The 288358-nt window shown below is 48.4% G+C and overlaps 1 protein-coding gene across 3 annotated transcripts; it reads right to left on the reverse strand.

The window, feature by feature from the left end:
• Window positions 1–8430: 8430 nt before the first annotated feature.
• luzp1 (leucine zipper protein 1) lies at window positions 8431–217103 on the reverse strand. Of its 3 annotated transcripts, XM_038796820.1 has the most exons (5): window positions 216784–217103; window positions 161833–161908; window positions 45337–48592; window positions 18260–18481; window positions 8431–8535 (listed from the first exon to the last, which is right to left on the reverse strand). In XM_038796820.1, the coding sequence occupies exons 3-5, from the start codon at window positions 48316–48318 to the stop codon at window positions 8497–8499; spliced, it is 3243 nt and encodes a 1080-aa protein (XP_038652748.1). In that variant the 5' UTR covers window positions 48319–48592; window positions 161833–161908; window positions 216784–217103; the 3' UTR covers window positions 8431–8496. The 3 variants fall into 3 exon arrangements, with proteins under 3 accessions (XP_038652748.1, XP_038652742.1, XP_038652732.1); XM_038796814.1 differs by lacking the exon at window positions 161833–161908; XM_038796804.1 differs by lacking the exons at window positions 161833–161908; window positions 216784–217103 and adding an exon at window positions 99805–100239.
• Between the last annotated feature and the right edge of the window lie 71255 nt (window positions 217104–288358).

Here is a 288358-nt window from a genome sequence, read left to right on the forward strand (position 1 = left end):
GGCAAGTGTAGTTACCAATGGAAGGAGATCGGAGTACTTTAGGCTCTACCGTGGGACCAGGCAGGGGTGCCCCCTGTCCCCCTTGCTCTTTGCACTGGCGATTGAACCTTTGGCTATGGCGTTGAGGGAGTCAGGGAGATGGAGGGGTCTGGTGCGGGGTGGGGAGGAACATCGTGTATCGCTGTATGCGGACGACCTGCTGTTGTATGTGGCGGATCCAGAAGGGGGAATGCCGGGGGTGATGGAGCTGTTAGCGGAATTTGGGGGCTTCTCGGGATATAAGTTAAATTTAGGTAAGAGTGAGGTATTTGTAGTACACCCGGGTGATCAGGAGGAGGGAATTGGGAGACTCCCGTTTAAGAGGGCAGTGAAGAGTTTCAGATACCTGGGGGTGCAGGTGGCCAGGAGTTGGGGGACGCTCCATAAGCTTAATTTTACCAGGCTGGTGGAACAGATGGAGGAAGAATTTAAAAGGTGGGACATGGTGCCGCTATCGTTGGCGGGTAGAGTGCAGTCCGTCAAAATGACAGTTCTCCGAAGGTTCTTGTTCCTTTTTCAGTGTTTGCCCATCTTTATCCCTAGGGCCTTTTTTAGAAGGGTGACTAGCAGCATCATGAGCTTTGTTTGGGCGCATGGGACCACTAGGGTGAAGAGGATTTTCTTGGAGCGGGGTAGAGATGGGGGGAGGCTGGTGTTACCCAATCTCTCGGGGTATTATTGGGCGGCCAATGTGTCGATGGTGCGCAAGTGGGTAATGGAGGGGGAGGGGGCAGCATGGAAACGGATGGAGAGGGCGTCCTGTGGAGATACAAGCCTGGGGGCCCTGGTAACGGCGCTGTGGCCGCTCCCTCCTACGAGGTATACCACGAGTCCGGTGGTGGCGGCTACCCTCAAGATTTGGGGGCAGTGGAGGCGACATAGGGGAGAAGTGGGGGGCTCGATGGAGGCTCCGTTAAGGGGGAACCATAGGTTCGTCCTGGGGAACATTGATGGGGGATTTCAGGGTTGGCACAGAGCGGGCATCAGGCAGCTGAGGGACCTGTTTATTGATGGGAGGTTTGCGAGCCTGGGGGAGTTGGAGGAGAAATTTGGGCTCCCCCCGGGGAACATGTTCAGGTATCTGCAGGTAAAGGCATTTGCTAGGCGGCAGGTGGAGGGATTCCCTTCGCTTCCCGCGAGGAGGGTGAGCGACAGGGTGCTTTCGGGGGTCTGGGTCGGAGAGGGGAAGATATCTGATATCTACAAGGTTATGCAGGAGGCGGAGGAGGCGTCAGTAGAGGAGCTGAAAGCTAAGTGGGAGGGGGAACTGGGGGAACAGATCGAAGACGGGACATGGGCTGATGCCCTGGAGAGGGTTAATTCTTCCTCCTCGTGTGCGCGGCTTAGCCTCATCCAATTCAAGGTGCTGCACCGGGCCCACATGGCTGGGACGAGGATGAGTAGGTTCTTTGGGGGTGAAGACAGGTGTGTCAGGTGCTCGGGGAGTCCAGCGAACCATGCCCATATGTTCTGGGCATGCCCGGCACTGGAGGTGTTCTGGAAGGGGGTGGCGAGGACGGTGTCGAGGGTGGTGAGATCCAGGGTCAAGCCAGGATGGGGACTCGTGATTTTTGGGGTTGGGGTGGAGCCGGGAGTGCAGGAGGCGAAAGAGGCCGGTGTGCTGGCCTTTGCGTCTCTAGTAGCCCGGCGAAGGATCTTGCTACAATGGAAGGATGCGAGGCCCCCAAGCGTGGAGACCTGGATCAATAACATGGCGGGATTCATTAAGCTAGAGAAGGTCAAATTCGCCCTGAGAGGGCCGGTACAAGGGTTCTTTAGGCGGTGGCAACCTTTTCTCGACTTTCTGGCTCAACGATAGGGTACGGGGACAGTAGCAGCAGCAACCCGGGGGGGTGGGGGGGAAGGGGGAGGGAAAAGGTGTGGGTGGGGGGGCGGACGATGACTATGTTTGTTTATTTAATTTAAATTTAGAACATAGATAGAACATAGAACAGTACAGCACAGAACAGAACAGGCCCTTCGGCCCTTGATGTTGTGCCGAGCTATGATCACCCTACTCAAACCCACGCTATACCCGTAACCCAACAACCCCCCCTTAACCTTACTTTTAGGACAATACGGGCAATTTAGCATGGCCAATCCACCTAACCTGCACATCTTTGGACTGTGGGAGGAAACCGGAGCACCCGGAGGAAACCCACGCACACACGGGGAGGACGTGCAGACTCCGCACAGACAGTGACCCAGCCGGGAATCGAACCTGGGACCCTGGAGCTGTGAAGCATTTATGCTAACCACCATGCTACCGCGCTGCCCCAATTTATTTTTAAGTTCTTCTGTTGTTCATTGGGGTTGGGGGGGGTGGGGGGTGGGATACATGCGTCGATACGGTCTGGGGGTGATACAGTTATTATGGGTTATTTTGTTGCATTTCATTGTTTGTCGTTACGTTTTATATTTTCTGTAAAAAATTCCAATAAAAATTATATTTAAAAAAAAAACAAAGCTAACTTCTGAAGTCAACTGTTTATATTCTCTTCTTTAAAAAAAACGAAGTTTGTGTAGCATAGAGAGGATTTGACAAAGTAATGAAACGATGTCCAGGTGTCTTTCTACTGACTTTTCCGTTATGGTTTGATGTAAACTCCTCCAAATATTATGGCAAAGTTAAGAAAATAAACGCTGTGAAATGTCGGTTTAATTTCAGCATCTCGACCTGCATTTCTTTCTCCCTGTGGGGCAGCTCCATTCATTACTGATAGAAATTCAGAAACAGATGTCCCAGCTTTCAACCAATACCCATTAGATTGACGAGGAGGCACTCTATCCAATTCTTGTGGTTTTTGGCACTTGATTTTTTTTTGTTGCAAATTAAGAGTGTGGAGGATTCCAGGTGGATTTGGGAATACAGTATATTGCACATTTAAAATGGATCTTGATAGTTATTGATAAGGAGGTTTAAGGGGGTAGCATGGTGGTTAGCATCAATGCTTCACAGCTCGTAGTGTAAGGTTAATGGGGGGATTGTTGGGTTACGGGTATACGGGTTACGTGGGTTTAAGTAGGGTGATCATTGCTCGGCACAACATCGAGGGCCGAAGGGCCTGTTCTGTGCTGTACTGTTCTATGTTCAGGTGAGGGACTTTGCGAGGAAGGTTTTCCTGTCGTTTCCTGTAGAGCCGCCATTTTCACTGTTGGAAAGGATATTGATGCTGGTAGGGATGGAAGAGGGGAGTACCTCTAGAATTTATGGGCAGATTATGGCAGAGGATATTGCACCCCTGGAAGGGGTTAACCCTAAGTGGGAGGAGGAGTTGGGTAGAATTGGAGGAGGAGTGAGGCCTTGCGGAGGGTGAATGCCACTTCTTCAAGTGTGAAACTGGGGTTGATGAAGCTGAAGGTGGTACATAGGCGTACTTAACGAGGGCCAGGTTGAGTTGGATATTTGAGGAGGTGGAAGATAAGTGTGAGTGCTGGGGGAGGGGCCTGGCAAGCCATGTGCTGGGCGTGTCCTGAACTGGTGAGATTTTGAATCTCCTTCTTCAGCACTATGTCGGAGATTTTAAAGATGGATTTGGAGCCCAGTCCCTAGCGGCCATATTTGGGGTGTCAGAGTTGCCGGAGATGTAGACGGGAGTGGGGACAGATGCCTTCAGCTCGTTGATTGCTCGCAGGCGGGTTCTGTTGGAGTGGATGTCAGCTTCTCCACCCAATGCCTCAGTGTGGCTGGGGGATCTCAAGGAGTTTTCGCATCTTGAATAAATTAAATATACATGAAGGGGTGCAATTGAGGGTTCCACAAAAGATGGCGGCCTTTTATTGCGTTCTTTAAAGAGCTAGTCACTGTCCACTATTAAAGGGGGGGGGGGGGGGGGTTAATGCGGTTGTTTTTGTTTGGTTGTTTTATAGTTTGTTTTTGTATTCATTAAAAAATGATCAATAAAAATACTTTTTAAAAAGGAAGTTGTTTTTTTATTAATGTTCAAAATATTTGAGGCAATTCATGTGAAGCCATTGAAGTTCTACAATGGTGCAGGGTTTGCTGAAACAACTGGAGTTAATGTTTCTAAATTACTGTGTTAAGTAGAACCGTAGAATTCCTACAGTGCAGAAGGAGGCCATTCGACCCATCAGGTCTGCACCAACCCTCTGAAAGAGCAACCTACCTAGGCCCATCCCTCGCCCTATTCCCATAATCCTACCTAACCTGCACATCCCTGGAAAGTAAAGGGCAATTTAGCATGGCCAATCCACCTAACCTGCACATCTTTGGACTGTGGGAGGAAACCGGAGCACCCGGAGGAAACCCATGCAGACACGGGGTGAACAAGCAAAGTCCACACAGTCACCTAAGACCGGAAGTGAACCCGGGTCCTGGACACTGTGAGGCAGCAGTGCTAACCACTGTAGGTCCAGACAATTAAAAATGGTGGAGAATGTTTTAGAATCATTATCCATAAGTTCATTGGGTAGGTATTACCATAGATTTCTTTCACTAGGAAGTACATCTAGATTTATTTTTCTTCAATCAATGTCAAACTTCTGATCCTTCGATGCATTTATGGGGTCATCTACATAGTAAAGAATAATCTTAAGGACTAGCTTGCAGGGCTTTAGGGAAAAGAGCAAGGGCGCGGAAGTACGGAATGGACTTCCAAGCAGGGTGGGCGAATGCTTCACCCTGTACTGTCAGGTTCTCCAGTTGTGCAGCTTCTCCAGCTTCTACCCAGAAATAGGCATTTAGTGGCAGATGCTGCTTTAGCTGTGCCTGCAATCAAAGCACTGGCCCGGTGCTAAATACTAACATCAACTTAGCAGCTCTCTGATCATGCACAAGCCATAGTCATGAAGGTGAACAAGCTATTTGTTCATGTAGGGCATCACAACCAATGGGTCCGTTTTTGCCCATACAGTAGATCAAGCGATGAACATAGAAACGCTAAAGTACATGCTTTGTAATTATGCTTTATTGCATAAATACTGAAAATTAGGCTTTGTCGCATAAATACCAAAGTGTAATAATACTCAATCATCTATGACCGGAACCAATTGGTTAAGTTTCACATGAGTCTCGGCCCTATCCTTAGACAAGGACCATACTCACAGCAGTAGTCATTCGACAGCATTCAGAGCACAGGCTGTCCCAGAAGATGAAGCTACCCAGGAATTTCCTCACTGAGGTGCTAATGGCTATTTTAACTTTGGAGTTCATTTTCATAAATTGTGGCAATTTTCTGTGACATTTTCTGAACTATTGGTAATCATTTATTAAAAGAAAAAGGTTCTTGTACACAGAATATTCAGAAGACAGTCTCAAAATCAAATATTAAACTTTCAATTGTCGGAGAGGAAATGTTTGGGACATTCAGAAATATTTTTTTTTAATTTAAAGTGCCCAATTCATTTTCTTCCCAGTTAAGGGGCAATTTAGCGTGGCCAATCAACCTACCTTGCACATCTTTGGGTTGTGGGGGCGAAACCCACGCAGGCAAGGGGAGAATGTGCAAACACAACACGGACAGTGACCCAGGGTCAGGATGGAATCCGAGTCACTGGCGCCATGAGGCAGCAGTGCTAACCACTGTGCGACCATGCCGCCCCTGAGAAATCTTTTAGAAAGTTTTTATTCACTCTCTTTCCTCCCAAGATCTACTGAAGATCATGGAGTCATTATGGCACAGAAGGAGGCCATTCGGCCCATCGAGACTGTTGATTCTAATGGGGGAATAGTTTACTGACACTGACAACGCTTTGGGACATCAGCGAATGAATCATGCATCATGTGTGAGTTTAAGGCAGCGAAGCCAGTCAGTCATAGAATTTACAGTGCAGAAGGAGGCCATTCGGCCCATCGAGTCTGCACCAGCTCTTGGAAAGAGTACCCCACTTAAGCCCACATCTAAACCCTATCCCCATAAACCAGTAACCCCACCTAACCTAAGGGCAATTTAGCATGGCCAATCCACCTGTCTTTGGACTGTGGGAGGAAACCAGAGCACCCAAAGGAAACCCATGCAGTCATGGAGAACCTTGTAGTTGGTGCTGCCCTCACTTGGGCTCTACACTTTCCATCAGGAGGAACGGACTAACAAAAAAGTAGCTGGGTTTTTTTCGGCTCCATTTCTGCACTCTTCCTCTCCTTAAGTCACTCAGGAAGCATTCCAACTGCTTTATGAACCAAATATTGCACATACTTTGTTACAATGGTGGTACTTCGAACAGATCGCTGGTACTTTTACCTGAACGAATGGGTTGATCGATTAAGTAATAATAATATCAATTAACATTTCAGGGATACTAACGACAGTTGAAGTGCCATATGCCTCAATGAGAATGACAGGCTATACAACTTTGATGATTTGTGCTAGGTTTACACTGGGAGGTTTCAAACAACAAAAACACTTAATATTTTCAAACTTTTCTGGCCCGATATGTTTGTGCTCCGCCAATGGCAAAAGCAATAAACAGGAACATAAACTGTTCATTTCCTTGGTCATGATCTTTATATGAAAGACAAAAATACCTTTACATCCCTGTCATTATAGAGTGTGGAGAGATGATGTTACGAATATTATCTATTCCCGAGACAGACATAGCTATGAAGAGGCAGATTCTAAAAGAAAACAGTAAGTTGGATCTGCCAGTATTGCGTAGCTATGATGTGTGTCTGGTTGCAGAAACAATTTTATCTGGACTAAAAGTGAGCATTGTATGAATTTTGATAAGGACGGATGTAACCTTTTAAGGAATGCATTGGCTGATTGACGCAGAGCGCAGTTTTCCCCTGAGCATTTTCAGCACAATTGCTGCGTGCCTGAGAAAGAATGGACTAGAAAGATGGATTTTAGGAGACCAGGTATGTGCAATAGCAACACCAGCATCCACATGCTAATTTAGAATTGACGAACGTTCAATTTCACAGTGGCGCAGCCACCAACACGAACAAGTACGCTTCTCGTGTAAGGCTGCCAATTAGACAAGGCTACAATTTGGCGATTTACAGGCCATGTTAGTGCTGTGAACCTGCAGAGCACAAGGTCTCAAACATGCTCAAATTAATCATCCGGGAGGAGGTTGGATGGTTATCCAGGTAGTTCTGTCCCACAAACATGGCCAGTTGATTTTATACTGATGTGGCGCTGGAAAGGAAAGTGGCGATGCTCAATCTCCAGGCCACCTCTGAAGGAGAAAGTTTGGTGGGTGATAATAACAATGGTCATTTAAGATTGGGGCAATAAAATAAGTTCAATTGAAGGGGGAGAAAAAAAAGAGATGCATATTCTACAAAGGGTTCATCAGAGCTGTAATGTACTTGCCATATAACCCTGCCTGGTGGTGTGCACTGGAGTAGACTTGTCATTTGTGCTATGATGCTCCTGTTGATAATAGCTGCCTCCTCATTCTCAAGAAGTTGTGCTCTCACAAAATGCTCTTCAGCAAGGAGCAGTTCATTTGCAGTTAACTGTGGCCAAGGTATGTACAAGACTGTAAAAGATGCGGTTAAACTAGCTGCTCTGAATATTCAATATGGAATGTCTGAGGGGAGAGAGTTAAAGGTCAATCATTTTGCTTTACCTCAAAAGCGAAGAAGAAAAAAGCTTTTAATCACAATAAACGCTCTTGTGGTGCTTCCTGCTCACTGTATATACAGCATTAAAAAAACAAAAAGTTAGACTGGCCTTTGACGTGCCAAGAAATATAAATGCTAGGGGTGCTCTGAAGAGTAGATGACTGAACATCCTGATACCATTAAAGATTCCTTTTATCTTTAACTCTCACAGACCAATCTAACTTCCTTCCACGATGTACATACAGCAAACTGGCTATTGTGGTACTCTTGCATATTCTGGTGTACCAATGCGCCTCCCTGTTTCTCTTTTTAAAAATTTCTTTTTATAAACATATTTGTCTAAAAGAAAACTTTCACCAAGTACAAAGAACAATTATATACACACTGGTTGCTTACGCAGCACACCAAATTACACTTCTACACTGGGCGGTTAATACTTACTGAGGCCCTTATCAATTCTTTTCTGTAAAATCAGATATGCATACTTGTACAACTTTCACCACAGGAAGCCACCGCTGGATGATTGAATTGGCCTTGAACTTTTGCCTCTACTTCTGGATTTCATGAACATTTTTCTTCTACCAAAAGGACATCCTGCTACACCCAGGCTCAGCGACTTTTTTCTCATGTTCCTTCCTCTGTTCAGTCCACACAGTGACAGTGGAAGGATAGCTTTCTCCTTCCCCGGATTGAAATTGTTGCAGTTGCTCCCCTCCCCCACCCACCCAACCCAACCCCATCTATTGCAAACAGCTGGTAGAACTACTTCCAAACATAATCATTTCTAGAAAAATATAGGTGTAATACGATTGCTTTAGTTCAGAGAGTGTACAGGATGAAGATGATCCGTATATTACAGAAGCTTGTACAGTGCTTTATTAACACTAAAAACTGTCGGGTGACTTTGAAGATCAGTACCAGAGGCTTCACCGTCTTGAGGTCATCCTTATTTGGGACAGAATACCCTGGAAAATCAAAAGAAGCCAATGTTAGTCTTTTGGCTTGCAAGGTAATATTTTGTTTTATGTTACATTTCCAAACATTCATTCTGTTAGTTAATTTGGACTATCTTTACAGGATGAATGCCCAGAGTCCCAGCACCATTCCTCCTTCCTGCAATCTCACTGCATTGGCATACCCCTAAATCTACGTGCTCATTCTTTCCTAGGATCTGATGATGATGATACTCTTCCTTCAGTCGACATTCTTTAGGGTTAGTGTTAACCTCCCACAGCTTCTAAAGTTATCCCTATTGCTTTCAACTTTACTTGTGCCCTGTATAATGGCTTATTTAAAACAAATGGATAACTGGGGCTCTTTCTGGGGAAGGTGGGCCCTCTATAGACAGGATGGTCTACATCTGAACCTGAGGGGCACCAATATCCTGGGGGAGGAGATTTGTTAGTGCTCTTTGGGGGGGTTTAAACTAATTCAGCAGGGGCATGGGAACCTGGATTGTAGTTTTGGGGTACGGGAGATTGAGAGTATAGAGGTCAGGAGCACAGATTTGACTTCGCAGGAGGGTGCCAGTGTTCAGGTAGGTGGTTTGAAGTGTGTCTACTTCAATGCCAGGAGTATACGAAATAAGGTAGGGGAACTGGCAGCATGGGTTGGTACCTGGGACTTCGATGTTGTGGCCATTTCAGAGACATGGATAGAGCAGGGACAGGAATGGTTGTTGCAGGTTCCGGGGTTTAGGTGTTTTAGTAAGCTCAGAGAAGGGGGCAAAAGAGGGGGAGGTGTGGCGCTGCTAGTCAAGGACAGTATTACGGTGGCGGAAAGGATGCTAGATGGGGACTCTTCTTCCGAGGTAGTATGGACTGAGGTTAGAAACAGGAAAGGAGAGGTCACCCTGTTGGGAGTTTTCTATAGGCCACCTAATAGTTCTAGGGATGTAGAGGAAAGGATGGCGAAGATGATTCTGGAAAAGAGTGAAAGTAACAGGGTAGTTGTTATGGGAGACTTTAACTTTCCAAATATTGACTGGAAAAGATATAGTTCGAGTACATTAGATGGGTCGTTCTTTGTACAATGTGTGCAGGAGGGTTTCCTGACACAATATGTTGACAGGCCAACAAGAGGCGAGGCCACATTGGATTTGGTTTTGGGTAATAGAACATAGAACATAGAACATAGAACAGTACAGCACAGAACAGGCCCTTCGGCCCTCAATGTTGTGCCGAGCCATGATCACCCTACTCAAACCCACGTATCCACCCTATACTCGTAACCCAACAACCCCCCCCCTTAACCTTACTTTTTTATTAGGACACTACGGGCAATTTATCATGGCCAATCCACCTAACCCGCACATCTTTGGACTGTGGGAGGAAACCGGAGCACCCGGAGGAAACCCACGCACACAGGGGGAGGACGTGCAGACTCCACACAGACAGTGACCCAGCCGGGAATCGAACCTGGGACCCTGGAGCTGTGAAGCATTTATGCTAACCACCATGCTACCCTGCTGCCCCAAGTAATGAACCAGGCCAGGTGTTAGATCTGGAGGTAGGTGAGCACTTTGGAAACAGTGACCACAATTCGGTGACCTTTACGATAGTGATGGAAAGGGATAAGTATACCCCGCAGGGCAAGAGTTTTAGCTGGGGGAAGGGCAATTATGATGCCATTAGACATGACTTAGGATGTGTAGGTTGGAGAAGTAGGCTGCAAGGGTTGGGCACACTGGATATGTGGAGCTTGTTCAAGGAACAGCTATTGCATGTTCTTGATAAGTACGTACCAGTCAGGCAGGGAGGAAGGGGTCGAGCGAGGGAACCGTGGTTTACCAAAGAAGTGGAATCTCTTGTTAAGAGGAAGAAGGAGGTCTATGTGAAGATGAGGCGTGAAGTTTCAGTTGGGGCGCTTGATAGTTACAAGGAAGCGAGGAAGGATCTAAAGAGAGAGCTAAGACGAGCAAGGAGGGGACATGAGAAGTCTTTGGCAGGTAGGATCAAGGAAAACCCAAAAGCTTTCTATAGGTATGTCAGGAATAAAAGAATGACTAGGGTAAGAGTAGGGCCAGTCAAGGACAGTGGTGGGAAGTTGTGTGTGGAGGCTGAAGAGATAAGCGAGATACTAAATGAATACTTTTCGTCAGTATTCACTCAGGAAAAAGATAATATTGTGGAGGAGAATGCTGAGACCCAGGCTATTAGAATAGATGGCATTGAGGTGCGTAGGGAAGAAGTGTTGGCAATTCTGGACAAGGTGAAAATAGATAAGTCCCCGGGGCCTGATGGGATTTATCCTAGGATTCTCTGGGAAGCCAGGGAAGAGATTGCTGAGCCTTTGGCTTTGATTTTTAGGTCATCATTGGCTACAGGAATAGTGCCAGAGGACTGGAGGATAGCAAATGTGGTCCCTTTGTTCAAGAAGGGGAGTAGAGATAACCCCGGTAACTATAGGCCGGTGAGCCTAACGTCTGTTGTGGGTAAAGTCTTGGGGAGGATTATAAGAGATACGATTTATAATCACCTAGATAGGAATAATATGATTAGGGATAGTCAGCATGGTTTTGTGAAGGGTAGGTCATGCCTCACAAACCTTATCGAGTTCTTTGAGAAGGTGACTGAACAGGTAGACGAGGGTAGAGAAGTTGATGTGGTGTATATGGATTTCAGTAAAGCGTTTGATAAGGTTCCCCATGGTCGGCTATTGCAGAAAATACGGAGGCTGGGGATTGAGGGTGATTTAGAGATGTGGATCAGAAATTGGCTAGTTGAAAGAAGACAGAGGGTGGTGGTTGATGGCAAATGTTCAGAATGGAGTTCAGTTACGAGTGGCGTACCACAAGGATCTGTTCTGGGGCCGTTGCTGATTGTCATTTTTATAAATGACCTAGAGGAGGGCACAGAAGGTTGGGTGAGTAAATTTGCAGACGACACTAAAGTCGGTGGAGTTGTAGACAGTGCGGAAGGATGTTGCAGGTTACAGAGGGACATAGATAAGCTGCAGAGCTGGGCTGAGAGATGGCAAATGGAGTTTAATGTAGAGAAGTGTGAGGTGATTCACTTTGGAAAGAATAACAGGAATGCGGAATATTTGGCTAATGGTAAAATTCTTAGCAGTGTGGATGAGCAGAGGGATCTCGGTGTCCATGTACATTGATCCCTGAAAGTTGCCACCCAGGTTGATAGGGTTGTGAAGAAGGCCTATGGTGTGTTGGCCTTTATTGGTAGAGGGATTGAGTTCCGAAGCCATGAGGTCATGTTGCATCTGTACAAAACTCTGGTACGGCCGCATTTGGAGGATTGCGTACAGTTCTGGTCGCCTCATTATAGGAAGGACGTGGAAGCTTTGGAACGGGTGCAGAGGAGATTTACCAGGATGTTGCCTGGTATGGAGGGAAAATCTTATGAGGAAAGGCTGATGGACTTGAGGTTGTTTTCGTTAGAGAGAAGGTTAAGAGGTGACTTAATAGAGGCATACAAAATGATCAGAGGGTTAGATAGGGTGGACAGTGAGAGCCTTCTCCCGCGGATGGAGGTGGCTAGCACGAGGGGACATAGCCTTAAATTGAGGGGTAATAGATATAGGACAGACATCAGAGGTAGGTTTTTTACGCAAAGAGTGGTGAGGCCGTGGAATGCCCTACCTGCAACAGTAGTGAACTCGCCAACATTGAGGGCATTTAAAAGTTTATTGGATCAGCATATGGATGATAATGGCATAGTGTAGGTTAGATGGCCTTTAGTTTTTGACTTCCCATGTCGGTGCAACATCGTGGGCCGAAGGGCCTGTCCTGCGCTGTATCGTTCTATGTTCTAACTGAGCAAATGCAATTAGAGCTGAAAATATTTGAATGCCTCCTTCAGTACAGATTACATATCAGGGAATTTGTTGCGCTTTTTTCTTATTTAATTATAGGGTTCTTCATTTTTTAAAAATGAACATATATTGATGGGCATAAACAATTATTGGGCTGTATGCAAAGTGGAAGCCTACACTATTCACAGACAGTTCTTGCAGTTGGAAGGTTCCATATCAAACTCTTTGGGTGAAAGTGGAAGATAACACAAGATCCAATTCCTTTGGTTAATAGTAACTCTCATTGGCACATAGTGCAAGATGGAGTAATCTCTCCTGTCAATTTCTGGGCTGATTATACTTTGTACAATTCTGATACTGAGAGCTACTTCAGACTGGGGTGGCAAGGTGGCACAGTGGCTCGCACTGCTCCCTCACAGCTCCAGAGTTGTCAATTCCGGTTTCGGGAGACTGTCTGTGTGGAGTTTGCACTTGTTAAGTTTCCTCCCATGGTCCAAAGATATGCAGGTTAGGTGGACAGGCCATGCTAAATTGCCCCTTATTGTCCAAAAGGGTTACTGGGTTACGGGGACAGGGTGGAGGTGTGGGTTTAAACTTAAGTAGGGTGCTCTTTCCAAGGGCCACTGCCGACTTGATGTAAATTCTATGATTCTATGAATAGGATGCTCAAGCCTGGAGCCTTTCGCTTTCCATGCCTGATAATACGAAAATTTGAATTAGAAATATTGAAAATAGACATTTGGCCCTTCGAGCCTGCTCCGCCATTCATTATGATCATGGCTGGTCATCCAACTCAATAGCCTGAACCCACCTTCCTCCTATATCCTTTAGTCACCTTCGCCGCAAATGTTATATCTAACTGCTTCTTGAAGGGAGGTGTGCGAAGAGGGGTGTGTGCTCTTGAGGTGGTATGAGGGTGGGGTAGGGTCATGGAGTAGGCCTGAGGTGGCAGAAACCAATAGTACTCTTGAGGATCTTGGAAGAGCTCCTTCTGTTGACATAAGTTTTCGGCTCTGCTTTCTGCGCAGGTTACACGTTGCACCCTCCACTCAATAAAATTGGATTGGGGCAGCATGGTGGCGCAGTGGTTAGCACTGGGACGGCGCCGCCAAGGACCTGGGTTTGAATCCCGGCCCTGGGTCTCTGTCCATGTGGAGTCTGGACATTCTCCCCATGTCTGCGTGCGTTTTACCCCCACAACCCAAAAGATGTGCAGGTTAGGTAGATTGGTCACGCTAAATTGCCCCTTAATTGTACTGCTGTGTGCGATTTGGGGAGATTTATTTAGACAACTATCCAAAGGAAGGCTCCAGGGAAAATGGCAGCAATGTAGTAATGAGTGGTAAGTCCACCCCCACCACTTAAACTCTTTACTACCCCATTCCCACCAGGTGAAAGGAGTGAAAATCCCCCTCATGGTTACTGAATCTAGTGTGCCATCTTGCCTGCCATTAGAAACATTTATTATGTTGGCTGTTGAACCATTGCAAATGAAAACAGTGGATAAAATGTTCACATGGACAACTTGCCAGGAGTAAGGAATCAATTTGGCATTCATTCTTACGCCATCAAAGTTACAATTTTTGAGGTCACAGTCATTGTGTACGATACATAGCGGCCAAATTATCCACAGCAAGCTCCCACAAACAGCAATGACCAGATCATCTGCTGTTTGTGATGGTGATTGAGGGATGAATGTTGGCCAGGCCATCAGGGACAACTCTGATGGGTCAGAGCACAACATAAGAAAACTGCATTGCCAGAGCACTCAGATGCACCATTCCTGGGTTCCTCGGGACTGGTTTAGCACAGGGCTAAAGAGCTGGCTTTGAAAGCTGACCCGGGCAGGCCAGCAGCACGGTTCAATTCCTGTACCAGCCTCCCTGAACAGGTGCCGGAATGTGGCGACAAGGGGCTTTTCACAGTAACTTCATTTGAAGCCTACTTGTGACAATAAGCGATTTTCATTTCATTTCATTTACTCCCTTACACAAACCCCAACTAGATCACTAGGAGCCTCTCCAGCCATCGTGGGTGTCACAATGTTATATATTACCCCTCTCCATCAAGGATGTAAGGACAAGTGTCGGTTATTTATCCTCTAGAACCTGTTCAGTCATTTAATGTCTGATCTGTAGCCCAACTCCATGTTACTAACTCTTTATCCCCATAATATTCCTGGCTGACAATAATCCAGCAATCTCAGATAGCAGTTTAAACTGCTGGGGAGTCTGGTTATGCTTCCGTTGGAGTTTTTGGAGAATTTGGGGATTCTCATTGGCACCAGGTGAGTTCGAAGAACACACAGATGATGACGTTGGCAAACCAGGAAATTTGTTTAAAACCTCCGATGCATCTTATAAGATTGACTTGGGAGGTTAATTGGATTCCCTCCTTTCTTCGATTCTCTCCTTTTGTTTTTCATATTTTGTTTTAATTTCCAGTTGATTCATAAAATACTTGGGTGTTATTTTAAAATGTAAATTCAGAGTACCCATTTATTTATTTTCCAATTATGGGACAATTTAGTCTGGCCAATCCACCTAACCTGCACATCTTTGGGTTATGGGAGTGAAACCGACGCAAACATGGGGAGAATGTGCAAACTCCACACGGACAGTGACCCGGGACCGGGATTCGAACCTGGATCTTCAGCGACGTAGGAAGCAGTGCTAACCACTGTGCCACGTGCCGACCCCAATACTTGGGTGGTTAATGAGTCACAAATCTGTGAAGGGTCATGGGGAAAAGGCAGGGGAATGGCACCAGTTGTGTTGCTCATTTGGAGAGTTGGCACAGGCAAGGATGGACTGAATGTCCTCTCTCCCTGCTGTAACAATTCTGTGAGCTCACGTTTAAGCAGGCACGGCTTGATGAAATACAATCAAGCCATGGTTTAAAGAAGGGAAGTGACTGGAAAACCATTGCACAGATGTGACCAATTGCACATCACTTATGTATGTGAGGCTGCCGTTGGCATTGTGTAACACACATTCCACTCATAGCATGCGTGTGTCTTCCCAATTGCACCCAGAGATCTGTATCTTGACAGCTTTACATGCAAGGCTATAACATGTTATGTGACCATGTCTGTTGCTGGGCAACCCTTTCGATCATTCCGATCTAATGTTTTCTGTGGTTAAATGGAAAATAATAGGCTGAGGTTTGTGTTTCAAAGCAGTATCGTGATCAAGGGATTTGAATGATATTTGGAAGCATTCTTTAAAACCTCAAATGTCTTGCAGCCTCGAGTGCAAGTTCCAAGCATGCTTATATTATTTATATTGTATACAGATTTCCTATACTTGCTCTCAAACCTGGTCTTACTATTGCGAGTTCAGTTGCTCTGTTGTCATCAGCTTTTAGTCCTAAGACGCTGCTGAAAATGTAGGGCAGAATTTTGCGTTAAGTGCTGGCTCTGCCGAGAAAACCGACGAGCAGCTCCCCTGCTGCACAGCCGGCTTTATTCAGCACATAACGCAGCACTTACAGTAAAAGAATGCTGCAGGTATCTCGGGCGCAGTCACGCTGGCGGATCGGGGCCTGATACCGCCGGCAAGGCTGGTTCCACAGAGATTGGAAAAGGTGCTCCAATCTGTACTGAAAACATACTCCCCCACCCACCCCAACCGATACCAGCAATGCCCCCCCCCCCCCCCCCCCCCCGGACAGGCCTCCTATACATAAGGGGAACATCCCCAATAGAGCTCTCCAGAGAGGCCCTCTAGCTCAGCCATGCCCCTTATCCCCCCCCCTCCCCGGGTGCTATTCATTTGACTGCTCCACATTGCAAAATACCTGTTGTAAGTCACTTTGGCGGGGAGAGAATTCTAATTGTGGGAAGAACATTTGGCGGGGAAGCCCACTGACCATATTAAAATTTATTTTAAAATCTAAAAGTTATCGGAATGAGGGCGGGAGCATTGTTATGTCACCGGCGAGGGGTGGGGGGGAATCGGAAAACAAGATCTTGTGGTGAGAACCTCATTTTCCAATTCTCACGAGATTTTGCACGCATGTTGCCGTTTGTGCTCATGGCGAATGTGGGCGCAAAATCATCACCCTGGTTGTTTCTCCCTGTGTGACCTTGCATCACATCGAAGGATGGAGTTCCCAATCCACCAGGATTGCCCAGGGGTCTCCAGGAATTAAGACTCATCTTCAGCTCTGGCTCAATTGGGAGCACACTCGCCTTCAAGTGGAATGAATGATCCTTGTCTCTGATCTGGATCTCAGGGAAACACGAGGCAGCCTTGGGACTGCTCCTGGTGACCACAGTACTGAGAGAGTGCTGCATATTCAGAGGTGCTGGTTTCAGGTGAGACATTCCACTGAGGCCCCAAGGCCTTCAGACTTGGGATTGGCGGCGCAGTAGCACAGTGGTTAGCACTATGTCTTCACAGCCTCAGGTCAATTCCAGGCTGAGGTCACTGTCTGTGCAGAGTCAGCACGTTTTCCCTGTGTCTGCTTGGATTTCCTCCGGGTGCTCCGGTTTCCTCCCACAGTCCAAAGATGTGCAGGTTAGGTTGATTGGGCAGGCTAAATTGCCCCTTAGCGTCCAAAAAGATTAGGAAGGGTTACAGGGATAGGGTGGAAGTGTGGGCTTAAGTGTGTGTGGGGGTTTCCTCCGGGTGCTCCGGTTTCCTCCCACAGTCCAAAGATGTGCAGGTTAGGTGGATTGGCCATGATAAATTGCCCTTAGGGTCCAAATTGCCCTTAGTGTTAGGTGCGGTTTCTGGGTTATGGAGATAGGGTGGAGGTATGGGCTTGGGTAGGGTGGTCTTTCCAAGAGTCGGGGAACTAGATGGGCCAAAAGGCCTCCTCCTGCACTGTAAATTCTATGTTCTATCCTGAAGTATGATTGGAAGAAGAGAAAATAGAATTCTCCCCGGTTCCCTGGATGATTTCATAGAATTTACAGTGCAGAAGGAGGCCATTCGGCCCATCGAGTCTGCACTGGCTCTTGGAAAGAGCACCCTACCCAAGCCCATACCTCCACCCTATCCCCATAACCCAGAAACCGCACCAAACACTAAGGGCAATTTGGACCCGAAGGGCAATTTATCATGGCCAATCCACCTAACCTGCACATCTTTGGACTGTGGGAGGAAACCGGAGCACCCGGAGGAAACCCACACACACACACGGGGAGAACGTGCAGACTCCACACAGACAGTGACCCAAGCCGGGAATCGAACCTGGGACCCTGGAGCTGTGAAGCATTTATGCTAACCACTATGCTACCGTGATGCTTATCTGTGAACCAGTGCCTATAAAACGATGACCTGGGTCCTCTATTTCGCCACATCCTGAGGGAGCTTTTGGTGCACAAATTGGCTGCAGCATTTCCTCCAATACAACAGTGACTTAAAAAGTGCATCATTGCAAAGTGCTCTTGGATGTCCTGAGGAACGATAGGAGTTGCTTTCTTTTGTATTTCTTTCCACAACCACCTTCTGTCTTCCCCAATCTAAACTGCCTGGCAGGGTGAATCGGTGGACCCACACTGCAGCCGTTTGTGAAAAAAGGCATCGCAAAGCATTTTACAACCAACGTTTGAAGTCACAGTTCTGTAGGAAACATGGCGGCCAAACTGCGCACAGCAAGCTCCCACAAATGTAAATTTGTGTCTAATATGTAAGAAATAAGTGGAAGCATAACTTGCATTGTAGTGTTGCCTACTGGTGCCAAATATGGGGATTGCTGGACTGAAGGGTTAAAGGACTAACAGAAGAGGATTCTGTAAACTGAATCAGAATGTTTCCTGTCTCATATTTTGTATTAAATTGCCATGGCATTGTCTCAAAGTCTCTCTCTGTATTTTGAATGGAAATCGAAGGACTTTCTGACAGCTGCTTGGCAATGTGGCAATTCCTCCTAACGCTCTGAACAATTCATCATCCACACGAGTGTACATACTATAGGGGCCTTGTCCTCAGTCCTGGTACCAGTCTGATGGGTGGGACTGCCCGCAGGATTCTTCCTCAGTTCAAGTTTCACCGATTGCCTCTTGCCCACAGTTTCACTCCTTGGCATTCTCTCAGTGGCGATATCTGTCAGGATCTGCTTTGCTATTTCTCTTCGCTTTGACAGCAAGCTGGAGTTGAGTGCAGAGTGCATGTCTGAGCTGTCCTGCCCTGTCTGGACAAAGAGAGGGAGTTAGTAAGAAATATGTGAGCACAACCCACAAGCTTAGACGCTCACCCAGGGAGGGACGCAATGCATCGCCATATTATTTGAAACCACTGCTTTTGTTTTTGCTTTTAAATATATCAAATGTCAGAAGATTCCAGAAATACATTGCGCAAAAACAAAGTTGAATCGTTTAGCAGAGCTTATTTAAATGCCAAACTTAAAAACTCTTGAATGCGGCAGTATGGAAATATGAATGCACAACATTCTTAACAGTAAATATGTCACATTCTGGTATGTAAAAAGAGCCTCGTACAGACCATAGGTACAGATCTCCTTTCCAACTTGGCATTGTGTTAGCAACAATGCATGATTCAACCTGCATTTCATTAAAATTCTAATCTTAAAAGTTAATATTCTCGCTTCCCCGGTTTTGAAATTTTTAATAAGATACCAGTTGATCTCCCAGTCATTCCAGATAATGTGGGTTGGGGTGGTGGTGGCGGGGGGAGAGGGGTGTTGTTGAGACTGAATGGTGCGTTCTGATGAAGAGACGTTAGAAAGCAGGGCTAATTGAACCAGGTTTATGCATGTAATCCGGTCTCCAGTTTGTTGTTGTATATTCTGTTCTGAGTTTTTTAATTTCCACTCTAACATCGTGGTGTTTGTTTTAGCTTTCGACCTTGGGTGCCTGGTGGACGGTAGGATCAGGATCTCTACCTGATGTCAGGCAAGAGATCAGACCTATTTGATGGTTAGGCTTCCTTTACACTCTGTTAGGGAACTCTCTGCACATTTCTAGTACTGTTGGCCAGCTCACACCTTGTGAGGAGGTGGTGGTGGTTTTGGTGGTGGTGGTGGTGGGGGGGTTGCTGTTCAAGATGGGAGAGTGGATGGCAACTGTGGATCCTTGGATTGTCTCGTGTATGGGTTTCGAAGAACTGCCAGGAGCCAGGTGTAAGGAGAATGGGTCTTGTCTCTACACACCCAAATATTTCATTTTTCAAGGGATGCAGGTAACATTTGTTGCCCATTGTAAATTGCCCTTGAGAAGTTGGTGGTGAGCTGCCTCCTTGAACCACTGCATTCCAAGTGGTGTAGGTACACCAACAGTGCAGTTAAGGAAGGAGTTCCAGGATTTTACCCACACACAGTGAAGCAACTGCCAAATTTCCAAGTCTGGATGGTGTGCGGCTTGAAGGGGAACTTGCAGGTGGTGGAGTTCCCATGTGTCTGCTGCCCTTGTCTTTCTCAGTGGTCATAGGTTTGGAAGGTGCAGATCTAAGACGTCTTAGCGAGTTGCTGCAGTACATCTTGAATATGGTAGACACTGCTGCCATGTGCGTCCATGGTGAAGTGAATGATGGTGGATGGGGTGGTGACCATGTAGACTGCTTTGTCCTGGATGGTGTTAATCTTTTTGAGTATTGTTGGAGCTGAACTCCAGGAAAATGGACATTATTCCATCACACCCCTAACTTGTGCCTTGAATATGGTGGGCAAGCCTTGGGAGTCAAGAGATCATTTACCCACTGCAGAATTTCACAACATATGACCTGCTCTTGTAGCTACAGTATTTATATGGTTGGTACAGTTATCAATGGTGACTCCAAGGTTGATGGTGGGGGGAATACATTGATGGTAACTGTTAAGTGCCATAGGGAGCAGCCAGATTCTCTTATAGGAGAAGATCATTGCCTGGTACTTATCCAGGTCTTGATGCATTTGAACATGGACTGCTTCAGTACCTGAAGAGGTGTGAATGATGCTGAATATTGTGCGGTCATCAGTGAACATCCCCACTTCTGACCTTCTGATGTTGTGATCGTCACTGATGAAGGAGCTGAAGATGGTTGGGCCAAGGATATTACCCTGAGGAACTCCTGCAGTGATGTCCTTGAGCTGAGATGATTGATCTCCAACAACAACCAGAATCTTCTTTTGCGTCAGGTATAACACCAACCATCTTGCAGGGGGTCTAGTTTGAGGACTGTGGTGACGGCAGCATTGCCAATGGCTCCGAGTAGGTATTCAAGGAGCCCAGTGGTGCAGTCCACAGTGAAGATATGGGGCGCGATTCTCCGCAAATGCGGCGAGTCGTAAAGGCTGCCTTGAAACTCCGCGCCCCCTCCTGGGACCCGATTCTCCCCCCCGGGCGGGGCTAGCAGCGGGTCCCCGTGAAGCACGGCATCGCGGCCTTAGCCGTTACGGACGCACTGCCCGCGATCGGTGGCCACTGATCGCGGGCCCATGCCCCCCTTGGCACGGCCGTGGTACTGCCGTGCCAATCAGGGCCCTGGATGCCCAGAACGGGCATGTTGCGGCCGTTTTTACAACGGCAGCAAGCAGGTGTGTTTGCGGCCGTAAAAACGGCCGTAAAGGCCTGGGAACTCAGCCCATCGGCCTGGGGAGAATCGCTGTTCGCCGTAAAAAACGGCGAGCAGCGATTCATGTCGTGGGGCGGCCGTGGGGGGGGGGGGGAGAGAATAGCGGGAGGGCGGGAAAAATGTCAGGGACGCCCTCCCGCTATTCTCCGACCCATCGTGGGCAGCGGAGAATCGCGCCCATGGAATCAGTTGAGGAGGCATTTTAGGGTGGAAGGGATGTCGGTGCCAACACCACTGTGCGAGAATCATGGGTTTGAGCCGGTGGGAATGGATAATGTATACAGGAGGTGGAGGGAAGTGGAGCTGGTCAAGATGAGGGATCTGTATTTGGAGGAAGGGTTCACCAGTCTGGAGGAGCTAAGGGAGAGGGTAGAGCTGCCGAGAGGGAGTGAGTTCGGGTGTCTGCAGGTTAGGGACTTTGCACGAATGGTCTGGAGGGGGTTCCCTAGGTTGCTGGGATACACCCTGTTGGAGCGACTGCTGCTTCCAGATGTGGAAGGGGAGGGAAGAATTGGTGATATATATAAGTGGCTGGGGGAGCAGGGAGGCAAGTGGGTGGTGAAGATCAAGGAGAAATAGGAAGCGGAGTTGGGAGGAGAGATCAATTGGGGAGTATGGAGTGAGGCACTGCATAGGGTAAACGGGGCCTCCTCTTGTGCAAGGATGAGCCTGATACAGTTTAAGGTGGTGCACAAGGTGCATATGACTCGGGCGAGAATGAGTGGGTTCTTTCAGGGGCTAGTAGATGAGTGTGAGAGGTGTGGGCGGGAGCCAGCGAATCATGCGCACATGTTTTGGGGTTGCAAAATATTGGGAAGATTCTGGGCGGGAGTGTTCGCGATCTTAGCCAGGATAGTGAAGGAGGATGTGGACCCAGACCCTTTGGTGGCGATATTTAGGGTTTCAGAGAAGCCGGAGCTCATGGAGAGGAGGAAGGCCGATGTCTTGGCCTTCGCCTCTCTGATTGCACAGCGATGACTTTTGCTGGAGTGGCGGTTGGCATCGCCACCGGGGGGTAGCAGCATGGTTGGGTGACCTGTACGATATCCTGTGATTAGAGAAGATAAAGTATGGGTTAAGGGGCTCTTCAGGGGGGGTTTGAGGAAAGGTGGGGGATGTTTGTGACCGTGTTGTGAGGGGCTGCTCGCCGCGGGGGAGGGGGGGGAGGTGAAAAAGGGGTAAAATCTGTACAGACTGTATAGTTTTTTAAAATAAATTTAGATTACCCAATTATTTTTTCCAATTTAGGGGCAATTTAGCATGGCCAATCCACCTACTCTGCACATTTTTGGATTGTGGGGGTGAAACCCACGTAGACACGGGGAGAATGTGCAAACTCCACACGGACAGTGACCCAGAGCCGGGATTGAACCTGGGACCTCAGCGCCGTGAGGCAGCTGTGCTAACCACTAGGCCACCGTGCTGCCCTTACAGACTGTATAGTTGATTGTTGGGAAGTATGTTTCCCAGGGTGTTTATTCACTGTAACCTACTTTGTTTGTAATAAAATAAATTTTTAAAAAAAGTTATAACACCGACCAGTGGAGAATTTATTCCTGATTCCTATTGACTTCAATTTCTCCGGGCCTCCTTGATGCAACATTCATTTGAATACTGTCTCCCGGGGGAAAATGAAATGAAAATCGCTTATTGTCACGAGTAGGCTTGAATGAAGTTACTGTGAAAAGCCCCTAGTCGCCACATTCCAGCGCCTGTTCGGGAGGCTGGTACGGGAATCAAACTGTGCTGCTGGCCTGCCTTAGTCTGCTTTCAAAGCCAGCAATTTAGTCCAGTATGCTAAACAGTCCCTAAAGAAATGAAAATCGCTTATTGTCACGAGTCGGCTTCAATGAAGTTACTGTGAAAAGCCCCTAGTCGCCACATTCCGGCGTCTGTCCGGGGAGGCTGGTATGGGAATCGAACCGTGCTGCTGGCCTGCTTGGTCTGCTTTAAAAGCCAGCGATTTAGCCTGGCGAGCTAAACCAGGGGAGGTATGTGAGTGAATGTGAGAGTGGCTGCGTTTTTGCGAGCTCCTTCTCTGCTCATCTTTTATTTGTCATTTCATCCTAGTGCACATTTTGTATTTGTCTTTTCTTGGTTTACATAGCTTGTGCTATGTCCTGTGAAGCATTTGGTCACGAGAAGTCGAGATCTGGTTCCTGCCCACAATGGGTGCGATCCCGACTTGCAGAGTTAAGTGAGTTTAAAAACTCATTTAACTCTGCCGACACCAGGTTGAACCAGCTTCCGGGATCTACCGGCCTCGCCAAGGAGACCACAGCTGGGCATTGTTCAGCACTAGCCTCTAGGGACCAGGTGGAATGGTACTTGGGGCGGGCGGTCTCCCAGGTGATCAGAGGCTTCTGGGTGGCTGGTATCAGGATGAAAAAAAAGTGCCATGAGATAGCGGGGCCGTTCCCGACACTTGACTCCTCTAATCCTGCCCAGAATGGATTTTATTTTGGTTCAATTGGGCTTGCTGTCTTTGCTGAAAATCTCAGCTCTGTGGTGCAGGTCGTCAAGATTCACTACCAAGAATTGCAGGGACATTTTATGGTGGCAATGGAGGTACACAAGGATGCTCTTGTACATGAGGAGCACCTCCCCTGGAGTTCCTGTTGCATGGCCTGTTGCCCATCCTGACTAGTTTGGGAGAGGGAGACTGAGCGGGGTATGTCCCTGGGCCCGGCCCCTGGTGACAGACGCTGGAAGGATTCCCAAGTGAGTTCGAGGATTGGCTGCCATGTTTTGGTGATCTTTTTCTGAAGACTGGGGGTTTAAGATTCAAGGGAGAACAACGCATATTCTCTTCGAGACCAGGGGTTGGTCTGACCCACCGATCACTGGTCCTGTATTATCCTGTTCCTGATGCGCGTCGTGAGGAGCCAGCCCCCCGGCGATTCTCCATACCGATGGGCCGAGTGGTCGCCAAGATAGGCCGAGTCCCGCTAGCGCCGTTCACGTGTGGTCTTACCCGGTGGGACCTAGGCATTCATCTTGCGGGGGGTGGCCTGGTTTGGGGGGGGGGGGGGGGGGGAGAGGGGGGATCCGACCCCAGGGGGGGCCTCCACCGTGGCCTGGCCTGCGAACGGGGCCTACCGATCGGCGGACTGTCTTCTCCTGGTGGGGGCTTGTCTATGTTCCTCCGCGCGGGCCCTGTAGCTCTCCGCCATGTTGCGTGAGGCTGGCGCGAAGAAGAGAACTGGCGCGCATGCGCAAGTTTGCACTGGCCGTAGCGCTCTTGCACAGACCCGCGGCGCCTGTTTGACGGCGGTATCTGCAGCTGGAGCAGCGTTGGTCTCTCCAGTGCCATGCTGGCCCCCTGTGAGGCGCAGGATCGCTGATCCTGGGGGCCTGTTGACGATGTCGTAAAACACGACGGCGTTTCCGACGGCACCTACACTTAGCCTCAGGATCAGAGAATCCCGCCCCATGTCTTTATCCTGAGGACTGCCGTGCAGCTAGTCTGTTAACCTGAACATTACTCCCTGTTGATCATGTTGTTGTTTTCTTGATGCTGATTTTTTTCCTACAGGGGAGTGTGAAATAAGGGTGCGATGGCCTGCACTGTTGCTTATCCTGATTTAGCAAATGCAAAACAGAATTGGTGCCCGGTTTCACTGATTGTAATTATGCCTTACAGTGACTTATAACCCTTGCGATTGGCGGAAGCGGTGTTCTTCGTTATCACCCCTTGTCTCATTGAAAAGATGAGTGGTGCAGAGCAGGGAGAGGAGGGGGGGGGGGGAAGTTGGAGTTGTTAGGTTAGTTCGTCCTCACTAAGATTGAGGATAGCACCCCCCAGTTCGAGCTGATCCATTTCAGAAATGTCTTTTTTTTAAAGATTTGAATTTCGAGTAGGCTGAAGTGGGATTGGTATTTGTGGCTGAGGATCAGAGATGACAGTGGCCCTGAGTATCCGTTTTATAGATTTGTGGTTCCTGTGAGTCAGTTGGGCATCCTCCTTCCTGGGGGTCTCTTTTTTCCTTCTTCCATGTGGGCAAGCATTGTGCTGGTCCTGGATCTGGCCTGGTGAATTCTTGGTTGAGGGGGTGAGGAGGGCCGGCCTTCCCTCCCAGGATGCCTTATTTTTTAAAATATAAATTTAGAGTACCCAATTCTGTTTCCCCCCCAAATTTAGCGTGGCCAATCCATCTACCCTGCACATCTTTTTGAGTTATGGGGTTAAGACCCACGCAGACACAGGGAGAATGTGCAAACTCCATACGGACAGTGACCCGGGTCCTCAGTGCCGTGAGGCAGCAGTGCTAACTGCTGTGCCGCCCCTTCCAGGATGATCTATTGATAGGTGTCTTGATGGTCCTTCTTCTCCCGGACTGGGATTGTCCCCTGGCTAGAATTAGAGCGATTATCCTTTCCCTCCTTTGTGAGAGTGGGAGTGGTGCATTGTCCTGGATGAGGGTTCGTTGGGTGGACACCCGACAAGGTTTTGGGTTGTATGGGACGTCCTGGGGACATAATTTCCTGAGTTTTCTTTTCGGATGGTGCTGGGCTAGGCCAGGCCTGGCATCGTGGGTGGTATCCTGTTGTCCCTGAGAATTGGAGGTACCGGGCGGGATCCTCCATCCTGGCAGCCAGCCAATGGGGCTTTCCATTGTGGCCACTCTCACACTATCGGGAAATCCACGAGCGTGAGTGCGTTGCTGGCAAAGTGGAGGATAATGCTGATGAAGAATCCTGCCCACCCTCTTTTGTTGGAGCCTGTCGGGGGGCGGGGGGGTACTCGTTGAGGCTGGGTTTGGTCCCAGAGAGATTTGGGGATGGACTGAGTGCTGTACTTGGTGAATATCCTGTTTTTTCCCCTGGGGTATGTGTGATTCTGTCCTTATTGACTGGTGGCTGGCTCTTCTCCTTGTTGGTGTGTCTCGAAAAGCTGCCGAAGAAGTTGGGGGTGTGGGCTGGCCTTTTTTTTTTTGCTCCTTGCTTTTAGTGTATGGTATTGTTTTGTAATTTTGTGTTCATTACTAAAATGTAAAATTCTAATAAATGTTTTTTAAAAAAATACTGTCTCTCATCACGTGTGGAATTCAGCCCTTTTGTCCATTGTGGACCAAGGCTCCAGTGAGGTCAGGAGTTGCTGAGTGGTCCAGGCTCCCTCCCCTCTGTACCACTGTTCTCATGCATCACGGACCTCCCTCTAACGTTGGCAATAATTTAGCTTGGACCTAAAATGACTTGTGGACATTCTGTACAATGACATGTGACACCATTCCTCTGCCCCCACGGGGAAGTGACAAGATGAGATGGATTGCACTCATTTAATAACTTTGAGTACGAACTCCTGGAAGCTCTATGTAGCTTTAACAAACTACATTTACATTTATGGATTTTTTTGTTTGGAGTACAGAGAGTGTTCTCTCTTTTTCACATTTGTTTTCAAATGTGCTCCCCTTATGTTTCGCCCTTGTGTGTGGTCTGAAGACATCAAGACTTTGGGAATATTCATCAACACAGTTGTGTTGTACTATCATTAAGATTGCTATGTATAAAATAGAGTGTGTGCGTATGGGAGGTGCGGTTGGGGGTCGATGGAGGGGAAACAGAGCAGAAACTGCAAAATAGAGAAAATAGTCCCCAAGACCAAACTCGCAACTAAACCATGAGGCAATGGTTGGGCTGTTCTGGAATATTTTATGTATTTTGTAGTATCCTGTTACATATTTTGTCTTCACCCATGCAAGGGAAAGCTAAGTGAAGAGAGACGGTATGCACTGTTGCTGAGACATGTTAATAACTCCCAAGAATTTGTCTTGTTGAGATTTTGGAAAAAAAAAAGTTATTTTCCTTAATACATCTTCTAAAGACACTGACCTATCAAGAGGTACAATTCCATGGCCATCAATGTCTCTTGCCCAAGTTGTCATTTTTCACCTGAGCCTAGAGCCGTGAGCCTCACTATGACTCAGTGGGCAGCACTCTTGCTCCTCAGTCAGAAGGTTGTGGTTAAAATCCCACTCCAGAGTCTTTATACATCAGCGCTTTGCCTTCCTTCCTTTCCACCCTCCTGACTGCCCTCCCAAGTAGACGTAAAAGATTCCACAGCACTATTTCGAAGAAGATCAGGGGAGCTAATTGTCTTGATCTGGACAAGATTTATCCTTAAATCAGCATCACAAAAATAGATTTTCTATTGGTCAATATCGCGCTGCTGTTTGTGAGATCTTGCTGTGTGCAAATTGACTGCTTTGTTTCCTTGTTTACAACAGTGACTTCACTTTGGCTGGAAAGAGATATGGGCCCTCATGAGGTGGGCAGCACGGTAGCACAGTTGCTTCACAGCTCCAGGGTCCCAGGTTCGATTCCCTGCTTGGGTCACTGTCTGCGTGGAGTCTGCACGTACTCCCCGTGTGTGTGTGGGTTTCCTCCGGGTGCTCCGGTTTCCTCCCACAGTCCAAAGATGTGCAGGTTAGGGGGATTGGCCATGATAAATTGTCCTTAGTGTCCAAAAAGGTTAGGTGGGGTTACTGGGTTATGGTGTTAGGTTGGAAGTGTAAATGGGGTGCTCTTTCCAAGGGCCAGTGCAGACTCGATGGGCTGAATGGCCTCCTTCTGCACTGTAAATTCCATGAGATTGTGAAAGGTGCTACATCTTCATGTTGCAATTAGAATTCCAGCATTGGTACATTTTCCAAACTAATTCCAACTGATTAAGTATTGTGGAAATGAGTTTATTAAGCCATCACTGACCAATCATACCTGGAGTCAAGCACCGAAGCGAGAGAGACCGTTATCGTGCCTGTGATATGTCCCAATGGCGTAGAACCCCGTAATTCTGCATAATAGTGTATTTTACCAGACAGAATATTACATCAATAATTGGCCAAGTTTTTATTTTATTCTTAGAGTTGAGCACTTGTTTTAATTGATTAAAGCTGGAGCAGTTAAAAAGGGAACATACAGCTGACCTCGCTACCTTTGAGAAAATCATTAGGGTCCCTCTCCCTGAACTTTACTGGTAGGCATACAATGAGATTGCGATTTGCAGAGTTGCTATTCACTTGTTTGTTGAGTAAGCAATCAGCATTCTGGATGACCAATAACCCCAAAGGTCTGATACCCCAACCTCTACATACAGCAGTGTCAGCCATGTTCAGCATGCTGGGATGGTGAAAGCCATTACCATAGTTATAGTGCAAACACACAGTGGATGCACTTAAGAAAGTTTTATAACATGAACATTTAAATAAAAAATTTGTTCTTTTGTTTTAAATAAATTACATTGCACATTATTTTCTAATCGTGTTCTCCAAGCAGGTTCAGGCCTTTCATTCTGAGCTGAAGTTATTAGGCCTCAATGATTTTTCTCTGTGCCCATCAGCTTAACTTGGTGATATGACCCCTGCATGATTAACTTGACCCAGGACAAATAGGCTGGGCAAAGATTGATTATGGAAGACAGCTACAATAGTTCCCCAGGAAGAGGAGGGGCCTCCTCCACCTGTTAATTTGGAGGGTTGGACACCAGAGGCTCCTTTTTGTCGAAGCCGATGTTAAGGAGCTGTGACACAGACCAGACTCACCATAAATATTTTTCCTATAATATACTGCCTTTTTGAACAAATTAATTATTTTAATAAGGCTAAAGCTTTTCTGGAAATTCACAAAGAACATTGGACTTTGTGGCGTGAGGCAAACATTTTGATAGCTGCCAAAAATTTGCTTTCAAAGTGAGCAGGTGGTGTTTTTGGGGAAATGTCCTAATTGGTCAATTTTGCACTCTGTAAAATGAGGGCACCGAGGACTAATTTTTGCGGGATGGTTGATTGTCTGAAGGGGGTTTGTGTGACAGTCCAGCACAGTGGTGGGCAACTCCTGCGGTCCATCTGCGTTCTGAGAGCAGCAGAACAAGACATTTTGCTGATGCACTGGGTTGCCAAATTCTGCTGATTTCCGTCCATGTAGTTTTGTTCCTACCAGTATGACTGAAGTGATACCCATATAAAGCAAGGGCGAGTGAAGTTGGGTATGTGCTGATTGCTCATACCATTGACTGTGAAAGCCGGGTGCCCCTTTGTGTTCAAAGTGTAATGTTTCTTCTGTTTTTACCAATTTGAAATTGATGATGGTTCTATTAATACATAAATGATTATACATTTTCCCGAACCCATTATGAAATATTTGGCATGTATTAAATATATTTAATTTAGGGCAGCACGGTGGCCTAGTGGTTAGCATAACCGCCTCACGGCGCCGAGGTCCCAGGTTCGATCCCGGCTCTGGGTCACTGTCCGTGTGGAGTTTGCACATTCTCCCCGTGTCTGCGTGGGTTTCGCCCCCACAACCCAAAAATGTGCAGAGTAGGTGGATTGGCCACGCTAAATTGCCCCTTAATTGGAAAAAATAATTGGGTACTCTAAATTTATAAAAAAAAAAAAAAAATATATTTAATCTTATTTATGGGGTCACGTGCGGCACGGTGGCGCAGTGGTTAGCACTGCTATCTACGCCGCTGAGGACCCGGGTTCGATCCCAGCCCCGGGTCACTGACTGTGTGGAGTTTGCACATTCTCCCCGTGTCTGTGTCGGTTTCACCCCCACAACCCAAAGATGTGCAGGTTACGTGGATTGGCCACATGAAATTGGCCCTTAATTTTAAAAAAAATAATTGGGTACTCTAAATTTATTTTTAAACCAATTCATGGGGTCATAGCAAGTGAACAAGCCCAATTTCAATCTTACAGCCCACCAAGATGAAGGAGGCCACTGTTAAGAAAGCATTGATAATTAGATTTGTTTTGTTACACATTAGAAACTAGGGATTATTTTATGTGTGCTTAATTTAATATTTTTGTGCCTTTGAAGGGTAAAACCCATAGTTAGATTTATGCTGGACAAAGGTGTTTGTATGTGTGGGGTTGGTTTCAATTCCAACTGTGATTCTACTGTGCTTAGAGAGGACTACAGAAGTGTTTGTTACAAGAGAAGGCAACAGAATGAAGAGTGAATAAACCAGCAGTGGTTGCTTAGCAACTAGGGCCTTGTAAGGTTGAGAAGATTTTAAGTTTCAGTTCAGCTGAATTTGATTGCATTTGGAGATAGGAAGTGAGCGAGATGGGAGCTCCCCAGCTCTGCTAGAAGCAGTTGGTTTGAGAAGGCTAAAGAGGGAATGTCTCTCTCAGCCTTGTTAGAAGGAAAGCCATAAGAGAAGCCGCCGGAAAACTAAATTCCAGCTAGTTATCGAAATTAGAGAAAATGGGAACCAGAATAGATTACTGTTCAGTAAAGTCACAGAGATTGAAAATACATTAGAGTGTGAGAGGCTTGAAAAATATCTACAGTAGTGCTAAGGCCTGTAAGAAATTAGTAGAGTTTGGGAGATATTATTTGAAATAATTGTGGAAATCAGTTGCTGGACCTGGGATGTTTGTGTAAAAGCCTTTAAGTCAAATGAAATCCGAAAGGGGGTGGCGTAAATCCTGGAGTGGATTCACTGTTAAAAGTGGAACAGAAGCTTTGTTTAAAAGAGCCAGTTGTAAAACCTGGACTAGATTTTGGAATGCAAACTGCCAAGGGAAAGCATTATTATGAAATAAGATTTTAAAGTATGTTTTCGGAGTGGAGTTTGGAAACTCTCATGTGACAATTATCTGGGGGGGATTCTAACAGACACTAACTTGGGTTCAGAGTGGAGTGTGTGTAATAACTATTGCAGGGTACACAATATTTTGGGAAGACAGACAGAATGTCAAATGAGGAGAGATAGCGCTGATAGGGCTTTCGCGAGCAGGATCTGGCTTCAGAAGATCATGAAGTAGAATCAATATGGGTAGAAATCAGAAATAACAACAGTCCGTAAACAATGGAGGCAATAGTTTATGCCCACCCCCCAACTGTGGTGAGACTGTTGGGCAGAACATGAAACAAACAATTATTGGAGCTTGTAACAAAGGCAATGGGCAGGATTTTCTGTGCAACACGGGGTGGTCCGGTGGTTAGCACTGCTGCCTAACAGCGCCAGGGATCCGGGTTCGATTCTGACCTCGGCTGACTGTCTGTGAGGAGTTTGCACTTTCTCCTTCTGTCTGTGTGGTTTTCCTCTGGGTGCTCCGGTTTTTTCGCAATCCAAAGATATCATCGAATTTACAGTGCAGATGGAGGCCGTTCGGCCCATCGCGTCTGCACTGGCTCTTGGAAAGAGCACCATACCCAAGGTCAACACCTCCACCCTATCCCCATAACCTAGTAACCCCACAAAATGTGCAGGTTAGGTCGATAAGTGTCAAAAGGAGAGGTGGGGTTACGAGGATAGGGTGGGGGATTGGGTCTGGGAGGGGTGCTCTATTAGAGGGTCAGTACAGATTCAGTAGGCTGAGTGGCCTCCTTCTGAACTCTAGGGATTCTATGAACCCGCTCCATGTTTCGCAGTGGTGGAGGCGACCCACCATTGGTCGGTGGTGGGATATTCCGGTACCGTTGTTGGCAACGGGGCTTCCCATTGAATGCACGCCGCTCCTCCATGAAACCAACGTCAGGGGTGCACCATCGGCGGAACCGGACTATCCCACCAGCATGAATGGCTGTAAAGCTCCAGCCAATGTAAGAAATGTTGGGTTATAGCAAGTGTAGCCTACACCAAAGGAATAGTTCACTCTTCCCTGAGTACTGATGTGACTGTTCCACAAATAATATAGACTGGGGCAAATAAATTGGCATGAGAGGTTTAAAATATTAGTTTGTGGAATATTTTATGAGCTTGTGGAATATTTTCATGATAAAATGTGTATTGTAGCCGACTAGGGATGAAGATATCCTAGATCTAGTATTGTGTTATGAAGCAGGGTTAAACAGTAATGTCATAGTAAAAGATCCACTGGAAAATAGTGATCATAATACCATTGAACTACGGGTTAAATTTGAAAGTGACATATTCCAATCACAAACAAGAATCTTAAATTTAAACAGAGCCAATTACATATGTATGAGAGGAGAGCTGGCTAAGCTTAATTGGGTAAATAGACTAAAAGGTATGGTCGGAAATGAACAGTAGGAAATATGTAAAGAAATAATTCAAATTGCCCAAACAAAAACTCAAAAAGAAAGTCGAATCTGTGGCTCACTCAGTATAGTATTAGATTAAAATAAGAAGCTTGAAATATTCCCCAAAACCGTAACACGTCTGAGGATTAAGAGTGTTTTAGAAACCAGCAAAGGGCAATCAAAAAGATGATAAAAAGGAAAAAAAGTAGAATATGAGAGTAAACCGGCCAGTAATATTTAAAATAGATTGTAAGTGCTTTTATAAGTTTATAAAAAGGAGGAGAGTAGCTAAAGTTTTTTATTTTATAAATGTTTTAATTGGGTTTTTGAACAGAGAGTAGCTAAAGTTAACATTAGTCTGTTAGAATCAAAGAGAGTAGAAATTATCATGGAGAATGAGGAAAGGGCAGTGTCACTGAACAAATATTGCATCTGTCTTCACAATGGAAGACACAAGTTTCATTCCAGGAATAGATGGTGAAATATGGGCTAAAAGGAGTGAGGAAATTTGGGAAAATAATAGTGGAGAAGTATTGGAGAAACTCAGTGAACTAAAACCAGACAAATCCCTGGATAGCTGCAGAGATAGTGGATGTGCTGGTTGTGATTTTCCAAAATTGGTTGGATTTGGGAACAGTCTCATCAGGTTGGAAGTTGCCGAATGTTACACAACGTTTCAAGAAAGGTTGTGAGAGATAAAACGGAATTACCAGCCAGTTATGCTAACATAGGTTGTTGGGAAAATGCTGGAATCTATTATTACTGAAGTCTTAAAAGTTCACTTAGAAAAGCAGAATATGATTAGAGCAATTCAACATGGTTTTACTAAAGGGAAATCCTGTTGACAAATTTATTGGAGTTCTTTGAAGATGTAAGTAGTAACTTAGATAAATGGGAACCAGTAGACTTCCAAAAGACTTTCAAAAGGTGCCACACAAAAGGCAAGATAATTGCACATGGAGGTAAAGATAAGGGATTGGTTAACAGGTAAGCAGCAGAGAGTGGAAATAAATGGGACTTTTCAAGGTTACAGATAGTGATTAAATTTTTTTCTTTATTTAAAAATAAATTTAGAGTACCCAATTATTTTTCCTTCCAATTAGGGGGCAATTTAGCGTGGTAAATCCACCTAACATGCACATCTTTGGGTTGTGGGGGTGAAACCCACACAGACATGGGGAGAATGTGCAAACTCCACACGGACCCTCCAAAAGAGCACCCTACCTCGGCCCACTCCCATGCCCTATCCCCATAACCCCACTCAACCTGGACACTTAGGGACAATAATTCAGCATGGCCAATCCATCTCATCTGCACATCTATGGACAGTGGGAGGAAACTGGAACACCCGGAGGAAACCCACGTAGACACAGGGGGAACATGCAAACTCCATGCAGTCACCCAAGGCTGGAATTGAACCCGGTGCTGCGAGGCAGCAGTGCTAACCACCGTGCCAACATGCTGCCCTATCTATATTAACCCATATTAATGACTTAGATGAAGAGGCCGAGAGTAATGCATCTAGGTTTGCTGATGAGATAAAGCTAGTTGGAAAGGTTTGGTGTGGGACAGACACAGAGACTGCAAAGAGATATAGAAATTGAGTGGGCAACAAGGGGGCAGATGCAGTATGATGTAGGAAGGTATGAAGCTATTCACTTTGGTCACAAAATAGAAAGGCTGAATATTTCTTAAAAGGTGAGAAACATATATGTGTACATGTTCAAAGAGATTTGGGTGCACTCATAAGAAGTTAACACAAAGGTGCCGCAGGCAATTAGGAAGGCAAATGCATATCGGTCTTTATTGCAAGTGGATTACAGGAATAAATAAATCTTACTCGAGTTGCACAGGGTTTTGGTGAGATCACATCAGAAATAGTGTGTGCAGTTTTGATCTCTATGTTTAAGAAAGGATATACTTGCATTGAAGGCGATTAAATTAAGATTCACTAAATTGGTCCCTAGGATGAGAGGTTTTTCTTTGATGAGGGGCCAAGTAAATTGGACCTTTATGCTACAGAGTTTAGAAGAATGAGAGGTGATCTCAGTGAAATGTACAAGATTCTATAGGGGCCTGACAGGGTAGATATTGATAAAAGCAAATTACTGTGGATGCTGGAATCTGAAACAAAAGAGAAAATGCTGGAAAATCTCAGCAGGTCTGGCAGCATCTGTGGGGAGAGAAAAGAGCTAACGTTTTGAGTCCGATGACTGTCAAGCGCTTTGACTCGAAACATTAGCTCTTTTCTCTCCCTACAGATACTGCCAGACCTGTGAGATTTTCCAGCAATTTCTCTTTCGTTTCAGGGTAGATATTGAGATGGTTTCTTGCCGGGGAATCTAATATCCCCTGGGTGCAGTTTTCCGGATAAGGAGCTGATTATTTTGGACTGTGAGGAGGGGAAATGTCTTGACTTGAAGGGTTGTGAATCTTTGGGATTCTCTGCCCCAGAGGGTTTTGGTGCTCCATCATTGAATACAGTTGAGGCTGGGACAGACAGAATGTTGGTCTCTCCGGGGGATATGGGGAGTGGGTGGGAAAATGGAGTTGAAGCCAAAGATCAACCATGATCGTATTGAACGGGTGAAAAGGCTCGATAGGCCGAGTGGTCCCCTCCTGCTCCTATTTCTTGTGGAAAATGTGGGATGGGTTAAAAGACAGAAGAGATTAAATGACAAAACTGTCAAGGAACAAAAAAGCAAAATGAGTGGTAATGGTTGCAGTAAAGAAACAAAGCATTGGTCCAGAGTGTGTGTGTGAATGGCAGAATAATAATAGCTGTCCGAAAGCAAAAACACGAAAAACAAGATTCAAACTGGAACCTGGCAAAGAACAGAATAAAAATGAGGGAGAGAGTTCATAGTCGCAAACTGCTGAACTCAATGTTGAAATCAGGAAGGCTATGCGGTGTCTAACTGGAAAATAGGCACTTTACACATTTCTGGACTCAACATTTTGTCCAACAATTTTAGATCATAACTTGTGTTATGATCTTTTTGTTTCTTTTTTTGCTAGTTTGGTTGTTTTCTCTTTTTTTTTATTCCTTCACTTTGCACTTGGGATGGCTGCAGCCATTCACAACTAATCTCGACATCTCTTTTGTTTCTTCACTATACCCCAAACCAAACCCGTTGGATTTTGTACCATGAAATCTTTTGTTATGGGATCTCTCCTGCTCACCATCCCACCACAGATCTTTTCTTTTGTTCTTCTTCCCCCGTCACCCCCTCCTTCAGCTGTTTCAAGAACCTATTACATTTCTAGATTTCCTCAGGGATGACAAAGGGTCATTGACCTGAAATGTTAGCTCTGTTTCATCCCACAGACTGCTGCCTGACTCACCGAGTATCTCTACTGGGCAGCATGGTTAGCACAGTTGCTTCACAGCTCCAGGGTCTCAGGTTCGATTCCCAGCTTGGGTCACTGTCTGTGCGGAGTCTGCACATTCTCACCGTGTGTGCGTGTGTTTCCTCTGGGAGCCCTGGTTTCCTCCCACAGTCCAAAGATGTGCAGGTTAGATGGATTGGCCATGCTAAATTGCCCTTAGTGTCCAAAAAGTTTAAGTGGTGTTACGGGGATAGGGTGGAAGTGTGGGCTTGGGTCGGGTGCTCTTTCCAAGGGCTGGTGTAGACCCATTGGGCTGAATGGCCTCCTTCTGCACTGTAAATTCTATGATCCTAGCCTTTTCTGTTTTTACCCCTTGCTGGTTGTCCCCCAAACTGTTTCGAAACTAGTTTTGTGGCGAGTTTTCGGAGAATGATGGTTTTTTGGGATGGTCATTGTTTGCACAACAGATGCTGTGAAGGCCTGTGCAAGCAATCGACAAGGAATCTTCACAGGTCTTTTGATATGGTGCTTCATGTGGCCTTCATCTAGAAGCTGAAAGCTAAGAGAGTACAAGGCAAATTGTAGATGTTATCCACAATGCATACTGCAGGCCACAGATTTTATGTGAGAATAGATGAGGGACTCCCAGAAACTCTAAGAGTGAGGTGAGGCTGTTCATTATCACCAATCTCTTTCAATGTCTTTATCAATTCTGTGATGGGTGCAATCGTATAGGATAGTCTCAGAAGGGCTGCATGGTGGCACAGTGGTTAGCATTGCTGCCTACGGTGCGGAGGACCTGGGTTTGAATCCCGGCCCATGGTCACTGTCCGTGTGGAGTTTGTACAGTCTCCCCGTGTCTGCGTGGGTTTCACCCCCACAACCCAACGATGTGCAGGGTAGGCGGATTGGCCACGCTAAATTGCTCCTTAATTGGAAAAAATAATTGGGTACTCTAAAATAAAAAAAAAGGATAGCCTCAGTGTCTGTACTGATATTTCTGAATATAAACCTCAAGAAACACATCATCCAGAACACAAGTTTATTTTTATTCCTTCATGGGATGTGGGCATCGCTGGTTAGGCCAGCATTTGATGCCCATCTTTTACCGCCGTCAAGAATGCCGTGGTGGTGAGCCGCCCTCTTGAACCTCTGAAGTCTGTGTGATGTAGGTACACCCACAGTGCTGTTAGGAAGGAAGTTCCAGGATTTTGACACGGGGACAGTGAGGGAACAGTGATATATTTCCAACTCAGGATGTTTATGTGGCTTGGAGGGGAACTTGCAGGTGGTGGTGTTTCCACGTCTCTGGACAGCAGCCCCTGTACATCTGTCATGGATGGGGTGCCAATCAAACTGGCTGCTTTTTCCGAGGCGGTGGCAACCATCTTAAGTGTTGTTGGAGACACACTCATCCAGGCAAGTGGAGTGAATATTCCTTCACACCCCTGGCTTATGCCTTGTAGATGAAAGATAGTTTGCTTAGCTGGACTCCCTGTCACCAGGTCAATATTCACTTCCCCATAACCAGCATACGGTGATTGTGGTTTGTATGATAGAACATAGAACCACACAGTGCAAAAGGAGTCCATTCGGCCCATTGAGTCTGCATCGACCCACTTAAGCCCTCACTTCCACCTATTCCCCCTAACCCAGTAACCCCTCCTAACCCTTTTTTTTGGACACTAAGGGCAATTTAGCGTGGCCAATCCACCTAACCTGAACATGTTTGGACAGTGGGAGAAAACTGGAGCACCCGGAGGAAACCCACGCAGACACGGGGAGAACATGCAGACTCCGCACAGACAGTGACCCAACAGGGAATCGAACCTGGGACCCTGGCGCTGTGAAACCACAGTGCTAACCATTATGATACTGTGCTGCCCTGGGATGCACTGTAGCAAATCACTGAGGTTACTTAAACAAGTACTTCCCTTGTTCCAACACGCCCTCGAGCATCATGAAGGATGCACAGCAATATCATGGGATCCCCATCAGGCCCAATTCCCCACCTACTCACACATCATCCTGACTTGGAGATAGATCTCTATTTCTTCAACATCAACTTGGAAGGTTCTCTCCAAGAACATTGTGGCAGTATTGTCACCACAGGAACTGCTGTGCTTCAATGAGAAGGCTAACCACCACCTTGGGGTGAATTCTCCGCCTCCCCATGCCGTGTGTTCCTTGGCGGAGTGCTGTTGCTGGCAGCGGGTCTTTCCATTTCTCCCACCGGCCAATTGGATTTCCCATTGCAGATTGCCCTGAGAGCCTCATACAAGTGAAGTGGGCCAGTTAGGAATCTACCTGGGTGCGGATGGAGTCTGGGTCGGGGGCACTGATGACGATGTCTCTGCCATTTGCTCTGGCAAAGTACTCGTCAAACTCGTTTGATGTCTCCACTTTAAAGATATGGCTTGGGCTTGTTTAGGTACCTCCAGGTATGAAATTATGTTAGACGGATGTTTCCAGCATTCCCGGTTGTGCCACCATCATCCTTGCTGGAGAGGATCCTTTCCTGTTCGGGGTCGGAAGAGGGTAGTACATCCGGCATATATGGACAGATTTTGGGGGTGGATCTGGTCTCGGTGGAAGGGGTGAAGGCCAAATGGGAGGATGAGCTGGGCTCATATTGGAGGAAGAGATGTGGAGTGAGGCCCTTCGCCGGGAGAACGCCACAACACTCTGTGCAACGCTGAGCCTGATCCAGCTCAAGGTCGTGTTTAGGACGCACCTCACCAAGGCCAGAATGATGGTTAGGTTTCTTTGTGGGTGGTTGAGGATAGGTGCGAGCGCTGTTCGAGGGGGTCCACTAATCACAGGCACATCTTCTTGTCTTGTCTCAAGCTTATGGGTTTTTGGGTCTTTTTTTTAGCGCCACACCGACAATCCTGAACATTGAGCTGGAGCTCTGCATGTTAGCTGCTTTATTTAGGGCCTCGGGAACTATGGAAGCACATGGGGGCAGATATCCTGGCCTTCACCTCTTTGGTTGCTTGAAGGAGAGTCCTGTTGAGTTGGAGGCTGGCAATGTCACCTCGTGCCTTGGTGTGGTGAGGTGACTTAATGGGGTTTTTGTACCTTGAGAAGCTCAAATACACCATGAGGGGGTGAATTGAAGGGTCCTATCGGAGATGGCAACCGTTTATATTGTATTTCAAGGAATTGGTCACTCTTAACTGCTCCAAAGGGTAAAGGGTGGGGAAGGGGCTTGTCTTGGGAGGGGGGTGGCGTAGGTTAGATTTTTTTTTTTGAGTTTACTGTTGTTGTTTTTACTTTTATAAAAATGACAAAAGCTTAATGAAAATATATTTTTGTAATAAAGTATAGTGGCAAAGTGTGCAAAACGAGGGATAATGCTGAATTTATACGAAATACAAGTTAGACTTCAGCATACATTTTGTGCACAGTTTTGGGTGTCACATTATAGGAAGGATGTGAACGCATTGAAGATCGTTATGAAGAGGTCTACAAGAATGGCCCTAGGGATGAGAAACTTCATTTATGACGATAGATTGGAGAGGTTGGGACTATTCTACTTGGAGAGAAGAAGGCTAAGAGAAGATTTGATGGAGGTGTTCAAAAGCACTAGGGGGCTAGGCAGAGTAAAAGGATTGGGAATGAGAGGGCACAGATTTGCAGAGTTCGAAAGACTCACCATCCTCAAAGAAATTATTTCACCTCATCTCTGTTTTAAGTTTTTTATTAAACTGTAACAGCAATGTGTGTACATGTACTTTCTGTCTGCAAAGGACAGGACCCTTTGTGAATGAATATATGTAGATTCCAGCACACGTACGTGAATCACACTGCGAGGCCAACTGACAACTTTAAATTGCTTGTCAGTGCAATCCTTAGCACAATCAGGATTGTTTAGCAAAAAACAAAACAAAAAGAAAGGATTGTTTAGCAAGTGTTGTCCAATTGTGGACTCACGTCTAATGTTGGACACTATGTTGAGTTTTGCAAGCAAAGGCTGGTCATGTATCGTCAGTATTTTGCCTGTTGCAAACAGCTGAAGGAAAATGCTGTGTGATATGATCTGCCAGTTGTTGGGACCTATAGTCTATGTACCTGGCATCACACTGGCACTGAAATTCATATACCACATTACTCATTTGTGTGATTGACAAAATGACGTTTTGGCGAGACGGCAGCATCCTATTAGAACATAGAACATTACAGCGCAGTACAGGCCTTTCGGCCCTCGATGTTGCGCCGACCTGTGAAACCACTCTCAAGCCCATCTACACTATTCCCTTATCGTCCATATGTCTATCCAATGACCATTTGAATGCCCTTAGTGTTGGTGAGTCCACTACTGTTGCAGACAGCGCATTCCATGCCCTTACTACTCTCTGAGTAAAGAACCTACCTCTGATATCTGTCCTATATCTATCTCCCCTCAATTTAAAGCTATGTCCCCTCGTGCTAGACATCACCATCCGAGGAAAAAGGCTCTCACTGTCCACCCTATCTAATCCTCTGATCATTTTGTATGCCTCAATTAAGTCACCTCTTAACCTTCTTCTCTCTAATGAAAACAGCCTTAAGTCCCTCAGCCTTTCCTCATAAGATCTTCCCTCCATACCAGGCAACAACCTGGTGAATCTCCTCTGCACCCTTTCCAATGCTTCCACATCCTTCCTATAATGCGGCGACCAGAACTGCACCCAATACTCCAAATGCGGCCGCACCAGAGTTTTGTACAACTGCAACATGACCTCATGGCTCCGAAACTCAATCTCTCTACCAATAAAAGCTAACACACCGTACGCCTTCTTAACAACCCTCTCAACCTGGGTGGCAACTTTCAGGGATCTATGTACGTGGACACCGAGATCTCTCTGCTCATCCACATTACCAAGAATCTTACCATTAGCCTAGTACTCTGTCTTCCTGTTATTCCTTCCAAAATGAATCACCTCACACTTTTCTGCATTAAACTCCATTTGCCACCTCTCAGCCCAGCTCTGCAGCTTATCTATGTCCCTCTGTAACTTGTAACATCCTTCTGCACTGTCCACAACTCCACCGACTTTAGTGTCATCTGCAAATTTACTCACCCATCCTTCTACACCCTCCTCCAGGTCATTTATAAAAATGCCAAACAGCAGTGGCCCCAAAACAGATCCTTGTGGTACACCACTAGTAACTGGACTCCAGTCTGAACATTTCCCATCAACCACCACCCTTTGTCTTCTTCCAGCTAGCCATTAGTATTAGTGGAGAATACCGCATAGTAGCTAGGTAAAACAATTAATTTCACCCGTTGCTCAAATTTCTGAGACACCTCATATTTCCAGGGTAATCTGAGGTAGACTGGGCACTTTACAGCATGGTAGCACAGTGGTTAGCACAATTGCTTCACAGCTCCAGGGTCCCAGGTTCGATTCCTGGCTTGGGTTACTGTCTGTGCGGAGTCTGCACATCCTCCCCGTATGTGTGTGGGTTTCCTCCGGGTGCTCTGGTTTCCTCCCACAGTCCAAAGATGTGCAGGTTAGGTGGATTGGCCATGCTAAATTGCCCTTAGTGTCCAAAATTGCCCTTAGTGTTGGGTGGGGTTATTGGGTTATGGGGATAGGGTGGGGGTGTGGGTTTGGGTAGGGTGCTCTTTCCAAGAGCCGGTGCAGACTCGATGGGCCGAATGGCCTCCTTCTGCACTGTAAATTCTATGATTTACAGAACTGAAAATATTGGCCATAGGCTACTCACGAGTGTGCACAACATGCAGCAAGCAATGATCTGATCAGAGTAGTCTTAATCCTGCAGGATGGCTTTGATGCATCCTATTTCAGAATCAAGCTTGCATAGTGAGCCAACTGCTCAGGGCCCTGTTTACGAGGTTGCCGTGGAAGTTACTTCCCTATCTACTACAGAGAGTCATGAACACAGCCTAGTCCATCACGCGAACCCACCTCCCATCCATTGACTCTGTCTCCACCTCCCGTTGCCTTGGGAAAGTGGGCAGCAAAATAAAAGACCCCTCCCACCCAGCTTATTCACTCTTTCCACTTCTTCCATCGGGCAGGAGATGCAAAAGTCTGAGAACACGCACTAACAGGTTCAAAAACCGCTTCTTCCCTGCTGTTACCAGACTGCTTAATGACCCTCTTATGGACTGAACTGATCTCTCCATGCATCTTCTCTATCATGTAGCACAACGTTCTGTATGCGTCACCTGATGTCTATGTCTATGTATTTACATTGTGTATTTATCGATGCCCTATGTTTTTCATGTATGGAACGATCTGACTGGACTGTATGAGGAACAATACTTTTCACTGTACCTCGGTACACGTGACAATAAATCCGAATCCAAATCTTATCGATGACTGGTTCTGCACAGCACGAGTTGACCAATTGGTTGGTGAGTTATTACAACCAGTTTTGAGCAGGTTTTCTGCGTGCACAGTGAAGGATTCCTTTGCATTTGCGAAGACTGTACAGGACTTGTTGATTAATAGCGATGCCATGTCCAACGTACTGCTTAAGGAAGCCATGGACATTTACATTGCAGCATCCTGTTGACTAGATCCGCCACCATTGTGTGAATCAGTATTCACTGAACCAACAAAATCAGGAACACAAACAGTTGAGTTCAGGCTTAACAACATCATGAGAAAGTGGGAAATATTTATACTGTGGAGTGAGAATGAAAGATGAGTATGGCCGGCGGAGAAATGAAAAGACCCGCTGCCAGCAACAGCACACCGCCAAGGAACATGCGGCATGGGGAGGCAGAGAATTCACCCCAAGGTGGTGGTTAGCCTTCTCATTGAAGAACAGCAGTTCCTGTGGTGACAATACTGCCACAATGTTCTTGGAAAGAACCTTCCAAGTTGATGTTGAAGAAATAGAGATCTATCTCCAAGTCAGGATGATGTGTGAGCAGGTGGGGAAACTGGGCCTGATGGGGATCCCATGATATTGCTGTGCATCCTTCATGATGCTAGAGGGCATGTTGGAACAAAGGAAGTACTTGTTTAAGTAACCTCAGTGATTTGCTACAGTGCATCCCAGGGCAGCACAGTAGCATAGTGGTTAGCACTGTGGTTTCACAGCGCCAGGATCATCTTTCATCTTTCATTCTCACTCCACAGTATAAATATTTCCCACTTTCTCTGTTAGCTTTGACAAAGAGTCATCGGAATCGAAACGTTAGCTCTTTTCTCTCCAACAGATGCTGCCAGACTTGCTGAGATTTTCCAGCATTTTCCTTTTCGTTTCAGATTCCAGCAACCGCAGTAATTTGCTTTTAACAACATCATGTCTGCCCAAATAGATGGTGTTGCCATGGGATCGCCTCTCGGCCCAGCTCTGTTGGGTTCCAAGAGAAACGTGCCTTTGATGGAATGACACCCAACCTCCTACTCCTCGTATATTTCTGAAGTGTAGATGATACACTTGCTACATTTGAATCCACAACTGCATGTAAGAATTTCCTTGCACACCCCAATTGGCTCCAACCTGTTCACAAATTCTCTGTTGAAACGGAGCAGTCAAATGAGCTCGTTTTGCTCTATCTGCTAGTTGAGAAAGGTATCTCAAAAATTTGAGCAGCAGGTGAAACTGACTGTTTCACACTGCACTATGCAGTAGCAACACATGTAGTACTCACACTAACTGGATTTTGCCATCAAACCAAAAGACATTCTGCCGTTCACACAAATGAGTAATGTGGTGTATGAATTACAGTGCTGGTGTGATGTATGTATGTAGGCCTTACATTCCAAAGACTGGTGGATCATATCAAACAGCATATTCCAGCCACTATTCACAAAAGGCCAGGCTATACCCAACCAACAAAATTCAAAATGCCTTCCAGCATTTTGTGTGATTGTGCGATTAGATCACAGATTCTAGGCAATGCTGAGTGTAGTAAGAATGACGCTGATAGCCAATGCGAGATTATCAATCATGCTTGCGAGTGGCTCACTTATACATGCTAGAAACCCAGTCTCACGGCGCCGAGGTTCCAGGTTCGATCCCGGTTCTGGGTCACTGCCTGTGTGGAGTTTGCTCATTCTCCCTGTGTTTGTGTGGGTTTTGCCCCCACAACCCAAAGATGTGCAGGGTAGGTGGATTGGCCACGCTAAATTGCCCCTTAATTGGAAAAAATGAATTGGGTACTGTAAATTTTTTCTAAAAAAAAACACATGCTAGAAGCCACATATATTCATACCCAGCCCTGTCCTTTGCAGACAGAAGGAATACACACACACATTGAGCCGTTTTCAACTAAACAAAATAGATGACAGCTAATCCCCAGGTTCATTCCCCAAGGCAATGGCTTAAACAAGTAGAGTTAACATGTTAATAGTCAGTTAACATAGCAACACCGTTACCAATCAGAGTGCACTTGCCAACCAATCAACACTCTCTGCTCATGTAGAGTAAATTGTTGTTTCCTTTACAATTCGGGAATCTGCAAATTGTCCTGAATAGTACAAGATAAAAAGCTTTAACAGTTTTATCTTTTTTCAGCAAGACTCAAATTCTGAACTATCGAAAGGTCATTGTTCCTCAGACAAGTGGACACTGTATATTGGAGTCTCCAGGGGTCTGTGTTAGGATCATTGCCTTTCCTGATATACATTAATGACCTAGGCTTGGGTGCGTGGGGCAGAATTTCAAAACTTGTGGTTCACACAAAACTTGAAAATTACTGTGGACTGTGAGGAGATAAGTGGTAGACTTCAAGAGGACATAGACAGGCTAGTGGAATGGGTGGACAAGTGAAATTTAATGCTGAGGAATGTGAAGAGATTCATGGGTAGGAAAAAAAAGAAGAGACTGAATATGGGTAGAATTTTAAAGAGGATGCAGGAGTAGGGAGAGGGGAGGCAGTGGTGTAATAATATTGTCATTGGACTAGTAATTCAGAGACCCAGGGTGATGGTCTGGGAACCCGGGTTCGAATTCCATCATGGCAGATGGTGAAATTTAAATTCAATAAAAATCTGGAATTAAAAGTCTAATGATGACCATGAAACGATTGTTGATTGTTGTAAAAACCCATCTGGTTTGCTATTGCTATTGGGAAGCAAATCTGTCGTCCTTACCTGGTCTGACCTACATGTGACTGCAGGTTCACAATAGTGTGGTTGACTCTTTACTGCGCTCTAAAATGGCCTAGCAAGCCACTCAGTTCAAGGGCAATTAGGGATGGGCAATAAATGCTGGCCCAGCCAGTGACACCCACATCCAATAAATAGAAAAAAATTATTGAAGGTCGCAAGATACACTGAGGAAGTGGGTAATAAAGTACACATTTTGTAAGCTGTATAAATAGGGGCATTTCTCGCGAAAGCGAGAAAGATATGATAAACCTTCATAACTGGTTCTTCTCAACTGTGTCCAGTTCTGGGCACCACACTTTAGAACAGATGCAAAGATGTTGGAGAGAAAAGATTCCCGGGAATGGTTCCAGGGATGAGGAATTTCAGTTGTGTGGGTGGATTGGAGAGGTTGGGACCGTTCTCTTTGGAGAAGGGAAGGTTGAGAGGAGATTAGATGTTCAAATAGATATTACATATTCAAAATCATGAGGGATCTGAAGAGTCAGTAGGGAGAAAATGTTCCCATGGAGGATTGAGAATGAAGGGAAACCAGTTTAATCTAGAATGCACTGCCTATGAAGGGAACTAAGAGATTTAATCCAGGTTTCAAAAGACAACAGAAGAGAAAATATTTGCAGGGCTATGAGGGGAAAGGTGGGGAGAGTGGGACAAGGCTCTATAGGGCAATTTTGGGCTAATGTAATCATTTCTTGATTTTTATGATCCTCTACTTTAATTCCAGTGTCTCAGGCTATCCCTATATCCTGATTCACTTTGTATCCAAAAAATCAATTGACCTCTATCTTGAATAAACTCAACAGGTGAGCATCTACAGTTCTTCAGGTTTGGATTCCCAATGATTTACAATCCTTGGAGTGAAGAAATTTCAAGTCAGTCTTAAATGGCTGACCCCTTCTGAAACTGTGACCCTGCCTTCTAGATTTCCCAGCCAGGGGAATATTTTCTCAACATCTACACTAGTCAGGCCCCTTAAAAATGTTATACATTGCAATTAAGTCACCTCTCACTCTTCCAAATTCACTCAAATACAATTCCTTGGCATGGCTCTGTTGTAAATGGGACTTACCAATGAACAGGTGTTATTCCAGTCTGCTACTTTAGATGCCACCGTGGTGTTTGGCTTCTTTCGTATGATACTTTCTGTTGTACTGCTGTAGCTCCGATGTGGAGCTGTTTCTGATGTGAGGCTGCTTTTAGACTCCACCAAGTCCAAAGAGTTTGAAAAGTTATTCAGCTTCTTTGTATACCCATCAGTTAAGAATCCTCTAGCACTGCAGTTCCGCTCACCCGCCTCATTTGAGACAGTTGGACGGTTTGCTTTCCTTACAGTTACTCTAGAAAAATCCATGCCAAGATCGTTCTCATATTTAGTGGATTCCGACTGGGCTACAGTACGACTGCTTCTCCAAGATGCCCTCTCCGGTGGGTCCATCGAGAGGTTTTTTGGCTCTGTTTCGGCTTGGTTAGCTGTGCGATACCTCCTCCTCGCTGTGTAGGAATTTACACTGTTGTCATCATCCATATACTCAGGAGATTTTATTGTAATACTGCTGCTAACTGACACCTCAGACACTGACTCAGTCTCATCTTCATCGGAGCTATCTGACTCCGATGGCTTCATTGTAATATCACTTCTACGGATTGATATTTCATAAGGAATACTAATATTGCTCCTTTGTAAAGGCGTTTCACTTGAACTAATGGTAATATTGCTAGTGGAAGTATGTTTTTCCTTTGGTATTGCCGTGTTACTGACCCTCTGAAAAGGCAAATCTGATGGAAGTATTGTGATGCTACTGGTCACTTTATTTGGCACAGTTTTTGGTGATAGCCTGTGATCTCCAGCACTTGGCTCTATTCCAGTTGTCATCACTTCCTTCTTATCTATAGCGATGATAGCAGGCTTAATAATTGCTTTGGATCTCAGCCCCTCTCTCGGGCTACAAACTCTCTTCAACTCTGGGCCTGGATTTTGATTCACAGTCACATCCTCCGAAGCAATGACTTCAGTGTTTTTATATTTGAGTGGCTCTCTATCTGTGTTACATTTCACCTCAATGTTCTCCATACCCATGTCCTGGGACCGTGATGAATGCAAGTACCTTGACCTGCGTGGTCTTGGTGTCACGGATGTAACTTCTGTCGCAGTGTCTGACTCTTCACGTGTTGGCAATTTCACCGCAGTCTTTGCCGCAGTGGATTCACCGCTGGTACTAAGTGGTACTTCAGCCTCAACCAGACAGGCATTCTTGGGCTCACTGTTGGATGTTGGAGAGGTTGTATGGCTCCAATAAGAGGGAACTGTTCCATTCACCAGGCTAACAGTAGAACCTGTGGACAATGAGTCTTCACCAGAATCATTAAACTCATCTTTAGCCGTCATGTTCTCATTTTGAGAATTTTGTAAATTGCTGAGAGTCTTTCTCCGTCTTTCAGGAAGTGCTGATGATTGCTCCAAGTCACTATAGTCTCTCGATGCTTTCTCTGGTTTACTCTTTGATCCATTTTCACTCTGTTTACTCTGGGTGTTCCAGGGTCTCTTTACATTGGTCTCATTGGCCGCTGGAGGATAGCGACTCAGCACTGATGGTGGCTCCCTGGGCTTCTTAAGCTTCTCAGGGTGCAGGTCCTGATCTTTCTGCACAGAGCCATAGCTGTTTGCAGAAGATTTATCTTCAGATTTCTTTTCACTGCAAGCTGTTGTTCTTGGGTTTGAAGAGGGTCGTTGGAATCTTCTACTTGCACTGGGACTGAGAGGACGCCTGTAACCTTTCCCCACATTGTCGTCCTCTAGCAACAAGTCCCTGTTTCTCATTTTCTCCCTCTGTGATCGTGGTTGATATGAAACCTCATGAGTCTTCTCTTTCAGGACCTGCGTCTCTGCTGCAACACTTCTGTATTTTGTTTTGTCCTGTCGAGACCTTATGCGAATCTCCTGGTGTGCAGACTCGCCATTTTCTAAGGCTTTGTTCCTTGCCATTTGCAATTTCATCTCCTCGATCTGATCAACGAGCATTTTGGTCTTGCTCTGCTCACTCAGAAACTTCTCTTGTAACTCGTTGTGTTTCGCTTCGGTTTTCTTCAGGTCCTCCTCCACCATCTCGAGCAGCTTCAGACGTTTCTTCAACTTTTCTATTTCTTGAGTGAGATCTTTAATTTTATTGTCCTCCTGCCCTTCTTGGCCTCCTTTGTTACTGAGTCCAACATTGTGTGTTATATTTAGAGAGTCTAAGCCTTTCTTTGCCAGGTTGCCTTTCGGAGACAAGCCAGTTGTCAGGTTTTCCTCAATTCTGAGATCACCCCGGTCCCCTGAATAATGATATGTTTTCTCATTAACATTTGTCCTGAGATTTGAGGTGTTCCGACTTTGATCTGTATTCATCTTGTTGTTTTGTTCCAATTTCTTTGTAAGGTCCTGGATAACTTGTTCATTTTGCTTCAATGTTTCACTCATGGTCTTCCTTTCCTCTGCTAAAATGACAGTTATGGACTTTAATTTTTCTAGCTCTTCGATGATGTTTCTTTCTGATCTATCAAGCCGACTTTCTGTTGATTCCAGTTCCTTCACTCTGGCTCGAAGGGCCTCCAGCTCTGTAATCAGCTTCCTGGTGAGGTTCTTCTCTTCGTTCAAGCTGAGACACAGTTGAGTGCAGTCCGATTTACTCTTGCTAAATACCTCTTCCAATTTCTCCAGCTCCGCCATTCGGTCCTGCAGTTTCTCGATCTCGACCTTGAGGTCTTTGCTCAGCTTCACCTCGGCCTCCAATTTTTCTTTCAAGTTCCTGCACATATCCTCAGCCTTCCTCACCTCCTCGTCCTTCCCCTCAATGGTGAGTACCCTCTTGCGCAGGATATCCACCTCACTGAGCAGGCTGGAGTTGCTGCCTTCAGCTTGGATGACCTTATCCTGCAGGTCCATTAACTCATCCTCGGTTCGATGCAGATTCCTGGTGGCCTCTTCCAGCTCATCCACACGGCGCCCCAAGCTGGTCAGCTTCAGGCGCAGCTGCCGGTTTGAAGTCTCTTTGAGGCTCATTGTGTCGGTCATCACCGCTCCTCAGGAGGTCCTGCTGAAGGCAAAGATCGAGGAGCGGGGGTTGGAGGGATGGGGATGGAGGAGGGGGATGATGGAGGAGGAAAGTATTTCTCTTTCTTCTAAGTAGTTTTTCCTCACTCTTTTGGGCATTTATGCACTGTCTCGTCCTGTGGCTGGATCTTATTTCTTCTGACCCAAAATATCCCCCAGCGCAATTTCAGTTCTGTGAAAATCTCTTCTTCCTCTGCCTCTGAAATGCTCTTTTGAGATTCAAAAGCATCTTAACCTGTTAAGAAAAAAAAAAAGACACTTGAGAAATCTTGCCGAGGCAGTCGCAGCAATTTTAATTAACAAGTGTTCACTTTAATTATCTCAGTCAGGTTGTAGAATTGTGTTCACAAACCCTCGAGAATAGACCCTCGTGAATAGACAGTTACTGGGAACGTCCTCCGTTATTGCTCTGATCGGCTGCTCAAATCCAGCAGAAGTTCTGGGTATATCCCTAAATGGGATATCCGCCCGTTACAAAGTCATACCAGCCGATTCTGAGGAAATTCCCAGTGAGGGTGTCCCTTTTGATCTCCTTTTAAAAAGATGAGACTGTGAGAAAACTTTAGTGCCCTACCTCCTCGCCTGGCTCTTGGTGGGGTGGAGTAGCAGTGAAAGAAGAACAAAGTTACATTTATATAGCAATGCTCACAACCTTAGGATGAATCAACATTCTGAAAATGGCATCTCTGACAATGTAGAACTCCGTCACTACTGCACTAGAGTGTCAACCTAGATTTTCTGTGCTCAGGTCTCACGGGTTGAACCCATAACCTTCTGACTCAGAGGCGAGAGTACTCACAACTGGGCCATGGCTGACACTGGTATCGCCCCCTGGTACATGCCAATTGGGAGCAGGAGTAGGCCACTCGGCTCTTTGAGTCTGCTCCACCATTTATCATAGCTGATCTGATTGTAACTTCAATCCCGCATTCCTGTCTATCCCAATAACCTTTCACCCCCTTGTTATTCAACAATCTGTTCAGCTCCGCTTTAAAAATATTCTTCCAATATTCTTTAAAAAATGCTTCCACTGCCTTTTGAGGAAGAGAGTTTCAGAGACTCAACCCTCTGAGAGAAATAAATTCTCCTCATCTCCATTTTAAATGAGTGACCTTTTAGTTTTAAACAGTGACCCTTAGTTCGGGTTCTCTGGTATTAAATGCCCCAATTCCTGTGTGACCTAGGCTCTGCGTTTCACAGCATGCCTCAACTCATCCTCTTCTAATGTTTTTTTTTAAAATAATTTTTATTGAAGAAATTTTTCAAAATACAAACATTTTAACCCCCCCTACATTTACATTATAACAAAACAAAGTCAAACCCCCCTACTTAACAAAAAAAGAGACAAGTCCCCCCCCCCCCCCCCCACTCGCGCGGCCCCCCCACCCCCCCCCCCCCCCCCCCCGCTGGCGAACCGACAGTCAGACCAACTTATCATTTCTAGCAGCGTCCTCGGGCAGGCCTTGCCCGTGCCACCACCGCTACCGTACTTCCTTCGTCTTTGTCCCCCCGCCCCCCCCCCCCCCCCCCCCCCCCCCTCCCTCCTGCCCTCCCCTCCCCTCCCGGGTTGCTGCTGTCACGGCCTCAGTTTCTATCTCTGATCCAAGAGGTCTAGGAAGGGTTGCCATCGCCTGAAAAACCCCTGCACCGACCCTCTCAGGGCGAATTTGATCCTTTCCAATTGGATGAAGTTTGCCATGTCGTTTAACCAGGTGTTAACACTCGGAGGCCTTTCGTCCCTCCACTGAATCAAGATCCTCCTCCGAGCCACCAAGGACGCAAAGGCTAATATTCCAGCCTCCCTCGCCTCCTGTACCCCCGGTTCCACCCCAACCCCGAAGATCGCAAGTCCCCATCCTGGCTTGACCCTGGACCCCACCACTCTCGACACCGTCCCTGCCACCCCCTTCCAGAACTCCTCCAGTGCCGGACATGCCCAAAACATATGTGCATGATTCGCAGGGCTTCCCGAACATCTAATACACCTGTCTTCACCCCCGAAAAACCGACTCATCCTTGTCCCCGTCATGTGGGCTCTATGCAGTACCTTAAATTGAATGAGACTTAGTCTCGCACATGACGACGACGAGTTGACCCTCTCCAGGGCGTCTGCCCATGTCCCGTCCTCTATCTGTTCCCCCAGCTCTAACTCCCACTTATCTTTCAGCTCCACTACTGGTACCTCCTCCACCTCCTGCATAATCTTATAGATGTCCGAGATCTTCCCCTCCCCGACCCAGACCCCTGATAGCACCCTATCACTCACCCCCCTGTCGGGGAGCGCGGGGAACCCCTCTACCTGTCGTCTGGCAAATGCCTTCACTTGGAGGTACCTGAACGTGTTCCCCGGGGGAGCCCAAATTTCTCCTCCAGCTCTCCCAGGCTCGCAAACCTCCCCTCTATAAACAAGTCCCTCAGTTGTCTAATACCCGCCCTCTGCCAGCTCTGGAATCCCCCTCCTGTGTTTCCCGGCGCAAATCTGTGGTTCCCTCTTAGTGGTGCCCCTATCAGACCTCCCACTTCCCCCCTGTGTCGCCTCCACTGCCCCCAGATCTTGAGGGTGGCCGCCACCACCGGGCTCGTGGTATACCTCGTGGGAGGGAGCGGCCATGGTGCCGTTACCAGTGCCCCTAAGCTTATGTTGCCGCAGGACGCCCTCTCCATGCGCTTCCAGGCTGCCCCCTCCCCTTCCATCATCCACTTTCGTACCATCGATGTATTTGCCGCCCAGTAATATCCTGAAAGGTTGGGTAACGCCAGCCCTCCACTATTCCTACTCCGCTCCAAAAAGACCCTTCTAACTCTCGGGGTGCCATGTGCCCACACATACCCCATGATACTACTCGTTACCTTCTTGAAAAAGGCCCTGGGGAGGAAGATGGGCAGACACTGGAACAAAAACAAGAACCTCGGGAGGACCGTCATTTTAACTGACTGCACCCTCCCTGCCAGCGACAGCGGCACCATGTCCCACCTCTTAAACTCCTCCTCCATCTGTTCCACCAGTCTGGAAAAGTTCAACTTGTGGAGGGTCCCCCAGTTCTTTGCCACCTGCACCCCCAAATACCTAAAACTTTTAACTGCTCTTTTGAAGGGGAGCCTCCCAATTCCCTCCCCTTGGTCTCCCGGGTGTATTACAAAGACCTCACTTTTCCCCAGATTTAATTTATACCCCGAAAAGTCCCCGAACTCCGCTAGTATCCCCATTACCTCCGGCATTCCCCCCTCCGGGTCTGCCACATACAACAACAAATCATCCGCATAGAGCGAGACCCGATGTTCCTCCCCTCCCCTTGTCAGTCCTCTCCACCCCCCTGAACCCCTCAGTGCCATCGCCAACGGCTCAATCGCTAATGCAAAGAGTAAGGGGGATAGGGGACATCTCTGCCTAGTACCTCGATGGAGCCCAAAATATTCTGACCTCCTCCCGTTTGTTACCACACTTGCCATCGGAGCTGAATAGAGCAGTTTTACCCACTTGATAAATCCCTCCCCAAACCCAAACCTTTCCAACGTCTCCCACAAGTATTCCCACTCCACCCTGTCAAATGCCTTCTCCGCGTCCAACGCTACCACTATCTCCACCTCCCCTTCCACTGCTGGCATCATAATCACATTTAACAATCTCCGGACATTTGTGTTAAGTTGGCGTCCCTTCACGAACCCCGTCTGGTCTTCATGGACTACCCCTGGCACACAGTCCTCTATCCTGGTTGCCAGGACCTTTGCTAACAGCTTGGCGTCAACATTCAGGAGGGAGATGGGCCTGTAGGACCCGCACTGGACCGGGTCCTTGTCCCGCTTCAAAATCAAGGAGATCAGGGCCTGCGACATTGTTGGGGGCAGAACCCCCCCCTCGCGCGCCTCATTAAAGGCTCGCACCAGCACTGGACCCACCAAGTCCACAAATTTCCTGTAAAACTCCACCGGGAACCCATCCGGCCCCGGCGCCTTCCCCGCCTGCATCTGGCCTATCCCTTTAATTAGCTCCTGCAGCTCTATCGGCGCCCCCAACCCTTCTACCAGCTCCTCCTGTACCTTTGGGAACCCCAATTTGTCGAGAAAGTTCTTCATTCCCCCTCTCCTCTTCGGCGGTTCAGACCTATACAATTCCCTATAGAAGTCCCTAAAGACCCTATTCACCTCTTGCCCCTTCTGCACTACGTCCCCACCCCTCTCTCTCACTCCCCCAATCTCTCTGGCTGCATCTCGCTTACGAAGCTGGTGTGCCAGCATCCTGCTCGCCTTTTCCCCGTACTCATACGCCGCACCCTGCGCCCTTCTCCACTGCATTTCCGCCTTCCTAGTGGTCAGTAGGTCGAACCTGGCCTGCAAGCTACGCCGCTCCCTTAATAGCCCCTCCTCTGGTGCCGCCGCATATTTCCTATCTACTTCTAGGAACTCCCCCACCAGCCTCTCCCTTTCCTGCCTCTCCTTCCTCTCTCTGTGTGCCCTTATGGAGATCAGCTCTCCTCTAATCACTGCTTTCAAGGCCTCCCAGACCGTCCCCACCTGCACCTCACCTGTGTCATTCGTACCCAGATAGTTCTCAATGCCCGTTCTCACCCTTCTGCACACCTCTTCGTCCGCCATCAGCCCTACATCCAGGCGCCACAACGGGCGTTGATCCCGCGCCTCCCCCATATCCACGTCCACCCAATGTGGTGCATGGTCCGATATCGCAATGGCCGAGTACTCCGTGTCCTGCACTCTCGGTATCAGCCCCCTGTTCAATACGAAAAAATCGATCCTAGAGTACACTCTGTGGACGTGGGAGAAAAAAGAATACTCCCTCGCCCTAGGCCTACCAAATCTCCATGGGTCTACCCCTCCCATCTGCTCCATGAACCCCCTTAACACCTCTGCCGCTGCCGGCCTCCTATTCGTCCTGGAACTCGATCTATCCAGCCCAGGGTCTAACACCGTATTAAAGTCCCCTCCCATGATCAGGCCCCCTGCCTCCAGTCCCGGGATGAGGCCCAGCAGGCGCCTCATAAAACCCGCGTCGTCCCAGTTCGGGGCATACACATTTACCAGTACCACATTCTCTCCCTGCAACCTACCCCTCACCATCACATACCTGCCCTCCTTGTCTGCCACCACCTCTGCCGCCACAAACGACACCCTCTTTCCCACCAAAATCGCCACCCCCCGGTTCTTGATATCCAAGCCTGAGTGGAACACCTGTCCCACCCACCCCCTTCTCAGGCGGACCTGATCTGCTACCCTCAAATGAGTCTCCTGCAGCATTGCTACATCAGCCTTCAGTCCCTTCAGGTGTGAGAAGACCCTTGATCTTTTGACCGGCCCATTCAGCCCCCTTACGTTCCACGTAATCAATCGGATCGCAGAGCGACCCGTCCCTACTCCCTGTCGATTAGCCATGTCTTGTCCCTTGCTCGCCCCGGGTCATCCCTCCTTTTCTGACCCGCTTCCCATAGCGATGGCCCCCCCCCCCACCCCCCCGGCTCTCCCCTTCTCGTCCCTGGTCTTTCCAGCAGCAACCCGGTGTCCCCCCCAGCCCCCCCCCCCTCCCCCCCCCCTGGCTAGGACCCCTCCTAGCCGCGATGTACCCAACATCGTGCTCCCGAGAGTCAGCTGGTCTCCGCTGACCCGGCTGCTCCTGCCACATTCCGACTCCTCCCGGTTCACCCCATCTGCGCCCGTGAAAGATCCCCTTAAAACCCCAGAGAAAGACCCGCATAATCAACCCGCTCCCCCCCGTCCCGTCTCCCCAACTTAACGATATAAATACCCAATGGCAACTAAATACATAAATACTTAACTACATACTTAAATAACAAAATAATTAACTAGCTATCAACTAACAGTGTGCCCAACCATCACCCTCCATCAAACAGTATAAATAACCGCAGATAACCATAACCCGAAAAGAAAAAAAGAACAAAAAACCCCCCCAAGCACCCAAAGGAAAAGGGTAAAAGGGGTAAATAACTAAGGGAAATTGGAAACGGGAAGAAACACCCCATAAGAAGCCAACGACCCACAATAGAGATTTCAACAGTACAAATATACAGAAACACCCAACAACTCGAAACCTTCAAGATATTCAGAAAAGTCAACCGTTCGAGAAAAAACACCCCAAACAATCCACGAAACTGTTACCCAGTTCCGACCTGGCCTGAAAAAGAAAAGGGCCACTTGCTCAATCAAGAGTCCCCAGGCGGCTACGACCGCCGGTGCTCCCAGGTTTTAGTTCGTGTCCAACTTTTCCTCTTGTACAAAGGTCCAGGCCTCCTCTGGGGACTCGAAATAATGATGTTGGTCCTTGTAGGTGACCCACAAGCGCGCCGGCTGCAGCATTCCAAATTTGATCTTTTTCGCGTGTAGCACCGCCTTTGTCCGGTTGTACCGGGCCCGCCGCTTTGCCACCTCCGCACTCCAGTCCTGGTACACCCTTACCGTCGAGTTCTGCCACTTGCTGCTTTTCTCCCTTTTTGCCCACCTCAGGACTTTCTCTCGATCACTCAGCCGCTGGAACCGCACCAGCACCGCCCTCGGGGGCTCGTTTGCCCTAGGCCTCCTGGCCATGACCCGGTATGCCTCTTCCAATTCCAGGGGCGCCGGACCGGCCCCTTCCCCCATCAGGGAGCTCAACATCTCCGCCACATATCCCGGGAGATCCGACCCCTCCAGGCCTTCTTCCAGGCCCAGGATCCTCAAATTTTTCCTCCTCATCCGAGTGTCCAGCTCCTCGAAGCGGCTCTGCCACTTCATGTGGAGTGCCTCGTGCACCTCCACCTTTGCCCCGATGACGGTGGCCTCCCTCGCGGTCATCTCCTGCTGCAGCTCTTTAATCGACGCCTCTTGGATCGCCTGGGCTCCCACCAACCTGGTGGCCGTCGCGTTCATGGACTCTAAGAGCTCCACTTTCATCTCCGTGAAAAAACGGAGGAGAGCGGCCTGCTGCTCCTCCGCCCATTTCTTCCACTCCTCCGATGCGCCGCCGGCCGCCATTTTGATTTTCTTCCCCTGCTTTTTTTGGGGAGCTGCTGCCGTTTTTCTTGCCGCTCCACTCCGGGTACCGACCATAAAATCGGTCTAGTTCTCCTCAGGGGACCTTCCCCCACCGGGATTCGTCTTTTCAGCACCGTTGGGGCCCTCCAATTGGCCCAAAAACACCTTTGTCGCAGGAGCTTCCAAATGTGCGGCTTAGCTAGTCATAGCCGCAACCGGAAGTTCCTCCTCTTCTAATGTTAATAAACATACACAATAATATGGATTAGAGGACAGGATGGTGGCGCAGTGGTTAGCACTGCTGCCTCACAGCACCGAGGACCCGGGCTCAATCCCAGCCTCAGGTCACTGTCTGTGTGGAGTTTGCACATTCTCCTCGTGTCTGCGTGGGTTTTGTCCGGGTGCTCTGGTTTCATCCCACAGTCTAAAGATGTGTAGGTTAGGTGGATTGGTCATGCTAAATTACCACTTGGTGTCCAAAGGTGTGTTGGTTACGTGGAATGGCCAGGATCAATGCATGGGTTTATGGGGATGGGGCAGAGGAGTAATCCTGGCCTGTTTTTCCTCCTTGTGGCTTCGGGGTACTGTGGACAATTGAAAGGGTTCGCCGACTCAAATGTCCAATTCTTTTCCACAGCTTAATTTCACAGTCGGTTGTACATTAGAGTTCCTTTCCCTCCACTCCCAACATTTTACCTCAACCCAGTTTCACAACAGGATTTTTATTTCCCTATTCTCTGAGCCAGCCATCCTGTAGCTCCGCATGCAGAAGGTGCGACAGCTTGTTCTCAATTACAGGCAGTTTGTTCCACACAGGGGACTGGGTAGAAACGTCTTTCACTTAACAATCTTTCAGTGTGCTGAGGCGAGATTATCATTCCATTAGTCTGGCCTAATCACCTGATGGCAAAAGGTTTTGTGTACTAGTCCACTGCAGCACTCCATCGAGCGTCTTGGGATGCTGCAGAGAAAATAACACCGTATTTGACACCTACGTTGATTTTGGTACCGGGTAATATATTATGCACGTAAATTGCAACAAAAAAATCCCTCCAAACCATTAATAACCAATGTGACAAGACGACCCATTTGTAATAGAATTGGGCCATTTATAAAGTTTTCTAAGTTAGTAAGTATTTTTATGCAGTTGCTGACTTCCTTTGACTGATTAAATCCAACACAGATGAATGAAGTAAAACAGACTAATCAAAGTCAGAGAACATTTTCTTTCAGGTGCTGTTGATGTTGGCAGGAATTCTCCGGCTGGAGGTAGAAACTTCTGGTCCGCTGGCAGTGCACCCCTTTCCCGGGCGTTTCCCGGCGGCGTGGGGTGGCATCAATGGCCATTGACAATGGCGGGAGCAGAGAATCCTGCTGGTGATGAACGGCACGCCTCCTCCCGCCGCTGTGAAACATGTGGCTGGGAGGACGGAGAATCCTGCCCATCCAGAAAAACTCTTCCCAGTTTAAAAAAAAACTGATGACTTGTAGGATAAGGCCATTTGGATCATTGTAGCTTATTCCTTAATACCTGCTAGTGTGGACCTCCTAGGCTGAATGGATTGTTTCTCCCCTGCCAACACTGCAGACTCCTAAATTCCATTGTACAGAACAGCCACATGCTGCACTGTCGAGGATTCTATAGTATTGATAGCAGTAACAGACCAGTCGCTCAGCTGGCTCATGTCAGTGTCCATGTTCCAGACAGGTCACTTCCCCATCCCTCTTCAACTCACCCCATCAGCATTCACAGAATTGCTATGGTGGAGGAAGAGGCCATTTGGTCCATCGTGTCTGCACTGGCTCTCCAATTGAGCACTATAACTTAGTGCCATTCCCTGCCTTTATCATATATCCCAGCACATTGTTTCTATTCAAATAATTGACAACAATCTGCTCCTCCCCTGCCACCCATTCACTCACTCTTTCCTGTGGCATCCACTGAATTATAATCAGCAAGGGGAACTTAATTTTTTGAAATAATTTCCCAGTTTAAGGTGCAGAATCTGATTATTCCTGCTCCAGCTGCTGCTCTAACTGGCAATGACTATGACAAATTGGCTCCCAAAATGTTAGCACATTTTTAGATATCCTACATAAAGTTTTAATGCCCTGAGATTTATTTCGTTGGTATCTCATTGATCACTTGGTGTTCAGTGACACTGATTTTCTCTCTGACGAGCTGCTGATTCTAATGGTAACGAGTAGCAGCTCTAGGCAGCTGGTGTTTTATGACTCTGCAGGCAGTGGTACTTCGTTAATCAGTTTTCTTGTGTAAACCGTCACCTTGCTTATACAGAGCTATCTCCTCGGAGGTGAGGTGAGAGTGACTGCCCTTGACACCAAGGCAGCATTTGCCAGAGATTGTCATCAAGGTACCCTGACAATACTAGAGTCAATGGGAATCAGGGGGAAAACTCTCCACTGGTTGGAATTCTACCTGGTACAATGCATCACAATTGTGGCTGTTGGAGGTCAATCATCTCAGCTCCAGGACATCACTGCCAGAGTTCCTGAGGGAACTGTGCTAGGCCCAACCATCTTCAGCTGCTTCATCACTGACCTTCCCTCCATCATAAGGTGTGATGTGGAGATGCCGGCGTTGGACTGGGGTGAGCACAGTAAGAAGTCTTACAACACCAGGTTAAAGTCCAACAGGTTTGTTTCAAACACACCTGAAACAAACCTGTTGGACTTTAACCTGGTGTTGTAAGACTTCTTACTGTGCCATCATAAGGTTGGAAGTGGGGATGTTTACTGATGACTGCACAATGTTCAGCACCATTTGTGGCTCCTCAGATACCTGAAGCAATTCATGCCCATCTGCAGCAAGATCTGGACAACATTTAGGCAGACTGATTTGTGGCAAGTAACATTGGTGCCACAAAGGATCCAGGCAATGACCATCTACAACAAGAGAGAATCAAGCCATCACCCCCTTAACATTCAACGGCATTACCATCATTGAATCCCCCAATATCAACATCGTGGGCGTTATCATTGACTGGGTGGTCCAAGGCAGGCCTGAGATGGGCCACTGGGTCTCATTATGGGTGAGTGGTCAAGCCTCGCACAATTGTAAACATTTTAAAGATGAATTTTGGGCCTTTTGGAAGGCAGTTTTTGAAGAAACCACAGCAGAGGCGCCCGGTCTGGCTTCCCCAGTTAACAGAGCAGATCTGAAAATTAGGCAATAGGCCACTACTAACATATCCAAGTGACCTAGGGCCTGGCTTTGAGAGGCTGCTAGCCTCCAAAATTATCAAACCCAATTTGTTGGTCACTAAAATTGACAGCAGAGTGGGTACTGTGAACTGTTATAAAATCAAACAAGTAAGCGTAAGCGGTTGTTTGCATTTTCCATCTCTTATTTTTAAATAAATTTAGAGTACCCAATTCATTTTTTCCAATTAAGGGGCAATTTAGATTATTCAATCCGCCTACTTTGCACATCTCTGGATTGTATGGGCGAAACCCACACAAACACGGGGAGAATGCGCATACTCCACACGGACAGTGACCCATGGCCAGGATCGAACCTGGGACATTGGCGCCGTGACACTGCAATGCTACGACTGCACCACCGTACTGCCCCTGCATTTTCCATCTCTTAATGTCCTCTGAGGTGGTGGTGAGCTGCCTTCTGAATGTGCTGCAGTCCACATGGCGTAGGTACACCCATAGTGGGCGCGATTTAACGGAAATGTAATAAATTCCCGTTTCGAGTGCGTTTAGCCAGGTGTTTTGCAGCTCTGCCAGCGCTAAGAACGGCCCCGCTATTAAATGGGATTCTGCTTCATATCTGGAGCTCGGCGAGGAACGCCCCTCCGAAGCTGCACTTAATCCCATTTCCGTTCGACAGTGCAGGAAGAGATGGGGCGCCATTTTAAAATGTGACAATCTCCGGACACCCCAACACACCATAGGGGGGCTATCGAGCCCTCACCTCATAACGGCAGGGCATTCCCGCGCCTGATCCCCATCACGGGCATGATGCCACTTGGGCACCTTGGCACTGGCCGCATGGCACCCTGGCAGTGCCTCTGCCACCTGGGCACCCTGGAATCCCAGCTGCTATTTTTGATGCTTCCCTGTGCCAACATTTTTAACTCTTACAAAGACAGCTCTGGCAATTCAACAACAACTCTGGGTGATAATCGGACACCCACATGCGCCCGAAGCCTGTTACAGCACAGAGTGCCCGATAATCGGACACCCACACTGCGCCCGAAGCCTGTTACAGCACAGAGTGCCCGATAATCGGATACCCACACTGCGCCCGAAGCCTGTTACAGCACAGCGTGGGCGATAATCGGACACCCACACTGCGCCCGAAGCCTGTTACAGCACAGAGTGCCCGATAATCGGATACCCACACTGCGCCCGAAGCCTGTTACAGCACAGAGTGCCCGATAATCGGATACCCACACTGCGCCCGAAGCCTGTTACAGCACAGCGTGGGCGATAATTGGATACCCACACTGCGCCCGAAGCCTGTTACAGCACAGAGTGCCCGATAATCGGATACCCACACTGCGCCCGAAGCTTGTTACAGCACAGAGTGCCCGATAATCGGACACCCACACTGCGCCCGAAGCCTGTTACAGCACAGAGTGCCCGATAATCGGATACCCACACTGCGCCCGAAGCCTGTTACAGCACAGAGTGCCCGATAATCGGACACCCACACTGCGCCCGAAGCCTGTTACAGCACAGCGTGGGCGTTAATCGGATACCCACACTGCGCCCGAAGCTTGTTACAGCACAGCGTGCCTGATAATCGGATACCCACACTGCGCCCGAAGCCTGTTACAGCACAGAGTGCCCGATAATCGGACACCCACACTGTGCCCGAAGCCTGTTACAGCACAGCGTGGGCGATAATCGGACACCCACACTGCGCCCGAAGCTTGTTACAGCACAGAGTGCCCGATAATCGGACACCCACACTGTGCCCGAAGCCTGTTACAGCACAGCGTGGGCGATAATCGGACACCCACACTGCGCCCGAAGCCTGTTACAGCACAGAGTGCCCGATAATCGGACACCCACACTGCGCCCGAAGCCTGTTACAGCACAGAGTGCCCGATAATCGGATACCCACACTGCGCCCGAAGCTTGTTACAGCACAGAGTGCCCGATAATCGGACACCCACACTGCGCCCGAAGCCTGTTACAGCACAGAGTGCCCGATAATCGGATACCCACACTGCGCCCGAAGCCTGTTACAGCACAGAGTGCCCGATAATCGGATACCCACACTGCGCCCGAAGCTTGTTACAGCACAGCGTGGGCGTTAATCGGATACCCACACTGCGCCCGAAGCCTGTTACAGCACAGCGTGGGCGTTAATCGGATACCCACACTGCGCCCGAAGCCTGTTACAGCACAGCGTGGGCGTTAATCGGATACCCACACTGCGCCCGAAGCCTGTTACAGCACAGAGTGCCCGATAATCGGACACCCACACTGCGCCCGAAGCTTGTTACAGCACAGAGTGCCTGATAATCGGACACCCACACTGCGCCCGAAGCCTGTTACAGCACAGCGTGGGCGATAATCGGACACCCACACTGTGCCCGAAGCCTGTTACAGCACAGAGTGCCCGATAATCGGACACCCACACTGCGCCCGAAGCCTGTTACAGCACAGAGTGCCCGATAATCGGACACCCACACTGCGCCCGAAGCTTGTTACAGCACAGCGTGGGCGATAATCGGACACCCACACTGCGGCCGAAGCCTGTTACAGCACAGAGTGCCTGATAATCGGATACCCACACTGCGGCCGAAGGCTGTTACAGCACAGAGTGCCCGATAATCGGACACCCACACTGCGCCCGAAGCTTGTTACAGCACAGAGTGCCCGATAATCGGACACCCACACTGCGCCCGAAGCCTGTTACAGCACAGAGTGCCCGATAATCGGACACCCACACTGCGCCCGAAGCCTGTTACAGCACAGCGTGGGCGATAATCGGACACCCACACTGCGCACGAAGCTTGTTACAGCACAGAGTGGGCGATAATCGGACACCCACACTGCGCACGAAGCTTGTTACAGCACAGCGTGGGCGATAATCGGACACCCACACTGCGCCCGAAGCCTGTTACAGCACAGCGTGGGCGTTAATCGGACACCCACACTGCGCCCGAAGCTTGTTACAGCACAGCGTGCCTGATAATCGGACACCCACACTGCGCACGAAGCTTGTTACAGCACAGAGTGCCCGATAATCGGACACCCACACTGCGCCCGAAGCCTGTTACAGCACAGCGTGCCCGATAATCGGATACCCACACTGCGCCCGAAGCCTGTTACAGCACAGAGTGCCCGATAATCGGACACCCACACTGCGGCCGAAGCTTGTTACAGCACAGAGTGCCCGATAATCGGACACCCACACTGCGCCCGAAGCCTGTTACAGCACAGAGTGCCCGATAATCGGACACCCACACTGCGCCCGAAGCCTGTTACAGCACAGCGTGGGCGATAATCGGACACCCACACTGTGCCCGAAGCCTGTTACAGCACAGAGTGCCCGATAATCGGACACCCACACTGTGCCCGAAGCCTGTTACAGCACAGAGTGCCCGATAATCGGACACCCACACTGCGCCCGAAGCCTGTTACAGCACAGAGTGCCCGATAATCGGACACCCACACTGCGCCCGAAGCCTGTTACAGCACAGAGTGCCCGATAATCGGATACCCACACTGCGCCCGAAGCTTGTTACAGCACAGAGTGCCCGATAATCGGATACCCACACTGCGCCCGAAGCCTGTTACAGCACAGCGTGGGCGTTAATCGGACACCCACACTGCGCCCGAAGCCTGTTACAGCACAGAGTGCCCGATAATCGGATACCCACACTGTGCCCGAAGCCTGTTACAGCACAGAGTGCCCGATAATCGGATACCCACACTGCGCCCGAAGCCTGTTACAGCACAGAGTGCCCGATAATCGGACACCCACACTGCGCCCGAAGCCTGTTACAGCACAGCGTGCCCGATAATCGGACACCCACACTGCGCCCGAAGCCTGTTACAGCACAGCGTGGGCGTTAATCGGATACCCACACTGCGGCCGAAGCCTGTTACAGCACAGAGTGCCCGATAATCGGATACCCACACTGCGCACGAAGCTTGTTACAGCACAGAGTGCCCGATAATCGGATACCCACACTGCGCCCGAAGCCTGTTACAGCACAGAGTGCCCGATAATCGGACACCCACACTGCGCCCGAAGCCTGTTACAGCACAGAGTGCCCGATAATCGGACACCCACACTGCGCCCGAAGCCTGTTACAGCACAGCGTGCCTGATAATCGGATACCCACACTGCGCCCGAAGCCTGTTACAGCACAGCGTGCCCGATAATCGGACACCCACACTGCGCCCGAAGCTTGTTACAGCACAGAGTGCCCGATAATCGGACACCCACACTGCGCACGAAGCCTGTTACAGCACAGAGTGCCCGATAATCGGACATCCACACTGCGCACGAAGCTTGTTACAGCACAGAGTGCCCGATAATCGGACAGCCACACTGTGCCCGAAGCCTGTTACAGCACAGAGTGCCCGATAATCGGACACCCACACTGCGGCCGAAGCCTGTTACAGCACAGAGTGCCCGATAATCGGACACCCACACTGCGCCCGAAGCTTGTTACAGCACAGAGTGCCCGATAATCGGATACCCACACTGCGCCCGAAGCCTGTTACAGCACAGCGTGGCCGATAATCGGATACCCACACTGCGCCCGAAGCCTGTTACAGCACAGCGTGGGCGTTAATCGGACACCCACACTGTGCCCGAAGCCTGTTACAGCACAGCGTGCCCGATAATCGGACACCCACACTGCGCCCGAAGCCTGTTACAGCACAGAGTGCCCGATAATCGGACACCCACACTGCGCCCGAAGCCTGTTACAGCACAGAGTGCCCGATAATCGGACACCCACACTGTGCCCGAAGCCTGTTACAGCACAGAGTGCCCGATAATCGGACACCCACACTGCGCCCGAAGCCTGTTACAGCACAGCGTGGGCGATAATCGGACACCCACACTGCGCCCGAAGCCTGTTACAGCACAGAGTGCCCGATAATCGGATACCCACACTGCGCCCGAAGCCTGTTACAGCACAGAGTGCCCGATAATCGGACACCCACACTGCGCCCGAAGCCTGTTACAGCACAGAGTGCCCGATAATCGGATACCCACACTGCGCCCGAAGCCTGTTACAGCACAGAGTGCCCGATAATCGGACACCCACACTGCGCCCGAAGCCTGTTACAGCACAGCGTGCCCGATAATCGGATACCCACACTGTGCCCGAAGCCTGTTACAGCACAGAGTGCCCGATAATCGGACACCAACACCGTTTCCCTGAAGACTGTTACAGCACAGCGTGGGCGATAATCGGATACCCACACTGCGCCCGAAGCCTGTTACAGCACAGCGTGGGCGTTAATCGGACACCCACACTGCGCCCGAAGCCTGTTACAGCACAGCGTGGGCGATAATCGGATACCCACACTGCGCCTGAAGCCTGTTACAGCACAGAGTGCCCGATAATCGGACACCCACACTGCGCCCGAAGCCTGTTACAGCACAGCGTGGGCGTTAATCGGATACCCACACTGTGCCCGAAGCCTGTTACAGCACAGAGTGCCCGATAATCGGATACCCACACTGCGCCCGAAGCCTGTTACAGCACAGAGTGCCCGATAATCGGACACCCACACTGCGCCCGAAGCCTGTTACAGCACAGCGTGCCCGATAATCGGATACCCACACTGCGCCCGAAGCCTGTTACAGCACAGCGTGCCCGATAATCGGATACCCACACTGCGCCCGAAGCCTGTTACAGCACAGAGTGCCCGATAATCGGACACCCACACTGCGCCCGAAGCCTGTTACAGCACAGAGTGCCCGATAATCGGACACCCACACTGCGCCCGAAGCCTGTTACAGCACAGAGTGCCCGATAATCGGACACCCACACTGCGCCCGAAGCCTGTTACAGCACAGAGTGCCCGATAATCGGACACCCACACTGCGCCCGAAGCCTGTTACAGCACAGAGTGCCCGATAATCGGACACCCACACTGCGCCCGAAGCCTGTTACAGCACAGAGTGCCCGATAATCGGACACCCACACTGCGCCCGAAGCCTGTTACAGCACAGAGTGCCCGATAATCGGACACCCACACTGCGCCCGAAGCCTGTTACAGCACAGAGTGCCCGATAATCGGACACCCACACTGTGCCCGAAGCTTGTTACAGCACAGAGTGCCCGATAATCGGACACCCACACTGCGCCCGAAGCCTGTTACAGCACAGCGTGGGCGATAATCGGATACCCACACTGCGCCCGAAGCCTGTTACAGCACAGAGTGCCCGATAATCGGACACCCACACTGCGCCCGAAGCCTGTTACAGCACAGAGTGCCCGATAATCGGACACCCACACTGCGCCCGAAGCTTGTTACAGCACAGAGTGCCCGATAATCGGACATCCACACTGCGCACGAAGCTTGTTACAGCACAGAGTGCCCGATAATCGGACACCCACACTGCGCCCGAAGCCTGTTACAGCACAGCGTGGGCGATAATCGGACACCCACACTGCGCCCGAAGCTTGTTACAGCACAGCGTGGGCGATAATCGGACACCCACACTGCGCCCGAAGCTTGTTACAGCACAGCGTGGGCGATAATCGGACACCCACACTGCGCCCGAAGCCTGTTACAGCACAGCGTGGGCGATAATCGGATACCCACACTGCGCCCGAAGCCTGTTACAGCACAGAGTGCCCGATAATCGGATACCCACACTGCGCCCGAAGCTTGTTACAGCACAGAGTGCCCGATAATCGGATACCCACACTGCGCCCGAAGCCTGTTACAGCACAGAGTGCCCGATAATCGGACACCCACACTGCGCCCGAAGCCTGTTACAGCACAGAGTGCCCGATAATCGGATACCCACACTGCGCCTGAAGCCTGTTACAGCACAGCGTGGGCGATAATCGGATACCCACACTGCGCCCGAAGCCTGTTACAGCACAGAGTGCCCGATAATCGGATACCCACACTGCGCCCGAAGCCTGTTACAGCACAGAGTGCCCGATAATCGGACACCCACACTGTGCCCGAAGCCTGTTACAGCACAGCGTGGGCGATAATCGGATACCCACACTGTGCCCGAAGCCTGTTACAGCACAGAGTGCCCGATAATCGGATACCCACACTGCGCCCGAAGCCTGTTACAGCACAGCGTGGGCGATAATCGGACACCCACACTGCGCCCAAAGCTTGTTACAGCACAGCGTGGGCGATAATCGGACACCCACACTGCGCCCGAAGCCTGTTACAGCACAGAGTGCCCGATAATCGGATACCCACACTGCGCCCGAAGCCTGTTACAGCACAGCGTGGGCGATAATCGGATACCCACACTGTGCCCGAAGCTTGTTACAGCACAGAGTGCCCGATAATCGGACACCCACACTGTGCCCGAAGCTTGTTACAGCACAGAGTGCCCGATAATCGGACACCCACACTGCGCCCGAAGCCTGTTACAGCACAGAGTGCCCGATAATCGGACACCCACACTGCGCCCGAAGCCTGTTACAGCACAGCGTGCCCGATAATCGGACACCCACACTGCGCCCGAAGCCTGTTACAGCACAGCGTGCCCGATAATCGGACACCCACACTGCGCCCGAAGCCTGTTACAGCACAGAGTGCCCGATAATCGGACACCCACACTGCGCCCGAAGCTTGTTACAGCACAGCGTGCCCGATAATCGGATACCCACACTGCGCCCGAAGCCTGTTACAGCACAGCGTGGGCGTTAATCGGATACCCACACTGCGCCCGAAGCCTGTTACAGCACAGCGTGGGCGATAATCGGACACCCACACTGCGCCCGAAGCCTGTTACAGCACAGCGTGCCTGATAATCGGATACCCACACTGCGCCCGAAGCTTGTTACAGCACAGAGTGCCCGATAATCGGACACCCACACTGCGCCCGAAGCCTGTTACAGCACAGAGTGCCCGATAATCGGACACCCACACTGCGGCCGAAGCCTGTTACAGCACAGAGTGCCCGATAATCGGACACCCACACTGCGCCCGAAGCCTGTTACAGCACAGAGTGCCCGATAATCGGACACCCACACTGCGGCCGAAGCCTGTTACAGCACAGAGTGCCCGATAATCGGACACCCACACTGCGCCCGAAGCCTGTTACAGCACAGCGTGCCCGATAATCGGACACCCACACTGCGCCCGAAGCCTGTTACAGCACAGAGTGCCCGATAATCGGACACCCACACTGCGGCCGAAGCCTGTTACAGCACAGAGTGCCCGATAATCGGACACCCACACTGCGCCCGAAGCCTGTTACAGCACAGAGTGCCCGATAATCGGACACCCACACTGCGCCCGAAGCTTGTTACAGCACAGAGTGCCCGATAATCGGACACCCACACTGCGCCCGAAGCCTGTTACAGCACAGCGTGGGCGATAATCGGATACCCACACTGCGCCCGAAGCCTGTTACAGCACAGAGTGCCCGATAATCGGATACCCACACTGCGCCCGAAGCCTGTTACAGCACAGAGTGCCCGATAATCGGACACCCACACTGCGGCCGAAGCCTGTTACAGCACAGAGTGCCCGATAATCGGACACCCACACTGCGGCCGAAGCCTGTTACAGCACAGAGTGCCCGATAATCGGACACCCACACTGCGCCCGAAGCCTGTTACAGCACAGAGTGCCCGATAATCGGACACCCACACTGTGCCCGAAGCCTGTTACAGCACAGAGTGCCCGATAATCGGACACCCACACTGCGCCCGAAGCCTGTTACAGCACAGCGTGGGCGATAATCGGACACCCACACTGCGCCCGAAGCCTGTTACAGCACAGCGTGGGCGATAATCGGATACCCACACTGCGCCCGAAGCCTGTTACAGCACAGAGTGCCCGATAATCGGACACCCACACTGCGCCCGAAGCCTGTTACAGCACAGCGTGGGCGATAATCGGATACCCACACTGCGCCCGAAGCCTGTTACAGCACAGCGTGGGCGATAATCGGACACCCACACTGCGCCCGAAGCCTGTTACAGCACAGCGTGCCCGATAATCGGACACCCACACTGCGCCCGAAGCCTGTTACAGCACAGCGTGCCCGATAATCGGATACCCACACTGCGCCCGAAGCCTGTTACAGCACAGAGTGCCCGATAATCGGACACCCACACTGCGCCCGAAGCCTGTTACAGCACAGCGTGCCCGATAATCGGACACCCACACTGCGGCCGAAGCCTGTTACAGCACAGAGTGCCCGATAATCGGATACCCACACTGCGCCCGAAGCCTGTTACAGCACAGAGTGCCCGATAATCGGATACCCACACTGCGCCCGAAGCCTGTTACAGCACAGAGTGCCCGATAATCGGACACCCACACTGCGCCCGAAGCCTGTTACAGCACAGAGTGCCCGATAATCGGACACCCACACTGCGCCCGAAGCCTGTTACAGCACAGAGTGCCCGATAATCGGACACCCACACTGCGCCCGAAGCCTGTTACAGCACAGCGTGCCCGATAATCGGACACCCACACTGCGGCCGAAGCCTGTTACAGCACAGAGTGCCCGATAATCGGATACCCACACTGCGCCCGAAGCCTGTTACAGCACAGAGTGCCCGATAATCGGATACCCACACTGCGCCCGAAGCCTGTTACAGCACAGAGTGCCCGATAATCGGACACCCACACTGCGCCCGAAGCCTGTTACAGCACAGAGTGCCCGATAATCGGACACCCACACTGCGCCCGAAGCTTGTTACAGCACAGAGTGCCCGATAATCGGACACCCACACTGTGCCCGAAGCTTGTTACAGCACAGAGTGCCCGATAATCGGACACCCACACTGCGCCCGAAGCCTGTTACAGCACAGAGTGCCCGATAATCGGACACCCACACTGCGCCCGAAGCTTGTTACAGGTATCTGGGTGGGTGGGTGGGTGGGTGGGGGGGGGGGGGGGGGGGGGGGGGGTGGGGGGGGTGGATACCCGCAATGGCAGGGCTGTGCAGGGATTTCACTTCCCAACTTCTGAATCACAGTGTGCTCAATTTTAACTCCCACCATTTCCCCCACCCTCACGTCATTTCTGGGGAGTTATAATGGAGCAATAGCCCGCCCACACGGAACCTGCCCTGATCTGGTTGACTGCAAGTTAAAAATTCCAGGCAGCAAGACCATTTGCACCAAGCCACAGAAATTGGCCTCAAGTAGGCAGGTTGAGCTCCAATTACATCATTAGGGCCTGAGGGCTGAGGAGGCAGGAGCTGTGGTACGCCCTGCGAGGCCAAACCTGCCGGAAACTTTAACCGCAGACGGAAGGGGAGTTTGTAAATCAGAAAAACATTCCTTGAGGACCAATGTAAGCGCGAGGGTTTCTCCAGATCCGACAAGGAAAACCCGGACCTCTTATGCTCTAGGCTTTGTACTCCATCACTATAAAACTCCATCATTTTAACACTATAAAACACCACAAGGCACTTCACAGAAATGTTGCTGAAGAAAATATGACACCAAGACACACAGAGGATATTAGGGACTGCTGACGAAAAGCTTGTAGAAGAGGCTGGCTTTGAAGGAATGCCTTAAAGGTGAGGCGGCGAGGCTTAGGAAGGGAATTTTAGCAACTGAAGACATGGCCACCAATGGTGAGGTGATTAAAATCAGGGATGAGAGGGTTAGCACTGCTGCCTCATGGCGCCGAGGTCCCAGGTTCAGTCCCGGCCCTAGGTTACTGTCTGTGTGCAGTTTACACATTGTCCCTTTGTCTGCGTGGGCCTCACCCCCACAACTCAAAGATGTGCAGGATGGGTGGATTGGCCACACTAAATTGCCACTTAATTGGAAAAATGAATTGGATACTAATTTAAAAAACAAAATCAGGGAGGAGAATGAAGCGAGAATTGATTTTCAATTTTGAGTACCCAAGGGCAGCACGGTGGCCCAGTGGCTAGCACAGCTGCCTCATGGCGCTGAGGTCCCAGGTTTGATCCCGACTCTGGGTGACTGTCCGTGTGGATTTTGCCCCCACAGCCCAAAAGATGTGCAGGGTCGGTGGATTGGCCACACTAAATTGCCCCTTAATTGGAAAAAATGAATTGGGTACACTAAATTTAAAAAAAAATTCAAGTACCCAATTCATTTTTCCAATTAAGGTGCAATTTAGTGTGCCAATGCACCACTGTGCCACCCGCGAATGAAGTGAGAATTGAAGGAATGCAGAGATCTCGTACGGTTAGAGGAGATTACCAGAGGCGGGGGTTTGAAAACCAGAACTTCAAGCTCGAGCCATTTCCGGACTGGGAAGGTAAACAAGTGCAGGGGTTTATAGGCGATCTGGAGTTGGCTTTCGCCTCTGATTTTCTTCATCGAGCCATAGTTAAATGGATGATTTCCACTTCAGCTGATGTAACACTGCTCCAAACAGTATCACATGCCTTTGCTTACTGGTAACATTTGTCCAGAACATTTCCTTCAAAGGCTAAGCAGTATGATATCTTGTCGACAGTTTACAGAAGGAACCAGCTTGACAGCTCAAACTTGTCTACGGAACAATGTTCGAGGCCAGCAACCTATCGTCATAGAATTACAGAATGGTTACAGTGCAGAGGGAGGCCATTCAGCCCATCAGGTCTGTGTGGACTCTCTGGAAGAAGAAATCACCTAATTCCACTCGACTGCTTTTTCCCCATGAAAACCAAATAAGAGCGAAAGAGTAATGGGTTAGAAGCAACTGTGAATATCTGTGAATAAAAGAGGGGATAACAACTGAAGTATCTGGAAATTCAACCAGAATGAGCCCGATGTGATTTTATATGGATGGCTTTTCTATCATCTGAACAACTGGCACCAGTTCACAGGGAAGGATTTTTGGCAGCCAGAAATTTCCAAAGTCAATTCCACTTTGGCCTTTTCTTGTTTTATGCTTGCTTATGATTTGAAATAGGTTAAGAGTGATTCAAGTTATAAGTCAGTTTTCCAGCTCATCTGCTAGTCTTGTACATTAGTAATTGATTAACCACCAAACAATGGGCACAATTTCACTCTAATCAGACCATATTTTGTCTTGGGATGTTCCAATTGAGACTACACTGTAACTTCTTCTCATGAGCCCCCCAGAGGAGACTTGCATTTCTACTGCACTTTTCACCATCACAGGGCGTCTCAAAATGTTTCACAGATGATGATCTACTTTCGAAGTGTAGCCACAGTTGCAGTGCAGGAATCACAATCAGCACAAAGCAAGATTCCACAAACAGTGATGTGGTAATTCATAGAATTTACAGTGCAGAAGGAGGCCATTCGGCCCATTGAGTCTGCACCGGCTCTTGGAAAGAGCACCCTACCCAAGCCCATACCTCCACCCTATCCCCATAGCCCTGGTAGCCAGTTTTTGTGATGCTGTTTGAGGGGTAGTTATTGCTCAGGACACTGTGAATAACTCCCTTGTTCTTCAAAACCAGTGCCACGGGGTCTTTCACACGGCAGACATGCACAAAAATGAAGCAAATGCACAAACATAACTTGCAAGCATTTTTCTTACGTACAAACATATGAACAAGGAGGCGTTGGCCATTTGGCCCCTCAAGCCTGCCCTGCCATTTAATAAGATCATGGTTGATCTGATAGTAACTTCAAATCTGCATCCCTCCTACCCCTGATAACATATCACCCTCTCGCTGACCAAGAATCTATCTAACTCTGCCATCAAAATATTCAAAGACAGGGTAGCATGGTGGCACAGTGGTTAGCATTGCTGCCTACGGCGCTGAGAATCTGGGTTCGAATCCCGGCCCTGGATCACTGTCCGTGAGGAGTTTGCACATTCTCCCCGTGTCTGTATGGGTTTCACCCCCACAGCCCAAAAGATGTACAGGGTAGGTGGATTGGCCACGCTAAATTGCCCCTTAATTGGAAAAATAATTGGGTACTCTAAATTTAAAAAAATATATATTCAAAGACTCTGGGCGGGATTCTCCGCCCCCCCGCCGGGTCGGTGAATCGCCGGGGTCCGGCGTCAATCCCGCCCCCGCCGTGTCCCAAATTCTCTGCCACCAGAGATTCGGCAGGGGCGGGAATCGCACCGCGCCGGTCGGCGGGCCCCCCTGGCGCTGTCAGCCCTCTCCCGCCGGCGTGGATCAAACCACCTACCTTACCGGCGGGAGCACTCTGGTGGAAGCTCAGAAGGACAACATGCAAAAGCACACTGGGGACCAATAAAAGCACATGGCCTCATAGGCTGTCAAGCCTGACAAATCACATTACCGGCATTAATCTTTATATGCTACTTTATATGCAATTGTAATTGAGAATTTTAGCTGCAGTGAAAATAAGCCAATAGATGGTGCCTGTGCTACTAACTTCATTCCGGGAAGCAATGGCCGCGATTCTCTGGCCACATTGTACTCAACCAAGAGCACAATGCAGCCGGCGAATCCTGGGAGAGGCCAGCAACGTACCTCCCGACAGGTTCCGCACCTCGCCAGATTCACCAAAGTCCTGCGAGACATCGGAGCCGGATCTCCACTTCAAATGGGCGGGAACGAAAGTCCCTCGCACAAGTAGGTCGTAAACCTACTTGCAACCTACCTGCCTGGATTCCACTGGCCTCCCTCGATCCTTCAGCCTCAGTGAAGCTGCAGTCAGGCGCCGATCAGTGCTGGTCCACACAAACGTGGACCAAGCAGAACGGCACCCGGGGGTCTCCCAGGCCATCAGAGGTTAGGGTTAGGTACCCTTGGATGGTCAGGGTAAGACACCCCGGCCCTCCCTCCAGATGACACTGCCAAGCTGGCAGGAGAACTGCCTGGGTGACAGTGAAAGATGCCCGGGTGCCAGGATGGCACTGCCAAGAGTCAGGGGGTGAGGGGGGGCCATGCCGATGAAATGAGGTTGGAGGAGGAGCTTGAAGGGAAGGGGTTCTTTATGGAAGGGGATGCTGTAAGGGGGCTTGGAAAGCCCTGAAGAGGGGGAATCCCAGGGACCCGATAGCGGTGTGGGGTACCTCCCACAAGTGCCAAAAGACGGGCTGAATTCTGAATTTGGACATTCTGAATTCTCCCTCCGTGTACCCGACCAGGCGCCGGAATGTGGTGACTAGGGGCTTTTCATAGTAACTTCATTGCAGCGTTAATGTAAGCCTACTTGTGATAATAAAGATCATTATTATTATTATTATTTGTGTGGGGGGTGACATTGCCCATAGGTGGGGTGTATGGGGGACGCACACGTTCACTCAGAGATCGGGGCACCCTTTAAAAATGGCGGCTTGATCTCGGAGTTCAACTCCCCAGAGCTAAAATAAAATTCTAAGTGAGGGCTAAACCAGTGAGAAACTCTCCAAGGCCCAAGAAAGTGATCTGCAGTAATTTGCTTTTATCCCATACTGTACACAGTGCTCCAGATGTGGTCTCACAAAGTCCTGTACAACTGAAGCATAACTTCCCTACTTTGTTATTCAGCTCCCCTCACATTAAATGATAACATTCTATCCGTTTTCCTAGCTTTCTTTGCACTGCAAAGAGTGGGGCAGCACGGTGGCACAGTGGTTAGCATTGCTGCCTACGGCGCTGAGGACCCGGGTTCGAATCCCGGCCCTGGGTCACTGTCCGTGTAGAGTTTGAACATTCTCCCCGTGTTTGTGTGGGTTTCACCCCACAACCCAAAGATGTGCAGGATAGGTGGATTGGCCACTCTAAATTGCCCCTTAATTGGAAAATATAATTGGGTACTCTAAATTTATAAAAGAAAGAAAGAAAAAAAAAAGAGTGGAAGTGCATTTTTCTTTTGGCCGTTGCCCTGGAAACTGTGATGATGAGGGCCCTTCCCGCCTGCAGGATCTTCCAGTCCGACCAAAGGCAGCGGGACAGGTTAGCCACACAAACTGCTGTAAACATCGACGGGACCGGATAATCCCGCTGGAGGCTAACACTTACCCAACTGAGGCTTGTGGAACATTTGTGCACTTGCTACCACCCCCTGGCACTTCAAAACAGTTTATTCCAATCGCACTCTGCACCTTTCCTGCAATGTAGATGTTGAGTTTAAATATTGCTGTGTTATAGGGGAATATCTTAACAGAAGTACATCTTCCTAACAATGCCTCACACGAGGGTTACTCTTAAACAGCAATTTCTTGGCAGGAGGGTGAATGATCCCAAGGTAATTTTTTCCCATCTTCTAGTTTACGGGGACCAAAAGAAGAACGACGGATGAGTAAGTTACAAGAAAGTACAGACAACAAGACATCAAAAACAATGGCAGTGCTGCAAACCTTGTCTCACTTTGACAAGATGGATATTATTTTTACTCTCCTTGCAAAGGGCCTGTGTTCATAGAAAAGAACTATTGGCAGCCAGAAATTCCCAACGTCAATTCCACTTTTCGCCAATTCACATTTTAGTCTTGGCTGCAAACACAGTTGGCTTCGTCACTCTGGTGGAAGCTCAGAAGGACAACATGCAAAAGCACACTGGGGACCAATAAAAGCACATGGCCTCACAGGCTGTCAAGCCTGACAAATCACATTACCGGCATTAATCTTTATATGCAATTGTAATTGAGAATTTTAGCTGCAGTGAAAATAAGCCAGTGGATGGTGCCTGTGCTACTGACTTCATCCCGGGAAGCAATGATCCTAGTCAGGCAGAGCTCAGGGTTCAAGATAAAGGGTCGATTGATGTCAATAAATGTAAACTGAATGTAATAAAACGTGGAAGGAGATCTTGTGGTGCACTAGGTAGCATCCCTGCCTCTGAGCCAGAGGTTTCAGGTTAAAGTCCCACTCCGGGACTGGGCTGCCAAATCCATACATAATGCAGCCATAAACAGGTTGAAAATCAACTTGTAAATCCTTCCAACATTCTGCAGGGACAGGTGATAAGAGGAGAGATATCTGGTCAGCCATGAGAGGGAAAGTAATTGGAGCCTTAATCAAAGCGCCAGATTAACATATGCATGTGAAATGTTATGTTGCCACAGCAACTCTGGCTCCTTGGCGGCCAATTGGCTGGACGGGAGGTGTGGCCCAGATTGGTGCCAACAGCATGGAGTTCAATTCCCATTCTGACTGGAACAGGTTTGGGACCTGAAGTTGTGACACTGTGCGATAGAGGACTGAAAGTGTGGCACTGTGCAACAGAGGACTGAAGTTGTAGCACTGTGCAACAGAGGACTGAAGTGTGGCATTGTGGGAGAGAAGACTGAGGTGTGGCATTGTGGGACAGATGACTGAAGTTGAGGCATTGTAGGACAGAGGACTGAAGTTGAGGCACAGTGGGACAGAGAACTGAAAGTGAGGCATTGTGGGAGAGAAGACTGAAGTTGTGGCATTTTGGGACAGAGGACTGAAAGTGAGGCATTGTGGGACAGAGGACTGAAGTTGAGGCATTGTGCGACAGAGGACTGAAGTTGAGGCATTGTGGGACAGAGGACTGAAGTTGAGGCACTGTGGGACAGAGGACTGAAGTTGAGGCACTGTGCGACAGAGGACTGAAGTTGAGGCACTGTGCGACAGAGGACTGAAGTTGAGGCACTGTGCGACAGAGGACTGAAGTTGAGGCATTGTGCGACAGAGGACTGAAAGTGAGGCATTGTGGGACAGAGGACTGAAGTTGAGGCATTGTGCGACAGAGGACTGAAGTTGAGGCATTGTGGGACAGAGGACTGAAATTGAGGCACTGTGGGATAGAGGACTGAAGTTGTAGCACTGTGCAGCAGAGGACTGAAGTTGAGGCATTGTGGGACAGAGGACTGAAGTTGAGGCATTGTGCGACAGAGGACTGAAGTTGAGGCATTGTGCGACAGAGGACTGAAGTTGAGGCATTGTGGGACAGAGGACTGAAATTGAGGCACTGTGGGATAGAGGACTGAAGTTGTAGCACTGTGCAGCAGAGGACTGAAGTTGAGGCATTGTGGGACAGAGGACTGAAGTTGAGGCATTGTGGGACAGAGGACTGAAGTTGAGGCATTGTGGGACAGAGGACTGAAGTTGAGGCATTGTGGGACAGAGGACTGAAGTTGTAGCACTGTGCAGCAGAGGACTGAAGTTGAGGCATTGTAGGACAGAGGACTGAAGTTGAGGCATTGTAGGACAGAGGACTGAAGTTGAGGCATTGTGGGTCAGAGGACTGAAGTTGAGGCATTGTGGGACCGAGGACTGAGGAAGAATAAAATGAGGTGATTGAAATAATTTTCATACTGAAGATGGTCTAAATATGACACCGGAAGACTTCCTGTTGGTCTTATTATGAATTTCCAATAACTTAATGACTTTCATTGCAACATCCATGAGTCTTATACTCTTAGCGGAAAGCATATGTTTCTGCTTAAACCATAACCTATTTCAGTAACGTATCAACACACAGAGAGGTTCTGTTTTATGATTTGGCATTTAAAAGTTGCAGTTTACGACCAAGAATAATTGATTTGCAGTTCCAAATTCATACTGAAATTAAACAAATTACATTCACCAATCTTTCTTTCCCTTATTAAGGATCTGGAGGGCAGTTGAGAGCCAATATCATGCTTCAGTCAAGTCCAAACTGTGGCAAAATCAACAAATCCAATTCCACAACAATGGCTATAGACTAATTATGAAAGATAGTCTATATATCAATTGTTGGCACAAAATATTTCCACTCGAGCTATTCTCGTCTCCATTTCCAAAACACTTGGGGCGGGATTCTCCCGTCTGAGGACTAAGTCCCAACGCCTGCCGGAAAACGGCCGAGAATCACTCCGGACATTTTCCTCGAAGGCCCGGGGTGATTCTCAGTTCCCCAGAGGGATAGCAGAGCCCTGACATGCGCCCTGCAGCTCTGGCTGCTGGCAGGGACCTGCTAGTCAGACTGCGCATGCGCATAGCAGCCGCAAGCGGGTCCACGCATGCGCGCGGTAGCCCACCTCCGCGCGACATGGTGGAGCCACACAGCGGGCCCGTGCGGAGGAAGGTAGGTCCTTCCCAGATCGCGATGGCCTGCCGATTGGTGGCTGCTGATCGCGAGCCTAGCCACCGCATAGGCCCCCCTCCCGGAGTCAGATAAGCCCGCCCACCCACCAGGACCGCCACCGCAGCCGTGGGTCCCAGCTCCTGCTGGGTGGTACCACATGTAAACCACTCCGATGGTCGTTCGGCCAGTCAACCGCGGAGAATCGCTGCGGGGGTCTGTTCCAACGGCCCCCGACGGGCGTCGACTGCGCGCGCGTGACTGGCGGGTTCGTGTGGAATTGTGGAAGCGCCATCGTGCTAGATTTCCAGCGTGGACAGCTACTCTCCGCCCCCACATCGGGCGCGATTCCGTCATGGAGGGTGGGAGAATCCCGCCCATGGTCTTATCATAAATGGGAATTGTTCAGACTCACAAACTGTGGAAACTGTGGCCGACACTTCAGACCAGACTAGACCTGACAGTATAAGGAACACAGGAGCAGTAAGACATTGCACGAAAAGTAATCAATGATCTTGGGTTCTCCTTCTGGAAATCAATTCCCATGACTGTCATGGGAATTCCACACTGTCACCAGGAATTTCCTTGGAGCAGTAGCTTCATGCAAATCTATTTATGTGTTTACATCTATTCTAGCAAATCATTATAGTGTTGAGATTCCTGCAGTTCTAACCTGAGTCAAGGGAACCAAAGGGCGAGGAAGAGAATTATGCTTAAACTGCAGTGTTGGTGGAAAGTGACTACTTCAGATTGACTCGGGCAAAGTGTAAATTTGGTGTGAGAAATGACTAGTCTACTAGGTTGTAAAGAAAGCAGATGGAATGCCCTCCATCATTGGCAGAGGTATAGAATATAAGGATATAATGTTGTAATTGTATAAAACACTGGTGAGGCCACAACTGGAGTATTGTGTGCAGTTCTGGTTACCACATTATAGGAAGGATGTAATTACTCTGGAGAGAGTGCAGAGGAGGTTTACAAGAATGTTGCCAGGGCTAGAAAAGTGTAGCTAGGAGGGAAGAATGGATAAATTGGGGTTATTTTCCTTGAAACGAAGAAGGCTGAGGGGTGACTTAATTGAGGTGTACAAAATTATGAGGGAAGTGATAGAGTGGACAGAATAAAATTATTTCCCTGCGTGGTGCACTCTAGAACCAGAGAACATAGATTCAAGATAAGTAGCAGAGGGTGTAGAGGGGACATGAGAAAGAATCTTTTTTACGCAGAGAGTAGTGGGAATATAGAATTCGCTGCCCGAGTTGGTGATGGAGGCATAGATCATAAACCCATTTCAAAGGTACACGGGTCTGCACCTTACAGCTAAGTTCTGTAAGTTGCAGGGCTATGGATCGGGTGCAGGAAGGTGGGATCAGAAAAGGCACCTGGGTGTCCTTTGGTTGGTATGGACAAGATGGGCCGAATGGTCTCCTTCTGTGCTGTAACTTTTCTATGGTTTTATATTAGTTGCAAAACTGAAGATACTTTAGCATGTTTTTTACATCTTGACATTGACAAGCCACCTCCTACTGCCCAATGTGTGCATTTTAGCTGTGGTTGGGATTTCCCTTGGCTTCCCCAATGGTTTAAATGCATTGCATGGTTTGTGATGCTGTATCACAATGGCCAGGAAAGTGTGAAGTTTGCATTGCCTGGTTTCAGTTGGAGGTGCTAGAGTTCGTGTCATCACACATCCATCAGACAGAAGAAAATGAGCCAAAGTTCTCAGCTCTGATCTTTCCCCATTAAAGGGTTTTTGAAGATAAATGTCAGTTGTGGAGACGATTGGCTTTAGCTGTGATGTACTTTCAACTCCTACCTCACTGGCTAACCTGCTTGCTGCTAATGAATGCCTTTGTTTATCAATGAAGAACAGACACTTGGGTGGGGTTCGATCCCAGCACCGTGACAAATTGGAACCAGAATTAACCCCTGCCTTCAGGAAGAGGCACGAAAAAAGAAACTTGAACTTTTATCTGACCACCCCTCACATTAAAATGATTAAAACTTCAGTGAAGAGTAATCATAACCTGCAAATCCGAAGATACTTTAGCATGTTATTACATCTTAACATCGACAAGGCACCTCCTACTTCACAATGTGTGCATTTTAGCTGTGATTGGGATTTCCACTGGCTTCCCAATGGACAGTAGTTCAAACCATAATTTAATTCTGTTACGGTCCGATGGTAGTGGGTTATCGTTGATATTTGCTTCCAAAGGCAGTAATCTATAAACCTTTGCTAGTTATTGTGATAACTGAGAGGTGGGGCAGCCTGCTACCTTCATTAGAATAATCCTTGACCTTGCAAACCATGCTATCATATTAATCAAGGGGATATTTCCTGCTAGCTAACGCAGACACGCAAAGTTATTTTGACTTTGCTGTGTTTTTCACACACAGGAAGAAAGTTGTATTTACTTAATGACCTGACCCGTGGAAATATCCCAATGCACTTCACATACAATGGCTATCAGGCATTGTTGTTAGGTAGACAAATGCAGCTATTACTTCTTTTTATTTAAAAAAAAATAAATAAATTTAGAGTGCCCAATTAATTTTTGCCAATTAAGGGGCAATTTAGCATGGCCAATCCACCTAGCCTGCACATCTTTGGGTTGTGGGGGCGAAACCCACGCAAACACAGGGAGAATGTGCAAACTCCACACGGACAGTGACCCAGAGCCGGGATTGAACCTGGGACCTCGGCACCGTGAGGTAGCAGGGCTAACCCACTGCGCCACCCTGCTGCCTATTACTTCTTTTTAAACAGAGACAGCGTGTTGGAATGTTGGCCAGAATACTGGAAGAACTCGTTGAATTGTGTCACAACATCTTAAAGGTTAACCTCAACCAGTTCAGTAAGCGGAAAGGGCCACAATTTAACAACTTGAAATGACAGCATTTCAGGCTACCCTGCATTGCACCAGTACTGCACTAGTGAGCCAAACTAGATTTTGTGTTGCAGTCCCTGGAGTGGGGCTTGAATTCACTATGTTTTGATGTTGAGCTGAGGATGCTATCAACTGTGCAATAGATAAGATTGAGATTCAGACAGGTAGTGAAGGAGTCCCCTGGGGTCCCACTCATTAATCGGTTTTCTGGTTTGGATACTGAGGAGGACGCTGGTTCCTCAGAGGAGTGCAGTCGGAGCCAGGTTTGTGCCACCACGATTGAGGTGGAGGAGGGGAAGAAGGGCAATAGTGATAGGGGATTTGTTTCTTTGGGAAACAGACAATACATTTCTGTGGCTGTAGACATAACTCCAGGAGGGTATGTTGTTCCCTGGTGCCAGGATCAAGGATGTCAAAGAGCAGCTACAAGATATTCGTCTGAGGGAAGGTGAACAGCCAGAGGTCGTGGCCCACGTTGGTACCAATGACTTAAGTAGGTAGCGGGACGAGGTCCTGCAATCAGAATTTAGGGAGCCAGGCAGAAAAAAAGCAGGACCTCAAAAGGCAGTCATCCCTGGATTACTCCCAGTGCCACGTGGAGGTGAGTACATAAATAGGAAGATAAGGGAGATCAATGTGTGCCTGGAAAGTGGATGCAGGAGGAGGGGACTTTAGATTCCTGGGATACTGGGATTGGCTCTGGGGGAAGATGGAATCTGTGCAAGCCGGACAAGTTACACCTGAACAAGGGCAGCATGGTGGCGCAGTGGTTAGCATTGCTGCCTCACGGCGCCGAGGTCCCAGGTTCGATCCCGGCTCTGGGTCACTGTCCGTGTGGAGTTTGCACATTCTCCCCGTGTTTGCATAGGTTTCGCCCCCACAACCCTAAAGATGTGCAGGCTAGGTGGATTCGCCAAGCTAAATTGCCCCTTAGTTAGTAAAATGAATTGGGTACTCTAAATTTAAAAAAAGCTACACCTGAACAGAGCTGGGATTGAGGTCCTTGCATTTTCCTTGTGCAGTTGGTGCAGCTTCAAAAACTAACTGAGCAGGGATGGGGAAACCAGGAAACAATATTAGAGAGCAATACCAAGGTGCACAAAATACTGTGAAAGACAGATAGCGCTTGAAGAGGGAATAATAAGTTAATAGGCAGAGTTAGAGTAAGAGAGAAAGCAGTAAAGTCTAAATCAGCGTGTACTGCATATATGTGAATGCATGGAGTACGGTAAGTAAGATTGGTGAGTTACAGGTACAGATTGCCATGCAAAATTATGACATCATGGTGGTAACAGAGACCTGGCTCAAGGAAGGGCAGGACTGGGTGCTGACTATTCCTGGGTACAAGGAGTTCGGAAAAGATAGGGCAGGAAGAAAAGGAGGAAGGGTGGCGGTATTGATTAAGGAGAGCGTTGCAGTGCTGGAGAAAGAAGATGTCCCAGTGGGTTCAAGGATATAATCAATTTGGCTTGAGCTAAGGAACAAAAGGGTGCAATTACATTGCTTGGTGTCGTCTCTTGACCACCAACTAGTGAGAGGGATGTAGAGGAACAAATTTGCAAGGAAATTACAGAGAGATGCAAACATTACAGAGTAGCTATATTGGAAGACTTTAATTACCCAAATATAGACTGGGAAAGTGGTAGTGTAAAGGGTGGAGAGGAGTACGAGTTCCTAGACTGTGTTCAGGAGAATTTTCTACAGCAGTGTGTGTCCATTCCAACAAGAAAGGATGATTTGCTGGACCTGGTCCTTGGAAATGAGTGGGCCTCAAGTGTCAGAGGGGGAACATCTAGGAGACAGTGATCATTGCATCATAAGGTTTAGGATGACGGTAGAAAAGGACAATGGCATAATTAACGCGGGGCAGAACCCACTTCAATGGGATAAGAACGGATCTGGGCCGGTTAGACTGAAACCAAATGTTGACGGGAAAATCTGTAGCTGAACAATGGGCTACCTTCAAAACAGAAATGGTTCAGGCACAGTCAAGGTAATTTCCTCAAAAGCGGAAGGTAGGGCAAATAAATCCAGAACTCCCTGGATGAAAAAGGGAGAAAGAAACGGCGTGCTTATGACAGGTGTCAGGTTGAAAACACAACTAAGGACCAGGCTGAATATAGAAGGTTCAGAGGAGGGGTGAAGAAGCAAAGGAGGGATTATGAGAAAAAATTGGCAGCCAATGTGAAGGGGACCGCAGAGGCGTATAAATAGTGAAAGAGTGGTAAAAGGAGGAGTGGGGTTGATTAAAGACATAAAAGAGGATTTACACATGAAGACAGGGCTCATGGCTGAGTTGTTAAATGAATACTTTCACCTGAATTTACCAAGGAGGCAGATGCTAACACCCAGGTCATGCTGACACAGGAGGGTCAGTAGAAGGGTTCACAGTTGATATGGAGGAAGGCTTGAAGAGACTGTCGGTATTTAAAGTTAACAAGGCACAGGAACCAGATGAGGTACATCCAAGGATATTGAAGGAAGTGAGAGTGGAAATTGCAGGAGTGCTGGCTATAATCTTTCAGACTCCCCTAGAAGTGCCAGAGGACTAGGGAATTGCAAACATTACACTCTAGTTCCAACAAAGTTGTAAGGATACTCTAAGCAATTACAGACCAGTCAGTTTAATTTCAGTGGTGGGGAAGCTTCTAGAAACAATTATTCGGGATAGAATTAATAGTCACATAGAAAAATGAGTTGATCAGGAAGAGCCATGGGTTTCTTAATAGAAAATCTTGTTTAATAATTTGCTGGAGATTTTTAAAGAGGTAACAGAGAGGGTTGATGTGGGCAATATTGTTGATGTGGTGTACATGGAGTTTCAGAAGGCATTTGATACAGTGCCGCTGTGGTGAATGCATTCACCTAATGCATGAGCTGTCTGTATGATACTGTAACCTATGACCTGGAAGTGGTGATACGAGCTACTTCCAGGTCCTGTACTGTAACCCCGGTGGGCTCCGCCTCTGGCTCCACCCTCACCGGGGCCATATATAGACCGGCCACCTGTGGGTGGCACTCATCTGTACAACCGACTCTGGCTAGGCAAGTTCATGATTAATAAAGCCTAATGTTCACTCTCTCTCTCAGTCTCTCAGTGAGTTGACGGTACATCAATTTATTAATCATCGACAGCACCATGGAAGCCGCTCGAAAGCCAGACAAGCTCGAACTCGACGCGCGCATGTCAGAAGCCAAAGAGATATTCGAAAATTGGCTTCGATGCTTTGAGGCCTACCTCGATTCCTCCACAACACCTCCCACAGAGACCCTCAAGCTGCGACTCCTCCATGCTTGGGTGAGCCATCGAATCTCAGTAATGATCGAGAAAGCAGCCACGTATGAGGCGGCGGTCGCAACCCTCAAGGCTCATTTTGTGAAGCCTGTAAACGAGGTGTTCGCCCGACACCTCCTTACTACTCGCCGTCAACGCACCGGAGAATCGCTGGAGGAGTATGTGGAAACCCTGACTCTACTCACGAGGAACTGCAGCTCTCGAGATGTGATGGTGGAGGAACACAACATACAGATCCGGGACACCTACGTGGCTGGGGTCCGCTCGAACTACATTAGGCAGCGCCAGCTGGAAAACGGGACCTCTGAACTGCGGGACACGGTAAAGCTAGCTACCTCGTTAGAGGAGGCCTACCAGAGCCTCATTGCGTTCCCCGTGGGCCCGGCGAACCCCTTGTGGACACCATCGTTGCGACCCCCGTCGAACCCGACTATGTCACGGGCCTGTGCCGCGCGGCTGCCAGTCCAGCCCAGGGAACCGCAGTGCTACTTCTGCGGCCAGGGTCAAAACCCCCGGCAGCGTTGGCACCCGCAATGTGGCTGCGTGCCTGCCCGGAACGCCTCCTTCAGACAGCCTTGTGCGACTCGTGGGGGCTGTCATTTTGGCCGCCGGCTCCAACACCGACCGACACGTGCAACTCATGGGGGGCCGCCATCTTGGCCGCCGGCTCCGGCACCGACTGGCACGTGCGACCGATGGGGGCGGACATCTTGGTCACCATCTTCGCCCCAGCTCGAGACTTGCGACTCATAGGGGCCGCCATCTTGTGACTCCACCTACCACACAAGCTGGGTGCAGTCACCCTCGACCAGTCGCAGCCAAAACAGCTGAAGAACTCCATGATGGTTGTCCGGGTCAACGGGCACGAAACCCCCTGCCTTTTTGACTCCGGGAGCACGGAGAGCTTTGTCCACCCCGACACGGTAAGGCGCTGCTCCCTCCATATCTACCCAGCCTCCCAAACAATCTCCCTTGCCTCTGGTTCCCATTCGGTTTAGATCCGGGGGTACTGTCTCGCCAATCTCGCGATGCAGGGCGCAGAGTACGCTCGTTTTAAGCTCAACGTCTTCCCCCACCTCTGCGCCCCCCTACTGCTCGGATTGGACTTCCAATGTAATCACCGAAGCCTGACCCTACAGTTTTGGCGGACCTTTGCCTGCCCCCCCTCACGGAATGCAGCCTCGCGACCCTCAAGGTCTCCCCCCTTTGCTCTTTGCGAACCTCACTTCCGACTGTAAGCCCATCGCCACCAGGAGCAGGCGGTACAGTTCGCTAGACATGACCTTTATCAAGTCGGAGGTCCAGCGACTGTTGAGTAAAGGGATCATCGAGGCCAGCAACAGCCCCTGGAGAGCGCAATTGGTGGTCGTCCGGACTGGGGAAAAGAATCGGATGGTTGTGGACTACAGCCAGACAGTTAACCGGTTCACGCAATTGGATGCGTCCCCCGTCCCCCGCATAGCAGAGATGGTCAACCAGATCGCGCAGTACCGTGTGTTCTCAACAGTCGATCTGAAAAAGATAGTAGCCTGGCGGACGATTTTGCTTCAATGGAAGGATGCGAGGCCCCCAAGCGTGGAGGCCTGGATCAATGATATGGCGGGGTTCATCAAATTGGAGAAGATGAAATTTGCCCTGAGGGGATCAGTACAGGGGTTTTTTAGGTGGTGGCAGCCTTTCCTGGGCTTCCTGGCGGAACAGTAGGAAAAGAGGCCGGCAGCAGCAGCAACCTGGTGTGGGGGGCGGGGAGGGGGGTTGGTTTCGGGGGAGGGGAGAAATGTATACATGTGTTTATTGAATATGCCGGGTGCTTACCTATTTCTTCTTTTTGTAGTTGCTGGGGGGGGGGGGGGGGGGGGGGGGGGGTTGGTTTTGGGGGTTATTGTGTTTTTTCTCTTTTTTTGTTGTTAATACTGTTTCCTTGTTGTTATTTTCTGTTTTTGCTATTTTTTTGAAAATCTCAATAAAAATTATTTAAAAAAAAAAAGTCGATCTGAAGTTGGCCGAACACCAGCTCCCAATCCGCCCGGAAGAGCGCCACTACACTGCTTTTGAAGCAGCCGACCGACTCTTCCACTTCCTCAGAGTCCCCTTCGGCTTCACTAACGGGGTCTCGGTCTTCAGAGAACGATGGACCGAATGGTGGACCAGTACGGTTTGCGGGCTACATACTCGTACTTGGACAATGTGACCATCTGCAGCCATGATCAGCTGGACCATGACGCCAACCTTCAGAGGTTCCTCCAGGTCGCCCAATCCCTCAACCTTACATACAACAAAGAAAAGTGCCTCTTCCGCACTACCAGACTGGCCATCCTCGGCTACGTCGTGGAGAACGGAGTCTTAGGGCCCGGCCCCGACCGTATGCGCCCCCTCACAGAACTCCCCCCTCCACACAGCCTCAAGGCCCTAAAACGATGCCTGGGGCTGTTCTCCTACTACGCGCAGTGGGTCCCCAACAATACGGACAAAGCTCGCCCACTTATTCAAACCACCATTTTTCCCCTGACGGATGAGGTCCGCTCGGCCTTCAGCCGCATCAAGGCCACCATCACCAAGGCCGCAATGCATCCGGTGGACGAGTCCATCGCCTTTCAGGTAGAGAGCGATGCGTCAGACGTCGCACTGGCCTCGACACTCAACCAGGCGGGCAGGCCAGTGGCATTCTTCTCTAGGACCCTCCACGCTTCCGAAATTCGACACTCCTCAGTCGAGAAGGAAGCACAAGCCATAGTGGAAGCCGTGCGGCACTGGAGGCACTACCTAGCCGGTAGGAGGTTCACCCTCGTCACCGACCAGTGGTCGGTCACCTTCATGTTTGATAATGCATAACGGGGCAAAATAAAACATGACAAAATCTTGAGGTGGAGGATCGAACACTCCACCTACCATTACGATATCAAGTATCGTCCTCGGAAGCACATCGAGCCCCAGATGCCCTGCCCCACAGCACATCCGCCAGCACACAAGATGACCGACTTCGTGCTATCCACAATGACCTCTGTCACCCGGCTTACCCACTTCATTAAGGCCCGCAATCTGCCCTTCTCCACTGAGGAGGTCAAGACAATGACCAGGGACTGCCAAGTCTGTGCGGAGTGCAAACCGCACTTCTACCGTCCAGACAAGGCCCGCCTGGTAAAGGCCTCCCGGCCCTTTGAGCGCTTAAGCATTGGCTTCAAAGGGCCCCTCCCCTCCACCAACCGTAATATATATTTTCTCACCGTCAACGATGAGTACTCCCGCTTCCCCTTCGCCGTCCCCTGCCCCGACATGACCTCGGCCACGGTAATAAAGGCACTGCACAGCATCTTCACACTGTTCGGTTTCCCTGCCTACGTCCACAGCGACCGGAGCACATTGTTCATGAGCGATGAGCTACGTCAGTACCTGCTCAGCAAAGGCATCGCCTCGAGCAGGACTACGAGCTACAGCCCCCGGGGAAACGGGCAGGTGGAGAGGGAGAACGCAACAGCATGGAAGGCCGTTCTTCTGGCCTTCAGGACTAGAAGTCTCCTGACCCCCCCGCTGGCAGGAGGTCCTCCCCGACGCCCTCTACTCCATTAGATCACTCCTCTGCACAGCCACGAACCAGACCCCTCACAACCGTTTGTTTGTCTTCCCTAGGAAGTCCATCTCCGGGGTCTCGCTTCCATCCTGGCTGACAACTCCGGGACATGTCCTTCTCCGGAAGCACATGAGGAGCCATAAGACCGACCCCCTGGTCAAAAGAGTCCAGCTGCTGCACACCAACCCCCAGTACACCTACATCGCGCACCAGGACGGACGGCAAGATACGGGCTCCCTATGAGACCTGGTGCCAGCTGGTTCCCCTGCCCACGCGCCCCTCATTCCGCTGCCCACCGCCACCCCCAGCACCCCGTACGCCACCCTGGATCTCCTGTATTGCCCTGCGCTGGCACTGCCGCCACCTACCACGCCCTGCCACCCCCACCCCCCAACCGTCTCCGACACGCCGGACTGAAGCTCAAGCTCCGGTCACAACGTCCCTGGAGTCATCACCTGCAACAACCGTGCCTGCTGCACCGCCAGAGGTGAGGAGGTCTAAGAGAATGATCCGGCCTCCAGATAGACTGAATATGTAATGACCCCACGTCACCCCCGCTGGACTTAATTTTTTTAACAGGGTTGAATGTGGCGAATGTATTCATCTAATGCATGAGCTGTCTGTATGATAATGTAACCTATGGAAGTGGTGATACGAGCTACTTCTCGGTCCTGTACTGTAACCCCAGTGGAGCCATATATAGACCAGCCATCTGTGGGTGGCACTCTTCTGTACAATCGACTCTGTCTAGGCAAGTTCATGATTAATAAAGCCTAATGTTCACTCGCTCTCTCAGTCTCTCGGTGAATTGACGGTACATCAGCCGCACAACAGACATGTGAGAGAAGTTATAGCTCATGGAATAAAATGGACAGCATCAACATGGATACACATTTGGCTGAGTGTTAGGAAACAGCGTGAAAAGCTTGTGGATATTTTGCTGGTGACTGGTGGAGTCACCGAGGAGGTTCATATTTGGATCCTTGCTTTTCCTGATACTTATTAACGATCTAGATCTTGGCATGCAGGGGACAATTTGAAACTTTGCAGATGATACGAAACGTATCCAATTATTTTTTTTCCCAATTAAGGGGCAATTTAGCGTGGCCAATCCACCTACCCTGCACATCTTTGAGTTGTGGGGGTGAGACCCACGCAGACATGGGGAGAATGTGCAAACTCCACAAGGACAGTGGCCCGGGGCCGGGATCAAACCTGGGACCTCGGCGCCGTGAACAGCAGTGCTAACCACGCTTGCGTCAAGGCGGCGCGCCGAGAATGGCGCGACGGCGGCGCCTGAGTGAAGTCAGCCGTGCATGCGCAGGTTGGCCGGCTCCAACCCACGCATGCGCGGCTGACGTCACGAAAGCTGCCGGCTCCAACCCGCGCATGCGTGGTTGCCGTCTTCCCCTCCGCTGCCCCGCAAGACGTGGCGGCTTGATCTTGCGGGGCGGCGGAGGGGAAAGAGTGCGTCGCTTGGAGACGCCGGCCCGACGATCGGTGGGCACCGTTCGCAGGCCAGTCCCCTCCCGAGCACGGCCGTGGTGCTCACTCCCCTCTCCGCCCCCCACAAGCCACAAACAATGATTTGGCGCCAAGTTCACGACGGCAGCGACCAGGTGCGGTTGCCGCCGGCGTGAACAGGTCGGGAACATCAGGCCGCTCGACCCATCCGGGCCGGAAAATCGCCGGTCGCCGTGAAAAACGGCGAGCGGCGATACTGCGAGCGGGGGGGTGGGAGAATCGCGGGGGTGCCGGGGCGGCGTGTCGTGAGTCGCCCCGCCCTCCCGTGATTCTCCCACCCGGGGTGGGGAGCGGAGAATTTCGCCCAAAGACTATAACTCTAAAGGGTATGCAGGAGCAGAGGGACCTGGGTGTATATGTGCATACATCATTACAGGTGGCAGGACAGGTGGAGCGATCAGTTAATAAAGCATACAGTATCCTTCATTAATAGGCTTCATTAATAGAGGCATAGAGTACAAGAACAAAAAGATTATGTTGAATTTGTACAGGACATTAGTTAGACTCAGCTGGAGTATTGTACACAGTTCTGGGCGCCACACTACAGCAAGGGTGTGAATGCATTGGAGAGAGTGCTGAAAAGGTTCACAAGAATAGTTTCAGGGATGAGAAATTTCAGTTATAAGGAAAGATGGGAGAGGATGGGACTGTTCTCCTTGGAGAGAAGAAGGGTAAGAGAAGATTTGATAGAGATGTTCAAAATCATGAGGGGGTTGGACACGAGTAGAGAGAGGGAATGTGTTCCTGCTCAGAAATAAATCGAGAATGAACGGGCACAGGTTTAAAGTGATTAATGAAAGAAGTAACTGTGATGTGAGAAAAATATTTATACGCAGCGAATGGTTCGGGTCTGGAATGCACTGCTTGGAAGTATGGTGGAGGCAAATTTAATCGAGGTATTCAAGAGTGGATGATTATTTGAATAGAAACAATGTGCCGGGGCATGGGGGAAAAAGCAGAAGTCACAATGCTCATTTGGAGAGCCAGTGCAGACATGACGGGCTGAATGGCCTCCTTCTGCACCAGAACAATTCTGCGATTGAGTACACAGGTTCTGCAATTCTCTTGACCTGCAGTGTATTGAGTTACATTGTGCCAATTTTGTACCCCTGGCTTGGCGTGGAGCCTCACTTAGCTGTACAGCTGGCAAAATGTTGATGTTGCTTTACCTGTTGGTGCAGTTCAATGACAGGACCGCCCCTACCTCCCTCTGGACAATCAAAATAGGACAGTTGAGAGGCATAATCATTGCTTTCCTTAATAAAGTCTTGGTTTGTAATCAGCATATGGATCATAAGATGATTCATATTGTGCTCATGGAATTGACGAAGGGGCAGCACGGTGGCCTAGTGGTTAGCACAGCTGCCTCACGGCGCTGAGGTCCCAGGTTCGATCCCGGCTCTGGGCCACTGTCCGTGTGGAGTTTGCACATTCTCCCCCGTGTCTGCGTGGGTTTCGCACCCACAACCCAAAGATGCGCAGGGTAGGTGGATTGGCCACGCTAAATTGCCCCTTAATTGGAAAAAATAATTGGGTAATCTAAATTTATTTTAAAAAAGGAATTGACGAAGAACGTATCAATTTGGCATTGTCATCATTGCTTTTGTTTTGCAAACCACACGCAACAAACAATGGTATTCAAACAAATTCTTGCACATGATCTGACACTGTCAAATAACTACATGTGGCTTGTGGGAAACTAAAGTTTGCGCTTGCTGCAGAATAACATCAAACAAATTGGGCTGGATTCTCCGCAGCCCCGTGTCAAAATCGCGTTCGGCGTGGGGGCGGAGAATTGATGTTCCCGACCGAATCAGGCCCGACGCCGCTCCGGCAATTATCCACCCCCTAGAGAATCGCTCATCGGCGAAATACGCCGCGCGGCTGGGGGGCCATTGCCACAGACCCTCCTAGTGATACTCCGATACCGACCAGCCGAGTTCACAATGGCGTGGAACTAATGTGGTATGGCCGGTCGGGACTCAGTCCCCCCTGGTGGGGGGGCGGGGGGATCAAGCATCGGGGGTGTCCTTATGGGTGGCCGGGGCAGCGATCGGTCCGGTCCGATGCATGATGGGGGGGGGCTACACTGTCCATGTTGGTCTGCGGTCCGAGTCCTCCACCACCATCAGCGCAGCGGCTAGAGACCGCCGCCGTGCGCATGCGTGGACTTGGAACCAGATGTGCGGGGGCCCATATCCGCAGCCAAAGCTACGTGAAGCTCCCCGGGTCCCTGCTGGCCCCCAGAAGGTACGTGAATCAACCTTTATTTTTTGCAGGAAACTGGGGAGTGAAACGTAAAGTTTGTACACCGGCGTGGGTACATAGCCCTATCTTGGGAGAATCCAACCGGTTGTTTTGCTTTTTATATTTAATGTGGCGGTCAAATAGCCCACTGGAAAAGCCGGGAGATACTTAAAAGGTGCTGCTTGCAGAACAAGAGCTTAGCAAAAGCCTTTGATTTTGGGAGGAGAGAGAAAAGGTGCAACAATTGGGAAAGCAGATACTAGAAAAGAATTTAAAGCTGCTGAAAGCAGGATGATATGTCAGAGAAGTTTCTGTTTTGCTCACTCTAAAACAAATTGCACAACGTAACAATGCATTAATCCCAACATAATGTAATCATTTGCAACCTATGCTAACTTGCATACACAACAATTAGTTCTAGTGTTTTGTAATTTGCCATTCGATAGAATCGGTTCAATAGTTTACATAACTTAATTTTGTCTCTACAGTAGTTGTGATTACAACCTCTTAAGGTGGCCAGTATCCAATTTTGGTTCACTGCTCATCCATATTCTTATTGGAACATTTAGCACTAAAGACCTGCCTTCAGTGCCTTTGAAGAATGGAGAGTAACTGTTGGGATCAGCTTGGCTAACAATGTGGTTCCATTGCTAACCATGTGCAGACTGAAGAATGTGTACTATTGTACTGGCTGTAGAAGGGCTGGGTAATCAATTGTACATCATGTCTTGATATGGCTGTGTTTTTGATTATATGCTTTGTGATGTTTTTCTATGTTAAAGATGTGTAAGCACAACTCAATGCAGCTGGCCAAAGATTATCTGATTGTGAAGAACTTCAGAGCCAAGAACAATCCAGCCATCACCCAACAACTATATTGGGGATGGACAATAAATGCCAGCAATGTCCACACCCTGTAAATGCATTTAAAAAAAAGCACAATAGCAACAGGTATGGTAGTTATCAGGAGAGGGGAGTTGGCGTCATCCCCTCCCTCATTCAGGAACGCAGACGCTCATTGTAGTGACTCTGACTCAACTGAGGTCAGTTGACTCATCACAGACTGAGGGATAAAATCCTCGACCTTTCCAATCCATGTGACTCATCAACTCAAAAAAGGAAAAAAGAAACAATTGTCCAGCATCTCTAATGGCGTTAGGATGTCCCAAAACATTTTGTGGCCCGTAAGGTGCCTTTGAAGTGGGGTCACTGTTGTGATGTAGGCAATTTATGGACAGCAAGTTCCCACACAGAGTGATGGTATAATCTGTTTTAAAGGACACCAGGGAGGACTCACTGCTCTTTTCCAAAATAATGCCCCGGAGTTGTTTACGCTCACCAGAGACGGTAGGTGGGACTTCAGGTTAACATTTTAACTGAACGTTGGCACACCCGAAAGCACAACACCCCCTCCCCTTCCCCCTGCCGAGAACTGCAATGGAACTCATTACACTAACTGGCTGAACCATCAGATTGAGCTGCCAGATCATAACTAAGATTATTACCATTCCAATTTGACATACTTCAGGGAGAAATCAAAAACAGAGCTCTTACTGTGAGAGAATACTGAGGTATTGGCAGATGCTAAAAGGAGATAACCTGCTCAAAACAACTCCTTAATGATACCTATTAAGAGAATATTCAGCCTTTCAGAGTCTGGCAGTGAAGGTCGAAGATAGACGCATTGCTGTCATGCTTTGGCCCTATTCCATTGTGTAATTGACAGGAGTATCATCATGAGGCCAAAGAGATAATTGCCATCTCCGACATTGACCTCCATGATATAAAACTGCCCATTACGACAAATGAGGTTGGGAATAACTCTTCCTTAGTTGGATGGAAGTCTTCAATGGCTGGAGGGAAAAGGGAGTCAATTTGTTGGTGCTTCCTGATGATACCATCCAAAGTAGTACCAAGCTACTCAGACTCAAAGGGCTGGAGGTTTTAGGCCCCAATGGGGTGAACTTGTGGTGGGCAGGCACATCCATTTAGGCCATTGGCCGGCGAGCAGGCTGCCTGGTGCCATGCTGCCCCTCAGTCACCTTCCTGACAGTAAATTGGGCTGGGGGGATGGGGGCAAGGCTACCTATCTGCAAGCGGCAATTCGCCAGTTCAGCTCTTTAAAGACCTCATAAGGCCTATTGTTGGAGGCTGAATAGAATATTCCAGTCAGCCCTCCAGGTCCCCAGAAAGGAAAGGGGACAGTGTAGCACCCTCTCCATAATGGTGACCCAGTTGCATTTTTAATGTTAACTGAATCATAGAATCCCTACAGTGCAGGAGACCATTCGGTTCATCGAATCTGCACCGACCCTTTGAAAGAGCATTCTACCCAAACCCACTCTCCCGTCCTATCCCTGTAACACTGTGAGTTGAGCATGGCCAATCCACCAACCTGCACAAATGTGGACTGTGGGAGAAAACCGGAGCACCCGGAGGAAACCCACACAGACACGGAGAGAACATACAAACTCCACACAGTCACCAAAGCCCCTGGAATTGAACCTGGGTCCCTGGCAGCAGTACTAACCACTGTGCTACCTCTTCAATGTTGGTGGGCCTTTATTGGTCCTCAAGCTTCTGATTTTAACTGGATGCTGAGCCCGGGCTCTGCTTATTAATCAACCAATTCGGGCTCAGTCATAGCCTGGTGATTATTCCCCAGATAGGTTTCTGACCCCCATTTGATCCTGATGGCAAGTCCCAAAGCCCAGGGGGAAATTCCTGCCCCAACATCCAGTAGTTGAAACCGTGGACAGCAGTTGAAGCAGAAACTGCAATTGGCCTCAGTGGACGTGATTTAATGGAAAGGTTTCTTAGTGTGAACAGCAGCGAGCTTCCCAACACTCGACCTGGCGAGACCGTCATCACTATAAACCGTTAATTGATCTACTCAACGAGGCCCCATGGGCTTCATGCCACAAATGATGGTCACGCCAGCTGATACACAGGGACCGCGCAGGCCAGAACCCCGCTAATAAGGGAGAGCAGCACTTTAACCGCTCCTGCACAGCCAACCCCACACAACCCGCTGCCATGCTGCCGAGGAGACCAGCCCTATGATTTGGGGATGCGGACCTGGCCAATTTGTTGGACGCAGTCGGAATCAGACGGGATATCCTGTTCCACTGAGGACGATCAGCCACAGGGCAACCAGTGCCGCCTGGGAGGAAGTGGCAGTGGCTGTCAGCCTCACTAGGAGGACCAGCACGCGGTGCCGTAAGAAGGTCAATGACCTCCACTGGGCCTGCAGTGGTGAGTTGGCATTGGGCCCTGGGACCGGCCCTCCCTGCCACCCCCTAAACCCTCTGAACATGCTCCTGGCACTGCCCCGGACCACCCATGTCCAGCAGTGTCGCCCACGCCGTGTTCCCCCCCACCGACAATTCCCATTTCCCCCCCTTCCCCGGCAAACCTCCCTCATTCTCTCCTTCCCCTCCCATACTCACCATTCTCCGCACCCCCGCACCAAAACCTGCCAGCCCTGCGATCAATGATGCATGTGGCTCACTGAAGCAGTTGAGGCTCCTTCAGTAAATGTTTTTAAGGTAAAGATAGATAGTTTTTTGAAGAATAAAGGGATTAAGGGTTATGGTGTTCGGGCCGGAAAGTGGAGCTGAGTCCACAAAAGATCAGCCATGATCTAATTGAATGGCGGAGCAGGCTCGAGGAGCCAGATGGCCTACTCCTGCTCCTAGTTCTTATGTTCTAATATACCCTCTGTGTCCCCGCAGGAGAAGTTGGCCCACAACAATCGGGAGAGGGCCCAGACTGGCGGCAGGATGCCGGTTATCAGAATCCTCAACCCCCCACGAGGAACGGGCCCTGGAGGTTGCGGTAGTGGCAGAGGTTAGTGTTTGGTGCGGAGGGGAGGTTCCACGTCACACATGTATAATTAATGTCATACAAAGTGAACCATCCCTCCCGCTGACCACATGTCCATTCTCCCACAGGCTCCTAATCTGACTGTGCCGGACACTCCGGGGTGATCCTCCCCACAGCGTCCCAAGAGAACACTGCAGAGAGGAGCTCCGAGGAAGTTGTCGTATTCGCGGTACAGCTGTCATCCCCACCCTCCATCAGTGCAGAGACACACACCGTGGTGGGCAACAGTAGTGGTCAGGCTTCTGGGGCAAATTCTGGTGAGCACCCCACAATTACTGATGAAGATCAGGTGTATCAATCTCAGGTGGGCATAGCCGAGGTGTTGTGGAGCATGTCCCAGTCTCAGATGGGAATAGCATCGGTCACCGGCCTCCATAGTGGCACCAGGTCCTCAGTGGCTACCTCTGTCCCACAAGAGCCAACTGGCCATACTGGGGTGGTCCCCGAAGAGGCTGTGGATGTCCGATTGCCCCCGGATGTAGCTGTCTTGCACACTCCCTGGGAAGCATGCACACATGATGATGTCCATGTGGTGGTCGCACACGAGCTGGACGTTCAGGGAGTGGAGCCCCTTCCTATCGATGTAGGGCACTCCCTGATGGCTTGGTGAGCACAATGCGACATGACTGCCATCCATTAACCCCTGGACCTGGAGCATCCTGCAGAGGATCCTGCTACCCGGGCATCCTGTTGGGCCTGGTCCAAGTTGAAATGGTTCGCTGCCGGGTAAAACAGGATATCCATGACCTCATGGATGCACTTGTGGGCTGTAGTTTGTGAGATGTCGCACAAGTCCCCACTCAAGCCCTGGAATGATTCTGAGGCATAGATGTTTAGGGCTGCGTTGACCTTGATGACCACCAGGAGCGGGTATCCTCTTTCTCCATGTGGTGCCAAATCCGTGAGGACATGGCACGGGTGCCGCACTGTCTCCTTGTTGGGGCGGAGACTCCTGCGGCATGCGTTGTCCATCATCTGTTCTAAAAACCAGTGACTTGTGTACACCCTGGGCCATCTCTGCCTTCCCTCTACGGGTCCATCCCTGCGCCTGAAGGGTGGGCCTCAGGGTGTGGGGCAGGGTTCTGCACATGGGCCGCTGCCTTGGGCCTCTGTTGACACTGCTGCTGCCGGCTCCTCCAGCGTCTGGCCGCTGGCCTGCCCATCAGCAACATGAGGGCAATCATGTCACATGGCACACTTGTCCCGGGAATCCACTTGGGATGTGTGAAGTGCTCACTTAACTACGATTGCCAATTCCCAATTAGCAATAGCCTTTAGCCATGCAGCCAGAGGCCTCCGCGGTCAGTGGGAGTTATGGGTGGTCGGTGTGGCAGACAAGCGGGGCTAGAGATGCCCCTGAAAGGAACACACGATCCGGGGTTGGCATGGCGGACCCACGGGCGCTGAGACACCCATCCCCCTTCCCCAGACCAAGGGCGGGCAAACCCCCAGCTCCGCAACTCCCCACCACCGATGGCACAACATCCGGACCGAAACCATGCCCCCAGGGGCTCCCCCACCCCATCCCCTCTGAGTGCTGGGGCTACAACCCCAGCGTCACCGGGTTCATTCCCCGCTCACCTCCTTGGATCTCGCTCTTCTGCCAGCTTCACGTTTTTTAAAAGGTGTACGAATCTGCGTCCATGACCACTTGCTGGGGAGGAATAGATCACGGGAAGCCGTTAATTGTACGGAGATTGGCCTTAAGTGGTGATTACTGGTTTCTTGCCAAGCTACTGTAGGTTCCTGATTTCGGCAACGGGTGTGGACTGGTTAGATCGCAAACCGATCAGCATCCGGCGCAGTACTCATTTTCGACCCCTCCAGCAATCTAACAGCCTCATCACGCTCTTGCTTAAACACAACGTGACCATTAAATTGCGCCCAGCATCTCTGATTTGGTCCCAGAGTGCAAGGCTACTGGGTAATAAATGAGCTCATCCTGGTGATGCCTCCCCACAGTGGGTGGTATGGCAGCACAGTGGTTAGCACTGTTGTTGCACAGCTCCAGGGTCCCAGGTTCGATTCCCGGCTTGGGTGACTGTGCGGGGTCTGCACGTTCTCCCCCGTGTCTGCGTGGGTTTCCTCTGGGTGCTCCGGTTTCCACCCACTGTCCAAAGATGTGCAGATTAGGTGTATTGGCCAGGCTAAATTGTCCTTAGTGTCCAAAAGGGTTGGGTGGGGTTGCGGGGATAGAGTGGAGTGTGGGTTTGTGTAGGGAGACTCTTTCCAGGGGCCGGTGCTGACTTGATGGGCTGAATGGCATCTTTCTGCACTGTAGATTCACAGTCAAGCAGCTTGCGGACACTCAATGGCAACTTCATAACAAAGAATAACCAATGAGGCACAACACAGGGGCTACCGTATCTGCAGGTGATTCCCATGGGATTGGAAATTGGGATAAACAAAAGTAAAGCAACAGTTTACAGTGATTTTACTGAGAATGAAGAAAACACATTTTACAATACGCTTTTAGTGATATAACTATTCCCCACTTGTTTTTGAGACAAAATGTAATGTTTATTTGGAACATATAGCACAGATGCTGGCATGTAAGTCAATCTTTGAAATCTTGTGAAAATGCTCCAAAAACCTATCATTGTCAACTTATGAGCCAAGTAGCAATGTGAACCGCCGATATGGATGGTCACCATTTTGAAATATCATCAGCATCTGATACAGAGCGTCTTAAACTCCTGCACATCTTTGCAACACAGTCTGTGTCGCCTGCTCGATCCATTGTGTCCAGTTGGTACCAGAGGTGTAACACACATTTTGGAGTGAAACATTGAGGGTGACTGCTAATGTGAGTATGACATTTCCTAGTTGGAAAGAGAGGTTTATTTATACGCAGTTTATATGCAAAAAGCATGGGGCTGGATTCTCCATTATTGAGACTATGTCCCCACGCTGGCATCAGAATGGTAGAGTTTTACGTCAGAAAAACGTGGATCAAAGGGACATGAATTCCCAGCCCTGCAGGGGGCTTGCAGGGACCCGGAGTAGATCTCGTAGGTTTTGCTGCAGATATGGGCCCCCGCACTTCCGGATCGGAGGCCACGCATTTGCACGGCAGCAGTCTCCAGCGTGCTCCATGGCGGACTTGGACCGCGGAGCTAGACCCCAAAAAGAGACCTCCGATCGGCCCTGCACCCGACCCTCAACCCCCACACAAGCATTCCCCGGCCGCCTATTAGGCCCCCCTGGCCTTCGATCCGCCCGCCCCCAGCCAGGGCAGGCGTGGACTGAGTCCGCAGCCGCCACACGAGTATCCCGACCGGCTGGAGCAAATTAGTTCCTCGCCAGTCCGGGGTGGAGAATGGCTAAGCAGGCCTCTGGCAATGGCCCCAGGTAGGTCCCAGGTGGCCCGACAATTGGTGAACCGATGCCTGTCCTGATTTCTTGTTGGAACATAGATTCTCCGCCCACGCATCGGCCGCGATTCCGGTGCGAGGGTGCGGAGAATCCAGCCCATGACTTTTGGGACCATTAAAAAAGGGCCGGTTTATATGTTGTGCAGGCTTACATACCACAATGTATGGTAACATTTTATGCATAGCTATAACTTATAATAATCATTTTATAGGAGTTCCACATTGCCAGCTGCGCTGGAAATGCAATATTCAAATAGAAGATTTTGTTTTACAGAATTTTCACAATGTATCAAATCCAATCCTCTGGAGGGTTAGCACAGTTTATATTGCATTAAAACCCTTTGAGTGGTCATTAACTTCAGCATCGGACTCGCTTGAGAGAATTCCAGTATTTGCTTGTTATTCATAGCTGGAATCCTACACGATTGATGGGTCCAGTCTGTGAGGGCAATGAACCATATACAGAATACCAATGGTACTAAGTTCAACCCCAATCCATTAGTCTTCAACTAGACCAGGCACACCAGACATGAATGGAGCAGCAGTGGGAAAAACAGTCTTTTCCAAACACTTCCAGAGCCACACAAGCTAAACACAAATCTAACAAGATAAGCCCACTGGATAGATCTGTCTGGATTTCAAGTTCAGAACACCAGGGTTTGGAGGATTTGAGTTACCCTAGTAGTAACCGAGTTAAAGATGAGGAGAAAACATGGCCAGCTTGAGTACAGTGATCCCAGTGAAATCCTGCGTGTGAGGAGAGGCTAGCCAAGGCGCCTTCAACACTCTCAACCCACAATCTCCACCATCCAGAAGAACAAGGGCAACCTGCGAGTTCCCCTCCAAGTCACACATCATCCTGACCTGGAGATATATCGGCTGTTCCTTCACTGCGGCTGAGTCAAAATCATGGAACTCCTTCCCTAACAGCACTGGGGGTATACCTACACCACATGGACTGCAGTGGGTCAAGGAGGTAGCTCAGCACCTCCTTCTCAAGGGAATTTGGAATGGGCAATAAGTTCTGGCCGAGCCAGCGACGCCAAAATCTCATGAACAAATCAAAATAACAATGACGCTTTCATTCATGTAACGGACACAACACACTTTATAACGTAAATGGCATTCTGAATCAGGGATTGAAAATTGCTGGTGAAATTATTTCCCATCTTTGAGTGAGGAAGCATCGGAGGGAAGGAGTAAATGGGAGAAAACTGAAACAGGAACACTTTTCATTCACTCGCAATTGGTGAGTGCCGGCTGGTTTGGTTGCTAGATGGGACTCCGATAGGTTGTTTATGGGGCACCCATCAGAGTGGGGAAAAGGGGGAGGAGATCAGAGACCTGAGCACAATATCTGGGTTGACATTCCAGTCCAGAACTAAAGGAATGCTGCACTGTCTGAGGCACCATTTTCCAGAGAAGACATTAAACAGAGGCTGGTACGCCCTGTCAGGCAGACATAAAAAGGTCCCACTGCACTATTTTGAAGACCAGATAAGGAGTTATTCCACGTTGTCTGGCCAATGTTAATAACTTTATCTGTTTTTTAAAAAATTACATATGTTATCACATTGCTGTTTGTGGGAGCTTGCTGTGTATAAATTAGCTGCCCTACTTACAGCAGAACTACACTTCAGCAGCACTTGGATTGTAAAGCGCTCCGGGAAACCTTGGGGTCGCAGAAGATGCTATAACAATTCTTTTTCACAGAAAGTGCCTTTCATCAACACTTTGGGACATAGGGTATGGAGGAGATTGTGGTGCTGGGGTCCAGACATGGTGCATTGACGAACTGGCATGCAGCACAGGGAAGATGACTGAGCAGGTCAGCTGAGCTGAAATAAGCACGGCAGTGAACGCAAACACTGGAATACGACTGGGGTTTCACAACAATCTGCGGTATATATATATTGCCATTTCAATCATTTATGTTTTTCTCACGAGATGTCAGCAAAGCAGATTCCCCCTTATTCAAACCGGGTGTTTGCAGCATTTATTTCCTTTTGCTGAATTAGTTAAACTTGAAATCTCTGCAACATCTTCAAAGCATGCAGACAAGTGTCATATTTCCTTGATCCTTAATGGATTGAGCTGAATGTGTTCATTGAGGCAGCGCCTTGCCGGTTTTGTGCTCCAGTCATGTATCTTGTTCTAACAGACTCAGCAGCTTCTCTCTCTCTTTCTCCTTGCAAGGTCACCCCTATTCTGCAGAGGCTGCAGTGTTCCAATTTTTACATGCCTCATTGCAGGGACCTGAAAGCAATCAGAGCAGCTCATTCCTGATTTGCTTTGTAATTGATTTATGTTTAAACCTCTCCAAATCAATATCAGATAGCACTTCCCTGCAAGATCCCCCTTTCTTTTAGTCGCTGCTAACTCTTTATCCATTGGAAGAATCCGTGTCTTAAGTGTAACATTGCATGAATTGCAGCTTACAATAATACATTATTATGTATACACGACAGTGAGTCCGCTGAAGGTATATCCTAATTGTGAAAGGAAATCTAGGTATCCCAGCACAGCATATGTAACACACAGTATGCTGCTTCAATCACTGGGCCTTAGTGAAAATTCACTTACTATTCTAGCTATGCAGTGCTCCAATATAGATCGTTCTCACTTACCTGAGAGCATTTGTTTATCGCTTCAGGAGTCCATTATAATCCCATGTCACCAGATGATGGAGAGTTTGTTTACTGGCACTGTGAAATGCGTAAATAACTGCATATGTCCTTCTCTCTCTTCCCGCCCCCACTTGCTCCAGAATGCAATGTGACCCCATTGGCACAGAGAGGTCCTCCGCTCCATCACCAGCAAAGCCTCACTTTTATGAAAGCTTCTAATTAAAAAACCCTGTTACGTTGCCATCTCCAGCTCCCTGCCCAACTCAACTAACACTGTGTCATCGCTGCCTGTGGCAAAAAGGCTGCTGCTGCTTCAGGTCAAAAGAAGGACTGGCTGCTTCAAGACAATGTAAAAAAAATGCTTGGAATGAAAGCAATAGCTGATGTGAGGCTATCACTCCCATTTGGAATGTTTGCCTTTTAAAATCAACTTAATGTTTGTGTTAAAAGGTTCTGGAGAAGTAACGTTATTGGATAACAACAGTGGGTATGTTACTCCAGCAGTTACTCAGAGGCCTGGACCAATAATCTAAGGACATGAGCTCAAATCCGGTCTTGACAGCTGGGGAATTTAAATTCAGTTAAATACTAAATCTGGAATTAAAATCTACTCTCCGTAATGCTAACATGAAACTCTCATTGATTGATGAAAAAACCCATCGGGCTCACTAATGTCCTTTAGGGAAGGAAATCTGCCATCCTTACCTGGTCTGGCCTACATGTGACTCCAAACCCTGAGCAATGTGATTGACTCTCAACTGGATTGGATTTGTTTATTGTCATGTGTTCCAAGTTATAGTGAAAAGGATTGTTCTACGTACAGTTTAGACAGATCATTCCGTACATGAAAAGAAAATACATACGGCAAACATAAAAAATGCACAATATAAATACATAGACACCGGCATCGGGTGAAGATGTGTAAAGAGATCAGATCAATCCATAAAAGGGTTGTTTAGGGGTCTGGTAACAGTGGGGAAGAAGTTGTTTTTAAATCTGTTAGTGTGTGTTCTTTTGTATCTCCTGCCCTCTGATATGGCCGAGCGAGACATTGGGCGTGATCCAATGGCCACGCTGCGTCAGAAAAGCAGCTCGCTGCAATGCAGTGTGGCCGATAAAAATCAGGAGACGCCGATCCTGGGATCTACCCGGCTCGCCCCGCCACCCAAGATCCAACGCAATCTCATGAGACGTTGTGATGTAAATTTCGCTCCAGTCTTGCTCTTATTTACAGATTCCTGAGGTATCTGAGGCTTTTCATCCCCTTCACCTCAGAAACCTCAGGCGTCGCTGTTCAGCACTGGTCCCCACGGCATCGTGGGGGTCCCACAGGGGATCAGAGACCCCTAGCTGCATGCCTTTTGGGTAGGATGTTCTCCTGGCACTGTAGGTATCACCTGGGCACCCTGGCAATGCCAGCCTGCCACATTGGCAGGGCCATCTGGCTGCCAGCCTGGCACTGCCAAGGTGCCGAGATGGCACTGTCAAGGTGTCCAGGTGGCACTGCCAAGGTGCCAAGTGGGCATTTTGTTGCACACGTGCGATCAGGCTAGGGGTGTCTGTGTGGGTGTTGCGGGGGGTGGGGCGATCGCTTCAGGGGCCTCGGAGATCAGGTCCCGATCTTTCGCTATACTGGGGAGTTTTGGCGAGCGAAGTTTCCTACTGTCCAAAATGGGACAATGTGCGGCCTTGGCTACGCGTTCCCTGTTTAGGCCCCTTATACAATGCGAGTCGTGTTGAACAGCCATGTGTTTCTTGGCACTGCGAGCAATGCCCCCATCCCAATAATTAAAGAGCAACAATTTGTTCAGACTCGCTATTTAACAACTTAAAAAATTTAGGTTTGTAAATTGGTAAGTGAAGTTCAGATTTACTAGAACTTAACGATCTGATGGGTGACAACCAGGTTTGCAAGGAGTTACCTTGTTTCCATGCTATTTTGAATTTTTGCACACTCACCTGTTCTTCACCTTGCAGCAACTCCGAATGGAGTACAGTTTTAGTGGGAACTAAAAGCCTTGCATAAATTCTCATCCTTTGCGAATGAGGCAAGACAACATGATGTTTCTGGACTGTTCAACTAGGTCAGACCTTAGCACCGAGTCCAAACGTTACTTCTCCCAATGTCCAAACAATGTCAGCAACCACTGGATGGTTATTGGTGCAAATGTTCAACTGACTCCAATCCTTCCCGTCCATTCCTGGCAATGCTCGTTAAATACAGACATACGAATTACAAGCAGGAGTAGGCCACTTGGCCCCTTGAGCCTACACATCTTTCATCAACTCCTGTGGTTGATGTCTGTTCATGCAGCACAGTCAGAGAGTCAATCCCAGTACATACCTTGTTGATATGGCTCAGGATAGGAAGGATGGTGCTGGGGATTTCCTCAAAATGCTATTAATGGCAAAATCAGAAATAGGACCATGACTATCTATGACTATGAATAGGAAGCAGAGAAAACATTCCTGCCACGTGGTTCGTTCATTCACCTAGCTGAGTATTTCTTTTTAATTAAAATGACAGAATCAGGGGAGAGTACGCAGGATAGTTTTTCAGCTGGCTTATTTTTGAGACATTTGATCATGTGGGATTTTATTCATGAAATTACACGTTAACTTTATGTGAGACATGAGTAGAATTCCTGGAAAAGTACCTCAATTGATGAAACCAGAAGCATCTGCTTATTTTTCAGACTCGGTTGTCTGTTTGTGTTGGGCACAGAGAGGAGATAAAATTACAGGAGATAAAATTACAGGAAATAAAATTATAATGGCAACGTTTGGAGTTTAATGTTAAAATGGATTACTTCTCATGTTTAAGCTACTTTGACCCACAGGATCTGGAAAGCATAGAGTTTATGGACGGAATTCTCCCACCCCCCCCCCCCCAGTTGGTGGGTTCAATGGTGGCCAGCGAGGGGGAATTCAGCGGGAAGCCCAAAAATTGGTTTTGCGCCAGTGTGGATTTACAGTGGGATTGTCCGCTGGTGCTTACCAGGGAGGGTTGGGAAACTCACTGGGTGCCGGTGTGAAACTCATTTGAATCCTACTATTGGGGTGCACATGAAGCCCCGACACGTCCGATTATCCATGTTGCCATTTGGAAAACTCGCCAGTGGGGAACACTTGGAAACAACGGCTCATGCAGGTGTAGGGATTCACCTGAACAATGCGTGGAGCTGCCTCCAAAGTTCAGGATGGAGGCCGCCTGCAACCCTGAACCCCGGAACTCCACAGCAGTGGGTGTTGGGGGCATCTAAAGGTGAACCTTCCAGATTTGGTGGCCTGGAGAAGGTGCATCTTACAGCCTTAGAATGTTCCTGGAGATCCATCCTGATGTTCAGGAGATCCATCGTCTTTCTTCAATATTAGGTCAGTGGCGGCTGGTTTGGGAAGGCGGACTACGTTCCATCCAGACCTACCCTGCCACTGAATACAGCTTGCAACACCTGGCTGCATAATTAATTACATTGGGGCCAGAGGATTTGGCATGTTTTCCTGCTGGCCTCCATGGTGGGAAACACTTCACTTTCCCACCCCCTGCCATGTGACTTAGTCTCCATATGGGAGAATTCTGCCTTATGATGCTGAACCTAGTCGTAGTTCTACAAGGGAAGCCTGTGAGCAATAACACCGGGAAAGATTCTCAAGACCTCCCACCAGGCATAATTGGGGGAATAATGCCCTGAAAATGTTGGGGTACAAGTTCCAACCCCATTCCTTATATCGGCTTTGAGGTCCACTGCTGAAGAGTTCATCTGAGCCAACCGGTTGGACCATTTCAGGGATTTGTGGCGTAAATAGGACATTGATTGCCATTTTAGGATTCAGCTAGGAGGAGTGTACACTGTCCATGGGCGGCATTCTCCCCTACCCGGCGTGACGGAGGGTGCCGGCGTAGGGGAGTAGCGCCAACCACTCAGGGGTCGGGCCTCCCCAAAGGTGGGGAATTCTCCCCACCTTTGGGGGCCAGCCCCGCGCCGGAGCGGTTTGCACCAGAAGACTGGCGCAAAAAACCGGCGCCCCCGGCAGTGGGGCTGGCCGAAAGGCTTTCGCCGGTCGGCGCATGCGCCGGCAGTGACGTCAGCGGCAGCTGGCCGCTGACGTCACTGCCGGCGCATGCGCGATATGGGGTTCTCTTCCGCTTCCGCCATGGCGGAGGCCGCGGCGGCCGCGGAGGAGAAATAGTGCACCCAGGGCACTGGCCCGGAGTCTGAGCAGGGGGCCCCGATCGCGGGCCAGGCCACTGTGGGGGCACTCCCCGGGGTTCAATCGCCCCCCCGCCCCCCCCAGGACCCCGGGGGCCTGCTCGCACCGCTCATCCCGCCGTTCCAGAGGTGGTTTAAACCTCAGCGGCGGGAGAAGCCTCCCAGCGGCGGGACTTCGGCCCAATTGGGCCGGAGAATCACCGCAGGGGCCTCTCCGATCGGAGTGGCGAGATTCCGCCGCCGCCACTTCCCGGGTGGCGGAGAATCTCTGCCACGGCGGGGGCGGGATTGTAGGCGGCCCCAGGCGATTCTCCGACCCTGCTGGGGGTCGGAGAATTTCGCCCCATATTTGCAGTTATTTGCCAGTTGGGCAAGAACAATAGAAAACCGTCAGGTGCTGTGGAGATGGTGGCATAGTGGCAATGTCGCCAGAGGCCCAGGCTAATGCTCTGGGGAACAAGTTCAAACCCCACCATGGCAACTGGTAGGATTTAAATTCAATTAATTGAATCTGGAATTGAAAGCCATCAGTAATGATCACACGTAAACCTTCGTCAATTGATGTAACAACCCACCAATCTGCCATTCGTACATTATATGTGACTACAGATCAATGGCAACTGCTCTCAAGGGCAATTAGCGCTGGGCAACAAATGCTGGCCTTGTCAGTGACACCCACAACCCACAAAAGAATGAAAAATGAATAAGCTGTCAATAACTAAGAGGTGGACACTGACAGTTCTCCATCAACAAACCACATCCTCCCCCCCATCCCCCACCAAAATTTGGACCAATTGATTGCTTCTCGCCTTTCCCTCGGAATCATATATGTAGAATTTATTTCTGGCAAGGTACTTCAATAGGATTGAACTATGTAGCCTGTAGTGTGTCTAAATTATTATTTAAGTGGCAGTGAAGATAAGGGAGGAAGATCTTGTGGCACAGTGGGTAGCATCCCTGCCTTCTCAATCAGAGGTTCCGGGTTCTAGTCCCACTCGCGGACTTGATGGCAGAGGAAGGTGCGTTTACAATACGGCCCGACAATTATCAACCTGCAAATTCTTCCAGCACATGCCAACGGCAGGCGGCAAGAGCAGGAGGGATGCCTGGCCACAGCCAGATTCTACCATGGCCATCCGTAGCTTCAGGGTACAACCTGCATGTAAACATTCATTGTGCCACAGCAACCCCGACTCCCAGAGTGATCTGTAACACGCCACTACCAAAAATAAGGGTTGCTATGGCTAATAGAAAAAGTAGAGTCGTAATCCTAAACCTTTGGTTATATCTGTAGCACCATTACTGTGTGTGAATCAGTTGAGAATACAAGGATTGCTGAATTTGTACACAGAAGGATAGAATCGCATCTCCATGACAACACCGTGATGAGAATCCACTTGCCAGCCAATCAGGACCCTCTTTTCATGCAGTATAAATTGTTGTTTCCTTTGAGATTTGGTATTCTTGTGTGTGTTCTGATGAGTGCAAGAGGAAAAGCTTTGACCATATGGCTTTCCTTTTAGTAACAGTTAAGTTCTGTACTATCAAGCCACTAGTTAAGAATATATTGGGCAGGGCAGGCCACCTGTCAGCGAATGGTATATGAACCAATTGCAATGGCTCTTTGCTTAAAACTGTGGCAGTGATACTTGCAGATCAGGCAGCCCCCACCTGAAAGCAGTTTGATCTCACTGGGGTGGACAATGGAACTTTGGGTCTAAAGGGTTCAACGATATGAATTATTTCACTCATTAGCACTCCAGTGAGAGGACTGTGCCCACGAGGGCACATATACCTGGACTGTGTATTATACATAGATAATAGCACACACTTCAATTTCCAGTGCTCCAACAAAGCACAGCAAAATGACAGCTGCCTTAAACACCTTAATACGAGTATTTATATACTTGAAAGCACAGCAAAGTTCCACCTCAGTGAATGGAAAAGCAGCCACATTGTTGGCAGTGGAAATATTCTTCATTCATAATTCATTAGATTATAGGCACATAGAATAACGTGACCGTTTTGTTGTTTTTAAAAACATTATTTCCCCCCCCCACCCTGTTCTTTTTGTGTACAGTTCCATGTCATGCTCAAGTGGCCATTTTTTTAATGTCCGATCATGGAGATCAAATGCTTGCCTGTTACAGCTAAACTCATTTCTGTTCTCACTGCCATCTGCATATGTGCGTTTGATAGAAATAAGAAACAGTGACGATGACAGTCACTTCCCCCAATGTCTCCCTGGAGTAGATAAGGCTTGTGTATTTTATGTTGCCCTATTATGTATTTTCTTTTCATATACGGAATGATCTGTTTGAGCTGTACACAGAACAATACTTTTCACTGTACCTCGGTACACGTGACAATAAACCAATCCAATATCTGTACGCTGCAGGATTCGGAATTAAATTCCCCAATTTAAATGCCCACTGATTCTGCTGTTCAACAATATTGAATTACACAGGATAATGACCAATGGCCAGGTTCTGATAGGGGAGAACAAAATTTGATATTCAGCTCAGATCAATCAAAACTGAGCCATGTCTATCTAAGGTACTGGAAAGATCAAGAAGTTTAAAAGTCACAAACCGTCTGTCTACTGCTAACCCCAATCGCTCCTCAACCTCAGCTCCATATACCAAAGGAGGCATTTTAAACGCACGGGGGCCGGAATAGACCATATGGCCTGTCAAGCCTGCTCCACTCCCCTGCCTGCTCCCGGGCCTCTCGAATCCCTGAGACCAAAATACACAAGCCACACCAAGCTGTGACCCGACAAGGTTGACTTCCACTTCCCTGGCTGGGTATCATAGAATTTACAGTGCAGAAGGAGGCCATTCGGTCCATCGAGTCTGCACTGGCCCTTGAAAATAGTGGGCAGCACGGTAGCATAGTGGTTAGCATCAATGCTTCACAGCTCCAGGGTCCCAGGTTCGGTTCCTGGCTGGGTCACGGTCTGTGCGGAGTCTGCACGTCCTCCCCGTGTGTGCGTGGGTTTCCTCCGGGTGCTCCGGTTTCCTCCCACAGTCCAAAGATGTGCGGGTTAGGTGGATTGGCCATGCTAAATTGCCCGTAGTGTCCTAAAAAGTAAGGTTAAGGGGGAGTTGTTGGGTTACGGGTATAGGGTGGATACGTGAGTTTGAGTAGGGTGATCATTGCTCGGCACAACATCGAGGGCCGAAGGGCCTGTTCTGTGCTGTACTGTTCTAAATTGGTTCTAAAAGAGCACCCTACTTAAGCCCACACCTCCACCTTATCCCCGTAACCCCACCTAATCATTTTGGACACTAAGGGCAATTTATCATGGCCAATTCACCTAATCTGCACATCTTTGGACTGTGGAAGGAAACTGGAGCACCCGGAGGAAACCCACGCAGACACGAGGAGAATGTACAGACTCCGCACAGACAGTGACCCAAGCCGAGAATCGAACCTTGGGGCCTGGAGCTGGGAACAGTGCTAATGACTGTGCTATCGTGCCGCACCAGGAGCAGAAAAACAGGCTCCAAGAGATGTGGGGAGAAGACTTTAAATCATAGATCATAGAATTTACAGTGCAGAAGGAGGCCATTCGGTCCATCGAGTCTGCACCGGCTCCTGGAAAGAGCACCCTACCCAAGGTTAACACCTCCACCCTATCCCCATAACCCAGTAACCCCACCCAACACTAAGGGCAATTTTGGACACTAAGGACAATTTATCATGGCCAATCCACCTAACCTGCACATCTTTGGACTGTGGGAGGAAACCGGAGCACCCGGAGGAAACCCACGCACACACAGGGAGGATGTGCAGACTCCTAAATAAAGAGGGTCATTGGGACAAAGGTACCCCATTGAAAGTGGTGCTATGCTGGACACAGCCATAGCTTTGATAGTATGTGTATGACACCAGTGATGTATTCAGCCACTGTCATTGAAATAGTCTGATTTCCATTTTGATGGGAATTAGTGGGGGTGAGACTCCGGTGGGTTCTGCATCTGTAGCACCAGTTTCATACCCCTGGTAACAAGATGAAAATCAACCAGGATTTCAACAGAATTATTCCGGCAGGCTAAAGCATTTAAATTATGCGGACAGGTTGCCTAAACTCGGCTTGTAATCCCTTGAGTATAAAAGATGAATGGAGTGATTGAGTTGAGGGGTGCAACATGGCCGGTAGATGCCGGAAGGCCCCGCTCACGGGATCTACCCAGTTTGTTATGTCTCGGGAGATCTAATCTGATCTCACAAGACATTATGGGTGTGATCACTTTTTGCAAATCTGCATATTAGAGTGAGACGGCAAGTCTTACTCTAATATGCTGCTCAATGAGGTAACTGAGGCATTGGTATCTATCCCCTTCATCTCGGAGACTTCGTGTGAGCGCCGTTCAGCACAGGTGTCCACATTGAAGGCCAGGCAGAATGGCACTCGTTGGGGTCTTTCAGGGGATTGGAGGCCCCCAGGCGCCTACCAGACTGGCACCCTGGCACTGCCACCTGGGTGGCAACCTAGCACTGCCCAGGTGCCTGGGTGGCACTGCCAGCTGGCCATTTCCTAACTGACAGGGATCAGGTTCGGGAATGCCTTGTGCAGTGGGGTGCGAAAGGGCCCCAAGGGTCCTTATAGGTGAGTTGGGGCATTGGGGAATTCGGGGGTTGCATCAGGGAGTCGGTAGATTGGGACGCCATTTTAAATTGCATCCTGATCTCTTCCTGTACTGAAAGTGAGCCCTTGGACGTGCGTGCTCCGCAGAGGCCCCGTGGCAGCACGGTAGCATTGTGGATAGCACAATTGCTTCACAGCTTCACAGGTTCGATTCCGGCTTGGGTCACTGCCTGTGTGGAGTCTGCACATCCTCCCCGTGTGTGCATGGGTTTCCTCCGGGTGCTCTGGTTTCCACCCACAGTCCAAAGATGTGCAGGTTAGGTGGATTGGCCATGATAAATTGCCCTTAGTGTCCAAAATTGCCCTTAGTGTTGGGTGGGGTTACTGGGTTATGGGGATAGGGTGGAGGTGTTAACCTTGGGTAGGGTGCTCTTTCCAGGAGCCGGTGCAGACTCGATGGGCCGAATGGCCTCCTTCTGCACAGTAAATTCTATGATCCACAGGAGTTGCGTTAGATAGCATGGTGTTTCTCGCCGCTGTAAGCGTCGGGAAACATGTGGCTAAACATGATTGCTATGGGACTCTGTTCCCATTGGTTAGATCAGGCCTGAGATGTTTCAGATGATTAAAAGATTTGGTAGAGCACATACAGTAGCCTCTAGTCAGAGAATAAGGGGAAAATCTTAAAATTAATGCTCAAATATTCTGAGGCGAAGTCAGGAAATATTCCTTCACACAAAGAATGGTGGGAATCTGGAACTCACTTGCCCCCAAAAAGTGGTTGAGGCTGGGGTTCAATTAAAAGCTACAAAACTGGGCAGCACGGTGGCGCAGTGATTAGCACTGCTGCCTCACGGAGCCGGGGACCCGGGTCGATCCCGGCCCCAGGTAACTGTCCGTGTGGAGTTTGCACATTCTTCCCGTGTCTTCATGGGTCTCACCCCGACAACCCAATGATATGCAGGGTAGGTAGATTGACCACACTAAATTGCCCCTTAATTGGGAAAAAAAGCATTGGGCACTTTAAATTTATAAACCAACAGTTACAAAACGGAGATCGATGAATTCAGAGAGGTTATCAACGATTACAAACTAATGCAGGTAGGTGGAGTTAAGATAAAGATCAGCTGCGATTTAACTGAATGGCAAAACTAGGAGTGCTATCTATTGGCTGCTTTGCGTCCGAACGGGAACGTGACGCAGCTGGTAAATATGCCGGGAGAAGCCTCCTGCGGGCTTCCCGGCAGCCAGTATGCCTTGTGAGATCTACCTTTGCGAGGCAGCGAAATTCGGATCCCACCTGGATTTACTGGCCTCCCAGCATCCAAACACCTCCGCAGGGAGTCCCCAGCTGGGTGCCGTTCAGTACACAAATGTGGAGCAGGCGGAATGGCACCCGGGGGATCGCCTGGCCTATCGGAGGTGCCTGGGTGGTCAGGGACAGTGCACAGTGGCCCCTGGCCCTCACCCTGGAACATTGGCACCTTGACATTGTCACTCTGGCACTGTCAAGGTGCCTGGGTTGCACTGCAAATTCGGCAGGAGCACTGTCATGGTGCCAGGGTGGCAGTGCAAGGGTTCCTAGGTGCCACTGCCAATGATCAGGACCTGAGGGGGGCCATGCCCATGAAAGGAGGGTGGAGGGGGTGTATAAAGGGTGGGATGTGCAGTCAAGTGTATGAAGAGGCCTCTGGATGGTCAACGGGGGCTTAAGGGTGGAGAGGGGCAAAAACGTGGCATGGGAAGGCCTGAAAAGGGGGCCCCCTCAGCAACCCCATAGCGGGATGTCATCATTTGAGCGGGGGGGGGGGGGGGGGGGGGGGGCGGTCTAGGTGAAGTAATGTACATATGTGCGGGGGAGGTGACACTGCCATGAGTATGAGTGACCCACAAATGCACTTAGAGATCGGGACACCCTTTCAAAATGGCAGCGTGATCGCTGAGGAGCCGATTTGGCCAGCGAGTTCAGTACCCCAGTGTGAGTTTGAAGGGGGAAAAACTCCCCAGTCCGAAAAAGTGACCATGTGGTTAGATAGAAGTGGCAAACTCGCCAACAGAGCCAATGGGAAACTCCCAGCAAACCCGCTATAAATGACACTTAGAAACCTTTCCGTTAGATCGTGTCCTCGGTTACAAGGGGCTCAATGACCTTCACCCTCTGACCCCAACAAGACTTAACTGATCAAACATTGCCTGAATTTCCATTTTCTGCAGAATCTAAACTCATGGAGATACTGCATTGGAGTCTATATTTTAACAAACTTAAGATTCCATCTTCAACAATAAAAAGAAAGGCAAATAGGAGTATGTGCATCATCCAGTGTGTTGTAGGGATGAATCAACTAAGCCATTTTGCTTCGCCTTTCACAATGCCCTCATTCTTGTGATTATAATGCGAATGAACTTAGCCTAGGGTGAAGTCTCGTGCACACTGACAATCGAATTGTGTCCAGTCAGAATTACGAATGCGGTATCTTGTCTCTTCAAACAACAGCTGTAGTCAACACTGCAGTTGTGTTAATATTTAGACTGGATTTGGCTAAAATACAAGGCACACAAAAAGACCGCTACACTTTAAAGCAGTGATCTCAAAAACCAAATGCTGTGTTTAGTCATTTTCTCAGCGACATCACCTCACTCCCCCCTTTTGCCAGATGTGCCCTTCACACACTGGTTCTCCACATCAACCAATCTCCGGGGCAACCAGCACCAAGTGTAAATAGAAAATATCGGATGGCTGGCCTGGATCACAGATGCTCGTGGGTCTGTCTGTTGGGTTTTGGGTAGTGTTGTGCATGGGTTCTGCAGTCACAGACACGATAGAAAGCAATGGGGGAATATCTCAACAGAAAAATGTGTATTACAAATTGAAAATGTTGGAACGGTAAGGGAATTGGGTTGGCATCTGTGAAAAAAATGACAAGTTACGCTGTTGTGGGTGTGTTCCTTTTATCTATTAACTGCAGAAATGGGAGCTATGTCAAAAAATTGAAGCGATTAAAGGGAGGAGGGAAGAGTTAGCCAGTCACAAAGGGGCAGTGAGTTAAATGACCTTCAAACATCTCAACAGAAAATTGTTTATGCCATGATCCAGGGACAGTAAAGCAGCAAAAAAAAGAGGTGCAGGATGAAGGATGAAAAGACTCAGGCCAGGTCTAAACAGACAGCAGGAACGATGGGCTGAATGGCCTCCACCTCTGTTTCATTCAATATTAAAAGATAAAGATTTGCATTTCTATAGTGCCTTACACAACCACAAGACATCTCAAAGCGATTTACAGCCAATTAAGTACTTATGAAGTATTGTCACTGTTGCAATGAATGAAGTGCGGCACCTGGTGTGTGCAAGCAAGCTCCCACAAACAACTATGTGATAAAAGGCACATAATCTGTTTCTGCAATGTTGGTTGAGAGATAGATATTGGCTGTGATGTCAGGGTTAGCTCTCCTTCTCTGCTTTGAAACAGTGCCCTGGGGTCTTTTACATCTACTGAGGGGGCAGACGAGAGCTGCACTTCAACCTTTCATTCGGAAGACGGCATCTCCAACAGGGTAGCACTCCCTCAGTGCCATACTGGAACGTCAGCCTAGATGTTTGTACTCATGTGTCTGGAGTGGGACTTGAGTAGTGTGATAAGGGAGGGGGGGGGGGGGGGGGGTAGAAAGAGAACACAACCACAAGTACTGCAGACCTGAAATAACTGCTCTCTTGACTATGTCTGGGAATAACCTATGAATCCCAGCACAATAAATCTTTTGAAAAAAAATCTTGCTGTTTTTGTAACAGATGGTCACTGTCATGTCTGGGAGAGTGGATTGCATGAGGGGACGAGACATTGGGACTAAAGAACAAACGTTTAGGATCAGAAGTGCAGCAATAAGGGGATGAGAAAGAGAGATGGCAAGTTGTGCTATAAAAATGTGCATTTCTAATTTTGAAGTGATAAACAACGTCCTATTGCAACATCTTAAAATCTTTGCAACTGAGAACTGGACATGACATCAGATCCAACTTATAATTGAAATGATGGCAATAGCACCATGTTAAATGGGAAATCTACATTAAAATTGCCTCTAGCTGAAGGCACACCTCATCTTGGCACAAGACTGACGTAAATGCAGAATTCCAACAATATTCCATTCCTTCCATATATCGATCCAAAGACAAGCAAAACATCCAGAGAAAGATCTTTATCCAAGCAGGAAATATTCTCAACTATTGAAATAATACTGCACACACTAAACCTTTACAGCTGGGTGCTGTATGCTAACCAGCGACATCAACTGGTGTAAGCAATGATATTCCCTTGGAGTACTTCACCATCGGGTTCTGTTGAGACTGAAGTGCTGAATGAATGACGGAATGGGCTGCAGCGCAATGATTTCCCAGTTGCCTCCTTTCATTTACATTTTGCAAATATGCTGATCCCAGCAAATTCAGGGAGTTCAAGTCTCTGGCTTCTTGGCAAAGTAGCTGCATGCTTATCAGGGTCTGACTGCCGCAGTCCCCTGGTGAGTTGTTGCTTTGACAAAGAGGCCACATGAAGAGAGAACATGCATATGTTCATAACAGAGAAGTTATGTTAAACTTGCATAGAACTTTGGTGAGACCACAATTGTACAGTCCAATACAAAACGCTTTCAGAGGCATTGGAGGAAATGCAATAAACGATTCACAAAGAAGATACCAGAACTGAGAGAATTAGGAAAGGCTGAATAGGCTCACCCTCTTGAGAAAAAAGACGTCGCTTGGAGATTAAGATTACGAGAAGGTTTGGTTGGGAGGGTAGGGATATAAGGCTCAGATCTATGAGGCACCGGATTCCCCTCAACTGAAAGGGAGGGGTGGAGTGACTGCCATGGGGAACATTGGCTGGGGGTGGGGGGGAGGGGGAGGGGAAGGAGAGGACCTGCTATGGGGCCATTCGCTGGTCGGGCTTGGGAAGTGGGGAGACCTCCATGGTGAACATTGGCTGGTCGGTGGTGGTGGAGGTGGGGGGAGGGGGCGACCTGCCATGGGGAATATTGGCCGGTCCAGAACCATTTAATGGTCAGTTGGATGTTAGTAGCCTGGGGAAGGGACTTGCGCTCGGCTGGATCATGAGGTCCCATCTCAGGGAGCTGCTGGCCAATCAGGATCTGGCAGCTCTCCAGCACTTTAGGACAGAAATGCATGGAAATGGGATCAGGAATTAGCCAAGTGTTTGGGGGTCATGCTGGATGTCAAGTTGGCAGATCCTGCCAATATGGGGGGGGGGGGGGCTTGCCGTTTGAGAGGCCATCAGGGAAAGTAAAACTCTGGCGGCTGGAGGTCATCTCCAATGCACCCAGGAGGCCATTAATTCCTGCCCTTGGTGGGATGAGGCCCTTAGGTGGGCATTAATTGCTCACTTAAGGGCTTTTGTTGGCCAACTGGCAGGCAGGCCACCTAATGCCACCCTCACCACTGGTATAATTGCGGTGGGGCCAGGAGTGGGAGGGTAGATGGAGACAGGCCGCCAACTGGATTTAACATGGTCAACCCCCCCCCCCCCCCCCCCCCTCAAAGCAGTCGGCAGGAGAGTGTTAAATACAGCCCATAGAAAAATCTTTTCCATGTCTGCCAGTGTCTGAGTGCTGAATTTGGGTGCATTTGAGTGCTATAGTGTTTGGTGACTGAGGGAGTATAAGGGTTCAGCTTTATCCAAAGTCTAGTCTTTCTTTTATTTAGTTAATTAACTTAAAAGTTGCTGTTTGGTTGAGATGAAGGTGAATTTTCAATCAGCTTCAAACAAAGGTTCTACTTGTAGCTACTTGCAGCTGGAGCTTGTTAATTAGTCAATTGGATTAGGCCAGTTTTTCAGAGACTAGAGTCACAGTATAAATCTGCGCTAGCTACAGTTAAGACTTTGTTTGCACTGACTGCTGAATTTTGGGTGCATTTGAGTGCTATAGTGAGAGTTTGGTGACTGAGGGAGTGCTGAATTTGGGTGCATTTGAGTGCTATAATGAGAGTTTGGTGACTGAGGGAGTGCTGAATTTGGGTGCATTTGAGTGCTATAGTGAGAGTTTGGTGACTGAGGGAGTGCTGAATTTGGGTGCATTTGAGTACTATAGTGAGAGTTTGGTGACTGAGGGAGTGCTGAATTTGGGTGCATTTGAGTGCTATAGTGAGGTTTTGGTGACTGAGGGAGTTAGGTGAGGAGGGAGTAAGGTGCTCTTTTCATTTCATTTCTGACATTTCCTCAAAGAACGTGAAGGGAGCTGGGAGTTTACAGAGAGTACAGCTGACTGGGAGCAGAGTTGGAGGGTGGAGTTCCAGTTGCTCTACAGTGCAGCTACATTCTGTAAGGTAAGAGTGGTTGGAGGCTCAGGCAGTTGCATGCTCCTCCTGGAGGATGTGGGTGGTGAGGGAGACCACCAGTGTCCCCTGCGGGAAGTGCACCCAACTCCAGCTCCTCAGAGACCATGTTAGGGAACTGGAGCTGGAGCTGGATGAACTTCGGATCATCCGGGAGTTATAGGGAGGTAGCCACACCAAAGGTACAGGACAAGAGTAGCTGGGTTACAGTTGGGGGAAAGAAAATGAACGGGCAGACAGTGCAGGGATCCCTCGTGTCCTTTCCCCTTCAAAACAAGTATACCGGTTTGGATGCTGTTGGGGGGATGACCTACCGGGGGAAGGCCCCAGCGGCCAGGTCTCTGCCACTGAGTATGGCTCTGTGGCTCAGAAGGGAAGGGGGGAGAATAGAAAAGCAATAGTGATAGGAGACTCAATGGTTAGGGGAATAGATAGGAGATTCTGTGGTCGTGAGTGAGACTCCCGGAAGGTATGTTGCCTCCCGAGTGCCAGGGCCAGGGATGTCTCGGATCATGTCTTCAGGATCCTTAAGGGGGAGGGTGAGCAGCCAGACGTTGTCTGCACATTGGTACCAACTATGTAGGTAGGAAAAGGGATGTGGATGTAATAAACGAGTTTAGGGAGTTAGGCTGGAAGTTAAAAGCCAGGACAGACAAAGTTGGCATCTCTGGTTTGTTGCCGGTGCCACGTGATAGCGAGGCTAGGAATAGGGAGAGAGTGCCATTGAGCACGTGGTTGCAGGAATGGTGTAGGAGGGAGGGCTTCAGGTATTTGGATAATTGGAGCACATTCTGGGGAAGGTTGGACTTGTACAAGCAGAACGGGTTGCATCTGAACCAGAGGGGCACCAATATTCTGGGAGGGAGGCTTTCTAGTACTCTTCGGGAGGGTTTAACCTAATTTGGCTGAGGAATGGGAACCGGACTTGTAGTCCAGCAACTAAGGTAGCCGATGTTCAGGATGTCAAAGCACGTAGTGAGGCAGTGGGGAAGGTAACACTGCAGGCACGGAGATGGGTTGAAGTGTTTATACTTCAACGGAAGAAGCATCAGGAATAAGGTGGGTGAACTTAAGGCATGGATCGGTACTTGGGACTATGATGTGGTGGCCATCATGGAAACTTGGATAGAAGAGGGGCAGAAATGGTTGTTGGAGGTTCCTGGTTATAGATGTTACAATAAGATTAGGGAGGGTTTTAAAAGAGGTTGGGGGGGGGGGGGGGTGGCATTGTTAATTAGAGATAGTATAACAGCTGCAGAAAGGCAGTTCGAGGAGGATCTGCCTACTGAGGTAGTAGGCGTTGAAGTCAGAAATAGGAAAGAAGCAGCCACCTTTTTGGGAGTTTTCTATAGGCCTCCCAATAGCAGCAGAGATGTGGAGGAACAGATTGGGAAACAGATTTTGGAAAGGTGCAGAAATCACAGGGTAGTAGTCATGGGTGACTTCAACTTCCGAAATATTGAGTGGAAACTCTTTAGATCGAATAGTTTGGATGGGGTGGTGTTTGTGCAGTGTGTCCAGGAAGCTTTTCTAACACAGTATGTAGATTGTCTAACCACAGGGGAGACCATATTGGATTTCGTACTTGGTAATGAACCAGGGCAAGTGATAGATTTGTTAGTGGGGGAGCATTTTGGAGATAGTGACCACAATTCTGTGACTTTCACTTTAGTAATGGAGAGGGATGGGTGCGTGCAACAGGGCAAGGTTTACAATTGGGGGAAGGGTAAATACGATGCTGTCAGACAAGAACTGAAGTGCATAAGTTGGGAACATAGGCTGTCAGGGAAGGACACAATTGAAACATGGAACTTGCTCAAGGAACAGATACTACATGTCCTTGATAGGTATGTGCCTGTCAGGCAGGGAAGAGATGCTCGAGTGAGGGAACCATGGTTGACAAGAGAGATTGAATGTCTTGTTAAGAGGAAGAAGGATACTTATGTAAGGCTGAGGAAAGAAGGTTCAGACAGGGCGCTGGAGGGATACAAGATAGTCAGGAGGGAACTGAAGAAAGAGATTAGGAGAGCTAAGAGAGGGCATGAAAAACCTTTGGCGGGTAGGATCAAGGAAAACCCAAGGCCTTTTACACAAATGTGAGAAATATGAGAATGACTAGAGTGAGGGTGGGTCTGATCAAGGACAATAGCAGGAGATTGTGTATGGAGTCTGAAGAGATAGGCGAGGTCTTGAACTAGTACTTTTCTTCAGTATTTATGAATGAGAGGGGCCATATTGTTGGAGAGGACAGTGTGAAACAAACTGGTAAGCTCGAGAAGATACTTGTTAGGAAGGAAGATGTGTTGGGCATTTTGAAAAACTTGAGGATAGACCAGTCCCCCGGGCCTGACGGGATTTATCCAAGGATTCTATGGGAAGCAAGAGATGAAATTGCAGAGCCGTTGGCAATGATCTTTTCGTTCTCACTGTCAACAGGGGTGGTACCAGGGATTGGAGAGTGGCGAATGTCGTGCCCCTGTTCAAAAAACGGAATAGGGATAACTCTGGAAATTACAGGCCAGTTAGTCTTACTTCGGTGGTAGGCAAAGTAATGAAAAGGGTACTGAGGGATAGGATTTCTGAGCATCTGGAAAGACACTGCTTGATTAGGGATGGTCAGCACGGATTTGTGAGGGGTAGGTCTTGCCTCACAGGTCTTATTGAATTCTTTGAGGAGGATTTTAGTAAGGCATTTGATAAGGTTCCCCATGGTAGGCTTTTGCAGAAAGTAAGCAGGCAAGGGATAGTGGGAAATTTGGCCAGTTGGATAACGAACTGGCTAACCAATAAAAGTCAGAGTGGTGGTGGATGGCAAATATTCAGCCTGGAGCTCAGTTACCAGTGGCGTACCACAGGGATCAGTTCTGGGTCCTCTGCTGTTTGTGATTTTCATTAATGACTTGGATGAGGGAGTTGAAGGGTGGGTCAGTAAATCTGCAGACCATACGAAGATTGGTGGAGTTGTGGATAGCGAGGAGGGCTGTTGTCGGCTGCAAAGAGACATAGATAGGATGCAGAGCTGGGCTGAGAAGTGGCAGATGGAGTTTAACCCTGACAAGTGTGAGGTTGTCCATTTTGGAAGGACAAATATGAATGCGGAATACAGAGTTAACAGCAGGGTTCTTGGGCAGCATGGTGGCGCTGTGGATTAGCCCTGTTGCCTCACGGCGCCGAGGTCCCAGGTTTGATCCCGGCTCTGGGTCACTGTCCGTGTGGAGTTTGCACATTCTCCCCGTGTTTGCGTGGGTTTCGCCTCCACAACCCAAAGATGTGCAGGCTAGGTGGATTGGCCATGTTAAATTGCCCCTTAATTGGAAAAAATGAATTGGGTACTCTAAATTTATAAAAAAAGAAAAAAAAAGAAAACAAAAACAGTAGGGTACTTGGCAATGTGGAGGAGCAGAGAGATCTTGGGGTCTATGTTCATAGATCTTTGAAAGTTGCCATTCAAGTGGATAGAGCTGTGAAGAAGGCCTATGGTGTGCTAGCGTTCATTAGCAGAAGGATTAAATTTAAGAGCCGCGAGGTGATGATGCAGCTGTACAAGACCTTGATAAGGCCACGTTTGCAGTTCTGGTCGCCTCATTTTCGGAAGGATGTGGAAGCTTTGGAAAAGGTGCAAAGGAGATTTACTAGGATGTTGCCTGGAATGGAGAGTAGGTCTTACGAGAAAAGGTTGAGGGTGCTAGGCCTTTTTTCATTAGAACGGATAAGGGCGAGGGGTGACTTAGAACATAGAACATAGAACGATACAGCGCAGTACAGGCCCTTCGGCCCTCGATGTTGCACCGACATGGAAAAAAACTAAAGGCCATCTAACCTACACTATGCCCTTATCATCCATATGCTTATCCAATAAACTTTTAAATGCCCTCAATGTTTGCGAGTTCACTACTGTTGCAGGTAGGGCATTCCACGGCCTCACCACTCTTTGCGTAAAAAACCCATCTCTGACCTCTGTTCTATATCTATTACCCCTCAATTTAAGGCTATGTCCCCTCGTGCTAGCCACCTCCATCCGCGGGAGAAGGCTCTCGCTGTCCACCCTATCTAACCCTCTGATCATTTTGTATGCCTCTATTAAGTCACCTCTTAACCTTCTTCTCTCTAACGAAAACTACCTCAAGTCCATCAGCCTTTCCTCATAAGATTTTCCCTCCATACCAGGCAACAACCTGGTAAATCTCCTCTGCACCCGTTCCAAAGCTTCCACGTCCTTCCTATAATGAGGCGACCAGAACTGTACGCAATACTCCAAATGCGGCCGTACTAGAGTTTTGTACAACTGCAACATGACCTCATGGCTCCGGAACTCAATCCCTCTACCAATAAAGGCCAACACACCATAGGCCTTCTTCACAACCCTATCAACCTGGGTGGCAACTTTCAGGGATCTATGTACATGGACACCGAGATCCCTCTGCTCATCCACACTACCAAGAATTTTACCATTAACCAAATATTCCGCATTCCTGTTATTCTTTCCAAAGTGAATCACCTCACACTTCTCCACATTAAACTCCATTTGCCACCTCTCAGCCCAGCTCTGCAGCTTATCTATGTCCCTCTGTAACCTGCAACATCCTTCCGCACTGTCTACAACTCCACCGACTTTAGTGTCGTCTGCAAATTTACTCACTCATCCTTCTGCGCCCTCCTCTAGGTCATTTATAAAAATGACAAACAGCAACGGCCCCAGAACAGATCCTTGTGGTACGCCACTCGTAACTGAACTCCATTCTGAACATTTCCCATCAACTACCACTCTCTGTCTTCTTTCAACTAGCCAATTTCTGATCCACATCTCTAAATCACCCTCAATCCCCAGCCTCCGTATTTTCTGCAATAGCCGACCGTGGGGAACCTTATCAAACGCTTTACTGAAATCCATATACACCACATCAACTGCTCTACCCTCGTCTACCTGTTCAGTCACCTTCTCAAAGAACTCGATAAGGTTTGTGAGGCATGACCTACCCTTCAGAAAACTATGCTGACTATCCCTAATCATATTATTCCTATCTAGATGATTATAAATCGTATCTTTTATAATCCTCTCCAAGACTTTACCCACCACAGACGTTAGGCTCACCGGCCTATAGTTACCGGGGTTATCTCTACTCCCCTTCTTGAACAAAGGGACCACTTTTGCTATCCTCCAGTCCTCTGGCACTATTCCTGTAGCCAATGATGACCTAAAAATCAAAGCCAAAGGCTCAGCAATCTCTTCCCTGGCTTCCCAGAGAATCCTAGGATAAATCCCATCAGGCCCCGGAGACTTATCTATTTTCACCTTGTCCAGAATTGCCAACACTTCTTCCCTACGCACCTCAATGCCATCTATTCTAATAGCCTGGGTCTCAGCATTCTCCTCCACAATATTATCTTTTTCCTGAGTGAATACTGACGAAAAGTATTCATTTAGTATCTCGCTTATCTCCTCAGCCTCCACACACAACTTCCCACCACTGTCCTTGACTGGCCCTACTCTTACCCTAATCATTCTTTTATTCCTGACATACCTATAGAAAGCTTTTGGGTTTTCCTTGATCCTACCTGCCAAAGACTTCTCATGTCCCCTCCTTGCTCGTCTCAGCTCTCTCTTTAGATCCACCCTCGCTTCCTTGTAACTATCAAGCGCCCCAACTGAAATTTCACGCCTCATCTTCACATAGGCCTCCTTCTTCCTCTTAACAAGAGATTCCACTTCTTTGGTAAACCACGGTTCCCTCACTCGACCCCTTCCTCCCTGCCTGACTGGTACGTACTTATCAAGAACATGCAATAGCTGTTCCTTGAACAAGCTCCACATATCCAGTGTAGTCCAGCCTACTTCTCCAACCTACACATCCTAAGTCATGTCTAATGGCATCATAATTGCCCTTCCCCCAGCTATAACTCTTGCCCTGCGGGGTATACTTATCCCTTTCCATCACTACGTAAAGGTCACCGAATTGTGGTCACTGTTTCCAAAGTGCTCACCTACCTCCAGATCTAACACCTGGCCTGGTTCATTACCCAAAACCAAATCCAATGTGGCCTCGCCTCTTGTTGGCCTGTCAACATATTGTGTCAGGAAACCCTCCTGCACACATTGTACAAAGAACGACCCATCTAATGTACTCGAACTATATCTTTTCCAGTCAATATTTGGAAAGTTAATGTCTCCCATAACAACTACCCTGTTACTTTCGCTCTTTTCCAGAATCATCTTCGCCATCCTTTCCTCTACATCCCTAGAACTATTAGGTGGCCTATAGAAAACTCCCAACAGGGTGACCTCTCCTTTCCTGTTTCTAACCTCAGCCCATACTACCTCGGAAGAAGAGTCCCCATCTAGCATCCTTTCCGCCACCGTAATACTATCCTTGACTAGCAGCGCCACACCTCCCCCTCTTTTAGATAATCACTTGAGAGAGAACGGGTCATGTTGATTGGGTTAAATGATGAGGTTTGAGAGGAGCTCACGTGGAGCTGTACATCAGCTGGGCAGAATGGCCAGTTTCTGTGTTGTAAATACTGGGCAAATGACAATCATGTACTTATGACACAATGATATCTTTGTGCCACGATGTTGGAATTGCAGCATCATGTTTATCTAATGGAAATGGTTATTTCCAGAATCCAGGCTTCAAGGCACTCTATTGTGATCAAGGGCATTAAAACCTGATTTTATGTTTGAGTGGTGCTGTTGACTTGATTATGTGCAACCTCATAGTAAACTTGGCAGATTCACCAAGGCCCGATGGGTTGTATGTCATAGTATCTTCCTCTCTGCTGGCCTCAATAAAACAACAAATTCATTTTGAGCCTTTGCAAGAACCGTGCATGGGGAACTGACTATACCACCCCAGCACTGAACTCATTCCATTTGGCTTCCTAATGAGGGAAAATGAAATCCTGACTTGTGCTCCCAGGGAGATGGTGAATAAAAATAGCGTAGCCACCTGGGATGGCCATGTCCCGATTACAAAATGGACACCTTGCAAAGAATGCAGGGAAAATGGACAATGCTGAGAAAGCAAGCAGGTGCAAGGTTTGTCTGTTGATTGGAGCTGTAGCTTCCAGACAAGACCGATACTGCAAAGCCATTACCATACTAATGAGCCATCTCCAGGGACAAAAGAGTAACTTTTAGGTAAACAATACTAAAGCAGACACCCCGGCGCCAGAGGAGACTAGAACAAAGCAGGCCAACGGCCACCTAGGACCTGCCCAGCAATCGGGCACACACCCCTTTATTGGAGGAAATCGATACCGATGATCAGGATACGGTCCAATTAATTGGGACCAAGTTCAAGGCCCGCCCAAAAGCGCGCGAAGCCCCTTTGGGTATAGGAAGAAGCCCCCAAGAGAGAATCGCTCTCTTGGCCTTGGCTCTCAGCGAGGAGAGACCTGCCTAGCAGCTGCACCAGAACAAGTAAATCCAAAGTCAACGCACTCTACGAGATAGACGCTCCTCGCTACTATTCTGTACCAGTTCGACCCCGGCAGCCTCAGAACCAGACAATGACCATTGTTCCTCCGACTGAGTGGGCACCTGAAGCTAAGTATAGGCTTTAGTAGTAGTGATAGTTTAGTTGGTAGAGTTTTGTGCATGAGTTTAATTGACTGTGTGTAAATAAATGAGCATTGATTTCAAACTTACTGACTGGTGTATCGAGTCTTCAATCAGTATTTGGTTTTGAACCTTGTGGCGGTATCGAAAGATACCTGGCGACTCTTGAGCAAACGTAATTAGAATTAAGGATGGCGACCATATTGACCGCCATAAACAGAGCCAATTAAAGAGAGAACACAACGAGCAACAATAGGGAAGTCTTGTTACAACCGTACAGGACATTAATCGCACTGAACATAATGTGTTTAGCTTTGGTTTCTTTTTTAAAAGAGATCCTTACATTGAGGGAATTCAGAGAAACATAACTAAGTTGATTCCTGAGTTGACTTATGAGAAAAGGTTGAGCAGGTTGGCCTCTGCTCACTGGGGTTTCGGAGAAAGGTAAGTATTCTTAATGAAGCATATACGTTCTGAGGGGGCTTGGCATGGTAGACATTGAGTGGATGTTTCACCTCATGGGGGCCTCTAGAACTGGGGGCACAGTTAAGAATAAGTGATCTCTCATTTAAGATGGAGATGAGGAGGAATTTCGTCTTTCAGAGAAGTCTTTGGAATTCACTACCCCAGACAGCAGTGGAGTCGGGTTTTTGATCTGCAAGGGAGATGAAGGATATGAAAGACGGGCAAGAAAGTGGACTTAAAGCCAGAGTCAAAACAGCCACCAATTTGAATGGTGGCAAAGACTTGAAGGTCAAAATGGCCAACTCCTGCTCCTTTCTTCTTATTTTATGCTCTATGACGTTAGCACGCCATTAGCACACTCAAGAGGTTGGCATACCTATTAGCGCATTCAGGGTTTACTGCAGCTATCAGCACACTCAGGGTTGTTAGTGTAGCTATTAGCACACTCGAGGATTAGTGTAGCTACTAGCTCATTCAGGGTTTAGTGTAGCTATTAGCACACTCAGGTTTGTTAGTGTAGCTATTACCACACTCGGGGATTAGTGTAGCTATTAGCACACACAGGGTTGTTAGTGTAGCTATTACCACACTCGGGGATTAGTGTAGCTATTAGCACATACAGGGTTGTTAGTGTAGCTATTACCACACTCGGGGATTAGTGTAGCTATTAGCACATACAGGGTTGTTAGTGTAGCTATTACCACACTCGGGGATTAGTGTAGCTATTAGCACACACAGGGTTGTTAGTGTAGCTATTACCACACTCGGGGATTAGTGTAGCTACTAGCTCATTCAGGGTTGTTAGTGTAGCTATTAGCACACTCACGGTTTAGTGTAGCTATCAACACATTCAGGGTTTAGTGTAGCTATTAGCGCATTCAGGGTTTAGTGTAGCTATTAGCACACTCAGGGTTGTTAGTGTAGCTATTAGAACACTCAGGGTTTAGTGTAGCCATTAGCACACTCAGGGTTTAGTGTAGCTATTAGCACACTCAGGATTTAGTGCAGCTATTAGCACACTCAGGGTTGTTAGTATAGCTATTAGCACACTCAGGGTTGTTAGTATAGCTATTAGCACACTCAGGGTCTAGTGTAGCTATTAGCACACTCAGGGTTATTAGTGTAGCTATCAGCACACTCAGGGTTGTTAGTGCAGCTATTAGCACATTCAGGGTTGTTAGTATAGCTATTAGCACACTCAGGGCTGTTAGTGTAGCTATTAGCACACTCAGGGTTGTTAGTGTAGCTGTTAGCACACTCAGGGTTTAGTGCAGCTATATTCGCACACTCAGGGTTGTTAGTGTAGCTATTAGCACACTCAGGGTTGTTAGTGCAGCTATTAGCACACTCAGGGTTGTTAGTGTAGCTATTAGCACACTTAGGGTTGTTAGTGCAGCTATTAGCACACTCAGGGTTGTTAGTGTAGCTATTAGCACACTCAGGGTTGTTAGTGTAGCTGTTAGCACACTCAGGGTTTAGTGCAGCTATATTCGCACACTCAGGGTTGTTAGTGTAGCTATTAGCACACTCAGGGTTGTTAGTGCAGCTATTAGCACACTCAGGGTTGTTAGTGTAGCTATTAGCACACTCAGGGTTGTTAGTGTAGCTATTTGCACACTCCGGGTTATTAGTGTAGCTATCAGCACACTCAGGGTTTAGTGTAGCTATTAGCACACTCAGGGTTTAGTGTAGCTATTAGCACACTCCGGGTTATTAGTGTAACTATCAGCACACTCAGGGTTTAGTGTAGCTATTAGCACACTCAGGGGCTGGTTTAGCTCACCAAGCTAAATCGCTGGCTTTTAAAGCAGACCAAGCAGGCCAGCAGCACGGTTCGATTCCCGTACCAGCCTCCCCGGACAGGCGCCGGAATGTGGCGACTAGGGGCTTTTCACAGTAACTTCATTGAAGCCTACTCGTGACAATAAGCGATTTTCATTTCATTTCATTTTTCAGCTATTAGCACACTCAGGATTTAGTGCAGCTATTAGCACACTCAGGGTTGTTAGTATAGCTATTAGCACACTCAGGGTTGTTAGTATAGCTATTAGCACACTCAGGGTCTAGTGTAGCTATTAGCACACTCAGGGTTATTAGTGTAGCTATCAGCACACTCAGGGTTGTTAGTGCAGCTATTAGCACATTCAGGGTTGTTAGTATAGCTATTAGCACACTCAGGGCTGTTAGTGTAGCTATTAGCACACTCAGGGTTGTTAGTGTAGCTGTTAGCACACTCAGGGTTTAGTGCAGCTATATTCGCACACTCAGGGTTGTTAGTGTAGCTATTAGCACACTCAGGGTTGTTAGTGCAGCTATTAGCACACTCAGGGTTGTTAGTGTAGCTATTAACACACTCAGGGTTGTTAGTGCAGCTATTAGCACACTCAGGGTTGTTAGTGTAGCTATTAGCACACTCAGGGTTGTTAGTGTAGCTGTTAGCACACTCAGGGTTTAGTGCAGCTATATTCGCACACTCAGGGTTGTTAGTGTAGCTATTAGCACACTCAGGGTTGTTAGTGCAGCTATTAGCACACTCAGGGTTGTTAGTGTAGCTATTAGCACACTCAGGGTTGTTAGTGTAGCTATTACCACACTCGGGGATTAGTGTAGCTCTTAGCACACTCAGTGTTGTTAGTGTAGCTATTAGCACACTCGGTGTTGTTAGTGTAGCTATTAGCACACTCAGGGTTGTTAGTATAGCTATTAGCACACTCAGGGTTTAGTGCAGCTATTAGCACACTCAGGGTTTAGTGTAGCTATTAGCACACTCAGGGTTGTTAGTATAGCTATTAGCACACTCAGGGTTGTTAGTATAGCTATTAGCACACTCAGGGTTTAGTGTAGCTATTAGCACACTCAGGGTTATTAGTGTAGATATCAGCACACTCAGGGTTGTTAGTGCAGCTATTAGCACATTCAGGGTTGTTAGTGTAGCTGTTAGCACACTCAGGGTTTAGTGCAGCTATTAGCACACTCAGGGTTGTTAGTATAGCTACTAGCACACTCAGGGTTGTTAGTGCAACTATTAGCACACTCAGGGTTGTTAGTGTAGCTATTAGCACACTCAGGTTTGTTAGTGCAGCTATTAGCACACTCAGGGTTGTTAGTGTAGCTATTAGCACACTCAGGGTTGTTAGTGTAGCTATTACCACACTCGGGGATTAGTGTAGCTATTAGCACACTCAGGGTTGTTAGTGTAGCTATTACCACACTCGGGGTTGTTAGTGTAGCTATTAGCACACTCAGGGTTTAGTGTAGCTATTAGCACACTCAGGGTTGTTAGTGTAGCTATTACCACACTCGGGGTTGTTAGTGTAGCTATTACCACACTCAGGGTTGTTAGTGTAGCTGTTAGCACACTCAGGGTTTAGTGCAGCTATTAGCACACTCAGGGTTGTTAGTATAGCTATTAGCACACTCAGGGTTGTTAGTGCAACTATTAGCACACTCAGGGTTGTTAGTGTAGCTATTAGCACACTCAGGTTTGTTAGTGCAGCTATTAGCACACTCAGGGTTGTTAGTGTAGCTATTAGCACACTCAGGGTTGTTAGTGTAGCTATTACCACACTCGGGGATTAGTGTAGCTATTAGCACACTCAGGGTTGTTAGTGTAGCTATTACCACACTCGGAGTTGTTAGTGTAGCTATTAGCACACTCAGGGTTTAGTGTAGCTATTAGCACACTCAGGGTTGTTAGTGTAGCTATTACCACACTCGGGGTTGTTAGTGTAGCTATTACCACACTCGGGGTTGTTAGTGTAGCTATTAGCACACTCAGGGTTTAGTGTAGCTATTAGCACACTCAGGGTTGTTAGTGTAGCTATTACCACACTCGGGGTTGTTAGTGTAGCTATTAGCACACTCAGGGTTTAGTGTAGCTATTAGCACACTCAGGGTTTAGTGTAGCTATTAGCACACTCAGGGTTATTAGTGTAGCTATCAGCACACTCAGGGTTTAGTGTAGCTATTAGCACACTCAGGGTTGTTAGTGTAGCTATCAGCACACTCAGGGTTTAGTGTAGCTATTAGCACACTCAGGGTTGTTAGTGTAGCTATTAGCACACTCAGGATTGTTAGTGTAGCTATTAGCACACTCAGGGTTGTTAGTATAGCTATTAGCACACTCAGGGTTGTTAGTATAGCTATTAGCACACTCAGGGTTTAGTGTAGCTATTAGCACACTTGGGGTTTAGTGCAGCTATTAGCACACTCAGGGTTGTTGGTGTAGCTATTAGCACACTCAGGGTTGTTAGTATAGCTATTAGCACACTCAGGGTTTAGTATAGCTATTAGCACACTCAGGGTTGTCAGTGTAGCTATTCGCACACTCAGGGTTGTTAGTATAGTTATTAGCTCACTCAGGGTTGTCAGTGTAGCTATTAGCACACTCAGGGTTGTTAGTATAGCTATCAGCACACTCAGGGTTTAGTGTAGCTATTAGCACACTCAGGGTTTAGTGTAGCTATTAGCACACTCAGGGTTGTTAGTATAGCTATTAGCACACTCAGGGTTTAGTGTAGCTATTAGCACACTCAGGGTTTAGTGTAGCTATTAGCACACTCAGGGTTGTTAGTGTAGCTATTAGCACACTCAGGGTTTAGTGTAGCTATTAGCACACTCAGGGTTTAGTGTAGATATTAGCACACTCAGGGTTGTTAGTGTAGCTATTTGCACACTCGGGGTTGTTAGTGTAGCTATTAGCACACTCAGGGTTTAGTGTAGCTATTAGTACACTCAATGTTGTTAGTGTAGCTATTAGCACACTCAGTGTTATTAGTATACCTATTAGCACACTCAGGGTTTAGTGTAGCGATTAGCACACTCAGTGTTGTTATCGTAGCTATTAGCACACACATGGTTGTTAGTGTATGTATTAGGGCACTCACAGTTGTTAGTAAAAGTAAAGTCACCATAGTCCCAGATGACCATCGGCTGCTTTTCCCTTTGTGGGGGAGAGTTGATTGGTGGTGTTTGAACCTGAGCGTCGCCACTCCTGAATAACGGCAGTTGGTATGGGAATTGAACCCACACTGTTGGCTTCATTTAGCATCATGAATTAGCTGTCCAGCCAACTGAACTAAACCGGTCCCCAGAGTTGTTAATATAGCTACTGGTGCACACAGGGTTGTTAGTATAGCTATTAGCGCACTCAGGATTGTTCAGTGAGTGCCACACAATTGCAGAACCACATTTAACAGTGGGCGTCTTTGTATCATAATATAGAGCCATAGAATTTACAGCGCAGGAAGAGGCCATTCGGCCCATCGTGTCTGGGCACCGGCCCTTGGAAAGAGCATGCTACCTAACCCCACACCTGCACCCTATCTCCGTAACCTGACCTAACCTTTTTGGACACTAAAGGCAATTTAGCATGGCCAATCCACCTAACCTGCACGTCTTTGAAAATCGCTTATTGTCACAAGTAGGCTTCAAATTAAGTTACTGTGAAACCCCCTAGTTGCCACATTCCGGCACCTGTTTGGGGAGGCTGGTACGGGACTGTGGGAGGAAACCGTAGCACCCGGAGGAAACCCATGCAGACACAGAGAGAAAGTGCAAACTGTGCACAGGCAATGACCCAAGATGGGAATCGAACCTGGGACCCTGGAGCTGTGAAGCCACAGTGCTAATCACTTGTGTTACCGTGCTGCATTTCACAATTTTTGTAAATTAGGATTAAAAGGAGTCAATATCAGCAATGATGTAGTTGACTGAAGCAATCCTGGCTGTCAGATCAGCAAGCATTAGTGACTTTGTATCGGTATATCCAGCAAGTACTAAACACTGTGCTTTACAGCGTCAGACATGCAATCAAACTGTTTGTTCATATTTTAACTCAACCGGGGTAAGCATGTTGAAGCAATATATAAAATGCTCCATTACCACTGTGATGTGACTGGATTGTCTGAGCAATTTGTTTTCTGATTGCTCTGAAGAATAACTTCAGCAGTCTAGGAGGCTGCAAATGCTTCCTCTGGAACTTTCATTTTCAGTTCGCAAAGTGGCAATAATCTATGTTTGCACTTTAGCAGTTCTAATACCAGAATTGCAACACTAGCTCCTGGTACAAAGGTTGGTAGAAAAACAACAGCACTGTGCAATCATGCTGGATCATACTGATCTACTCGGCTGTAATTAAACGTACATTTGTGAAATTTCTATACAGCAGCTCAATTCACCTAAAGCAAGTCTGATCTGCACAATTCCTACATAAGTGTTAAAAGCTTTAGTTTCACCATTTACTTCACGGCCAGTGAGCAATCTTTTCCCCATTTATAGTTTATTGTGCTGCAGTTTATTTTCCCAATGTGATGGCACACCTTTTCATGTTCAATGTCAAGTGCAGTGAATTTGTGCACAGCAAGGTCCCAAAACCTATTTATGCAATTAATCACCAGATAAGCAGCTACGTTAATGTTTGTTAAGCAATAAATGTCGGCCAGGTGATAGGGTGAAATTCCTTCCTCTTCTTTGAATAATTCTGTGGGATATTTTGCTTCCACCCATCTAAATCGACAGCTCAATTATAGACCCTAACTAATGCCGTGGTAAATATATGATCAAGGTGAAGGATATGGCGGTGAGGGCATTGATTGATTAAGTATCTTGAGCACATATAAAGAAAGACTAGGTCATGACATTTTATTTAATTTGATAAGTTTCCATGTTTTGCTCCACTGCCCCTTTAAAGGGGTGGTTTTTTACTGAACTTGATTATTCAATTTACTCAGACGAGTGAAAAGGAAGACGTCTGGGACAGGTAGTGACAGACGTATATAATGCTGCATTCTGTAAATAAACCAACCAAGAAGAGGATCTGTGTCATACTTACCCATCTGGCTCAACAACTTGATATTTGGTGTTAAGTGTACAGGATGAGACATTGTGACACAAACACCCCCATGGCAGACTAAATCACTTGAATGCCATACCCATTGTAACCTCAGCCAGTAAACAGAGCAATATTGTGACTGCAAGATAACTGTTACATGTTTATTATGTGAGACCAAGAGATATCAATACATAGACATCTTTCAAAAAAGCATTCATGGGCTCTGAACGTCGATGGCTAGGCCAGAATTTATTTCCCACTCCGAACTGCCCTTGAGAAGGTGGTGGTGAGCTTCAGCCTTGAACCACTGCAGTCCATGCGATCTAGATTCACCATAGTGCTATTGGGGATAGAGTTCCAGGTTTTTGACCCAATGACAATGATGGAACAAAGATATAGTTCCAAGGCAGGATGGTTTGCAAATTAGAGGGGAACTTGCAGGTGATCGTGCTCCCATGCGTCTGCTGCCCTTGTCCATCCAGGTGGTAGAGGTTGCAGGTTTCGAGGGTGCTGCTGAAGGAACCTGTTATAACCTGCCTGCTTACCATTGGCTGGGGACTAATGACAATCCCACAATCCTGTGGGAGTATGAGCTTCCCCAATGAGGGGGGCGGAGAAATCATTAGCAGACTCCCTGCATAAATAAAGCTGGCCAGTTTGGAACCAGCAGAGAGAGAGGAGTTAGCTGCAAGGGAAGTTGCTGCTGCTGTTGTGTAGAAATGTTATTGTAAATAAATGTTATTTCTTTGTATCCTGAAGACTCGTGCTGGATTCTTCGTGGCTCTCACAAAGGAACCTTAGCAAGTCGCTGCAGTGCATCTTGTAGATGGGACACACTACTGCCTGCCACTCTGAGCTGTGGTGGATGGGGTGAATGTGCTGTCTTGTTGCATCAGAATGCAGCTGGAATTTGGTGAAACAGGGAATCTCAAGGGGTAGGTTTTAAGGAATAATTTAATTTAAGGACTAATTTCAATCTAAATTCTAGTTTGTTCTTTAATTTAGCAATTATCAAAATGTTGCTCTTTTGACTGGGCAAAGTTTAACTGCAGCTTTAAAACAGGAGCTTGAAGGATGTCTGCTGAAGCTAGTTAATTAGACAACTTGTTTAATTCAGTTTCAGAAGCCTTGAATTGGGAGTCAAAAAAAGAGGATTCCTTCAGTATTGCCTGCACTGGAATGCTTCCTTGTTGCATTAGTTGATTAGGGGCTGGTTTAGCTCACAAGGCTAAATCGCGGGCTTTTCAAGCAGGCCAGCAGCACGGTTTGATTCCCGTACCAGCCTTCCCGGACAGGCGCCGGAATGTGGCGACTAGGGGCTTTTCACAGTAACTTCATTGAAGCCTACTCGTGACAATAAGCGATTTTCATTTCATTTCATTTCAGAAGTGCAGCTGGAGTTTGGTAAAACCAGGGGTTTGAAGGATGAGGTAATCAGTCCCTTCTTTTCTCTGATTGTTGAGTAGGATTGGTGGGCGCTGTGCTCTTTAAGATAAAAGTAAGATCTTGGGGAATTTGGAGCATAAGGGGAAAGAGGGACTTTAAGTAACTCTTCACATTACAGAGGTCAGAGTGAGGGGGTGAATCAGATGCGGAGCAGCGGAGCAGAGCAATGGAAAAGCCTTTAAAAAGAGCAGTCCAGCGTACCTTCACTCAATCCAGAGGGGCAGTCCAATATACCTTCACTCAATCCAGAGGGGCAGTCCAATATACCTTCACTCAATCCAGAGGGGCAGTCCAATATACCTTCATTCAATCCAGAGGGGCAGTCCAATATACCTTCACTCAATCCAGAGGGGCAGTCCAATATACATTCACTCAATCCAGAGGAGCAGTCCAGTGTACCTTCACTCAATCCAGAGGAGCAGTCCAATGTACCTTTACTCAATCCAGAGGAGCAGTCCATTGTACCTTCACTCAATCCAGAGGGGCAGTCCAGTGTACCTTCACTCAATCCAGACGAGCAGTCCAATATACGTTCACTCAATCCAGAGGAGCAGTCCAATATACCTTCACTCAATCCAGAGGAGCAGTCCAATATACCTTCACTCAATCCAGAGGAGCAGTCCAATATACCTTCACTCAATCCAGAGGGGCAGTCCAATATACCTTCACTCAATCCAGAGGGGCAGTCCAATATACCTTCACCCAATCCAGAGGGGCAGTCCAATATACCTTCACTCAATCCAGAGGGGCAGTCCAATATACCTTCACTCAATCCAGAGGGGCAGTCCAATATACCTTCACTCAATCCAGAGGGGCAGTCCAATATACCTTCACTCAATCCAGAGGGGCAGTCCAATATACCTTCACTCAATCCAGAGGGGCAGTCCAATATACCTTCACTCAATCCAGAGGGGCAGTCCAATATACCTTCACTCAATCCAGAGGGGCAGTCCAATATACCTTCACTCAATCCAGAGGGGCAGTCCAATATACCTTCACTCAATCCAGAGGGGCAGTCCAATAAACCTTCACTCAATCCAGAGGGGCAGTCCAATATACCTTCACTCAATCCAGAGGAGCAGTCCAGTGTACCTTCACTCAATCCAGAGGAGCAGTCCAATGTACCTTTACTCAATCCAGAGGAGCAGTCCATTGTACCTTCACTCAATCCAGAGGGGCAGTCCAGTGTACCTTCACTCAATCCAGATGAGCAGTCCAATATACGTTCACTCAATCCAGAGGAGCAGTCCAATATACCTTCACTCAATCCAGAGGAGCAGCCCAGTGTACCTTCACTCAACCCAGAGCAGCAGCCCAGTGTACCTTCACTCAATCCAGAGGAGCAGTCCAGTGTACCTTCACTCAATCCAGAGGAGCAGCCCAGTGTTACTTCACTCAATCCAGAGGAGCAGTCCAATGTACCTTCACTCAATCCAGAGGAGCAGTCCAGTGTACCTTCACTCAATCCAGAGGAAGAGCCCATTGTACCTTCACTCAATCCAGAGGAGCAGCCCAGTGTACCTTCACTCAATCCAGAGCAGCAGCCCAGTGTACCTTCACTCAATCCAGAGCAGCAGCCCAGTGTACCTTCACTCAATCCAGAGGAGCAGTCCAATATACCTTCACTCAATCCAGAGGAACAGCCCATTGTACCTTCACTCAATCCAGAGGAACAGTCCAGTGTACCTTCACTCAATCCAGATGATCAATCCAATATATCTTCACTCAATCCAGAGGAGCAGTCCATTGTACCTTCACTCAATCCAGAGGAACAGTCCAATATACCTTCACTCAATCCAGAGGAGCAGCCCAGTGTACCTTCACTCAATCCAGAGGGGCAATCCAATGTACCTTCACTCAATCCAGAGGCAGAGCTCATGAGGTGATGACAGGAATTGAAAGTGACGCAGGGCAAGTGGAAGCTGCTGATTGGGCGATACAGATGGTGAGTATTTATACTACTATTATTGCTTATAGTTTGTAAAGCATTCATTTTGTGGTTTATAGTTTGTCAGGGCTTATAGTTTGTAAGGGCTATGTTCTGTTTTAATGGAGTCAAGGGAAGACGGGACCTAAAGAACTTGATAGAATTTGATTTTAAGAGTCCTTTTAAAGGGGAAGGTCATGGCAGGAGAGCTTCCAGCTGTGGTTTACCCCTCTTGCCCTATGTGGGGCACTGTGCACATTTCCAGTGCCCGGGCTAGCATGTGTAGAGGAGGTGTCTCCAGTTACAGCTCCTGGAAGCCAGGGGTTTGGAGCTGGAGCGGTAGCTGGGCTCATGGTGCAGCATCTACGAAGCGGACAGCATTGTGGATAGCACATATAGAGAGGTGGTCACACCACAGGCTCAGACTCCACAGACAGGAAGGGAATGAGGGACAACCAGGCAGAGCAAAAGGACTAGGCAGGCAGTGCAGGAATCTCCTTTGACTATTCCCCTTGCAAAACAGATATACTGCTCTGGGATACTGTTCAGGGGAATGGCCTCTCGGGGGGGAAAGCAGCGACAGCCAATTGTGCGGCCGGCGTGATTCCACGCATGTGCAGGGGTTCCCTTCTCCGCGCCGGCCCCCGGGCAATATGGCGGAGCCCTACAGGGACCCGACGTGGAGAAACATAGGCCCCCATGGAAACAGCCCACCCGCCGATCTGTAGGTCCCGACACACACCTTTGGTGGGACCTGAATAACCAACGCCGGTGGGACTTGGCCGAACACGGCCCGTCAGGGCCTGGAGAATCGCCGGGGGGGGGGGGGGCGCTTTCAACGGCCCCCAACTGGCGTGGCGGCAATTCCGTGGGCTCCCGAGAATAGGCGCTGGAGAATAAGTAAGCCGGCGTCAGGGCGCGATTCCCGCGTTGCCCCAGGGATTCTCCGACCCAGCGTGGGGTCGGAGAATCCTAGCCCTGGTGTATACTTATGGCTGAGATGGATAGATTCTTGACCATATGGGAATCAGGGTTTTTTTTGGGAAAGTGTAGGAAAATGGACCAGGAATGTCAGATCAGCCATGATCCTATTGAATGGTGGAGAAAGCTCGAGGGGTTGAAAGGCCTACTCTTGTTCCTATTGGGGTGATGATCAAATGGCTTGCTTTGTCCTGGATGGTGTGAGCTTCTTGAGCATTGTTGGAGCAACACTTATCTAGGCAATTTATTCCATCTCATGCCTGCCTTGCCTTTTATAGATGGCGGAGAGGTTTTGGGGAGTTGTGAGTCACTCGCATCTTATAGCCTCGGATCTTAATTAAAATATATTGAATTCAGTCACAATGTAAACTCTAAGGTAGCAATTGCTGATAAACAAATTAAATATATATACTGATTATAGGTTTCATAGGTCAGATATTCCATTGCATTTGCTTTCTGGTTTGCAGTTAAATAGACTCCCTTTTCCCCACATTCATCCACTGAAAGGACATCGCCAAATATGGGAAGGATATCCCGGAATGCAAACTAAGGCTGTTTGTTACCCTTTCACTGGGCCGAAGTAATCGGAATACGGAAAGGTTGTTGTTGCATTAGTTTTGGTGTCATTTAAAGGTGCTATAGCAGGAATTCCCAGGTCATTGGGCAGGAAATTTGCAAAGCAACAATCGACCTGCCAACTATTCTTTAAGACCTGGGGCTGGATTCTCCCCTACCCGGCGGGGCGAGGGGTCCCGGCGGGATGGAATGGCGTGAACTACTCCGGCAAATGGCGAGAACCACTCCGGCGTCGGGCTGCCCCAAAAGGTGCGGATTTCTCCGCACCTTTAGGGGCCAAGCCCTCACCTTGAGGGGCTAGGCCCGCGCCGGAGTGGTTCCCGTCCCACCGGCTGGCGTGGATGGCCTTTGGCGCCACACCAGCCGGGGCCTAAGGGACTTCGGCGGCTGGCGGAAGACCGCGCATGCGCAGGAGCGTCAGCGGCTGCTGCGTCATCCACGTGCATGCGGGGTAAAAGAGATGGTAATGAGACACGTGAAGAAACGAAAGGTGGGTCTAGAGGAGGAGTAAACGTGAGAAAAACAGAATGACCACTAGCAGCTGCCATGTGAAAAAAGGCAGAGATTAGGATCTGAAATGGTTGAAATTAACCGATGTTGGAATATTAATGCTTTGTTTCTCCACCAACTGGCTTGAGATCGATGCCACATCCTGGAGATTAATATTACATTTCTGTATCTTAAGTGTATTTTAACATCATTAACATTTCATTAACACAGGACACCACGGGCAGCATGTGGCGCAGTGGTTAGCACTGGGACTGCGGCGCTGAGGACCGGGGTTCGCATCCCGGCCCTGGGTCACTGTCCGCGTGGAGTTTGCACATTCTCCCCATGTCTGCGTGGATTTCACCCCCACAACCCAAAAATGTGCTGGTTAGGTGGATTGGCCATGCTACATTGGAAAAGAAAAATAATTGGCTACTCTAAATGAAAAAAATAAACACAGGACACAACTACAATCTTGGGGAAAATCACAGGGCTGTTTAAAAAAAAGTGTTTTAATTTTCAAAGAAGCTTGGATATGTTGGGTGACCAAGGTTAAGGTTATGGGGTGGATGGTTGGAGGCAAAAGGTCATGAGGTGAAACCTCCAGGAATAAGCCAAACCGGAGTTGGCAACACTTAGACCCATGTGAACCTCTTCATTCACATTTATCTTGCCAGAAGCCAATGGCAGCATCACTGCAGCCCTTCATAATACTATTCCGGATGGATCTGAGCATGTCTCATACTGTGGTCACATTCACAAACAGCGGTATTTACATTGGTTAGGACAAAGCTCAAAGGTTTGCCTGCAGGTTTGCTACGGTGTCATGGCATTATTTGAAGAAGAACAGGGGAGTTATCCTCAGTGTCCAGGCCAATATCTATCCCTCAATCAGCACTGAAAAACAGATTAGGCCATAACTTTCTCAGTGTGGCAATGTCGGGTTGCCACTCACTGCCCAATTACTTATGCCTTTTCTTCGGTGTCTGTTTCACTCAATCTTCCGACTCAGGTCGGGCGAGATTCAAACAGTGTAGTGGTCTCCGAAGCCCAGCATCGCAGTCCAGCAGAGTCCATAAGACATAGGAGCAGAATTAGGCCATTCAGCCCATCGAGTCTGTTCCGCCATTCAATTATGGCTTATATTTTTTTCATCCCCATTCTCCTGCCTTTTCCCGATAACCCTTGGTCCCCTTATTAATCAAGAACCTATCTATCTCTGTCTTAAAGACACTCAAGTGATTTGGCCTCCACAGTCTTCTGCAGCAAAGACTTCCATAGATTCACCACCCTCTGGCTGAAAAAATTGCTCACCTTAGTTTTAAAGGATCGTCTCTTTAGAATGAGGCTGTGCCTTTGGGTTCTAGTCTCTCCTCCCAGTCGAAACATCCTCTCCCAAGCCCACTCTATCTAGGTTGGATTGAAGGACATACGCCATTTTTTAAAATGTCACTAGCTGTTGTAAACAAGTAAAGTTAATTGGCCTGATTGAAACTGGCAGGCCAAGGAGAAGGGGGGATTTGGGGGGATGGAGGGGTGGGTGGGTTCCGGGTGGGGCAGGGGGAGTCCTGTTTGGGGGGGGGGGGGGTTAAGTTTGGGTCTTTACAATAGTTACTCAGAAGTTAGAAGAGGCTTTAATTCTTCTAACCTTTTCTGCATAATTATTAGTGTAACCCTGTTGAACCCGTTCAAAGTTTGCGATTTAAATAGCACTTTTGGATGGTTCCTAGCGCAGGGCAATTGGCCAGAGGAAGTTTGCACTTCTGGGAAATTGCTGTGCGGATGCTTACCTGTGACATTCTGAGAAGAATTCCCCCAGCACATCTTTAGGGTACCCCACAATCCGACACTGGGGAGCACACCAGTTATGGCCCATTGTCTGGTCATTATCGCATTGGTGTTTGTGGGAGCTTACTGCATGTAAATTGGCTGCTGCATTTCTTACATTGTAAGAGTGCCTACACTTTCAAAAAGTACTTCATCAGCTCTAAAGCATTTTGGGATGTCCAGTGGTTGTGAACGGTGCTGGGTACATACAAATCTTCCCATCAGTCTATCTGTGGATTTATCATACAGCATGGATGGAGGCCGTTTTGTTCTGGCTCTTTGAAAACAGCTGTTCAATTTGTCCTGGTTATACACTCAGGGAGTCTGTACTTCTTACAGGAATGAGAGCGCAATCATGTTGGGTTAGCGGGTGCTTCCTTGTGTTACAGTAAACCGTCTAGTCAGCGAATTCAGCAAGCACACAGTGCGGAACTCTAGCTGTTCCCGGCTCTCCCTGGGCTAGCAAGGGATGGATGAGCCAGGATTCCTGCTGCCAATTTTGACATAAAGGAGCAAACTAGCCTGTGATTTCCAGCGCAAATAGTTGGTTTACCTTCACTGCTTGGACTCACGTGTGGGGGGGGAAAAACTGGCACTTAGATGAAATAGCACAGGACTGATGGCCACCAAGTAATCATAACGCAGCAAGAGTTACTAACTTCAAGAGAGATGGGGAGAAAATCACAGGAAAGTAGTGGTTAGTTTAATCCTGAGCATTTTGGTGTAAAAGGGACAGTAAGGTGCCAACGGAACCATTCTTTTCAGCACTGCCAACATGAGGGATTATATTCTTATCTCTGCATGGCATGCCATTTCCCCTCAATTCAACAGTTTATAAATCACTGTATAATCTACAGGGACTTGCTGTTGCTGTTGGTAACTATTCAGCCTCTCTCTCTTTCTCGCTACGAAGTGAAAGGCATTCTCTCTCGTGGTCCTGTACCCCACTGTTCTCTTTACATCAAGTATTTGGTGTTTGTTAAAGTCAATTAAGTCAGTCAGGAAGCTCCGAGCTTCCACGGCATTTCATTAATAACAGGTTACATCATTAACACTCATGCCCTGAAGCCGGGTGCAATTTAGTTGCAAGCTGTTTCTGTTTTCTTCCTCTGGTTACCAGCTCCCCCTACTCCCAGTATTTGATGCCCCATCTCTAATTACCCCCGAGAAGATGGTGGCGAGCCATCTTCTTAAAGCGCTGCTCCTCCTGTGTGAGTTTTGTACTGAAGTGCTGCAATTAGCACCAACTACACTGTCATGAACAGGTCATGGGCGGGATTCTCACATCCATGCCGTCGTAAATGCCGTTGTGTTTTACGACGACGTGAACGGGGCACTCCCACATCTAATTCTGGCCCCTACAGGGGGCCAGCACGGCGCTGGAACGGTTTGTGCTGCTCCAGCTGCAGATCCCGGCACGAAAATGTGTGCTGTGGGATCCGCGCATGCGCAGTTGCGCCAACGAGGACATGCGCAGTGGCGGCGGCGGAAATGCGCGCATGTGCCGTGGCCTCCTTCAACGGCTGGCCTCGACGCAACATGGCACAGGGCTACAGGGGCTGGCGCATAGGAAAGGAGGCCCACAGCCACAGAGGCCGGCCCGCCGATCGGTAGGCCACATCGGAGCCCCCCCCCCCCCCAAACAAGCCACCACCCGACCCTTACACGCCGAGGTCCCGCCGGCGAGACTTGGCTTTTTTCCTACGGCCGTTCGGCCCATCCAGCCCAGAGAATTAGCAGGCTGGCCGCGTAGAGTGGCCCGTGACCGGCGCCGTGCCAACCACGCAGGCGCCAATGGCGCCGATTCTCCGCTCTGCGGACAATAGCCTGCTGGCGTCGGGGTTCGTGGCCCGTTCTTGGGGATTCTCCAGCCCGGCACAGGGCTGGGAGAATCCCGCCCATATACTTTCACCTGCAGTAATGATCCAGTATTTCTCATTGTGCTCCTCACCATTGTTGCTTCCTCTCGTACTCCCACACTTTGGGGTTAGTCAGATGGACATAGAACATACAGTGCAGAAGGAGGCCATTCAGCCCATCGAGTCTGAACTGACCCACTTAAGCCCTCGATACCACCCTATCCCCGTAACCCAATAGCCCCTCCTAACCGTTTTGGACACTAATGGCAATTTAGCATAGCCAATCCACCTAACCTGCACGTCTTTGACTGTGGGAGGAAACCGGAGCATCCGGAGGAAACCCACGCAGACACGGGGAGAACGGTGCAGATTCCACACAGACGGTAACCCAGCGGGGAATCGAACCTGGGACCCTGGCGCTGTGAAGTCACAGTGCTATCCACTTGTGCTACCCACGGTAATAATAATGAATTAAATAATGAAGGTCCTGCTATTCCAATGCTCCAAAATCCTCTGGCAGGCATGTCACCACTTTCAGCTTGATTGCATCCTTTGGCAGCCTTGAGCGAGAGGAGACCTTTTCTCCGTCCTCTTGGGGTGGATTCAAAGTTGGAGCGGCAGAAGGTGACATACCACGTGTGTGACTCAGCGAAGTTCAGCTCGTTCAGGTTGGATGACTTCATCCAAGTAGGTACGGTAACAAACGTGTCAACAATATTGTGTGACTGAGTCTTAACAGTGAAGGGAGTGTTCCAGACAATTATCCACGAGCACAAAGATCAGGGATTGAATTTTACACAAGTATGCATTCCTTGACCAGGGTTATTCAATACCATTGGCTCTACTGTCTGGGTTTTAATTCCTGCATCGTTACAATCGATAATGAAAACTGAAAGCTGCAGCAAAATTTTGCTTTGGTTACATTCAAATACAAGTGGCTGTTCAGAAGCAAACAATATTTCATTCAAAATACAGATCATTTATCAATTATGGCATCTACATAAATATACAATTACTTGGTACCAGTGGGCGACATGGTAGCACAGGCATTGTGGCTTCACAGCGCTAGGGTCCCAGGTTCGATTCCCAGTTTGGGTCACTGTCTGTGCGGAGTCTGCACATTTTCCCCGGGTCTGCGTGGGTTTCCTCCGGGTGCTCTGGTTTCCTCCCACAAGTCCCGAAGGACATGCTGTTAGGTGAATTGGACATTCTGAATTCTCCCTCTGTGTACCAGAACACAGAGTAATGTGGCGACTAGGGGCTTTTCACAGTAACTTCATTGCGTGTTAATGTAAGCCTACTTGTGACAATAAAGATTATTAAAAAGTAATCACCGGCCTTGGATTTCAGTGGGTTGGGCAAACAACATTTTGTACTCTGCTTTGATATGAGTGCCCTCGTGCTTTGGGACTAGGGCACTAAAAACACAGGTTTGAAGCCTGACTCCTATTTACTGTCCACTAGTCGGTCTCTCGTAGATGTTCAGCACAGGCAGTGGGGACCAGGTGTAGAACTGGATTGAAGCGCGTTAAATGCTGGGAGGGTGTCACTGGACTGGTAGGATGCAGATCTCATTCAGTCTCGATTTTAAAATCATAGGTTCACACTGGCATGTTTCAAATCATACACTGCCCTTATTTTGATATATGTTGAATATTATAATGTGATAGTTAACTAACAAGACTTGGCAAAGAAGTAGAGTTGTTTGGGATGTGATGGATTCTACCTGAGATGCAAAACACTGCAGCCTCTAGTGGGTATAATTGTGGCGTGACAAATCATCATAAATTCTCAAGCCAACATTTATAATGGGGAGTACAAAGTTGGCATAAATAACATAATGACGGGAAGTGGGATTTTGCAGTCAAGAAATGCATGTATTGGTGATATTTTTTTAACATGTAGTGTTCCTCAAGTCTACATCAGAGGGGCAATGGGAAGACACTGGTGGTCTCTTTGTCTCCAAGAGTTGATCTCTGGCCCCATGAGAGGCCAGGTGATTGGCGCTGCAGAGTTCGCCTCCGTTTATATTGAGTTCAATGTGCCTGCCATTGACTGCATCCATTTCTCTTGTGCCTTTCAAATAGCTTTATTATCACAGCACCGGCCAGCTTGCACCAAACTCTTTTGAACCATTCCAAACTTACTAGCTCCATTCATTTTAAATTAGACTTTTAAAGGCTGAATTTTCGCTCCCGAGGCTGGTAGCTCGAGTTGGGAAATATCTCAACTTGGCAGACCCGCCTTGGTTTTAAGAACTCCATCACACACAAATTTCACTCCAGGGTGGTGGCGGGGTGGGGGAACGAGACCCTGGGCAGCTGTGCGTGTGTATAGGGGGGGGGGGGGGGGCAAGTGGGAAGTGGGACTGGTTAGAAGGCCTGCCTCAGTTCTCCGGAGCCTCATCCCAGTTGCATTTAAGGCTGTTAGGCCCTCTAGCCCTCAAACCTCCATTCACTCCCCATACCAACTCAATGCCAATTCCTGCTCCCCAGCCACATCCCATGGTCCCTCAGACTCTCAACTCAATGTCAACTCATGCCCCCCTCACCCCAGCCACTTCCCATGATACCTCATACCGTCCATGCAAAATAATGACACCCCAGGCACTCCTCTTGGCTTGTCCCACTCTCTATGCCAACTCAATGTCACCTCCCTCCTCTTCCATGCCCATTCAGCCAGCATGCACTATATGCATAACTAATGAGCCAAAAAATAACAATGGCAAGTGTGAAACTACTAAGAAAAAACCACCCATTCAGAAATGCTCTTCGGAAAAGGAACTGCTGTTCCTGCAACACTATAAATCAGACAGAACCATTAAAATATCAAAAACAGAGGCTTCAAAAGCTTCATTATTCGTAATTTTGTCCAAATAAACATCGCAACATTGACAATCAAGATCACAAAGAAATTATATCCATTTGTGATGTAAATCAAGCAAAGTCAACAATTCATTTCACTTGTCAAAACAGATTCTGTGCTGAGCTGATGCTTTTCTTGATCTGGACTCTCGGCCACGCCTATATAATGAGGATAGGTAGACCTGTCTACACCTGTAATGGAGCCAGCCAAGTCGGGTGTGGACTCACTCACTACCTGCACCCTTACTTAACCCACATGGGCAGCATGGTAGCACAAGTGGATATCACTGTGACTTCACAGCGCCAGGGTCCCAGGTTCGATTCCCCACTGGGTCACTCTCTGTGCGGAGTCTGCACGTTCTCCTTGTGTCTGCGCGGGTTTCCTCCGGGTGCTCCGGTTTCCTCCCACAGTCCAAAGACGTGCAGGTTAGGTGGATTGGCCATGCTAAATTGCCCTTAGTGTCCAAAAAAAGGTTAGGTGGGGTTATTGGGTTACGGGGATAGGGTGGAAGTGAGGGCGGAAGTGGGTCGATGCAGACCCAATCTCCTTCTGCACTGATATTCTATGTTCTATGGTGCAAACTGCCAATTGGCCGGAATCCCAGAATTGGGTCCTATCTTCCATTTTTAAGTGGCCCCCGGAGTTGCTCTCACTCCGTGATAATCCGACCCCAAGTGTCTGCTGTGGAAAATACCTTGCAAATGTAGACAAGGTGCTTCTTACAGGCACTGGTATAGGGAGATTGCTTGAGAAAGTGATTCTCCAGCATTCGACTCTCACCTTTGCCCCCAGACGCTGTTACATTCAGAGTGCTGTATGACCCATTACTTCCTCCCAAGTCAGAAAGTCAGCGCTAATTCAAACTGAGGTCATTTCCACACCAGTTCCACGGAAACGCTCATCATGCTTGTCCTAGATTGGCTGCATTTGTGGAGATTAGACAGCTAACCTTTATGCTAATCACACACTGCATTTGGATGCAATTTACTTCGACCTGCAGACGAGTGGAGTTTAACCCTCGCTGGAAGATCCAGAACAGCCACTGGTTTCAGTACCATTTTAAAAGATCACAGTCCAATCCTGAGCTCAGCATCGACAGATCACTATTTGGGGTTCGAACCAACATTTGTACTGCCAATTATGGCCCTCTTATTAAGATAATTATCTGAAAAATATCTCCTTTTTAAAAATTATGTGGTACTGCCTCTCTACCTCTTCCTTTTATTTCCATTCCCTGACACCACAAATATTAAATTGGTTTGTTGTAATTATTCAACATTTTTCCTGGAACTTAGAGTAGGTCTTAAGAGGAAAGGTTGAGGGTGCTAGGCCTTTTCTCATAAGAACGGAGAAGGATGACAAGGGGACATAAATTTAAGGTGAATGGTGGAAGATATAGGGGGGGATATCAGAGGTAGGTTCTTTACCCAGAGAGTAGTGGGGGCATGGAATGCACTGCCTGTGGAAGTAGTTGAGTCGGAAACATTAGGGACCTTCAAGCAGCTATTGGATAGTTACATGGATTACAGTAGAATGATGGGGTGTAGATTAATTTGTTCTTAATGTAGGGCAAAAGTTCGGCACAACATCGTGGGCCGAAGGGCCTGTTCTGTGCTGTATTTTTCTATGTTCTATACCCAAAAAAATGACTACATTTAAGATAACTGGTGGTTGTCTTTAACTTCTCTTGTAATAAATAGTTGACATTGAGTGATTTTATAAATATTTAACTAACTGGGAACAATGTTCCATAGCGAGTGGGGTTGGCCAAGTGTTTCCTAGCGCTCGCATCGCCGCGAAACGCAATGCAATTCGGGTTAGATAAGGGGCCTCAGCAGGGAATGTGTGGCTGAGGCCACACATAATAATAATCTTTATTAGTGTCACAAGTAAGTTTGCATTAACGCCGCAATGAAGTTACTGTGAAAATCCCCCATTCGCCACACTCCGGCACCCGTTCGGATACACCGAGGGAGAATTCAGAATGTCCAATCCACCTAACAGCACGCCTTTCGGGACTTGTGGGAGGAAACCGGAGCACCCGGAGGAAACCCACGCAGACTAGGGGAGAACGTGCAGACTCTGCATAGACAGTGATCCAAGCCAGGAATCGAACCCGGTCCTTGGTGCTGTGAAGGAACAGTGCTAACCACTTTGCTACCGTGCTGCTCATTTTCCGCCACATATCCTCATCTTGTGCACTGAGGAGCTCTGCTCGCCGGAACTCCTCAGTTTACCATGAGATCCGGATGCCACTTTTAATGCGAGCCTCGACACCCCAGCCCCTACACTCTATGATGGGTCTTCGGAACCCCCAACACCTGCGCAGAACACCCCCAGTCCAATTGGCATGAGAAATACCTGCTTGGCCCCTTGGCAGTGCTAACCTGGTACCCTAGAAGTACCTGTGAGAGCTGGCAGTGCCATCTTGGCACCTTAGTAGTGCCGGACTAGCGTTGCCAGGCTGGCAGTGCCAGAGTGCCCAGGCGGCACCAAATGTGCCAGGTTACCACCCTGCCCAAAGTACATGCACCTGGGGGCTTCCAATTCCCTGGGAGACCCCTGCGAGTGACGTTCCGTCTTGTCCTGGTACTCAATGCCGCTCGCCCAAGGTCGCCGAGTCGAAGGGGATAGATTCCAACTCCTCAGGAAACTGCATATTACAGTGAGACCAGCTGTCTCACTCTATTAAACAGATTTTCTAACCAGTGATCCTATCACAATGGGTAGGATTTACATTGCGATTTCTCACGAGGCGTAGCGAGCCAGGTAGGTCCCGGGAGCGGGGTCTCCCAGCTTCTGTCGGCCATGTTGAGCCTCTGCGCGCTGCTGTTTGGGTGCCGTATGACCGTTCGACCGCCCCCTTGATTTTATGAATATTACCATAAGGAGGAGGAGCTGAAGTAGGCCATTCGGCCCATCCGCCATTCAATGATGAGCTCATCACTGATCTAATAATCCTCAACTCAACTTTCCCGCCTTATCCCCATAACCCTTGATTCCCTTACCAATTACCGGCAGCACGGCAGGATTGTGGATAGCACAATCACTTCACAGCTCCAGGGTCCTAGGTTCGATTCCGGCTTGGGTCACTGTCTGTGCGGAGTCTGCACATCCTCCCTGTGTGTGTGTGGGTTTCCTCCGGGTGCTCCGGTTTCCTCCCACAGTCCAAAGATGTGCAGGTTAGGTGGTTTGGCTATGATAAATTGCCCTTAGTGTCCAAAATTGCCCTTAGTGTTGGGTGGGGTTACTGGGTTATGGCGATAGGGTGGAGGTGTTAACTTTGGGTAGGGTGCTCTTTCCAGGAGCCGGTGCAGACTCGATGGGCCGAATGGCCCCCTTCTGCACTGTAAATTCTATGTAAATTAAAAATAAATGTCCCTCTCAATATAAAATATTGTTGATTTTATGAATATTTAGTGATTTTACTGAGGGAGAGTACCCTTTGTGCATTCCAACAGTGACTACCCTTCAGAATAAAGCATACTTCATAGGTTTAGGCATGTCTTGGCTTTAGTAAAATACACTATATATAGATTTCTCCTTTTCTGTGTAATTGAACAGTGTGACAGGACTTTCTGCTGCCCCTGATACATCACCTGATTGAGCCCAAGCAAAAAATGTGAGCTGGCAGATTATTATTCACAGTGGATTTGCTTATCCTGTTCACAGGCGAATTTTCCAACAAGAACCCATTGGATTTTGATTAGAAATGAGGGCCAAGGCAAACGTTAGCCTCCTCCCTGGCCCAGTTACTGGTGGAAAACGCACCACTTCTCTGAATGGGTGCAGCTCAAGAAGCTTGATATTGCCCAGGGTAAAGGGGGTCTGCTTGACTGACACCCACCTACTTTCCGAAACAATCAGTCCCTCTACCATGAGCACACCATGTCTATAGGATGCGTATCATCCACAACCCTATTTAGGGGAGGCGGTGACGTAGTGGTACTGTCACTGGACTAGTAAACCAGAGACCCTGAGTAATGCTCTGCATTCACCACTGCAGATGGTGAAATTTGAATTCAATAAAAATCTGGAATCAGAAGTCTAATGATGGCCATGAAACCATTGTTGATTGTGGTTAAAAACCCCATCTGGTTCACTAATGTCCTTTAGGGAAGGAAATCTGTCATCCTTCCCTGGTCTGGCCTACATGTGACTCCAGACCCACAGCAATGTGGTTGTCTCTTAACTGGTCCCCTCAAGGGCAATTAGGGATGGGCAATAAATGTTGGCACAGCCTGTGATCCCCACACCTCATGAATAAATTAAGAAAAAAAATTAAATAGCATTGTGGGAGCCTCCTCATCACATAGACTCCATGCACAATAAATGTTCCACCTGTCCACCTCCCGCCAATGAATAGAATCGAGAGTGGACCACCATTGAATATACATATAGTTGACTCGATTACCAAATCGAGTGCTGTTAAAAGTAGGCAAGGGCCCTCTAACATTGAAATTCAATCAATTTGAACAAGTGTCACCAGAACTCTCTGAATTACGAGCGCAGTGATGTGCCACTGTCTCCCCCTATATACACATACTGTTGAACTAATTTGATCTCTTGGACCCATCAGATGTAACCATGTCCAAGCTGCCTTCTTTACTGCTGTAAATGGCAGGACAGGCAATTTATAAGCCTCAATATATCTCCTGCCCATACCCTCCTGACAAATGTAAAGACTATTGTACTTAGATTAGTAAAGGCACTATCATATCCCCTGGGGCAGCAAATGATGGAGCATCACCCATGAATGTGAATTCCATTAAGTAGTACAGCTGATTGCTTTGCGAATATTCTATCCAACCACACGACTTACATTCTTATAATGACTATGCTTCTGCTGTAAAGTGTTTCGGGTTGCCCGGAAGATGTAAAGGGTGCCACACAACAGCAAATTCCCTCAATTTCATACAGAATTGACCGACTTCATCCCCAATGGAAGAACAACGTTTTTTTCTTGTCAGTGCCAACAATATAGTCTGGAGCCCACCTGGAACTCGAATGAGGCTGGTGAATTGTCTTGCTTCATCTTTCTCGCCATGTCTGATTAGCTCGTGTGTGACACAGCAGAGAAACATTGTAAGTAAGTCCAGCACTTGAGAGAAAAACTAGATTGCATGCAGCCATTGTGTGATCGAATAAACTGAACTAGTTTTCACAAAATTTGGTCATTCCATTCATCTTCCCTGCAATACAGGCACAGGCAAATTCGAGTCAACATCCTCGACATATTATTCACTTGATTCAATATTTCAAGTCACTTTTCCATGATTAAAATCTGAGGGAAGAGTATTTCCTGAAGAGTGGATTGATATTTTTCCTGGGAGAATGGCCAAGAATAATGCAAATTCATATTAATAGTGACAAAAGTAGGCCCTGAAGATGTCCAGAGACAAGAGATGCTAGCTTTGATTATAGGTTTGCGCTGAGTTAGCTTATCTCCGCTAGGGAGCTGGTAAAGGCACTATAACTGATTGTCGCAAACACAGGTTAGGGGGGGGGGGGGGGGGGGGGGGGGGGGGGGGGAACTTTGCAATGGTACCAGAGCAAGGGACACGAAAACCCAAGGAAGAATGCAAACGAATGTAAATAAACCGTGGAATCTGAAATATAAAGAACAACGTTTTGGGGAGATAAAATGAGATTGCGCACCTAAAATGGTAATTTTTGTGACATTGCAGAGGATGTGGGCAGTGTGATGCAGCAGACAAATAGTGGGTAAGGCAGGGCATGTGTGACATAGCAAAATGGACAATATGGACGAGGACTGGTTTAACACATTGCCCACATTTGCTTTCCACTAAAGACATTAGGAAAATTCTGATGCTGTGCATAACGGGCTGTTGCGCCCTTCACATCTGAATGGACAAAAGACAAACTGGATGCCCCCTCCTGATTGGAGTCGCTCCCGGAACATCGGAGTATTTGGAAATATGGTGAACACAAAAGTGGGCTCTGTTGTAATGCTCTCCGCCACCGGCGTGCCTGTAAGCTCTCTGCCACCGCCGCGCCTGTACGCTCTCCGCCACCGGCGTGCCTGTAAGCTCTCTGCCACCGCCGCGCCTGTACGCTCTCCGCCACCGGCGTGCCTGTAAGCTCTCTGCCACCGTCGCGCCTGTACGCTCTCCGCCACCGGCGCGCCTGTACGCTCTCCGCCACCGCCGCGCCGGTACGCTCTCCGCCACCAGCCGCCTGTACGCTCTCCGCCACCGCCGCGCCTGTACGCTCTCCGCCACCAGCCGCCTGTACGCTCTCCGCCACCGCCGCGCCTGTACGCTCTCCGCCACCAGCCGCAACTGTACGCTCTCCGCCACCGCCGCAACTGTACGCTCTCCGCCACCGCCGCGCCTGTACGCTCTCCACCACGCCTGTACGCTGTCCGCCACCGCCGCACCTGTACGCTCTCCGCCACCGGCGTGCCTGTACGCTGTCCGCCACCGCCGCACCTGTACGCTCTCCGCCACCGGCGTGCCTGTAAGCTCTCTGCCACCGCCGCGCCTGTACGCTCTCCGCCACCGGCGTGCCTGTAAGCTCTCTGCCACCGCCGCGCCTGTACGCTCTCCGCCACCGGCGTGCCTGTAAGCTCTCTGCCACCGCCGCGCCTGTACGCTCTCCGCCACCGGCGTGCCTGTAAGCTCTCTGCCACCGCCGCGCCTGTACGCTCTCCGCCACCGCCGGTACGCTCTCCGCCACCAGCCGCCTGTACGCTCTCCGCCACCGCCGCGCCTGTACGCTCTCCACCACGCCTGTACGCTGTCCGCCACCGCCGCACCTGTACGCTCTCCGCCACCGCCGCGCCTGTACGCTCTCCACCACGCCTGTACGCTGTCCGCCACCGCCGCACCTGTACGCTCTCCGCCACCGCCGCGCCTGTACGCTCTCCACCACGCCTGTACGCTGTCCGCCACCGGCCGCCTGTACGCTCTCCACCACGCCTGTACGCTGTCCGCCACGCCTGTACGCTCTCCGCCACCGCCGCGCCTGTACGCTCTCCACCACGCCTGTACGCTGTCCGCCACCGCCGCACCTGTACGCTCTCCGCCACCGCCGCGCCTGTACGCTCTCCACCACGCCTGTACGCTGTCCGCCACCGCCGCACCTGTACGCTCTCCGCCACCGCCGCGCCTGTACGCTCTCCACCACGCCTGTACGCTGTCCGCCACCGGCCGCCTGTACGCTCTCCACCACGCCTGTACGCTGTCCGCCACCGCCACGCCTGTACGCTCTTCGCCACCGCCACGCCTGTACGCTGTCCGCCACCGCCGCGCCTGTACGCTCTCCACCACGCCTGTACGCTGTCCGCCACCGCCGCGCCTGTACGCTCTCCGCCACCGCCGCGCCTGTACGCTCTCCGCCACCGCCGCGCCTGTATGCTCTCCGCCACCGCCGCGCCTGTACGCTCTCCGCCACCGCCGCACCTGTACGCTCTCCGCCACCGCCGTGCCTGTACGCTCTCCACCACGCCTGTACGCTGTCCGCCACCGCCGCGCCTGTACGCTCTCCGCCACCGCCGCGCCTGTACGCTCTCCGCCACCGCCGCGCCTGTACGCTCTCCGCCACCGCCGCACCTGTACGCTCTCCGCCACCGCCGCGCCTGTACGCTCTCCACCACGCCTGTACGCTGTCCGCCACCGGCCGCCTGTACGCTCTCCACCACGCCTGTACGCTGTCCGCCACCGCCACGCCTGTACGCTCTTCGCCACCGCCACGCCTGTACGCTGTCCGCCACCGGCCGCCTGTACGCTCTCCGCCACCGCCGCGCCTGTACGCTCTCCGCCACCGCCGCGCCTGTACGCTCTCCGCCACCGCCGCGCCTGTATGCTCTCCGCCACCGCCGCACCTGTACGCTCTCCGCCACCGCCGCACCTGTACGCTCTCCGCCACCAGCCGCCTGTACGCTCTCCGCCATGCCTGTACGCTCTCCGCCACCGCCGCACCTGTACGCTCTCCGCCACCGCCGCGCCTGTATGCTCTCCGCCACCGCCGCACCTGTACGCTCTCTGCCACCGCCGCACCTGTACGCTCTCCGCCACCGCTGGTACGCTCTCTGCCACCGCCGCACCTGTACGCTCTCTGCAGTTGTGTGATGATACTCAAAGCAGAGGCTTTTATGTGAAGAGTGACCAATTGAGCAAGGTACTGGAGTAACATCGATGCCAAATTTATTCAACAACACCTTCCACTCCTGTGACCTGTATCTCCTAGAAGGGCAAGGGCAGTAGGTTCATCGGAAACAAAACTACTTTCAAATTCCCCTCCAGGTAATGCAGCATTCTGACTTTGAATGTATTGCCCTTATCCTTCATGGTTGCTGGATCAAAGTCCTGGAGTTTCCTTCCTATCTATCAGCACTATGGGTGTACCTATACCACATGGACTGCTGCAATTCAAGGTTGGGGGGGTTGGGGGGGGGGGGGGGTGACGAGGGTAATTAAGGATGGTTAATAAATGGTGACCTTGCCAGTGAAGCCCACATCTGGTCAATATGAATAAATGGCAAAAAAATGCCATTGAGAAGAAAGAAGAACATTGGGGGCATGGATATTGGAAATGGTCTATAAATAGAACAGCACGCTCGGATGAAGATGACAGGATATTTATACAACTCGTAAAGTCTTCATTGCAGTACACCCCCGTGATTTAGTTAGATCCACCCATTGTGTCAACATTGTGTTGCATTGGTATCCAGGGGTTGTCCTTTGGTGGCCCTCAAGTTCACAAAATTGTGCAATAAAAAAACCCAGACATGCACTTCAGGCGGATTCCAGTTGATTTGTGGTTTATATGCAGCTGCGCTGAAGTTAATAATTGTTTCAGTGAGGCTGGCTTTGTGCAATTTGGCAAAACAGGATTTCAACTGTCACAACATGAAGTTAAGAGATGCGAGCAGCAGCTGCACTTTATTACAAAAAAAATGTCTACGACTAATGATAAGGACTTTTGCCAAAATTCCATCACTTGAGGGTGAGGTTTCAACATCCTTTTTTACTGAAAGGGCAGAAAACCTCTTCTGATTGTCTGTTTACTTGAATTAATCTCCAAATCTTCTGGTGTCTGCAGATCTGCAAGCCTTCAGGTTTGATTGCTGCTTGGTGTTGAGTCAGCCCATCTCTATCGGGGTCGCAGTGGAGATGCTGGTTTTGGATTTACCGCTCCTCAGTTAACTATAGAATATAACATAAGAAAAAATAGTAGACGACATGGCCTCTCCTGCTTGCCCGCTCCACCATTTAACGTGATCATCTTCTGCGTCAACTGGGCGGCACTGTGGCACAGTAGTTAGCACTGCTGCATCACAGTGTCAGAGACCCAGGTTCAATTCCAACCTTGGGTGACTGTTTTGAGTTTACACATTCTCCCCGTGTCTGCGTGGGTTTCCTCCAGGTGCTCCAGTTTCCTCCCACAATCCAAAGATGTGTGGGTTAGGTGGATTGGCCATGCTAAATTGTCCCTTAGTGTCCAACGGTTAGGTGGGGTTATGGGGTTACAGGGATAGGGCGAGGGGAATGGACCTAGATAGGGTAGCCTCCTTCTGCACTGTAGGGATTCTATAATTAAATTCTATGACACTTTATAACTCCATATTCCCAACCATTCCCCATGCCCCTTGATTCCATGAGAGATCAAAAAGCTATCTAGTCCAGTCCTCAAGATACTCAACAGAAGTGTGTGCAGAACCTTCTTGGGTAGAGAATTCTAAAGAGTCACAACTCTCCTGGTGAAGAAATTTCTCCTCCAGTCAGTCCTAAATGATCGATCCCTTATGCTAAGATGGTTGTTCCCATGTTCTAGATTCCCCAGTCAAGGGAAACAGCCTCTCAGTGTTCTGAGGAAAGGTCACTGACCTGAAACATTGGGCTGGATTTGGTGGAGGTCTCACCCGGAACTCTTTGCGTGAAGGCCTGCTGATTTCAGGCACGTAACTGGACAGCAGGGGCAAGGGGGCCTTCCCAGGATCAAGGACCCCAGAGGGGAGGCCAATCAGAGGCCAACGGCTCTATCCAATGGCAGCACCACCAGAGAGGAGGTGGTGGCGCCAATGGTACTAAACCCACCTGAGGCATAATAACTTCACTGGATTCAGACCTGCTGAACATTTCCAGAATTTTCGATTTTATTTCAGATTTACAGCATCCGCAGTATTTGAAGTTTTGTCCTCAGTCATAAGCCCCTTTAGAGTCTTGTATAAAAGCAAAATACCATGGAGCAGGCAAAAAAGGATAAATATGTATCAAATGGTCCCAACATACGGAAACTGGTGTAAAAATCCATATGGGTCTTGAGGGTGTTTTTAGGGTCTTTAAGTGAATTCCTGTATTGGGTTCTGTTAAGTAATACATTTTCTACTTTCCGGTAACACAAATGATTATGTGAATTCATATAGCCAGACATATTTTTATCCCTAGCAACAAAATATTTGTGGTTTTAAGTTCTTGTTAAGTAAATATGTTTTTGCTTAAATTACATATTATGAACAGTGACATTCCAAATGGCTGCAGGAAAGACTCATCTCTGATTCCATGAATATAGCTGACATTACAGCACTGGGCGTTAACCCAGCTGGGGAAGGTGAGGGTCTAATATCCTAACTCTGCAGCTACAGGCTAGTAAAAATAAAGGATGTGTATGGACATCAAATGGGATTCAACCAAGGCCATTAACGGGACAGCTTTGATTCCTAGTCTGTGCGGAGTCAAGAGATCTCATCCAAATTTTTAAGTATCCTGGAAGGTTTGGGCGGGGGTGGGAGTATGCGGGGTGATGAGGGGTGAGGGAGGAAGAGAGACCGAGAAAGAAACAGAGAGTTAAGGTTGCTCCTTCAGTTACTCTTGTTAAATGTGAAACATTATGATTCAAGCTCACGGCTGATACATTTTACTCACTCTCACTGTGCTCATTATGATTGGCGATTAAGGGCTGAATTTAATCTCCCCCTCCAAAGAGGCAGGTTCATTGGCATGGGGAAGGTCCATGAGATTGGGTGGGAAGGTATAGGGTGAAAATCCCGCAGCCATCTTGTCCCCACCTGATCATGTCCAGGATGAGAAGGCTTGTAGACGGCCTTTACACCCTTAGGCCAATTGAGGCCCTTAAGTAGCCACTTGAGAGCATCATCCTATCACCAGCAGCTGCTGGGGGACTTGTGTCCTAGGTGGGGAGGAGGCTGGAGGAATCCCTTGTTTAAAGGCACTCTGTGCCTGATCGAGGAACCCGGGCATCAGGAAGTGATGACATTAATCCGAGGCCGTGGATATTTTGAAGAAAAGTAGGGGAGCTATCCTCAGTCTTCTGGCCAATACTTAAACACTCAACAACACTTAAACATTCTTTTTTTAAAAAAGAGTGTCTGGTAAATAACATATTGCTGTTTGTGGGAGCTTGCTGTGCACAAATTGGCCTGTGCATTTCCGATGTTACAACAGTAACTTAAGGTGCAATTCAGCAGCTATGTCACGCCCGACTGCAAGGATGCCGGGAGGCACTGCCAAGTTGGCGGGACACTGCCAGGGTGCCAGATTGATAATGCCAGGGATTGGACCGAGGGGGGCTTTACCAGGTAGAAGAGGGTGAGCGGGGATTCCCGGGGGCTTCCCCAAGTTTGGAGGAGTATGGGGGGGCTTTGAAAACCAGGTGGGGTGCACTGAAAGTGGGGAGGAGAGGGCAGCCTTCCAATATGGCACCCCAATCTGCGAAGAACCTTTCCTGCTGGGCTCACCTGCAGGAAATCACTATCAGTGCGGCCTCAAATGGAGAGAAATTCCCCCAGGGCAAAAAAAACCCGGCAAAGTGGCGTTGAATAGCGAGATATTTCTCGACACTGCAACCGCTGAGGAACACCCTGCCAAACATGCACAAAATTGAACATAAACATTTTTCAGGTGAATCGCGCCATAAACCTCAAAATGTTTTCAAAGAGGGGCAGCACGGTGGCACAGTGGTCCCTGGCCCTGGGTCACTGTCCATGTGGTGTTTACTCATTCTCCTCGTGCTTGTGTGGATTTTGCCCCCACAACCCAAAAGATGTGTAGGCTAGGTGGATTGGCCATGCTAAATTGCCCCTTAACTGGGAAAAATGAATTTGGTACTCTAAATTTTTTTTAAAACTTTTCAATGGCTATAAAATGCTTCAGAGCTTTGAGAGTTGTCAAGGAAACTCAATAAATGCAATTCAATTATGTTGAAAAGATTTTTAGGACTTGAATATATTTTACATCCCTTCAAATGGTAACCGCCATGCCAAGTACTTTTCAGAGACCAGGCCTAATTAATAAACATGTGGGCAGCACGGTGGCACAGTGGTTAGCATTGCTGCCTACGGCGCTGAGGACCCGGATTCGAATCCCGGCCCTGGGTCACTGTCTGTGTGGAGTTTGCACATTCTCCCCGTGTCTGCGTGGGTTTCACCCCCACAACCCAAAAGATGTGCAGGATAGGTGGATTGGCCATTCTAAATTGTCCCTTAGTTGGAAAAAATAATTGGGTACTCTAAATTTAAAAAACTAAAAAAAAACTAATAAACATGTTTCTACACAACTTGACTCATCTACAGAAACAAAAGCTGTAGAGGAAATATTGAACTGTATAATGCCGTACTAGGAGTTTGAATAAGGAGTTAAATCAACATACCAATCTTGCAAGAGCCTTTGAATTCTATTTGCAGAATCTGAGGTTAATTATTTCCCATAAAAATATACATTCTTGTTCTTCTGAAACAAGAGGCTACAGTCTTTGTAAGGGTTTTGTAAGCACAAGCTTACAGGATTTAATACATTCCCAGGGTCTATGGCAAAACAGACCAAACTGCTAACACGGTAAGTGTGCATATACTCATGGGGATGAATAATGCTACTCAAGTGCTGTGCCACAGCCATGTGTATTTGCACACAATGGACCAAGATATTGCTGCTGGATTAATTCACTGCCACTCCAGGCACTCTCTCCACACTTGGCAAGGGTTTGGGTCTTTATTATTGAGAGGCAGGGACAGGGAAGTGATGCTGGGGTATGAATTATTGTGAACCAGGCACTCTCATGGCATAAGAGCACTAGGCAAGGAGACAAAGAGCAGAGCTTGCAGAATGAAGTCTTTTTCTAAGAATGTAGGACAACCTTGATTCCAGCACTTGCTTCATTGGGTGTTGCCCGGTGGGTTTCCTGACGGTCCCATCATTTAAGAATAATTTGGTTGGAGTGAGGGGGAGCGGTGGGGTGGGGGAGTAATCACAACCCTATGAGTGTTTGCCACCCACATTGGGCCTACAGGCCTCAACGCAGAGTTTTTCTGTAAACATACACCATCTGGGTTTGCTGGCAACTGGATACAATTTCAATCCACAGACATACAATTCCCGCTCAGTTTGATTTTTTTAAAGTTGATATTGCATGGTGAAAAGTAACCAGACCTCACCTTTCAGCAGACAGGGTGGGACTTACAGCTGATCATCTAGGGACAACTTTGTAATCCAGAAATCAGCATGTCAAAATGCCACATTGTTCTTTGTGGGATCTTATTCTGTGCAAATTGGTTGCCATGTTTCCCTCATTACTTCACAGCAACTTGCATTTATGTAGCATTTAGGGTGTTGGTAAAATGCGCCACAGCATTACATCACAATTCAAGAGTACTCATTGGTAGTGTACTCCTTTGGGGCCCACCAATATGTCGATAAATGAGCCTTACATTTCCTTTTCTTTGCAATCTTCAGTTTAACCTCAACCGAAAAAAAAACATACCAACTGTTTTGCAGTATTTTATCCACATAATATTTTACAAAGTTTAACATCAGGCAAAATTTGCAGGCGGGGCAGCACAGTGGTTAGCACTGCTGCCTCAGGGCACCGAGCATTAGCTAGGATGAGGTTAAATAAACTCGGTTCGTTCTCACTGGAACGACGGAGGTTGAGGGGCGACCTGATAGAGGTCTACAAAAGTATAAGTGGCATAGACAGAGTGGATAGTCAGAGACTTTTTCCTTGGGTAGGGGGGTCAATTACTAGGTTTAAGATGCGAGGGGCAAGATTTAGAGGAGATGCACGAGGCGAGTTTTTTTACGCAGAGAGTAGTGGGTGCCTGGAACTCGCTGCCGGAGGAGGTGGTGGAAGCAGGGATGACAGTGACGTTTAAGGGGTATCTTGACCAATACATGAATAGGATGGGATTAGAGGGATACAGACCCCGGAAGTTTTAGTTTAGATGGTCGGCGCAGGCTTGGAGGGCCTATGGGCCTGTTCCTGTGGTGTACTTTTATTTGTTGACCCAGATTCGATCCCGGCCCCGGGTCACTTTCCTGTGGAGTTTTCACAGTCTCCCCGTGTCTGTGTGGGTCTCACCCCACAACCCAAAGATGTGCACAGTAGATGGATTGACCATGCTAAATTGCCCCTTAATTGAAAAAAAAGAAAAAAAACCTCAAAACTAATTGTTATATCTCTAATTGGGACAGATTTCCAGATCAGATGGACTGTGAACATGACATCCTCCTCCAACTGAACGTCGGGTTAATGTTTACATGGGTTTATAAATTAGCTTAAAATCAGCAAGGGGCAATGTGTTTCTGGAGAGGGAACGTGAGATTCTCCACAATGGAAATATTACAACAATCTGAGCAATAGCAGGTCCAAATTTCTGGCAGTTAATTAGGGGAGAAGAAGGAAACTATACAGAGTCGAGAACATAGAAAGAGGCCATTCAGCCCCACTGGTCTGCTTTGGTGTATATGCGCCACACAATCCTCCTCCACACCCTCCATCTAACCATATCAGCATATCCTTCTTTCCCTTTCTCCCTCGTGTACCAGCTCCTCCATAAAATGCATCTATGCCAATCCCCCATCGAGAGCAACACTTTGAATGAAGATGTTTCTCTCCAATTCCTTACTGGATTTATTGGTGACCATCCTATACCCATGGCCCCTAATTTTGGTCTTCCCTACAAGTACAAACATTGGCACGATCCAACGGCCATGTTGTGCCCGAAAAGCAGTGCGCAGCGTGGCCGATAGAAACAGAAAGACTCCGCTCCAGGGATCGACCTGGCTCGCCACAACTCACGTGATGTAAATCCCGCCCTCATATTTAGCAAATCTGCATATTAGAGCAAGACAGCTAGTCTCACTCTAATATGCAGTTTCTCGAGGTACCAAGGAGTGGGATCTTTCACCTCGGAGACTTGGGCAAGCGCCATTCGGTATTGGTCTCCACAAATGGGGACCAGATGGATCGGTACTCATGGGGTCTCCCAGGCGGATCGGTACTCATGGGGTCTCCCAGGCGGATCGGTACTCATGGGGTCTCCCAGGTGGATCGGTACTCATGGGGTCTCCCAGGCGGATCAGTACTCATGGGGTCTCCCAGGTGGATCGGTACTCATGGGGTCTCCCAGGCGGATCGGTACTCATGGGGTCTCCCAGGTGGATCGGTACTCATGGGGTCTCCCAGGTGGATCGGTACTCATGGGGTCTCCCAGACGGATCGGTACTCATGGGCTCTCCCTGACAGATCGGTACTCATGGGCTCTCCCAGGTGGATCGGTACTCATGGGGTCTCCCAGGCCGATCGGTACTCATGGGGTCTCCCAGGCCGATCGGTACTCATGGGGTCTCCCAGGCCGATCGGTACTCATGGGGTCTCCCAGGCCGATCGGTACTCATGGGGTCTCCCAGGCCGATCGGTACTCATGGGGTCTCCCAGGCGGATCGGTACTCATGGGGTCTCCCAGGCCGATCGGTACTCATGGGGTCTCCCTGACAGATCAGTACTCATGGGGTCTCCCTGACAGATCAGTACTCATGGGGTCTCCCAGGTGGATCAGTACTCATGGGGTCTCCCAGGCGGATCGGTACTCATGGGGTCTCCCAGACAGATCGGTACTCATGGGGTCTCCCAGACGGATCAGTACTCATGGGGTCTCCCAGGTGGATCAGTACTCATGGGGTCTCCCAGACGGATCGGTACTCATGGGGTCTCCCAGGCCGATCGGTACTCATGGGGTCTCCCAGACGGATCAGTACTCATGGGCTCTCCCAGACGGATCGGTACTCATGGGGTCTCCCAGGCTGATCGGTACTCATGGGGTCTCCCAGGCGGATCGGTACTCATGGGGTCTCCCAGGCGGATCGGTACTCATGGGGTCTCCCAGGCGGATCGGTACTCATGGGGTCTCCCAGGCCGATCGGTACTCATGGGGTCTCCCAGGCAGATCGGCACTCATGGGGTCTCCCAGGCGGATCGGTACTCATGGGGTCTCCCAGGCGGATCGGTACTCATGGGGTCGCCCAGACAGATCAGTACTCATGGGGTCTCCCAGGCGGATCGGCACTCATGGGGTCTCCCAGGCGGATCGGTACTCATGGGGTCTCCCAGGCGGATTGGCACTCATGGGGTCTCCCAGGCGGATTGGCACTCATGGGGTCTCCCTGACAGATCGGTACTCATGCACCTGGGGTGCATGCCCTTTGGGTATGGTGGTACCCTGGCACTGCTGGTACCAGTTGGGCACTGACACTGGCAACCTGGCACTTCCACCTAGGTGTCAGCCTGGCAGTGCCCAGATGGCACAGTTTCCCTTGGTTATTGACCCTTAAACTAAGGAAAAGGGTCCTTCCTATCCACCTTATCTCTGTCCCTCATTAAACAGACAATTCATTCCGTATCTCCTGAAGGAAACATATTGAGGAGCACAGGAGGCTAACATACAGGTACAGCAAACATTTCGGAAGGCAAATGGAAAAGGGGAAATACTGAATAGACTGGACCTTTGTTCTCTGGAGTTTAGAAGAATGAGTGGTGATCTCACTCACACATATAAATTTCTTCAACTGCTCAACAGGATTGGTGCAGAAAGGATGTTTCCCCTGGATTGTGGGGAGGGGGGGGGTCTATAACCAGGGGACAAAGCCGGTGTTACGACCCTCTAAGGGGTCAGAACCTACATTGTATCAGATTCCCCTGCTACATCTTAGATTTAGAACTCCCCAGGTGATTATGGCGTGGAGCTTCCTCCCAATTGGAGGAATCCCCACAGGATACAAATGAGGAAGAGGACCCCGAAGGGAAATTCTCACCACCGGGACTTGGCACTGAAACACTCAGCTCCACCTCATTGCATTGAATTAGTACAACCACGGGTTATTTCTTTATTCATATAATAATTCAAATATATGAAATAAGAGGGTCGGCACAGATGAGAAAATAAGTAACTGAATGGGGTTGAACAGAAAATGGGGATCTAGGGATACAGGTAAGCAAACCATTGAGATCAGCTTCACAGGTCAGGAAAGATTATAACAAAGCACTGAGATTTTATTTCTCAGGATATGGAATTCGGGAAGTATTTACAGTATTGCGCACAGTTCCAGTCGCCACAAGGACATAGGAGTGCTAGAGAAAGTGAAATAAAGATTTACAAGTTTGGTAACTCAGCTGGAAAATTACAACTATCGGGAAACAGTGAACAGGTTGGGGCGATTTTGTTCGTAAAGAGGAGACAAGGGGAGAGGCTAATGTAGCGGTGATGTCACCGGACTAGTAATCCAGAAGGGGGGCCGGTTAAGTTCACTTGACGAGACACCTGGTTCGTGATGTAGAACAAGGCCAGCAGCGCGGGTTCAATTCCTGTACCGGCTAAGATTATTCATGAAGGCCCTGCCTTCCCCCTCAGGTTAAATCACCACCCATCAGCTCTCTCCCTCAAAGAGGAATGAACAGGGCAGCACGGTGCCGCAGTGAGTAGCATTGCTGCCTCAGAGCGCTGAGGTCCCAGGTTCGATCCCGGCTCTGGATCACTGTCCGTGCGGAGTTTGCACATTCGCCCAGTGTCTGCGTGGGTTTCATCCCCAACAAGATAAAGATGTGCAAGGTATGTAGATTGGCCATGCTACAAATTGCCCCTTAATTGGAAAAAATTGAATTGGGTATTTTAAAGAAAGAAAAATGAAATGAAATGAAAATCGCTTATTGTCACGAGTAGGCTTCAATGAAGTTACTGTGAAAAGCCCCTAGTTTCCACATTCTGGCGCCTGTCGGGGGAGACTGGTACGGGAATCAAACAGTGCTGGCCTGCCTTGGTCTGCTTTCAAAGCCAGCGATTTAGCCGAGTGAGCTAAACCAGCCCCTGCGGGGAGGAATGAAGCCTATGGTCATCTGGGATTATGGCGACTTTACCATTACCTTAATCCAGAAGCCTGGGCGAAGACAGGTTCAAATCCCACCAAAGCAGCTGGTGGAATTTCAATTCAATTAATTTATTTTTTTAAATGTTGAATTCAAAGCAAGTCTCAGTAATGGTGAACATGACAACTGTCATTAATGGTAAAAACTCAATTTAGTCTACAAGTGCCCTTTAGGGAAGGAAATTTGTCATCCTGAACTGGTCTGTCCTACTTGTGACACAGCAATGTGGAGGACTCTTAGCTGCCGTCTGAAATGGCCGAGCAAGACACACAGTTCACGGGTAAAATAGGGATGGCCAACAAATGCTGGCCCAGACAGCGCCATCTACACCCCATGAAAAAGATCAAAAAAAGACCTGAGAGAGATCTTTAACATTTTGAGTGATTTAGACAGAGTAGTTGTGAAGACGATGTATCCACCAGTGGCAAAGCCAATTTGGAAAGAAGCAAAAGCTTCTTTACTCAAGAGAGTGCGAGAAACTGGACTCGCTAGCATGAAAAGGCTGAAGCAAATAACTTAAGTGTTTTCGAAAGGAAACTAGACAAATACACAGGGGGAAAAAAAGAAATGGAAAGATATGCTGAAAGACTGAGATAAGGTCAGTGGAATAGGGGGGAGGTTCACGTGGAATACATACACCAGCACAGCCTCATTGAGCCAAATGGCCTGTTTTGTTTCTCTTGCTTCACCTTCCTGCTTCTCTCTCCATAGCAAGATTTTTTCCTGGAATGGATCACTGGCCTGTCGCTTGCAGCATGAGGGGCACCACTCCGCTTCAAGTGTGGCTGACCAAGAGTCTCTCCTGCTCTTTCCATCATCCATTGGCGTGTGCTAGAAAGATTTTGCAGGTTGTCATTTGACCAGTTTGGCCATGTCATAAACGCACCTTCCTTGGCCATCAAGTCCTGGGCAGGGACACTTTCCTCTGTGTCACAAGACCTCCAAATGACCTGTTTGGGTGCTGTATATTTATGCAATTCTGTGTTATTTGCACAGGTATGCCCGATGCTTGGGGTATGAGAGATTATGACAAGACCAGTGTGCCCTCCACTATTTCTGATCCGATCCAAACTGAATGGATGTGAAGTCCTGCAACTAGGCGAGAGAACAGTCACCTTGGAGAGGTCATCCCTGGCTGGTATTTAGTGTTCCCTTGCACCGACTATAGGAGGTCCATCTCCTTGCAAGAGTGGTATGAGGCTGGAAAACCTGCAGTTCACCGCACAGAAAGAAAATTGTCGTGCACCCACACCCACCGTCACAGCTTCCGAAGTCAGGTCGGCCTTCCTGAAAGTGAACCCTCGGAAGGCGACGGGTCCGGATGGGATCCCTATTCATGCACTCCGATCCTGCGCAGACCAGCTATCAGATGTGTTGGCGGACATCTTCAACCTCTCCCTACTAAATTCCGAGGTCTCCACCTGCTTCAATAAGACCACCATCATACCGGCGCCAAAGAAGAACCAGGCAACGTGCCTCAACAACTACCGTCGGGTGGCCTTGACATCAATCATAATTAAGTGCTTCGAGAAGTTGATCATGAGGCACATCAACTCCATACTTCCAGAATGCCTAGATCCACTGCAATTCACATACCACCACAACCGGTCCACAGCAGACGCCATCTCCCTGGCCCTGCACTCATCCCTGGAGCATCTCGCCAACAAGGACTCCTACATCAGACTCCTATTTATTGACAACTCCATCTACAAGTTTGCTGACAATACGACCGTAGTGGGTCGGATCTCGAACAACGATGAGTCAGAATACAGGAGGGAAATAGAGAACCTTGCGGAGTGGTACAACGACAATAACCTCCCTCAATTTCAGCAAAACGAATGAGCTGGTCACTGACTTCAGGAAGCAAAGTATCGTACACACCCTTGTCTGCATCAACGGGGCCGAAGTGAAGTTGGTTGATGGCTTCAAATTCCGTGTATATCACCAACAATCTGTCCTGGTCCACCCACGTCGACATTTAAAAAAAAATAATAATTTTCATTGGAATTTTTTACAGAAAATATAAAAATATAACAACAAATAATAATATACAACTAACTGCCCCATAACACCCCCAAATCCCCCCAAATCGTAACATCCCATGTATCCCACTTCCCCCACCCCCCCAACAAGAAAACTTAACCATAAATTAAACTTTTTTTTTTTTTTTTTTATAAATTTAGCGTACCCAATTATTTTTTCCAATTAAGGGGCAATTTAGTGTGGCCAATCCACCTATCCTGCACATCTTTTGGGTTGTGGGGGCGAAACCCACGCAGACACGGGGAGAATGTGCAAACTCCACACGGACAGTGACCCAGGGCCGGGATTCGAACCCGGGTCCTCAGCGCCGTAGGCAACAATGCTAACCACTGTGCCACCGTGCTGCCCAACCATAAATTAAACTTAAATAAATCAAATCTAAATAAAATAAACAAACAAACATAGTCATCGTCTCCCCCGGGTTGCTGCTGCTACTGTCCCCGTACCCTATCGTTGAGCCAGAAAGTCGAGGAAAGGTTGCCACCGCTTAAAGAACCCTTGTACCGAACCTCTCAGGGCGAATTTGACTTTCTCTAGTTTAATAAAGCCCGCCATGTCATTGATCCAGGTCTCCACGCTTGGGGGCCTCGCATCCTTCCATTGTAGCAGAATCCTTCGCCAGGCTACTAGGGACGCAAAGGCCAGCACACCGGCCTCTTTCGCCTCCTGCACTCCCGGCTCTACCCCAACCCCAAAAATCGCGAGTCCCCATCCTGGCTTGACCCTGGATCCCACCACCCTTGACACCGTCCTCGCCACCCCCTTCCAGAACTCGTCCAGTGCCGGGCATGCCCAGAACATATGGGCATGGTTCGCTGGACTCCCCGAGCACCTGACACACCTATCTTCACCCCCAAAGAACCTACTCACCCTCGTCCCAGTCATGTGGGCCCTATGCAGCACCTTAAATTGAATGAGGCTAAGCCGTGCACACGAGGAGGAAGAATTGACCCTCTCCATGGCATCAGCCCATGTCCCGTCTTCGATCTGTTCCCCCAGTTCCCCCTCCCACTTAGCTTTCAGCTCCTCTACTGACGCCTCCTCCACCTCCTGCATAAGCTTGTAGATATCGGATATCTTCCCCTCCCCGACCCAGACCCCCGAAAGCACCGTCACTCACCCCCCTCGCGGGGAGCGCAGGGAATCCCTCCACCTGCCGTCTAGCAAATGCCTTTACCTGCAGATACCTGAACATGTTTCCCGGGGGAAGCCCAAATTTCTCCTCCAACTCCCCCAGGCTCGCAAACCTTCCGTCGATAAACAGGTCCTTCAGCTGTCTAATGCCTGCTCTGTACCATCCCCGAAATCCCCCATCCATGTTCCCCGGGACGAACCTATGGTTCGCCCTTAACGGAGCCTCCATCGTGCCCCCCACTTCTCCCCTATGTCGCCTCCACTGCCCCCAAATCTTGAGGGTAGCCGCCACCACCGGACTCGTGGTACACATCGTGGGAGGGAGTGGCCACGGCGCCGTTACCAGGGCCCCCAGGCTTGTATCTCCACAGGACGCCCTCTCCATCGGTTTCCATGCTGCCCCCTCCCCCTCCATCACCCACTTGCGCACCATCGACACATTGGCCGCCCAATAATACCCCGAGAGATTGGGTAACGCCAGCCCCCCCCCATCTCTACCCCGCTCCAAGAAGACCCTCTTCACCCTCGGGGTGCCATGTGCCCAAACAAATCCCATGATGCTGCTGGTTACCCTTTTAAAGAAGGCCCTAGGGATAAAGATGGGCAAGCACTGGAAGAGGAACAAGAACCTCGGGAGAACCGTCATTTTGACGGATTGCACTCTGCCCGCCAGCGATAGCGGCACCATGTCCCACCTTTTAAATTCCTCCTCCATCTGTTCAACTAGTCTGGTGAAGTTAAGCTTATGGAGAGTCCCCCAACCCCTGGCCACCTGCACCCCCAGGTACCTGAAACTCTTCACTGCCCTCCTGAAAGTGAGCCTCCCAATTCCCTCCTCTTGATCTCCCGGGTGCACTACAAATACCTCGCTCTTTCCTAACTTTAGCTTATAGCCCGAAAAGCCCCCAAATTCCGCTAACAGCTCCATCACCCCCGGCATTCCCCCCTCTGGGTCCGCCACATATAACAGCAGGTCGTCCGCATATAACGATACCCGGTGCTCCCCCCCACCCCGCACCAGACCCCTCCATCTCCCTGACTCCCTCAACGCCATAGCCAGCGGTTCAATCGCCAGTGCAAAGAGCAAGGGGGACAGGGGGCACCCCTGCCTGGTCCCACAATAGAGCCTAAAGTACTCCGATCTCCTTCCATTTGTGACTACACTCCCCATCGGAGCAGCGTAAAGCATCCTCACCCATTTAATGAATCCCTCCCCAAATCCAAACCTCTCCAGCACCTCCCACAGGTACCCCCCTCAACTCTATCAAACGCTTTCTCTGCGTCCAGCGCCACCATATCTCCGCCTCCCCCTCCACTGCCGGCATCATGATAACATTGAGCAGTCTCCGCACATTCGCGTTGAGCTGCCGTCCCTTTACAAATCCTGTTTGATCTTCGTGAATCACCTCTGGCACACAATCCTCTATCCTGGTAGCCAGGATCTTCACCAGCAACTTAGCGTCTACGTTAAGGAGAGAGATAGGCCTATATGATCCACACTGCAGGGGGTCCTTATCCCGCTTTCGGATCAAAGAGATCAGTGCCTGCGACATCGTCGGGGGCAAAGCCCCCCCCCCACTCCCATGCCTCATTGAAGGTTCGCACCAGCAGGGGACCTACCAGGTCCGCATACTTTTTGTAAAACTCCGCCGGGAACCCGTCCGGCCCCGGGGCCTTACCTGACTGCATTTGTCCGATCCCCTGACTAGCTCCTCCAACTCTATCGGCGCCCCCAGCCCCTCTACCAGCCTCTCTTGAACCCTTGGGAAACATAGCCTGTCCATGAAGCTCTCCATCCCCTCTCTCCCCCTCGGAGGTTCCGACCGGTACAGTTCCTCGTAAAAGCCCTTAAAGACCCTGTTTACTTCCGTCCCCTTCTGCACTACATTTCCACCCCCATCCTTCACTCCACCAATTTCCCTAGCCGCATCTCGCCTACGGAGCTGATGTGCCAACATCCTGCTCGCCTTCTCTCCATACGCATATACGCGCCCTCCTCCACTGTGTCTCCGCCTTTCTGGTGGTCAACAAGTCAGATTTGGCCTGCAAATTGCGCCGTTCTCCCAGCAACCCTTCCTCCGGTGCCTCCGCATGTCTCCTGTCCAAATCCAGGAGCTCTCCCACAAGTCTCTCCCTCTCCTTCCTCTCCCTGCTTTTCCTGTGGGCCCGGATGGAGATCAGCTCCCCCCGGATCACTGCTTTTAGAGCCTCCCAGACCATCCCCACCCGGACCTCCCCCGTATCATTGGTATCCAGATACCCCTCAATGCTTCTCCGAACCCTCTTACACACCTCCTCCTCCGCCAGCATCCCCACATCCAGGCGCCAGAGCGGGTGCTGGTCCCGCGCCTCTCCCATCTCCAGATCAACCCAGTGCGGGGCATGGTCCGAAATCCCTATCGCCGAGTACTCGGCATCCTGCACCCTCGGAATCCATCCCCTGCTCAGGACAAAAAGTCTATCCGGGAATAAACCCTATGGACGTGAGAGAAAAATGAATACTCCCGCGCTCTCGGTCTCCCAAACCTCCAGGGATACACCCCTCCCATCTGGTCCATGTATCCCCTCAGCACTTTGGCCGCCGCCGGTCTCCTACCCGTCCTTGAACTGGACCGGTCCGGTGTGGGATCCAGCACTGTGTTAAAGTCTCCCCCCATGATCAGGCCCCCTGCCTCCAGGTCCGCGATGCGGCCCAACAATCGCCTCATGAAGCCAGCATCATCCCAATTCGGGGCATATACGTTCACCAGCACCACCTTCTCTCCCTGCAGCCTACCCTTCACCATGATATATCTGCCCTCCTTGTCCGACACCATCTCAGCCGCCTCAAACGCCACCCTCTTCCCCACCAGAATCGCCACCCCCCGGTTCTTCGCGTCCAATCCCGAATGATAAACCTGCCCCACCCACCCCTTCCTAAGACGAACCTGGTCCGCCACCTTCAGGTGGGTCTCCTGGAGCATAGCCACGTCCGCCTTCAACCCTTAGATGGGAAAATACCCTGGTTCTCTTAACCGGCCCGTTCAGCCCCCTGACGTTCCAGGTAATCAGCCGGATCAGAGGGCAACCCGTCCCCCTCCCGACTAGCCATAGCTTATCACATGTTCGCCCCAGGCCAGCACACCCCGCCCGACCCGTTCCCCATGGCGATAACGCCTCACCTCTTCCCCCCCGGCCCCCATCGGTTCCTTCCTAGTCATTCCAGCAGCAACCCGGTATCCCCCCCCCCCCCCCCCCCCCCCCAGGCTAGGACCCCTCCTAGCCGCGACGCACCCTCCATGGTACTCCTGTGAGTCAGCTGACCCCGGCAGCTCCCGCCAAAACCTATCCCCTCCCGACATGGGGTCATCCCCCTCTTGCCACACCTCCTTGGCATTGCTGCAGCGCGGGAAAAAAGACCCGTAGAGGCCACGCCCCCACCTCCAGCTCCACCCCCCCGCCCCGCAGCGTGGGAAACCAGAGGAAAGCCCGCGCTTTCACAATGCCACACCCCACCCTTCTGATGCAGTTCCCCAAAATCCAGTTTCACCTCAATCCCCAGCCCCGTACAGAAGAAAACATATAAAACACAAACCCCCAACACTCCCCACCTAACCCACAACCATACCCAACAAACAAACCCACCCGTAAACAGAGCAAACAGAAAACCAGCATACATAACACACATGTCGTAGTTAAAAAAGTTGAAACAGTTGAAACAAAACAGCAACAGCGGAAACAACGACGGCCAAAGTATGTCCCCAGACCCTAGTTCGAGTCCAGCTTCTCCGCCTGTACAAAGGCCCACGCCTCCTCCGGGGACTCGAAGTAATGGTTCCGGTCCTTGTATGTCACCCACAGGCGCGCAGGCTGCAGCATTCCAAACCTGACCTGCTTGGCATGAAGCACCGCCTTCGTCCGGTTGAACCCGGCCCGCCGCTTAGCCACCTCCGCACTCCAGTCCTGGTAGATCCTCACTACCGAATTCTCCCATTTACTGCTCCTCTCTTTCTTGGCCCAGCGCAGCACACACTCCCGGTCACTGAATCGATGGAACCGCACCAGCACCGCCCTCGGGGGCTCACCTGCCTTGGGCCTCCTGGCCATCACTCTGTGAGCTCCCTCAAGCTCAAGGGGCAAATGGAAGGACCCCGCTCCCATCAACGAGCTCAGTATCGTGGTCACATACGCCGGGAGATCCGACCCCTCCACCCCCCCGCCAGGCACAGGATCCTCAGGTTCTTTCGCCTCGTGCGAACATCCAGCTCCTCCAAGCGGTCCTGCCACTTTTTATGAAGTGCCTCGTGCAGCTCCACTTTCCCCACGAGGACCACGGCCTCCTCCTCCCTTTCAACGGCCTGCTGCTGCAACTCCCGAATAGACTCCTCCTGGGCCGCCTGGGTCCCAAGCAGCTTGTTGGTAGTCGCATTCATGGAGTAGAGCAGCTCAGCCTTCAGCTCCGCAAAACAATGCAGGAGCGAGGCCTGTTGCTCCTGCGCCCACTTCCACCAGTCCTCGGGTGTTGCGCCGGCCGCCATTTTGTTTTCTTTCCCCCTTTTTTTGGGGGAGCTGCTGCAGCTTCTTTCTTCGTCCCACTCCGGGTGAGCACCATATAGTGTGGGGCAAGTTCCTCCAGGCACCTTCCCCCACCGGGATGCGTTAAAACAGCGCCGTTTGGGGCCCTCGAAACGGCCCAAAAGTCCCTAAATAGCGGGAGCTGCCGAACGTGCGGCTTAGCTCTGCATAGCCGCAACCGGAAGTCCTTCCCATATCGACATTATGATCAACAACAGCGTCTATACCTTCTCAGGAAACAAAGGAAATTCGGCATGCCCTCATTGACTCTTAGCAACTTTACAGATGCACCATAGAAAGCATCCTGTCTGGCTGCATCACAGCCTGGTATAGCAACGTGCTCAGCCCAAGACCATAAGAAACTACAGAGAGTCGTGAACACAGCCCAGTCCATCACACAAATCTGCCTCCCATCCATTGACTCAATCTACACCTCCCTCTGTCTGGGGAAAGCGGACAGCATAATCAAAGACCCCTCCCACCCGGTTTACTCACTCTTCCAACTTCTTCCTTCGGGCAGGAGATTCAAAAGTCTGCGAACACGCACAAACAGGTTCAAAAACAGCTTCTTCCCCGCTGTTACCAGACTCCTAAACAACTCTCTTATGGGCTGAACTGATCTTTTCACACATCTTCTCTACTGAGTAGTACTACACTCAGTATGGTCACCCGATGCCTGTGTCTATGTATTTACATTGTGTATTTTATGTTTGCCCTATGTATTTTCTTTTCATGTACAGAATGACCTGTCTGAACTGTACGTAGAACAATACTTTTCACTACACCTCGGTACACGTGATAAATAAACAAATCCAATCCAATGTATGTCTGGAGGCTTCATCACATGACTTGCCTCCGCACTCCATCCATTAGTTGGCCAACACATCTGTCCTGTGACACACAACCTACCTCCGCCAATTGGAAAGCTAAAAGACTCATAACCCCAGTTGGGACGATGCTTGACTGTCAGCCAGAAAATGGCAGTCCCCCCCCCCCGTGTGGTTACCATCGCTTCCAGGATTGTTCTCAATAGTGTTCTGGGAGTTTACCCTCAATTCCTGCAGGGTTTACAGCCCTAGTTGTGTGTCGCGTGAAAATGTTTTTACCTCTTCCCAGCAATCGGAGGGTTAACATGAAATAGGAGAATTTGCATACCAGTAATGGCAAATTGAAATAAAATAATGATTGCAGGATGCCAGTTGATGTGAACCGGAGTCGGTTATAATCATGTTAATTTATGGCATATTTACAGTTCATAGCACTTGCTTGATGGCTTGTTTGATGAAGGAACATTTTGAGATTTCAAAAGGTCTGGCAAGCTGTAGTCTGTGCCTAACCAAAGGCGCCGCCCTCAAAATTATATGTTTTATCTTGTTCATGAATCTTGTACCAACAGATTTCTCTCATTCTGGTCTATACCAGGCTCCTGCATTCCTTTCTTCCTGCACACAGATATGACTGCACCCTCTATTCAGATCCTGGCAGCATGCTGCTCGTCTCCATAAGCCGCTAACCCATTTCTGGAGCCAAGGTAACCTGGGCAGTACCAGCCAGTCAAATTTCTTCCCTTCCCAACCTACCGTGGAACACAGAATCACTGTGAACCAAGCAATAAAAGACAACATTAAAGAGTTAAAAAAAAGTCAGGGAACAGTTATTGAAGCTGAAATGGTCTTGACAAGTCCCGCAATATGAAGGGTGTATTTAAAAAAAAAACTTCTGATCCTTATTCTTCATTTGCGTCACTGAAGGAAATGGAAGGAAAACCTCGATTAGCCGCACAAGTTAAACTGACTCGGTTACCAGGCAACCCGGCAGTTCGAACAAATTAGAACTTATCCTGGTTGGGGAGTAGATAAAGCAAGTCCCTGGCAAGTTAAGATTTGTCTGGAAGTAGGCACAAGTAGCTAGGTTCAATTTCATCTGCATGGAATGTGTAAAGTGAGTTGTGTCACAAGATGTTGCATTTCAAGGTTAAACGTGTGAGTTTTTCTCCAATAGAAACAGCTTTCATCCAATTTTAGTTGTGAGTGTGTCAATGGGAAACTGATCGGAGCTGTACTCCACCTGAAAAGGATTCCAAAAAAAAGGAACTGGCAAAAAAACACCCATTTGCTTTATTTCCCCCTCATTGTTTCGAAGGGATCTGCCATTTAATTTCAGCGACAACCTATTTTGGTACAATGCATTCAATATTACAAAACATCTCAGAGCAGCACAACAAAGCAAAATTTGACACTGATCCATGTGGAAGGGTATTAGGGAGGCCGAGTGCGTTTTTTAAAAGAACGTTTTGAGGGCAGTAGGGCGGAGACGCTGGCAGACAGAGAGGTTTAGTGAGGAAATTCCAGAACTTAGTGTCTTGGCAGCTGAAGGCGCAATGTGGGGCAGCACAGTGCCACAGTGGTTAGCACTGCTGCCTCACAGGACCAGGGACCCGGTTTGAATTCTGGCCTCGGGTGACTGTGTGGAGTTTGCACTTTCCCCCCGTGTCCGCGTCAGCTTCTTCTGGGTGCTCCGGTTTCCTCCCACATTCTAAAGATGTGCAGGTTAGTTGGATTGGCCATGATAAAACAAATTGCCTCTTTATATCCGTGGGTGTGCAGGGTTTTTTAAAATTTAAGAGTACCCAATATTTTTTCCCAATTAAGGGGCAATTTATCGAGGCCAATCCTTCCAGTATTGACCTGTTTTAATTTTGTATTCTAGAATGCAAAACACATGGAGCTGGATTCTTCGCCCCGCTGTGCCACATTTCAGGTTCAAGCCGTTGGCAGGATGCTCCGTTACGCCGTCTGGTCAATGGGGTTTCCCATTGTGGGGCAGCCCCACGCCGTCGGGAAACCCCAGGGTGCCGGCAAAGTGGAGCATCCCGCCGGCGGAGAATCCAGCCCATGGATCCTTCTTCTAAAGTGAGCGAGATGGTAAATTTGAAAATGTTCTAAACGCTCATGAATTTTAGGCCCTGCCATTTTGCAGGCGGCCTCTCTCTTTCCTCATTAATCTTTGACAGTCACATTCCCAAAGCTGCACCTTCTTTTTAAACTGCTCTTTAGCGGGCGAATGAAAAATGGACCCCATCACAAAACTCTACCCCCAGGGTTCATGAGTAAGTGCAGTGTATGGTAGAATACTATTGACTTCAGCAGGGTTAACAATCTGGTTTAGAGTTGCCAACCCTCCAGGATTGGCCTGGGGTGCCTCCAGGAAGTGAAGATCAACCTCCAGGACAATGCTGTGTGCAAACTGGAGAAAAATCATCAGGGTTTTTTTTTTGTCATTTTCTTTGAACATTTCGTTGTGCCAGATATATAAAATATTGAAAATGGAGGGGGCGGGGGAAGAAAAGGCTGTTTGGCTGACCATCATGTCTCATCCAGTTGGGTAACAGGTTTTACTTTCCAACTGGTGCAGGAGGGCAGGCGTCACAAGGAAGAATCTGTTGCTGACTAACGCCTCGGGCATGGGGTAAATCATGCGATCAGAGTCCCAGGAATACAAGTTGGCAAACTTAATCAGGCTCCTACGGTTGGTCTCTAAATCCTTTGACTAGGGAGGGAGAAAAATAAGATACTGGTGCCGCTGACGATCCTGCCCCATACAATACGTGTGTGGTGGATGTTTGACAAGTGCAGGTTGGATGAAGCTAAAACGCTGTCTAATGGCATCCATTGTAAAACCTTCCTCCAGGACTTGGAGAGCTTATACATGAAGAAATGTAGGCCAGCAAAGAGTCATTTCCTTTTAGAGAGTGGTGGAGGTGGGGGGGGGGGGGGGGGGGGGGGAATAAAATGTTTTACTGGCTTCAGCATTAAATGTAGCAACATAAAGCATCCAGATGACAAATATTGATAACCTGCTCCTTTCCTTATGGGATCGATGCACCACAATTATTGATGTTCCCCCTTTCTTGATTAAAGTATGTCATTGTCCCTTCTCTGACCCCAGAATCACTTAAGTAAACTGGAAATCCAATTGGTGTACCACATTACACACTGATTGCAGTATAGATCCAGAGAAAGACTACAAACACAGGGATTCAATGCAATCTCCTGTTGAGCTGTTCGCTCTGAGTTGATCTACTTTGGAAGAGTTTCTGTGCAAAACAATCTCGGTAACGGTCAGTGCCTATCTAGGAATAAGCCTGTTGGCAGCAACAGCTGATGTGCCTGTGGGCAGTGCGATGTGATTGGGTGATTGATGGGAATGTGATCTTTGTTTCGGACACCTGATTGGTGAAGAGAACCTCTCACACTGATTTTCAATCATGTGGAACCAGGGGTATTCCCCTCTCCTCATCGTTTCCTATTTTTAAAATAAATCTAGAGTACCCAATTATTTTATTTCCAATCAAGGGATAATTTAGTGCGGCTAATCCACCTAACCTGCACATCTTTGGGTTGTGGGGCGAAACCCATGCAAACACGGGGAGAATGTGTAAGCTTCACACGGACAGTAACCCAGGGCCAGGATTTGAACTCGGGTCCTCAGTGCCATAGTCCCAGTGCTAACCACTGCACCCACATGCCGCCCTATCGTTTACTGTTCTGTCACGCCTTGTGTGATAATTCCTTGGGTACAGGTTAGCTCTCATAATAAAGGCTCCACTCTGTTTCTATCCTCACACATCAGTTCTGTCGCAAATATTTTACTGATAAAACACCAATATTTTATGAGTAGAGTTCAGGAACTGCTTGCGTGTCAGCTAAGATCCATGCTCGTGTGGATTACACAGCAGATTTTGGGGGATGATGGGAGGGGCACTAACATAATCACAGTAGTTCTGGAAGGTTTAGAGTTTCTACTGTGGGATAAGATGAACAGTGAAGCTATGGGTTTGTAAAAGTGATGAGCAGCTGTTCTGTGATCAACTCATCGCCTTTATAAAATGTCCGAATTAGCAAACGCAATAAGAAGCTCATTCGTCCAGAGCTTTGTTTTATGCTACTGCCCCACTTGCGTTCTCTCACGTCATGCCAAAATCGGGGAACTGCGCCGATCCGTTTGTGATCGAACTGGCATGCCCCTGTTGGCAGAATCAGGATTCCGCCTTAGCGTGGCGAGAAACTAGTAATCACCACTTAAGCCCAACCTCCATACAATTAATGGGAGCGACCCCCTATCTAACTGCTGCCCGTGATCTAACCGCCTCCCCAGCCAGTAGTCACGTGGGCACCGATTAGTACTCCTTTTTAAAAATGTGAAGCTGGCAGAAGGGCTGCTGTGGGGACCCAAGCAGATGAGTAGTCATCTTCGCTCCTGGGCAATGAACCCGGGGGGGTACTGGGGTTACTGCTCCAGTGCTCGGAGGGGATGGGGGAGCTACCGGCTGGTTGACCTCAGTCGGGGTGGTCTGCCATCAAGGGGGGGGGGGGGGGGGGGGGGGGGGGGGGGTTGGCAGAACAAGGTGGTGGCATTCAAGTTATGTGAGCACTTCACAGTAGCATGACAAGTAGCATGTGGGGGTTATTGCCTAGCATCGCAATCAGCCCCCACCCCATGCCCAACAGACCCAGTAATCCAACAGGCCAGAGTGGGACCCAGAGGGGAAGGCCTGCAATGGCCCAAGGTGTACAGGTGTCGCTGGTCTTTTGAACAAAGGATGGACAGCGTGTGCCACAGGAGGCTCTGCCTCAACAGGGGACGGTGGACACCTGTGCCATGTCCTCACGTACTTGGCACCATGTGGAAGAGGAGGACACCCGCTCCCGGTGGCCATCAAGGTAACCGCAGCCCTGAACTTCTCTGGACTATTCCAGGGTTCAAGCGGGGCTTCTGCGGCTTCTTACAAGCTACAGCCTACAAGTGCATCTGTGAAATTACGGAGTGCCCTGTTTGCCCGGACAGTAAACTATAATATAACCTTTGAAAGGCTGGAGGATGAGCTCAGGGAGCACCCACATCCAGCTGAAGGATGGAGGATAGATGGCATTGGCTAGATTCTAGCACACGCAGAGGACTAACCCGCAGAGAGCGTGGTGCTGGCCCTCCTCAATCTGTGCCGTAGTCTGTCCCCTGCCTGTCTGCTGAGTGCTCGCTCACAACCATCACTTGCACGTGCTGTGCCGGGAGTTTGGGGGGGAAAGAGGCATCCAGGATCCCATGTCTGGGGAATTCCAACCCACATTGCGGACGAAACTGCCAGAGGCCTTATATTGGTCGAGGTCAACGATTTTTAATAAGTTACACGTGTCTCCAACTGCCTCAACCCCACGATGGTGCCACGCCACTATCCTCACCACTCCCATACCCTCCTGTCACCCCTTCCAACCCCCACAACGTACCCAGCCCCCCTTACTCCCTCCCTCTCTCCCCACCAGTGCCCTCTCAGTGATCCTCAACGTGCTTAGCCTTCTGTGCTCTACCTCTGTGTCTAGGTGTGTGCCCTGGATGCACATCAGAGCACTTGCCGGCGGCACATGCCTCGTGTGCCACGCGGTTCCAAGTGATGACTCAGAGTTGCGTCTCTGTCAGTGGGGTGGGTCTCGGGGGAATGGATGATCATTGTTGCCATTGCATTAGGTAGCTCCGGGTTGGCACACTGCACTCCTTCCTCCCGGCCAGTGCCCATAGGGTCCTGGCGTTTACCTTGGGATGGAGGGGCAGCTGGATCGAACCCGGCTTCCCTGTGTCATCTGGCCCCGCCAGCCCTGACTGCTCCCCAAGGCCTGCAGCATGGTGTTGAGGCGCTCGGCAATGCTGTTCAGTGACAGGGCATGCTCGTGAATGCCCGGCAATGCCCACCTGTGATTGGCATACGTCCGCCTGTGACTGGGACATGCTCTGCAGCGCTTCGGCTATGCCTACCCGAGACTGGGATATGTCCCGCAGTGCCTCAGCTATGCCCACACGGGACTGGGAGACGTCCTCCAGTGACTGGGATATGTGCTGTAGGGCCTTGGTAATGCCCACCGGAGACAGGGACATGCCCCGCAGCACCTCAAAGTCCGCCTGGCACTGGGTAGCACAAGTGGATAGCACTGTGGCTTCACAGCGCCAGGGTCCCAGGTTCAATTCCCGGCTTGGGTCACTGTCAGTTCGGAGTCTGCACGTTCTCCCCGTGTCTGCGTGGGTTTCCTCTGGGTGCTCCGGTTTCCTCCCACAGTCCAAAGACGTGCAGGTTAGGTGGATTGGCCAAGCTAAATTGCCCTTAGTGTCCAAAAAGGTTAGGAGGGGTTATTGGGTTGTGGGGATAGGGTGGGAGTGAGGGCTTAAGTGGGTTAGTGCAGACTCGATGGGCCGAATGGCCTCCTTCTGCACTGCACTGCATGTTCTATGTCCAGGTGCTCAGACATGGCCATCACTGACTGAGCCATGCCTTGGACACCTCCACTCATTCTGCCGATGTCGTGCATCAGGTTCTCCACTAGGGTCGGCACCCTAGCAGTGTTGACCGCAGTGCCACGCACGCATTGCTGACGCCATCATTTGCATTTGTAGCCTCTGGGACTCCTCCAATCAGCTATGGACATTTGGAGGGTCACTGACATCCTCCTCTGAATCTCACGGCCGCACCCTGGGGTTTGCATCAGCTTCGGGTAAACCTGGTCCAGAGACTCAGCATCAGACTGGACCCTCCTGGGTCAAGAGTCGGGAAGCTTGCAGTACAACACTTAGAAACGTTTTTATTAAGTTGCGCCCCACGAAAACTGACCACCTTTTCTCAGCAGGATAGTATGTTCTAGTTCAGAGTATTTGAGTGTGAATCATCTCCTACTTTTGACTCCCTGCCAGCTGTGGCTCAGCATTCTTGCCTCGGAGTCAGAAGGTTAACACTCCACTCTGAAGGCTTGAGCATGAGATCAAGGCTGACACTCCGGCATAGTATTGGGGTAGGGCTGGGGGTGACCTGCATTGTCGGGGGTGCCATCTTTTAGAGTAGACCTGAAATCTGCTCACCTTCTCGGACAGATGTAAAAGATCTCATGGCACTATTTTGCAGAAGACCAGTGTCCTGGTCAATGCTTATCCTTCAATCAATATTAAAAAAACAGATTAACTAGTCATTAACACATTGCTATTGGTGGGAGCTTGCAATGCACAATTTTCTACGTAACAACAGTGACTACACTTGACAGGGACCTGGGTTCAATTCTGACCTTGGGTGACTGCGTGGATTTACTCCGGGTGCTCCGGTTTCCTCCCACAGTCCAAAGATGTGCAGGTGAGGTGGGGATATGGGGATAGCGCGGGGTAGTGGACTTGGGTAGAGTACACTTTTGGAGAATTGATGTAGACCCGATGGGCCGAATGGCCTCCTTCTGCACTGTCATGATTCCATGATTCGATTAAATGTACCTCACTGGCGGTAAAGTGCAGCGAGATGTTCTGTGGCTATGAAAAATTGTTTCTTTTTCTTTGTGGCCATTCCATGTATGAAAATGAATGCTGACCGTACTAAATAATTCTCTCACTTTATAGGTATTTTGTTATAACCAAAGGCTATAACCCCATCTGGTAACAATGGCACTGTCAAAATACTGGATCTTAAAGCATTCCTATCTGGAACTTTGAAGAAAAGCTGAATGCATTTTGCTCAAATGTCATACGGTAATGAAATTTGTTACCCCGAATGGAGCTGGTCAACCAATGCTAATTATTGATCTAACTCTGTCCCAAATTGCTCAGCTTAATTTAGCAGCTTACATTTTGGGAAATGTTTCTGTCTTCTTGTTTTGACTGACATTTGGCACCCAGTCATAATATAGATTGCAGACCAGAAGCTAGACACCTTAGCACCTGATTAAGGCCCAACTTGGGTGACAGTTTGACGGCACAAATGATTTCACCAGATGACTTTGTGTCTAAAGGACTTTACATTGCTTCCTTTACTAAGTCTCGGTTCTGCATATAATTGTGTAACAGCTGTGAAAACAGGCTGTTCTTTAGTCCGTATGCAGAATGACAAGGAACACCACGTCGAATTATGACAGTCCTCTTTTCCACTGTCAAACATGTGTCTCAGAGTTATATCTGTGCATGGATGTTTCTCTCTGGGATTATAGGAATGTCTGTTGTCTGATACTTGCTTTGCCTAACTTGGCATCCAGGTTGATCAATATTGCCTGAGACTGTCGCCTGAGCATAAGTGCAAGTTAAACCCCATGGTCTTTTCACAAAAGGGATACAAAAACCGAAGAGTGTATGCAGGAGAGGTGGTTGACAACTTGGTTGAAGCAACTGATTTTACGGAGACCTTTGAAGACGTCGAGAAAATAAATGTCGCAGAGAGATTTAGCAAAGTAATTACAGAATACATGATGATGACTGAAGGCCCATCACTGACAACTAAAAACACAATGTCTGCCTGATTTATCAGGCATTTAGGATTGTAGGCACAAGCCAAGGATAATAATAATAGTAATCTTTATTAGTGTCACAAGTAGGCTTGCATTAACACTGCAATGAAGCTACTGTGAAAATCCCCTAGTTGCCACACTCCGGCGCCTGTTCGGGTACACGGAGGGAGAATTCAGAATGTCCAAATTACCTAACAGCACGTCTTTCGCGACTTGTGGGAGGAAACCGGAGCACCTGGAGGAAACGCACGCAGACACGGGGAAGAACATGCAGACTTTGCTTACGCAGTGATCCAAGCCGGGAATCAAACCTGGGACCCTGGCGCTGTGAAGCAGCAGTGCTAATCACTGTGCTACCGTAACCAGGCAAAAATAAGTTGCTATTCATTAGCAGACTGTGAACAGAACTAGTGACATGAATTGGGGCACCAAGTACCAGTTTGAGCTCCACCTGATGACTAACTAGTTGGTTTAGTGATATTTCTAATATTTTCTACATTACAACAGTGACTACACTTGAAAAAGAACGGCACTAGCTGTGACGCACTTTGGGACATTCGGAAATGCTCTACATCAATGCAAGCCTTCCTTAATCTCTCAAACCTTCTATTTTTCTGTCCTATAAAGGCAGGCGTCTCTCTGATTTATTCCTTGGAAATGCTGCTTTTGTTTTGGGGTGACAACAGTGTACAGTAACTGTTTTCTGAAACAGTGAGTTGAGATTTAGGTGTCAGCTCCATGTAATAAAGGGGACAATTACAGGCTCATCCTGATTCCAAGTGTTGAGTGCTTTGTTCTCACTACAAACATCAACGGTTTCAACTCCATCTCGTGTTACGTATCATGTGTCACTGTGTTAACAATGATAACGTCAGACATTTCAGCTACATCTGCCACACACTTCACTCTGGTGCTTTTCATAGTCATAAGTTTTACAGCAGTGAAAGAGGCCTTTTGGCCCATCATGTCTGTGCCTGCACATAGGTGCCATCAAGCACCTATCAATTTTAATCCCATTTTCCAGCACTTGGTCTGTGGCCTTGTAATATTATGGTATTTCAAGTGCTCATCCAGATGCTTCTTAAATGATGTGAGTCCTATACCAGCATTTCAGGCATTAAGTTGCAGATTCCCACCACCCTCTGGGTGAAACTTTTTCCTCAAATCCCCTTTAAATCTCCTGCCCCTTAACTTAAATCTTTGCCCCCTGCTTATTGACTCCTCCGATCTACGTAAATATTTCCATCATAATTGTGTCGACCTCTATCGGGTCCCCCTCAGCCTTCTCTGCTCTAAGGAGAACAATGCCAGCCTGGCCAACCTCTCCATGGCTGAACTGCTCCAGCACAGGCAACATCCTGGTAACTCTCCTCTGCGCCTTTTCTAATACAATCACATCGTTCCTATAGCATGGTGACCAGAACTGTACAGTCACCTAGCTGCAGCCTAATGAGCATTTTAAACAGCTCCATCATAACCTTCCTGCTCTTATATTCAGCTAATAAAGGCAAGTATCCCGTATGTTTTCTTAACCACCTTATCCACCTGTCCAGTTGCCTTCAGGGATCTTAGGACATGACGCCAAGTCCCTCTGGTCCGTTGTACTTCCTCGCGTTCTACCGTTCATTGTGCATTCCCCTACCTTATTAATCCTCCCAAAATGCATCACCTCACATTTTTCAGGGTTAAATTCCATTTGCCACTCTTCCACCCATCTGACTAGCCTGTTTAGATTTTTTTTTTTGTTATAAATTTAGAGTACCCAATTCATTTTTGCCAATTAAGGGTCAATTTAACATGGCCAATCCGCCTAACCTGCACATCTTTTGGGTTGTGGGGGGGCGAAACCCACGCAGACACGGGGAGAATGTGCGAACTCCACACGGACAGTGACCCAGAGTCGGGATCGAACCTGGGACCTCGGCGCCGTGAGGCAGCAATGCTAACCACTGCGCCACCGTGCTGCTGCTGTTTAGATTTTTAGGAGGCAAAACCTGTGAATATTAGCAACTTACGTGAAGCTCTTCAGAAAACTGACATGATCCCTGCCTCCTTCTCAAAAATACTGGACTGCCCCTGCCCCACCATCTCCCTGGGCACCGAGAATACTTACGCATTCCCTCCAAATCGACACCACCCCATTACCCCTACTCACTGACCTCCATCGGCTTCTGGTTTAGTAATGCCCTGACTTTCAAATTCTCACTCTTGCTTTCACAATCCCTCCACAGCCTCATCCTTCCTCTCTCTTGAGCCTGGTTCAGCCCTCCAACCCGACGAGATATATGCGCTCCACCAATTCCAATCCGAGTTCCATCGCTCCACCACTGGTAGTTGTCTGTCCAGCTGACGAGGTCCCAAGCTCTGAGATTCCCTCCCGAACCTTCTCCCTTCGGCCGCACCTTAAACGTTTCTCTTTGTCCAACCTGTGCTGAAAGTGGTTCAGTGCCAAATTTTGTCCGTTAACGTTCCTGCAAATCGTATTGGGACGTTCTGCTATGTTAGAGGCATTGTTTGTTTGTTGTTATTGTCAACATTGTTGGAGGCCACAGGGAATGCTGGCACACTTCCTGAAAGCCCCCCCTGAGAATGCTTGCACACTAACCAGGCCGCTCTCTCCCAATGTTTGAAAGGCAGTATCAGCTGCCCAAAGAAAAATGATTTTACGAGCGTACAACAAGTGAGAGGTACACTCAGAATCAACAAATACAAAAAAACCCAGTAGCAATAGACAGACATAAAAATAATCACCAGTTCACTCTCTGAGGTTCCCCTAATGTCTGGAGACCCTGGTTTGAAACCCTATGGTTTAAACAGACACAGATTTCAGTAATGAGTTTCCTCCACAGCTGGAAATCCATTCTCGTTGCAATTTTCAACTGATTTACCTCCATCCACGTTTAATTTTGATGCCATTAAAATTCAAAAGCTAATTGATAAAGATAATTGGCTTTTAAATTAATTAATGGGATGAGAACATTACCAACTGAGCCAACAGTCTTTGCCCACTCCCAATAGCCCTTGAAGTGAGTGGCTTGAATCGACAATGATTTCACGGTCATTGTTGGATGTACAATTCCAGATTTTAAAAAAATTGAATTCAAATTCTACCATCTGCCACAGTGGGATTTGAACCCGGGTCTCCAGGAGATGCGCGCTGGGGAATCGCTCCCCAGTGTTAACAATCCTACTGAAGGCACAGGATGGAACCTGGAGCTGTAATAATCTGGAACAAAGAATTCCCTATTTGTTTCCTGTGGATTAATGTTCTCTACAGATCACACACTGTCCCTGGGATGCAAGTTACTCCAGTTCAATTTCGAGATACAGTGACCGGAACAGAACGGGTATAAAGAAACCCAAAAGCAGCTCAACTTCCCAAAACTGCAGTCAATAGACATTACACACAGACCAAAAAAAACTTATGTTAGACCAGATCTTTATTTTTTCATGGGATTTTAAAAAAGAATACCGCTCTTGGGTGAATTGTTCCAGATAAGGAAAGTAGCCACGATACTGACCAGCACCAATGGTACTGACCAGCAGCCACGAAACCCACCAGCAGACCAGATACCCAGAGCCAAGACACTGACCAGCAGCCACGGCACTGACCAGCAACAACCGGCTGCTGTACAGGAGGGTCAGTCAGTTGCTTCATTGTACCAACCCAAGAGGAACAAGTTAAATAAGTTAGAACTTAGACAACTGGTGTTGGAGATAAGCCATTGCGAACCAGAATCAGAAACCTTCATCTGAAGTTGAAAGAAAAAACAAACACAAATAGGAATTCTAATCCATTGTTTTCTCGCTGTAATAGCTTATAACAGCTACATTGCGTTTCAGACTGTGGGGTATTCTACAGTGCAATTCCATTTTCAATGTTTATGCGGGTCTGTTATGTATCATTACCGATACATTAAAAAAACTCCTCCTTTATCGGAATAGAATCCAAGTAAACATGTTTTGTAAGAGATATGCAGGCATTTACATTAGGGTTGGAGCACTCATATCTCTACTCAACTTTAACAATCAGGTTGCGTGACTAGGCCACATTATTTACATTGCCAGGAGACTAGGGTCTATTGAATGGAACAGTTGCGAAAATATTCAGGATTATCCTTACTTTTGAACTAATACTTGAAATATACTCAGCTGATAATTTAAAAGGCCTCTAAAGTCCAGATGTATTCTGAGTATAAAGACACTCACCTTAGCAAAGAAAATGAAACCCTCTCTCCAAGCTAAAGGCAGTCATTGAGGGATTCCCGACAGTTTGATATTTCAAATACTTTTCCCTTTAGTCAAACAGAACCTCGGAGGCATTTCCTTATAAAAATAATAAAGACTCAAAAGCCTTGTTCAGCCTGGCCTGTTGCTTTGGATCGCTTCCAAACCAACAGCCAATCCAGTTACAGTTAGTACTGTAAGCAATGCAAATGGGAATTTAAAAACTATAGCCACTCCAGCAATGCTGAGTTCATTAGAAGTTGACAGAAGAATGGTGAACTCTGCTCCATCCGATGAGTCGACATTCAAACTCCCCACCAGAGTTAGGACTGTGAAGTCCGAGCTAGGGCTTCAGTTCAAACATTTAAATTCCAGATTCTACCATTTAGGTTCCAAAGAAATGGTCTCAGTTTTTTTTATTAATCGGCTATCGGATTCCACAACAGCAGGCTCAGTTTATTTTTTTAAAACTACGAAATCCCGTTCGGCCCATCCTGTCAGCAGGAGCAATTTCCCCCTATCCATTCTGTCCTGGCCTTTGCGATTTTGAACACCTCTATCAAATTTCCTCTTAGCCTGGCCTTCTCCAAGGAAAACAGTCCCAAAGTCTCTATCAATCTACACTTAGGTAAAAATCTGTCATTAAAAAAAAAATTTCTTTTAAAAAAAATTTAGAGTACCCAATTAATTTTTTCTAATTAAGGGGCAATTTAGCGTGGCTAATCCACCTGACCTGCACATCTTTGGGTTGCGAGGACCAAACCCACACAAACACGGGGAGAATACGCAGGACAGTGAACCCAGGGCCTTGGCGCCATGAGGCAGCAGTGCTAACCACTGTGCCACCGAGCTGCCCATGCCATTTTAAGTTTAACACCCGGACAGATCTAACTAATAAAAGTAAGTATCAATATAGATCAAGTTTGGATTGAAATTCACAGTCCTACTAGCCTAGGATTCAAATACACTTTTAAACATTGTCAAAATCGATCGAGTTCTTGTTTTGACATCTGATAGTCTATCAGGTTAAAACGGATTAAACCTATATCATTATTCATTGTGCATGGGAGCAGCAGGAAGGATAGAAACGACTTGGAACTGAACTACCTAAGGGGTTAAATGGCAAAAAAGTGAGAGTGATGGGAAGTGAAAGTCAAAAGTTGAATGAAAGCCAATGCAATCTCAAGAATACAAGCTCTCTCTTCATTCATTAAACCAGTTGGTGCAAAACTGCCCAATAAGCTAAGTCAACAGTTGAGAAGAGGGACCCGGAGTCTTGCTCTAAAGAATCTTGAAGAACTCGTTAGATATTACGTAACACCTCAAAATACACCATCCTTCAGCAATGTCAACCATTGACTGGCTGAAACAAACCTTCTGATCTAATTTGTTTTACAATCTTGACTAAGATTGGATGGTCCTGGGAACCAACCTGCACATCATCACTTGTGAGTATTATGTTTAGGCAGGCCCTTTGATCCATTAACATTTTTTTTTCTTTTTATAAATTTAGATTACCCAATTATTTTTTTCCAATTAAGGGGCAATTTAGCGTGGCCAATCCACCTACACTGCACATTTTGGGTTGTGGGGGCGAAACCCACGCAGACACGGGGAGAATGTGCAAACTCCACACAGACAGTGACCCAGAGCCGGGATCGAACCTGGGACCTCAGCATCGTGAGGCGGTTGTGCTAACCACTAGGCCACCGTGCTGCCCTTGATCCATTAACATAACATGCTCAAAGTAATTGTGATCCAGTAAGTTCTTGCAACTGCAGTTTTTCTGGGCATGCTATAGGAGAGAAAAATGGTAGTACGCTTGTGTCTGAGTCAGGAGGTTGTGGGTTAAATTCTCATTCCCGAGGCTTTCGCTGCCACTCCAGTGCATACCGAGGGAGTGCTGCACTGTCACGGATGTCAACTTATTGATGAGGCATTAAACTGCCTCACCTCTCTCTGGTGATGTAGAAGAGCCCATGAAACCATACAGAAGGGGAGTTCTCCCTGGCCAATATTTATCCCTCAACGAATATCCCAAAAAAATGATCTAGTCATTATCATGTTGTCGATTATGGAGGGTTTGCTGTACACAAATTGGCTGTCATTGTTCCAGCATTACAACAGTGACTACGTTTCAAAAGCTTTTCATTGACTGGGATGTCCTGAGGTCATGAAAGATGCAACATAAATGCAAGTGCTTTCTTTTATATTTCATAGAATTTACAGTGCAGAAATAGGCCATTCGGCCCATCGAGTCTGCACCGGCTCTCGGAAAGAGCACCCTACCCAAGTCCACACCTCCACCATATCCTCATAACCCAGTAACCCCACCCAACACTAAGGGTAATTTAGTGTTTTTTCAAACTTTTTTTCCGGGGACCCATTTTAACAACCGGCCAACTTTCAGGATCCAACCCGACCGATCTTCGCGACCCACGCTGGCTGACTTCGCGACCCACCATTTTCTCTTACATTATATAAAAGCAAATTACTGCGGATGCTGGAATCTGAAATGAAAGACAATTAGTAGGACAATTAGTGGGCGGGATTCTCCAATCCCGTGGCAGAGTGTCCATGCCGTTGCGTTTTATGACGTCGTGAACGGGCCGCTCCCAGGACTAATTATGGCCCCGATAGGGGGCCAGCACAGCACTGGAGCGGTTTGCGCCGCTCTAGTTGCCGATCCCGGCGTGAACTGTGCGCCGTGGGATCCGCGCATGAGCAGTTGCTGTGACGCCAATGAGGACATGCGCAGTGGCGTCGGCACCAATGCGCGCATACGCAGTGGCCTCCTTCAATGTGCTAGCTCTGACCCAACATGGCGCAGGATTACAGGGGCCGGCACGTAGGAAAGGAGGACCCAGCCACAGAGGCCGGCCCGCCGATGGGTGGGCCCCCATCGCGGGCCAGGCCACATCGGAGACCGCCCCCGGGGTCGGACCCCCCCCCCCCACAGACCACCACCTGACCCTTCAACGCCGAGGTCCCGCCGGCTCAGAGCAGGTTAGAACGGCGCCTGCGGGACACGGCTCTTTTCTTATGGCCGCTCGGCCCATCCGGGCCGGAGAATCGGCGGGTCGGCCACGTAGAGCGGCCCATGACCGGTGGCACGCCAACCACGCCGGCGCCTATGGCGCCAATTCTCTGCTCTGCGGAGAACTGCGTGCCAGCATCAGGGCGGTGTGGCGCGATTCACGCGGCCCGCCGCCGATTCTCCGGCCCACCGCGAGGTCGGAGAATCACACCCAGTATTTCTAATAATAGAAAAAAATCTGAGAACATGTTTTATCATCAGGGGGAATGATGGACTAAGACCAGCTTGTTTTAATTACTGCAGGCAGATAATATTATACGTACATACAGTGAAATTAGAAGCCATCTCCTGGTACTTGTCAACCTGGTTAATACATACACAAAGCAATGTGAGCCATGCCAATATAATCAGTAATTTACTCTGAAATTATTTCCTTCACCTGGCTCCCAACACAGACTTATCTATAGCGTCTGGATACATTTTGGAAGGTTAAAACGTGAAGCAACCTGCAGTGAACAGTATTTCAATCAGCCAGTTTCTACCTGCTGTCTAATTACTCCATAATCATCAATCCTGAATTTTGTGCCACCCGAGTTGTGAACTTTAGAAACCTGGTTACACAGCAGGGTGTACAGTAAAACAGATTTGGACTGGTACAATTCAATTAACTTGCTGTAATTCGGCTTCCTGTCCACATATGACATACAGTCACTGAGCATGTATTTTAAAAAGGGCATACCAGTATAATGGTTATGTTATTGGATTCCAAACCCAGAAGTTGGGCTAATGGGGGGGGGGGGGGGGGGGGGGGGGGGGGGCTGTGACTAGTGGTGTTCCGCAGCGATCAGTGCTGGGACCGTTGCTGTTCGTAGTATATATAAATGATTTGGAGGAAAATGTAACTGGTCTGATTAGTAAGTTTGCGGACGACACAAAGGTTGGTGGAATTGCGGACAGCGATGAAACTGTCATAATACAGCAGGATTTAGATTGTTTGGAAACTTGGGCGGAGAGTGGCAGATGGAGTTTAATCCAGACAAATGTGAGGCAATGCATTTTGGAAGGTCTAATACAGGTAGGGAATATACAGTGAATGGTAGAACCCTCAAGAGTATTGACAGTCAGAGAGATATAGTTGTACAGGTCCACAGGTCACTGAAAAGGCGCAACACAGGTGGAGAAGGTAGTCAAGATGGCATACGGCATGCTTGCCTTCATTGGCCGGGGCATGGAGCATAAAAATTGACAAGTCATGTTGTAGCTGTATAGAACCTTAGTTAGGCCACACTTGGAGTATAGTGTTCAATTCTGGTCGCCACACTACCAGAAGGATGTGGAGGCTTTAGAGAGGGTGCCGAAGAGATTTACCAGGATGTTGCCTGGTATGGAGGGCATTATCCAGAGATTGAGGAGAGGTTGAATAAACTCGGTTTGTCCTCACTGGAAAGATGGAGGTTGAGGGGTGGCCTGATAGAGGTCTACAAAATTATGAGGGGCATAGACAGAGTGGATAGTCAGAGACTTTTTCACAGGGTAGAGGGGTCAATTACTAGGGGGCATATGTTTAAAGTGCGAGGCGCAAGTTTTAGAGGAGATGTACTAGGCACGGTTTTTTTTTTACACAGAGGGTAGTGGATGCCTGGAACTCACTGCCAGAGGAGGTGGTGTAAGCAGGGACGATCGTGACATTTAAGGGGCATCTTGACAAATACATGAATAGGATGGGAATAAAGGGATAGGACCCCGGAAGTGTGGAAGATTTTAGTTCAGACAGGCAGCATGGTTGGCGCAGGCTTGGAGGGCCGAAGGGCCTGTTCCTGTGCTGTACTTTTCTCTGTTCTTTGTTCACTTCAGGGAGGGTAACTTGCTGCTCTTGTCTGATCTGGCCTGTATGTGGCTCAAGCCTGATTCAATGTGGTTCACTCTTCACCTCCGACATAGTGAGCCAACGATTGTATCAAACCCTGAAGGACAAGGAATAACGGGCAACAAATGCCAGCCTTGCCAGCGACTCCCTCATCTCACGAAATATTAAACTGAAAAGAATGTGGTGTCACTCTCCAAGCAAAGAAAGAACAAATGTCACACACTTTTGAGATAAACATTTTGACATGAGCAATACATATTGCTCAGTCCATTAACATTAATGGGTAGAAAGTCAGATGTTGGGATTCTTTAGGTGTGAGTTATGTGGGCCAAATGTTTTGCCCCCACATGGGACAGCTTTACGAGCACCATCAGATTTTTAGTCTAACGTGGGAAAATTTGCTGAGATGGCAGCTCAAGATGGGGGCATCTCTTACCTTCAACTGCAGGCTTCATTTTCTATTGTGGTAGAAGGTCCACCACTGGACTTCCAGCTTCAATCACTGTCCTTAATTTGATGGCCAGCATGGCCTCTGGCCACTAATTGGCCAATTCAGGGAAAAATCACTTGCGGGTAAATGCTTTCCACAAGGTGCAGGATTGGCACCCCTATTTGGCACCAGGGTCATGACCCAAACTCCGAAATCCTGTCTGTGGTATCTGGGCAAGGCAGGAAATGGTGCATTGGAATCTTTCCCTCATTGTTCTATTGAGCATGGCACCAAGGACCCAGGTTCGATCCTGGCCTCGGGTCACTATCCGTGTGGGGTTTGCACATTCTCCCAGTGTCTGTGTGGGTCTCACCTCCGCAAGCTAAAAGATGTGCAGGGTAGATGGATTGGCCATGCTAAATTTCCCCTTTAGAAAATTGGTCTGTTGAGCAGTCTGTTCACTCCCTTGAGGTGAGGATTTTGAATGTTGCTAGGATACGTAGCCTGCAGTTGCCATTTCCAAGGTGTCTAAATTATGAATGGACTGTGGCAACTTTCAGTTCTCGGAATGATGGTCTGACTATAGCACCATGATCTCCATTGTCGGTGGAGCAAGGAGACAGGTCCCAAATCAACCCCAGCCAGAACGGGGAATGAACCCCAGGCTTCTGGCACCAATCTGATCCATACAGGGTGCCCAACGAACTGAACCAAGCAGCCCCCCCCAAAGGAGTCTCAAACTGCTGTGGTAACATACACTTTTACATGCATGTTGTAGTCTGGAGCTATGGATAGTGATGGTAGAGGCTCCTATTTCCTTCCATCACAAGGCTGATTAGGAACATCTCCCCTCCTTACTGCCAGCCATTGGTGTGCGCTGGAAGGATTTCCAAATTGATGCTCAATCTGTTTGGCCGTGTTATGCACACACCTTCTTTGACCATCAGGTCCTGGGTGGGACTCGAACCAAGGGCACAAAGACAGGGTCGTTACCTGCTGCACCACATGACCTCCAGAATGGCAGCTAGAGGAGTTTCAAAAACTGTGATTCAACAAAGAGTCTTTTTCTGTTGCTGATACCTTGCCCATTATATGTGAACTGAGAGAGAATGAATGCCGAGAGTCTATTCAACCATGACAATGTTTCATAGTTGTCCCAATTGGATATTTACACAAGTGTATTTGTCTGCAAGAGTTACTGAACAGTGACCAGAAACTGGCTGTGATTTTCCTCCTCTCATAGCCCTCTTGCTGTGTTCAAATTAACTCTTCTTAGGACCAATTTGCAATATAATTAATCCCTTCCTAGGATATCAAAATTGCAAGCTTTCATCGCTACCTCTCAAAATCTGCAGCTCTATAAAATATCAAGCTTATCACATAACTATTGCCTTATCTTTACATCTATTGTTCTCAATGTCAATATCGTGCATTGCAGGCCTGTCTTTCATTCAGCTTTCCCAAGAAAAAACCCCAAAACACTTACTGATTGGGTGTTAATATACTTTACCCACAGTGCCAACATATGGTGACTTTGGCATCATTCTCACACACACATGCCTAATCTACTCTCACGGAACAACTTTAAACACTGACACAGTGGCCATGTGTGAAGCAACCGTGTACAACACAAAGTCTTCTGCAGTCACTGCAGATCATTTCCATAATGTCACTGCAACATCATGAATTATTCATTCAGATTCAGTCCTGATTCACTGCATTCGAGCACATTAATCTGAATCAGCAGGATTCCAAATTAACAAACCTCACTGCAACTTGCCTCAAAACGAATGGAAGAAAAACAAAGGAGTTTTCCACATCAAATCTGTGCTGCTGCGTGATTTTACTTGCGTAGACCTGCACAGCTTTGAAAAGTGAACACCTGGATGTTCCCTTTAATCTAGTCGTCAATTCTTTACATTTGAAGCCGATTGATGGAGGTGGTGAAGGTGTGTTTTGGCACAGACTGATTTGAAACAGACCCAGCAGTAAATGGATTGCAGCAATAATGTTTGGTTAACATTAAAAAAATATCTTTTTAAAGAAAGACCCAAATCGAAAATAAAGATTACATACTGCCATCTTTTAAAATATGATACTCTTGTCATTATTAAATGTATATTTTGGTTTCTTTCTCATAATTGCCCACGTTTCAACAACCAGCTAAATTCAGTAAATAACAGTAGGTAGCGTGAAATCATTGTACCATAGCTCGCCTGATTTGTCCCCTCTAACTGCCTTAAAGAATTTAAAGACACCAATTCTCAAATGAAGGTAAAAAGTTGCTCATAAGAGTTTAAATGTCCTTTTGTTCATTTATGTGATGTGGTGAATGTAAGAAATAGTTATATTTTATATGTTTTGCAGTAATGTTATTAAGACCTGGGTTAAGGGGCATACAGACAGTATGACTGCTCAAGCTGTAATTAAGGTGTTGTATGTGAGATTAGGTTAGGCCAGCATTTATTGCCCATTTCTGATTGCCCTTCAGAGGTCATGGTGAGCTGCCTTCTTGAACTGCTGCAGTCCCTGAGGTGTAGGAACACCCACAGTGCTGTTAGGGAAGTAATTTCAGAATTTTGGTCCAGCGTTACTGAAGGAACAACGGTAAATTTCCAAGTCAGGGTGGTGAGTAGCGTGAGGGGATCCTCCAGGAAGTGGGTTCCCATATATCTGCTGCTATTGTCCTTCTATATTGTAGTGGTCATGGGTTTGGAAGGCTAAGGAACCCTGGTGAGTTCCTGCCGTACATCTTGTAGATGGTGCACACTGCTGCCATTGTTCAACAGTGACGGAAGGTGTGAATGTGGTAGGGGCAGCAATCAAACGGGCTGCTTTGTCCTGGATTGTGCAGAGCTTCTTGAGTGTTGTTGGAGCTGCACTCATCCAGACAAGTGGACTATATCTCATAACACTCCTGACTTGTGCCTTGTAGATGGTGGACAGACTTTGGGGGTCAGAAGGCGAGTTACTCACCACTCATAAATTATGTACACCAAAGGTATCCTTCAAGGGTAAACAATATTCCATTAGCTAGCTATCTGTAAACAAATAAATTATTCTTGTGATGTATCTGCAGAACACTTCACCTGCAAATCAATGATTATCTCACATACAACACCTTAATTACAGCTTGAGCAGTCATACTGTCTGTATGCCCCTTAACCCAGGTCTTAATAACATTACTGCAAAACATATAAAATATAACTATTTCTTACATTCAGCACACACGTAAAATGGCATCTCTTCACGCTCCCTGTTACTTCTACCCTATTGGTCACTATCACATTATCGCTTGTGAAGTTTACGGTGCGCGAATTCATTGATGTGCTGCCTTCATTACAACAGTGTCAACACTTCAAAAGTACTTCTTGACGGTCAAGTGCTTTTGAATGTCCTGAAGTCACGAAAGGCGCTACATAAATGCAAGTATTTTCTTTCTTTCCTTCCATTTTTACATCTACACACTGCACCTCAGCACCATCACCTGAAAACACATTAAGATCCACATGCATACTGACGATATCCAGATCCATCTCAGCACTTCCGCCATCTCTGATTTGTCACTCCTGCCCAGGTATCCAAGTCCTGCTTGAGCGGACATTTTCACCAACTAAGTTTTGCAAAATAGAGTTATTGTCTTTTGTCCTCGTGACAAATTCCATTCCTTGGCCACTGAATTGATCCCTCTCTCTGTTTGCTGACTGAGGGGGAACCAGATTATTCACAACCGTGCTATCATATTTGTCCTGAAATGATCTTCCAGGGATAAATCCAGTTTACCGCCAAGCCCACCTACTTCTTCCTCTTGGTCTGTCTCCACCTTGCCTCAGCTAATCTGCTGCGGAAACCCTCATCCCTCTTGATTATTCTAATGCTCCCTTGGCTGCCCTCCAAATTTTCATCCTCAATAGGCTGGAGGACCACTAGAACTCTGCAGCCAGTCTCGTCGCTGTTTTCAAATCCCTCCATGGCAACGCCCTCCCCATCTCCAACCTCCCCTGGCCCTACCCCTCCTCCAATTCAGGCTTCTCGTGCATTCCTGATTTCAAACATTCTGCCACTGGCAGCTGTGCTTGCAGCTGTCTGCAGGGCGTGAGGTTCTAGAATTCCACCCCAAAGGCCTCTTCCCCATCTTTTCCTCCTTTAAGATGTTCCTGGAGAGCTCTTTGATCAAGCTTCGGCTCACGTGGCTTAGTGTCAGATTTTACTCTATAACGCTCCAGTGCAGCACAGATGCTTTACAAAATGCTGTTTGTCATTTTTATAAATGACCTGGAGGAGGGCGTAGAAGAATGGGTGAGTAAATTTGCAGATGACACTAACGTCGGTGGAGTTGTGGACAGTGCAGAAGGATGTTGCAGGTTACAGAGACCCATAGATAAGCTGCAGAGCTGGGCTGAGAGGTGGCAAATGGAGTTTAATGCAGAAAAGTGTGAGGTGATTCATTTTGGAAGGAGTAACAGGAAGACAGAGTACTGGGCTAATGGTAAGATTCTTGGAAGTGTGGATGAGCAGAGAGCTAATGTATATAGATCCCTGAAAGTTGCCACCCAGGTTGATAGGGTTGTTAAGAAGGCGTACGGTGTATTAGTTTTTATTGGCAGAGGGATTGAGTTTCAGAGCCATGAAGTCATGTTGCAGCTGTACAAAACTCTGGTGCGGCCGCATTTGGAGTATTGCGTGCAGTTCTGATCACCGCATTGTCGGAAGGATGTGGAAACATTGGAAAGGGTGCAGAGGAGATTTACCAGGATGTTGCCTAGTGTGGAGGGAAGATCTTATGAGGAAAGGCTGAGGGACTTAAGGCTGTTTTCATTAGAGAGAAGGTTAAGAGGTGACTTAATTGAGGCTTACAGGATGATCAGATGATTAGATAAGGTGGACAGTGAGAGCCTTTTTCCTCGGATGGTGATGGCTAGCATGAGGGGGCATAGCTTTAAGTTGAGGGGAGATAGATATAGGACAGATGTCAGAGGTAGGTTCTTTACTCAGAGAGTAGTAAGGATGTGGAATGCCCTGCCTGCAACAGTAGTGGACTCGCCAACATTAAGGGCATTTAAATGGTCATTGGATAAACATATGGATGCTAAGGGAATAGTGTAGAGTGGTTTCGCAGGTCGGCGCAACATCGAGGGCTGAAGGGCCTGTACTGCGCTGTAATGTTCTATGTTCTATAATAATAAAATTGCTACATAAATGCAAGTCTTTGTGGAGGTGGTTACCTTCTTTAAACACATCATGTATTGTGCTTACACTGGTAGAAAAAGCAAGTGACAAACTGCAGTGAAAATATGCAAAACATCTTTTTGGGGAAACAAACTACAGTCTTTCAATTATAACATACACCGTACTTGGGTTTCAAGACCTGAACTTCCCAAATATGGGCATTTTGTATCCCTTTTATTGACGTCCAAAGAAAACGCTTAATCTTTTGGAGAGACGTCCTTGTTCTGCAGTTCAGCAATAGCTCTCGGGACTGATAAACATCTTAGAGAGCCAATTCTGAACACAGTGCTGACAGGGCAAGTGAAGGTTTGTATCGATGGGAAGGCAGAAATCAAACTAGCTAAAGTACAGTAGTGTTTTACACTGAAGGTAAAGTATTACCAGGGTGTACTTCTTTGTATAACAATGGGTTACGGGTGCTTTTGTTTGGCATATTTTGCCGACTTTTCCATTTTGTGGTTTCAGGAAATGCCTCTCTTTAAAATCTTGGATTGAGCAATGCGCCATCTACACCTTTTCTGAAAATGTTCTGGAGTTTATCTGGATTGCAGTGTAAATTGTTGGGAGGAGTGATAAATCCCTCTAATGGAGATTCGTAATAAGATTTCACCTCTGATTATACAGCATTCTATCTACAAGTGTGGCAAGCTTGCAGAGGCAGTTTCCATTACGAATTATTGAATGGTTACAGGACAAAAGCAGGCCATTCAGCCGGTCGTGTCCATGCCAGCTCTCTGCAACTCATCTATCCCCACTCCCCACCTTTTTCCCCGTAGCCCTGCAATTCTTTTTCTCTTTAAATTATCGACTGCAGTTCACTCTTGAAAACCACGATTGAATCTGCCTCCCCCACACTCTCAGGCGGTGCACTGCAGTCCTAGCCAGTCGCTGCACAAAGGGGTTTTTCCTGGTGTCACCTTTGCTTCTTTTGATTATTGTGCAAAAGTAACTTACAATTGAAAAGGGTTGATGGGAGGACTGTACAGATACAAGATTTTAATTCAATGCGAGTCCCTGTGGTGAATGTGAATGTTCATTGCGTAATTCACACTGTATAGTATTGTGTCCTTGTGGGCTCTGTCTGTGAGCCGTTGCGCGGCTCTGCCCACAGGGGAGATGAGGAGCTTGTACAGGGCTCCACCCTCGGCTCCACCCATGGTCCCTCCCACTACCGGAAGTATAAAGTGCTGCAGCATTGTGCGTCTGCCCTCAGTTCTTCTGGTCGCAGGCAGGCTCAGTTGTAAGTCTATTAAAGCCACAGTTTACTTCCTATCGTGTCTCGAGTGAATTGATGGTCACATCAGTCCCCATCTGCAACTCTCAACCTGGCCAGCTCCATCTGGGAGATAAGCACGTCCTACCTCTCTGCAATTTTCATGGAGTCGGACCAGGTTTTTAAAAAGAGTCGTGGTCCACAGTTCCTTGGAGGAGTCGTGAGCCCCAGAGGGAACCTTTTAAAAGATAAGTTCAAAAGGTCCCCCTCATGCCTCCACTAAATAAATGTTACTGCAATTGTACAGGGCTTTGGTGAGGCCACACCCGCAGAACTGTGCGCAGTTTGGTCCCCACGGTGTCAAGCTCGGCATTAGGCAGCCCTGTGGCTGCCACCGCACTTCTTCCCTGGTCAGCTGGCTTGACTCCAGTCTGCAGCTGCCCCCAGCAATGAAGATTCCGCCTTGGTGGGCACTTTCTCCCAAGGCGGGCAGGCGGGCAAAGCCGTCAATTTCCCAAACTCCCTCTATCCCACTCGAGGATGAAAACCCAGGCCAATAACTCCTTATGTGGTTTGGTATCATGTTTGATTTTTCACAGGGCTGGGATATTTAGCTCAGTTGGCTGGATGCTGGCTCGTGATGTGGAGCAACGCAAATAACGCGGGTTCAATTCCTGTACTGGTTCAGCTTATTCATGAAGGCCCCGCCTCTCCACCTTGCCCCTCGCCTGAGGTGTGGTGACCCTCAGCTTAAATCACCACCAGTCAGCCTATGGACATCTTGGACTGTGGCAACATTAACATCTGGTTTGACTTTATCATCCTCCTGTGAACTGCCTGAGGACAATTTCTGTTAAAGGCACGACAGAAATGTAAATTGTTGTTCGATCAGGAAACACAAATTTGAATGTCTCGCCCTAACACTCTGAAAATTCTTTCCTATCCCTCAACTCACTGCGGCAGCTCAGGAAATCCAACAGGAATCCAACAGGAGTGAGCAGGAATAGCAAAGAATAAAACTATAATATTAGTGTTATTATTCTTATCCTTTTACTGTCATGGAAATAATGTAATGCCTTCTTAATATTGAATAGAATCACCTTAGAATCACCACACAGCAAAAGTAGGCCACCCGGCCCATCAAGTCTGCACCGATCCCTGGAAAGAGCACCTCACCCCGGCCCACGGCCTCACATCATCCCTGCAACCCAGTAACCACCTAATCTTTTGGGCACTAAGGGGCAATTTAGCATGGCCAATCCAGCTAACCTGCGTATCTTTGGACCATGGGAGGAAACCGAAGCACCTGGAGGAAACCCATGCAGATACCGGGAGGAAGAGCAAACTTCACACAGTCACCTGAGGCTGCAATTGAACCCGGATCCCTGGCGCTGTGAGGCAGCAGTGCTAACCACTGTGCCACCATCCAAAGTTGCATGAATTTTAGGGCAAATGTGTCCCATTTTATACTAAACCATTTGGATTTTTATTTCACCCCGAGTAACACTGTATGGAACAGCATTAAAATAAATCTTACTGCAATTATTACAGGGCTTTGGTGAGGCTACACCCGCAGTACTGGAAAGATATTGAAGGCAGTAATAAGTGGAGCTTCGCTGGTTTGGTTCCTGGGATGACAGGGTTGTCCTATGGTGAGAGACCAAGTAAGCTGGCCCAATACTCCCTGGAGGAATGAGAGGTGGTCTTATTAAAACATGGAAGATTCTAAAGAATCTCAACAATGTTGTTCCTGCTGTCTGGGAAATCGAGAACACAAGGGCAATCATCTCAGGATAAGGAACTGGTCATTTAGGGCTGACGGGAGGAGAAATTCTTTATCGACTTCCTACAGTGCATGAGGCCATTAGGCCCACTGGGTCCGCACTGACCCTCTGAGAGCAGCCTAATTTGGCCCACCCCACAACCCATAACCTAAACTTCACATCCCTGGGCACTAAGGGCAATTTAGCATGACCAATCCACTTAACCTGCACTTCTTTGGACAGTGGGAGGAAGCACCCGGAGGAAACCCACGCAGACACGGGGAGAGAGTGCAAACTCCACACAGATAATCACCCAAGGCCGGAATCGAACCCTGGTCCCTGGCGCTGTGAGGCCGCAGTGCTAACCACTGTACCACTCAAAGGGTTGGAAATCTTTGGAATTCTCTACCCCAGAGAGCTTTGGGATGTTGCACTGTTGAATATATTCGAGGCTGGGATAGACAGTTTTTTGGAATCTCGAGGAATCAGGGGAATCAAGGGATAAGGGGAGCAGGTGGGAAAGTGGAGTTGCAGCAGAAGATCAGCCATGATCATATTGAATGGTGGGGCAGACTCGAGAAGCCGTATGGTCTACTCTTGTTCCTATTTCTTAAGTAAACGGCTCACACATTGGCTTTACACTGCAGTTGCGGCCATGATAAGTTGCACGGTTAATGTGGGTGTGGGGAGTGATTCTACAGAACCTGCACTGCTGGCATAAATGTTGGAAAATTGTGGTCAGTGCATTCCAGGTGTTTCTAATTGAAATTGCCAGCAGCCAATGTGGCACCAAGGCCTATTTTTGTGTTATTTTTTCCCTTTGCCCACCATCCTTGCACCCACCCACAATTTTTTTTTTTTTTAAATGTAGGCGTTGCTCCCTGACCAACAGCTTCTCAGTCCTGACTGCAGTGCCCATGGAAGATGCTGATTGCAGGCCAGATGTTGTCCGAGAGGGAAAGTTTCAGAGTCAGTCACTCTTGTGGCCTTCCTCGCTGGCCAACTGAACAGTAGCATTCACTCACAGCATCAGCTGTGGAAATTTAATCCGCAATTGGCTGTTTTTGTTGGTGAAGTTACTGGGGCGGAATTGATGAGAAAAATTCTGCACAAAAAATGGATAATCCTAGATCCCCTCATACCGCAGCTTTGAAATATAAAACAGAGCAATAAGCACTGACTGAGACACATTCTGCAGTTATATCCCTTTTTACATTTAAAGCTATGAAGCAACTGAACAACACATCACCCCACCCCCCCCAACTCCCATCCAATAACTTTCCATAAATACCCTGACTTATTTGCATTGGAAATAACGTTCTGTGATCGAGCACAGCGGAGAACTACAATTGCCGCAGGTATCACTTTGTGTATGAAGATGTGCATTCGTGTCAGTTCCATGTGTTGTACACGCAGAGGACCAGCGGCATTAATGTTGATAGAAAATTTACTTGACATCACTGTCAAGAGCAAGAAGAAACCATTTTAAAAATCATATCAAAAGGACGTCAAACCTCGCTTCTGCATGTACTGCAACAACACCCAGCTCTACCCTTCCTCCACATCTTTTGACTCCTCCACTCTCTCTGTTCTGATTCTAGTCAAAGTTGAGTTCCAATATCTTTCCGTTTAACACCGGGAAGACTGAAGTCACCGTCTTTCGACCGTTGTCACTGATTCCATCCCCTTTCGCTAGCCATTGGCCCCAGGCTGAACCAGACTTTTCGCACCCGAAACTGGTCTTTCAATTCCATGTTCTCTCCATCACAAAGGCCTACTTCCACTCTGTAACGCTGCCGGCCTCTCTTCCCTACTTCAACCCAAGTGCGGCTGAAAGCCTCATCTATGCCTCTGTCATAAATTTATTTTTTTATAAATTTAAAGTGCCCAATTTCTTTTTCCAATTAAGGGGCAATTTAGCGTGGCTAATTCACCTACCCTGCACATATTTTTGGGTTATGGGAGTGAGACCCACACAGACACGGGGAGAACATGCAAACTCCACATGGACAGTGACCGGAGCTGGGATCGAACCCAGGTCCTCAGTGCTGTGAGGCAGCAGTGCTAACCACTGTGCCCACCCCCGCCTCTGTCACAAATTTCACTACTTCAATCATTTCCGGAAATAAAAAGAGAAAGTGCAGGGAAAATGCAGCCAGTCTGGCAGCATCTGTGGAGAAAGAAACTGAGTTGCTTTCTCCACCCCCTTTGAGGGGGGGGGGGGGGGGGGGGGGGGGGGGGGGGGGAGTTGCCGGACGCAAGGCCCTGGTGACCAGAAAGGCTGCAGATAGAGCTGAGGGTTTCCCAAATTGTGTGCTCCTGAATGAAGTACTATAATGTTTCTATCAAGGTTGGCTTTGCAACTCGTGAAAGCACCTTGATTTCCTGGTCAAGTTTGAGAATTATAGAATTTACAGCACAGAAGGAGGCCATTCGGCCCATCGTGTCTGCACTGGCCCTGGGAAAGACCACCCCATTTAAGACCACACTACCAACCTATCTCCGTAACCCAGTAACCCCACCGAACCTTTTTGGACACCAAGGGCAATGTAGCACGGCCAATCCACCTAACCCGCACATCTTTGGACTGTGGGAGGAAACCGGAGCTCCCGGAGGAAACCCACGCAGACACGAGGAGAACGTGCAGACTCCACACAGACAGTGACCCAAGCCGGAATCGAACCTGGGACCTTGGAGCTGTGAAGTAATTGTGCTAATCACTGTGCTACCGTGCTGCCCAAAAAGGTTTGAAGAAAATCTGGAAGAGAGGTGGACTGAAGAAACCACCAGAAGGTTGACAGGCATCAAAGATATTTCTGAAATTATATGGAAAGTCTGAATGACACTGGAAGCAGCAGCTGTGTTCTATAAAATGTGAAAGAAAATGTTTTGAAAAAATATTTGAGTCCAATATGACACTTCATGCGTCCCAGCCCAGTTGAGTTTTTACAGCATTGCTTTTATTTCATGATTCCAGCATCCACAGCATTTTTATTGAATTGGTTCCCATCTGACTTCCCGTGCTCCATTCTCAGTGGATGGCAGTTCATCTAAAAGCTTGCTGCTTTTAACTTATCCTGCACCAATACCGACTCAACAAGTCTTCACTGACGTAGGTTTAGAACTGTTTGGTCCCCCAACAACTCACGCCTTCTTGTCTCTCTAATCTACTCCAGCCCTACAAAAACCCCTAACCATTTGTACTCTCCATCCCTCTGACTCTGGCCTTTTGCACACTTGTTCTTCGACCTGCCAAGTAGTGAATTGCGGGGGGCATGAAAGATGCTGTAAAATTGTAAATTTGTTCACTTTTTATACAGGGAAGAAGTTCTGACCAGCAAAATAGGTCATGTGTAAATGTTTGACACATTCAATGAACGTGTATGTTTTTTACACCGGTGTTGACCTTTATAAAATAGCCCACACAGAAAGAGAACTAGGGCAGCCCGGTAACACAAGTGGATAGCACTGTGGCTTCACAGCGCCAGAGTCCCAGGTTTGATTCCCGGCTGGGTCACTGTCTGTGGGAGTCTGCACGTTCTCCCCGTGTCGGCGTGGGTTTCCTCCGGGTGCTCCGGTTTCCTCCCACAGTCCAAAGACGTACAGGTTAGGTGGATTGGCCATGATAAATTGCGCTTAGTGACTAAAAAGGTTAGGAGGGGTTATTGGGTTACGGGAATAGGCTGGGAGTGAGGGCTTAAGTGGGTCAGTGCAGACTCGATGGGCCGAATGGCCTCCTTCTGCACTGTATGTTTTATGTTCTATTTTAACTCAAAGGGGACACAGAAAGGTTGCAAAAAGGGATAGAGGTAGATTGAGGGTGCAAGAGTGTGGCAGATGGATTGTAATTTGGAGATATGTAAAGTTATTAATTTTGATAAGAAAAATATAAAAGTACACTTTTTTTTTAAAGTGAGAGACCACGAAAAGTTGGAATTCAGAGAGACTTGGGTGTTCTTGTAAAGAAACATAAAAAGTTATCATGCAAATACAACAAGCAAAGCCTTTTTTTACAAAGTGTAAGAGTAAAGATGACTTACTGAAATAATGCAGGTTTGGCTTCCTTACCCAAGGAAGGATATTCTTGCCTTAGAAGTGCAAAGGTTCACTAGATGGATACCTGGGGTGAAGTGATTATCGCATCTGGAGAAATTGACTAGCCTGGGCCTATATCCCCCAGGAGTTTAGGGGAATGAGAGGTAATCACATTGGAAATGTGTAGAATTGCGAAGGGACTTGGCAAAGTAGATGCAAGAAGGACATTTCCCTGGCTGGGAAATATAGAACTAGGGCTCACAGTCCCAGGATAAGGGGATAGCCATTCAGAATGGCGATGAGGAGAAATGTCTTCACTCAAAGGGTCAGAGAATCAAGGGATGTGGGGAAGATAAAGTTGAAGTATAAGATTATTCATTATTTTATTGAATGGCAGAGCACATTCAATGGGCCGAATGGCCTCCTCAAGTTCCGATTTATATTCTTATTAAATATGACACAGGCATGTTATGATACAGATATGTTATATGTTCGGATGTGACTGTTTCAAATTTTCCTTTTATTCTTTTTGGGTATGGGTGTCGCTGGCTGGGCCAACATTTATTGCCCATCCTTAATTGCCCTCAAACTAGGGTCACTTCAGAATGTAGTTCAACCAGATTGGAATCATATATAGGCCAGGTAGGAAAGGATGGCAGATTTTCATTCCTGAAGGACATTAAGGAATCAGATGAGCTTTCACATCCATGCTAGTTCCATGGACACCATTACTGAAGCTTTATATTCCCGATTTTTATATTTACTAATTTTAACTTCCACGAGCTGGCAAGGTGAGATCTGAACCCGCGTCGCCTTCGAGCATTAGCCTGGCTCTCTGGATTACTCCCATTAAAAATGTGGTTGACTCCACTGCCTTCTGAAATGGCCTAACAAGCCACTCAGCTCAAGGGCAATTAGGGATGGGCAATAAATGCTGGCCTTGCCATCAATGCCCACATCTCATGAAAATCACATATATTTTTTAAATGACCACTTCACCTCAGTCTCTCCCATTTCCACCTCTACACACAGTCCTTGACATTGCTCGGCTGGTCAATCCTCAATCACAACAAAGAAAAATAGCCTCAAATTGAAACAGAAAGGTCAGCATTGCAGTGATGCGACAGATCACTGCAATGAATGCACTTGGATGCTTTAATGGTAGATTTCCTGAGTTGGACTTTCCTGGGGTTTCCCTTCTGCAAGCCAATAAATCAGCCTACGCATCCTCAGTTAATACACCAGAACCCGGACAAGAAAGGTTCTGCCAAATCATTTTGAGCAGTTTCATTGCCTGACTATTCTTCATAGAATCTCAACAGTGCATGCAGAAGGAGGCCATTCAGCCCATCGTGTCTGCACCGATCCTTCGAAAGAACATTGTACTGAGGCCCAATCTCCACCCGATTGCTGTAACACAACCCAAAGGGGAAATTTAGCACGGCCAATCCACCTAACCTGCACTTATTTGGACTGTGGGAGGAAACCCACGCAGACACAGGGAGAAAGTGCAAACTCCACACAGACACCCAGGCCGGAATTGAACCCAGGACCCTAGCTTTGTGAGGTAGCAGTGCTAATCACTATGCCACGGTGCTGTCCATAGACCTCAGATTTAGAATGACAAGTTAGTGCTGCATTTTATTTAAACAATGCCAAATGCCACAGTTCATGGCGCGTTGGGCGCTGATTAGAATGTTTGTATATTCTCAAGAGGGCAGAAATTGTTTTCCTCTTGGCAATTTACATTTACACCAATTTTTTGCATCTCCTGAAAACTAGGAGCAATAATGCTTACCTGACAATCAGTTCCATTTACAACTAAGGGTATGTGTAAAGTGAAAAAAACAGAAAAATTATGTTTATGTTCTTAAGTTAAACTTTAGTAGAAAGTATAAGTAAATGTTTGGTATCTTGCGACTCAAGACCTCAGATCCTGTTCAGACATTTATCAAACCCATGCCAAATTATTGCTGCCGACTGTGCAAATGGTGACAAACACTGGAAGCTGCCCAATGTCACTCACCAGATCAATCTAAATTGAATTGCTTTTGGTTGTTTACACAGGGCTCAGCAGCACTAATCTTTCCAGCTCTGCCTGCACTAGAAAACGCTTGTCTCTCCATCAAAATGAGCAATCCTTAAAACCTGCAAATTCCACGCAACATCCTCTCTAATGGTTCCCGTTAGCATTGCTTATATTGTTTAGTTTGAAAATTCAGCCAGGAAACGAGCGATCCTGGGGTGATAAAACATGGGCACCACATGTTAAACAGATCCCAAAAATTTCATTAATTCTTTTGAACCTGCATTCGGTTGAACATCCTTCAGGGTGACTCAGAACAGCATTCTGCAGTGACGGAGACCATCTCTGGCCATCTACAAGATGCTCTGCAGCAACCTACCAAGGCTCCGCCGACAACACCATCCAAACCCGCCACCTCTACCGCTTAGAAGAATAAGGGCACATGGGAACACCATCACTTGTGCTGTTGAAAAGACTGCTATTGCCAGTGATCCTGGAATCAATAAAGGAGAAGCTTGTTGTAGTTTCTGTTTTCATTATCAGAAACCCAGGCAACACAGTACTACTTCAATACTTAGTGATCTTTATTGTCACAAGTAGGCTTACATTAACACTGCAATGAAGTTACTATGAAAATCCCCTAGTCGCCACACTCTGGCGCCTGTTCGGGTTCACAGAGGGAGAATTCAGAATGTCCAATTCACCTAACAGCTTCAGCTTTCTCGGAGGAACTGATATTCTGCTTGGTTCAAAAAGTTACCCTCATCTTGCTTTCGGGAACTTGTAATATGGCACATGATTCAAAACAATAACTTTTGAATTTCAGACATTTCTATCCCAAACTACTTTCCCTCTTTCGTCTCACCATCCCTGCTGCCCTTATTTTCCTCCTGTCCTTTGCCGATGGTACCGCCATGTGTCATGGTACAGTTCAGCCACAGCAAAGGCACTCTCATAACGCAAACAAATGTCATGCTTCACATTTGACTTCCCAAACCTACAGTGACTTAAAAACAGAAATTGCAGAAAAAGCTCAGCAGGTCTGGCAGCATCTGCGCAGAGAGAAACAGAGTTAATGTTTCAAGTCTGTATGACTCTTCCTCAAGTTCCGAAGAGGAGTCATATTGGACTTGAAACGTGAATTCTGCCTCTCTCTTCAGAGCTGATGCCAGACCTGCTGAGTTTTTCCTTCACTTTTGGATCTGCAGTATCTTTAAATGGTGACTTGTTGGCTCATTATTTGCCTATTGATGCGATGTAACCAAACCTGCTCCTGTCCTCGACTTAATAGTTAGAAACGTGGGTTTCCCATTTGACCCATCAAGCCTGCTCTGCCATTCAATATCACTGCTGATTCTCTATTTCATTGCCATATTCTCATGCTCTCCGCCAATATCCCTTGATGCATTTAGAGTCTAGAAATCTACCTATATTTCCTTCCTAAATATATCCAGTGACATGGCCTTCTGTGGTAGAGAATTCCACAGGTTCACCACCCTCAGTGATTACGTTTCTCCTCGTCTCAGTCCTTATTGGTTTACCTATTATCCTGAGACTACGACCCATTGTTCTAGACCAGCCCAGCAGAGAAAACAACGTCCTTGCATCCAGTCTGTTCAGCCCTGTCAGAATTGGATATGTTTCACTTAGATCCCTTGTCATTTTTCTAAACTCCAGTGAGTACAGGCCCAGTCGACCCATCCTCTCATCACACAACAATCTTGTCATCCCAGGAATCAGTCTGGTGAAGCTCTGCTGTACTCCGTCCACGGCAAGTATATCATTTCTCAGATAAGATGACAAAGCTGCACACAATACTCCAGGTGTGGTCTCACCACGGCCCTGTACATCTGCAGTAAGGCATCCTTGCTACTGTACTGTCCACAAACAGTAAATACTGGACAATCTCAGCAGGTCTGACACATCTGTGGAGAGAAAAGGGAGCTAACTTTTTGAGTCTGGCTGACTCTTTGTCAAAGCTCTTGTAAGAAGGCCAACATACCATTTTCCTTCTTGGCTTCTTGCTGTACCTGCATGTTTGCTTCCAGTGACTGATGTACACAGCCCTTTGTAGGTTAACATCTCCCAATCTATCACTATTTAAATAATATTCTGCCATTGTTTTGCCTTCTGAAGTGGATAACTTCACATCTATCCACATTATACTGCATCTGCCATGTATTTGCCCCCTCTCATATTGTCTAAATAGCTTTGAAACCCCTTAACTTCCTCCTCACCACTCACGTTCCCACCAAGTTCTGTGTCATCAGCAAACTTGGAAATATCACTTTTGGTTCGTCATCCCAGCCATTGCTGTATATTATGAATAGCTAGGCCCAAACACTGAACCCTATGGGTTCCACCAGTCACTGCTTACCACCTCAAAAAAAACCTGTTTATTCCTACTGTTTCCTGTCTCCTAACCATTTCTGAATCCATGCTATATTATCCCAAAATTATGCTTTAATTTTGCATACTAAGTGGGGCTTTGTCAAAAGCTTTCTGAAAATTCAAATATTCAACATCCACTGGTTCACCCTTATCTATTCTATTAGTTACACCCTCAAAAAACTCCAATAGGTTTGTCAACAATAATTTCCCTTCACATAAATCCATATTGACTTTGGTGTGCCTTCACCTTCGAGGTCAGGGTTATCAACATTGCTAAAGCTGAGACTAAAATGGCATTTTACATTCCTTGGAAGGTTGGCGATGTTGTTGACTGGCACAGGGTGACATGGGTTTTCACCTCTGTGCTAACCCTGGCAACCTAACCATATCACACATGGGATTTCCAACCCTTGAGCATTTCCCTGGATTCTCCAGGAATGAAGGACAAGCTCTAGGGCACTGCCGTGAGCAAGTTGGAAGGACAAGCATGGAGGCATTAGAAGAATGTATGTCCTTCTCACTTTCTTTCTGAACCAATAAACAGAAGTTTCAAAGATATCGGGAAGCTTGTTAGGGGTGGCGGGGCGTGCAGGAAAAGTCTATCAGGGGGCAACCATCCTGATGAGTCCTTCAATTTGACTGTTTCAAAAAAAAAAGGTACTCCTTGTCTTTGTGGGTCTCACCCCCCACACTCCAAAGATGTGCGGGTTAGGTGGATTGGCCACGCTAAATTGCCCCTCAATTTGAAAGAAAATTGGGTATTGTAAATTTATATTTAAAAAAAGGTGAGATCAATCATTAATGACGTAAAGAAATACATATTTGGGCAGAGTCAGAGTCCAAGCCATAGCGCTCTTTATAACACATCCTGAAACCCACAACAAAACAAAGGATGTGTGTGAATAAGGCACGTCAAGCTGTATCTTACTGATGCACATTTACAGACACAATGCTGATATAGTGTGAATTTTCAGAGTGTCCAGAAAAACAAGACTGACAGGTCTTTGTTACAAAAAGATTAGGAATTGTGTGTATTTTTAAATACATAAATTTAAAAATATATAATTTGAGAGTATTTATCTTTTTTCTCCCATTTTTTATGTAAAAGTCCCACCAAATACTGGTTGATATCCAATTCCAACAACAACATTAAATGTCTTCAAGGTGCTGCATCTGAGTATTGTAAAACAAGTTTTTTTTTAAATTTAGAGTCCCCAATTCTTTTTTGTCCAATTAAGGGGCAATTTAGTGTGGCTAATCCACCTACCCTGCACATCTTTGGGTTGTGGGGGCGAGACCCACGCAGACACGGGGAGAATGTGCAAACTCCACACGGACAGTGACCCAGAGCCGGGATCGAACCTGGGACCTCGGCGCTGTGAGGCAGCAGTTATGAAACAAAAGTTAACATGGAGCCAGATCAGGAGATCCTGGGGCAGATATAAGGTGGGTTTTAAGAAGCATTTTAAAAGGGGGGAAAAGCAGAGGTTTTAGAGACAAAATTCCAAAGCTTGGGCTCTTGGCAGCTCACGGCAAGGTAAAAATAAATCCTCTTCCCTTCTCATCCCACCCACCATTGTCAGTGTTGATTAAAACTGGTAACCCTGCTAGATACAGAGGCTTTGATGAGTCACATTCTCTGAAGCATTGAGTTGTGACGCAAAATTGCACATACGGGGGGGGGGGGGGGGGGGGGGGGGGTGGTAGAGTCCCAGTCCCCCAGGATGGTGGAAAACGGGCAGCACGGTGGTGGAGTGGGTTAGCCCTGCTGCCTCACGGCGCCGAGGTCCCAGTTTCGATCCCGGCTATGGGTCACTGTCCGTGTGGAGTTTGCACATTTCCTCCGTGTTTGCATGGGTTTCGCCCCCACAACCCAAAGATGTGCAGGCTAGGTGGATTAGCCACGCTAAATTGCCCCTTAATTGGAAAAAATAAAGTGGGTACTCTAAACTTATAAAAAAAAGAAAAAAAAAGGATGGTGGAAAACATTTCGTTTCTTATCTCCCCAGGCCAGGCAGACAGTGTCAGATGGTCAGATAGACAAGACCACTCCCTGTTGGACATTTTGTTCTCCTCTGCACAGAAACGTTGATGTGATAGTAATATTCACTTCCAAAAACACCTGGTAAAATCCCAGGAATCTTATGTACCAAAATATCGGCCCCGCTGCGGCGTGTTTTCCGGCAGCGGAAGCAGTTCATCATTAGCCGCTAGTGGGATCTTCTGGTCCCTGCTGATGTCTACAGCATTTGGTGTGGCTCGCCCGTCCACTCGACATGGAACCTGTTGCGGGGTTGCCTTCGGCGGGACTTTCTAGGAAGGGCTGGAAAAATCATCCATGGATTCAGGGTCATGGCAGATGAATCAAATTTTAAATGTGGTGTATGATCCATGAAATTCAGGTATATTCGCTGGAATTCTATGAAGTAAAATTCAATGAAGCCGTTAAACTGCCAAGATCCCTTATGCTAGCATGATACATGGGTGGCATTGTGAAGAATCGGCTTCTAGTCTGCTCCCTCTCTATTACAATATTTCAAAGGTACTTAATTGGCTGTAAGCAAGTTGAGAAACCTCACGGTCAGGAAAACTGCTATATAAATGCAAGTATTTCTGTACTTTGGAGCAATTGTGCTTAGTAGTGATTTAGGGGTCTGTAGCCACCTGGGGTGGCCACTTCTCGATTCCAAAATGGATGCCCGCAAAGAATACAGGGAAAATTGGCCAGCCACAGGAAAACAAGCAGGTGCAAGGTTTCCTGTGTATTAAGATTTGCAGAACCCAGACAAAACCGAAACCAATAGCCAACTACATACTAATGAGCAATCCCCAGGAACAATTAGAAACATTAAATCAATCGGGACCAAGACAGACTCCCCGGCGCCAGCGGGAGCTAGGAAAAAGGCAGGCCAACGGACACATAGGGCCCGCCCAACGATCAGGGAACAACTCCAGTATTGGAGGAAATCGATAAAAACGATTGGGACATGGTCCAATTAATTGCGACCAAGTCCGGGGTCCGTCCACAAGGGCGCGAAACCCTTGGGGACTATAGAGTCCCCAAGTTCAGTTCACTCTCTTGGCCTTGGCTCTCAGTGAGGAGAGACCTGCCTAACAGCTCTTGGCAGCTCTCAAAGAACTCTTGATCGTGACTCTCAGCGAGGAGAGACCTGCCTAGCAGCTGCACCAACCAAGTAAGTCTCCAGTCAACGCACGCTACGAGATAGATGCTCCTAGCTACTATTCCATACCAGCTTGAAGCCAGCAGATTCAGAACCGGACAAAGGCCATTAGTTCCTCTTACCTGGTGGGCCATTCGAAAGCTAAGTATAGGCCTTTAGTAGCAGTGTTAGTTTAATAAGTAGAATTTATGCATGAGTAGTGATCGACTGTGTGTATAATAAATGTGTTTTGGTTTGAAACTTACTAACTAGTGTATTGAGTTATTGATCAGCACTTGGCTTTGAACCTCGTGGTGGTATCAGAAAGATACCTGGCGACTCTAGAGCAAAGGTTATTAAAACAGAGCAATTAAGTAAAAGCAACACTTAGCAACAGGTCCTTCATACAACTGTGTTTTTTTCTCATGAGCATCAGGAGTGTAGGAACAGGAGCAGGCCATTCAGCCCCTCGAGCTAGTTCTGCTATTCAATTAAACATGATTGGATCATTATCTGAATTCCATCCACTTCCCTTGGTTATAACCATTATTCCAGACCAATGGGACAATTCCACCATTCGGTCTTCCCAGTGCGCAGTGCTGCTCCCAGAGACCATTGGTCAGGATTTCCAGAGCTTCCTTCCACAATGGGTTGGGACAGTATCATCAGCAAAGCAGCTCCACATTAACAAGTTCCTACACTTTCCCCAAGATCACACCAATGCAACACCTTCTTCTGCACGCACAGAAGTTACAACACGGAAAGAGGTCCAATCAATCCCCATTCACATTGACCGTCCATACATACAAAAAACCATTTTAATCACATTTACTCAACCCTGTGCCAGTATTTCTTGCACTTGATTGTGGCACGGTGGCACAGTGATTAACACTGTTGCCTCACAGCACCAGGGACTCGGGTTCAATTCCGACTTCAGGTGACTGGGTGGAGTTTACACGTTTTCCCATGCGTCTGCGTGGGTTTCCTCCCACAGTGCAAAGATGTGGCATTGACAATGCTAAACTGCCCCTTATTGTCCAAAGGTTTGATAGGGGCTACGGGTATAGGGTGGGGGATTGGGTCTCAGATGTCGGTGCAGACTCGATGGACCGAATGGCCTCCTTCTGCACAATAGGGATTCTATGATTAATAATGCAGAGCAGTGATCACCAGCAGAATCGGTGTGATAAAAAGGCAGATCATGCACAAGCCACATAGGCATGCACTCTGTATTCTTCCCCTGACTAAAATCTTTAGAAAGTTCCACAGCAAACTACAACTTGGCTTGAGTTCTGATTACAGAGTCGCTTTTACTTGAAACAATCCAGAACCAGCTGGGGCCCCTGATGCCGTGGAAACCCCATCACTTACATTACGCTGAGAGCTGCACAATCACACGTAGTTTGCTGTCAATCATATTACAGTGAGTTTGATATAAACAGTGTGGATGGCAAAACCAGCACGGAAATGCCCCAGGTACGCACGCCCCTGACAACACCAGCTTCAACAGGTTTGCTGAACCTTCCTGGTATCTCAATGTAAATAGTCATTCCTGAAGGTGAAGCTGACTAAAGGATTATTAGTGGTTAGGGCAGAACAGTGGTTAGCACTGCTGCCTCACGGCATCGAGGTCCCAGGTTCCATCCCGGTCCTCGGTCACTGTCCGTGTGGAGTTTGCACATTCTCCCCATGTCTGCATGGGTTTCACCCCACAACCCAACGATGTGCAGGGTAGGTGGATTGGCCACGCTAAGTTGCCCCTTAATTGGAAAAAATTAATTGGGTACTCTAAATTGTGAAGCAAAAACTATTTTTTTTAAAAAAAGGATTATTAGTGGTTTCAAGTTTTTATTCACCTTATTGTTTGGGTTGGTGTGGGAGAGGGGGTGGGGGAAAGGATAGTTGGCCTCAGTGCTGAAGGGCAAGGGATGGAGAAAAATCAACTCTGAAACTCATATTTCAAACCTAATCCAAAGTCTCCTGACACGAGGCTGTGGATGTACGGTGGGAAAGATTCAGCAAGCCCTTGATAGTTTTCAATGGCCGGATAGTCCACCGAGACTGGCTAATGTGGATTACTAAACCAAGGCCAGTTTCCACAGGCCCACGTGACAACAAGCATCAGGATCTCCAGAGCAGGGGAAAGTATCAATTAAAAAATATATTTTGTTTCACGTGTTACCAAGCTACCATAATTAATTCAAAAATATCTGTCCAGAACAAGTACCGAGGTGGTAATGCCCCAGGACCAATGTATCCGCTCATTCACTGATGCCCGAATTATTACTTTTTAAAATATATTTTCAGTGAGGAGTAAATTTGATTTGGAAACGGACGATTTTTAAAAATTTACCCGAGATACAACATTCGCAGGTTTGAAGAGAATTTCACTGTCGGTGACCTTTAACCTGTGTCTCTGATAAACAAGTTATCCTGCACAAGATTAGGGTGAATTGGTTTTAGTTTGGAACAATGGCATAAAGGATGTGGAATCTGCCATTGCATTGTGAAAACATCACTTTGACGGAAGTCATTTGAAAAAAGACTTGCACTTGTGTACAGCAGATCAAGTACTTTTGAAGTGTAGTCACCACTCCAATGTAGAAAACGCAACAATCAATTTTGTGCACAGCAAACTCCCACAAACAGCAATGTGATTTTGGCCAGATATTGTTGGCTGGATTCTTTGTTCTTGCGACTAAGTGCTGATGCTGGCGTGGAAACTGTGGTGTTTCACAACCGGCAAATCGGCGCGCACCCCTCACCAGTGAGGGGCTAGCACTGGCGCAGACTGAAACTCCCGCCTCCCGCGCCGAAAACAGCCTCTGAATGGCCGGGTCCCAGACTGCGCATGCGCACAGCTGACGACCTGCCTTACAACATGGCGCTCGCCGTGCGCGGACCCATCCCTGTATCTGCGACCTCACAGCCCGCCTCTGGCCACACCCACCAGTACCCCCAACCCTCGCAGAAGCCTCCCCGGCCAGCGGCACAGATTCCAGCCGAGTGTAGCGGTGTTGGACACAGTCCGCCGCCACCATGCCGGGTTCACAATTTGTATGACCACACATGTCCCCCACCTTCGGAACCTCGGCCCATCGGGAGCAGAGCATCGTGGGTGGGCTGGCCAATTAGGCACCAACGGCATTGCGATTGTACGCAGTGCGCATCATGATGACGCCATTTTGGAGGGGGTGGAGCATGGCTGACCGGCATCAAACCGCCGAGGGCCCTGATTTCGGCGTCGGAGCCCACTCTCCACCTGATCGCCAAACGATTTCAGTGTCGGGCAATGGAGAATTCCGCCCTGTGCGTTTGTTGATGGATAAATAATGGCCAGGGCACTGGGAGTAACTCCCCATGCTCTCCCTCAAAATATCACGGGCAGCACGATAGCATAGTGGTTTGCACAATTGCTTCACAGCTCCAGGGTCCGATTTGATTCCTGGCTGGGTCACTGACTGTGCGGAGCCTGCACGTTCTCCCAGTGTGTGCGTGGGTTTCCTCCCACGGCCCAAAGATGTGCGGGTTAGGTGGATTGGCCATGCTAAATTGCCCTTGTGTCAAAAAGGTTAAGTGGCGGTTGGTGGGTTACAGGGGATAGGGTAGATATGTGGGCTTGAGTAGGGTGCTCTTTGTAAGGGGCCGGTGCAGACTCGATGGGCCAAATGGCCTCCTTCTGCACTGTAAATTCTATGATTCTATGATAGTGCAATGGGATCTTTCACATCGACCCGGGACGGCAGACATAGCCAAAAGGTGACACTGGAGTGTGACCGTGTGATTTTGTGCTCAAACCCTAGAGTGGGACTTGAGCCCAAAACTTTGTGACTTAGAGGCAAGCAAGTTACTTGCAGAGCCATAGCTGACACACGTCTACCAACCCCCCACTCACCGACTGACTCAGCCAATTTACACAGGGCTAGATGACCGATAGAGTCTGTGGAGCCATGGCCTAGGATACGAGCGGTCCACACTCATGCCAAGGGGGAAGTCTGTCAGTTCTTGCTCCCAAATCCTCACGGAAAATGCACATTGTGGGTACAGGTAAAGATTCAAATGGGCTCAGCTGTGATTTCCCCACCAACCCGTGATCAAATATGAACTTTTATTTGTATAAATTTAAGACTACCCAATTATTTTTTTCCACTTAAGTGGCAATTTAGCGTGGCCAATCCACCAACCCTGCACATCTTTTTGGGTTGTGGGGTGAGACACACGCAGACACGGGGAGAATGTGCAAACTCCACCCGGACAGTGACCCGGGACCAGGATCGAAGCCGGGTCCTCGGCGTCGTGAGGCAGCAGTGCTAACCACTGCGGACAGCTAAAAACCCAGGCCGACATGAAGGGAAAGGTATACCTGGGAGAATTCCATTCTAACCCATCAAAACTACTGCAGAAATTCCCACTGGCCCTGAATTCCCTCATTTTTAGTCCGCCCAACCAGGAAAAAAGTCCACTTGAACAATTTGGCATATGGTACCCACCACGAGACACCAGCCTGTTTCAAACAACCACCCCCCCTGGGCCTCGCTCACCTCCTTGAAGATGTTCTTAAAAACCCACCCCTTTAACCAAACTTACACTCACCTGAAACCACCTCCTGATAATGTTGTTAAGTACCTTAGGGCGTTTTGCTATGTTAAAGGCACTAAAATAAATGCAAACCATTATTGTTGGGCACACTGCCAGCTCTCTGGAGTGACAGGTGAAGAACTAGCAACAGACGACGACAGGAGCCAGAAAATCATAAAACATCCAGATAAGAAAATGCCCTGTACAGATGCTGCTATTCTGTCTTGAAGGAAAGAAAAGCTCACCTTTGGAGCTATTTCATAATGGAAGCTCAGCTCTTCGATATTAAAAAAATGTTCTACTTGGCCCTTAGAGAAATACTGTAACCATCAATGTACAAAATGCATTGTCAGCAGAGATCTGAATTAAAGAGAATTGGTTACCGCTACCAAGTGAACACATCAAAACATTCACTCTGCTCATGATCTGTACTTTGCTGGCTTGTGCCAAGTTTAGACCTCTGATGTTGTATAGCTCTGCGATCAACATTATGTTCCTTGTTCGCACATATATGGTACCTGTTTATTTTTACTTTAAATCAATTGGGTAGTCATCTAGGTGTGTTATATGGCGGTCCCTGTGTTGCGGATGATTGAAACAAGTCAAGTGGCTCAGCCCAGCCCCAGAATGGACTGGTATGGATCTCGGTGATCCGAGTGGGGGACACCCATGTCCTCTGCCCGCAGTGATGTTGGGTCCAAGGTGCCACAGAAATAATCAAGGGATTTCCTGCTTCTGGGCTATTCAGCCACAATGACTAGAAAGGGCATATTTGTGTAGACCTGGTTCCAGCATGCTCAGACTCCACAGTGATGCCTCCCTACTGTTGAATAGCACGCTGATGCTCCAGCCTCAATAATGAAGGGCAGCCATTTAGCGAAGTGGCTGGACGACAGCCAGCTGCAGATATACAGCAGAGGTAAAGGCAAGGAGAGATAAGTAGAGGCTTTTGCCTGTGTGCATCCAACCAACTGAGACAATAAAGGGGATATTGTTTGCAACAGAAGCAATTGAGAATTTAGTAGTTAATAGTGTTTGGTTCAAAGGTCAGCCTGGGGGCTGAATCCATTCTCTTGCCACTGCGAGCAAGAGACATAGGTAAATTATACTAGACAGTACATGCAGCTCATACTTCGGTTGTAGTGAATCAGTTGCCAGACGCGTATTAACCATCAATTCACTCCAGATATTTAGGGCCGCTCTCTACCTCTGTCAGTGTCAATCCACAATTAGCATTGAGACGCTGCACAGTGGGACAAGTTTGTCTACGTCAGAAGGAAGTCACGTTTCCCCCCTTTTCCCTTCACTTGGTTACTCGTGGCGTGCACCAGATTTGGGAAATGCAGCAGCTACCCTTTCACACCGAGCCACCATGGCAACCTAGCAACACCTTTTTGAAAGCCCTTTGCTGAGAAAACTTTGTAGCCAGGCAATGAATGCCAGCTAGGTAAACAGAGTGCACAGGTTGGGTAAAATGATCTCCCTGTGCTTTTTAGTATTCCGAGACAGGAGTAATTCCGATGAAAGTAATCACAGTTGAAAGACTTTCATGTTTGAAATCCCTTCACTGTGACAGCACCCTTTAGCTCGCTCCTGTCGATGAAGTCGGTATCAATATCACAGTACTTCACTCGCCACCATACTTTTATCATTTCTTTATGATCTTGTTTCCCGAAATGTATCTATCTATTTTTGTAGTAACTCAATGCCCGGATTACAACATAAATTGAGGGGGGTGGGGGGTGAGCGGTCAACCACACAAGAACCTATCAAGGTTATTTCAATCCATCTGTGATCTGAAACAGCACAGAAAGGTACATCCATTAAAAACTGCTTATGCAAGCAGCCATAGGATATTCCCCAACCTCAAATTCTCACTCGCTCCAGGTTAGGATCCAAAATGCATTTTCCCTCCTCCATTCCGCATGAATGAAAATCATCTCTGCAGAGGCAGGGATCAATGTAACTAGGATTGCAAAGAGCTCTCAGCTGATCACAAAATAATAGACACATGGATCATAACTCTCGCATTACAGCCCCCCCCTCCCCCCAGATAAAAGACTCATTGCTGAAATGATCAAAGAAAGGATTTCTCCTCTTCCACCCTACCACTCTTTTAAAGAGCACAACGACTTTGAAGAGTTTCTCTGTCACAGTTTGCAAAGAATTGCCTAATAACAAGGGCTGCGAGTTCCCTCTTGGCTAACCCTGTTGCCCCCTCAGTAGCTGGAGAGACAGTGCATCAAAGAGCTCTGCTGAACAGCTGCAGAGCTTACTCAGACACCTGATCATTTACTGCAGGAGCCTTTCCACAGCTTCTCCACCACCATCTCACTCTCCCTCTGTCTGGCTCATGTCGTCTCTCACTACTGTACCATGTTCTTACACTCTCCCCCTCCCTGTCCAATTCTCTCACTCCCATTTCTGACCTGCTTTCCCCATCCCTCTCCTCCTGTTCCATTCTCTTGCTCTCCCTATCAGTCCTGTTCTCACTCTCTCGCTTCCTTTCTCCCGATCTGCACCCTGGCCTCGCTCGGTATACACATCAGGAAAGGATCGGCAGGCTGGATCACTTTTCTCTTGAAAGGGGACATATTGAGGGGTGGCTGAATCGAGGTCTTTAAATTAGAATGGGTTTCAGACACAGAGACAGTGTTTCCTCTTGAGGGGAAGCTCTAAGGGCGTCAGTATAAGATAGTCACCAAGCAATCTGCCAGGGAATTCTGAAAATAAATCTTTACCCAAAGAATGATGAGAATGTGGAACTCGCTACCACAAGGGAGTGGTTGAAGTGAATGGTCAAGATGCAATTAAGGGGCATCTGAGGGAGAAGGGAATGAAGGTGCGCAGCGGGACGGGGGAGGGTGCAGTGGGACGGGGGAGGGTGCAGTGGGACGGGGGAGGGTACAGTGGGACGGGGGAGGGTGCAGCGGGACGGGGGAGGGTGCAGCGGGACGGGGGAGGGTGCAGCGGGACGGGGGAGGGTGCAGCGGGACGGGGGAGGGCGCAGCGGGACGGGGAGGGCGCAGCGGGACGGGGAGGGCGCAGCGGGACGGGGAGGGCGCAGCGGGACGGGGGAGGGTGCAGCGGGACGGGGGAGGGTGCAGCGGGACGGGGAGGGCGCAGCGGGACGGGGGAGGGCGCAGCGGGACGGGGGAGGGCGCAGCGGGACGGGGGAGGGTACAGTGGGACGGGGAGGGCGCAACGGGACGGGGGAGGGCGCAGTGGGACGGGGGAGGGCGCAGTGGGACGGGGGAGGGCGCAGTGGGACGGGGGAGGGCGCAGTGGGACGGGGGAGGGCGCAACGGGACGGGGGAGGGCGCAGTGGGACGGGGGAGGGCGCAGTGGGACGGGGGAGGGCGCAGCGGGACGGGGAGGGCGCAGCGGGACGGGGAGGGCGCAGCGGGACGGGGAGGGCGCAGCGGGACGGGGAGGGCGCAGTGGGATGGGGAGGGCGCAGTGGGACGGGGAGGGTGCAGTGGGACGGGGGAGGGCGCAGTGGGACGGGGGAGGGTACAGTGGGATGGGGAGGGTGCAGTGGGATGGGGGAGGGCGCAGTGGGATGGGGAGGGTGCAGTGGGACGGGGGAGGGCGCAGTGGGACGGGGGAGGGTGCAGCGGGACGGGGGAGGGCGCAGTGGGACGGGGAGGGCGCAGCGGGACGGGGGAGGGTGCAGTGGGACGGGGGAGGGTGCAGTGGGACGGGGAGGGCGCAGTGGGACGGGGGAGGGCGCAGTGGGACGGGGGAGGGCGCAGTGGGACGGGGGAGGGCGCAGTGGGACGGGGGAGGGCGCAGTGGGACGGGGGAGGGCGCAGTGGGACGGGGGAGGGCGCAGTGGGACGGGGAGGGCGCAGTGGGACGGGGAGGGTGCAGTGGGACGGGGAGGGTGCAGTGGGACGGGGGAGGACGCAGTGGGACGGGGGAGGGTGCAGCGGGACGGGGAGGGCGCAGTGGGACGGGGGAGGGCGCAGTGGGACGGGGGAGGGCGCAGTGGGACGGGGGAGGGTGCAGTGGGACGGGGGAGGGCGCAGTGGGACGGGGGAGGGCGCAGTGGGACGGGGAGGGCGCAGTGGGACGGGGAGGGCACAACGGGACGGGGGAGGGTGCAGTGGGACGGGGGAGGGCGCAGCGGGACGGGGAGGGCGCAGTGGGACGGGGAGGGCGCAGCGGGACGGGGAGGGCGCAGCGGGACGGGGAGGGCGCAACGGGACGGGGGAGGGTGCAGTGGGACGGGGGAGGGCGCAGCGGGACGGGGAGGGCGCAGCGGAACGGGGAGGGCGCAGCGGGACGGGGAGGGTGCAGCGGGACGGGGAGGGCGCAGCGGGACGGGAGAGGGCGCAGCGGGACGGGAGAGGGCGCAGCGGGACGGGGGAGGGCGCAGTGGACGGGGAGGGCGCAGCGGGACGGGAGAGGGCGCAGTGGGACGGGGGAGGGTACAGCAAAAGGTTTAGGGGATGAAATCTGGAAGAGGACCACAGTGGAGAACAAACACTAGGAAGGGCTGGTTGGGCCAAATGTTTTTTTTATATAGATTTAGAGTACCCAATTCTTTTTGTTCCATAATTAAGGGGCAATTTTAGTGAGGCCATTCCACCGACCTCCAAATCTTTGGGTTGTGGTGGTGAGACCAATGCAGACAGGGGGTGAATGTGAAAACTCCACATGGATAGTGATCATGAGGCCATAGTCCAACCCAGGTCCTTGCGCTGTGACGCAGCAGTGCTAACCACTGCTCCACCATGCCGCCATGGTTGGGCCGAATGGCACCTTTCTATGCTGTATATCCATCCTCTCACTTGTCCTGCTCACTCTCCCTCTCTCATTGCCCTTCCTTCCATCCCCCATACCCCCCCACCCTCCATCCATCCATCTCCCCAAACCCCTCTCCATCCCCCACATGTTCTCTCTCTCTCGCCCTCTATTCTACTCTCCCTCTCTCCTACTCTCCCTCCCTGTATGCTGTCCTTCTCTCCCCCCTCTATCCTACTCTCTGCCCCCTCTATCCTACTCTCTGCCCCCTCTATCCTACTCTCTCCCCCCTCTAACCTACTCTCTCCCCCTCTAACCTACTCTCTCCCCCCTCTAACCTACTCTCTCCCTCTCTATCCTACTCTCTCCCCCCTCTAACCTACTCTCTCCCCCTCAAACCTACTCTCTGCCCCCCTCTAACCTACTCTTTCCTACTCTCTCTCCTTCTGTACCCACTCTCTCTCTCCTTCTGTACCCCCCTCTCTCTCTCCTTCTGTACGCCCTCTCTCTCCTTCTGTACCCTCTCTCTCTCCTTCTGTACACTCTCTCTCTCCTTCTGTAACCCCTCTCTCTCCTTCTGTACCCCCTCTCTCTCTCCTTCTGTACCCCCTCTCTCTCTCCTTCTGTACCCCCTCTCTCTCTCCTTCTGTACCCCCTCTCGCTCTCCTTCTGTACCCCCTCTCTCTCCTTCTGTGCCCCCTCTCTCTCCTCCTGCCCCCTCTCTCTCTCCTCCTGCCCCCTCTCTCTCTCCTCCTGTCCCCCCCTCTCCTTCTGTCCCACCCCCATCTCCCCTTCTGTCCCACCCCCCTCTCCTTCTGTCCCACTCTCCCCCTTTTCTACTCTCTCTCCTGTTCGCTCTCTTCCCCCCCCCCCTCCCCCCATCTCGCTTTTTCTCTCTTTCTGACCCGTTCTGTGCCTCACAATGTCTGCGTCTATATGTTGCCCTTTCTGTTCTCACCTTGCTCTCTGCCCTGATCATGTTCTCTCTCTCTCTCCCTCTGCACCAACACAAACGAAGTGGGAAAACCTTTCGTGCCGGGGAACACACATACAGGTCCCAACTCTCAGTGAAGTGAAAAGCCACGTTCTCTCTTACCTTTCCTTCCGGAGGTTATATAGTCCAGTGTGGAGTCGCTGCAGTAAACTCCCATTGAGTTGTGTACATCCAACTCCCTCCCTCCCCCACCCACAGCCCTGTCACAGCCCCAGCCCCCAGCTCTGTGCAGGGCTTTGACCATCACATTGCTTTCCTCCCCCAACTCCCCCAGAAGGAAAACTGTGCCGCCTCACAATGAAAGGTAGGAATTGCCGTGCAGAAAAGCAGCAGCCTCCTGAAGCGCTGATGTCATTTCATGGCCATATATGGTGCAGGATACTGATTACTTTTGCTTTAGTCAAGGCGGAGCTGCCAGTGCCCGAGGCTGCAGGGACCGACTACTGGAACAAACACTCTGGCTGCAGAAGGTCTCAGCAACTCCAGTCGGAAGCAATGGGCTTTTTTTTGGGGGGGGGGGCTAAGACACTCGTAGTACTAACGCCGTTGTTTCCCCCCAACACTTTAAAATCATGAGTACATTGTAAATCTCCAGTTACATACACACATCCACCCCCTCCAGCAGCAATGACGAAACCCATTCATTCCTGCAGCAGTTTCTCCCCCCAAAAAAGAAAAAAAAAACAGTCACCGCCACTCCTTAATTTGCAACAACCTTCTGCCTTTGCTGAATTTAAGGGTGACTGATAGCATTTGGCAGTCTCTGGAATCCAGCCTTACTTGCCCTGGACTTTGATGCTCTTTATTTGTTTTTAAGTGTTCAGTTCAGGATCCTGCTTGTTATCCACAGGCGGCCGCTTCTCAGGAATCAGCAGCATTTTTATACAAGGGGAAGGGGGTGGAATCTTAGGCACTCTTCTCGCCCAGTGGAATTTGTCTAATCCTCCAGGAATCGCAGGCTGATGCTGCAAATCCCCCCCCCCCCCCTTACAGATTGTACTGGTTCAAGTAATGTAACAAAATGTCCTCTTGTGAGGATTCATTCCTACTGTTGCTGCCATTTTGTACTTCTCCAACTTTCTTCTCCTTTATCCCCACCATCTGAAGATGCTGACTCATGTTGGAGTTCAGGCCCTTAAAGCAGGAACGTCTCCAGCAACATCTTGGGAGACCTGGGGTGGAGCGTGATGTATACAGCAGTTCACGGACTCCCAAGAACCCTGCCGTTTTTGTGGTCTTGTGGAGTCCATGTCTATGTTCAATCTTCTAGGAGGCTATTCCCTTTTAGTTTCTTGCTTACCATTTTGTTGGAAGTATTGTTTGCAGTTCATGTAATGTCCTTGTCGGATGGCTTAATTTATATCACAAGAACACTTGTAGCTAAAGCTATAAACAATTTTTTAACATTAACTGTAGGTTTCTTGAGGATGGCTAGGAGAGGGGAGCGTCTTCGGACATATATAAAGAGCTTATGGGTTCGGAGGAGACGCGGACCGAGGAGCTGAAGCAAAAGTGGGAGGAGGAGCTGGAGGGAGAGATAGAGGAGGGCCTCTGGGCGGACGCGTTGGGTAGGGTCAATGCAACCGCAAGATGTGCCAGGCTCAGCCTGATCCAATTTAAGGTTGTTCACCAGGCTCACGTGACAGTGGCCCGGATGAGCAGATTCTTTGGGGTGGAGGATAGGTGTGCGGTGGGGGTGGGTGGGCAGCGAACCATATCCATATGTTCTGGGCATGTCCAAAGCTGAGGGGATTTTGGGAGGGGTTTGCCGACGCCATGTGCACAGTATTAAATACGAGGGTGGCAATGAGTCCAGGGGTGATGATTTTTGGGGTGATGCAGGATCTGGGAATCCAGGAGGAGAAAGAGGCAGATGTTCTGGCCTTTGCTCCCCTGGTAGCCCGGAGGCGCATATTACTAGCATAGAGGGACTCAAAGCCCCCAAAATCGGATACCTGGCTTTCGGACATGGCTAGCTTCTTCTGTCCGGAGAAAATTAAGTTCGCCATGAGAGGATCTCGGTTAGGGTTCGCCCGGAGGTGGCAACCATTCGTCGACTTCCTCGCAGAGAATTAATCGTCAGCAGAAGCAGAGGGGGAGGGGGGGGGGGGAGAGGTTAGCATTGATTAGGGGGGTAAACAATGGTCGGACCTGAGGGAGTGGGATTCGGTATGTTCCTTGTTATGTACATTGTTGCTTTTGTTGTTGTTACAATGCCAAAGAAATACCTCAATAAAATGTTTTTTAAAAAAAACATTAATTGTAGGTCAAATATATACAAATAACTGTGTGAACATAATGAAGCAACCATTCCCAGCTCCCTAGTCAGTCTGAAGTCAACTGACTCTAACATTCCCTTGTATACTAATGAGATTCTTAGTGGTCAGTTGGTGAATTACAACACAACCATGATATTGCTACATCCCCTTTCCTTTGAAGGAATAAATTAATACATTATCATCAGTATATTTACATGTGATATCATTAGCCTGTGGGTCCAACTGTATTAATTTTTTTCTTTAAATTTAAAAAAAATTGGTTGAACAAACAATTATATACAAAAACAGCAAGCATTGTATTTACAAATAGCCCAAATCTACAAATTGAGTCCATCAGGTTTTCTTCTGACTCTGGTTGATCTTCTCAAGGTTTGACCTTGCTGCTCAGAACTTGTAGATTCAATGTTCTCCATGACATTCTCATGCTCAGGAACTGCTGAACTATCTGACACTGCAGCTGACGTTGATTCTAATGTAGATTCATCATCCATCACGTTGTTGTGAAAGTCTTCTCTAGTTTTCACGAATGTGCGATGATTTCTTCTTCAAACCAACCCTCCCTCTGTCTGTACATTGTAGGAACGATGTGCTACTTCTTCAAGTACAATGGCTTTTCTCAATGAAATGCCTGAATCTTCTACGCTCACAATGTCATCACTACTCAGAGGTGGTAAAGTTCTAGACACTCTATCATAGAACTGCTTTTGTTTTGCTTTAATGTTTTGCATTTCCTGCAGGACCATTGCATTCTCCTTTTCCAAGTATGGAAGTGTGGCAGCAACCTTCTATTCATGAGTAACTCTGCTGCCGATCTACCATGTGATAATGGTAACGCTTGGGCAGCACGGTGCCGCAGTGGTTAGCCCTGCTGTCTCACGTCCCGAGGTCCCAGGTTCGATCCTGACTCTGGGTCACTGTCCGTGTGTAGTTTGCACATTCTCCCTGTGTTTGCATGGATTTCACCATCACAACCCAAAGATGTGCGGGGTGGGTGGATTGGCCATGCTTAATTGCCCCTTAATTGGAAAAAATTAATTGGGTAGTCTAAAATTTTAAATAAAGATAATGGTAACGCTTGTAAAGTGATTTCGCGAAAGATGGATCAGATTGGCTGTTCATTGTTTTCTGGAATGATTGTTTTACAATATGTACACTTTTTTCGTTTAGATCTTTGGGATCCATGCTGATACGAGCATCACCATTTTTTTGTTTCACACATACCATGGAATTTACCCCTTTGCTAGGGTCTTCTATCTTTTTGATAAATTGTGGTTTTGTATCTGAGACGGGTGGTAGGGTAGAAATGAGATTGACATGCAGATCTACATCTTCAGCAATTTCACTACTAATAGTTTGTATTGGTGCTTTAGATAATGCACCTTCTTTAAATAGTATTTCATTGGCGAACGGTAGTGCACTAAAATCTGTGAACACATTGCTGAATTTGCTGATAATGTTCTTAGAATCGTTGGAGTGTTGATCCAATCTTTTGTGGATGCTATATACCAACTGCACTAGACCTAATTCTTCACAGGAGTGATCACCTAATAATGAATCCAAACCCTCAGATACAATAAAGAATAGGATGGAATAAACTGTGTTCTTCACCACTACACTCAGGTCACAAGCACCATAACATTTAACGCGTGAACCATTATAATCTCTCCGAGATATTTTATGATTTCTTCTAATTGGCTGAATATTTAGATTTTTAAAATCAGTTATGCTGATTAAATTGGCATTGGCATCAGTGTCTAACTTCAATTGGACCACTGCACCATTCGCTTCAAGTGGTAGCAGCCATTTGTCCTCATCAACCACATTTCTTTAAATGGAGTATCAGTTGCATTTTTTTAAGTGCTGGAAAATGTTTTGATGCCTCCAAAAATTCTTCTCTGTTATTATTCTAACAAACAATGATATTTCATCACTGGAGACTGCCTTCCACTGTGCTCGTTGAGCTTAGAGTAACAATTCTGAGAAAGTGATTTTTTTTTTCTTTGCATCTGGACCAAAACCTGCCAAACGCTGGACACTGCCTTAATTTGTGCCTTTGACCACATCTTTTACACAGGAATACTTTGTCCTGATCTGTTTGTTTGTGTGTGAGGAGCTGCAGGAACTTTCCCACCATTTTTTGGAAGTTTCCCGTCTTTTTGTAACAAGGGCGGAAACCTGGAATGCTTTCCTCCGAGAAGACGCCGCCATTACTGAGAAACATTTTAGAATGCTGTGCTGCTAGCTTGTGAGCCTGACAAATCTTTTGTTTTTATAAATTTAGAGTAGCCATTCATTTTTTCCAATTAAGGGGCAAATTAGCGTGGCCTATCCACCTACCCTGAACATCTTTGTGTTGTGGGGGTGAAACCTATGCAAACACGGGGAGAATGTGCAAACTTCACACGGACAGTGACCCAGAGCCAGGATCGATCCTGGGACCGCGACGCAATGCTAGCCACTGCGCCACCGCGCTGCTCTCTGAGAAATCTTAGCTGTTGGTTCCAAAGACAGCTCCGATTCCCTCAGGAGCCGTTCCCTCAGCTTATTTTCATTCACACCAAACACAATTTGGTCCTGCATCAGGGATGATTCCACCGCAGAAAAAATACAGGTTTTAACTTTAAATCAGTGATGAAATGATCTATGGACTCATCTGTCTTATGTAAACGTGATCAAAACACATAGCGTTCATAAATTTAATTCTTTCTGGGGGTGCAATGTTCATCAAATCTTTGAATTACTTTGTTAAAATGTTTACTATCTTCATTATTTGCAAATTTAAATGCATTAAACACAGCAATTGCTTCGGGCCCTGCCGCTGTTAGGAGCATCGCTCCTTTCCATGAATCAGATTGATCTCCTAAATTTACTGCAATAAGAAATGGATTAAATTGCTCTTTAAACATGCGCCAGTTGGTGTCCACATTACCATGAAATCTGAGGCTCATTGGTGGCTTCAATGACTCCATGTTGTTCATCTGTGCACTCTGCAAAATCTTCTAATCTCTGAGGACCTGATGGCCGATGATCTTTATTCTCAGTGTTTAATACCATCCAGCCCTGATAACATGTAATGCTCTTGTCGGATGGCCTGATTTATATTATAAGAACACTTGTAGCTAAAGCTATAAATGATTTATTAACATTAACTGTGGGTCAAATATATACAAAACAACAGATGAATAACAGTATGATCATGCACCAGCAACTCCCAGCTCCCTAGTCAGTCTAAGGTCACCTGACTCTAACATTCACTTATATCAGGGGTGGGCAAACTACGGCCCGCGGGCCGCATGCGGCCCGCCAAAGGTCTTTATGCGGCCCGCCAAAGGTCTTTATGCGGCCCACCAAGATCAAGTCATAAAAAAAGGGGGGGGGGGGCTGTTGGGTTACTGGTATAGGGTGGATACGTTGACTTGAGTAGGGTGATCATTGCTCGGCACAACATGTGTTTCATGTGAAGTTTCTACTTTAAAATATTAATTAATAAAAATTAACTGCTTTTTTTTCTTTAAACTGAGTTACTTTGTTTTTCAAATAAATATGTTTCATGTAAAGTTTCTACTTTAAAATATTAATTAATAAAAATTAATTGCTTTTTTTTTCTTTAAAAACCTTTTATTTTGGCTATTTTAAATATTAATTATTTTACTTAATATACTATGCGGCCCTTTAAAATTGTGAATTTCTGAATGTGGCCCTTGCACAGAAAAGTTTGCCCACCCCTGACTTATATACTAATGAGACTCCTTGTGGTCAGTTGGTTAATTACAACACAACCATGATGTTTGGCAAGTTTCTGTTGCTCTTTGTTTTGTTTGGGCAGTGCCCCTACCAGTAGTGGCCCCTTTTAAGTTGTCTCTGCCTTTATTTCTGTTTGTATATTAAGTTGATTCACCTCAAAAGAGGACGCCACTGGTAACCTCTCCCCAGCCCCCACTCCACTCCAAAATTAACTAATTTTCCAGTCTGAATCCATGCAGCTCTTTGACTGTGGAGGCATCACACCCAGCCATCTCCTGATCTCCAGCTGGTATCTGCATCTTCACACTTTCCCACGTGGGATCACTGCATTGTGACCAGGAGCAGCAATCGTGCATTACTTTTTCTTTTGCTTTTTATTTCTTCATCTCTCTAGTCCAGTGAGATTGTGGCCATTTTGTGCAGCACAGGGCTGGAAGGGGAACCAGACCTGGGCCTCCTGCTCTGCATGGCACTGTGATGTGAGGAAAAGCGTTCTCACCCAGAGGGTGGTGGGAATCTGGAACTCACTGCCTGAAAGGGTGGAAGAGGCGGAACCTTCACAACATTGAAGAAACATTTAATAAGCATTGGGGCTGGTTTAGCACACTGGGCTAAATCGCTGGCTTTTACAGCAGACCAAGGCTGGCCAGCAGCACAGTTCAATTCCCGTACCAGCTTCCCCGGACAGGAGCCGGAATGTGGCGACTAGGGGCTTTTCACAGTAACTTCATTTGAAGCCTACTTGTGACAATAAGCGATTTTCATTTTTCGTTTCATTTTCAGTTCATTTCAGATGAGTGCTTGAAATGCTAGTGCATATGAGGCTACAGACCAAATGCTGAAAAATCAGATTAGAATAGATAGGTGCTTGATGGTTCAAGGGGCCTCTTTTTGTGCTGTACAACTCTATGGGCGAGACTCTCTGGACTCCCGTCCATGATTCTTGGCAGTGGGAGGTGACCTGCCATTGGTTGGCGGCGGGATCTTCTGGCCCTGCCAATGTCAATGTGATTTCCCATTGATTCCACCCCACTCCATCAGGAAACCTACGCCGGGGGCGTGCCTTCGGCGGGACAGGAAGATCACTCTGGCGTGAACAGCCGGAAGATCCACCGGTGTGAACAGCCGGAAGATCTCGCTCTGTGACGATGATAATGGGTTAAGCTGCACAAACCAAGCCTGATCGATAATTCACATTTTACACCGATCTCTGTGCATTCCCTCTTTATCCTCTCCATCAGGTTATTATGTGTCTCTGCAATGCTTTTTTCCAGAAACATATATTATTTATAACATTTCTAAAAGCACACAGTATGATATTCCATAAAGTGCAATACAATTCAATTTATTTCAGTACAGTATGTGGCACAACAGCTACAGATTATGTTTACAAGTTACATTTCATATCAAGTATACAGCCTGAGGGGTTTTACATGGGTTTGCAGCTCCTCACGATACTACGGCAGGAGGGCCTTAGACTGTGATCTTCCTCATTGTCTAAAATGCTGTTGGCTTACCAGTTTACATAATGAAGTGCTAGCAAGGGAAGAAAAGTTGTTTGCTTGCGGTCAACTGAATGCTAATGACGTCAAAGTGTCTTAATATTTGAAAGAATCTGAATGCTTTTGATATGAGATTCCTTTCTCCTTTATAATAAAGATTAGTGTCAAACTACAAGCACCTCCTGATAACGCCACTGATATCAGTATTGCCTGTTAAATCAGTACTTTCTGATATATTGATCCAACCTTCTACTCTGGATCTTCTCCCAGCCTAATATGTCTGCCAAATGGGGTGTCAGCCATAGCTCAGTGGCTTGCACTCTTGCCACTGAGTTAGAAGGTTATGGGTTCATGTCCTGCTCCTGCACAAATCAAAGCTGGTCCTTCAGTGCGGCACCACCTTGGGAGAGGGGCCCCTCTCCCAGGGTGTATTGAACTGAACTACCCTAATATCGGGCCATCCTCCCTCAGTGTTATGTTCTAGACCTGTCTCCAGAATCCTCCCTTTCTGACTGATGGTCAGGCTGACCCTGGGTGCCGTTCCTCTCGGGCCAAAAGATGCATGGGGAAGTGGAGCTAGAGCTGGTAATGGGGAACTCGCAAATGGTGGTCCAGGAAAGGAGAACTGTGAATGAGAAATGTGACACCACCGAGGCTTTTGGAGAGGAAGAGAATGTTGGATATGCCCGGACAGAAATTGAGAAAGGAATGTGACCATGGTAATGACAGGGAGGGGACGATTCTTGAGGTAGAGGATATCAGCTAGAATGGGAGCCGGAAAAGGGAGTTGAATATTTAGCATTTAGCAGATGTAGGGTCAAGAGCACCTGAGGTGCGTCCTGTGAATGAAGCAAGCTTGGGGAGGGCATGGATAAGGTGGCACAGGTTCCCGAGGGAGGGTTCAAGGCCAGGATAGGAAGGGGTTTAGAAAGATTTTATTTTGTGAGTATCAGGAGTGCAAGCCACAGGGGATGGTCTCAAACCGACCGATAAAACAGTCCTGCTGCTCATTGCACATTGGGTGAATGAGACGGGCAAAGGAGATTACAAGATGGTTGATAGAGGTGAGAAAAAAACAAGAGTTATCTTTCTGTTGTGGGGTGGCCCTGGAATAATGCATCACTTTGGCAGAGAAAAGGCCCAATAGTGCTTATGGTCCATCTAGATCTGCCAACAATTGGTAAATCAGTTGTCCACTAAAATGTGCACAAGTATGTGTCCCTTGGGCCTGGGACTGTAAAGATGGAGCTCAGTCAGGGAGGAATGACTGATGTGGGAAACAGCAAAGGCTTTTCTGGAGACAAGGGTATCAAAGGTGATGTTAAATGGGAGGTTGAGTGAATCAACTGCAGTAGAAATATCATGGCAAGTGGATGTCCTGCATTTCACCGTAATGGTGAAAGGCCTCTGTTAATAGTATGGAGCAAGGTATGCCAGGGTGAAGATCCTATTTGCATGCAGCATCGGACCTACCTGCATATTGTGGGGAACTCTCCTTGTAGGACCTGAGTCAGCAAGGAATCAAACCCAGAGCTCTGACATGTGCTGTAAGGGCAACTGCTGACCTGTAGCAGTGAGCTAACACAGCCAGTGACAGAGTACTGGTCAGCTACCTTCACAGCCTTCCAGCCATGTCGATGTGGATTTTATGGAGATGATAGAGCAAAGTTGCACAGAGGAAAACCCTCCTGATGACCACCTCATGCAGCACCATCTGCACTTCAACAATATTTACACAGATTTAGGAATGGACATGCCTGCAGAATCTGCATCGTAGACTTCCACCCTCTTCATTTTTGGCCATCAGTTCAGCTTTATTGAAGGTTGCTCATGTGCTGAGACGCCTGATGAGCCTCTCTTAAGGCAGGCTCCTATTAGTGAGAATGTTGTCAGGTTTTGAGAACGTGAGCTATGAGAAAAGATTGAAGAGGCTGGGATTATTTTTCTAGGAACAGAGGAATCCTTGAGAGATTTATCCGAGGAGTATAAAATTACAAGGTGCCAAGATGGAGTGAATAAGAGGAATCTACTTCCCTGAGCAAAGAGAACAATAATTAAGAGGCATTGATTTAAAGTAATTAGTTGCGGAGAAATGTTTTCACCCAAAGGGTGGTGATGGCCTTAAACCCACCGCCTAAAAGGTTAGTAGAGGCAGAAACCCCCATTGCTTTTTAAATGTACTTGGGAAGTGTCGTCATCTGCAGCGGTGCAGTCCAAGGGCGAGATTAGTATGGATATCTCTTGTTTTTTTGGTCAGCAAGAACACAATGGGCTGAATGGCCTTTTGGTAGCGTGTAAATTTGCTTATGTTTCAATTGCCAATTTCCACTCCCACCAACAGCTTGCTCCCTGCAACTGCCCAAATGTGTCTGAATTAATAAATCATGATGCAAATAGATTAACCCATGATTTGAGTGTTGTTTGGAGATTACAGTTCTGGTGAGATTAGTATCACCCCTTAACCATTTAGAATTTACCTATACCAATAGACGCAAATCAGTCAGCCCACTGTCCTGAGGTGAAATTATTATGGGCGTTAACACGTAGCGAGTCGTTGTAACAGTTCAGGTGCTACAGTTTGAATTACTGATGACTTCCCTTTCAGAATGACATGCAAATTCTGTGCTACCAATGTCAGGCAATAAAATACCTTGGGTTTTCATGTGTTACTTAATAGTCTCAGCTCTGTGATTAACCACATAACTTTGCAACCTCTTCCAGCTCCACAATGTTCCTGGAGCTCTGCATTCTTCAAATTCTGACCTCTTGCACACTATCCACCTCCTTCACACCACCACCGGCTGTTGTACCTCCGTCGTCTGGCCGGTCCCAATTAGATCAGAATATCTCTCCCTAAACCTTCCACCTCTGCCTCCTCCTTCAAGAAACTGCTTAAACCCGACCACTTTGATCAAGCGTTTGGCCACTTGTTGTAACATCTCCTTTTGTAGTTTGGTGTCAATTTAGTTTCTTAATGCTTCTTTGAAGGCCTTTGCACATTTCACAATGTTGAAGGCACAATAGAGACATAAAACAGACAAAGGCATAGAATCCCGACAGTGCAGGGGAGGTAATTCGGCCCATCGAGTCTGCACCGACCCTCTGAAAGAGCATCTTATCTAGGCCCACTGCCCTGGTTTAGCATAGGGCTAAAGAGATGACTTTTAAAGCAGACCAAGGCAGGCCAGCAGCACGGTTCAATTCCTGTACCAGCCTCCCCGAACAGGCGCCGGAATGTGGCGACTAGGGGCTTTTCACAGTAACTTCATTTGAAGCCTACTTGCGACAATAAGCGATTTTCATTTCATGTCACCCTATCCCAGTAACCCCACCTAACCTGCACATCTTTGGACACAAAGGGGTAATTTATCATGGCCAACCCACTTAACCTGCATATCTTTGGACTGTGGGAGGAAACTGGAACACTCGGAGGAAACCCACGTAGACAGGGGGCGAAGGTGCAAACTCCACACAGACTGTCAGCCAAGGCCGGAATTGAACCTTGGTCTCTGGCCCTGTGAGGCAGCAGTGCTAACCACTGTGCCATCATGTTGCCTACAAAATACAAGTTGTTGTATTAATAGCTACTCGATTTAAGTGAAACCCTTTCTTGAAACTGCATTAATACATAGTTAAGTAAAAATCTAAAATGTTCATGGGCCGGCACTTTAATCCCGATAAAGGCCCATCGATCAAAGAGTTTAATCCAAATTCTTCAACTGTCAACATGGAAAATCAGACAGAAAAGCTACATTCTGTGGATAATTTCCATGCTCCTGTCCGCAGAAAGCAGTCAAGCAGAAGGAATTGCATTCCACAAAATAACAGACTGAAAATCTGCTTCTGTCTGGGGGTGAGGATAGAAGCAAGAAACATTTACATTAAAACTCAAATCAACATGCAGCCAGGACAAGGGCAAATTATCTGTGACATTTTATTTTGAGTTATAAAGAAGTTCGTCCCTTCATAAAGAACATTTGTCATGACTTGAATGTCTCAAAACACTTTACAAGTGATAAATTCCTTCGGAACACGAAGTCAAGGCAAATGTGGCAGCTACCTTCTGAAGTGCAAGATCCCTCAACCAACAAAGGAGATGAACAGAGTAAAGTGCAGGACAGCTAAGACTATTGCACTTCGTCAGGCTGGTCCCGTTGTCTAGGAAAGATTATTATCCCATAATATCTCATACTCAGCCATAAAATATTCCTCCAGGCATTCATCCATTGTATCCTCAGGTTCAATAATGACCGTCTGTCCTTTACCCAGTCAATTCCCATACATTTATCACCAGATTTCTGTAATAAAATATAATGTATCTGTCTCTCCACATTTCTGTTCTCAATGTGAGGCTCAACCTCCTTGCTGTCAAATTATCAAACAACTTGTCTGACAGTACTGTTGGAACAGACATTTCCTCAAAGCAATGAATGGGAAAATTGAAACCATTGAATTCAGTCCATTTCCCAAGCTCCATTCCTCGTCCTGGCAACCCGCCTGGGGTTAAACCAGACAGTTTGCAATCTTGGCGTCACATTTGATCCCAAGGTGAGCTTCCAACTATATTTCTATGCCATCACTAAGATCTCCCATTGACACCCCATAACATCCACTCCTTGGTTGCCTCCAAGCTTGACTATTCCAAAAAATTCCATTCGACCCTCTATAAACCCTCGGTCATCCAAACTTCTGCCTGTATCCTAATGTACACCATCCCATTCACCTGGTGTTTGCTGGCCTTCATTCACTCTTAGTTAAGTCTTGATTTTAAAATTGTCATCCTTCTTTTCAAATAGTTCTGTGGCCTTCACTCCTCCCTATCTCTGTAATTTCCTTCAGCTCCAAAGCCATCCAAGGTATCTGTGCTCCATCACTTCTCACCTCTTATGCATCCCCCATATTAAATTAATCACTGCACCTTTGGTGGTCGAGCCTTTAAGTAACCTAGTCCTAGACTCCAGAATGCCCTTGCCAACACCTTCCTGACTCTTCCCTCTCTTTCCTCCTTTAAGATACTTCTGAAAGTATCTCTTTTGTAGTGTATTGAAAATCACATTGTGCATTTTATCAACTTCAGGCTACCATAGTGTGCTAGCAGAAGGAGCCTGGAGCAGAGATTAAAATAATCCAAATAAAACTGCTGGCTACTTTTTGGTGGAGGTGCACTTAAAATATGTTGGGTGGCTAGTTCATCGCCTTCTCACCCACCCCCAACCCGGTTGCCATAATACTGGAGGTGGGTAAGGCACCCAGTAGTCTGCCCGCCCTTTGGCCTATTGATGTCCTTACATCACCAATTATTGCTGATTCAAGGCCCCCAACCCACCTCTGCCACCATAATACACTGGCCGGTGGTACAACAACATTTACAAATCATTCATTATAAGGCAACAAAATAAATTACAACTTTGAAACCAGCCAAAAATGGAAGAAAGCTCATTATATTTAGCTATGACCGCAAGAAGTGAAATATACACCAATTTGAAAGCTGGACAGCATACAGAAATACAGTAGTACAAAAATGACATGTTCCAGCTGGAACTAAAAAGGCTGTACGCTTTGTATTTCTCACGTAAGTAGGATTTTTTTACAAGCAAAATAATAACAAGCCACTGAAGAAAAGAAACAGCGTCAGCAGGCTGGCAACAGGTGCCTCGACAATTCAGCACAGGACACCACTTACGATCAAAGTACAGTAATGGTGACCAAAGTCTTTCATTGTGGAAAATCTAGCTTAAGCAGACCACAATCCGACTTTAAAATGTAACTAATCATTTCAGGTATCTGCATCTCACTGTAGTTTCTCATTGAATATTTTACTGTTTCTAAGAATGTCACATTTTTTTTTTGAAAATGTGTTTATTCGGCTTTTAACATTTTACACATAAACACAACAATGCAAAACATCACAAACAACAGAAACCCCACTCACTCCACCAACTAACACCCCAATAACTCAAAGAAAACCACCCTCCATGCCCAGCTTCCTCCCCCCCCACCCCAACCTCTCCTTAACAGCTGACGGTAACTGACTCTTTAAAGTGTAGAATAAACAGACCCCATCTCCTGTGGAACCCCTCACTCGCCCCCACTCAAAACAAATTTGACCGTCTTCAAATACAGGAACTCTAACAGAACCCCCAGCCACACTGAGGCCCAGAACGGAGAAGCTAACCTCCACATCAGCAGGACCCGCCTGTGAGCAACCAGCAAGGTGAAGGCTAAAACATCTGGCCCCGTTCCCGTCTGCAGCTCCGGCAGGTCTGACACCCCAAATATGGCCCATCGGGGACTGGGCTGCAGGGTCGCTGACATGGTGCTGACCTCCAAAATTTCTCCAACTTCAGGCAGAACCAGAACATATAGTAACATCATTGCAGTGTTAATGTAAGCCTACTTGTGACACTAATAATAAAGATTATTATTAAGAAGATTATTATTACATGGTTGGCCGGACCTCTCCCACACTGCTCTCAAATGTCATCTACCCCCTCAACAAACAAACGGCTGATCTTCTACCTCATCAGGTGCACCCTATGCATCACCTTTAACTATATTAACCCCAGCTTCACACACAACGTTGAGGTATTCACCCTCCGCAATGTCTCACACCACAGCCCCTCCTCCAGCACCGCCTCCAGCTCCTCTTCCCACTTGGCCTTAACCCCCTCCAGTGACGCCATATCCTTCTCCAAAATCTTCCCATAAATCGGTGAGAAGACACCCCCCACCGCCCCCAACCCCATCACTTACAGCACCCCCTCTAACAACGAGGAGGGGAATGTCATTGGAAACATTGGAGGAACTTTTTTTGCAAAGTCCCGCAGCTGCATATACATAAAGCCCCCCCCCCCCCCCCCCCCCCCGTGGAATCCCAAACTTCTCCACCAATGCCTTTAAACTCGCAAACCATCCTTCCAAAAATGTGTCCTTAATTTTCATCGCCCCTTGCGGAGAGCAGTAGATCGCCAGGGTCACCACATCCAAGCACCAGGAGGAGTTGATGAGGAGGTAAACCCCTCCACCCTTCGCTTTGTCTGATGACGCAGATGGAGTCTGCCCGATGAATTGAGAGGAATACATCAGATTTGGAAGAGCCAAACCCCCTGACTGTCGCCCTCTCTGAAGCACCGTCTTCCGAATCCTTGTTACCTTACCTGCCCAGACAAATGACAACATCAACCGTTCAACCCGCATAAAGGATCGGTAAGCACTAGAATAAAAATGAAAACCGCAGCAATACATTCATCTTTACTGCCTGCACCTGGCCTGCCAGTGATAGCGGGAGAGGCTGTCCCACCTCAACCAATCTGCCTTGACCCTACTCACCGGACTTGTAAAGTGCAATTTACGTAGTCGGGGCCCGGTCTTGAGCCACCTGCACCCCAAGTACCTAAAGTTTTAAAAAACAATTTAGAGTACCCAATTCATTTTTTCCAATTAAGGGGCAATTTAGCATCACCAATCCACCTAGCCGGCACATCTTTTGGGTTGGTGGGACGAAAAACACGGGGAGAATGTGCAAACTCCACACGGAAAATGACCCAGAGCCAGGATCGAACCTGGGACCTCGGCACTGTGAAGCTGCAGTGCTAACCACTGCGCCACCATGAGAATCCCCCCCCCCCCCCAATTTCTAAAGTGAGTAGTCGCCACACAAAACCAGTTACCACCTCCAGAGAAGAAACCAAAAAGCCCTTGCTCTTTTCCAAATTCAGTTTATATCCTGAAAAAGCCACAAACCTCATGAGCATTTCCATTATATTCCCCATTGTGGGACTCGGGTTATAAATATACAATAAAAGGTCATCGGCATACAGGGGTACCTTATGATCCAACGTCCCCCGCCCTCTCTATTTCTCTCCACTTATCTGAACACCTCAGTGCAATAGCTCAGGGCTTTATCGCCAGTGCAAACAGAAGGGAGGACATGGGACACCCCTGCATCGTTCACCTATGCAGCTGAAAATATCCCGACTTCACCTCATTTGTACGAACACTCGCCTTCGGTTCCCTATATAACAATTTGACCCTTAGCACTGCTGTATACGGTGCTGAGGACCCGGGTTTGATCCCGGCCCTGGGTCACTGTCCATGTGGAGTTTGCACATTCTCCCCGTGTCTGCGTGGGTCTCACCCCCACAACCCAAAGATGTGCTGGTTAAATGCCAAGATATGACCATGACATTCAAGCTATTGATACTCAGGTAAGGCAGCTGCAGGAGGACGCCTCCCATCTCCAGGCTGCTTATGCTGGTGACCAGGATGATGACATTCAGAATGTGAAGCAGAAGTATTGGCATCCACATTTAGCAGGGATATTGGCAGATACAACCTACACTCCGCAGTGTCCTTATCCTTTTATAACAATAGCAAAATAGAAACGTGTTCCATTGTCTCCGGGAACCCCCCCTTAGCCACTATGTCCTCCAACAGCGAAGCCAACCTATCCAAAATCTTCTTGTAGAATTCCACCGGGAACTCATCTGCTTTACCCATTTGCATCTTCCCTATCGCCGTCCGAATCTCTTCAATCCCTACTGGCTCTTCCAACCCTGCCCTCTCTTCCACTACTACTTTCAGACTCTCCAACCCCCACCAAGATGTCCCTCATAGCCAACTCATCCTCCCAGGGCTCTGACCTGTACAACACTCCTCAAATGTCCTGTCAACCTGCTCCGGCGCCACCACCAAACCCCTTGGCTCCATTCCGGACCTGAACAATCTCTCATGAGGCCGTCTCCTGACGGAGCTGTCCTGCAAAAAAACGGCTGGCCTTCTCCCTGCACTCGTACGCCACGTGCTTCATCTGCCTCAACTGGCGCTCCCCGTAGACAAAAGGTCAAACCGCGTCTGCAGTTCCTTTCTACTGACCAAAAGCTCCAGAGTGGGATCTTCTGCATACATCCCATCAACTTCCAAGATTTCACCCGCCTGCCACTGCCGCTCCTCTCTTGCCTCCCTATCCACTTGCGCCTCATACGAGAAAATCTCGCCCTTTACCACCACCTTTGGCGGCCCCTTCTCAACGCCTCATTAACGCCTCTGCCTTCTCTGCCATCTCAAAGTAATAGCCCTTGGAGTTATGGGTAACTCTCAACTTTGAACTGCACATTACTCTTGTAAAGCACCCCCTTCACCCTGTTAAAGGCTGCCCGTCATCTTGCCAGCTCCACGGTGACGTCCTGGTATATACGAATACCACTGCCTTCCCACCTCACCTCTCGATTCTGCTCAGTCCATCTCAGCACCTTCTCCTTCATTTGGCAGCTGTGGAAACGGACTGTCACAGCGCTCTTGGCTCAATCCAGCTCAAAGAGGGAGGTGTTCTCCTAAAAGTATTCCGTCAGCCTCTGGCACTGCATCCCCTTAGGCAGACCCACAATCCGAAGAGCCTGCCTTCGTGGCCTGTTCTCCAGTTCCTCCACTTTGGATCTCAGCTCTTTATTACTCCCCTCCATCTTTCGCAGCTCCTCACCCATCAAGGCGAGCTGGTGGCTGTGCCGCGACAATGCCTCCTCCACCCCCTTCAACACCTCTACTTGCTCCCGCACAGTCATCGACGTCTTTCCAAGAGCCTCCTTTATCAGGTTGGCATATCGATCACCAACTGTTTGAGCGTTCCCATCATCTCCTTTTCCATAACGCTCAAAATGCTTGGCAAAATGCCGCTCAAAGTCCACCACCATCACCTCGGCCAATGTGCCCACTGTAATGGGTGGAGCCTCACCTGGCGAGCTTGCTCCCGCCTTCTTTCCTCCAATACAACTCCGCACTGAACCTGAGTGCTCGTTCCTTTTCATCCCATATTCTTCTGTTGAATATTCGACACACTCTAATTACCACACCTTTTCTGAAGACCAATCAGATAAAATTTCCCTCCAAATCTGGGAGAAAAGGGCTAAAAAAACAAAAGCTCTAGCAAGAGCCACCCAACAACGTGCGACTTCCACCTACGTGTCACCACTGGAAGTATCCCGAACTTCCACATCTTTGTTGAAACTATTGATCACTTGACCTCATATCTTTTTAGATGCCTTGGTGTCTAACTGTTCTTTATAATACTCACATCAAATGCCTTGGGACATCTTATTGTGATGAAAGTGCTATATAAATACAAGTTGTTGTTGTATTTGTGTGACTTGCAAAACCTACAGGAGTTGAATATCTACAATGATGCACATTAGCACACATGTCTGCTAAGATTTGCAGAGGCAGGAGAATCTTCATAAGTGATCAATAAATGAACATGTTAAAAGGTCATGAAATTTTTTTTCAAATGTTTCTTTAATTTTTCAATTCCTGGAGTCTTCCGGATATTAATCCTGGAGTGTAGGAAACCCTCACTGCTTGGGGCGCGTTTGGACTTCGATCCCTGAGAAGGCAACCGAAACGGGAAACTATCAATTTGTGGGGTGCTAAGGCACCCCTGCTGGAAAAATGCTTCATTGTGCTCCACTTGGCCCCTGGCCTATATTTATATCGAACAATTGCCCTAATTTGTTTGACCACAGTCAGTCGTACAGCCCCATGTGTAGCCAATCTGTCAATAGATGCTCCCGGCTTTGGGAGTCGCCATCGCCATTCCTATCCACATTGCTCTCCTTGTTTGCTGTGGTTGGAAGTCTCACCTTTTACAAGGCTCTGCAGAGTTCCTGGACATATGTATTGAGGGTGTGCCGCACTGCCAGAATTGCCGTCCTTGGGATGAGACATTGACCAGTGACTCACCTGCCCAGTCAGGTACATGTAAAAGATTTCACGGCACTATTTGAAGGAGAGGGCCATGCTCTCCAGTGTCCTGGCAAAGCAATATTAACCTATGAGCATCGGCTGCATAACCTTGCCTTGTATTCCCTTGAGTTTAGATAGAAGGTTGGAAGGTAATCTAATTGAGGTGTTTAAAATTCTTTGGTGTGAGAATTAAGATATAAGGATACAATCTAAACGTTGGAGTTAGACCAGTTAGGAGTGAAATCATGGAGCATTTGTTCACAGAAAGGCTAATGGAAATCTGAAACTCGCTTCCTGAAAAGTATCAATTGAAAATGTTCAGGACTGAGATTGATAGATTTTGTTGGTCAAGATGTTAAAGAATATGGAATAACATGAGTAAATGGAGTCGCAGTACAGATCAGCCAAGATCAAAGCAAATGCCGAAGGGGAATGGCCTTCTTTGTTCCCTATGTTGTCACTAGAATTTTTAAAAAAATGAATTTAGAGTACCCATTCATTTTTTCCAAATAAGAGGCAATTTAGCGTGGCCAATCCATCCATCCTGCACATCTTTGGGTTGTGGGGGCGAAACCCACGCAAACACGGGGAGAATGTACAAACTCCACACAGACAGTGACCCAGATCCGGGATCGAACCTGGGACCTTAGTGCCCTGAGGCAGCAGTGCTAACCACTGTACCACCATGCTGCCCTGAGTCATGGGAATGTCACTTTAAGAAATGTCTGTCTGCTCAAGTGGCTGCAGTGATGTCAGAGTGTGGATGGAGCTGAGCTCTGGCTCGGCTTTTTAGTTTTGCTTTGAGGAAAAGCTTGGGCGTGTCTGTGTTTTTTGGTTTTGTTTTAGTGTTGGAGCTGAAGCCAGCCCAAGTAAGTGTAATTTTGATCTCTCTGCCATCTAAAGACTATCTCCAGATCGTTTGGTGAATTCAGAGTGATAACTGCTCTCAGTAGAGAATTTAAACCTGATGTGCTTCTGTAAAAATAATTTTTGTCTTATGGATGTTAAAAGGAAAGTTTAAGGATTACTTAGAGTGTTGTATTCTTTGGAGGTTATATTTGAATTGATGGTTGCTAAGATGTTCACTGTATGTTTTAAAAAGGTTAACTGAGTTCATAGAATAAACATTGTTTTGCTTTAAAAATTACTTTTAAACTTCTGCTGCACCACACCTGTAGTGTGGGTCGTGTGCTCCCCATCCACAATCTAGTATAAGTTGTGGGTCAGGTGAACTCCATGATACACTTTGGGGTTCTCTAAACCCTGGCCCATAACAAATGTCACTAGAAATTCTACTGGAAGAAAGCTGGTTTCAAGTTTTGCTCACAAGCATTTGAAACATAGTAAAATCACCATTGTTCCAGATGACTGCTTTCCCCTTTGAAAGGGAGTGCTGACTGGTGGTGGTTTAACCTGAGGATCACCACACTTCTGGCGAGGGGCAAGATTGAGAAGGTGGGAGCCTTTATGAATAACCTCAAATGGTACGGGAATTGAACCAATGCTGTTGGCCTCACCCTGCATCACAAACCAGCTGTCCAGCCAACTGAGATAAACCGGCCCCCTTGAATACATGCCCTTTCTTTCTTTAAAATAATCTTCTCTTTCAAGTTCGTCAGGAGGTTTCATCTTTTTTTGACTGCCTGTCGCCACAAATCTATTTGAAGAAACCTTTCATGTTGTATTTCATGTTCACAGCCATCCTGACCTTGTCGTCTGTTTTGGATGTTCAGATCATTTTGGTGGCCTCCTTAAGCTATTTCTTATATTCATCCTCTGGTCTCTGGTCATCACCTGGCACGTGGTGATCTTACTCATAAATGCCAGATTAACTGAGAATCTTCTTTATAAATTTGAGATAAGCTGCAAATAGAGAAGAAATGCTAAACACAGGTGTGAATACAAAACTTGGATCTCTTCCTGACTCACAGGACTGCTTCTGCAAATAGCACCAAAAATTGATAAGCATTCCATTGAAACACAGGGATAAGAAAGCTTTGATCAGGATTTGAATAACTAGGTTCAGTCTCAGTAAATATGGGAATAGTACACATTCAACACTGAAATTCTGTGTTCAAGTATGGATCATTTAGAATCATAGAAAGTTCACGTCGCAGAAAGAGGCCATTTGGCCCATTGTGTCTGTGCTGGCTGATAATCCAGCCCTCCCAACCTAATCCCACTTTTCATCATTTGGTCCATAGCCCTGCATGTTGAGGTGACTATCCAGAGACTTTTAACTGAGTTGAGGGTTTCTGCTTCTACTATCCTTTAGACAGTGAGTTCCAGATCTTTCCTCATCTCGTCCCTACTCTTGCTACCATTCAAATCTATGACCCTTAGCCACTGACTCTCTGATGAGGTAAATAGGCCCATGTCATCCATTCTATCCAGACCACTCACAGTTTTGTACATCTCAATCAAATCTCCCCTCAGACTCATTTGTTCCAAGGAGATAATCCCAACCCATCCAATTTTTCCTCATAGCTGCAATTTTCTAGTCCTGGCAACATCCTCGCAAATCTCCTCGGTGTCCTCTTTAATGCAATTACATCCTTTCTGTAATGAGACTACCAGAATGACACACAGTACTCACATTGTGGCCTAACTAATGATTTATATGGTTCCAGCCTACCCTCCCTTTACCTTGGATAATAAAGAATATAATTCCATGCCTTCTTAATCACATTATCGACCTGTTCTGCTACCTTCAAGGATCTGTGGACATTCACTCCAAGGCCCTTCACTCCCTCAACACCTCTTGATATTCTCCCATTTATAAGTATTAGTTTGCCTTGTTCGACCTCCCCAAATACATAACCTCACCTTTCTCTGGGTTGAATTCAGTTTGCCAATTTTCTGTCTACCTGATCAGTTAATTGATAACTTCTTTCAGTTGAAAGATACTCTCCTCGCTGCAACTATTTTTTTGTGTCACTTGAAAACATCTTGATCAAGCTCCCGACATTTACATCCAAATTGTTAACTTGTATAACAAAGGCAGGGGGCAGGGCACTGAGCCCTGCAGAACCCCACTGGAAACAATATTCCAACCATTACCCTTTGTCTCCTGCCACTAAGCCAATTTTGTATCCAGCTTGTTACATCCCATTGAATCCCAGAGGCTTTTATTTTTATAACCAGTCTACCATTTGGGACCATATCAGAAGTCTTTCTAAAATCCATGTAGATGACATCATGTAGATCTCTAGAGCATCTCGACAACAAGGACTCTGACATCAGACTCCTATTTATTGACTACAGCTTGGCCTTCAACACCATAATCCCAGCCAAATTTAGATTAGAACATAGAACATAGAACAGTACAGCACAGAACAGGCCCTTCAGCCATCGATGTTGTGCCGAGCAATGATCACCCTACCCAAACCCACGCATCCACCCTATACCCGTAACCCAACAACTCCACCCCTTAACCTTACTATTAGGACACTACGGGCAATTTAGCATGGCCAATCCACCTAACCCGCACATTTTTGGACCGTGGGAGGAAACCGGAGTACCCGGAGGAAACCCACGCACACACGGGGAGGACGTGCAGACTCCACACAGACAGTGACCCAGCCAGGAATCGAACCTGGGACCCTGGAGCTGTGAAGCATTTATGCTAACCACCATGCTACCGCGCTGCCCCCAAATTAGATTAAATTAGATTAGATTAAAGCCAGATTAAAACCCCAGATTAAAGCTCCAAAACCTAGGACTTGGCTCCCCACTCTGCTACTGGATCCTCGACTTTCTGACCCACAGACCACAATCAGTAAGAATTAACAACAACACCTCCTCCACGATAGTCCTCAATACCGGGGCCCTGCAAGGCTGCGTACATAGCCCCCTGCTATACTCTCTGCATTCAGGCGACTGCGTGGCAAAATTTGGCTCCAACTCCATCTACAAGTTTGCTGATGACCCGACCATAGTGGGTCGGATCTCGAATAACGACGGATCAGAATACAGGAGGGAGATAGAGAACCTAGTGGAGTGGTGCAGCGACAACAATCTGTCCCTCAATACCAGCAAAATTAGAGATGGTCATTAACTTCAGGAAGCAAAGTACTGTACACACCCCCGTCTGCATCAACGGGGCTGAGTTGGAGATAGTTAACAGCTTCAAATTCCTATGGGTGCACATCACCAAAAATCTGTCCTGGTCCACCCACGTTGATGCTACCACCAAGAATGCACAACAGCGCCTATACTTCCTCAGGAAACTAAGGACATTTGGCATGTCCACACTGATTCTTACCATCTTTTACAGAAGCACCATAGAAAGCATATCATCTGGCTGCATCACAGCCTGGTATGGCAACTGCTAGGCCCAAGACCTCAAGAAACTTCAGATAGTCGTGGACACAGCCCAGTCCATCACATGAACCTGCCTCCTATCCATTGACTCCATCTAAACCTCCCACTGCCTACCCAGCTTACTCACTCTTCCAACTTCTTCCAGCGGGCAAGAGATACAAGAGTCTGAGAACACGCATCAACAGACTCAAAAGTAGTTTCTTTCTCGCTGTTACCAGACTCCTAAACGACCCTCTGATGGATTGACCTGATTAATACTACACCCCTGTATGCTTCACCCGATGCCGGTGTCTATGTACTTACATTGTGTACCTTGTGTTGCCCCATTATGTATTTTTTCTTTTCTTTTTCATGTACTAAATTATCTGAGCTGCTCGCAGAAAAATACTTTTTGCTGTACCTCAGTACACGTGACAATAAACAAAATCCAAATCCAAATCAACTGCGCTGCCCTCATCAATCTTCTTGTTACTTCCTCAAACAATTCTATCAAGTTAGTCAATACACAAAATAAATTCAATCAAGTTAACCAAACACAACCTTTCCTTAACAAATCCACACTGACTATCCTTGATTAATTCTTGCCTTTTGAAGTGACAGTTTATCTTGCCTTTTAGTGGGTTCCAATAATTTTCCCATTGCTGAGGTGGGACTGACTGGTCTGTAATTATTTGGTCCATCCCTCACTATATTTTTAAATAAAGTTACAATGTTGACAATCCTCCAATCCTTCGACACCACACCCTTATCCAGTGACGATTGGGAAATGATGGTCAGGCCTTGCGCTATTTCGTCCCTGGCTTCTTTTAACAGGCCGGGGTACATTTCATCTAGCCCTGGTGACATATCCACTTTCAAGAATGCTAATCTCATTAATATATCCTATCTCCCTATGTCTATCACATCCAATAGCCTTGTCGCTAACAATTATACTCAAAGCCGAGAGACTAGTACAATAGAGGCTTTATTGCTGTACGATGTTGTCCCTCCATCTGCAACAGTAGACTAAGGGTCTGAGCAGCTCTCATACATTTATACATAAGCTCCCTGTGGGCGGAGCTAGCCGGCAGGGGCTGACCGGAGGAACCTGTATTACAGGTACAGGCATACATCCCCCTACTGCAGTACACATAACTACAGTGGTTATCTCACCACATTCACCCCCTGTAAAAAATGAGTCCGGCGGGGGTGACATGTAACTCTAATACAAAGGATGCTATTTACAAGAGGGTCCAACAAGGAAAATCAAGAGTCCATCCGGTTAGCAGGTTACAGGTTGAGCCGAATCGGTGGTCGGACGTTCCGCTGTGATCGGCGTAGCTGTGGTGGTGATGTCGGCACAGGCGGTGATGGCCCCGATGGTGCAGGTGCTGGCGGTGTTGGTGCTGGCCTGCTGGCGGGATGACTCCGAGAGCAAGCCAAAATCTTCCGTGTCCTCCAGGGTGGGCAGGGGGATGAGGGATGGACCTGATGGGGACGAATAGGTGGGCGCTGGGGTTGGCGCAGGAAGGGGTGTGGGCATGGGATCGGCACCTGAGGGAGCCAGGTCCCGAAGCGAGACTGTGTCCTGGCGGCCGTCGGGGAACTCCACGTAGGCATACTGAGGGTTGGCGTGGAGAAGGCGTACTTTGTCCACCAGGGGTTCCGCCTTGTGGTGCCGTACATGCCTACGGAGAAGGACTGGGCCCGGAGTCGTGAGCCAAGTTGGGAGCGACACTCCGGATGTGGACTTCCTAGGGAAGGCAAAAACCCGTTCATGGGGTGTACTGTTAGTTGCGGTGCACAGTAGTGATCGAATGGAATGGAGCGCGTCAGGGAGGACCTGCTGCCAGCGAACGGCTGGGAGGTTTCTGGACCGTAGGGCCAGCTGGACGGCCCTCCATACCGTCCCGTTCTCCCTCTCCACCTGCCCGTTACCCCGGGGGTTGTAGCTGGTCGTCCTGCTGGAGGCGATACCCCTGCTGAGCAGGAATTGACGCAGCTCATCGCTCATGAATGAGGATCCCCTGTCACTGTGGATATAGTCGGGGAAACCGAACAGGGCGAAAATGGAATCCAGGGCCTTGATGACGGTGGCAGACGTCATATCTGGGCATGGGATGGCAAAGGGGAACCTAGAAAATGCATCGACCACACTAAGGATGTAGGTGTTGCGGTCGGTGGAGGGAAGGGGCCCTTTGAAGTCCACGCTGAGGCGTTCAAAGGGGCGGGATGCTTTCACCAGGCGCGCGCGATCTGGCCGGTAGAAGTGCGGCTTGCACTCCGCACAGATCTGGCAGTCTCTGCTGACTGTCCGTACTTCCTCGACGGAGTAGGGCAGATTGCGGGCTTTGATCAGATGGTACAAGCGAGTGACCCCCGGATGGCAAAGGCTGTCGTGCAAGGCACGGAGCTGGTTCACTTGTGCACTGGCACATGTACCTCGGGAGAGGGCGTCTGGGGGCTCGTTGAGCTTGCCGGGGCGATACAAGATCTCGTAGTTAAAGGTGGAGAGCTCGATTCTCCACCGCAAGATTTTGTCATTCTTGATCTTGCCCCGCTGCGTGTTGTTGAACATGAAGGCTACTGACCGTTGGTCAGTGAGGAGAGTGAATCTCCTGCCGGCCAGGTAATGCCTCCAGTGCCGCACCGCTTCAACGATTGCCTGGGCTTCCTTTTCGACAGAGGAATGCCGAATTTCGGAGGCGTGGAGGGTGCGTGAAAAGAATGCCACGGGTCTGCCGGCCTGATTCAGCGTGGCGGCAAGGGCGACATCTGAAGCGTCGCTCTCTACTTGGAAAGGCAGAGTCTCGTCTACGGCGTGCATCCCCGCCCTGGCTATGTCAGATCGAATGCAGGCGAAGGCCTGTTGTGCCTCGGCCGAGAGGGGAAAATGTGTGGACTGGATAAGTGGCCGGGCCTTGTCTGCGTATTGCGGGACCCACTGGGCGTAATAAGAGAAAAACCCAAGGCAGCGTTTGAGGGCCTTGGGGCAGTGGGGAATTGGGAGCTCCATGAGGGGGTGCATGCGGTCGGGATCGGGCCCCAGTAGTCCGTTTTGGACTACGTAGCCAAGGATGGCTAAGCGGTCTGTGCGGAACACGCATTTCTCCTTGTTGTACGTGAGATTAAGGAGAGATGCGGTGTGGAGGAATTTATAAAGGTTGGCATCATGGTCCTGCTGGTCATGGCCGCAGATGGTGACATTGTCGAGGTATGGGAAGGGGGCCTGCAATCCGTACCGGTCAACCATTCGGTCCATTTCTCGCTGAAAGACCGAGACCCCATTCGTGACGCCGAAGGGAACCCTCAGAAATTGGTACAGACGACCGTCCACCTCGAAGGCAGTGTAGGGACGGTCCGATTTACGGATAGGGAGCTGGTGGTAGGCGGATTTCAGGTCAATAGTAGAGAAGACCCAGTACTGTGCAATCTGATTGACCATATCAGAAATGCGGGGGAGGGGGTACACGTCGAGCTGCGTGTACCGGTTGATGGTCTGGCTGTAGTCCACGACCATCCTGTGCTTCTCCCCGGTCTTAACCACTACCACCTGGGCTCTCCAAGGGCTGTTGCTGGCCTCGATGATACCCTCCCGAAGCAGCCGCTGGACTTCGGACCTGATGAAGGCCTTGTCCTGGGTGCTGTACCGTCTGCTCCTGGTGGCGACAGGCTTGCAATCCACAGTCAGATTGGCAAAGAGGGAGGGAGGCTCGACCTTGAGGGTCGCGAGGCCGCAAACGGTGAGGGGAGGTAGGGGTCCACCGAATTTGAGGGTGAGGCTCTGAAGATTGCACTGGAAATCCAGGCCTAGTAAGAGTGAAGTGCAGAGGTCGGGGAGAATGTACAGACGGAAACGGTCGAATTCCACACCCTGTACAGTGAGTTTAACCAGGCAGAAACCCCGGATCGGGACAGAGTGGGAACCGGAGGCAAGGGAAATCTGCCGGTCGGCGGGATGGATCGCAAGGGAATAGCGGCTTACCGTGTCCGGGTAGACGAAGCTCTCGGTGCTCCCGGAGTCGATGAGGCAGGAGGTCACATGGCCGTTGACCAGCACCGATGTGGAAGAGGGTATCAGGTTGCGAGGACGGGACTGGTCGAGCGTAACGGAGGCGAGCAGTAGTTGGTCGGCGGTTGAGTCAGATGAGTCCGACGAGGAGCGGTAGCGACCCGTGTCCCGTGATGGTGGCCCCTGGAGACGAGATGGCGGCATCCGCAGTACCTGTGGGTAAAATGGCGGCGTCCATGGAGCGCACGTTATGGGGTCGGAACAAAATGGCGGCGCCCATGGAACGCACATGGCTGTGGTGGATGAAGATGGCGGCGCCCATGGGGTGCACGTGGCGGGGGCGGCAAAAGATGGCGGCGCCCACTGATCGCACGTGGGGTTGGGGGAAGCGGACGGCGGGGCCCATTGAGGGAGCGGCTGAGGCGTGGGGACCGGCGGCGCGATAGCGGCGACCGTCCGGGACTGACACACCGCTGCAAAGTGGCCTTTCTTGCCACAAGCTTTGCAGGTCGCTGTGCGGGCCGGGCAGCGTTGGCGAGGGTGCTTCTGTTGGCCGCAGAAGTAACAGTGGGGACGCCCAGGGGGTGCGGGGCGGCGGGCAGCGCAGGCATAGTGCGCGGGGGCGGCTGCTGGGGGGGGCCGTTTGCGGGGTCCACGAGGGGTAGGACGGATGGGCCTGGGGAGCCGTTTGCGGGGTCCACGAGGGGTAGGACGGGTGGGCCGAGTGGCTAGCGGAGTAAGTTTGTGCACTATGGGAGGCGGCCGTCATGGAGAGCACCAGGGCCTTTGCGGCCGCGAGGTCGGGGGCGACCCCTTCCAGCAGTCGTTGCCGGATGGGGTCCGATGCAATGCCTGTAACGAAGGCATCGCGCATGAGTAAATCAGAATGTTCCGTGGCTGTGAGGGCCCGGCAGTCGCAGTCTCGTACCAGAGGTATAAGGGCCCTCCAGAAGTCCTCAATCGACTCACCCGGCTGCTGGACGCGAGTAGAAAGTTGATGCCTCGCAAACAGGGTGTTCGCCGATGGTGCATAATTCTCCTTGAGCAGTTCCATAGCTGCGGTGTAGTCGGTCGCATCTCGAATGAGCGGAAAGACGCTGGAGCTAAGTCTGGAGTACAGGAGTTGCTTTTTCTGAGCCTCCGTCGGGGGAGGGTCTGCTGAAGAGATGTAGGCCTCGAAGACTGCGAGCCAGTGATCAAAGTCTTTTCTGGCGTGAGGCGAATGCGGATCCAGCTGCAGACGGTCAGGCTTGACTCTGATGTCCATGGTGACTGGGAAATCGTACAGCAATAAATTGTGGCGCTAACAATTATACTCAAAGCCGAGAGACTAGTACAATAGAGGCTTTATTGCTGTACGATGTTGTCCCTCCATCTGCAGCAGTAGACTAAGGGTCTGAGCAGCTCTCATACATTTATACATAAGCTCCCTGTGGGCGGAGCTAGCCGGCAGGGGCTGACCGGAGGAACCTGTATTACAGGTACAGGCATACATCCCCCTACTGCAGTACACATAACTACAGTGGTTATCTCACCACAACTTTACACTCTTTAACTACACTATCATAGCATTCCCCTTCTTTATGGGCCTTGTTCTTCCTTTGTTATCCTCTTACTATTAACGTATTGATAAAACATCTTTGGGTTCTCCTTGATTTTACTTGCCAATATTCTTTCATGCCCTCCCTTTGCTTTCCCAGTTTCCTTTTTGATTTCACCCCATCTCTTCCTAATACCCCTCTGTAGTATTAAGCTCTCTGTTATCTGACATAAGCTTCCCTTTTCTGTCTTATATTACCCTGTAAGCTCCTTATCATCCAGGGGACTCTAGGTTTGTCCATCCCACCTTTTTTCTTTGGGGAACATGTTTATTCTGAAGGCCTTGAATCTTCCCTTTGAATGTCTCCCATTGCTCTGACACTGATTTTATCTGTTTCCGGTCCACTTTTGTTAAATCACCCCTCAGCTTGGTTAAATTGGCTTTATCCCACTTTGGAACTTTAACTCCTGTTCTATCTCTGTCCTTTTCCATAATTATGTTAAAACTAACCGAATTATGATCACTACTGCCACCTGCTCAGCTCATTCCCTAAAACTAAGGGTGCGCGCGATTTAATGGAAAAAGTTCTAAGTGTCATATCGGGTGCGACTTCCTGGGTGTTTCTTGATGGCCGACCTGGCGAGACCCTGGCCCATATTTATCAGCCCTTAGTGCCGAAAATGATCCCCCAAGAGTTTTACGGCGGTACTGGCTGCTCTACCAACTGATTCGCCAAACGTGTGCCCAGCATATCCCCGCTAACAAGGGGGAGCAGCTTTTACATGCTCCTTCTGAACTCACTCCCAGTCTGCACACAAGCATGGCACCATACAGACCTGCTCCATGCTTCGGGGATGCTGACCTGGCCAGGCCTCTGGACGCTGGGGAGGGAAGACAGATTACCCTGTTTCCCTGAGAGGGTTAGAGGACCGGCTGCAGGGGCACCAATGCTGCCTGGGAGGTAGGGGCAATGTCTGTCTGTTCAGTCAGCGTGACCAGGAGGACTGCCATGCAGTGCAGGAAGAAGAGCAATGACCTCGACCTGGCCGCAAGGAGAGGTTAACACTGGCCCCTGGCATCAGTTCCGCCTCCCACTCCCCTGACTTTGGCTTCCCCCAACAGGCCCGTTACTGGTACCTCGCAACCTCCCCACATCCGATCACCATGCTTGTGCCCCAGCACACCCTCGCACTCACCATCACAACTCTAACATGTCCCACACATGCCACCTGTCATAGATACCCCTGATGCACCAAGCACGGGTGACAATGCCTCCTTTCTGTCGCCGCAGGAGAAGTTAGGTGTGAAATGGCGGCGGAATTCCAAAAATCAGGGTCCTCACCCCTCCCCCCCCCCCCCCCCCCCCCCCGCACCCCGCAGGGGTATTGGGCCCTGGAGATCGCGGGTTGAGGATCCACTGCCCCTTCACTCAGATGACCTGTCTCAAGTGAGTTGTTCATGTCAGACAAAATGATCCTTCCCTCTCACTGACCACATGCAGAGACACACATACCTCGGTGGGCGACACTAGTGGACAGGCATCTGGGGCACAATCTGGTGAGCACCCCACAGTTGCTGATGCACATTAGGCGGAGGCAGGAACATACAAGGAACAAATAGTGCGCGGGTATCGCTGCCTGGGAGGTAGGGGCAATGTCGGAGGTCTGCTGGATCCCAGGACTCAGCTGAGTCCCAGCCAGACGCTGAGCTTCTGGACAAGGCTATCCTGGAGCTGATGCAGATACGAGGACACAGCCATGATTCAGGAGGGGATGTCGGCAACATTCTGGTGAGTGCATAGCCAATTGGAAGGGTCCCAAAGGCTACGGCCACAGGAGATGTCACCGGCATTGCATGGCACCGAGGCCAACACTAGGGTGGTGATCGCAGTGGAAATCCTGGAGCATGAGTGGTGGTGTCCAAGGCATGGCTCAGTCTGTGATGGCCATGGCTGAGGGCCTTGACACCATGTCTCAGTCGCTGAGGGACGTGTCCTAGATGCAGGTGGACATTTATGAGGCACTGCAGAGCATAGCCCAGACACAGGTAGACATTGCTGAGGTACTCCGGACATGTCCCTGTCACTACGGAGCGTCACTGAGGGTGTCAACTCCATGATGCAGAGAATAGGGAGGCACCATAACCATCAGAGCCGGATAATGGAGAGACCTCTGGAGTTCCCTCCAGATGCCCCTCCATCCTATGGAGACCTCCAGGGCGCTGAGGTCACCGTCCGGGAGGAAGGAGCATTAGAGGCCTGCACTCAGGGAGACAACAATAGTCTCCACCTTACCTGACACCCCTCTCCTGACATTGGTGCGTCTCAAGGTCAGCGGGCAGAACAGGGTGGCACAGCGATGCCAGCGACACTGCTAACTTGGCCGGGGCCTTCCGGCTCCAGACCCTCCAGAGTACATCTGCCAAGGGCATCAAAGGCCACAGAGCATGAAAAGCAGCAGGCGGCCTCCACCTCTGATGTGCATCCTGGGGATACACCTGAACATAATGGCAGAGCACAGAAGATTAAGAAGATTGAAGGTCACTGAGTGGGCACTGGGAGGCATGGGGGTGGGGTGCGGGGGGGTCACCATCATTAGCTAGGGACAATAGAAGGTTCAAATCTTCACCATTAAACATCTAACACCTGATACATGTGCCGTCTCTGTCATGTTATTCTCCCCAGCGGGCCTGTCTGTACACTCACCCCCTGTTGCCATCCGCTCCCCCCACCCCTTGTCCCCTGGGCCTAGATCAGGAACCCCCATTACAGACCCCATTCAGGTGATGGGTGTGAGCGCTGTCAGCAGAAAGACAGGAGTCAAACTTTGGCATAAACCGAGGATCATCAGAGCTAAAGTCACAGCGAGTGATCATCACTCTCCTGCCTTGTCTATTGACCCACTGACTTTGCCGCCATAGGCCCATCACCCTGGGGTGATTTTACACAGGGAGGGTGGAACAGGGTAGTCTGGGAGGTGAGAGGGGGGACGGGGAGTATAGGAGGGTCGGGGAATGGGGGAGAGAGGAAGAAGGGAAATGTTTGGGAAGGAGGGGAACGGGGTTGGGGTGGTCAATGGGGGGAGGAGGTGAATGGGGTAGTTGGGGAAGGTAATGGAGCAAGTTGAAGATAATGCTTCATCCTATGAGAAGCGGGCGAGCATGAGGGCCTCCTTGACTCTCCGGGCCTGCCGGACCGTCACCGCCGCCACCTGTGCTCAATCCTCCCACTGCTCCCGCGGGTCCACCCTGGGCTCATTCGCCAGTCCCTCCTGGTCCGGTCCCCCCTCCTCCATTGCGTTGCCCCGCTGCTGTGCCAGGTTGTGGAGGGCACAGCAGACCACAACAAAGTGGGCAACCCTTGGGGGAGGGGGGGGGGATGCACCACCAGAGCGGTCCAGGCATCGTAACTGCATGTTGAGCAGCCCGATACACCGCTCAATGACAGCACAGGTAGCAGCAGGGGCATCATCATATCGGGTCTCCGAATCAGTCTCCAGCCTCCGCATTGGCGTCATCAGCCAGGACCTCAGTGGACAACCCTTATCCCCCAAGAGTCAGCCCGTCATCCTGCAGTGGTCATCGAAAACACTGTGGATCTCTGGGTGTCCCAGGACAAAGCTGTCATGCACACTCCCTGTGAAGCGTACACACACATGCATGATCCGGAGGTGGTGGCCCCACGTGAGTTGAACATTCAGGGAGTGGATCCCTGTGAATAAAGGGTGACCCCTGATGCCCTGGTGCATGCAAGACGATGCATGCCAGTTATTACCTGTTGTACCTGGGGCATCCCGGTAGTGGGGAGAATCCTGCTGCCTGGGCATTGAGCTTTGGGCTTTGTCCAACTCAAATGTGATATAGTTTGCTGCCCGGACACACAGGCCAACCGTGACATCATAGATGCACTTGTGGGCTATAGCTTGTGAAATGCTGCACAAGTTGCCGCTCGAGCCCTGCAATGATCCAGTGGCACAGAAATTCAGGGCTGCAGTGATCTTCACGTCCCCGGGAGCAGGTGTCCTCCTCCTCCACTGGGTGCCATGTTCAGCGAGGACATGGCACAGTTGCCACACCATCTCCTTGTTGAGGCGGAGTCCCCTGCGGTGCATGCTGTCCGTCATCTCCTTGTATGGCCAACGACACCTGTACACCTTGGACCGTCGCCGGCGTCCCCCTCTGGGCCACTCCTCGGCCTGATGAGCGCAGTGGTGGCCCCCTGCGCTTGGGGTACCGTCACCAGTCTACGGTGACACTGCTGCCTTCTCTAGCGTCTGGATGGCTGGGCTGTCACCAGCACCGCAAGGGCAGTTGCTGTGGGATCAACCAGACCATCTATTCTGGTCTCTGTGAGGAATTGGAGAAGGAGAGAGACCAATAATCAGTTAGGGCTTCCACCCCGGGACCCTCATATCCTCCAAGCCTCCCCACCCTTATTTGTCTTGCCTTCTCCCAGAGTGCCATCCACGGAGCCAGTTGTACTGGAGGACCCTGCTCTGCATACTCACCCCCGGCCACAGCAGGAGCCCCTAGACCCCAGACCGCCGACCCCTCTGGGAACATTAGGGAGATGGTGCTCCGGTGCCCTCCCCTGATCCAGGGGGTTGGTTGTTTGTTGGCTGCTGCCTCTCTAGTGCTGACACCGCCAGGGTTCAGGCAAATTGTCCAGTCCTTACAGTTTGATTGGAATGCTAGGCAATAACACTCATTTGAGACATGACATGAGTACCCCAAGAATGCATTTGGAAGCTGTGAAGTGCTCTCCAACGAATAAGCCGAATTCCTTTTTTGCAATAATCTTCAGCTGTGCAACCAGAAATACTCACAGTCAAAGAGAGTTAAAGTGACTGTCAGCATATAAGCAAGAACAGGGCTCTGTCCTGGAAGTGTTTGGTAGGACAGACAGTCAGCAACTGTAGTTGCCCCTGTTATAGGTATCCACAATATTGGCGAATGGCTTGTACACCCTGCAGGCGCCACACCCTCACTCCCTCAGCCGAGGGCCACCACTGACCTAGGATGCCAGCAGCCCCCCCCCCCCCCCCCCCCCAACCCCTACCCCTACCCCCAGCACTGGGGCAGCAGCTCCAGGGCCCCTGGGCTGCATGCCGGAGATGGAAATATGGAAATGGCTATTGACCTCCCTGGCTCCCATCAGCAGCCATTGCTTCCTGTTTTTAAAAAGGGGTGCTAAATGGCACCCGTGTCACCTCTCTCTGGGGAGCGAGCTAGTTCCTGGGACACCGTTAGATTGGACTGACACTCGCTAATGAGATGAGATTGGTCTTATTGGTGCCAGTTGGTGTCTTCTCACATCTGGGAGGGATTCACAACACACCACTAGGCGTGGGCTGGTTAGACCACAAACCAATTCGTGCCTGGTGCAGCTCCCATTATTTAACTGCCCAAAATCACTTCCTAAACCCAAACCTTGTTGGACTTGCTACATAATGGCCAAAAGCTTTTCCTAAATGCACCTCAAGAACTCTGGGCGAGATACTCCGAAATTGAGGCCAATGGCGCTATTCTCCGCAGCCCACGACAGGACGGAGAATAGTGGGAGGGCCTTCCCGACATTTTTCCCACCCTCCCGCTATTCCCCCCCCCCCCCCCCCCCACGGCCGCCCCACGACACAAATTGGTGCTCGACGTTTTTACGGCGAACAGCGATTCTCCCCAGGCCGATGGGCCGAGTTCCCAGGCCTTTACGGCCGTTTTCACGAATGCAATCACACCTGCTCTCACCGTTCGAGAAAACGGCCGCAAAGTGCCGTCCCGGACAACCATGGCACCGATGGTTGGCAAGGGTGGCATGGGCCTGCGATCGGTGGGCACCGATCACGGGCAGCGGGTCCGATACCCGCGCACTATTTGTTCCTCCGCCGCCCCGCAGGATCAGTCCGCGAAGCGGCTGAGGGGCATGACGGCCCGCGCATCGCGGGCTTGACGCGTCTGCGTGATGACGTCATCCGCGCATGCGCGGGTTGGAGCCGTCCAACCCGCGTATGTGCGGCTGACGTCATTGTGCGCATCAGCCGGCGTGACACTTGGCGCGCGGACGTAGCGACGGTCGCTAAGCCCGCGATGTCGTGGTTCACGGTGCCCCGCTGCTAGCCCCGCCCGGGGGGGGAGAATCGGGTCCCGGGAGGGGGCGCGGAGGCTGCCGTGAAACACGGCCAGTTTCACGGCAGCCTTTACGACTCGCTGCATTTGCGGAGAATCGCGCCCCAAGTGTTCGCGCCGTCGCGATTCACGACGGCGTGAACAGGGCCCAGGCACGACCTATTCTGGCCCCCACAGGGGGCTACCACGGCGCTGGAGCGGTTCACGCTGCTCCCGCCTGGCGCCGTGCCAACCCATGCATGTGTAGTTGGGGCAACTCATTCCTGAGCATGCACAGTTGGGCCGCGCCATCCTGCGCATACGCGGGGAACTTGTTACGCGCGCCGGCCCCTCACCAACATGGCGCCAGGGTTCTGGGGCCGGCCGCAGAAGGAAGTAGACCCGGGGGGCGGGGGGGGGGGGGAGGCTGGCCCACCATTTGGTGGGCCCCGATCGCGGGCCAGACCCCATCGGAGTTCCCCCCCCCCCGGTGAAGGAGCCTCCTCCCCCCACAGGCCGCCCCCACAGGCCGTTCCCGCACAGTTCCCGCTGGCAGCGACCAGGGGTGAACGGCACCGGCGGGACTATCATTTTTTTTGCTGGTCGCTCGGCCCATCCGGGCTGCGCAATCGCCACAAACAGCGAGCGGCAATTCTCCGAGCGGCCTGGCGTGATTCTCACGAAGCTGGTTTTGGGGTGGTGCGGGTGTCTGGGCAGCATGGGGTTACACGCGCGGCGCCCCGGCGATTCCAGTGTGGGGGGGGGGGAGAATACCACCCTCTGTTTCCTCCATTCTTTTCAAATTAAAACTATCCCAGTTATTATTGGGCTGGTTAAAATCCCGACCATCGCTGGCCTATTGTTTTTGAACACCTCAGAGATTCGCTTACATATTTGCTCTTCTACCTCCGTCTGGCTTTTTGGGAGTCCATAAGAGCTCATTTTATGATCCTTCTGACATATCATCCTCCCCTGCTTGAATTGTTTATTTGACCAAAATCACCCCCCCCCTGCTTTTTTATCCCATCTGAAAAGCCTGTAACCAGGAACGCTGAGCTGTCATTCCTGTTCCTCTATAAGCCATGTTTCTGTAATAGCTGTGATATCATACTGTACCAACATCTGCTGTGCATAAATATGTTTACTGCAGCTATCCAGTGAGTTGGTTAGCTCAGTTGGCTGGACGGCTGGTTCATGATATGGAGCGACGCCAACAGCATGGGTTCAATTCCCGTACTGGCTGTGGTTATCCATGAAGGCCTCAACTCCTCGTCCTTGTCCCTTGCCTGAGGTGTGGTGACCTCAGGTTAAATCACCACCAGTAAGCTCCCAAAGCAGAGAGAGGAGAGTTTGGTCTTCAGGGACTGTAGTGATTTTCATTTCATTTCGTATCCTACAGGACAGCAAGATGAAAATATACAGAAGGCAGGGATACAATTGATTGGGTAACGAGCCCTGGGAATTCCAATGTTTTAACAGATTGTATATTTTAATCAGTTCACTTCTGCCAACTATTTTAATTTTGATCAATATTGTGGCTTCATGAATCTTCCTGGCTTTAAAGACCTGCTGAAAATGATTTCTTACCATCTGTTCTTTTCTAATATCCTCCTGCATCACTGTCGCTTCTGATGAAAGTACAGACTCAAATTGGGCTTTTGCTCTGAGGACACATGGTTCTCTCAGGTGTGAGCGCAGACAGCGAACGCTTCAGGCCTATTCAAATGTTTGAAGCCTTAGCTCCGGCCCCACTGTGTCCCCACTTGATGTCCCTGCATTTGCTGCAAAGCGTATGTCAGTGGAGACAGGGTGGGATAGTACTTGGCCCAGCTGAGGGTGCTCACTGATGTGAGGTGTGCTGGGCTGCTAATTCCTGTACGGCCTCCCCTTCACCATGCGTCTCCCCTTCAGGACAGAGGGGGAGAAAAGAATGAAATATAAACCAAGGTCACTTCACGCTCATATACTGTGTGCCTACTTGCTCAAAGCTTTTGGATATTTTCATAGAATCCCTACAGTGCAGAAGGAGGCCATTTGGCCCATCGAATCTACACCCACCCTCTAAAAGAGCATTCTACCCAGGTCCACTGCCCTACCCACCCCCTCCACCTCACCCTATCCCTGTAACCTAACCTGCACACCCATGGACATGAAGGGGCAATGTAACATGGCCAATCCACCTAATCTGAACATCTTTGGACTGTGGAAGGAAACCCGGCAGACACGGGGAGAACATGCAAACTCCACAAAGACACAAGGCTGGAATTAAACCTGGGTCTCGAGAGCTGTGAGGCAGCAGTGCCAGCCACTGTGCCACCATGCCACCCATTTTCTGTCTGGCAATATTGTATTTGAAAGTTAGATGCCACGTTAAACTCAGTGATGCTGAGTTCTGCGCAGGTTTCTTCGCTCAACATAGGAGCAGCCAATAGGTCTCCTAAAGTGTGATGCTGATTCTGTCATTGCCCCTGTTCCTGTCAGACCACTCTTCATGTCAGGAGTCAATTCATTCATTGAGTCATTGCCTCCACCCACTCCGACATACACATTTCTTCTGAAGTTATTGACCCTGTCATTAAGGCTCATTTCCTTGGACGATAGTCATCCTAGGAGTCATGGCATTCCCAATCTCATGAGTAGTTGTTATCTAGCAATCAGCCCAGGGCTATTGCAGCCAGTTGTAGCACCATGAATATGGCTCTTAGCTAAGATCAGCTAACTTGGCACAGACCAGGGATCATATCGAGGGACTTATTGGTTTGCAGACCATGGTGGATATCTTAGATGAAACGTATCTTATTCTGAACCAATGTCCATATCGGCAACTTCCAGTTAGATTCATTGGATATGCTCATCTGCTGTATGCCTGGCAGACTTAGCTGGTGCTTAAACGTGAAGCACTGGGGTCAACTGTAGAGCCTCGACTTCCACACCAGGCAAACTCAACACAGATTTGGGGCTGCTGGGGGGAGGTTGAGGTAGCAGGAGGGAAGAATGGGAGCGTAAGAATCAAGGAACCATTTCCCTGTGGCATTCAAAATGAGCTGTTGCTGGGATATGGAAGAAAGAACTTGGATTTGTAGGGCCTGTTGCATAACCTCAGGACATTCTGATGTGTCTCACAGGCAAAGAAGGCCCGGAAAAGGAGCCTGCGAAAGGGATACCAGTAAGCTCAAATCCAAGGAGCAATCCCACCTCCCAGGAATATCTATCAAGAGTGTGGTTGAAGACTCTCGGATTGGACAAATCAGCCTCACAAGGACCCATAGAATCCATGACCAGTAAGACAGAGTTTCTTAGATGGACAATCTACCACTCTGGTAATGTCCTCAAATAATTCCACTAAATTAGTTAGGCACGACCTGCCCTTTATCAACCCATGCTGCGTCTGCCCAATGGGACAATTTCTATCCAGATGCCTCGCTATTTCTTCCTTGATGATAGATTCCAGGTTCTTCCGAAATTAAGCTAACTGACCTGCTCTCTGCCTACCTCCTTTTTTAAACAGTGGTGTCATGTTTGCTAATTTCCAAACCGACGGGACCACCCCAGAGTCTAGTGAATTTCGGTAAATTATCACTAGTGCATCTGCAATTTCCCTAGCCATCGCTTTTAGCACTCTGGGATGCATTCCATCAGGGCCAGGAGACTGGTCTACCTTTAGCCCCATTAGCTTGCCCATCACTACCTCCTTAGTGATAACAACCATCTCAAGGTCCTCACCTATCATAGCCTCATTTCTATCTGTCACTGTTGCGTAGGAGAGTGTTAAACAAGTTCAGCCTCAGTGACACTGTGACTTAAAGGAAAAGGGCTGAGGAAAAGAACAAATTCGACAAGATCCACTTTGTGACACACTTTCTGAGTCCATTTATTACAAATGAAGGTTTTCTACAACATTAATGATCGATCTGCACTTAATTTAGCAAAGGGTATTTATTTGGCTTAATTTTCATTTTTCAAAGGAATTTGCTGAAAAATATGCAAATGTAAGTGAATACCGACTGCATGAACTATTTCAACATCCTCAGCACAATATATAATGGGAAACTTCCTTTTCTTTGTGTGTCTGTACAGCAGACTGGGCGTAGCCTGTGTTTTTCCACAGTATCAGTGACTCACACTAGGTACTGGACCCCACAGGCCTAAAGAAAAACATCTACAAAAGTGACAGATAACACAGACCAGGAACTATACTCAAACATCATGAATCAGTGCATGGACGTAATAAAAGCACATTTCCTCGAAATTGTTTTCCAATTTCCCCTCTCCACACTTCTCATAGAAACCTATAAATTTCTAACAGAAGTAGACAGGGTAAATGCAGGAAGGATGTTCCCGATGTTGGGTGCGTCCAGAACCAGGGGGTCGCGGTCTGAGGATACAGGGTAGATCATTTAGAATAGAGATGAGGAGAGGTTTCTTCACCCAGAGAGTGGTCGGCCTGTGGAATTTGTTACCACAGGAAGTAGTTGAAGTCAAAACATTGTATGTTTTCAAGAAGCAGATATAGAACTTAGGGTGAAGGGGATCAAAGGATACGGGGGGAAGGGCAGCACGGTGGCGCAGTGGGTTAGCCTGGCTGCCTCACGGCGCCAAGGTCCCAGGTTCGATCCCAGCTCTGGGTCACCGTCCATGTGCAGTTTGCACATTCTCCCCGTGTTTGCGTGGGTTTCACCCCCACAACCCAAAGATGTGCAAGGTAGGTGGATTGGCCATGCTAAATTGCCCCTTAATTGGAAAAAATGAATTGGGCACACTAAATTTGTAAAAAAAAAAGGATATGGGAGGAAAAGGGGGATTAGACTACTGAGTTTGATCATCAGCCACGATCATAATGAATGGCGGAGCAGGCTCGAAGGGCCGAATGGCCTCCCCCTGCTCCTACTTTCTATGTTTCTACATTTGTCCTAAAGGTAGCTGACTCTGACCCAGTGAATCATTCAAAGAGGCAATTTGCTCCTATCCTCTGGTGGAGGTGCGGTGTCTGCCTGAAGTTTGCCTCTGGCACCAGTGAACTTGAAATAACCAAGTCCAAATGGTCTGTCTTCATGCCATCATCCCCACTTTGTAGGGTGGGGCTCACTGGATAGCAATCAGAAGTTAGAACCTTAAAGATAGACTTAACAAAGTACAACCTAGAACATTTATGGCCAGTGAGGACAATCTTTAATAATTTTTACAAGAACTTGAACCTTGATGAAAAGAGAGACATGCTGCCAAAGATTTTCATCTTATGCTCATTGGGACAAATGCAAGAATACCAAATTTCAAACTATCACAACAATTTATGATACAGCCTGTATGTGTATAACCTTCAGTGGACCTCTGTCTTTTCACCAATATTATGGTAATCATAGAGGGGCAATTTCAGAATTCCTCCATGGCCACTGTACCTCCAGTTTCAAGTTCTGCACTTCCTGGTGATTCCCTTTCAGTAGCCATAGAAATGTCCTGCTTAATTACTGTCTGGCCAATTGCTTTAGCACCCTGCCCATGACTGTAGCAAACATCACGAAGACCTCCCGCTGGCACCTCAGGAGTCAACAAATGTCAGACCCCATGATGGGAGTGGTTTCACACCCTAACCAGTTGTCCCCAAACCGAGAGAGCATGCAGCATCCCTAGCCCTGCCCCCTATGCAGTTCAAAAATGGCACCCCATGCCGCCATAGGGAGCACAGAGCCACATGGGTGCAGTGGATGACACCCTGCACCTGGGTATGCTTGCTATGCGGTGAAGCTCAAGGCCCTGGCATCCTGGATCGCCTGGTCCCGGACCAATTGATGTGGGCCCTCAGTAATAGCGCATCAGTGACCTCTTTTATACACTTGTGTGTTGCAGCACAGTCATATCAGCTGGCAAAGAGGTTCAGAGTGGCAGTAACTATCAGGGCCACAGACAGCGGGTGACCTCCCAATCCATATGCTGCCAACTCTTACATCATCTGGCATAGATGGTCCACCTTCCTCCCAGACAAATACAGTCTTCTCCGGCATGGACCTCTGACATTTGGAGGTAGGGAGTCTGATGTCGTCATATCCAATTTTGTTTCCTCTGAGGATCCGCCATCTGTGGCTCTACTCGTGGAAAGTGAATGGCCCTGTCGCCCCCTCCTCTACAGGGTCCTGTTCCTGGCCATGTGCAGCTGCATGTCAATGTTGCTGCTGCTGGGCAATTGCAGTCAAAGGAATTGCCACTCGACTGGCTCCATGATTGTCTGGAACCAAAAACTGAAAGGAAGAAAACAAAAATGAGGAGTCCTGACAATGCCTTGACCCGCAGCCCTCTCAGGATCTGGGCCATCCACACATGCGCACCCCCTATAGCACCTTTCCACTGAGCCTCACTCCCTCCCCTAACACACAATAGCCATTGCCCACAGTTGCCCCTCTCAACTCCACCTGAATGAAATACTTTGACCCTTGAGAGGCTCCGCGGACCATGTAACTCCCTCAAGGATGAGGAGTGAGGACAGTTGAGTAGGTTTAATGGATCTGCATTCTAACCACATGGGGAATTAGAATTAGAACAGTACAGCACAGAACAGGCCCTTCGGCCCTCAATGTTGTGCCGAGCAATGATCACCCTACTCAAGCCCACGTATCCACCCTATACCAGTAACCCAACAACCGCCATTAACATTATTTTTTTTAGGACACTAAGGGCAATTTAGCCTGGCCAATCCACCTAACCCGCACATCTTTGGACTGTGGGAGGAAACCGGAGCACCCGGAGGAAACCCACACACACACGGGGAGGACGTGCAGACTCCGCACAGACAGTGACCCAGCCGGGAATCGAACCTGGGACCCTGGAGCTGTGAAGCATTGATGCTAACCACCATGCTACCGTGCTCCCCAATGTGATGCGATTACCCACCATGTCCTGAACACAATGACTAATATGCGCATTGTATTGGGGGGCCACATCTGTGTCACCTCTCTGTTATGGAGACATGAATATTAGCCTTGCTTGGGGCTAGGCTTCTAACTATTTTGATGAACACAAATAACTAAGGGTTAACTGTTGGGCATCAATCAGTGGCACATTCATCCATTGCAATGCTGACTAAATTGGCACAATTCACTGATCAATGAAGGGCCGGAGAGCTTTCGGCAACTGGCTTCCCCTTGTGGCAGGCAAGGCACACCTGAAGCAAGTGAAGACTACAATTTATAGTCAGCTTCATCCTTTAATGGCACTCTCGTTCCCCCAGCTCTCCTGGGCTGTGGAGGCTCTCAATACCATTGCTGAGAGACTGCTACAGACATTTGCAAGCAAGAGAGAGAGAGAGAGAGAGGGGCAGGACATTCTGATGGTAAGGCCTGGCCTGGGGTTCAGCCTGAGGCTGAATTTAAGAATTGTCTGCCTCCCTATCTGCTTGTTTGATGGACTACTGCTGCTGCTGACACTTGGAGGAAGGAGGAGAAAATGGTAGAGGCTGGTTCATCTGAATTACTTGTTGCAGGAGAGGGAGGAAGACAGGTGCCCTGGTGCTTTGGGAGGAAGGGTGGTGGCCCGAATCGACTGCAACATGCTGGAGGTTTGGAGGACTGATTTACCATCTGATGCTGCTTTTGTTTGGATTGCTGACTGTTTACTGTTTCAATGTTTGGAAGCCAAGTGTTGTTCGTGCCGCTCCTACATTTGTGGCCTGGACCGGGGGGGGGGGGGGGCTGGCTGGAGCAGGTGACCGGATGTTGGGACTGCAGGAGGAACACGGTGATGGCACACCTCAACTGGACACCTTGGAGGCCATAATGATGCATCCTTGAAGGCTGTTGGCCGCTTTCGTGTAATAATGACTGTTTCTGGTTCAAGTTTGGAAGGCCATGTTAATGGTTGGTGTCTTTGTACTGTTGCATATTGTTGTTTAATGTTTGCTCGTATGCTTGTTATTGTATTGGTGCTGGGCAGCACAATAGCACAGTGGTTAGCACAGTTGCTTCACAGCTCCAGGGTCCCAGGCTTGATTCCCGGCTTGGGTCACTGTCTGTGCAGAATCTGCACATCTTCCCCGTGTTTGCATGCGTTTCCTCCGGGTGCTCCGGTTTCCTCCCACAGTCCAAAGATGTTCAGGTTAGGTGGATTGGCCAAGATAAATTGCCCTTGGTGTCCAAAAAGGTTGGGTGGGGTTAATGGGTTACGGGGATAGGGTGGAGGTGTGGGCTTAAGTGGGGTGCTCTTTCCAAGAGCTGGTGCAGACTCGATGGGCCAAATGGCCTCCTTCTGCACTGTAATTTCTATGATATTTAAGATGCTTGTTATTGTATTGGTGCTGTTTCTTTGGCTACTGTTTGGGCTGGTGTCTTCACTGTGTTTCTGCCCATTTTTTGTGTTTTCTTTCAATGCACACTACTGATGCTGGTGAGGGTGGGGATACCCCCCTCCTTCTTCCGTTCCATTTTATCGCCCCCGTACTCTGATAGGCATGCACGGGCAATCATTCACGCATATACTCTTTTTGCATGCACAGCCTTACGCCGATATGCATGCTTTCATCGCACACGTTCTCATGCACGTACTGAGCACCCTACCACCGATGTGGGTCTCTGAGGGCAGGGTGGGGGGGGGGGGGGGGGGGGCGCGGCATTGCCTCGGCAGCTGGTGCCGTTGTTCCATGTCTTTTGATATGTTCTGTACAGTTTGGTTTATGATGTGCTGGGGTTATTCCGGGATGAATTATGCCCCACTTGAGAGGGGTGGACTGTTCTTTCTCTCTATCCTCCGCTGTGCTCCCTGTTGGCCTCTTCTGGTGGGTTGGTCTGGTGTGCCTTTCCGTTGATGTAGGTCGGGGGGTTGGTAAGTGTGTTCTAGGGTGTCATGTGTTTGGTGTCCTTGTTGTACTGTCTTCTGCATTTTGATAATGTTAATAAACTACAATGCACTCATGGGCTGCAAATTAAATGAGCCTTACAACTTGAACAGGTAGTCAACCAGACCCTAATCACTGACAACTTGTCCTCCATAACCAGTGGCCTTGAACTTCCAGACAGCTCACCCCCAGGCTTAATAGTTCAGCCTGCGTGTAGGGGGTTCATTCTCCGCCCCCCCCCCCCCCCCCCCCCCCCCAACCACTTGTTAGAGTCCCTCACTCCGAAATCAACCTGGAATCTCATGTGGCACCATCCAGGGAGCTCATTGCCCCCAGTGCTGAGCCTATGGGTTCACGTGCTCCCACCTACTTCCCAGCTGCCACTCTGGAAGTGCAGTTTCTCAGTGGTGATACCACCACAAACCCAGCAAGGAGGGCATGGGAAGCGCTGCCTGCACACCAGCTGCCGGACCCCTTTAAACCTAGAAGCTCACAGACATGAAGGGCTGCTAAGGCCTGTGAACGACCTCACCCGCCAAGATGCCGATATTGAACATCCCTGTCCCTAAGTTAAACTTATCTGGGTCCCCCGCGTTCTCTCTGTGACCAGCACCCTAGATGGTAATGGTGACCCTGGCGCTCACCTCCAGTATCTCCTTCGGAGGTGAGGTTGCCAAGTTCTCGGTTTTGATACAGCTGTTGGCACCCGAAAAATATTCAATGAGGAGGGAGGTCCCAGAGGGAGGGTCACCATTACCATATGCTAATGAATTTAAATGAGGTTCCCGACCTTCTGTGGTGAGAACGACAATACATCGCTGACGAGGAGCCTGGAGAATCAGTAAGTGCGATCTCATCAGCAAGAATCACATTTCCCGATTCAGGACGTACTTTGTGCCTGCATCATCTTTCTCAATGATGGCTATCGCGGGCTGAAAATTGCTTCAAATGTGAATTTCAACCCCTCACTGGAATTAAGGAATAAAGATCCTGGGGCACTGTCCATTCCTTTAGCTCACCAGGCTAAATCGCTGGCTTTTAAAGCAGACCAAGCAGGCCAGCAGCACGGTTCAATTCCCGTACCAGCCTCCTCGGATAGGCGCCGGATTGTGGCGACTAGGGGCTTTTCACAGTAACTTCATTGAAGCCTACTCGTGACAATAAGCGATTTTCATTTTCATTTCATTTTCATTTCATTTCATACTTGGTGACCAAGCCATGCTGCAGCATGAGAAAAGAATTCAGTTTATTCTGGGATGTCATCGCTTCAAACATCCTGACAATATTTGGGTGGCACAGTGGTTAGCACTGCTGCTTCACAACGCCAGGAACCCGGTTTCAATTCCAGCCTTAGGTGACTGTCTGTGTGGAGTTTGCACATTCTCTCCGTGTCTGGATGGGTTTCCTCCGGGTGCTCCAGATTGCCCCAAAGATGTGCAGGTTAGGCAGATTGGCCATGCTAAACTGTCCCTCAGTCGCACAAAGATGTGCAGGTTAGGTAGGGTTATGGGGATAGGGCTGAGTAGTGGGGATGGGGAGGATGCTCTTTCAGAGGGTTGATACAGCCTTGATGGACCGAATGGCCTCCTTCTGCACTGTAGGAATTCTAATATCATGAAGTATAACAGTGATAAATGCACAAGTTCAGTGAGATACCACACATTAACTCACTCTTAAAGCAGTAAATCAGGGGCAGCAGGGTGGCGCAGTGGTAGCACAGCAGTCTCATGGAGCCGAGGTCCCAGGTTCGATCCTGGCCCTGGGTCACTGTCCGTGTGGAGTTTGCACATTCTCCCCGTGTTTGCGTGGGTTTCGCCCCCACAACCCAAAGATGTGCAGGGTAGGTGGATTGGCCACGCTAATTTGTCCTTTAATTGGAAAAAATGAATTGGGTACTCTAAATTTTTAAAAAAGCAGTAAACCATTTGGCAAGCGACCTTCATGTTTATTCATTCCTGTATATTCTGTAACCTCCCGAATTTCAGTGTATATATCACCTAAGTAAGCTATGTGTACATTCCAACACCTCCCAATAGTTTACTTACTCTTAACTACCCCTGACATACTGCTCATTCTCCATCTACCACAGGTGAATTTATAGCTGCACACTCAGAGCTCTACAACTGACATTTGTATATTGCAAACAGGACTATCTGCTTCCCATACAAGTTGTTTTTACTATTCATAGAATCCGTAGAGTGCAGAATTCCTACAGTACAGTACAGCTAATGAGCTATCTGGATGAGGGACCATTTTCTATAATGAAACATAAGACCAAAGAGTAAGAGAGAAGATGAGAAATGTCCGGAGACATTGAGCTGGTGACGTTGGTATTTTAAAGGTTTGGAGTTTGTCCGATGGAGGGAATAATAGAATTTAGAATTTACAGTGCAGAAGGAGGCCATTCGGCCCATCGAGTCTGCACCGGCTCTTGGAAAGAGCACCCTACCCAAGGTCAACACCTCCACCCTATCCCCATAACCCAGTAACCCCACCCAACACTAAGGGAAATTTTGGACACTAAGGGCAATTTATCATGGCCAATCCACCTAACCTGCACATCTTTGGACTGTGGGAGGAAACCGGAGCACCCGGAGGAAACCCACACACACACGGGGAGGATGTGCAGACTCCGCACAGACAGTGACCCAAGCCGGAATCGAACCTGGGACCCTGGAGCTGTGAAGCTTTCATTTTGATATGATCAGATTGAAAGGAGGCGGAAGATTGAGTTGGACAGTGAGAAAGGTTCGGGGAGGGCTTGACCTTTGTAGGATTAATAAAGTAGAGAAGGAGAAGGACGCGTATAGGGACATATAAAAAAAGGGTGAGAGAATCATTACCCTATCCTTCACCATGAGCAGCCATGCCACTATCCTCTCTAACCGTTAGTTTTTTTTTAAATTAAAAAAATAAATTTGGAGTACCCAATCCATTTTTCCAATTAAGGGGCAATTTAGCGTGGCCAATCCACCTAACCAGCACATCTTTGGGTTGTGGGGGTGAGACCCACGCAGACACGGGAAGAATGTCCAAACTCCACACGGACAGTGACCCAGGGTCGGGATTCGAACCCAGATCCTCAGCGCCGTAGGCAGCAATGCTAACCACGTGCTGCCCTTTCTCTAACCATTAGTGCAGAAAGAGTATGGCTGGAGGCTGAAGCAGGAGGAACACAGTGGTCTTCGAAGCTTCCTACATGGGGAAATCCCTGTAAATATTGGCAGGGGTACCTGCCCTGGGACACCTATCCTAAGTTTCAAAACACAATGCCAACACCTAAAGGAAAACAATGCAGAAAAATGCTCCTTATCCTGGAGTAGCAGAAAAACACAGAAACCCAATGGTCCTATAGACTCCAGGGATCCCCTCCTGGACCTCGACACCTGGAAGCCCATTTTGAAATCCTGCAGAATATTGTATAGTGGAGGTGGTTTACCATCACATGTTGTGGGAGTGTTTCGCCTGGTAATACAGATCCTATAGTACATGGTTTTGCTTATAATTTGTAGGTGAACATTTGGTATCATCCAAAAATGATTATTGTTGCAGGAACCAATAATCAATTTTGTTCTACTTTTGGTGTCATAAATAATTATCATCGGGATTGGTTACAGAGAAAGATCAAGGGCCAGACTCCCCGTTTCTGAGTCTAAGTGCTGACACCAATGGAGACTCCGTGGACTTTCACATCATAAAAATCGGCGCCACACCTGCACTGATTCTGCTACCGATGAGTGGCTAGCACCAGTGCTGCGTGGAACACCTCAAAATGCACGGAAAATGGTACGGGAATCGCGGTGTCCGTGATGGACACTTGAAGGGCTGACAAGCTGCAGCCGCGCTTAAACAAAACACCCCCCACACGCACACTGATAGGGTCGGGACAGGTTGTGCTGGACCACCCATACAGCTGATCGGTCAGCTGGGGCCAGAGGGCACTGAAGCGGGTGCCCTGGGGGAGGTCACCTATACAACCCAGGGCACCAGATTTATAGCGGGCTGTCAGCTACGTGCGCAGCTGTATGGCGGCCTTACCGGCTGTGGTAATGTTGTTGTGTACCCGTCCACCTTGACCCCACATCCCACCTCCTGGCCACCCCACACTACTCCGCCCGACCCTGGCATGGCTATCAGCGAAGTATTGCGGTGCTGGACACTGTGCGTACGCCCTCTCTCTCAGCAGCCACCATGCAAGGTTCATGATTTGTGAGGGCACACGTGGACCGTGCCATCGGGAACTTGGCCCATCGGAGGCGGAGCATCGCGGGTGGGCCCACTAATGATATGCGAGCGTTGTTTCAGCACTGAGCCGTGTATGTCGCATTGACGCCATTTTTGAGGAGGCGGAGCATCGCGATTCCACGTCAAACCGGCCTGCATCAATTTCGGCCTCGGGAGCTACTCTCCGTCCGATCGCATGCCCCGATTTCGGCGCCGGCCAACGGAGAATCCCGCCCCATTTCCCCTGTGCCACAGTGATGGAAAAGGTCCAATATGGTTCCAGCATAATTTGAAGTATACAAAATTCACTGAGTAACTTTGATTTCCACCCTAGTATTGGACCAGATTCTGGTTTGGTTAGTTGTGATAGAGTGTGACAGATTTATGGATACAAAAAGAATCAAAGGATGCAAGTTTGCAAGCAGGTGCACCTCAGGTGTAAGTTGAGTCATGCATTTATTGAATGTCGGAGCAGTCATGACAGCTGAAATGGCTACTCCTATTTCTTATGCTCTTATATTGTCAAAGCTAGTGAACCAAATTGACGAAACAACCAAGAATTAAACAGATGGAAAATTTCTCCTTGTTTTGCCTTCAACGTGTAATTGTGTTTTTATCATTAGCACATTTGGGGAGGTGGTGGTATAGTTGCATTGTCCAGATACCCATTGTAATGCTCCAGGGGCCCAGTTTGAATCCCATCACTGGGGGATGTTGAAATTTGAATCCAAATAAATCTCAAAGTAGAATTCTAATGATGACCATGAAACGATTGTTGTAAAAATGTAAAAATGTTTTCTCTTATTCATTCAAAGGACGTAGGCGTCACTGACTTTTATCCTGGGAACATTTTTATTCCTCAACCACCATCATTAAAACAGGTCATCTGATCATTTATCTCATTCTTGTTTGTGGGACTTTCCTGTGCACTAATTTGCTAGTATTACATTGTAACACAAATATTTCATTGGCTGTTAAGCACTTAGGGATGTCCTCAGGTTGGAAAAGATGCTACATAAACACAATCTGTTTCTCTCTATTTTTCTTGTTCTCTCTTCCCTTCAAAAGACTCCAACATGGGTGAGTGGGATGACTCCATGTGGGTTTACATGCGGGTAGGGGTTAAATTGGGGATAGAAAAGCTGGTTCCAACCTGCCCATTTCCAGGATTTATTGAGGCAGGACAAAGGGCAGGCAGACGGTCAGCATGGTAGCCCCGTGGTTAGCACTGCTGCCTCAGGGTGCCGAGGACCGGGCACAATCCTGGCACGGGTCACAGTTCATGTGGAATTTTCAGATTCTCCCCCTGTCTGTGTGGGTCTCACCCCCACAACCCAAAGATGTGCAGGGTAGGTAGACTGGCCACGCTAATTTGCCCCTTGATTGGAAAAAAATAATTTGTTTTTAAATTTATTTTTGAAAAGGACAAAGGACAGGCAGCCAACACACCCTCAGGAGGCAGATTAGCAATTTAAAATATTTAAATAAGGCTGACATCTTCCAATTAAACCAACTTTGCAACTTTAACCCTGGTCAGTCGTGTCTGCCAGTCCTCGGGAACCCTAGTAGCTGAAGCAAGACAAGGAGAGCGCTGATGAGAAGGTAAATAACTTTATAGCATTGCTTGTGGGCCAGGGAAGCAGGACCGCTTCCTCTTGGACCTCCACACACCCTCCCTCTGGAAATCCCACAATGCAATGCCTCCCAGGCTCAGGAATCAGATCCCCCCTCCCACTCACTCTTGGATTGGACACGCTCTGTGTGGGATTAGGGATTGGAACTACCTGATCCCGTGGCCTGTTTTGATAGAAAGCCAAATCTGTCAATAAGGTTGACCACCAGGCGAGGCCAAATGACATAAAGGGTAGAATTAAAACTTCATAACACATGGAGAAACCTAGAAACCCACTGAAGTAAATAACTGGCCCTACATGGGGTAGCACACTGGTTAGCACTGTTGCTGTATAGCGCCAGGGTCCTAGGTTCGATTCCCGGCTTGGGTCACTGCCTGTGCGGAGTCTGCACGTTCTCCCTATGTCTGTGTGGGTTTCCTCCGGGTGCTCCGATTTCCTTCCACAAGTCCTGAAAAATGTGCTCGTTAGGTGAATTAGACATTCTGAATTCTCCCTCAGTGTACCTGAACAGGCATCGGAATGTGGCGAGTAGGGGCTTTTCACAGTAACTTCATTGCAGTGTTAATGTAAGCCTACTTGTGACAATAAAGATCATTAAGTATTGACAATAATAAAGATTATTATTATTACCCCTCAAAGCTAAAACTTTTCTGCTGTATTTCTACCTTCAAATTGTCATTTCATTTTTTTTTTACAATTTTACTTTCTGAGTTTATTCAAGATCAGGTTAATGACAGATAGCATAAAGAGGCAATCATCTTGAACAATAAGTCAATCACTGTTGGCAGGCCAGTGCATCATTTTTCTTGTTTTGGAATGTGACTGACAGTTCAATGCTGACCCAGCATTTAAAGGTGAATGGGATTCAACACTGCAAATTCACTTAACATTTCAGCCAGTTCTGGCTGTTAGGGTGTTAAAGGCTCAAAAGCAGAAGAAATTTCGATACATTGACCTATGTCCAAGTAGGTTTAATCCCACATCTCAAAACTGACCAGATTCCGCAGCAATGGGTCCGTGGCAATCTGTTGGATCGAGACATTATGAGGAAAATAGAAATGTCAAACTGATGTTTGAAGGTTGCTCTCTGAGGCTATGTATTAGTCGAGCAACGTAGAAGCAACTTTATCCCAGATAGAATGTGCTTGGCAAGTAAGTGGTTTTAAAAAAATTAATTTACGGGATGTGGGTGTCGCTGGTTAGGCCAGCATTTATTGCCCATCCCTAGTTGCCCGTCAGAAGGTGGTGATGAGTTGCTTTCTGGAACTGCTGCAGTCCTTGAGGTGAAGGTACACCCACTGGGCTGTTAGGGAGTTCCAGGATGTTGCCCCAGCGACAGTGAAGGACCGGTGATATATTTCCAAGTCAGGGTGGTGAGTGACTTGGAGGGGAACCTCCAGGTGGTGGGGTTCCAAGGTATTTGTTGTCCTTGTCCTTCTAGATGGTAGTGGTCGTGGGTTTGTTTAAGGAACCTTGGGTGAGTTACTGCAGTGCATCTTGTCGATGGTGCACATGGCTGCCATTGTTCCATCGATGGTGGAGGGTTTGAATATTTGTGGAAGGGGGAGCAATCAAGCGGGCTGCTTTGTCCTGGATGGTGAAAAGCTTCTTGAGTGTTGTTGGAGCTGCACTCATCCAGGCAAGTGGAGAGTATTCCATTACACTCCTGACTTGTGCCTTGTAGATGGTGGACAAGCTTGGGGAGTCAGGAGGTGAATTCCTAGCCTTTGATCTGCCATGGTAGCCACAGTATTAATGCGGCTAGTCCAGTTCAGTTTCTGATCAATGGTAACCCCCAGGATATTGATTGTGGGGGATTCAGCGATGGTAATGCTGGAATGTCAAGGGGCGGTGGTTAGATCCTCTCTCGTAGTAGATGGTCATTGCCTGGCACTTGTGTAGCGCGAGTATAACTTGCCACTTGTCTTCCCAAGCCTGAATATTGTCCAGGTCTTCGTACTGTTATGGGCCAGGGTTTAGAGAACCCCAATGTGTATCATGGAGTTCGCCTGACCCACAACATTTAATAGATTGTGGTATGGGGAGCACACGGCCTACTCTACAGGTTTGGTACAGCAGAAATGGAAAAGTATTTTTTAAAGCAAAACAATGTTTATTCTATGAACTCAAGTTAACCTTTTTAAAACATACAGTGAACATCTTAGCAACCATCAATTCAAATACAACCCCCAAAGAATACAACACTAAGTAATCCTTAATAAATTCCCAAACATCATCCAGAAGACAAAAGACCCCTTTAACACAGAGATCATGTTTAAATTCTCTAATGAGAGCAGTTATCCCTTTGAAATCGCCCAAATGAACACTCTTTAGCTTGTCGAGAGATCCATGCACATCTGCTGGCTTTCACTGCAGCTCTTCTCTCTGAAAGCAAAACTAAAAACTCACTCTATAGCAGCCTGCTCAAAAACGAAAGTAAAGCAGACAGACAGCCCAGCTCCACCCACTCTCTGACGTCACTGCAGTAATAAACACCCATTTCTTAAAGGTACTCTCACATGGCACCTCCCCCCAGAAAAAAAATAAACCATCAACTTCAAGATGGTTTCATTTTTCAGCTTTTCACTGTCCTTTCAGAAATGCACACAGTAAATATACTTTTTTGTTTCAAACAAACAACACACGCAAACAGGTATAATAATATAGTCCTTTTTTTTTTCTTCTTCCTCCGACTGGAATCCTTCTCAATTGACAGTCTCTTTGAACAAGAAGGTCTCTGTACGATCCATCCATTTCTCTACGCCTCGGCATTTCTCCTTAAAGTCAGATACTTTAGTTCAATCTGATCACAGAGTCCCTTGTAATTCTCCAACGCAAGAGCATTGGTTATCACAGCTTTCAGGCAGTCAAATGCCTGTTGAAACTCTGCTGTCCATTGAAATGTTCGACGTTTCTTCAGCAAGTCCATCAGTGGAGCAATCACGTGACAAAACCTTTGCACAAATGTTCGATCAAATCCACTCATGCCAAGAAATCACAATATTTCCCGTCATGTCGAGGGTATTGGAAACTCCTCAATAACTGTTGTCTTCACATCCCGTATGACCATTCGTTTGTATGGCCAAGGAAAGTGACTTGGGCTTTTCCAAATTCACTTTTGGCGAGGTTTATCACCATACCCGCCTCCTAAAGTCGATCAAATAACTCCATCAGATGTTTTACATGTTCTTTCCATGTCTGGCTGAAAAATACCAGATCGTCGATGTATACCGCACAATTGGGTAATCCTGAAATAACTTTGTTAGTTAATCATTGAAATGAAGCTGGGACATTTTTCATGCCAAATGGCATAACTTTGAATTGGTATATACCATCTGGAGTCACAAAAGTTGAAATCTCCTTCACCTTTTTGGATAAAGGTACCTGCCAGTAACCTTTTAAAATAAATCCAATTTGGAAATAAAAGCTGATTGTTCCACTTTCTCAATGCAATCCTCCAAAAGTGGGTTAGGATAAGAGTCCATTCTTGTAATTGCATTAACCTTTCTATAGTCCACGTACAACCGTTGGGTACCGTCTGGTTTAGGTACCATCACTATGGGTGAGCTCCATTGGCTGCAACCCACTTCAATTATGCCATTTTTAAGCATACTCTCAATCTCTTTGTTAACCTGTGCCAATTTTGAAGGGTTATAAAGGTATGGATGTTGTTTGATTGGAAAAGCATTTCCCACATTTACATCATGGATAGCCATTTTAGTACTTCCCAATTTATCTGTACAATTTGCCCATGTGATATCAATAACTCTTTCAGGTCAGTTCGTTTTTCCTCTGGAAGTTAACTCAACAATTTATCCCAATTGTTAAGAATATCCTCATTTTCCAATTTAATTTGAGTATGTGAAATTCATAGTCATCTGGATTTGGTTCATCACTTTGAGTTAGGATCATTAAAACCTCCTCCTTTTTCTCTCCTTCCCTTTCAAAGTACCTTTTAAGCATATTCACATGGCACACTCGGTGAGCTTTCCTTCTATCTGATGTTTTTACCACAGAATTCACCTCACTTAATTTCCTTTCAACCTGATAAGGTCCACAAAACCTTGGTTTTAAAGGTTCACCTAACACTGGTAACAATACTAAAACTTTATCTCCACTGGCAAAACTACGAACTTTAGATTTCTTATTCGCTACCCGTTTCATCACATTTTGTGCAACTTTTAAATGTTGTCTAGCCAATTCATCTGCTCTATTTAATCGTTACCTAAAATTCGACATGTAATCCAATAATGTAATTTCCGATTTCTCACTCACCAATTTTCTCAATCAATTTAAGTGGTCCTCTTACCTCATGACCAAAAATTAGTTCAGAAGGACTGAATTTGGTTGACTCATTATCCCTAATTGCAAACAGTATGAATGGAATTCCTTTATCCCAATCCTCTGGATAATTGTGACAATAAGCCCTCAACATTGTCTTTAATGTCTGATGCCACCTTTCTAATGCTCCCCGCGATTCTGGATGGTATGCAGTTGATTTAAATTGTTTTATTCCAAAGCTATCCATAACGTCTTTGAATAACTCTGAGGTAAAATTTGATCCTTGATCCGATTGTATTTCTGTGGGTAGTCCATATCTAGTAAAGAATTTAAGTAACTCCTCCACAATCTTTTTAGTTGTATTATTACTTACTGGAATGGCCTCTGTAAATCTAGTAGACACGCCCATTATCGTCAAAAGATATTGATTCCCACTTTTCATTTTAGAAAGTGGTCCTACGCAATCAATTACGGCCCTTGTAAAAGGTTCCTCAAATGCTGGAATGGGTATTAAGGGCGCTGGTTTTATCACTGCTCCAGGTATCCCTATCACTTGACATGTGTGACATGATTGACAAAATATAACTACATCTTTATGTAGTCCAGGCCAATAAAAATGTTTCTGGATTTTAGCTTGAGTTTTCCTTATTTCCAAATGACCTCCCACTGGTACCTCGTGTGCAACTCGCAACACTTCCTTTCTATACCCTTCCGGCAATACTACTTGATGAACTTCTGCCCACTTTTCATCCGCCTGCATATGTAAAGGTCTCCATTTTCTCATGAAGAAATCACTTTTACGGTAATAACACTCTAGTATACACTCAGATTCCTCTTCCGTATATGCTTTCTGATACATCCATTTAATTTCTATATCTTTCTGTTGTAACTCCGCCAATTTTCCTGAACTAAAAATATCCGCCTCATCATCCACCTGTTCTTGTTCTTTTTCAACCATCTGATCAAAAATCGTTTCTGATAATTGCACTTCAACTTCATCTTCACTCTTTGATTTCTCTTGTCTTAACCTGTGACTTTGCGACCTTGTTACTACACAATCCGGAAAAATCCCAGGATACTCGTCCTTCAACACTTCAGTTGTCTGATTTTCCACTGGCTTATCAACCACAGTAGGCATCACTCCCACCTGCGATCCAGCTATATCATTACCCAAGATAAATTGTATTCCACTCTTCACTGGACTTTCCAACCTTACATTATACAATGGAACATTACTCCTCTCACTCTGAATTTCACATTTTACCACCTTTTCTGGCAATATTCTTCCCAAACTACATAACCCTCATCTCTTACCATTAAAGATTGACTAACTCCCGTATCACTTAAAATTGTGACTACTTTACCTTCTCCTCCTGGTACACATGAGTAAACTTTACCCACACAAGTAAATTCTTTAAAGAGATCTGGCACTTTCGTATAAATCACCTCTTGATCAGGCTGTACAACCTTTTGCACCTCCTTCGCTTCACTTGGGCTTTCCTTTACCACTGTCTTATCCTGTTTTACCACATTAGCCTTCCCAGTGCTTTTCTTCAACCACCAACACTGTGACTTTACATGGCCTAGTTTATTACAGTGAAAACATTTGAAAATTCTCATTTCTTTTCCACCCTCCTGGATTTCTTTTTTAGTCTGAGGTGAACTCTCCTTATTATCTCCCATCAGATCACCTTTACCTCTACCACTTGAGTATTTCTCATGTCCTCAGTTTCTATCCTTCACCGGCTGACACTGATGTCGGAAACCAAGCTTTGACTTATGAACTAATTCATAACCATCTGCCATTTCTGCTGCTAACCTCGCAGTTTTAGCCCTCTGCTCGCTCTTCCACATGAGTTCTCACTACATCAGGAATTGAATTTTTAAACTCCTCCAAAAGTATAATTTCTCTGAGAGCTTCAAATGCTTGGTCTATTTTCAAAACCCTTATCCACATATCAAAATTACTCTGTTTGAGCCTTTCAAACTCTATGGGCGCAATTCTCCGCCCCCCACGCTGGGTGGGAGAATAGCGGGAGGGCCTCCCGACATTTTTCACGCCCTCCCGCTATTCTCCCCCCCCCCACGCCCGACCCACGCCACGAATGACTGCTCGCCGTTTTTCACGGCGAGCGGCGATTCTCCGAGGCTGATGGGCCGAGCGGCCGGGCCTTCACGCCCGTTTCAACACGGCAGCAAACACACGTGCTCGCTGCCGTCGTGAAACGGGCGCCAGATACCCATTTGGGGCATCTGGGGGCCCGATTGGCATGGCAGTACCATGGCTGTGCCAAGGGGGGCATAGGCCGGCGATCGGTGCCCACCGATCGCGGGCCGTGCGTCCGTAACGGACACACTCTTTTCCCTCCGCCGCCCCGCAAGATCAAGCCGCCACGTCTTGGGGGGTGGCTGAGGGAAAAGATGCCAACTGCGCATGTGTGGGTTGGAGTTGTCCAACCTGCACATGCGCGGCTGACATCATCGACTGCATCAGCCGGCGTGACGCTTGACGTGCGGCAAGGCTGCGCCGCCGTGACGCACGGGGCCGCGCTCCTAGCCCCGCCCGAGGGGGAGAATCGGCCCCGGAAGTGGGCGTGAAGGCTGCCGTGGATCACGGCCTGTCCCACGGCAGCCTTTACGACTCTCCGCATTTGCGGAGAATCTCGCCCTATGTATGTTTGACCAAATTCTTTCCTCAAATTTCCAAACCTTTGTCTGTAAGCTTCAGGCACTAGTTGATATGCACCTAAGATGAATTTTTTCACCTCCTCATACGTCCCAGATACCTCCTCCGGTAGTGATGCAAACACTTCACTAGCCCTGCCTACCAGTTTTGTTTGAATCAGTAATACCCACATGTCCTGTGGCCATTTCATTTGTTTAGCTATCTTCTCAAACAAAATGAAAAAGGCTACAACCTCCTTCTCATCAAACCTTGGCAATGCTTGGACATATTTAAATAGATCCCCACCAAGCCTTCGACTATATCGCATTTTCTCACTATCCTCATCACTATCATCCAACTGTACGTTTCCCTTTACGTCTGCCAAATTTAACTGACTGTCATGTTTCATGGCCATTTTCTGAAGTTCAAACTCTCTCTCTTTATCTTTTTCCCTGATCTGTATCTCCCTTTCTCTTTCTTTTTGTTCTACTGGAGCTATTCTTTCTTTTCCCCTTTCTTCTCTCTCCTCTTCTTTGTCCTCTTCATCTCTCTCTTTCTTTTTTCTCTCTCTCTCTTTCGTATTCAAGCTGCTTTAATTCTTTCTCATGTTCCATTTGTTTAATTTGTAACTGAAATTTTGCCATTTCCAATGAGTCAAACTGTATCTGAGGCAACTTTAAATGCTTAGCCACCTCCATAATTACTTCATGATTTTCCATTTTGTCAGGTAATGTTAACTGCAATGTTTTTGCTAAATCTAACAGTCTGCTATTAGTCTCTGTCCGTAAGGCACTGCGTGTGAGCAACTCCACCCCCAAAAACTTCAGAGCCTCTGAAAGAGCCATTGTCCACAACACACTCCGCACTTAAAATGAAATACCACACCTGAAAAGCAACCACAATATGCTCACCCCTCACTGTCTTTAGGTTCACTAAGTCAATCCAATAGATAGAGTTTTATCCCGGACGAGCCCCCAATTTGTTATGGGCCAGGGTTTAGAGAACCCCAAAGGGTATAATGGGGTTCACCTGACCCACAACTTTTAATAGATTGTGGTGTGGGGAGCACACAGCCCACTCTACAGATGTCATACAGCAGAAATGAAAAAGTATTTTTTAAAGCAAAACAATGTTTATTCTATGAACTCAGTTAACCTTTTTAAAACATACAGTGAACATCTTAGCAACCATTAATTCAAATACAACCCCCAAAGAATACAACACTAAGTAATCCTTAATAAATTCTCAAACAACATCCAGAAGACAAAAGACCCTTTTAACACAAAGATCAGGTTTAAATTCTCTAATGAGAGCAGTTATCCCTTTGAAATCACCCAAATGAACACTCTTTAGCTTGTCGAGAGATCCATGCATATCTGCTGGCTTTCGTTGCAGCTCTTCTCCCTGAAAACAAAACTAAAACCTCACTCTGCAGCAGCCTGCTCAAAAACAAAAGTAAAGCAGACAGACAGCCCAGCTCCACCCACTCTCTGACATCAGTGCAGTAATAAACACCCGTTTCTTAAAGGTACACCCACTACAGTTATTCTATAAAAAACACCCATTTCTTAAAGTTACTCTCACAAGACACTACATTTGGACATGCGCTGCTTCATTATCTGAGGAGTCACGAATGGTGCTGAACATTGTGCAGTCATCTGCAAACATGATGGAAGGGAGGTCATTGATGAAACAGCTGAAGATGGTTGGGCCTCAGATACTATCCTGAGGAACCCTGACCTGGAAAATATACAAAAAAGTAAATTTATTGCTATTGCATATAAATTAAAAATGTAACGTATACTGAAAGTGGTCAGGTGACTCCATACGCTCCCAGGCTCTTGTCTGCAGCTAGGATCTCACAAAATAGTCCCTGAACAATTTACAAGAACAATTTTATGTGGCACTCACATATAATTAGAATAGATTGGGTGATAAAACTGCATCGCCTTTTTGCCAAATATTTATTAATCACCACTCCTCACAATGTGTTATTAGAATGACAGGTTCTTTTGTGACTGACCTACATAGACTGCTGTAATTGCGAAAAAAAAAGTTGCTAAGTACCCTCTGATTATTTTCACATTACTTTCTCTCACTTTACCCAAAACAAAATTGGATTATGCACATACAAACATTCATACGAACATATGACTTAGGAGCAGGAAAAAGCCACTCAGCGCCTTGAGTCTGCTCCACCATTCAATAAAGTCCTGGCTGATCTGAACCCCACATTCCTGCCTACCCCAATAAGCTTTCGCCACCCCCCCCCTTGTTATTCAAAAATCCATTGAGCACTGTCTGAAAAATATTCAAATGTGTGGAGTGGTTAGCACTGCTGCCTCATGGCGCCAAGGACCCGGGTTCAATCCCGAGCCCGGGTCACTGTCCATGTGGAGTTTGCACATTGTCCCTGTGTCTGCGTGGGTCTCGCTCTCACAACACAAAGATATGCAGGGTAGGTGGAATGGCCGCACTAAATTAACCCTCATTTGGAAAAAAAAAGAATTGAGTACTCTAAATTTATTTTTGAAAAACTCAAACACTCCTCTCCCACTTCCTTTTGAGGAAGAGAGTTCCAGAGACTCAAGATCGTCTGAAAAAAATCTATCTCCTCCTCTCTGTCTGAACTGGCCGACCCCTTATTTTTAAACAGTGACCCTGGTTCTAGATTCTGTGACAAAAGGAAACATCCTCTCCTCATCCACCCTTCAAGGCACTCAGGATCTTTTAAAAAAATATTGTTTTATTCTCCTCTTTTTTCACATTTTCTCCCAAATTTACACCCAACATTAAACAATAATTAGTAACGAATGTAATGTCAATCCCCATATCAATAACAACGATGCCATCCTCCCACCAAACCCCCAAATATTAGCCTGCATGTTAACATAAACAAATGACAAAGAGAATCAGGAATCACCCATAGTCGCCAAGCCTACTCGTGACAATAAGCGATTTTCATTTCATTTTTTCATTTATTAACACATACAGTCCCCCTCCCTCCAACCCTCCCAGCCCCCACCCCCCCCTAATGTCCGATGTGATCCAATTTTTGAAAGTGCATAATGAATAACGCCCATGAATTGTGGAACCCCTCCATCCTTCCCCTCAGTTCAAATTTGATCTTTTCAAACGTCAAGAATTCCAGCAGGTTCCCCCGCCACACCAGGGCACAGGATGGAGAGGTTGATCTCCACCCTAACAGGATCCGCCTTCGGGCGAACAACGAGGCGTAGGCTACAACATCTGCCTCCGCGCCCATTTCCAACCCCGGCTGGTACGACACCCTGAATATGGCCTCCCGAGGGCCCAGATCCAGTTTCATGTGCACCACTTTAGCGATTATCCTAAACACTTCCTTCCAGTAATCCAGCAGCTATGGACAGGACCGAAACACATGAACGTGGTTTGCGGCCCCCCCCCAATGTTGGCACTCAAGGGGCGGGGATTCTCTCAGCCCGGGGCCGGAACTCGGTCGGAGTGCGGCCTGTGAGGGAGGGGGGTCCGACCCTGGGGGGACCTCCGATGTCGCCTGGCCCCTGGCCCGCGATCGGGGCCCACCGGAGGGCCGGCCTCTCTGGCTGGGGGCCTCCTTTCTTCCGCTTCGGCTCCTGTAGCCCTGTGCCATGTTGCGTGGGGGCTGGCGCTGAGAAGGGAGATACTGCACATGCGCGCTTTGGCGCCGGTGCCACTGCGCATGCGTGGACCCTGCGGCGCCCAGTTCACGCTAGGATCAGCAGCTGGAGCGGTGTGGGCCAGTTCCGTGCTGGCCCCCTGTAGGTTCCAGAATTGCTGATCCTGAAGCCGTGTTGACGCCATCGAGAAACGTGACGGCGTTTCCGACGGCGTCAATGCTTAGCCTCAGGATCAGAGAATCCCGCCCAGGATCTTAAAGGTTCAAATCAATTCTCCCCTAACCTCTCCAATCTTTCCTTGTAGGAAAAATCCTCCCATTCCTGAATTCAGTCAGTTGATGTAATAATTCACAAAATGTGTTACTTATGGAATTATGATGTTGAGAAACAAGCATGGAAGTTATTTTCTTTTTTTTAAATAAATTTAGAGTACCCAATTCATTTTTTCCAATTAAGGGGAAATTTTATTGTGGCCAATCCACCTACCCTGCACATCTTTGGGTTGTGGGGGCGAAACCCATGCAAACACGGGGAGAATGTGCAAACTCCACACGGACAGTGACCCAGAGCCGGGGTTGAACAACCCACTGCGCCACCGTGCTTCCCTCTGTAAGTTATTTTCTGATGTATAAGTGAGGATATCCAAACCCAACAGGGCTGATCTGACACCAACGACTTACAGCACCTGCAATTTAGTAAATCATCTTAAGGTGCTTCATAGGGACTGTTTTGTTATGTTCTTGACGTAGCATAAGCTGCTTCCTTGATGTGCACTCTGACAAAGGAAGGTTCAGACTTGGAGATAGCTTTAACACATTTATTAAACTGTTAACGATTCTCCTACTTGGATTCAAGTCTCATGTTAATCCTGCTATAGCTACTCAGACTGACTAACTAGTCTGCTACAATCCACGTGGTGGATGTGATGTGTTTCAATCAACCCTGTCTGTACTCACTAAGCGTCTCCACTGGAAAGAGACTGAGCATGTGCGCTATGTCCTTTTATATGGGTAGGTTTAATGCCCCCCCCCCCCCCCCCCCCCCCCCCGTGGTAATGTAGTGTCACGTCTGGTGTGTGTCTTGACTGCCCATTGGTCGTGTCCTATCTTACTGACCTATTGGTTGAATGGCGTGTGTCATGATGTCTCTGGTGCTCCCTCTAGTGTTTATCTAGGTGTAGTGTATGTACATTAACCCCTTGTGTATTTACAGTGATGCATATCACCACAGGGACATTACCAAACAGAGGATGAAATTTCCTGGGCATGTTTGCCGCATGTGCAAATCCCGTCATGGCTGCTGACTCTCACAAGAGGACCATAATAGGATTTGTGATGGTGAGTCCTCGGTTTGAGATCATCCCTGCACCTCCACCAGTGATGTAATCAGACCCAACGAGGGTGTGAACCTGATTAGAATTTATTTGCATGCATTTTAATATTCAGAAGGGTTTAGTGCCATTGCTCCAGAGGGCTTCAGATGTTGATTCCTCCCCCCCACCAAACCCTTCGCCACCACCCAGCTGGGCTCGCTGGCTCTATGATGCCATGCCCCACCAGAGTGATGACGCAAAACACGCCCCTGCTTTTTTTTGAAAATTGTCAGAAGATCTCGAGTGAAAACCTGGCTGTGTTTCTCAGGGAAATCACACTGGTTTTCAGTCGGAACCTGACACTTTGTAATTTTTAAGGAAAATTCTGCACAGAATTTAATACCAAATTACTTCAGGAGATGTTAGGGCATGTGACCACAAGCTTGATCAAAGAGATAGGTTTTGAGGAGGGTCTGAAAGGTGAAGAGGGAATTAGAGGGACTGAAAGGGAATTCCTGAGACCGGGACTCAAGCAGCTGAAGGCATGGCTGCCAGATGGAGCAATAAAAAATTGGGAATTGCAGCAAGCTAGAACTTGAGCGGCTGGATATCTCGGAGGGTTTTGGGGCTGGAAGAGATTACTGAGGTAGGAAGCGTGCAAGGCTGTGCAAGAGTGCAAGAAAATCAGGATGAGAATTTTAAAATTGAGGTGTAGACTATGAGCCAATGTAGGTTAGTGGGTAGATGGTGATCAGGCGTTGGTGCAATTTTATCCATTTAGTCTGCCTGTCCTGAATCCAGGTTATCTGTGTGTCTCCTCCTGCCAAAGTCAAAGATGTGAAGTAAGAACATAGCTCTCCACCAAAGTTAGAGGCTGACTGCGCTAAGAAGATAATCTTCTTTTCTTTTGAAGTGGGGTTTCGCCTGATAAAAATCACATAGGCAGCAACATGGTCTGGTACCCGAACTAAGTATCTTTGTGAGAGGGATTTGTGAACATTCCACCTCATTGGGATTCCTTTACCTTCGGCATTATGCAAATTTCCTTTCAACGCAGCAAGTTCAAACTCAGTTCCCAGTGCAGAAACTGGAATAAACCCCAAACACTACAAAGTGTTGCTCTTACTCTTTGGTTCCCTCATACTGTGTTTTGGATGTTAGTTGAGTCAACATTAAAAAAGTATCTCTCTCGACTGAGCGGAATTTCACTTAAATCCCGTTTCCAGGTACAAATGGGTCTCGCGTTAGAAATTAAACCTTTGGAACCACCTACTAAGTCCAAACATGCTGCCTGCTTTCTTTAAGGAATAACGCTGAAATGGGTTCAGCACAAACTGCCTTTGGTTAACCAGTTTGGATCAGTCCCAAACATGCTTTTATTGTAAGCAGGAAGTTCCTGTTTCTAAATAATGTACCGATTTAGAACATCAAAGAAAGGCAAATGTTTGTTCAGAATGTGAAGTTTTACATGCTGATTCCAGGTCTTTTAACCTTAGTCGCTCTCCTGAACCTTGATTATCACATTACATTTTGACAGGGATAAAAACTGACAAAACAGTGAAAATATAATCCCTGTTAACTGAAGGGACTATTAAGTGGGAGCTGGAGTGGCTCTTGAGCCACTTGCCTCCCTGTGAGCCATAAGGCCCAGGGTTCAAATCCCACTCCAGTGTTTGTTGGCTGTGAAAGAACTCTGGTGCAGGCATGCTAGCGGGTATCAGTGCTATACACCCAGCCAGGATGAAAAGGGGGGTTCGTGGCAGGAAGGACATTCAGCTGGAAAAACCACCTGGCAAGGCGATTTTAAAAATATTCATTCACAGGATGTGGGTGTCAGAGGCCAGTCCAGCATTATTCACCATTCCTTTTTTAAAAAAGTATTTTTATTCAGATTTTTAACGTTTTAACATTTACAGCACATAACATGATGAAGTAAAACCAACAAAAAACCCCAAAGCGCATTTCCTTCATCCCTCGCTCCTCCCATCCCCAAAACCTTGCATCTATCCTCCCCGGCTCACACCCTCAGATCGGCATCAACTTCAATCCCGTGCCCAACCTAAAGTGCTGCTAAATGTGCCTCCGTATTTTCAGCGTGGCCACCACCATAGGAATCCACGAACCCAGGCCCTCAGCACTGTAGGCAGCAGTGCTAACCACTGCACCACGGTGCCGCCCAGACTCCGTCTCCGTGCTCCAAACCCGCCCCTTCTCAGTACTCGCTGCCCAATAATAGTGTAAATGTCACCCTCTCTGAAATACTGTTCTCCTAATCCTTGCCACATTACTTGCCCACACAAACGACAAAACCAATCTATCCACCTTCATAAAGAACAATTTCGGCAAAAAAGACTGGTATGCACTGAAATAAAAATTAAAAACGCTGCAAAATGTTCATCCTAACCACCTGCACTTGGCCTCTGTGCCGGCCCCTTCTCCAAGAAAACATCCACCCAATGTGGAGCATGATCCGAGATGACAACCTGCCTTCCTCAGCCCGGCCAACAGCCCCCCCCCCCCCCCCCCAACTTGGATCTATCCACCTTCAGATTCAGCACTGTATTCAAGATCCCTCCCAGTATTAACTGGTGCGTATCCAAATCTGGTATGGCAGCCAACATCTTCTTCATAAATCCTACGCCGTCCCAATTCGAGGCATATACGCTAACCAGCACTTCCAACCTCTCCTCCAAAGCACCCACTACCATTACGCACTTACCCCCCCCACCCCGCCCGGTCAGCCACTTTCTCTACCTGGAACGTCACCTTTCCCACCAGAATCCCTACCCCCAGGCCCTACTATCAAAGCCCGAGTGGAATACCTCACTTATCCAGTCCTTCTGAAGTCTCAACTGGTCCTTCACCCTCAGGTGGGTTTCTTGCAACAGCATCACATTGGCTTTCAAACTCTTCAAATGCGAGAAAGCTCTTGCTCGCTTCACCAGTCTCCCCAACCCTCGCATGTTCCACGTCACCACCCAGACCGGTCTCACCCCCCCGACCTATCCTATCAGTAATAACCGGTGCTCCTGGCCCCGCCCAACAGATGGGATCCAACCCTACCCCTCGCCACTGTCAGCCACCTTCCCCTCCCCCTTCCGCTCAACACCACCTCTCCCAGTATCGGCCCCATCCCCACCATTCACCTCTCCCAGGCCCATCAAAACCGCAGCCCCTCCCCCTACCTCTCTCCCGTCGACTAGTCAACTTGCATTTGCTAGCGAGGTGGCCCCTGCCAGAGCCCCCTTCCCCATATAGAAAAAAAACAACACCAACACCCCCCACACCCAAACCTTCCAAACTCCCAACACAGTAATCCTTCAAACTCAAAAGGATAAAATCCCAACCCATTACCACAAACCCCCAAACCATCCCTGCCCAAACTCAACTTAGGAGAAAAAAAACTAAAAAAGATCAACACCACCAAAGTCCAAACTAATTTCAGTCCCAGTCCTTCAGCTTTCACAAATGCCTCCGCCTCCTCCGCCATCTCAAAGTAGATGTCTCTGGACTTGCGCATGACCCTCAGCTTTGCCGGTAGACCACCCCAAACCTCAAGCTGCTTTTGTACAATGCCACCTTCACCTGACTAAAGGCATCCCACCTTCTCACCAGCTCCGCTGTGTGATCCTGGTATATATGAATACCACAGCCTTCCCACTTCACCTCTCGATTCAGCTTCACCCATCTCAGCACCTTTTCCTCACTTGATAGCTGTGGCAGCAGATAATCACAGCTCTTGGTGACTCATTCGCCTTTGATTTCGGACTGAGCGACCGGTGAGCCCTGCCCAGCTCGAAGAGGGAGGGGTCCTCCTCTTCCCCCATCAACTTGCCGAACATCTCTGCAAAGTACTCCATTGACCTCCAGCTCTCCATCCCCTAAAGAAGTCCCACGAATCTTAGATTCTGCCTTCATGAACTGTTCTCCAGGTCCTCCACTTTGGCTGTCAGCCCTTTCTTACTCTCCACCACCCTCTGCAGCTCCTCACCCATCAAGGTGAACTGGTTGCTGCTGCGACAGTGCCTCGTCCACCCACTTCAACACCTCTCCTTGCTCCCGCACCTCTGTCGATGTCTTTGCCTAAGCCTCCTTCATCAGGGCAAGAGTCTCATCCACGCACTCCTTGAGTGAGGCCATCATCTCCTTGGATGCTTGGCAAAGTGCTTATAAAACAGCTGCTCAAACTCCCCCACCATCACTTCGGCCAGCGTATCCACCGTACTGGGCACGGCCCCACTTGGTGAGCCTGCTCCCACTGAACGCCCCATCACATTCGCCGGCGGACAGTCGCTCACCCCCTCTTTGCCTGGATTCTTTTTCTGGGTTTTCAACATTCTTTGGCTGCCTTAGACTTTCCAAGAATAATAATACAAAATTCACCCCAAAAACTCTAAATAAAAACAAAAAGGGAGGGAATCCCAGGATTTTGACCCAGCGATAATGAAGGAATGGCGATATATTCCCCAGTCAGGATAGTGAGTGACTTGGAGGTGGCGGGGTTCCCAGGTATCTACTGCCCTTATCCTTCTAGGTGGTAGTGGTCTTGGCTTGTAGGTTCAGAAGGTGCTGTCTAAGAGGAACCTTGGGGAGTTCCTGCAGTGCATCTTGTAAATGGTACACAAGGCTGCCACTGTTCGCCAGTGTGGAGAGATTAAAGGGTATCAAATGGCTTGCTTTTTCCTGGATGGTGTTCAGTTTCTTCTTCTTTTATAAGCTTAGAGTACCCAAGTCTTTTTTTCTCCAATTAAGGGGCAATTTAGCATGGCCAATCCACCTACCCTGCACATCTGGGGTTGTGGGGGTGAAACCCACATAGATCCGGGGAGAATGTGCAAACTCCGGTGTTCAGCTTCTTGAGTGTTGTTGGAGCTGCATTCATCCAGGCAAGTGGGCAGGATTCCATCACACTCCTGACTTGTGCCTTGTGGGTGATGGACAAGCTTTGGCGAGTCAGGAGGTGAGTTACTCGTAGTTTCCTAGCCTCTGATCTGCTCTTGTAGCCATCGTATTAATATGGCTGAATCCAGTTCAGTTTCTGGTCAATGGTAACCTCCAGGATGTTGATAGTGGGGGATTCAGCGATGGTAATGCCATTGAATGTCAAGGGGCGGTGGTTAGATCCTCTCTTGTTAGAAATCATCATTGCCTTGTTCTGAGGAGGATGTTACTTGTCACTTGTCTGCCCAAGCCAGGATATTGTCCAGGTCTTGCTGCATTTGGATATGGACTGCTTCAGTATCTGAGGAGTTGCGAATGGTGCTGAATATTGTGCAATATCAGCGTACATCCCCACTTCTGACCTTATGATGGCGGGAGGTAAATGATGAAGCAGCTGGTGATGGTTGGGTCGAGAGCACTACCCTGAGGAACTCCTGCAGTGATGTCCTAGAACTGAGATCAGCATTATGGTGGCCCCATAAACCTGGAAAATCAAAAGAGAAACCAGACAACTAAATGGACTGTGAAATCCAGATATTGTAACTTGTTGCTGTATATGCAGAACTTCGCAACAATAATAACTTGTATTTATATCATACCTTTGAGGTAATTAAACATTCCAAGGTGCTGCACAGGAGCATTATAAAATAAAGTATGACACCAAAACACCTAAGGAATATTAGGGCAGATGATCAAAAGCTTGGTCAAAGATGAAGGTTTTAGTACTTCCTGTGGCAGCAATGGAGTGAGTGGTCACACATTTGGTCGCTCCCGCTCAAGGTAGAATTTTTCGGTTCTTCCCCACCCGAATGGTGGGGTAATGAGGGCAAAAAGTACATTTCCATTTGGAAACGGGAGGGGATGCCAGTGATCTTGGTGAATGTTCATGCCCCAAATTGGGACAACGTGGACTTGATGAGGCAAGTGTTAGGAAGGATCCCGGACCTGGACACGCATCGGTTGATTATGGGGGCGATTTCAATATGGTTCTAGGTCCGAGTTTGGATCGGTTGAATCCTAAATCGTCGAAGGTTTCGGCGGTGGTGAGAGAGTTGAGGGGTTCTTGGAGCGCATGGGCGGGGTGACAGACCGCTGGAGGTTTGGGAGGCCGATGGTGAAAGAATGTCTCTCCTTCTCCCATGTGCATCGGGTGTATGTCCGGATTGATTTTCTGTGATGCTGGCGGGGGTTGCCGACTCGGAGCACTCAGCGATTGTGGTTTCCGACCACGCGCCACATCGGGTGGATTTGTGGGTGGTTCAGGGGAAGGCCCAACAGCCTCAGTGGAGGTTAGACATGGGGCTGCTGGCAGATGAGGAGGTGTATGAGCGGGTGAGGCCTGCCATTTGGGGTTATGTGGGCTATGGTGGAGGTTACAGCCGCCTCGCTGTGGAAGGCACTTAAGGCGATAGTCAGCGGGGAATTTATTTAGATCCAAGCATATAGGGAGAGGGTGAGGCGGGTGGAGGAGATTCAGAGGGTGGATTGGAGGTACTAGGTGGTGCCGACAGAGGGGCTGTTAAGGGAGAGGCAGAGGCTCGACATGGAGTTTGAGCGTGTGTCCACGGGGAAGGCAGTGGGGCAGTTCCGGAGGGCAAGAGGGGCAGTGTATGAGTATGGGGAGAAAGCGAGCAGGATGCTGGTCCAACAGTTGAGGAGGCAGGCAGTGGTGTGGGAGATTGGCAGGGTGAGGGATGAGAAGGATAAGGTGATGACAGATTCGGAGGGGGTGAATGGGGCATTTGAGGCCTTTTATAGGAGGCTGTATGAGTTGGAGGCCCCATCCAGTGAGAAGGGGATGGGGCGGTTCCTTGATAGGTTGGAGTTCCCTAGGATGGAGTGGGAGAGGGTGCAGGGGCTGGGGGCCCCAATTGAGTTAAGGGAGGTGATGGAAGGAATGGATGCAATGCAGGCAGGGAAGCCCCCGGGGCCGGATGGTTACCCGGTAGAATTTCATAAAAAGTTTGGTGCGGAGCTGGGGCCGCTATTAATGAGGGTGTACAATGAGGTGAGGGATAGGGGGGAGCTCCTCAAACATTGTCGCAGGCCTCCATCTCCCTGATCTTAAAGAAAGATAAGGACCAGACCGTCCGATATCAGTGCCGACTATTGATGTGAAGTTGTTGGCGAAGGTGTGAGCATCGCGAATTGAGGACTGTGTGCCGGGGGGTATAGGGGAGGACCAGATAGGATTTGTGAATGGAAGGCAGTTATTGGCGAGTGTGCGGATGGTATGTCATTGTGGGCACTGATATGAGACATAGGTTTGTGCCAGTGGGGCTGGATGTGAGATTCCGGGGGTGGCAGCAGGTGGGGATAGAGTATTTAAAAAAAAAACTAATTTAGAGAATTCAATTCTTTTTTTCTAATTAAGGGGCAATTTAGCGTGGCCAATTCATCTACCCTACACATCTTTTTGGGTTGTGGGAGTGAGACCCAAACAGGCTCAGGGAGAATGTGCAAACTGCACATGAACAGTGACCCGGACCGGGATTGAACCCGGGTCCTCGGTGCCATGAGGCAGCAGTGCTAACCACTGTGCCACCTGCTGCCACTGGGGATAAGGTATTTTAGGGATTTGTTTATAGGGGACAGGTTTGCGGAGCTTGAGGAGAAGGAGGAATTGTATGAGTTGCCCAAGGGGTACGCCTTTAGGTACCTGCAGGTAAGGGATTATGTGAGGAGAGGGGTGCCATTCTTCCCGAGGCTTGTTTCAGGACAAGCTGTTGTCAGAGGGTGAAATTGGGGAAGGGAAGGTGTTGGATATTTACAAGGAGGAGATTAAGCACAAGTGGGAGGAGGAGCTGGGAGGGGAGGTGCGTGCCGGGACGTGGCTAGAGGCCTTGCGTCCGCGTCCGATGGACGTCTCCGCGTCGTGTGTGAGGTTAAGCCTCATCCAGTTTGAAGTGGTGCACAGGGCCCACATGACGGTGTCGAGGATGAGCAGGGGCTTGGAGGGGCTGAAAGACAGGAATGGGCTGTCAGTTGCGGGGTAGAGAGAGAGGGGCGGCCTGCGAATCACATCCACATGTTCTGAGCATGTCTGAGACTGAGGGAGATCTGGAAGGTGTTCGTGGATGGGAGGTCCAAGGTTCTGGGTGTAAGGGTGGCCCGGGTCAGGAGGTGGCCATTTGTGGTGTGTCGGAATATCCGGGAATACAGTGGGGGTGCGAGGCTGCAGTATTAACCTTTGCCTCCCTGATAGGCCGGAGAAGGATTTTGTTGTGTTGACAGGACTCAGAGCCATCAAAGGCGGGGGTACAGGTGAGCGACCTGGCAGAATTCGCTTTGCGGGGGGTCAAGTTCGCTTTGCAGGGGTCGGAGGAGGGGTTCACCTGGAGGTGGAAACCACTCATTGATTTCTTCAAGAAGCGTTGAGGGGTCAGGAAGGGGGGAGGGGGTTTGAGTGGGTGGTTGGGGGGAAATAAGGGAGTAAAAAATGGGAAGGCGGGATGTGGTGGGGTTTCGGTACCGGGGGAGGTCGGGAATTTGTGGTTGTCTGTTCAGGTTGATGTTTTGGTCTTCTGATATTTTGTGTATATTTGTAAAAAGCCTTGAATAAAAATATTTTTTGAAATGATGAAGGTTTTAATGAGTGCTTTAAAGGCGGAAAGGGAGATGGAGGGGTTATTCAAGAATTCAGAATTTAGATGAGCACAGATGTCTGGGACGATCATGGAGCTGACGGAGATATACAGAAATAGAAAGGGGTAAGGCCATTGAGGGATTTGTAAATGAGGATGAGAATTGTAAATTAACCCACCTGGCTCAGTGCTGATTGGTCACCTGTTTACTCTTTGATGTTCGTGGAGAATAAAATCAGGTGAGGGTGTAAAGTGGCCAAATTGAAACCAGCACTTCTCCCACCCCCTTCCCTGCCCTACCCCCTGCCCCGCCCCCACCTTCCCTGAGTAACCCAGAGCCTTACCGTTTGTCTTATGTTAACAACAGAAATTGATCAAAACTCCCATCAGGCCATTTTCTTATTCCCACAACCCCTCCTTTTGCAGAGATATATTCCTATTCAGCTCTCATTCATTGAGAATGGTCAGTTTGGTGTCTGTTCCAAGTGGTCATCCTTGATGTGTGATTCCAAGTGATAAATTTTATAGTAATCTTTATTAGTGTCACAAGTAGGCTTACATTAACATGGCAATGAAGTTACTGTGAAAATCCCCCAGTCGCCACATTCCGGCGCCTGTTCATGTACAGTGAGGGAGAATTCAGAATGTCCAATTCACCTAACAAGCATGTCTTTTGGGACTTGTGGGAGGAAACCAGAGAACCCGGAGGAAACGCACGCAGCCATGGGGAGAATGTGCAAACTCCACGCAGTCACCCGAGTTTGGAATCACTGTGCTCACCACTGTGCTATGGTGTCGCCCATTTTCTAAGGTTATTCTAGGTTGAGGGGCATTATAATTCAACAGGGGATTTCTGAGGCCAATTGATGTACTCCTGATTGAGTCTGGTTAAGAGTGGGTAGCATGGCACGCACCCAATGTCCAAACAGGAGCCTCCTGAATTGTCAACCTCCAGAACAAACTGTTGTTAATCAATATCTTGGGTTTTCCTCACATTGTTTTCAATAGATTTTCATTTGGCACACATGAGATACTGAGAGTCCTATGTAACAGGGTGTGCTATGAAGGGTGAGGTATAGGCCATTTACGAGTGCATAAGCAACAACTGCTTATTGTAGCCCACCCAGTTTATGCTTATATTTGCAGATTGTTATGACAATCTGGGCTAGTTCGTGGTCAATTCCAGCCCCAGAGTCCCAACATAAGTGAATTAACCAATAATTTGTGTATATTTTCTGAGATCTTTGACTGTTGACTGCTCCAATGAATTACAGGCACCAGATTTTTAAGTAAAACACAAAAAACTGTCTATTTACAACAAAAGAGGTAGACATGTAATGACGATAATAGAACAACGGTCTGTTGGTATAATTATTCCCCTCTTCACCATCCCGCCCTCCACCCACATATACACAAGACACACACGCAGTGGGGAAGGGAAGGATCAAAATAATGGGAATTAAAAGGGACGTGAGGTGAGTATTTTCGCTGCTGAGGTTGTAGTCTTTGTAGTTGGCTATCTTCCTGGGATGCAAAGTGTTGAAACCCACTGGCTAGATCGAACCTTCTGGCTTGTGCCTTCAATCAGCCCTCACAGGTTGTAGGAAAGTTTCTGGGGAGTTACTTTCACTTTTAGCTATCTGGGTCTTCAGACTGGAGATTTCCCCCTCAGGTCGGTTCAATCCTGACAGGCCTCCACCAGATTGACTATCAGTCTCACTGAGATAACATTAGAATTCTCTACCTGAGAATTTAAAGAAGGGTTTTCTGTCCACCCCGCTTCTCAGCTGCTGGCCTGTTCTAACTGTAGTGGCCAGAACTAACTGTAGTGGAGAGAAATAGAAAAAAGGGGGCAGGATTCTCCATCCAACGATGCTGGAATCATGAAATGCGATCAGGTAAAGAATCGGGCACCGGCTCAAAATTGAGGCAGCGCCGTGTGCCCAATGGAATGCCATGCTCTGGTGCCTCGACAATGGCATGAATGTATTCCACGACACATGCCGGAGTGGGTATGCAAACTGTACAATAGGCCTTTGGCATATCATTAATGGACGCGCCTTGGCATTCTCCGAGCCTCCATTGATGCTCCGGCTCTGCCAGGTGGAATTACCGAAGGCGAGGCTTACTTGTGGTATTGCAAATCAGAAACTGGGTGCCGTGGTTGCTGAGGGAGAGAGACACCGCTATAGTGTGCTGACAGTTGTGCCGCTCTCTGGGGGGCATCTGCCAGGGTTGGTGGAAGTAGTGGGGGGTGGCCAGGAGGGAGGCCCTGGGGTTGAGGTGGCCGGGCATAGACCACCAATGCCGCACCCTCCAAAGCAGCCATCCAGCTGCGCATGCTGCTGATTGTTCATTGTGAACTTAG

The sequence above is a fragment of the Scyliorhinus canicula genome, chromosome 1, assembly GCF_902713615.1.
Source record: "Scyliorhinus canicula chromosome 1, sScyCan1.1, whole genome shotgun sequence".
In the NCBI taxonomy this organism is placed as follows: Eukaryota; Metazoa; Chordata; class Chondrichthyes; order Carcharhiniformes; family Scyliorhinidae; genus Scyliorhinus; species Scyliorhinus canicula.

What these genes read in the sequence shown, in the direction of transcription:
- luzp1 (XM_038796814.1), bottom strand. Translation starts at nt 48,318, where the DNA reads ATGACCGACACAATGAGCCTCAAAGAGACTTCAAACCGGCAGCTGCGC. An exon ending in GGAATAACACCTGTTCATTG is followed by an intron (nt 18,482 to 45,336) that starts GTAAGTCCCATT and finishes CTCTTTGTCCAG; the next exon opens with ACAGGGCAGGACAGCTCAGA. An exon ending in CTGAGGACAAGGCCCCTATA is followed by an intron (nt 8,536 to 18,259) that starts GTATGTACACTC and finishes TTGATTTTCCAG; the next exon opens with GGTATTCTGTCCCAAATAAG.